The sequence below is a fragment of the Onthophagus taurus genome, chromosome 1, assembly GCF_036711975.1.
Source record: "Onthophagus taurus isolate NC chromosome 1, IU_Otau_3.0, whole genome shotgun sequence".
NCBI lineage: Eukaryota > Metazoa > Arthropoda > Insecta > Coleoptera > Scarabaeidae > Onthophagus > Onthophagus taurus.
In genome coordinates this window covers 8,315,163-8,552,788 of record NC_091966.1, presented here as the reverse complement: position 1 = coordinate 8,552,788, position 237,626 = coordinate 8,315,163, and the positions used below count along the sequence as shown (strand labels likewise).

Below are 237,626 nucleotides of genomic sequence, written 5' to 3'. Positions count from 1 at the left end.
TAGGTTCTTAAGATTATAGGTATATAACACCCAGAGGTGTTTTTAGAGATGTATAATGATTGTCTATCGAAGGGAATTTTCCCGAATATCTGGGAGAATGCATTGCTGAAGGAAAATCAATATGGTTACCGCAAAACTAGATCTACTATAGAAAAGGTATAGAGAGTGGATGACGAGATCAAAAAAAGACGGTTACAAATAGGGAACTTGGCGTCTTGGCCAAACATAGCGGCGAGTCTTTTGATAAAAGGCAACATCAGCCAATACTTCTTAAAATGATAAGATCTTATTTGCATAGTATTGGCAAATAATACAACATACGAAGTGACGTGTTATCTTACACCCCATTACTATGGAATATATGTTATGATAAGGACGTACGGAGCATACGCGGATGATCTAGCTACGCGACACAACTGGAAGATAGAACGTCATATGTACGTCGTTAATACAATCATACTGACATTGAAGGTAATAGGTTCAGGTCCGCAAGACGGAAGTGATAATACTTCAGGGTAGGAGACAATTGCATGACATGAACCTGGAGGACGACGGCACGATTGTAACCAGCACCGATGCTGTCAACTACTTAGGCGTGTATCTAGATCGTGATATGAGAATGATATGACATGTCTCAGAAGTTGTGAAATAGACCTCGTTAATGGCAAATGTTTTGTCAACAGTGATGCCAAATGTCGTAAGTTATAGCGGGAATGTCGCCTATGGATCTGTTAATAGAAGGGAGAACGGATGTGTATAGGTAAGGAAAAAACACCCAACATAAATTAGAATGAAATTGGAAGGAGAAATGAAGCAACGTGAAGAATGAATAACAAAACTTATTCCAGATGTAAAAATAATGGGAGTCGAGAGATTGAGGCGAGTGGATCACTTTCTGACGCACGTTTTAAGTTGGCACTGGATTTTTGGCGGAACACTCGCTTTTTGTTTGTGGAAAATTCGCGAACATTAGGCGGCAGTGCTGCAAAGTGAGGGCAATTAGGACTAATCAAGAAAATGGTAATAAAGGAAGAATATGAGAGGCTGACATTTTATGATGTAAACACGAACTTATCTCTGCTACAGCAACTTATGCAAATATTTGATGATATCATTGATATGTTTATTTAGCAAAGTAGTCAAAGCGCATGTTTTGGGAAACTTTCGGTTATACATGAAGTTAGCTTGTTACAAGCGCCTTATCAAGAGACAGATATGAATTTATTCAAAAGCGATAGATTAGCGATATTAACATCTTTATTTAACAGTCTGAACAAGAATTTTGCAGTTTATCAAAAGCAAACCAATTCGCTATGGTTACAAAGTATAGATGTGGGCAATTAGTTATAGTAAAAGTCAAACAGTTATCGGTACAGTCATTTCGCCATATAATCATAAAACGTTGCAATCAAAACGTTACTCTTTCCAAAATATGCACAAGAGCAAAAAAATGATATTTCTGTCTAATTGCTTATTTCTATTTAACTACACTACTAACACACTACTGTCATTAAGAAGAGAAATTACACAAAGTTCCCGACAAACCAACACAAATTAGGTACAGTTAAATTTATTACACAAAAAGGAGCGGAAAATATAATATATATAAATATAAAAATATGTTGAGTAGGGTTTTTAAACTCAGAATCATTTCTTGATTTGACTCGAAAAACAAATACATTGCATTTTATTCGTTTTTATGCATAACACATACTGTATAAATTATAATGTCTTTATAAATTCTGACATATTTTGAATAGTTTTAACGAACTTTTAAATAAAAATAAAAAAATAATAATAATTCAAGTAAGAGTAGGTACATCACGGAATTGTTGAACAGAGATACCTCTCTGATAAAAATATCTAGGGGTAGCACGTTCAGCATAGTCTCCAGCACGATCGTGGGTGTCAATCTCATGGCACCCATAATTAACAGGCATGTTTTAGTGCTGAGCACCAAACTATGGTTCCGTTGTAACCCATGGCTTTAATCCCCATGTAGTCCCATTAGTCCCAACTAATGTGTGATTTCCAAGTCAGTCCTTTGTCCAAGATAATACCAAGATATTTCAAATCTGGAGTAAAGTTTAATGAACTGTTGCAGAAATGGGTGGTGTTAAGTGTCCCAGTTTCCTCTGTATGGTGAAGAGAACAATCTCAGTCTTTTAGGATTTACAGAGAGAGTGTGCTCTTCACAGCATCGTTTAACAAGTTTAAACACCTGCTGCATTCTATAACAAAGAATATTGTTAGATTTACCCCTTGTAGTGTGCTAAGGCACGCTCACTAATTATTATACAAAAAACAAAAATATAAAGTTTAAGAGATATCTCTTAACAGAATAGCCACGTTATCGGCGTAGCCGACTGTGAAAAGATGTTTATTATTTAACTCACGAATGAGATCATCAACCGTTATGCACAGAGAAGCGGTGAGAGTACTCCAACTTGTGGGCAGTCTCTCACAGCTCTCTGTACTGTGTGACCTTTCGCCTTAACCTTAACAATTCTGCTTGCTAGCATTGTTTTTATCCAGCCCGCGATGGCCAATGGACTCCTTGAGGTTCCAGTGCAAGGTGTATATTCTTTGTGTATGTGAGAAGGTAAAAATCGATTCATTCGTCATTGTTGCAATTCATTTACAAGAATAATTTATCTACAAGATATCTTAGATAAGAGATATTTATTATTAGCGAGCTATGTCTATATTGCATGACAAGGGATCATGATGGTACCCTAATTGAATATATTCACCAGCGGAAGTACAACTTGAACTTCATATCAATCAATATAATACAATAGCAAATCAATAAAATGTTCTTATCAATATTTTGATAAGATAAACGTTTCATTCAAAAAATACAACAATAATCCATATAATAACAATAAAAGTTTAAAATAGCTTTATCGCTTTACGTATATCAAAGTAATAAACATAATTCCGCGAAACAATAAAATTCGATTCAGCGAAAAAGTGAATTCCAAGATAACGAGAGAAAATTTAAATCATCGTTAGTTTCGCGCGCTTTTCAATAATTCAACTGACATTTAAGATGGCGTCCGATAAAAACATAGGGTTTGTTTGTGTTTACTTCAAGTTTATTTAAGTTTTCGTTGTTCAAGCGTTAGAAAACGTGCACATTTCAACCACGTTTGTTAAACTAATTCGCTTCTCTAAACGGAAATCTTACAAAAACTTCAATTATAACCATGAGGTGAGTTTTTATTCTAAATTGATTAAACAATAAACTCCCTTCTCTTTGATAATTACAACGTTTCGCTTTCTACAATTTTTAATAATATTTATAGATTATTATACTTACATATTACTGTGTTTTACGTTACAATTAAAAACCATACTTTGTTTCTGTTGTAGTTGACCTACTTTAAAATGGGTTTTATACATGATAAATGTAAATATTTCCTTTTTCAAAACATTAGGAGATAATTCGATTTCAAAAGTATTGAATATGTTTCTAATAAATAATACTTCTTAATTACATACTTATATTATTGCAAATTTAACAATAAACTGTCAAATGTCAGAATGCAAATTTGCATTTGTTTTAGCCTCAACTTAACCTCAAAAATATTTTTTATAAAATATTAATTTATTTTTTTCAATATTATTATTATTAGATAATTTTTAAAACCATTACAATATATTTATTATAATTTAATCATTTACAAGGAATGTTTTTAGTGGTCCTCGTATGAACATGTCCCAAATGAATGGGAATGGCCGTAACACCACCAGCAGTAGACCACAAACATCACAACGTGTCCAATCATCAGTAGAAAGACCCACCTGTGCTCAACACGAAGATCTAATCAGATACATACATGACTCCTGGAATCAAGTTTCACAAGAACTTGATAAAACTGCTGTTTATTATCGTGAACAAGAGAATCATCATTTGAGAAATTTCGAACCATTTGATCTGGAAGCTTATTGGGGTAGGAGAGTTGTGCAGCAATCGCAAAACTCATAGCAGCACCAACGAACTCAATATCGATATCGAGACGGATGAGGAATAAATATTAATTATTAGGCAATGATATAACACGATGTATATCGTGCGATTTTTTCTATTTTATTTTTTATTATTTTTTTGATTCAGTGTACATTGTATTTAGTGATTCTTTCTCTATTTACTTTTTATACACACAATTTTTTTCTATAATTTTATTTTTTTCACGATGGTAATTAATCTGGATAATTGTCTAATCATGCAAAAATATTTACATAAAATTTCGTAAAGATTAATTGTAGAATTTATATTAAAACAACAATTTTTTAATCCCAGAAAAACAATTTATTATTGTACATGTATATTTATATACCCAATTATATTAATTTTGTTTTTAAACATTCCCTATTCTAAATAATTGTTGTCACCCATGACTATTGTAATTGTAATTATTATATGTATAATTATTATTATCACCTTTATGTATTGTCACAACGATTTCATCATCTTTCTATTTATGTCGGTGTCGTCTTTTTTAATTTCCTTAATTATTTTTCTTTTACATTTTTTTAATTACTTTATGTACTTGAACATTTTCTATTCGTTGTAATGTGCTATTTGTATTGTGGTTACAGAGAATTTTGTACCGATTTATTAATTATATTAATTCTACAACATATTTTTGATGTTTGCTATGTTATGGTTCATTTCTTTAATAGCACAAAATGCAACATTTCACCATATCTATCGTTTTCCTAAATTTCACAAAACGACTCCCGACTATTACATTATTTTTTAATCCCATACTTTCCAAACTTAACTTTTCCTTTGTAAAATCCCATTAATTCATTAAAATTACAAATGTTATAAATCTTAAAATAAATAGGTTTTATTAGATGTTAGCAATTTCAATTATAATTTACTTATGGTGTTCACCCTTGATTTTCCAAAATTTTAGGAAAATCGTATCTTTTACAACAATACGCCCAATTCAGCATTACCTATATACACTGGAACCTCGCATAGCGAGCATAATTCGTTCCAGAATCTTACTCGTTAAGCGAAACAATTTCCTATACATATAAATAAGGGACTTCCCCTATGCGTGTCACTCGTCATGCGAATCGATGCGTCATCGATCGTTAAGCTAGACAATTTATTTTACTCGTTAAGCGAGGTTCCACTGTAGAACCGATATCTTTGTTTACACTTCCTTAAATTGCGATTATATTGTAGTTTTTAGCAATGATTTTTATGGAACTAAAAGCAGAACTAACACAATTCTAGGTCTAGTGTTAGAAACATTCTAGGTCTAGTGTTAGTTCTAATTTTAATTGTTATGTAGCGCTAGACCAAGAACTGGAATCATTCGGGTTTTGCCCAAGTGTTTCTAGTTCTAGGTCTAATGTTAGTTCTAGTGACAGTGTAAGTGTAAAACTAGAATTAACACTAAACCTAAAACTAGAATCATTCGGGATTAGCCGTCTTTAGAGACGTGAGGCTAATCCAAATGATTGTAGTGCTAGGTATAGTGGTAGTTCTACATAGTAACAGTGCTAGTCTAAAACTAGAACTAACACTAGACCTAGAACTAGAGACATACTGAAGACGCACGGCTAAACCCGAAACTTTCTACTTCTAGGTCTACTGTTAGTTCTAGTTTTAATTGTTATGCAGCGCTAGACCAAGAACTAGAATCATTTGGGTTTAGCCGTCTTAAGAGACGTACGGCTAAACCCAAATGTTTCTAGTTTTAGGTCTAATGTTAGTTCTAGTGACGGTGCAAGTGTAAAACTAGAATTAACACTGAACCTAAAACTAGAATCATTCGGGATTAACCGTCTTTAAGACGTGCGGCTAAATCCAAATGATTGTAGTTCTAGGTAAAGTCTTAGTTCTACATAGTAACAGTGCTAGTCTAAAACTGGAACTAACACTAGACCTAGAACTAGAGACATTCTGAAGACGCACGGCTAAACTCGAAACTTTCTACTTCTAGGTCTACTGTTAGTTCTAGTTTTAATTGTTATGCAGTGTTAGACCAAGAAGTTCTAGGTGTAATGTTAGTTCTAGTGACAGTGCAAGTGTCAAACTAGAATTAACATAATAATTATCACTGAAGTGACTCAACTCAAATAATAGTGTTTATAGGTAAACAAGCGGCAATTGATGTTATTGTTATTAAAAATATTCAATTTTTGAGTTGTGCCACTTTATTTCTAAAGGTGCGATACCTACCTGCTTATAATAATATTACATCTTTTCAATGAAGAAAATATGAAATAAAAAATCATTTTATTTAACTCATTTATTAATATTTTAAGTTTTAATAATAATTTTTTTTAAAGTTGGGAATGTAATTACTTATGGTATTTCCCAAACAAGATTCTAAATGAGTATCTTTCAATGCCTCACAAGTTCAGTACATCCTTCGTGGCCGCTTTCTTCTATGTATAATTTAAAAAGTCTTAATCTGAAGTATTTATTTCAGATTTATGATTTGTTGGCGATCGACTCAAAATGGCTTCGCGATCGACGTTATGGACATCACTGTCATACACCAATAAATAAAATTCAAATATTTGGGCATTGAAATATCAGGATTCGACAGGCAATGATATCAACGATATCAGTGGCAACGACAGCGGCGTACTTAAATGACACAATATGGCGAAATAAACATATTAGAACTGCAGCCAAAGCCCGGATATACAAAACCGCAATTAGACCTATATTAACATAGGCAGCAGAGACTCGACCAAAAACATCCAAAACAAAAAGAATGCTAGGAACTACAGAAATGAAAATAGTGCGTAGAATACTTGGGAAAACATTGATGGGCAGAGAAAGAAATCAATGATTGGATATTGGACAGAAAGAAGAAATGCAATGAGCACATCGACCGAATGACAGAAGAATGAATTGTGAAAATAACACGGGACAAATCATCATCAGGACCAAGAAGCATTGAAAGACCTAGCAAAAGATGGAACGACAACCTTCCAAACGATTAGGGGGCAAAAATCTTCTGTCTAAATACAGAAGGAAGAAGAATAACTCAAACATTGCAAAGCTAATATTTTTTTCGGGAATCGTCATACATGACAACTTTTTCAACGTGATATTTCGAGTTTTCAATTTTTTGATGAGACCACAAGGCACTTAGGTTTGGAGGCAGAAGAACATGGTAGAAAGCGATAACAATATCTTCAGGACCTTGTAGAGTTGGATAAGGTAAGGCAAGGAAACGTGGCGGAAACTGACTGAGAAGATCTAGATGTGGAGTTAAGTTTGGTGTGGGAGGAAAAATGGGTGGGAAATGAAATTGTTTACAGAAATTTGAGATACATTTGCAATAGTGGTAAAACTGGCATGAGCAAGAAAGAGAGATTTTAACAGAGATGGGAAAGAGATAGAAGGAAGAGAGTGTATGTTTTTAGAAAGTTAATAACAGATCTGGCCGAACAGATGGAGGATGGCTGTAAATAATGGAAGATGGTGGAAGAACATAATGGAAGAAGTGGAGAGAGAGACGGGGAGTTTGAACGGAAATGACCGGTTACTCTTTGACGATGAGCGGGGAAGACAGGAAGGAATTGAGGAAGAGTTGTGAGGGACAGGAAACTGATGGAGAAGAACTGGAAATGGAAGTTGGAGGCGAGAGGTAGTTTCTACGATAAGATACACTGTTGGACATAATTCACGAGCACACCCTATATAATCTGAACGCGTGAAGATAAATCCATGATATTTGCGGAGCACAAAGGTTTACTGTAGACGAGTTTATTCATCGAGTTTCGAGTTGTTCCGTCGCGGCATTGTTGACTGAGTCGCTCTTCCAAGTGGAACATTCCGTCGCTATGGAGACCGAAGTGGATGGAAAATACCGGTCGTTTTTAGTGTGGTGTGAGGAACCACATTGTTATCGTACTCTGTGCGCAATGGATGGGCGATCGCGTTACTTAAGCGAGTTTGAGCGAGGAATGTTTGAGGGTATGCACATTGAGGGTGTATCGTTCCGTGAAATTGCGCGTCGTCTCGACCGGTCGTTATCGGCAGTGCAACGGGTATGGCGAGAATGGTCTGAGGTAGGACGTAGGTACCTTCAGCCGCGACCGGGAGGGCTCTGCGTGACCCCAGCACACGAGGATCGCGCTCTTGTGCTCAGCGCTTTAGCGTTGTGTGAGTCCTCCTCAAGGCAACTTGGAGCTGTTTGGCCACCGGCAGGGGAAGGTGCACTCACTACGCGAACTGTACGGCGGCGTTTGGTAGATAGTGGACTGCGCGTGCGTCGTGCGAAACAGCGGATTCCAGTAACATCCGAGCACCGCAGCATACGTCACGAATGGGTCAACGCTAGGCATTAGTGGGTTGCCGAGTAGAGGGACATTTTGTTTTCCGACGAATCAAGATTCGAATTGAGCATCGGTGATGCGCGAATTTTAGTTCGTCGGAGACGTGGTGATCGTCTACTCGAGCAGTGCGTGCAAGAATGCCCTATCCACCGACAACCGAGCATTATGGTTTGGGGTGCTATTACACATGGTGGACGTACACGTCTGCTGCGTGTATAGCAGACCATGACGGGTCAACGATACGTAGATGAGGTGCTACCGTCCGTTGTGCTTCCCTACGTTCGGCGGCTCCCAGGTCTGCTATACATGCACGACAACGTAGGACAGCACATCGGGCGTGTTGTACAGACCTTTGTGGAATAGCACCGTATACGAATGCTTCCATGGCTAGCTCGGTTTCCGCATCTGAATCCGATCAAACATGTTTGGGAAATGACTGGTCGGAGACTTCTACGTTATCCGGCTTCCTCGGCTAACGTTGAGGAGCTATGGAGGCGAGTTGAGGTGGCATGGTTGGCCATCCCTCTTGCTACAATACAGCGACTTATTGACTCCATGCCACGTCGTGTAGCGATGGTACGCGAAGCTCACGGGGGATACTCTCGCTCTTGATGTTTCTCCTCCCAGCAGAGTTGTGCCGCTCTCCATGTAAGAGTAAGTTACACTACTTTAGTACTACTTCCGTACCAAATTTTATTACGCTAGACACACGCGTTCAGATTATACAGGGTGTGCTCGTGAATTATTTCCAACAGTGTATAAAGATGCTTAAAGACGGGATAATTGGGTTAAAGCAGAAGAACTCCATATCTGGAAGACTGAGTGATCTATGTGAGCTGACGGGGAGATTTGGCTAATGGAGAGAGTTCGATGTGGAATACTAAGAGTTAGGGCGTGGAAGACTTTTCATAAGCTTATATAGAATGGAAGATTATGGGAATTTACAGAAAAAACTTTGTATGATGTCATTGTCACAATTGGATTTTATAACATATTGTATATGTTGGCTCGTATAAAAATTAACATTGATATTGGCAAATATAAAAACAGAAAAATTAGGATAAAATTATTTATTTTCATTAGAAAATATGCACAATTTATGAACACACCACCTTCATCAAACACAATACGCACGAATAAAATAATTAACAAACTATTCGCGATAGGGTATTCTACACTCCCGAAATAACCCAACAGACAATTTTATCATTATTTTCCTAAGCACCCTGATTATGCATCGAAACGTAACCGAATAAATCGGTCCTTTTAAAATTTTCAATCGTATCTTCCAACTTTTCGATGCGATCTTCTGCTTGACGAAGATCCTCACTTTCCCTGCTGTTCCTCTCCCTCCTCATGTTCTTTACAAGTTTTTGCAACACCTCGTTTTGCCGTTTTATATTATTAAAGTTATCATGTTCAGGAATATTACATTGTTCATGAGCTTGGTTCGCATTTACCAAAATCTAGAAAAAAAAGGAAATCTCTTTATAATTCCACAATACGATTCCTTTAATTTCCTTCCGGTTTAAATTTAAAACATTACTCAATAGATGTCGGTATAATATCAATTCTCAAATACCTTTAATTTTTCAATTTCATTCTTCATATTCGCTTTAGCCATAACTTCATCCTCGAATTTGAATTTAATCCGTTTATTTCGTTTTTTGCACAAATTCAATTCGTGATTGAGTTTGTTATTCGTACGTTTAAATTGTTCGAAACGTATAGAATCTTGTTTGATTTCGTCTCGACATTCGATTACGATGTGTTTTAATTTTTCATTTTCATCTAATACCCCGTCTAAACGGGATTTTAAAATCGCCACGTCCCCTTTGATAATATCATTGTAATCTTTTAGTAAACTCACTTCCGATTCCAACGATGATGTTTCAACGGAATGTTTAGATTGAACTTGATGAACTTTACTTTTTAATACTACGTTCACGTTCATTAAAGTTTGCAAATCATTTTTTAATTTAGAATTCTAAAAATAAAAGGATAATTTCGTTCAAAAATTTTAAATTGTTATCTTACCAGAACTACTTCCCGTTGATATTTTACCATTATTTCGTTATATTTTTTGTCGAATTCCATTTCTTGTTTATTTAATTTATCGACGTAATTTTTTTCGTTTTCAAGTATTTCCCTTTTATATTCACTTTCGAGTTCACGAAAACGTTCTTCATTGTCCAATTTAACATCCGCTATATTTTTACTGTTATTGTTTATTTGTTTCTTGTAAGATTCGATTTCTTTCTGGTGTTTGTTAGCGGATACTGTTGACATTTCTTCGAGCAGTTTTATACGATCTTTTAATTTTGAATTTGTCGTTAAACAACATTTTAATGTAACCTGGACGTCTTCATATGCTTTCGTCAACCTGTTAATAATTAAAAACACTTATAGTAAATATTGATTTCTTAAAATATTGATTTCTTAGATGAACATTCATGTACAACATAACAAAAATAATTGGATCAGTTCGGATCAAACTCGTTCCGTTCAGGATCAATTAAATCGGAAAGGTTTGCTTTGTCGATTGCTTGTTAGGTGGAGTGCTCTCAGTAACAAACTGATCTATCTAACTAGGTTTGGTTTTACTTTCAATTTAAATTCTTTTTTTTCAACGTTACAAGAAATAATCAATCATTAAAAAAATTTGTTAAGATATATTTGGAGATTAACTTGCCTTTCGAGTTCGGCTTCTCGAACATTAAGGAGCATCATGTAATATTTGGAGTTATTTTCCAGGTCGATGAACTGGCGGAAAGCCGATGTATCCACCATTTGTGGCATTGAGATCTGCTCGATTGGACCATTATTTCGCGGCATGGCGTTCTCCCGTTGACGGACAGGTGTTGACCGTGTTGATAGATTTAGACGGATCACACAAAGTGTTACGTCACTCTCTATAAATTTCACACAATTTCGTAACCTAGATACCAATTAATACAATTCGCCCCTGTTTATGATGTTAAATATTAAAGTAAAATCAATCAAATATTAAATAAAAGTTTCTTATTTATTTTATTAACGTCTTTTTTGGGACAACGATGACAGTCTGGTGTTTTGTTACAGATTTTTTAAAACCATCTTAAAGGACAAGTGGGGAAGATGTAGCTTGAGGATAACTTTAAGGCATTACCATATATCTGACATGATTTTTAAACGTATTTCCTCAACGGGGAAATCCATTATACATATGAATAAAATATCGCGTTGGCTGTAACCGTAGTTATTAAATATTTTATGAATCGGAAGCAAGGTACTTCCATAGACTGCTTTAGCTATAAATCTTAACAGGAATAATATGATGTAATATAATAAAATTTAATATGTACCCAACTTAAGATATATGTAGCGAAATTTAAAAGTTATATATTGAACGGGAGTTTAAAAAGCTTATTTCGACTTAGGAAGTATAACTCACAAAATAAAAGTTAAGGGTATGTGTATATGAAACCTCCCAGAAAAGTCATTGTAAAGATTGAGTGCTATTTTATTGAAATATACCTAGATGAAGTAAATGGCGGATATCCACTGGGAAGAACAACAATACAGATTGTGTGCTAAGCAGACAACTATAAAAGCTATAAAAGCTTCTAAACGCATTCAACGAAGTACGTGACGAGATAAACATGAAGATCGCGACCCATTAGATGAAAACTTGTACTATAAAGGCAGGTATTTCAATTCGATAGTCTCGGAGTACCAAATAATGCGTGTGGAGATCTAAAGGCTAAAGCTATAAAAGCAACAAGAATATCAGGTACACTTTGCAACCCAATATGGAGGAATAAACATCTATCAATCGCAAGCATGTCCAAATTTACAAGACGTGCGTAAGGAGCGTCCTTACGTATGCGACGAATCTAAGAGTCGACACAGCTGAGAGAAAACAATCGAAACTAAAACGCTACGCACAATATTCGGATATACTCTAATGGCTCGTAAGAGAAAAATAATACCACGGATATCGTCAAATGGATCCGGTGTATCAACAATGGATTAGCCAAAATGTACAAGAGATGGAGACAAACATACACAAAGAGACCGATAGGAAGACCTTCAAAGCAATGGAAACACAGCTGTACTTCAGTATCACAGGAGAAGCAGAAGTAGGAGTGACGAAGCACCAGACGATGAAGCAGTATAATTATATACTGCCATTAGGCTACATAGATAGACCACAAGGAAAAATCAGTTTGTGAAAAGTGCTTAAACTGACACTATCTATCGCAACAAGCTCCGCCAAGGCATTGACTAGAAATGAAAAAAGGGACAGAGAGACTTTTAATTTATGATACTTTAGTTACTGTGCACAATGTGGCCAATTTACGTCGCAGATGTTTGAAGCGGTCGTTGGTATTAGGGAAAAAGACTCCATTCCTAAATAGGTAGACAAGAGGATGATGCATTCCTGTAGGGCTGCATCATCCTCTTGTTTTCCAGGTTTAGTTCAAGGTTGTGTAATCCTCCCAAGGAACTTGGATATCACAGTCAACGCCTCCGTTGCCACATGTGCGGATCCTATCATATAGAAGGGCTACCCTTTCCGTCATATGTTAGGGTTGATTCTACGAATGACATTGTTTCATCATGCCGGTAAATACAGATCGCGGCGTCTCGATGGACATTCCATCTTCTGAATTGTAGTAGAGAATTGTAGCTTCACTTTCTGTTGGGTCCGCGTAGCTTACGTCTCATCAAAAAAATCTCATCATCCGATCTGTTTCGTGAAAAAGTTCTCACATGGAAATAAACTTACTTCGTATTAAAACCTTTGGCTTAGATCTTCTACCCACCTAGATGGTCGCAGAGACTGTGAAGGTACCCATAATAATATTTCACCCTTAATATGTTGCGGCAGTTTTTGGATACAGTTTTTTCGATAGTAAAGACTTGGGTTATGTTTATTCAGTATGAGGTTGGTGTTTTTTATGAAGTGTTGCGAGCAATCCAAACGAAATTACTTGGAAAATTAAAGAGAAAATTTTCTGTAAAAGAAGATAGCTGGTAGTGCTGAAGCATTGAACAGGAGAGATTTTATAGTAAGGAATGTTAATGAAAGCTGCGGATGTATTTAACGACGCCAAGAAGTTTTTCTTGTTTGATTATATTCTAGTCGATTTTCAAGGTAATCGCCACAGCTCTTTTTGAGGTCATCTTAGCTGCGGTTGTCTTTACTAGAAGACATCACCAATTGTAGGTGCCAAAACACATAACAGCAATTCATTCAAACCTAGTGATTCATCGAGAACATCCAGAAGTTGTTGCAGGTCAATGAGATGGAGAATCACTGTTGTTGCAGGTCAATGAGGTCAATCACTGTGACGGAGTGGATTAATATCATTAATCTACCCAGTCAATAGAGAAATTGTTATGGTTTAATAAATTATTGTAGAAATTTTTTATTGAAAACGGCCTATCTATTAAAACTAGCATTATCATAAACATCATCATCTTTGGTGCTACAACCCTCTACGTAGTTTCCCAAAGTTTCCTCCTCCATCCTTGGCCATGTTCTGACTATGCGGCTATTTTGGTTTTTCCTCATAAGGTTACAGAATTGGGCACAAATGCTCAACGTTAAAGGCAGATCTTTATGACTTTCTCTCTCTCACCACTTCTACACTGCTTTATGTGGAGCTAACTCTGTCTCCGAAGTTATCAAGCTCATACATGTGTGTTTGGGGTTATCTCACCAACCCGCAGTCTCTTCAATTAAGTCGGTCACCATACCGAGTCAAAGGCGGCAAGAATGTGTATGAAAATTTCTAAAATATGAGAATCTGTTGTATTAGCTATATGATAGACATAATGTTTTTTGTATCCAAATTGTCTGCCGTATTTTTATTGTCTCTATCATTATCTTTGCCTACTTTATCAATATACCTTTTCGTGTATATTGTCTTCGTTTGTTTTTCTTTTTTTAATTGCCTTTATCATTATCTTTCATCATTAATTTTCCTATGTCATTTCATATAGCATAATTTTAATGCTTTTTCCATCTTTTCTGGTTCGTTTGATTAATTCTGGAGTCCACCATCTATTTTTGATTATGCTATTAGACAATATGTCTGCTGACTGTTATAAATTTTCAAATAGTGCCTAATAATGAATTTTGAAATTATTGTAGGCACTTCTATGACCAAATTCCCTTCTCGCTCCTTTCTGGTCATTAGATAATAGTTTAATAATTAATATTATGTATTTATCGTTAAACATTAACCCCAATTTATTTTACAATACGATATAAAACACATTTCATCAATTTAATCATTTTTTGCCCTTTTCTGCTTCTCTAAACCCTGTATGAATGGCACCATGGACCGAACCATAATGAATTGGATAAGTCGCTTCACCAGCGAAAAATATTACATTTTTCCCGTTTTGATTCTTTAAAGATTTCTCCAAATCTTTATGGCTTTTCCATTTTCTAGACTAAATGGTTTGAAACGAATATGAACCCAAAAAGTTTTCATTGGTGTACCATTTCGACCAAATACATTCGAATTTACCATAATCTAATTTACCTTATCATTCCAATCGGTTTTGCAATATCATTTATGACCGAAAAATTGATTTAACGCAAATTGGATGTGTCCATTAATGTTTTATCCTTTAATGTTTCAATAAAAGGTACTGTTACGCCGGTTATATTCGACCGAGACAATCGATAATAAGTCGGTAATCCAAACATAATCATCGTCCATTTTAAAACTGTTTATAGATTTTCGCATGGTTTTCTCCCAAAGCAGTTCGTATACATCAAGGCATATTAAAACAATCGTGCTTGTATTCGAAGAAAACCTTTCGTTTTCCAATTATATTCCTCATTCTCAATGTCGATGTTATCGTATCGAGCTGAGGGTAGATTCCAATCCAATGTGCCATCTCCATACAAAAAATGGCGTTTAAGATGTTCCAACATGTCTTCTAATACATCGGGAAACTCTTTCGGTATCGTTAAACCAGCGGTTAATTCAGCGAGTTTTTCTTTGCAAATTCGGCTGAAGTAATTCCTTTTCGCATATCAGTATAATCTTACATAGCCGTTCCGATTTCTTCTAATTTATTAATTAATTCTGTCGGGAATTCTTTTCGATTGGAGTAGAGATAAATAATATCCGAATATGTAGTTTCTTCTAATAAGCCAAGGTCAGCGGCGACTCTGAAAAGCTGAAATTTGAGTGCGTTTTTATGCGCCCGTTCGGTTCCCAAATCGATGGCACTTTCCCCGAAATTTATGGTGTTTATTCGACCTCCAATTCGATTTTCAGTTACAAGAAATAAAACGTCGGTTTTGGTACGAGATAATTCGGAAAATACTGCAATTCCGACTGCGCCATCTCCAATTATGATTCCATCATGTAATGTAGGTTCAATTGCAGTAGTATACGTAAAACTTAATTAATACTAAATTGATTGAAAACGTTTTTACCTGTTTCATCATTAATCGGGAAAGAAAGGTTAATGGGGAAAAGCATTTCTCTTCGATTTATCCTTTCAAGATCGACGTGAGAAATGCCAACCCATTTGTGTCCGCCGAGATCTGCCTTACGGCATCTATAAGAAGCGCAATGATGCGAAGTAAGCAGCTTTGTAAGAGAACGGTCATTTATATCCACGATTTTCGTAACGTTCCTTTTAATTTAAACGATTGACAATTGCCATTTTCTGATTAATCGATGATCGATACCGTTTTATGTTTTCTCGAAGCAACGCCAAATCGTAAATTGTAACGAACCCAATCAAATTCGAGAATCTCATTATCATCAAACCGAGAACTATTACTACGTGTATTACAACTACGATTACAACTGGTTTTAGTACTCCATGAACTTATTATGGTAATAAACACAGTCGATTATGGCAATACCTTAGCTTATACGCGTACGTGCGATATAATATGTTAAATGATGTGGTTCTCTCGAGATTAGAATGTTGGAATGACGTAGTAATTGACGAATTTGATCGAAATCAAGGTGTTGTTACTGTCAGCTATAATCAAAATGCATGACCTCACTCGGTCCTTTAATGCCAATCACGAGAACATGACATTAATATCAATTTAGAGGAAATTCTATTTGTCACTAATAACTCAAGACTGCTTACAATTTTATTCAATATAGTAATTTTTGAACAACATACTGTTTTCATAAAAAATTTAAAACCTCCAATAATTCCTACAATAAATATTATTTTAAAATCACGGTTAAAGTAATTTTAGTACCGTATTTAATGTAACCGATCGTAAATTAATTATTCAAACCGTTTTTAATCGAAAATGTGTTGCGTTGGTCGCAAATTGCGAATTTTACATGGTGAATATCTGAATTTTATTTGCAACATTTGCAGATAAGAATATTCTGAAATTAAATTATTTAAATTCCATTAAAAGATTACATTTTAAAATTACACATAACCTCATAAAATAATTAAAATGTGAAACAAATCACGTATACTTTTGTTTATGTCAGGTTTACTAATCTTCTTGTGGGGGAATTTTAGAGGATTCAATTTCGAGGATTTATTGGTGGTTTCGACCTTCGATTTGCCAAACCGCTTCACCTGTCTGATTTCAGCCGCAGGGGCTAACGTTTTAAATTTATTTTTCCCGCACAGGTTTGTAGGTAATCGATTTAATAATAACTTAATCTCAAAGTTTTAAAACAAATTTATTATGATAAACTCCTACATGGTTCTTGTTTAGATATGACCTCTAACCTTTGAGTGTAATGCGGTTGTGGAGAATTAGGACAGGAATTATACTAATTTTATTAAAGCTGTGTATCGGATTAAGTTAATTATACATTTATAACTACTAATTAGCCATTGATGTTAGCCAAAACAGTAGTATCAAGGCTGATAAGAAGTTGTATTTTATGCAGTATTCAGTCTTGGGTGCAAATTTTTCCAATTGCTTCCAGGGATTGGCAAATCGTCGCTGAATCTTCTATATGTTAAGTAAAAATTCTAATTCATTGATACTAAAACACTGCGTGAGGTGCATTTCTTTTAATGTAACGAGTACATAATCGTTTCGAAATGAAACCTGAAAAACTATTACGAAAAAAAGTTTTTGTATGTTGTCGGTCCTCTTTTCATTTATTTGGAATAAAAGTTTTTTGATTTTCCTCAGATTAATTGGAATACTATGAAATACTACACAAGGTTTAGAATCACTAAAGATATCCACACATGTAAGATTTACCGTATTTAAGATACACCACTCTATAATTTTTTTCAATAATTTTAGAACGAGCTCGTTAAGTAGACACCAAGTACTTGTGATCTCGCATTAATGCACATATTTTCTTAGGCAGAAACATGTCTAAACTGCAAACTACCAAAAATCTCTGTTAATACCAAAGCCTAAATTTAAAACATCATAATCGTAGAAAGATTCACTCAATGATTTCAAACTTACTTATTTCTTAACACCTCTTTGAACCTTCATTCTGTCATAAAATAATTTTACATTTTTCTTCTATCTGTTCTTGTGATGTCGATGTCTACGTGTCAAGCCATCGTTTAGGGGTCTTCCCGATGGTCTATGCTATACTTTGACGTCTTTTGATAATCTTTGCGCTAAAGTAGATATTAGCGTTCGAATCTCAGTCGTTCTCAATATTAGCTTCGTCTTGTTTGTGTCTGCCCTTGACCCAGCATAGGGGTTGTTCTTGGAAAATATTTTTGTCTTCTCGAAATTTATTTTATGAAGACGTTTTCTTAAGCTTATTCTGTACGCAACCTTAATCCTGGTTTACTTGTTTTAGTTTTCCTACACGATTTGTGAATTGTTTTCAATGACGTTGCCGCCAATCTTCCTACGGATCTTCAGATCGCCTGGTTCAAAATGATTGACGTTATTTCAGTGATTTTCTTCCCAAAGACAGTATGGACTTCACTCTTTAATTTTGCTGCTGGAACAACTTTTCTAGTAGTTTCGTTATGATAGCGAATTCGTTCCTTAAAAACGCGAAGTCTCCAAAAAGTTTGCTGCTTGGTTTCATGTAGCAGAATGTATTCAGAGGCGTCATGGAAAGTATCTTATCCATCGTGATAATATGGATTATGTTAAAAGTCCCGAAAGCAATATTCAATCTCATCCTAAATATTTAAATATTTGGAGATGGATCCCTGTTTTATGAGTCTGATGCAGTTAAAAAAAATTGATGATGAAGAGGCCTTGCTGGGTAACAGCATTACCAACAGTATTGGTACTGATGGTATTCCATCCATTTTTATCAAGTTCATACTCTCCTTCTCCCCTTAATGCTTCATTACTAATAGAGTCTTTCTTCGGTTTGGAAGCAGACTTTCTTTACTCCATTTTTTAATTTGCGAGAAGGAATAGTAGATTTGATTGCTGAAGTTGCTGAGAACCATTTCACTTCCTCGGCTGAATACCATCTGAACTTGGCACCTTCCAACTTTTAAGCAACTTCATAGCAATCGTACGCTATGTCATGGTAAACTCATTTACTATACCGTGACCATTACTATTAACTTATATTTATCTCCCTGCTCCACACACTCCAATTACTGTTTCTTCCTATTTCTTTTTATAATAAACATTCCATAGGTTTTTCCTACAACCGGCCTCCATATCATCAGTTTATAAAGAACTTCCTATGACTCTCCATCTGCGTTATCCATTACGAACCTTTTTTTAATGATTCATCTTTGTTGCTTTCCTGTTGTTATATGTGGTTTTATATAATCTTTTTGATCAGCGGACTAGCCTAATTAAAATTTTTCTCCTGGGTACTGCCTCTCACACTACAATTATAGACTTAAACATATTTACAATCCTTTTGACACCTAAGGCATTCCCTGGATCAGTACTTAATCATAGCCCAATCCACCTTCTTTAAATTATAAATAATTTGCTTCCATCAGTCGCCGGTTTTGCCACTTCAAAAGTATGAAACAATAAATAAATAGTAATAAGTTCCTTGTTTAATTGGTTAACCCATCTCGTTTACCACATACATACAAATTGGTCAATGACAATAAATCTTGAAACCTCATAACGTTATAATTTAGGACAATATCGTTCCACAATGGAGGCTTTGAATTCAAATCAATTTTTAACAATATCTTAGTATAACGTTCGTTTACACTAAATACACTCAATTTAACTTGTCAGTTCATCGACCTTTCCACAAACTCCTTGTTCCTCGGATCCTCTGCTTACAACATATACAAGAACGCACAACTTTTTGGATCAATTTTCTTTGGATTCTCAAGATGTCTTATTTGTCTCGATCACAATTTTATTATTCCCGATTTTCTTTAGCTTATCAACATTTATGTTTTTAATCAATAACACATTTTTCGTCGTAGTATAATTGCAAGTATAGTTGTATTCCTGCCATTACCAGTTTCAAACATTTCTGATTCTCACTTTCCAGGTTTTTCTTCCCAGACACAAAAGAAATGAAATATTTAGTGGTATTTCCTGTCTCCACAAGAGCCATAAACTATTGAACCCTTGTTGATATCTCTTTTTCTCGTCGTTCTCTTCATAATTTTTTTTATCTACTCTTCTTTATTTTGCCTACCCAACTTTTAACCCTTCTTTGTAATCCCGTTACCAGGGCGATATTCGGCCACTCAGAAAAAAGTAACCAACACAATTACTATTACCATTTCTCATTTACATTTTCTCTACCTACGTTAACCATATAATATTGACGCAAGATGACTGATTTCAAGAAGTCTGTCTAGGAACGTTCATGGGCAATGCGGAGTGTTGTTCTTATAATGTCGCAGTCGCTAGATATTCTACAGCAAATATTCTACAGTTTCTTTAAGTGCTCTATAATAGGAAGTCGGTCACAACACTCCCACTTGATGAACAAACCATGAGTACGATATAAGAATCGATAATAAAGTGTGTAAGAGATCATGCGGTAGATCGCTTTCGAATTGACGTTGGTATTCGCATCTTAGATTAGGATTTGGAAAATAGTTCTCGTTCTATTACAATATCATCTGGACATATTATAATAGTTATTTATATTACAAGTGGGCTAGAAACATAATTACTGTACGAGTGTACAAATCACACGAGTACTGTAATTATGCTCTAGCCCGCGTGTGATATACAACATTTTATCTACGACTGCTAAAAATTACTTAAAAATCAATTTCTTTAAAAATGTCTATTTTGACATTTGAAAAAGTATAAATCGTCAAGTCTTTGCATGGATCTATGAAAAAGAATGTTGACATTATACTCAATTAGTCGCTCTTTTAAAAAGACAAGGTAAGATGTATAAACTGAAAAAGTCTAAGGTATTGTCGAAAACCAACATAGAAAAATTTCTAAAAGAAGCGGACGATGTAGTTTTTTACTGGCTAAAGTAAATTGCTTAAGCTATTTCAATATTGATTTTAGAGGATGTTAAGGATGATGGCCAAGTATTTTGTATTAACATTCCGTACACAAAAACCAATGTTTCGCGTGAATTTTATATAATGCCTGGAGGCTTTGAAGGAATAATTATGGTCGAAATAATTCGAAAATATTACCACTTACACCTCCAACACGCCCATCACGAACGATTCTTCATTGGATACAGAAAGGGAGTTTGCATTAAACAGCCTGTTGGCATAAATACCTTTGGTAGTATGCCAAAAAAAGTTGCGTTATGTTTAAAATTAGAAAATCCTGAAGAATACACGGGACATTATTTCAGACGATCATCAACATCTTTGTTGGCGAATACTGAAGGAGATCTGTTAACTGTTAAACGACATGGCGGATGGAAATCCAACACCGTTGCAGAGGGATATATAGATACCTCATTGGAAAATAAAAAACAAGTAGCTCAGAAAATATTAGGTGCACAACGTTCAAGAAGTGAGGACAGCAGCAATCAACCTGTAGAAATAACAACTAAAAATTCAGCGACCTCATCTGGAATAAGTGTTTCGAAATGTAAAAACATAACAATTAATGTTTATAATAAATAGTATTGTTTCTCTTTAAATAGGTAGCACTTTTTCTTATATACAACTTGTTATACACTTTTTCTTATATATTTATTCTTGTATACAAAAGAAAAAGTGCTACCTATTTGCTCGTTTCAATAAATTAAGTCTGTTCTGATTGGGCTAAAAATGCGTTACGGAATGAAACCAGTGCGGTAAATGAATTTCATTATGTAACTCAAATCAGCCTAAATGAATGCGGTAATGATAACTTATCCAATCAGTCGTAGATAAATGAATTTTAGGCATTCTTTGCATTTGTAAAATTTCAGCTTAACATAATTTTTTTTATTTCCATGTTTCAAAAGATCCTCATTAATATATCACTGCACATTTTTTGTTAATGTTACCTTTATGTATTTCGAGTGTACGCGATGAATACAAAATTACTTCGGTTTCTTTTTAATTTCTGAATTTAGTTGTGCAATTGTGAATACAGTGCTCTGCTTAATTCCTTAACTAACTATCCAGGGAATTCTAAAGCCTTCACAAACAGCTTTGTACGTGAATTTGTATACTTTAATCGGCAGTTTTTTAACAAAATAATTATTGAATATTTCAAAACTTTTGTTACCTTAAAACTATATTAAATAACTATTAACAAATTTTGTTTAAATTTTCTTAAAATATGCTATACCTAGTTAATTAAATTACTTGAGTTCCCAATTATTTGTATATATTTAACATTATATTCAAAAATTCATTGTTAATAAAAGTATTCTTTTAAAAAATAAATGTTGGCATATAAATTTCTATATTACAGAGTAAATGAAGACATTGTTAATATATGTTAAGATAAAAGCTTTTTTTCGAGAACTGTTTGACCAGAACTATCGCAAAGAAAAATGTATGAGCTCTTTGTTCTTTGTCTAAAATTTTCTTTGCCCCATCACAATACAAAAAAAAATATTTAACTCGTGCGCAAGTCTGGACGTGACGGGGGCGTAGTATTTCGGCAATGCACGGCCGACGTCAGTTGCACAATTCGACGCGTCGGGATAGCAACAAGAGGGAGGTCACGACGCCTTCAACAACCACGCGACTTCGCGTCACCACCGGCGATGACCGCAATATCCGACGTAACCAATTTTCACAGCGGCATTTTCTGATTAATTCTCGCGGTTTCTACAAACTTTTCATTCAGACAACTTCACAGAAATAATTAGTTTGATGGCAACTATGAACTTTGTCGCGTTCTCTTTAACACTTTTGGTGGCAGCGGTGGTGAGCGGCGGCCCAGCTTGGAAGGAAACAACGATACAGCGCGGTGGTGGTCTTAAAATCGGTACAACACACGTCAATGGTAGAAATGTGAGCGCACCTCGCGGAACTGGAATTAAAGTCGGATCCGGTGTCAGTGGTAGAACGTTTAGGAGTACCACGACCGCAACCACGCCTTTGTTCGAGGAATTCTTTTCGATGTCGTCATCCTTGTTACCAACGGCTATCGATGAAATACGACCATTATATGTTGGTATGGTTGTACCACATACTTCTTTTGGACGAAGGGAGTATATTAAAGCGTTCCAAAATACCAAACGAGAGTTGCAGAAAAAATTGTTGAAGATGTTTAATAAATATGATTTGAAGATGCATATTGCTATGAAGGAATTAGTTTCTAATCCTACAGGTAATAAATTTTTTATAACTAATTAAATTAATTTTTTGACTTTTTTAATAAATATTTTTCAAAATTGTTTGAAAGGTGAGGGACTGTTTGAAAGAATTTAACATTAATAAATTTGTATCTATCGACAGTTGTACGCAGAAACTATGTGCTAACATAGTTTTTGCAGTTTCAGTTGTACCGGTTACAAATACCGCGAACACATCAACGAATACGCGTCGTCTTCCACAAATCCAATTATCCTTGTTCGACGGAAAATTCGCAAATTGGAACCAATATTTGCCAACATGGCAAAAGACAATCGATGGTAAACATAAATAGACAGGTATCGAAATAGGTGTTACTAATCGAATCGGATCTATTTTCCACCCGTATTGTAAAAGGTCTCAAACTTTATAAAGTTATGAAATAATAAATAATTTTTGTTTATTGTAAATATATTTTAATTCAAACAATTAAATTAAGCCGTGGTTTAGCAGGTTGATGTTTGTACCGTGGTTTGTACTTTTACGAATGATTACACCATGCGATGTTGAAGTACTACTACACTTAATGTTACAGTTTTCCGCACTTCTATTTGTGTTCACTGGTAGATGGTTTCTGACAAATTTACCACTCCACGTTGACGATTATCACCGACAAAATTTGCGCTGAACAGAAACCGTATACTTCATAAATAGTGTTCGACACAAAAAATGCGTCACTACATTAACGATTCTTTCATGGCAACAATCTCACAGCACAATAACAATTAAAAAATTTTTTTCTTAATCTATGGATTAGATAAAATAGCAATATTAAAATATATTGCTATTTTTTTATGTTGCATTTCAAAGCAATTTGATATCATAAATGGGGCAGCTAATAATTTTTGCCACCATTTACCTTCATAATTTCTATCATGCACTGCTGATGTGATGGATAACCTTGTTCAATATATTACGATTTAATTCATTAAAAGCGTCTTTGATGAATCCAAAAAAAAAATTACAAATTAATTTTTATTACAAAAGTAATGGGCGTACTGAAATATTTGGCGATTTTGCTGCATGATAAACAAGAGTAAATAGGATTTTATTTGAATTGGGAGTTTGGAGTGGTGAGAGTAGTTCGTTTTAGCGCCCTTTCAATATTATATTAATTGTTGCATGAACTGTAATGGCTAAAACGATAAAGAGGATATATTTTGTGCTTTCTGTCATTCAATTCGACTACTGTGACCCGAACCTGTCATATTGGAGCTGTGATTTACCAACGAAACAATCGATCTCTCTTGTTGTTCACCCCATTCAGCTCTTCGACGCAAATTCATCGCTTTACTTTCGACTGAACCCGAAGTGGTGATGTAATTAGCGCTACAACTCGCATGAGTGGCCGTTTTTTGCTACCATGATTTTGCATTCTAGTTACAAACGCGTAACTCCGCTGTTTTTCGATTTAGCGGCCATCCCTAACGCATTTCTTTTCCATGCATCTCAATGTATTATCTTCTAATAAGGCGACGACATAAAGTTCCTTCATCCTCAAAACGGTCGCATCTTAATTGTACCAATTATACAATATAGTATTTACAAAACAGTTATTTTAACGATGATGCTGGTAGCGAGACCTCTAGGAGATTTGGTCTTATGTGATTTTTGTTTTCTGGCGATTCAGTAGTTCAGATTTTCAGTAATCTGCGTTTTGGCATTCTCCCGACATGATCTCTCCATTCTTTCCGTCTGCGCGTGTCTATCCGACTTACTCCTGCACATTTTCCCTGATATCTTCCTGTCTTATGCGGTCAGCTAGCAGAGAGTAGCCACCAGTTGCTTGAAAAACTTTCATCTCTGTGGTTCTGAGAAGCTTTTTGGTTGTGATGTTTTCCGTCCTTGTTTCAATGTTGTATGTCATCATCAGATTTACAAACGTTTTATAGATCCTCACCTTACTTTTTGACTACACCACTACTCTTGTGGCTTCTGTTCCGATTTCTTCTCTCAGGTGTCTATTGCTATTTCAGAGATATTTCAACCTTAACGCACCACTTATATTTTTCGATTTATTATAATTAAAGTCAAAATTATCATACATTTTGAAAAACATATTAAGAATAGAGTACATAAACAGAATTATTTCGATAATAACAATAAGTTTGACTTAAATGAATTGTTGGAAATAAACGAAAATTAAAAATAAACAAAATCATGTAAAATAATCATTATTGTTGAACATAAAGAACTTGAACCGTATTTAGGTTATCGGTAACTAGTGTTACCACCTCTGGCTCTTATTGTAGCCTGACATCGTCGTGGCATACTTTCAGTTAGAGATCTGATGGTTTCTTGAGGGATATCTTCCCATACGCGAATAAGACTTTGTCACAGCTCGTCTAAGCTGTTAGGTGGTGGATGCTGACTTCTAATCATCCGTCCCATTATGTCCCAAAGATGCTCAATTGGGTTCAGGTCTGGACTACAGGGTGGCCAGTCGAAGGTGTAAAAGCTATCACAAAAGGTTCTAAAATGTCTGTTATGTATCGTTCAGAATTCAGAAGTCCACCATCAACGATAAAAAGTACCACGCGATTTGTTAAAGATATTTCACCCCATACCATCACTGAACCACCTCCGAATAATAAGGTTTCTCGAATGCTACATGTGGAATATCTTTCATTTGGCCTTCTTTACAGCCTTGGACGACGGACGATCAAAACTTACAAGGCAAAACAGTGACTCATCAATAAATAACACCTGCTCCCATGAAATGATGGATTTCCCAATCCACGTGCCTTCTTGCAAAAGCCAATCTGTTTCTTCGGTGGTTTGCAGATAATCTGGGACCAGTAGCTGCTGCCCGAGGTCGTAAATTTTGAGTACGAAGTCTTCTTCCTATGGTATCTTTACTAACTAACAGCAGTGCCATGAACCGCAGTTCGCTAAGTGCTCGAAGTAGCAAAAATCGATCCTCCACCGCATTTGTAGCTCGTGGCCTGCCTTGGCCACGTCGTCTAGCATAATCGTTGGTTTTTACAAATCTCTGCAGAAATCTCACGCCAAACCTTCTACCGAGTTCGCGATTTGTTAGTCCTTCATTGTACCAAATTACAATTTGAACACATTCATCACGATTTAAATTTCGTCTAATTTCTCGTTTTTCTGAATCCCTGTTGTTGTTCGTAAATTCTATTTGCTGCTATTTCTTCTGATAGCATTCTGTATATCAATTTTTGCATAGAACTCAGCTATCAGCATTCCAATTTCTGAGCGAGCTCTATCATCTCTATCTAGATCACTGTGGTCATATTTGGTGTTGTCTGTTCATTTTTAATGTTATATCTTAATATTTATTATTGAAAGATTTTATATTACAGCATCCAATTTTCATTGTGGTTCGTTTTTTGTGCCCATTTCGGTTGCATCAGCTTATCCAATTTTATTCGAGGCAGGTGGTAACCTCATACCACCGGAGTTCAGGGTTTTTGAAGCGGTTCAAATGTTTGTTAATTTGGTAAACTCATTCTTGATTTATTTGGTCCATTGAAAAGATTTTTGTCCATAACAATTTCAGAAGAGATGTTACGGCTGGGGATTTACGCTTAGATATGATCTAGCGGAAAACGAAAGACGCTGGAAGGAAGGAATTGCTCCTCGAGACACGTTCAAATTGATGGATTTAGGCATTGTGATACAGGCCGTTTTGGATTATATTCTTGGTACTGTACGGGTTGGGGTAGAAATTTAAAGGTGAGTTGGATTCACAGTTTAGATGCATAACATTACGTCCTGCAAACAGATTTTATACAGAAATATAAATCCCTAAGTATTGTAGCAAAAATCGTAGATTTATCCGCTTATTGACAAATTGGGACGCACAGGCACTCAAAAAAGTTTACTGTTTTTAAGTTGCCGAATCCTAGTCTCTCTCAGTTCACTCGAATACCGTTTTGCCTTCATAATACTCAATGTTTTATCCAAATCTTAAGCGCTTAAAGGATATTGTTAGGGAAGTTCAAATACCATTTGTCTCTCTGAGAAGCTACGTTTTAATAATTACATTCCTATTCGTTTCCTTGTCAAAAAAAGAAACAAAAATCTTAAAATAAATTCGTTTTCAAACTTGGTGTTTAATTTCGCTTAAATTAGAATTCTTAATTCCAAATAAGATTATAAAATTCCTTTTCATTATCATATCGGTGTTGATAACTGTTCAGAAAGCGTTATATAACTCTTTGAGCGTTCCGTTTGGGAATATATTATGAGGGGACTTCCGCTATGCACAAAGTCCAAAGAACTACGCAGTTTATGACGAAATATGGGGCCGTAATATGTTCATAGTATACGCGTCGTGGTGTTGTGCAAAAAGTGTGGCCCCTAATTCAACTTTGTGAGGCATAAAGCTTTATTCCAGGCATTGGTATTAGCAAACACGTCAAAGAAAACTTAATAGGATCGTAAGTTTATGAATAGTTTATGTGCAAGTAATAAACTTCCCATGAATATTTTACAAATTAATTTACAAAAATAATTTTCGATTTAGCAATTTTTTTTTTAAATTTTCTACAAAATTAATTACGAAATTCCTTCTTTCTTCGTGCTAAATTGAGAGAATGGTTTTATCTTGTATCCTATTACTTTCTTGTAGCGGAAAATGCACCGGATATGTATCGTGACACCTTTCCGTGGTCAAGTCCATTGTGATAGTATTTTCCACCCTGAAAAATAACTCGCCGAGTTGTGCGCAAGACGGAAAATGAAAGGGGCGTAGCAATTCCGCAATGCAAGGAAGCGTCAGTCGTACAATACCGCGCTTCACGACCAGAACATCCCCTAATTTCCAACATTTTGCGACTCTGAATTACGCGCTTAAAAATCAACTTGAAAAACGAACATGTAGACAATTAAAAAAAAATTTTTATTTGATAAATTAATTTTTCTTTGTTTAAAAATGAATTTTTATAATAATTTTTTATCATTAACTCTTTTGGTGGCTGTGGTTGTAAGTGGTGGACCAGCTTGGAAAGATTCTTCGACTAGTATTCAAAGGGGCGGTGGATTGAAAATTGGAGCGAATGTTAACGGACGGAATGCTAGTGCTCCTCCGAGAGGAAGCGGCATAAAAGTTGGTTCAGGAGGGCGAGGCTTTCGTACTACAACGACAATGATTCCATTCGTAGTCGAAGAACCTCCACCAGCCACGTTTTTGGCAACTACCTCCGCTAGTAGCATCACAGATGAAGTACGACAGATGTACGTTGGGATGGTAGTTCCTCACACTACTTTTGGCAGGAGAGAATATGTTAAAGCTTTTCAAAATACCAAGAGAGAATTGGGGAAAAAACTTGGAAAACTTTTTGAACGTTACGATATGCAATCTCATATTGTTATGAAAGAATTAACACCAAGTCCGATAGGTAAAGTTTATTATTAATTATATATTTTTATTATTATTTTAATAAAAATAATTTGATGATATATCAACCTATGACATAATTTTATTAAAAATATTGAACTGTTGGCAGTGTTAGAACAATTTCATTGCCAAAATTTGTGTGGAAACCTTGGCACACGTCTTCATAAATAATTTATCCATTTTGAATTCAATTTACTTAATAAAGATTTCAAAACTGCACGAAATTTTAACTATTCCGAACGCATTAATAAAATTCGTTATTTAACTTAGTCGTGCTGATTAAGTTAGTTTATATCAGTTTTTCAGGATTAAACAGAAACTGTTGAATAATCAAATTTTTGTTACTGTAGATATTTTTTTTCCTTTTTTGATTAATGGACAGTAAACCCATGAATGTTAATGTCGAAACGGGGTTCTCATGTTATTTTACACCTACAGTGTACGTAAATGGCCATATTTCATTGTTAATATGTACCGCGGACAACAAACCCACCTGCTGCCCTCAGTGCGTTTCGAAAATTGATACTGAATGAAACGGGAGTATTGGATATGTTATGCACGATTTTACAGCGTCGTTGACATAGATGGCGGTGTGAGGAGCACATACATCAACGCGGGTACAAGTGAAATTGGATAATGTTGCTATATCCGGGTGACATCCCATGATTTAAGAGGGATTAGTGGGGTTTAGGTAACATTATCGATTTGGAAACATCAAAGAAAATTGTATAACTATTGTGCAGAATTGGATACTTTCCACGAGGTTTTAAGCGGTTTAAAACTGAATACGCTGCTGGTTGTGAACAATCGGTAATCGCTCAATAATTCCACTTAATATTTCAATGTTTGATGTTGATAATGAATCATTTTCACATTACAAATACCTCTTTTTCAATTGTAGCGTACGTTGTCCATTTGGAGGTATAGTTCGACTAAAATATTAAATCGGCTTTGATTACAGATTCGCAAAATTGTTTAATGTTACTGAAAGCTTCATAACTTGATGGTCAAAACCCGGTTTAATTAATTTATAATTTCGTTCAAATGTTTGCAAACCAGAAAACTCGTTGTGAAATAGTTCATAGCTACTTCAGGTTATTCAAAGTCACTTAATATTGGTTGGTAATTATTGAAAACTTGAATAAATTATTAAGAACTGAGATGTGAACTATGCTTAACTATTACAAGATATTCTAAATGATTAATTAATGAAACGATAACTAGTTGATAATGGTTGAAAACTTGGTCATAGTTAGTTCGGGTTTTTTAACATATTTGAAAGTCGATAATTATTGAAAACTTTTCCAAAAGGTTAAAAATCGCTACAAAGCAATTTCATGTTATTCAAAATGATTGATAATTTGTTGGTGATAATTCAAAACTTGTCTAAAAGATTTACAACCAGGTGATAACGATACCATGCTCATACAATCTTATTCTAAAAGCTTGATAATTTGTTGGTAATCATTGAAAACTAGTTTAATTGTTTACTACCAGGACATTGGAAAATTGGTTGGCAATCATTGAAAATCAGCTCATAGTTATGCCATCTTGTTCAAAATGATTAATAATGTCTTGGTAATCATTAAAAACTTGTCTGAGCGTTTTACAAATGCGTCATAGCTATGACGTGTTGCTCAAAATGATTGAAAATTGGTTTGCAATTATAGAAAATGGGATCATAGTTATTCCATCTTGTTCAAAATATTTATAATGTGTTGGTAATCATTGAAAACTTGTCTAAACGGTTTACATCCAGATCATAACTATGCCGTATTGTTCAAAATGTTAGAAAATTTGTCGAAAATCATTGAAAGCAGATTTATAGTTATGCCACCCTGTTCAAATGATGGATAATTTGTTAGTAATCATTGAAAACTTGCCTAAATGCTTTACAACAGGTTCATAGCTATGTGGTGTTGTCTAAAATGCTTGAGAATTGGTTAGAAATCATTGAAAACGGGCTCATAGTTATGCAATCTTATTCTAAAAGATGGATAATTTCTTGGTAATCATTGAAAAGTAGTTTAATTGGTTACTAATAGGACATTGGACAATTGGTTGGCAATCATTGAAAATCAGCTCATAGTTATGCCATCTTGTTCAAAATGATTGATAATGTCTTGGTAATCATTAAAAACTTGTCTGAGCGTTTTACAAATGCGTCATAGCTATGACGTGTTACTCAAAATGATTGAAAATTGGTTTGCAATTATAGAAAATGGGATCATAGTTATTCCATCTTGTTCAAAATATTTATAATGTGTTGGTAATCATTGAAAACTTGTCTAAACGGTTTACATCCAGATCATAACTATGCCGTATTGTTCAAAATGTTAGAAAATTTGTCGAAAATCATTGAAAGCGGATTTATAGTTATGCCACCCTGTTCAAATGATGGATAATTTATTAGTAATCATTGAAAACTTGCCTAAATGCTTTACAACAGGTTCATAGCTATGTGGTGTTGTCTAAAATGCTTGAGAATTGGTTAGAAATCATTGAAAACGGGCTCATAGTTATGCAATCTTATTCTAAAAGATGGATAATTTCTTGGTAATCATTGAAAAGTAGTTTAATTGGTTACTAATAGGACATTGGACAATTGGTTGGCAATCATTAAAAACTTGTCTAAACGTTTTACAAATGCGTCATAGCTATGACGAGTTGCTCAAAATGATTGAAAATTGGTTGGCAATTATAGAAAATAGGCTCATAGTTATTTCATCTTGTTCAAAATATTCATAATGTGTTGGTAATCATTGAAAAGGTGTCTAAACGGTTTACATCCAGGTTATAACTATGCCGTATTGTTCAAAATTTTTGAAAATTTGTTGAAAATCATTGAAAACGGGTTTATAGTTATGCCATCATATTCAAAATAATTGGTAATTTGTTGGTAATTCTTGAAAACTTGTCTAAACGGTTTACAACAGGTTCATAGCTATGCGGTGTTGTGCAAGATGATTAAAAATTGGTTAGAAATCATTAAAAACTGTTTAACAGTTATTCCAGGTTATTTAAAATCATTGCTTAATTATTCAAAAGTTGTTTGAATCTTTGAGCTCTGGCTCATCGTTATTTCAGGTTGTCAAAATGATTCAAAAGTAATTAATAACCACAGACAAGTTATCTAAATTATTCAAAACAGGTTTATAATTATATCAGGTTGGCCAACATGATTAACAATTAGTTGTAAATCATTAAGAATTAGTCCCAATCATTGAAATTTAATTCATAGTTATTCTATGACGATCGAAATGATTGAAGATTAGTTGGCAATCATTGAAAACTTTTTCAAAGGATTATTGCCGCTTCATAGCAATTACATGTTGTTCAAAATGCTCAATCGTTGAAAAGTTGTCTAAATCGTTGAGAAGTTGTGGGTAGTTACTCCAGATTATTCCAAATAATTCAAAAGTACTTGGTAATCATTGAAAAGTTGTCTAAATTGTTCAAAATGATTGAAAGCTAATGTAATGATGGTAATGATGTCTAATTAATTAAGTGGATCCCAAATTGTTAAGAATTTTTGAAGCTAATTTGTAATGTTGCCAAATTGATCCAAATGTTACAAATTTATTTTCCTTTTGCATTCTATAAATACCAGTAAAGTTAGTTTTTAACAGAGACACTTTTAGCTTTATCTCTTCAGTTTATTAGTTGTTATTTATTAATCTTTTTAATCCCGTACTAATTAATGTTTTATAGACATCATGATTCTTATTTTCATTAAATTCTAGATGAAGTAATTTTGTATCGTAATAAACTGTATGTGTAACCGTTTTAGTGTTATTGATATAAACGTCATAATCAATTGGTTTCTCTTGTTCCAAGTTAACCAGTTCCATCATCAGAATTCATAAATTGCTACCCACGTTATTGTAATCCTTTGTGGTTGTCAAGCTTTCATTCCAACGTTCCTTTAAAATTCACGAGCAATTCTCCAGCCATATCAAGTTCATCAATATCCCGTAAACATTTGTTAATTAAAAATTCACATATATGTACATAATTTGGTTATGAATTCCAATCTCCATCAATACTCTCAAGAGATCCTTGCAATTTATTCGTCAATTTTCGATGTTGTTTCAATATGTATCCAATTTACAATAAAAATTAATTTACAAATGCGAGGTCCTATAAATCTGCATTCGTTTTTATTTGAACTGAAAAAGGGCCTCGAATTAAGGCGTTCGATTCGAGACTTCACATCTGTTGAAACGCTAAAACTCAATAAAGCGTTGGTTTTAAATTAAATTACGGACATACTTTTTGTAGTTAAATTTACGAACATTTGGTAATTGACGTTTGAAAATGGATTAAAGACAAAAAGTTTTCTTCAAAACGGTTTAGAATTAAGAAGTGGATATATTTTAGATTACAAAGGAATCTTTGAAGATATCATATACCAAATTTTAAGTTTGCAAGACAAACAATTCATTTTATATGCAATTTTAAAAATCATTAATCTATTTTGACACTTGTTGAAAATGTGGTTAAAGAAAAAAAATTGTTTTCTCCAAAACTGATAGGATTTAACAAATGAAACTTTTTGAGATTATAAAGGAACGTTTGATGTTAGCTTGTACCAAATTATAAGATTCCAAGTTGACCAGTTTATTCAGAATAAATGTTTAAAAATTGGCTATATAAATAAACGTATGTTGAAAATGTGGTTAAAGAAAAAGATTGATTTCTCCAAAATTTCGTGTATTTAAGGAATGAAACTTTTTGAGGTTATAAAGGAACGTTTGATGTTAGATTGTACCAAATTATAAGCTTCCAAGATAACTACTTTACTTTATATACATTTTAAAGTTGCCTATTTAATAAGATATATGTTGAAAATGTGGTTAAAGAAAAAAATTTTTTTTCTCCAAGACTGTATAGAGTTAAGAAATAAAATTTTTTGAGGTTATAAAAGATAGTTAAGGTTAAGTTGCACTATATTATTAGCTTGCAGGGTTAGCAATTATTTTATGATTTTTTAAAAAAGTTTGATACAATGATAGAAAAAATGAAATGTAAAATTTGAAAAAACGATATACAAACTTTTCTTGTATACACCCGCAAAATCATCACATCCATTGACAACGTGATGTCCTTCTACGCTATCCTTGGGACTTTTGCAGGATATTCAACGTTTTCTATTTGATTTATGTCAAGATTTTCTCGCTTTCCTTCGAGAAACCTAGAAAAATTTTCTTTACGGTGCAAAGTACGTGTCGAAAGCAATGTTTGCGACTGGTTTCACCAATATTCCCGAATAAAAAAAAAAGATTGGGGACTTGCCAACTTTCAATGTCACGTCGTAAATAATCCAAAAAAGAAAACTTATTCAAACAATTTTTTACTGGTAAACCACTTACATTAAATTGGTTGCTTTAATTTAATAAATTCATTTATGAGTTTGTTTTCGAACTGCTCAAGTTGATTAAAATGGTTTTACTAACTCTTCTCAACCGAGAAGAGACTTCTCAAGAGGGGGTAATTTGTTGTGGATAACGGAAGATGAAAGTGTACGGAAAAACGGGAACGAAGTGTAAACGGAGTTAATTTAATGGTTTGCGTTGAAATATTGATCAAGACCACAAACCGCAAACGGATCGGGTTATTTCCACTCATTCATTAATTGTCAAATTAAAATGAATCCGGAAAAACCATTTATAAATGTATTCCATTTTCCCATAATCTGCTAATATTTATTTTATTTTATGATAATGCGTTTATATTATTACCATTAATTATTTTAATAGGTATCCATTCTACCTTAATTTATTATCGAACCGATTTGTTAATAAATTAGAGTGAATTTAATTTAATAATCTAGTTGTAATTTTGATTTATTATTTAAATTTCTTTACAATTCAATGTCGATGCAATTTCTCTTCATCATATATGTAACATATTGACCGGGGGGCAATACGCAGAGTCGCCTGCTTCAAATAAATAGCTTAACACAGTTTTGGAGTTAACGCTACGGTTTGCCCACACACAGATCACAAACCAGATTAATTAAAAGATTATTTCCAAGTTTATTTGCAAAAAGAGTAACTCGTTAGAACACCTGAGCTTTTTATTATGATAACCAAGCCCTTTGTTTATTTGCATGCACAAAGTAATCCGATTACAGTTAAATCAAAAATTGACTCCGACTAAAAATTCTGGTCTCCAAATTTATGTCTTTCACGATAAAAATAGCTAATTTAAGATAACACCCAATGGTTTTAAGAAAGTCTTCAAAAAAAAAGAATGATGATAATAAATCGAGGGGGATTGTCAATCACGTTCGCGGAGTTTTCCGTTTCACGTGATTTCCCAAAAAGGAAACCTAAAAGACAATCATCGGAGCGAAAAAGTGAAGTTATTTTTTACGGTTCATCAGTTAGGCCGCGCCCCGCTGATAAAGCTTCGTGGAGTCATAATCGATTATTCTTTTGGCGAATTGAGGCGGAGAAAAAAGGAAAACTACAAAATCGCAAACGTTTTCGTTAGCGATAAATTATCCGTAAGCTAGATACGAAAAGGGATGTCTGTCCTCTCCTAATGAACAGAGCAAATTTATCACCAACACTCCCGTTCGCAGGGTTAAACCTAATATATAGGGAACAAAAAATTTTTCTACAAAAACAATTTTATCTTGCATCATTATTTTTTTATAAAAAAAAATAAAAGCAAAAACATTTTATGATTTATATGAATAAATCTCGAAAGTTTAACTTCCTTTCTCGTTTCGTTTATTCAATAAAAATATCGAGGATGAAAATGGAATGGAGGATGTATCGATCTAAACAGGAAATGTAGGTTTTTGCTTTTGCTGTTTTCTGGACGAAACTTCATTCTAAATTTAGTAACGGAATAAAAAAGCCTCCAATCTAGAACGTAAACAACAAAGTAATGTGAGTATTAGCTGTTGGTTCATTTCGAGCTAGATTGAAAGTACTGAATATTGACTATATAGACTCAATACTGAATTGTTTCCTTATTTTTTGTTAAGATATTTTCTTCTAAAATCTTAATTTTTATGATTAATAAATTATTAATCAATTAAAAAGAAGCTTCCATTTGAAATGAGATTTTTTTGTCAAATTTGTAAAGGATTCAGTGAAGCAGCTATGGATTTCGAAGGATATCTAACAATTTCAATCAGTTTCTAGACTTTCTAAGATATGCGAAATATATCCAGAGCATCTGTAAGGGATTTCTTTAACCAAGTCTAATAATTTATAGAGGATTTTCAAGATTTCAAGGAAGGTTTTCGGAAAATTACAGAGATTTCTAAAAGTTTTCAAGGTTAATGGAGGATTTTAGATATCCGAATTTTACATGTATGTCTACAATTTTCTAATGGTACATTTCTAAGTATGTATTGATATTGAGTGTATAACGGTAGCCCGGTAGCACGGTAGCTAAGTGTTACTAGTTCCAAAAGAAGGTTGTACGTCAAAATTATAAAAAAGTGTGGGTTGGGTTGATATATTGATAACAAATAAATATGATATGCTAACAAAAATATAGAAGAACAAAGCGGTTTCCATCTAGGAAGATCTGGGACTCTGGGCGTTATCTACACATCTTATATTTATCAATTTGGAGAAAGCCTATGAATTGGTGCTATTAGAAAAAATGTTTGAAAGCTGGAAAAGAATCCCGAAGGTGCGGTGAAGTTGAAAAACAAAATCTCTAAAGGAAGACCAAATAAACGATGGAAGGACGATGTGACAGATCAGAATGCCAACGTATTATGAAGCAAGCCAAAGTTCATAGAAGACTGCAGTGCTAGACTGGAAGAAGAAGAATGCCTGTATGTGATAACGGTGATTACATTTTTGGAATATTTACAAAGACCTTACACTGGAAAATTTTTGCCATGAGAAAAGCAGATCTATAAATACTACGATACTTAGAAATAAATTTAAAATTTTTGACCGACTAATGAATATAATTTTGTGAACTTCAGTGAAGACACAGGCTTTAAGTATAGTCACACTTTAAGTATTGATGGATTAGAAAATTCACTTGTTCATAAATTCGCAATATGTTACCATGGCAGCACGTGAAAATATAAAATCGTAAAATGTACGTAAGATAAGCTCAAAGTATATCCTGGTTCTGTGTACTCTATAATAAACTTTTCTGAATACTTATGTACTTCACACTAGGGATTTCTTTTTAATACTCTATTGGTATATTTAGGCAATTGTGAATCCCATATAACAGATTGTATTTTGTTTATAAAACGATTAGTATCCGTAGTTTCCATTTTCATTTAAAACCAGTCAAAATAAAATCAGACACATGAAGTATGAACAAAGAAGTTCACAAAGAAACGTCCATGATGCTTTGAAGTACTGGAGACAAATATGTGAGAAGAAAGTCCAAGAGGAGTGTCCAAGAAAGCACTACATTAGGTTCCGAAACAGAGAAGAAAAAAAGGAAGACATGGATGGAAGGAATAAGAAATGTAATGAACGACAGAGTCATTGGAGAGGAAGAATGGCAAGAGAAGAGAAAATGGCGATTAAAATGTGGGATGCAACAAAGATGCTCGCTTTATAATATAGAAACTTCTAACATTGGACAAAGAATTTAAAAAAAATCCAAAGAATTTATAACGGCTTCCAAAAGTGTTCAGGGCTATCCATTTATTTTTAGAAATTATCAAATGATTCCTGAGGAATTGCCGTGGCATTCTATGAAAATGAAATATCTATAGACTTCGATGGGAATCTAAGACTTTCTTATAATTTCCATGAATTTCTAGAATTAGCAAAACTGTCCAGAAAATTTGTTATTTCCTTAAATTCCTAGGAATATCTAATGGTGTGTAGAGGATTTCTAAGTTTTAAACAAAGACTTTAACTAAATTCCAGAGATTTCTAAAAAGTTTCAATATTAACGATATACTTTAATAATCAAATTTTTTCAGGATATCTAGAATTTTTTAAGCATTTCCAACATATTTCCAAAAATTATCCAAAATATACAGATGTTTCTAAATTAATGCGATAGATTTCAAGGGGTGATTTTTCAACAAAAATGAAGGGGTGTCTTTCATATAACTTTTAGTTCAAAACCCCTTCTTCTCCAAGTTATAGCCCTCTAAGGTTAAGGGAAAAAATCTGCAATTTTCTTATCTCTTGACATTTTACAACTAACAAATTAATAGTTTGATCACAAAAAATAAAATAATGCTGAGAGACAAAATATCAAGAGACAAAAAAGTTGCGTATTGAATCCCTCTATTTAAATCAAGTTTTTATAGAAAATAAAATAGAAAAATGTAGACGCAGAACGTTTTAAGTTCTGATGCAAAGTATTATAGGGGTTGATTTTTTCAGCCTCTTGTAATAACATTTTCGGGTGATAAAAATCGTCAATATTTTTCTCCATAGTGGATTTATTAAATAAAAACAATCTCTTAACTTTAGAGTGCTGTAACTCGGTGGGGAAGGGTTTTTGACTGAAAGACCCCCTTAATTTTTGCTGAAATGTCATCCTTTGAAATCTTTCGCATCAATTTAGAAACACCAGTAGTATATGTATATAGAAATTTCTATCAGTTCACAGAGGATTTTTAAAGCAATTTTCAGTCATTTTCAGGAATTTTCAACCAGTTGAATATCCAGTGGATTTTCAGGTATTTCTACAGGATTATTGGAAACATCAATTGTTTATATTTCTCAGATCATTCCAAGGATTTGAGAGGATATTCAAAAATATCTTGCAAAATTTCCAAGAATTTCTAAAGAATCGTGGAGGATTTCTCAAACTATCCTAGGAATTTTAAGGGATTTCAAAACATTTCTATGGAAATTCCAAGAATAATTAATATTAGTATTTCCATGGATACGAGAGGTGTTTGAGAAAGTCCAGAATTTCAAAGGATTTTTAGAGAATTTGCCATGATTTCCTTAGACCTCTAAGATTTTCGAAAAATTTTATTTTCGATTATGTTAGTTTTATTGATTTTACTCATGTATTATTAAAATTATACCCTAGACATTGATTGCACTGTGCTGCAAGATTACAGTCCTCGCAGCCGTGACAAACCGGAATAAAAAAAACCGTGACGTGTTACAAAAAAATGGAAGGCATATTTGAAATCAGCAACCTAAAATTAACTAAAAACACTCAACTGATGTACACAAAGAAAAGTTAAAGTTTGCAGCGCAGTGTTATTAGCATTATGATATTGGCGAAATTGTTGGCAATATATGGTGGGCAGATGGTGGCGGCGAAGCAACCACAACTGAAGCTCACACCATATCATGTTATGCACACTCTGTAATTCCACTTCAATAAACATCCCTAACATACATAATAGTTTCCCTTCCATTTTAGACCTTTCATTTAAAGATTGTAATTGATGATGTATTGTGAATTTGATTATGGATGTTTGTACCGCAAAATAGACAATTTTTTTTCAAGTTTTTTATAATTTTGTTTTTGTTCGCTTTCATCGAGTGTTCCACGCGCTAGAGAACCAGCGATTCGAGAGACGTGGTCGTGATTTCTGCCCATACGCATCATATACTTTCGATTGTGTTACTGTTACTGTTTTTCGATTATTCCGCTTGCAAAAAATGTATGTAGAATTTTTTAAATTATTTCTTATACCTTCCGCAACTTATTTTCACCACTTATTTTATTTTTTCTACTCTCTTTTATATTTTTGAATCAACATCTAATTAACTATCCTATCAAAACGTGGTAGCTTTCAGCAGAAAGGGACTATGTTACTTACCAGCCTGGTAAGTACTCGGGTTGCATTATAGAAACCTGCATCTGTAGATGAAACCGCAATGCAATCATTGACTTAAATGTCATAAGTTATGACTCATCTCACAAATGATTATCAAGAACAGAATTTTTTCAAATAAAGCTGAAACTAACACTAGCATTAACACTAGATCTAGAACTAGAAATTTTTGGGTTAAACCGTGCATCGTTTGAAAAAGTGTTTAAAGTTTCGGATGCAACCTTCTTCAGAAACAACTTCGAAGTAGAATTTTTTATTTCATTTATTGGAATCTTTATTGCTATAACTTTGTGAACGCAGACTTAACGATTTTGTATTACTTCCCCGATTTTAATTGAATTATCTCCAAAAAAATAAATAAATTCAATAAAAAAGAATCATTTGCATTTTTTTTATGAAATATCTCGTTATTTCATTGAAGCAGTAAAAGGAATGTGGCCAATTGGATTTAAATCGAAACGACACAGTCAAGTTGGTCTCCAATAGATAGAGTGCGAGGCTAATTGCATTCCAAATATTCACGAAACGAAGTGAACGAAGTGTTGACGGAATTTCAATAGATGTTCCATCGGTTTAATTAATCCAAAGCCAATCAAGTTCTGTGAACTTTTCGCAACTGCACTAACTTCATTCAATTTTTATCGTAAATTAGCATGGAGAATTAACATTCTCAAGTGGTTTATCTTATTTTTTTAAATAAATACTTTTCGGTAAATATTTCATCATTTAATTGTTCAATCTGGTTATTTGTGTTTTCAACTTCGTGGTGGTTTGGGTTTTATCCCCTTCTAAAGTAGGAACTCGTGCGAGTTTTAAAGTTAAACACAAAGAGAAATGTTTATCTTAAATTCTTCTTAAATGATGTCAAGATATTTTTGAGAAATAAAAAAAATGTATTAAAAATGTACTGAGAAATGAAATTAACTTTCTTGACTTGATGTAGAACGGATTACAATAGAGAAGTTTTAAAGTTTTAAAACAAGTAACTTTCCTTAACTTAGTTTAATATTGATTGCAAGTGCAATTTACAGTGACATTATTCTAAATAGCATCTGCTAGGATACTAATTACTTTGAAACTATGTATATGAAGTAAGTGAGCGTTGAATATTCAAATTTCAGATCCTGGATCTGAATTACACATCATATTCCATTTGTTACTATTAAATATTTCATTGGATATGAATAAAACAAAAATATAAATCGGTTATTTTTCATAGATTCATAGTTATATGGAAATCTGTCGAATTCATCCGAAATTACAATGCCAATGTTTTGCATTGGTTTCCAACTTTCCTAATATTTGTATTTTCATGAAGTCTATTGAAATTCATAGAGATACATTTCGGCATCCACGTAAACAAAATATCGAAAGTAGGACAAATACTTGGCATCAATAATGCATCGGTGTTGCGTAATCCGTCTAAAAGTTCTTTAAGAATCCTGTAACAGAAGCAGTTTTTCAAATTATACTGGCAATCGTTACTATTATTTTGTGAAGTATTAAAAAAAATTGTTCTGGAATATAATTTGCCATATATTATTTGGGACAAAATAAATTTAAAACTACTTATACGTATAAGCTAGTTATTCACCATATTCATATTTCGTTCTGGTCCGCATTTATATTGAATAGTAAGGAAACGTACATTATTAAATACACTCAGCTCAGTCGAGATTGATTTCAATGCCTTCCATCTGCTCGATGAAATACGGGAGAATACGAATAAAATAAAAAACATTTCTATTGTTGTATTTGTATTGGTACCAAAAAAGAATAAAATCAGTTTAAAATTTTTTTAATTACCAAATAAAATAGTTGTATCGTTGCGAGACGCTCTATATAAAAATAGATTATTAAGTTCTTTACTAAAAGTGGTAAATACAGTAAGCTCGCGTATGATTGATCGAATAAAACGGTAATGAATCTTTTATCAGAAGTTTAGCTAATTATGTTTCTCTAAAATTGATTAAGCCGAGGCACGAGGCGCATAATTAAAACTATATCTATCCAGAAGTAACCGTCACATATTGCAATGATAAGCGCAAGACTAGGCAGCGCAATGTATAATTGACACCATGTTAATCCAAAATTAGTTAACTCATTATACGGCATCGAACGGAATTGTCGTGGGAGAAACTTAGAACTGAAAGAATTTATGGTAATGGACAATTAAGCCGAGGCCAATTCTTTTCCTAGGAACTTGAGAAATTCTCGTCTTTTATAATCTGTTTCCCTTTTCCAGTCTTCATTTAGAAAAATCACTATAACATTCAAGCGAAGAACTGAAACTTCGGTGGTCAGCATACCCAACCTCAGATCAATCATGTAATATATGCAGAAGAAAAAGTTTATAGAAGAGGGCATGGTGTTGAACAAGGCGAGGAGTTAAGTTATGGTAGTGACGAGGACAGAGGAACATCCACATCGAATGTGATGCTCAACTTCTCACCCAGGTTATCAGATAAGCTTACTGAAGAGGTCAGAAACAGAGGGCTACCAAGGCTTACATTGCCCTGAGTGTTTGGAAATGACGAAGTCAGCTGGAAGGCCAAGTCAAGGGCTAGAAAAGGAAAGACACGACAGTGATCAAAGACGGAGTGCTTACCTTAGGCAGAGTTATATCCTTTTTTTGAGATCTTGTAGATTTCCTGAATGTTATATTTTCGTTTGTTAAACGAGGTTCCAGTATATCTAGTAGTAGAGTTTTAAACTTAACATGAGACATACTCTAAAATCGTACATACACATACTTTTTAGTCTTCCTTGCCTGGTAACTATTTTGGAACTATTTTTTCCACAAGATTTATTCTAAATTCTAAATGTCGAAACAAAAATAAGCAGGCGATACCTTCCACCATTTAGTTTATAAAGTATTTGAGGTATTGCAAGCAGAGATATGCAGTAAATGAAAGAGAAGATTTGTAAAAAATATTTACCTTCCTTTTTTGTTATTGGAATGTCATTATAATCTACTTTTACTCTAGGTTTCACTTTGGCTTGTACGTTAAGGGGTTAATGTTATAAATCCAAAATTTTGCTTTCAATTTCTGCTTATTTTTGTTCTCTTCTATAGATACCACGCAAATATCAACGATATTAAATTCCTCTTCATTATTAATGTTAGCTATTGACAATACGTTTACATCAATGATAGCTTTGAAAAGTGACATGTATTGCGGTTGGTAATGCAGTGAATATGCGTATTGAGCATTCGAGAATCCGTATACACACCGTAAGCTGTGGACGCTGTTTATTAAATAATTGCGATTTGAATGGATTTCCTGTTCTCTACCATACGCAATACAGATTTTAACAACACGGTTAGGCTCTGTGTTGTTTGTTACAGTTTAAATGGCAACCAATTGATTTTGTAAGTTGATAATCGATTCTCTTTGTTAACTATGTTTTTCAAAATTTTCGCTATATTAACTTTATTATCATCATAGCGGTTTAATACAGTACAATGTACCGTTTCTCGCATTCAACACTACATTTTTTCCTATGTTGTGTATCCTCCGTGGACAATTATCTAGCCGTCGTCTCCTCCTTCATGCCCTGCACCCATATTATCCGGAGTCTTCCCTTTCTATGCGTTCCTGGTGGAATCCACCGCCAGATCTCTTTTGGCCATATATTCTCGCCTATTTTATTCAAATGCTCAAAGCATATCAACCTTTTCTTCTGTATTCCTCTATTCTGTCTATTATGTCGCTATCTCCATCTGCGTTCATTATTTTAACTCATTTCTAAGACTTGTAGCCTTTATCAAGTTTCAGAGCAATACCATGGAAGATCTTTTATAGACTGATATATTCTGCGATTAATCGATTAACAGACCACCATATGCCGTTCGCTATTGTACTGTTTTACGCTCTAGATTTATTCTATGAGCTTTGTCTTAAAATTTTTAGTCTTACCAAATGAAGACCCTAGGTATGTAACCTCTTCGCACCTTCTTATTTGGCAGCCATATCCAAATGTTTTGTGTCTGCTTCTACCACTAACTATTTTGTCTTCGCTATATTTATTTCAAGACCCCATCATGTATTCGTCATGCAAACAGTAATCTGTATAAAAGTGCGCCATTTATCTGTATTCCCATATTCCAGCATTACATTCATTATTTGATTATTCCAAAATATTAAACAGTCTATGTGTATCTTGCAAGACACTTACGGTGGCATGGATCAGAAAACGTATGCAAAAAGCAGTCTAGGATTAAACACATTCAACATAGAAAAATTTAAATTTAAAAAAATAAAATTGATAGGATTCAAATAAACAACAGGTGATTTAAATGGCAACTTCATGGAAACAAATATAAAATATATTCATTTGAATAAATGAAATAGTGGAGTTAACCCAGATAGAAAGAAAAAACATAAAAATAGGTAAATTTATTTCTCAATTAAGGGCGCTCATCCATCGAACAAAAAAAATAAATGGACAAATAGGGGTCATAGATAACGTAGGTGAATAAAAAGAGGTCAGAATCAGTTCAATTCCTTTGGACACATACATAGGGGTTACCACAGCAGAACCGTTGACCGAATGACATTCGCCGGACACGGAAACAATAAGAGCCTTCAAGTAGTCCTTTCTTTTCAAGTCATCCCGCAAGATAGTCCTGGCGGTCACAGGCGTCAAAGGATTCCGGCGAGAGTGGTATCCTTGGATACGACGCTTGCGCCTCATTCGGCGCCCCAATATAACCATCCTTTTCCATCAGATGGTGAAACCGTTGTTGTATCCCTCTCTGACGGATCATACAGCTGGGCGGTGGCTGCATGCGGACCAGGAAAACTCGTGCACCCGCATCTCGTGACGCCAGGACAACGACGGTTCGTCCTGCCGGATGTGACGTGTTCGACGCGCGAGTGTCACCAATACCCTAATCAGATTCATCACAAAAAAAACTATTGGAATAAGAAATAAACGTAAACATTCAACAAGAACATGCGGTGTCTATTATTATTGTTCTTACTACTATATGTGGTTATAGAAAAAATAGAGTGCGCGAGGACATCATTTGGAATCAGTAAGGACCTTGTCAAGGATCAGTTGCACGTTGGTCTAATTTTGCCGCATACAACATTTGGGATGAGGGGTTACATCAAAGCAATTCACAACGCCATCTCCGGGTTACATAAAGCCAGAGTAAAACGTCTTGAATGGCTAAAAAAATATTCTTTTACAAAGGATAACGTTCTCAACGTCTCGATGACACTGACTCCAAGCCCTACAGGTTAAAATTTTTCTTATTTATTCGCTTATATTGGATTTATGGCAATTTTTTATTAGAAAATTAAGGTTAAAAAATCAATATTGTTTTTAGCAATTATGTAAACAAACAAATATGAATTGGATATTCGTATAAATAAAATATGTCGTGTGTTGTATATTTCAACTTTTGTAAATATGTAAAAAAAGCTTTGGATCTAGAGCATAAATGAAAAATTTCAAGAACGTGAGGGTGCATAATTTACATTTTTTTTTTGTTTATACAGGATATTCCAAAAAGGATAATCTACGAAACCTAAATAATTGATTTTAGTATTGTAAAAAATATTCCTTAATAATTATTTTTATTTGGGTCAACGATCAAGTGACTTTTAAGGTCACATAAAATCTGATCTTAATAACTTCGTCAATTTCCACCCTAAATATCAATTTTCTGTCACATTAGATAGATCAACAGGTGATTAATCTCCGACCCTAGGTAAATGACGTACACCTGCTGGTATATTCCACCGGGAGGAACTTGTATCGTGATCCTTTTTCACGTGGAAACGCGCCCTGTGACCTTTAGCACTGCAGCAGAATAACGTCCGCAGCATACGATGCGAAAGCGCTACGATAAATGAAATCGTTATTACCTCGAAATTGTTTAAATTGTTTAATGGCCTCTAAATCATCGCCTCTGAAAACTGGTATTAACAAAGAACACCACTCTCTGCATGTTCAAACTAAACAAATCGATTCTCGTGTCGACTATAAATTAATCCTGTGTTTTTGTTTTAACCGGAATAAATACATGATTTTTGGTATACTTTTGGGAATTATATGATAAATAGATTGGATTTAAAAGCCAATAAATGACAAATATAAAAGTAGGTATAAAAGCTTTGTCGTTCGATTTCTATTTAATTGTATTATATTGATTTCTTAAAAGCTATTTTCAGATGTTTTCCTCTAAACTAGTATTTGGGTGTACTTGGCAACCGAGGTTGATTTTGCTTTGGAAAAATTCCAAGCGTCGAGATCTTTATTTTTACGATCCATATTTGAACTCCACTTCATTATACATTCTAAACGCAAAATCCAATCGTTATTTTCTTTTATGTAACGATTTCTTATACATTTTCTTTTACAGGAAAACGTTTTTTTCTTCCACCATTAAACCTGTAGAAGGGTTCAAATGGATTGCGATGGATGTTGTGAGAAAATCGACTGGTTCAAGATTGATGAACCTTGTCAACCAATCTCTGTCATTCACCGGGTAGCGTACGTGATGATGGATAATACGCAATTGCGCTTATTGTGTGATGAAATTCAATTCAAGCCGAACAAAGGGTTCAATAGAAATCCCGGTGCTTAGTAGTAAAGGATTGCTTTTCATTGTAATTCAGAACAGATCATCCAGAAAGATTAAGGGTCTGTACTAAAAGCGTTCTAAATGATTCAAAATAGGGCTATTTTGTATTGTACAGAATTACATAAAAGTAATATGATATTTCTGTGTTTAACAAAAATTGGTGGTTACCTTAAATAAGTAATCAATAAGTATTATTTGGTAATTGCCACTCAATTTGTAGAATAGTTTTCATACCACCCTCTCTATTGATGTTACTCTTTTGGCGATAAGTTTTAATTGCTTCTCTGGTAATCTTCTGTTAGTAACGTCTGTTTCTGGCAAATATCGAACTATATTGTGATAGCGTTCCACATGGTAATGCTTTGCAACAGCTGATAGTTCGGGATTTCCTAATCCGATATCCCATTCATGTTGTTTTATTCAACAGTTTGACCTACATAGAACTTCCCACATTAGTACGATAATGAGCAAACTCATTTTCTTTTTATTGAATGCACGTTGCTTTTTATTATCGAGTGCGTTCCGTTGTTTGCTTGTGACTCATAACCACAGATAATCACCTTAATGTGTTTTTGTTTTTCAGTCATCTGGCTATGCGATACATCCCTTGCTATTTTTTTTTGCTGTGTCTTAACATATTCATTTGAAGTAGTTGATGGTTTGATGCAGCTTATCCGTAAATCAGTGTCTCATGATTGGTTAGCGATATTCTCGATATTTGCTGTGTTTACTACATGACAAAGATATCATTTATGTGTTGTAGCCATAACTTTAATCATCAGAGATTATTTTAATATTTCACCATTTATAAGTTGATGATAATACTTCACAAGTTTTGTATTAAATATTGAGACGAGGCTGGAATTATGGGATTTCTGATATATGTATACGTAAAGGCATTTTTGTTCCTTCCATCCATCTTCCTAACTATTTTGTCTGTATGGCTCTTTCTAATTATTCTCTATGTGTCTGGGTCTAGTAGAGATTGTCGTTATGATATTTGCTTATTATATAACTACCTACTATACGGGGTCAACTAGGAAAATCAGGAAATTTGGATGTCTAGACACCAAAATATGATAATAATATAATAATAGATTTGCAATTTTTACCTGTCGTGTAGCATTTTGTAAAACAATTTTATATTGCTTTAATAAAATAATAAAGGGGAACTAACATCCTTTATGACCAATAATAGAGTCTTTCAAATAAAACTTTGAAAGTTGTTAAGAAATTTAATTTTGCACACCATTCATCTTTCAAACCGTTTGCAATAGTGTAAGGTATGATGGGTTATTTTGTCAAATTTGGGTGTTCACCACGTGGATATCACAGATTTGTCATTCTTTCTGCACTGACATAAAAAATGTTTATAAACAGATATTCAAAACGTATATTTGACTTTATAATAGCTCGCATTCCTTTGCATGATTTGTCTATTGTTTTTGTTGTCCCTCTTGTTTATATTTATTAGTTATTATAGATGTAGTCAGTTAAGTTATATTTTCTTCCTTGCAACGTTTATGTAATTCCTTGTGCTCGCCTTTCCAGTAGAGGTTGTCCCGCATTTCCATTTCATGTTATCATGTAAGGTATAGGCATATGTTACTTTTTTCTGTAATAGCAGTATTGTGCTGCCAATTAAAACTAGTCTTATACACTAATCATTATTTTTATCTTAACTTTTAAAACCATATACTTATTGACCACATCGTATCCATTGATGTCTTCTAGTTCAGCAGTTGAGAAGAGTATCTGCGTTGCAGTGGAGATAAAGTCTAGCTTCCTGCTTTTCAGCAAACCTTTTAACATCTTCCTAAACGGTTGGAATTCGGAGGTCTCTATGTTTATCGGTATTTCGCACATATCATCAGGCAATACCTCTGGCATTAACACTGCCACAGCCCCAGAACTGGACACCGTTTTGCCGTATTAGTTACAAGATCTGATTGTAAATCGGTAATTTGTTGGTGATTGAAAATATTTTATGGCTAATTCCATTCTTTTCTTCTTTACAAGTTCTTTCCCCCTAGGTTCACAGCGGTGGGTGTTTTTGCAGTTTATTTGTAAAATGGATTTCATCTCGTTTCACATTATCCTCAAATTTTTAATCCTGTTAAGTTGGCATTGATGGCTGTTTGTAGTTTCCCAGTACAAGACTCCAGATCATCTACAAACGTAACCATGGTAGTCCCCTCTAACTATGATATGTCACTAATATATAGCAGATACAGGGTATTCAAATGATTTATACTTTATTTTCGAGAATACACCTTCCCATTAAGAATGGGATACTATTTCAGTTAAATGATCGCCTGGCATGGTTTACAGCAGCTCCTTATGTTGAGTCAATTTTTCAGTGTTTTTGAGTGTCTATAAGAGGCACATTGATTGGCATATTATCTGTCCTTGTGAGCTTTTAACAAATAATAAGGAGCTAAATTGTTGTTCTTTGACAGCCATTTGATATCGTCATGATAATAATTTTCGAAAATAGAGTGTAAAACGTCGATTGTAGCGTTGGTTATGCAGTTAGTGTGGCTATTCTGTTGAAACCAGATATCGGTCAAGTCTTCCTATCAATAAAGGTTTTCAAAGAAAGATGATGCTTTTGGACCATATTCAATACCATACAGTCACCCGTTTTAGGTGTATTAGTTTCTTGATTGTCACGTGTGGATTTTGTTGTATCCCAAATTTGGCAATTTTGCTTGTTCACGTAATTTCAGACGTAAAAATGAGCGTAGTTGAAAAAAATGATTTTTGAAGAAGAAGCGAACCAACAAACTGCCAATTCTTATACTAAATGGACTTTGTAGGCTTTCATATCAACCTCTTTGAATAAAATTCTTGGTACACTCCTGTAGCTAATGTTCAATACTTGTGAATGGTATTGGGTGGAGGTGCCCTTCAAACTAATATCACATGAAACGAGCTGGGCTATGCGTGGCAACGAGTTTATTATCTATTAATATGCCAATTAGATGAACTTATTACTGAACTTAATATGTCACAAACTTCCTTACATCGTTCTCAGTAGGGGCTTTATATCTACCAAATTGAGCAATTTTCGGCAAGTTTCCGCAACTGATTCACTACTTTGAAAATAAATTCAATATTTTCCAACGTATTTCATACACATTTCTTAAACTTGGGATATAATACTGAATTTTTAACACTTAACAGCTGAATCTATGAGAATCTCAAAACACACTACCTAAAAATAAAATAACAAAAAGCCGTACTTTTATGTCCCGAATTATTGTCGCCATTAATGTAGAAATATAGAACTGTATATTGATGTTGTGGTTGGATTCATACATGTTTCAAAACCTATTCCCAGAAATATTATGTATTATTTATTTGTACTAAAAGGGCGTTGCCCGTAATTCTTTCGTCAGGGATATCATAAAGTTCCAGAGGGAGTTGTCTCGGTCAAGTTTGATTACACTTTGACAACTCTTGAGTACCATCTGTGATGTTTGGCGTTAAGGACATCTACTAGTATTACCAATTATAGCATTTCAAATATTGTTCAAAGTTTGTGTTTGTATTGCTTCCTAAGTATTTTTCATTGCACTGCGCATATGGTTAGTTGGTTTAGATTTCAATTAAAGAATTTATTATACTTTATTTATTTTTGTGTCCGGCCGATATATTGATGTGGTAGGATGATGTATTTAGACTAAACGCCACTTTCAAATATGCAATGAAATATTTATTGCCCTCTGCAGTGCGGACCCAATGAAACACACCGATCGAAAGTGAGTCAGTTTAGAGTGTGTGCATTGATTACAAAACTCAAACGGGGTTATTTTTGATATCTTCTTGAGCATCTCAATTCATGTGCGTTTTTCACTTATCATCAAACTTTCTAGTTGAGTTTTATGGTTTGAAAAATAAAGCGTCTCGATGCCCCGGTTCTATTATTACATCTGTATATATCGTAGTTTCTGCAGCGTAAAATAAAACTTTTAGGACGTCTTAAAACTTTAAAGATAACTTCAAAAACCTTTATGGTAGCACACCTTTTTATTATAAAAGACTTAATTCCATAAGATGGGAACCTTGGAATCTTGTAACCTGTCTGGTACTCTTATTAAAAAGTAGTAGTAATAAATAATGATTATAAATATTTTTAATTTTGAAGAAAAAGATTCGACATTAAATTTAATATCCAATTTATATCATCTTTTACATGCAATTTCACATACGCTATGCGAGTTTTATACTTCATTTTTCTAAAGTTCATTCTATAGAGCGTTTTATGACCGGGTTTTATGGAAACCGCAGGATTATCATATAATGTGGAAGCGCCTTAAAGGTGACCTACATAACCAATACAGTTTTAATGAGTTTTATAACTGAAAATTAATGTCTTATAAAGCATCTTTAATTACCTTACAAATTTTTAGATAAATTAATTAATACTTTTATATAACTTTATAAACTATTAACAAACCACCTTAAATATTTGATGTTTTTCATATTTAACAAAAAATTGATTATTTTCGTCTTTAAATTTTTATTTTTAAATCATCAATTATTCATATTCTTTGTGTTTTTTTACACGAATCTATTAAATTTCGATTTGACAAGAAAATATCTATAGGATCCATTGTGGATAGTGAAGTAACCGATGTCTCCACGGCGATGTAGTCTTTGTAAGCAGCAGAATCCCTTGAGAGAGGCTTCGAACATTTCGATTGCGTCAACAGAAGACCATCACAATCTATTCTTCTTTTCAAGGAAGTGGAAAATGTTCGTTCAAGGATCCGCACGTGCTTCGCATCCTACACAAACCGTATTTTATGAAAACATTTTCCAACTTGTCGCGGTTACAATTCCGAATCGAAATCTTTTTAGTTCTTAAAAGTCGTCTGAACACTATACCTTTTTCACTATTTAAAGAACTTAAAGAATAAAGAACCTCTTGTTAAAACTTACATTTCTTAAAACGTTCATTACATTGATTTTGATGAAAAGCTAATAATTGAATTATAAAACTCGTTTAATTAAAACGTAAATTCAATTTTGAAGCGTTCATTAAATTCATTTTTAATTTAAATTTGCCTGGTTAATGAACAGATATCATGATGGATAAATTTTAATTATCTTCAAAAGTTAATTCACATTTAAATTTTTATAATTTAATTTGGGAAGTTGTGGTAAGTTATTAAATTAGGAAATTACATGAGAGATGGTTGTAATTTGTTGAATGTCATCGCAAGTATTTTTACTATCTATAATATTTAACGATAAGCTTACAAAAGCTTCCGCATCACGATTATAAATATAACATTATCCGCTATTAGCGAGTTATTTCATTATTACTATGGTATACATTTTATATTGAATTTTCCGCACAATCTAATAAAGTTTGATATTGCATTTTATCAAAATATTTTGCTTTAAAAATTTTATTGTAAGCATAGCGATTAATTTAAAAGATGTCTTTAAATTTTAATGTTGTCGCCATTTAGACTCACACCCCTGCGTGTGCTTTAAAAGAACTAATTCTTCGCAAACGGAGCTCAAATACACCAAGGGCAGACATTGTCACCAATTCCCTTTGATGCTTGTTTTATTCCTCTTTTACTTTTTCAAAGCTGCTTCTCGTCGTAATAAAAAAATCGATATCGAGGTGAAATTTGTCAGTGACCAGTGAAACGAGAACTTTAACTAGATTGTCTATCACATCAGTCTCGAACGTGAACTAAATAGGAATTGATCAAGCTCGTCTACAGTGATATATGATGATTAGGGTCATTTCTAAAATGATCCTCCTTAGCCAATGAAAAATTAGAAAGTATTAACTTAATTAAGATATAAGAATTATAATGTTATCCGATATTTTATTGAATCCAATTTATTGAGGTTAATAGGTACTTTGGTCATAACCATTGGGTTTCCACTAGTTTGCAGTTTACTTTGATGTTCCAGACATTATCGTTGTTGAGTAGGTAGTATACCGACTATGGTATAAAGGTTTGATTGTTTTGGAATGTCGTATGTAGGTGATGTGGTGGTAATGACGTGGATATAATAGGAACATGAATCTTGAAGAGGATTGTATTATTATGTATTGTGGCATTGGCATTTACGAGTTTCTTGTTATGTATAGACTTTATTTTAGTAGTCTTGAGTTATGAAAACTTCGCATAACTTTATGTGTTTTTGATTCTTGCTTAAAGCATTGCATCTTTATTGCGAAACTTTTTAAAGACGTAAAGAAGTTCTGCGAGTACATAATAAAAAGCTTCAGTAACTTAGTAAAATCACATCCTAAGTGTTAAGTAATTGACGTCAAATTTTAATTGTGAGCTATACTAATCATGTTGATGATTGAAACAGATGATTTTATCGTAAATTTGGTATATACATTTTTATAAATAAAGTTGAAATGAACTTATATCTTATATAGAGCTTATGTTATCTCCACATATCTCAAAATTTCATGTATATAGTATATGAATTATTATACATTAGCTTAAAATAGATAGCTTTATCTTTAATTTTATATATAAGTTGTTATTTAATTTTCATAAATTAAGTCAAAAGTATTTTCTTGTATTTATCGCTTTTTCCATGAGTGTGAGATAAATAGTTTGTCTTATCTCCGCATACTAGTAAATTTCAATGGTATAACATATTTTTCCTTGTGTATTATCTTAAAACAGATAGTTTTAGCTATAATTTGTTGCATAAATCATTACTTAGGTTTCACAAATAAAGTTGGAAGCATTCGTTTGAATATATCAAATTTTATATGAGAATAAGTTAAACAGACCTTGCGTTATCTCTACATTTCTCAAAATTTCTCTACTTACAACATATAAATTATTACATACTATCTTAAAATAGATAGTTTTAGCATCGATTTGATTTATAAATCATAACTTAATTTTCGGAAATAAACTCAGAGGCAGTCTTTTGAATTTATCTAATTTTCTATGAGAGTAAATTGAATACAGCTTGCATTATTATTACGTATCTCAAAATTTTATACTTACAACATACAAATTACTCCATATTATTTTAAATTAGATAGTTTTAGCTGTGATTTGATGTATAAATCATAACTTAATTTTCATAATCAAGTCAGAGGTAGTCTTTTGAATTTATCAAATTTTCTATGAGAATAACTTAAATAGAGGTTGCGTTATCTCCATATATCTCAAAATTTTATATATCCAACATATAAATTACTACGTACTATCTTAAAACAGCTAGTTTTAGCTTTGATTTGGTAAACATTTTGTTATTACAAAATTTGCATAATTACAATCAGAAGAATTTGAATTTATCAATTTTTTTATACGAATTAGTTAAACAGAGCTTGCGTTATTTCCACATATCTCAAAATGTTATATATACAAGATATAAATTATTACGTAATATCTTAAAATAGATAGTTTTAGCTTTGATTTGGTGTATAAATCATTACTTAATATTCATAAATAAAGTCAGAGACAGTCTTTTAAATTTATCTAATTTTCTATAAGAATTTAAAAAGGAACTTGTAATATCTCCACATATCTACAATTTTCATATTTCTAACATATAAATTATTACATACAATTTTGAAATAGGTAGCTTTAGCTTTAATTTGGTATATAAGTTATTATATAATTTTTATAATTAAAGTCCGAAACATTCTTTTGAATTTATCAAATTCTTTTAAGAGAGTAAGACAAAGACAGCTTGCGTTATCTCCATATATCTCAAAATTGTATACCTTCAACATATAAATTATTATATACAATCATAAAACAGATAGTTTATACTTTAATTTGATGTATAAGTTGTTACTTAATTATCATAAATAGTTAGAAGTATTCTTTTGAATTTATCACATTTTCTATGAAAATAAGTTATCTCCACATATCTCAAAATTTCGTGTATACAAGATATAAATTATTACATACTATCTTAAAATAGGTAGTTTTAGATTTTATTTGGTATATAAATCATTACTTAATTTCCATAAATAAAGTCGGAGGCAGTTTTTTAAATTTATGTAATTTTCTATGAGAATACGAAAAAGGAGCTTGTATTATCTCAACATATCTTAAAATTTCATATGTCCAACGTATAAATTATTACATACTATCTAAAAATAGGTAGCTTTAGCTTTAATTTGGTATATAATTTGTTACATAATTTTTATAATTAAAGTCAGAAGCATTCTTGTGTTATCTCCATATATCTTAACATTTTATATTTTCAACGTATAAATTATTGTATATTATCTTAAAACAAATAGTTTAAACTTTAATTAGATGTATTCTTTTGATTTTATTACATTTTCTGTGAAAATGAGTTAGATAGAGCATGCGTTATCTCCACATATTTCAAAATTTCATTTATACAAGATATAAATTATTACATACTATCTTAAAATAGATGGTTCTAGCTTTGATTTGGTATATAAATTATTATTTAATTTTCATGAATAAAGTTAAACAGTTGGAACATATGATTGGTTGAATTTCATCAGTCAATTTGTGAGTGGATCAGGATCAGGATTGCTTCCAGTACAGTCGCTTGGTGCTCACTTCCTAGTCCATGGATGATGGCATCGCGTGATGGAAAATTGGTTGAAACCAACAATACAACCTCACGTAATTGGCTTAATTGGTGTTAATTTCCACGTCGGCATCATTAAATCCTGAAATAAACATGTTTAATATATTAAATTATTAAGTAATAATTAGTAATCATTTATGATATTAAATTATTACTTAATCCATACAAATGACATTTTAATTAATTGCTAAGTTACGGAAAAACAATAAATTATGTATACAGATTCTTAACTTTATAGGATTACGCATTTAAATGTTCCGAGCCTAAATGCTTCAGATATAAACCTTAAATAGATTATTTAGATATTTTGCAGTTTACTTTAAAAGCGAAAGAGTGAGAAACACAATTGTAAAAAAACTACAACGGGATTTTTTTTAGTCCCTGCGGAAATGAACTATTGAACGAAGTGTTATGAATCTAAATCAAGCTTTTGAGAAGATTTTTTTGTAGAAAAAGGCTTTTTCCATTTTAATGAATTTTATTTTTAAAAAGCTTCCCTGAAGGAAATTTGTTCATTTTTTTCCTTAATACTTTTTAAAAGCATATTATGCTTTCACCGTATAATACCTTTAATACTTTATCCCTACGTCAGCTCTATTATATTATACTGTACCATGCCCAACAAGTCCGGTTTTAGTTTTTTTAATCAATTAAGTTTCTCTTTAACAACACTATTTACTAGAAATTTATTTTTCTTCCCCGGCTATTGTTACACTGCGCTGTAATTACACCTTTCAACGTCGTCCCTATAATTCACATACCGTGAGATTTCGTTCCTCCCTAAAACCGAGCTAACCTAGTAGCTCGGTAGGAGTCTAGGTTAAAAGGAAAAGGATAGACAGATTTAATTTCGCGCCGTCACCCCCCACTGGTTTTCCCTAGCCTAGCTGTGAAATATCTCAAGATTTGACGAATGAAACCTTCTGAAGATTTATTAAAGAAATTTGCATACGTATTTCGACACTGTGCTTTGTAGTTTTTCTTTTCATCTGGTGCATATTTGTAAAACTCACTTCAATTTAAATAAACGTTGCTTTAGAAGTTAGGATCGATTTGTTGCAAGAATTAATTAACTCATTTTGATTTAGTTCCGCGAATTAATTAACACCAAAATAATATACAATGTATAACTATTGCAATTGCTGAAAACAATTTAAATTAAATCGAGTTAAATGTTCTGAATTATGGGATTTGCTCGAAACTTTTGATAAATGTGCCAGTTGGATTTCGAGCGATAAGTTCATACATATAGTTTAGATTTAATCGGGTTTAAATTAAATTTAATGTTAAAAATAGATTAAATTAATAAATTGATCTAACAATAATAAATAAGAACTTTGCAGCTTTTTTTTTTTTTATAACAAACAAAAAGACTTTTTCACTTATAAATTGAATTGAATGTTCTCTTGGATTCAATAATACAAGTTTACTTCTTTCAAAGTTCGGGAGAGTTTCATTTATCCAACACCCTATCTACTCTAAAAACTATCCAACTTTATTTCTTAAAGTTAAAAAACTAAATACAACGTAATCTATGTGATTGTTATTCCAATTAAGTTAGGTATATTTGCTTTGATGATTAATTAATTCAACAGAGACGATCGAATTAGTCCATTTCAAACCTCTAATTAATCGATTCCAAATGAATTCCCTCCGGAATAACAGGAATAACGTTAGAGGTGTGGTCCCTAGCACGCGTATAAGGTGTTCTATTACGACGTGGTATGCATTGCTGGAATGGGTTTCGTACGTTATGGGGTAAACTATTTGAGTTATATTACAGCGAAATTGTAGATACACGCACACCTATAACGATTGGATCATCGAGAACCACTCTGGATCATCCGAGTGTTGGTGGTGGTTAAAGTTGTCCTCGTTGAGAGGCCAATCAATTATACACCACCATCATCCAGGGAAGTTCGATTTGTTAATTAACTACCCCTGATGGAGAACTAAATTAAAGCGTCTATTTCAAGTAAATTAAAATTATTAATGAATGTTTTGACTTAAAAAATGGATAATCATGTGATGAATTTCTTCATAGAATGGAATAAAAATGAGGTCGAATTTCGGAAAGTATAACTCACACAATTATTTTTTGTGTTATGTTGCAGGATCTATCGCGTGTTCTAGGAACGGCACATCATAAATTGTTATTGCGGAAGTTATAAAGAATCGCAACAATTCAGATCATCTATAAAAGATAATGAATTATTGGTGTTGGAGAATTGAAATGTTTCCATTGAATATTGTCAAATTACTTCGAAACGGATGTTTTTTCGCAATTCTTGAAAAAGAAGTATAAAATAAATGAGGGATATAGATTACTTGCAGTTAAAAAAATTAAGTATGTTAGGAAGCGAATGATTAAAACCGAATTGGTGTAATAAAAAGTTACATTTCGTAGCGAGTAAATGTGGTTGCTTTGGGTTCTCGGCAGAAATAAAGTTTTCTTTGGTGTTACTTAATGAAACGGAAATATTAATGAATGTATAATTTTGTAATGAAACGGGAAGCACTTAAATCGGGGTAGTTTAACGTTCGTATACTGGGGGTTTTCTTGAGCTCCCAACTGTTAAAGAGAGATCGTTTAACATTTTTACCGTTACGGAAATATGGAATACACTGAATTTTATAAGATACGTGAAGAAGTTATAACCAACATAGAGCTAATTTCATAGAAATTTTCTAAATATCTTTTAAAATTGATATAAGCAAAGTCAGCTTTAAAAGTTTAATGGAGGAAAGAAAACCGTCGTTGATTGAACGAAGTTCTGAAAGATCGCAAGTCAAAGGTACTATCCTGTATAAACAGCAATCTAGAAAATTATTCCTAAGGAAGTATATAAGATGATTACCTCGTGGTGCAAAAGTTACTTACATTTGAGTTCTGACCAACCGTGGTAATCGGGATTAAATAGAATCCGGATAATCAAAAGCCACGCACAATAACCTTACATTTTTAAAGTTATTGAAATACGAATGAATTTTTAGAGTAAATTTATTTACTCTAAGTAACTTAACTAATAAGAGTACTTAAGGGAGTTACTCCTTAATGGATAAATGAATTTTTTAGTTTCAGTAAAATTACTTATTGCCGCAAATTCTAGCATTTCTGTACTATCGAGACAATATTTTCATGTGGCTGAAGTTAGATTCATGTTTCATAAAGTTATAGTTAACCAAATATAGTCAACATACTAATTGTATCATTATTTTCGGAAACTGTAGGAAGTGTAGCATTCAGATATTACTCAAGATAATTCGAGGAGGTCTCTTGTGATCCTGGTTCAATATTGTTAGTTTCAATATTGTGTATTCGAGAGCCAACCGGAATTATCGAAACTAATTGCAGGGTGCTGCAGTTTCTGACTCTTAGGGAAGTAAATTCAACTATTACTGTTAAAAATTACGTAAATTCAACAATTCACTGAATTGCTCCTTCAACAAATCTGGGCGTATCGACAGGTACGAGAGAACCTACTCGAACTATCTCGAAATATTAAGTTTATAATTAAAGATGTGGAAAATTAAAAGTTTATCCGTCAGCATCTACGATAAATATGAAGCTTTTGATAGGTATGAAGTATCCCAGAAAGCCTATAGTAAGTAATTAGAGTAGATATAGGATGCTGCAATTTTTGGTTTTTTAAAAAATCCCAAGATTCCAATAAAAAACCGTGTAAAGTCAAATAATTTACCCTTCTGTGTGTAGTGCAAATCTAAGGTCATTAAGCACGAAATGTACTGGAGAGCATACTCGAATTGTCAAGAGTCATACCAGGTTACTACACTTCCTAAAGTTTTAGGAAATAATTAATCTTTAAAAGTATCCGAGATACTTCCTCTCAACATTAACTTTTAACTCAATTTTCTTATTATCTTTTAAAATAAATCCAAACATCTATAAATAAGTTTTTTAGAAATAATTTTTCAACGTAAATTTTTAATTTTGGAACAATTTATATTTGAAATAAAGTAAAAGAAATGTTGAAACTTTTACGTTGTATATATATTAATAACTAAACAACAATAAAATTTTAAGTAGAAAAGAAAAGTGCATGTGTCTATAGAATTTGGTGGGATAAAAGAAGTTCTTATTCCTTTCGTGTACACTTCAGCCAGTCCGACCCTTTAGTCTCTTTAAAGCAAGGAAAACCCTAAGCTGCGAGATACGATTCTTGGTGGTGCTTTCAACCTTAATAGTCTCTTTGAAACCCTAATGAAGATGGATTTGTTACTTCGCTTCCGCTCGTCGTTTTTTCTTTAAAGAGAGATTTGAACGGATTAAAAAGTTGAATAACTTTTGTGTCCACATCCCCAAGATAGAAAAATAGACGAAGAAAATAACTTCACAGTTTATTCGATAAACAAAGAAAAGACTTGAAAATACATTTGAGTTTCAATATTGAATGTTGAACTTTATAAAATACTTTATTGAATTCAATTTAGAAGGGTTTCCTAAGGGTTTTATATTTAAGTACGTAACAAATATTATATAAACTATATTTAAAACCCATGTATTTTCTTATTATAATCAATACGGGTCACATTGTTGTTACGTAACTTAGTTTCTGTACATAAGTGACAATTGTAAATAGTTGTTTACTAGAACCTGTAGGATTGTAGGTGGAACACATATTTGCGTAGAGGTGAGAAGTTAATGTTAAGGTTACTTGATGCACTTTCGTTTCCTCAGAATTGTATTGTAATTAATTCTCAAACGTTTCTTATCAAATATCATTATTTACGTCGTTTCTCGACATCTGTCAGATAACGTTAAAGATTTACGCTTTCACTGTAGCGACGGAGGGGTTCCATTTCATGAAGGGTTTCAAATCATGTCATGAAATAATAATATGCTACTGTTTACTCTAATCACGAACTGTTGATGTAGAAGGCTGAGGAGTTGGCCTTCTATATGTTTCCAGGTATTGTGTTGTTATGAAGATCGTCGTAATTAAAAATAATGTATTGTCTCAATGTTATCGGGAACGTGTCGTATTGTTATTTCGTAACCAAGTTTCCGTGAATAACAGAGAGTTGTAAATAGTTGTTTACAAGAACTTGTAGGTTTGCGTTTGGGATGCATATTTATGTGCAGATAAATTTATTATTTATTTTTTGCTACAAATAATGTTAATTAACTCTCTTTGTAGACAGCATTAGTGTTTCGCCAGAATTGTTTTGTCTACAATTTTTTTAGTACCATTATTAAGTTTTATGTATGAAATGAAAATGTCCAGCTTTCTGCTTTAATCAGAAATTTGAGTAATTGTATTATTGTAAATAAATGTTTTTACATCAAAAATTATTTCTACTTCAGGAAAAGCTCATAGGGTAAAACGTAGCAAATTACTAGATCCAGAGAAGAATTGACAGTGGCGATACTAAGTCGGAACAAGAAAAGGCATTTGGTCCTGGATAGTCTGAGTTTTGTGTTTACTAATCACTCAGAGAAGTTCTTAGAAGTATACAATAATTATTTATTGAATAGAATTTTTTCAAAAAATTCCCAAAAATCGGAAGCAGTGGTGATGTACTATCCGATTTCTCTTTTAGACACGGTCTGTAAGTTACTAGAAGTCTTGTTTAGGGCAAAGATCGTGCAAGAAGCAAATGATAAAAGGTTCCTATAATTGCAATTAAAAACGTACAGAGTGTGTTTAACGAAATTAAGGCAAAAATGCTTAAAAATAAAAAACTTGCCGCTATAGTCTTGTTAAACATTGAAAATGCCTTCCTTTCGACGTTTTGGCACAAAATAGTAGCTGGGTCAGAAGAAGGCAACATTAGCCTTCGATGAGGTGCTGCTCTACCAAACCACTGCACTATAAGGTAGCATCGGTTGAACTATGTCTGAAGAAATCCAAAGGACTTCGTTGGATACCTGGCAGGTTTAACAAAAATCGGTGCTATGCAAAAATTACGTATGTCTAAATTAGTTATTTACTTCACTAAAATGCCTAATGAGGAGATAGCCGAATGTCATTATAATCTCTGCTTCCTTCTAATTAATAGTTACGCGTACTATAGCAAAACTGGTGTACGCAATTTTAAGTAGCACATACCTTTTATGTATTTAGATATACATATAAACAGTAGTTCTTCCCTGAAGTAAAACTGGTTAACATGAAAATGACAAGACATATAGTGGAGATCGTAAACAAAGCTTCGTTATTGGCAAACATTGACGAGAGTGATGCCAAATATTGGTGGTCCTGAGTCTCGAAGAAGAAGACTGTTGGCGACAACAGTTACATTAACAATCATGTAGACTTCACCTGCATGGTCTAGCTACAATCAATAGAATATTATGGAGGTTATAGCAACTATAAAGGAGCGTTTGTCGGAGAGTTCCCCGAATCGACAGACCCACAAAATTGGACTAAATTGGAAATAGAGACCGGCGAGTACTGAACAGAGTAATGTCTAAATATGACATTATGTCGGATGGTACGATCGGCCTGGAGATCCTGCCCGAATGCATAATGCCAGGAGTAAAGTTCAAGGGAGGTGAGATTAAGGCTCCGAGGTGTGCTTCTTAGTATGGATGACAATGCTAGCTGTCATTTTACGAAATCCACCACCGGTTAGTACGGTGACAATGTGGTTAGCCGGATGGCTTGGCCTGACTAGAAGCCGGATCGGAACACCATGAGAATCTCTGGAACAAGTTGAATCGCCGATTAAGGGGTGCAACCAACGTACAAAATCGGTGAAAGAACTTACGTGTCTTTTGCAAGCCGATTAGAAGGAAATACCAATACCCATTATACAAGGACTTGTGGAAAGCATGCCAAGGAGGGTTGAGGCTGTAATTGCCGCTGTGTTCTTTTCTATTAAATGTGTTCAAATACTTATTGGTGGATACAGAAAGTGGATGGGACTACAGAATTTGGGCGATATGATGGATCTCATGCTGCACAGCTAGGTAGCTGGGGGTTTATTAAGAAAATGAGGAATAATGGAAATGACATAAGACAGATGGGAGGTAGTTGGAGAGGCAGGGAAAAGATAAATAAGTGAGCAAAAGACATAAATAGAAAGAAGACGATGGGGAAAGGCTGGGAAACCATTTTAAACGCTCGATCTGGTGAGTTAAAATAGGTAAAAATGATATAAAATAATTATGTAATTTTGTTGCTCATCTAACACTGTGCTGAAGACGTTTGACCAGAAGAACTCGCCATGGAAGGAAAGCAGAAAATAAGTCACCGAAGAACGAGGAGTTAGGAGAAGATGAGTCAAAATAAACCTAAAGTGTGGAGTTCGAAAGGAGCAACTGGCGGTTCCGGAGGAGAGAGGGGCGGATTCTAGCCGGTCTGTGATCCCAAGAGACAAATAAACCCGACACTATCCAGCCACATGACTCTAAAGATTGGATGTCTATTAAGCAGATTTTCTAACTCTCTCTATGAAATAAGAGTTAAATTAGGCATAAAACAAACATTTTGTCGTCTCATTAATGCTAATATAAATAATTGAATTTGAAGTAATATTTTTCATGTTATTTTTGAAGTATACTTTTAGGAAGTAATAACGATGAATAGTACTCTACATTTATAAGATCCGACACCATTACCAAGACAAAGGCAAATTTCCCGTTTTATTTTGCTGTTGACGAAGCGTTCCCATTGACACGTAATATTATAAAGCTGTACTCTGAAGGCACTTTAGCGCACGCTTTGCACCTTTCACTTTCAACACAATTCCGAGTTCAGCTACAAACTTCACTCCTTTCGAATTGCTCTACTGCAGAAACTAATATACATGCATAATTTTGATAACTGTCATAATGTCATAAGTTATTCCATAATGTTATGACTCATAACATAGTCGGTATATAAACAAGTATTAAAAGGAGTTAATATTGGATCATTAAGTAGCATAGGTGAGATATTCCTTATAGAATACTCTAAGCATTAAATTTTCTTTTATAAAACTTCGAAATTAATTTTACAAGTAATTACTTGTAAAGCTCGTGTAATAATCTTACGTTGTTAACGTTAAGGTGCTGTTAGAAAGTTTTCTATTATGTGCATATAACGTTGTAACATTATTACTCTATCATAATGAACAGGTTGTTCTAAAATTTAATATATTATTTACAGCTATATTACGCAAGAATAAACCATTATAATACTTGTTAACAATCTGATGTTAATCGATACACCTTTTGTTAACCTCATGAATAATTTAAATAAAATTTAAATTATGTGGTCAATGATAGGTGCTTTTACGGCTTAGTGATTTTTATTATATGGAGGTTTATGAGAAAAGTTTTCAGCGAATAATATCAACCATAATCTTTTAATTTTTCGCGAACAATACTCTCTTTGTGTCACTTAATACCCTGAACAAGGACTGCGCCAGAAACTTTATAAATAAAACGTTTTAAAGCGTTTTATTTCAACTACATCATCAACAATATATTTTACTTTAATGTCGTTTTGTTACTTATTTGTTTTTTTGAGGCGATTAAAAAGATGTGAATCAATTCGAGAAGGAAATTTAAAAACAATTTTAAGTTGGACTTTTATGATTTAACGACTCCGACATCGTAAACTTAAATCTGTTTTCCAGGGTTTCTATGAGTAAACAATAATAAGGTATTTTAGGTTTTTAAAACGGAAATTAATTACGTTTCCATAAAAGTTTAAGACATAATGCTGGCTTGATATGAAACAAAATTGAGGAAGTTTAATAATCTGGAAATGTTATTTCCTGAAGGAAATTGTTTGCCTACTAAAAGCATCCGGTTAAATTCGGAACACCACGTATAAATTCCTGTATATTTTAAATGTTTCAGCGAAAATCCATAATCAATAACCAATTACGGTTATCAAATAAACCGAAGTTACTAATATCGTTTAATTTCTTTTTTAAATGATTAAATCGAACCAAACCATACAGCTAGAATATGTACAAAGTGAGTAGAAAATAATGAAATTTTACCGTATCGGCGACACAAAATTCAATTAACTGTGGGAAAAGTGGGAGTCGATGTTTTCGAAACTGTTTGAAATTAAATAGTACAATTGAATTTTAGTGGAGAATATTCCCTGCGAGGATTCAATTTTATGATGACACATAAAATAAACTAAACACGCGTCGACTAGTTTATGTGTGTACGAGGGAAACTAATTTTAACTCCCAGGGGGATTTAGGAGATTCAGCGGGTTGCTCTCCGAATTCCTAATGCTGATGTATGACCAATTACAGCATGAGGGGAACTATTACCACAACGTTCCATAAATTTTCAACCACTTTCTAATTTATATAATAATCAAAACGAAAAAAATAATAAAAACGATTTAATTTCCTGAAATATCACTGGTTAGTTCCTGAAATGTTTGTAAATATGTCGAAACTTATTGTTTGTCTTTCCTATTTACAAAGGGTTGATAGGAAGCTTCAGGTTTCCCTCAAAGACTATCCGGAAGCGTCGAACCTTGGTATAATGGACGATAGCAGGACAAAAGGCTTCGCGATATCTACAGTCAGTTTACTCTATCAAATAGGAATTCCACACTATCTGTTCGTTTACGTTGCCCTAATTCGGTAACCAATTGGATGGTACAAAATAACCCAACAAAGTTTAAAGTAAGAATCGTTCTGATTCTCAATAATTTTATTTTTCCACTTTATTGGCTCCAAATACAGAACGCAACCCTCGTTTATTGCATTTCGTACAATCTAATTTTTAAGAACAACTCCCGAGTTAAATTCATTTTTCTCCTGCATCGATATTAAATTTATCGTTATCGAGTTACGTTACTACGAGTCATTCTTATTTATTATGTATTAATAAAAATTAAACTTTATACCTTAAAGACGATATTAATATTCTTACATTATAGTTTTTGATATTCAAGACAATAATATTTTTACCATGCTCAATTAAATTTGAATGTAAACACCCTTTTCATTATAGTTACTCGCTTCGGATACTAATTACAAAGGTGGGCCTCGTTCATTTCCCTCTTTTGATTTACGAACCTCTCGCCGTACAAAGTTTGCAAAGTGGAACACGAGAGACCTGGCGAAGCTTCCGGCTCCCATTAATATTTATGGGCTAGTGATAAACACACTTCTAATAAATCTCATCTTTTTTCAATCGTGTATTGCACCGTTGCAACTTTATTTTTATCGGTGTCGAGAGCAACTTCAATTACTGTTGAAAAGATTCAAGACTTTTTTTATTTTGTTCCTAATTTATAACAATTTATTCCAAAGGCGATCTCATAAATCTATTCTATTTCAAAGGGGGCTTAGAAAATATAATAGGCAAGAATACTTCCTCGCTAACTTCATTGCGTTTCTTATCGTATTAGCACATAGTCCATTGGCCCGGTTAGCTTCGTAGATCTCACGTACATTCGAATATATTACGTACAGATAGATCTAATAAAACTGTCTGATGCAGTGTCTGGGAAAAATTTATGTCTAAAACTACTTCTACATCTAAGAATCTTGATTTAGGTTTGTTTTTGTTCTGAAGGTTTTTCTTAAATTAACTATGTTTTCATTATAATCTTAATTACTCTCCAAAAATAAATAATAAATAATATGATGGGGTCAAATTTTAATAACAAATATTAATTAACTTATTCACCGAAAAGTGATCAGAAGAAATTATTGTTTATGATGTAAATAGTATGATAGTTCCAAGATTAATTTAGAAAAAACATTTGTATAAGTAATCAAAAACAAGCTTGGCACGAAAACAGCTTTAACCACTTACATATTTATTTAGATTAAATTTCATTAATTCAAACAATATGTCAATATTAGAAAGTAAGTTAAATTGCGACAACTATATGATTTTGAAACAACAGAAGCCGCTCGAAATATCTGATTATAATATACAAAAGTTGTTTCCTTTCTAACATTAGTCACCAAACTCAAAACCAATGCGGTCTATCGACCAATACTGATGATCGCACATTTCACAAATCAACAAATAAAAAGAGAAGCAAAGCTTGGAACATAAAGATTCATCGTCTGCTAGAATGTCACCTCAACCAATATTATATCGAACTTAACCGCTAAAAACAATGGTAATAACTATGGCCTACATAAATAATAACAACTATAAACGACTATCATTAATAAGTTGTTTGGAGAAAACAAAAACATTGTTATTATCCAATACTCAGACAGCAAAATTCCAAAATGTTATTAAATTATTTGTTATTTTGGGGTTTTACTATTACAAAATTGGCAACTCCACCTAGCCTTTTTGTGATACTGTGTACAACGTCGCTACTGGCCTACTTTCTTTAGAAAATAACCTCTATGACTTCGTACAGTCACTGGAAAATGGCCAGCAGATCTCCTCCTCTGGTCTCCTGTTAACTTTTCACTGTAAGAAATATAATGGCCCACTATAATTCCTTCAAACTCGATCATTGAGATTGAATTAACATCTGCTAGTTGATAGTCTCTAAGCATTAACAAAAAACATGTTAATAGCACCCACCACCACATCTTACCTCGAATAAAAATGCTGTAGTTCCTTACTGTCTGGTGGTATCAAACCAAAAATGACTTTGAACGTTTACTATTTTTGGCCATCAAGTTTATTATAATTAGTAACGATGGAAACAGTATTTCTGTCTTACCACCTGCTAAAACGAAGCACGGAATCATTGTGATAACAGTATTCAAAATAACCTCTCTCTTTATTTTTAAGTAATTTTACTTTTGTCATTGATCAACTTTTAGTTTGGTTTTTTCTGATCTTCTTCTGCATTATTAGCAAAGTATTATAGGTTCTACAATAACTCTCAGAAGGTCAAGAACTGTAGAAACTGTAGATCCCAAGGGTATATTGCTATCTTGGGGATTGCCTTCAGTACTACAATATGTATAAAAACCATAACCTGGATAATAAGATACTGTAGATAGAACTGCATAACTTCTCGTTCTTGTACCTGAAACTTTGCTTGCCTTCCATGTGTTGGTTGCTGGACTGTTGACCATTAAACATTACCATGGCTTCGTTAATGGACCTTCATGCAACCTACTACAGAGTTAAAATTTTTGGTGATGAGCGTCATTGGCGGTCACAATTTACCCATTTTGTCTTGGATATCTATATTATAATTGTTTTCTAAATGAATATACTTTTTGATTTCTTGAAATCTGTTCCGTAACATAATTTTTGCAACAATATGTACCAAGTAGTTTATAATAGCCCGTTAAGAGTAAAATCTCCCAAACCAGCTTTTAATACAAAATTAATAGTCAAAAACTTCGTCATCGAATAACTGTTCAAAAACTTTAGTTGATAAATTGATGTAATAGATAATATAAATATGCTAAACTAACTTTGATACACATTTTAATTGTACCTTTCTTCAATACTATACGGGCTGAAGAAATATGCTCACTTACATATGAAATCCACCACCCACTAAAATTCAAATTACAATTTTAAAACTTCGGAAAAATAATGCTTTATCAACTACGAAACGATAAAAGTTTCCGCCGAAAAAACTCAACTGTTATGTTTCCTGTACCATTGTTATCTCCAACTTTCAATATTTTCTTCTTAGCAATTAATGAATTTCTGCCCACAAAATGTCAGTTTATTTGATTGTCAAACTGTCAAGTAGATACCTTGTAATGCCTCCAGAGCGACGTCGTCGAAATTTTGCCCATATCAATGACTTAGTGAATATAAATCGGGACCACACTACAGTTGCTCGGATGTGGTCTTTATGGTCCGAAGAAGGTATTCACAGGCACCGTCCTGCTGGAAGGCCCGCCCGAAGAAGCAACGCACGTGAAGACCGAGGGATCGATTTCAAACAACAGGGTCGATTGCTGTGGATTGGACGAGAGCTTCGAATCGACACTTGTTGATGGCAACTGTTTACAGAAGAATTTCTTCCTTCATAAACCTCCCCATAAAGCAGCCAGACTTGCATGGTGTCAAGAACGGCAAGGATGGGTTCATCAATGGAATGACATCGTCTTCAGAGATGAATCAAGCTTTTGTTTATGAGTAAATGATGGTCCTAGAAGAGTGCGGCGACATCGAGGGGAAAGACGGAATTTGGAGTTCGTTCAAAGACGACACACAGCCTTAACACCTGGGGTTATGGTTTGGGGAGCGATATGTGCTGGACGAAGGTCACTCCTTACGTTCATTCCAGGCACATTAAACGCACGTCGTTACGTTGACAACGTTCTGGAACCGGTGTTAGTACCTTTCATGCAGACGTTGCAGAATGCCACTTTCCAACAGGATAATGCAAGACCCCATACTGCTGTGGTTACAAGAAGGTTCCTGGAGCAGGTTGGATTACAGATTTTGCCCTGGCCTGCACGGTCACCAGACTTGTCGCCGATTGAACATGTCTAAGATATGATGGGTTGGCGACTAAGCCAAGTACTCAGACCGCTTGAGAGTCTGGATGAATTTCGACACCATCTAGAGGTTGCATGGAAGGAGATACCTCAGGAGGACATCGACCACTTAATAGAGAGAAAAATGTGAAAAATGTTAATTTTTGTTTTGTTTTTATCAAATAAACTTTCATCGTTTCTTAGTTGATAAAGCATTATTTTACCGAAGTTTCAAAATTTTAGTTTAATACTCAATATGGGTGGTGTATTTCATGTGAAACTGAATGTAGCTTATTAACTATTTGATATATTCACTCTATTTGAAGCACCTAGTATACTACATTCTAATAATGGCAGGAGTAGTGATATCAAAGTTGTCCATAACAAACCTAGGTATTACCAGTCACAAGGATCAGTGGAACGTGCTAATCAAGATATGCAAGTATGATCACAACTTGGATGAAAACTGGTCCGAATTCCTGAGATTTATTCGAGCAATGCAAACAGAGCTTATCCTGAAGGTATCAAACGTTCACCATACAAGGCAGTATTTACAACCCAACTAGTTCATAACTACCATCCAATATACTCATGGGCTTGGAAAATGGTGAAGAAGATCTGTATCGCTTACAATTAAACAGTCACGCACCAAAAAATTACATCTCTAGTTTACAATGCGAACAGGCGTTAATAGCCAATAACGTTGTATCTTCTGTACATACTCAGAACTTTGAATATTCTAGAATCTTGAATTTCAACATTTACGTCGGCGTTAAAAAAATAGCTTTCAAGTTTTTACAGCATCCCTAAAGTTTACCACATGCCGTTGATAACTAGTTAGTCAATAACTACTCAGTGTTTCTTGAAGATGAATATGCAGTTCATGTATAAATACATGCGTTGTAAATAACAAAACGAGTACTGGAATTTGTGAGGATGGTATCAGCTTTTCTATCTTTCAGCTTGAGAACAACAGGAGAAAAAGTGAAATCGATATTCAATAAAAAGTTTCCATCAGTTGTAATCAGCTAAAACGTTAAAATTAAAATTGCTGACGTTGATATGGTGGATATTCAAGACGAATAAATTTCAAGTCTTTGTACAACAACAGGACGACTTGTGTAACTATTTACTATAAATCAGTTTATTATAAGTAAAAAAAATATCTTTTCAGCAGAAAATGTAATTGTACTGTAATTGTGTCGGACGTCCAATAGAATTTGGAATTCGATATGTCAGAACAGTGTAGTAATAAGTGAAAATTACATTTCAAGGTGGTAATTTACATACTTAAATCTGTCTTAAAAACTCTTAAATTGTGTTATTAGAATTTTAAAAAATGTTGTTCTTTTTCTACAGGATATTAAAGTTGAATGATAAACTTTCTTGGTGTATAGCTGACGGCAAATAAAATAAATTACAAGTGCCCTGAATTTGTTTTTATTTTTCTCGTATTTCCATGAAAGTACCAGAAAATTGGACTTCTACTAACCCCAAAATAAAATACGACTCTATAAAATTTCGGGCTTTTACCAGCATAAATTGGAATATCCCACGATTTACGCGTAATACCTAGGATTTACTGGTTTTTGGGGTTTTACAGTAACTCCTCTCGATATTTTTAACTCACCTGAGTATAATCTCCTTGTCCGTTTACATTTATCTCGTGTATTTGATGCATCATTTCGACTTCACCTCAACTTCAATTATTGATGAAACTTAAAGATGATTCAGGGTTTTGCAATCAATTAACTTGCGTAACTTTTAAACTCATTGCAGCCTTCATTTTGGAAATTTTTTAAGGATTTACTGAGTGAGTCAAAAAATTCCGCGAATTCAACCTGGGAATCTCAATGAGTTAATTAATAATTATTTTATATAATTGTACTTAGTAGAAACAGTATGTGGTAAAAACATTGCTGACCTGTTGGTTTTTATTTTATAAATATGTGTTGTAACTCAAACTCTGCGAACTCAAGTTGTACTCAAATCGTGGACTAATATCCACGGTATTTTGAAGTTTTAAAACAAATAAACCCTTTTTAAGAAAAAGTTGAAATCAAATTCGTTTATTTAATTCTAGTTTCAACTTGTAGTATTCAACGAGACGTAAAATAGTTTTGCCACTGAAAGCTAAAACGCCTTTGAGAATAGTACGGTTGGAATAGTGCATGGAATTTCAAATTCCCACCTCGGAAATAAGTATTTTTCTCCAAGATCTCACTGTTGGGGTTATAGTTCAAAGGAAGTTTACGATAAAGGGAAGCCGAGAAATCCCTTTAAGTCGGCAGGTAAAGTCAGCAGAAACCGTAGCCACGCAAAAGCCGACGAGCCATTTCCCTACTCTATAGAATGTATAGTTTGATAAAATGTATGTTTTATTCATAAATAAAAAAAATTATTGCTAATTTAGAACAGTTTTTTTTTGTATAAATATCAAATGGCAAAAGGTAATAAACTGGTCTTTCGGTGAGGATAAAGGTCCAATTCAGTCGATATAAAATTGGAAATTTCCGTAGTAAAGTAAGTTACCGGTATCGTTAGCCGCTCACCTACAGTGGGGTCGTAACATGAAACCATTACGGCCGCGTTAAGGGCTAAATGACTGGCATTTACCGCTATCCAGACGAAATAGGCGATTAAATTAAGTTCGATAGTGCTATTTCCTATGAACTAAATGAGTTAAACTTTTTTCATTTCTTCGTTCGAAGTCTATCGAAATTAAATTATCTACTTTACGACCAAAAGTAATTATCTCTTTTCAAGTAGATTATTCGATTATAAATTTAAATTTGTTGTATACTGGGCGAAAAATAATATTTGATTTAGAGTAAATGTGTATTTACTTAGGTAATATTCTAACCTAATCAAGCTATGTTATTTTTGGATAGAATTTACTTAATTGATATTGGTTTTTGATTGGCATTTTGTAATGAAGATTGATACATTAATGTCAAATTTGAAAAAGCTTGATTAATGGTGACATTATCATTTTGCAATCATTTGCAAATGCTGACAATTTGATGTGTGGTGTAGACGGAACATTTAATGATTTCCAAACGGCTATATAACGATTATTGATAATAAATCATTTATGCTCTCCTTCTCAAAATCTATTAGAGCGACTAAAACAGTGTGTCCTCCACAATTTAATCAATAAATTCTGATTATATGTATAACTCAAATAAGCAATTCGCTCCCTGTGGTTAGTATACCTACCACGATAAATCTGTTTAATCACCAATGGAACAATATCGTAATTATCGAAATGGTTGGATGAACTTGTATATCTATTTACAAAGTTATGGCAGAAAATATATTCAGTGTTAATAAAATATATTCTGTTTCCACGTTTCCAATTTTTCATTGTCGAAATTCCTTCTTAAGAGATATAGGAGTGAATGCAGAAAATGTATTTTAAGGCCATGTTACATCCCAGTACTTTATAAGTTTGAAGTAGTTCTGAACATAGTTCTTAGTCTTTCCGTTATCAAGAAATTCAATTACAACTTTTTTGAAAGTCTCTTTTTAAAGTTTTTAAAATTATTTATTGTTTATGAGGAATGCTGTTAATATTAATATTGTATCTACGATAGCAAAATGATGTTGTTGTAGGTGTGAGCTACATAAACAAGAGGAATTTAATCTTATTTCTAATATGATGAAGTACTAATAGTACTAGTTTTAACTACTTTTACAATTTTAATATAATTCGTGTATAAAGAAACGTCATCAAATAATAATGCTCTTTTTGTAAGATAGATAATTTTTCCAAATTTTCAAAGAAGCGAACATTTTCTGTGCAAATGTCTATTTTCAACATTTTACCCAAAGATTCTATTTTGTGGTGTAAAGATTAATTACCTATCAATTAAAAACCAGTATTTACAAATGCTTGTTATTTCCATCACTAGCTGTATTAGCAATAATATTAGAAATAGGTATTTTATTTTTATCAAAATCTTTTATAAGAATTCTTCAACTGTTGTTTCTTCTTTTTTTGGACTGGTTGTGGATTTTTTACCCCTTTTTATTACATCCTTTACTGCAGGTAGTATTAACTTTTTTGAGACGGTGTAACGGTTTGTTGGGGGGTGGGGTTATCCACTTTTGAGTCGTCTTCACGCTTGCACTACCTCTTTTGTAATTAAGTCGTAGTGTTGTAGTCATGTGTTTAAATTGATTTTTCAAGTTCGTACGCACCCGTGTAGGTTGGGATTGTATAAAGAAGTTTCATTTTGGTTTTTGGAAAGAAATCTTTTTCGCGGCTCAACGAGATCTGCGTCTCTTGCCCTACTTTTTGGAGGAACTTTATTGAAAGGGTTTTTTTGGATTGAACTTTTGTAAGATTTTTATTATTTTTTATATAAATCGGTTACTCCATTTTTTTTAATTGTTTTGCACTTTATTATTATTTCATTTTGCTCCACCCTACGTTGAACCAGCTGTTTTTGTGTTTTTTTGGATATTATTATTATTTTTTCATTTCAATATATTGTTTCGTATTGGATTTCTTTTCTTTTTCTTGCGTGGTTTCAGACTTAGTTTCGAGAGGAAAAATTAAGTTCGTGGCGCCCTTTTTATTAAGATTGTCTCCATTGTGGGACACTGGACCCAAATTCTATCAAAAAGTGTTATCCCTTGTGTTTTCCTGTTTTTATTTCTTCTTTTCATGATCTTTTTCATAATCTTTTCAAATCTTTGTCTTTCGACAAATGTGTTCTGTCGAAAAGAACATTTTGAAAGAATGCATCGTTTCTTTCAAAATGTTCTTTTCGTTTTCTATGTTTGATAGGAAGACTTAGAAAGGGTGCCCAAACAAGTAGTGAATGTAAAATTAAGAATTGGTACTGCATGGAAAATCAACCTGAAGTAATAATTACAAGTTAGAAAAATCCGAGAAATATTTCTATGCTTTCCACGAAACACAGAAGTGAAATGTTGGAGGTAGCTTGGAATCATCATACAAAAGACCAACCCCTAGTTGTGTTAAATAGTTTATTCAAATTCTCTTGGAAAAAGCACAAAATGGTATCGAAATGTGGTTTTGAGTTTCTTTTTGATAATTTGTATTTAAATAACCTCTAGAATAATTGAGATATTTTTAAGAAATTTACTGTAGGTGCAGCATACATCTTACATTTATGGAGATGGATAGGAATTCGATGTCGTTCACATGATTACCGCAAGCAAGGCTGCAGAAAACAGCTTTTTAGATACAATTTTACATCCTTGTTTCATACATATCGACTGGAATGTTGTGGCATATAGCACCAACTTGTTGGAACCACATGTCACTGATGTTAAGTACATCCCATTCTGACCAAAAATTGTCTTCCATTATGGCACGTAACATTGCGATCATTTTCATTTTCACGTTCAAAAAACATGGTATAATAACACCTCTGGTATGATATCCATCACTGCAGTTTTGATAGAGTTTTTTGAAGTAGGTACGTCTTTAGCAGAGCCCAATCTGAGAAGTTACAAAGCTTCAAGTCATCACGAGGCTTCAGAGGTTATCAGAGGTTCTTGATAAAAATGTGAGCTTTCAGTAACGTTTTGACGTTTACAAATCCTGAAAAACATGGAAGGGTTTGTTAAGGTTGCAAGACCACTTCTATAGTTTATAGCTTCTCTTTTCCATATATATTTTTAAATTTACACCCTAGTACTTTTTATGTTTACGCTAAATTTTAAAGTTTAGATTGCTTTTCCTTGTTAATAGACAGTCCATACCACTAAAGCAAATTTCTTACCATAAACATGGGGTCTAAACTATTTAACACCATTAACTCTAGCGATCTGTTCTTATTTACAGACCGTATACTATTCATTTTAAAATATCGATGTCTCACGATCTATAAGTTTATTATTTAGTAACTAAAAAAAAAATAAATAAGAATAGTTAACTCATTTAAAAACTACCGCCATCTAATCACGTTCCACATAAACTAAAAACTTTAAACGTCTTTTTCAGACTTAGTTTCAAATTAACACCCAGTACAATATATTCCTCACACCACATCCCTCGACGAATAATTTAAAAGTTTCCATCCGGCGTGGAATGCAAATCCAATTATCCGCTTTTCTTCTTTTAAATTACAGACATCCTGAACTCGCTGTGCCAAAATTTCGTCTCGTACAACGTGTCCGCGATTCTTTACTTAATGAACTACGAACAATACGGTAGAAGCACAGCTTCGGCACAGTACTTCCTTCAGCTGGCTGGTTATCTCGGAATACCCGTCATAGCGTGGAACGCCGATAACTCCGGGTTGGAAAGACGAGCATCGCAAACGTCGGTTCAACTTCAGCTAGCTCCCTCATTAGAACACCAAACGGCGGCAATGCTCAGCATCCTTGAAAGATACAAGTGGCATCAGTTCTCCGTTGTAACCAGTTTGATTGCGGGACATGATGATTTTATCCAGGCCGTTAGAGAGCGAGTTTCTGCAATGCAGGTAAGTGCTTTTCAGTATGTTCGTTTAAGATTTTTGATAACGTTAATGGACCCAATATATTTGCACTGTGTGGAAAATAACTTGAACGTATGTGCATTACAAATATTCCACTCGCTCGGACGTAAAGTTCAATACGAGTCTGTAAACTACCATTCTTGTTCTTAAAGGATCGTATCAATCTCCGCGATTTACTGCTTCAGTTAGTTTCGCGCTAGTAGTCGTTGAATTAGTAACGCACCCTTACACTTTGCGGTCGAACAAGTGCTTAAAGCGAGAAACTTTTGTGTACCTTAGTTCTCTCGCTTGTAATATATAAACACAAAAAGCTCTGTAGTTATTGAGTGTTGAAAGTCCTCTTAGGAAAACCTTTTCAAAGCGGTGAACCATGAAATCCTTTTAGTACTGAAAACAAATATAATAGATTTTGTACAAATTTAAATACATTAAAGTAAATTGTCAAGAACACTCAGAATTGTTCATCAATCTTATCACTTTAGAGTAAAACCCTTCTAAATTTGTTGTGTCCTTGGTGGCAGAGTTAATTACGTTAGTATGCGTCGATTACTCTTCTAAGAACCTCAAGTCTTCCCTCCTCAAGGAATCAGTAATCGAATAAGCCAAGCAAGGACAGACATCGCTTAATAATATTAGGCAAGTTAACGACGAAATTTACTTGTCTACTTTGACTAACGAATCTTTCAATCACCGATTATAATGGAATTGAACTCTGGAAGGTTCTCCCCAGGGAACAACTCTTGGTGTGTTCGAGCGACAAACAACCACTTCCACGAGTTATACTGCAGTTAAAGTTCCTTATCAGAATGATTGGATTCACTATTTCAATGTAATCTCTACAACGTTTAAACAATTTATTTGCATTTTCGTGATCGCAAATGGTTGCTTTCTGAGCTTCCCGTAAAAGTATTCGTATCACGCTTGACCTGCAATTAACCTCGAGCTGGAAAGCTCAGGTAATGTGCCCTAAAGATCTCTCTACAACCTTCGAGATTCCGGTTAGACGTTCCCGCGAGATACAAAATAGTGTGTCGTAAGTCGTTATTGCATTACCCATTAGCTTCTTTTTCCAAATTAAAATAGTAATGTGTATAAAGATAAACCAGCTTTGATAAAAACTTCTTTTCTTTTTGTTGAAAAAAATCGGTGTCGATTAAAGTAAGACTTTTAATTGACTCAATTTAGATAAGAACAAGGATAAAAGGGGTCAGCTTTAACGTAAACATTTCGAATCCGTTCATGCGAATGGTTAACAAACAAAGAACAGGACGGGATTTTCGTCGACCGGAAGGACTTATAGAGTTAATCCATAAGTAGGAAGATTTCGTTACACGACCACTTTAAACAATAGAATTAATCGTTTGGTAAACTAACCCGACCCGTGAAGGTCACAAACAATCCAAAACCATATTGATCTTTATTTATTTTAAACCAAAATCGAGCCCTAATTCCTATTAAAAAACCGGTGGAGATTTCTTTTTATTATAATTGCTACTAACAAACTTTGTTTCCGCGAAATAGCCTCAGTTTCACAACGTGCACAACATTAACTATTAGAGAAGTTCAGAAAATCACTTTACGAGAAGATTGTGAGGCGACTCGACGACAAAGCCGTGAGAATGCGAAGGTTTTCCTAGGAAGAACGTAATCGGGATGAAAGTCAAAACTTTCAACTTGGTCGAGATGCAATTAGAAAACGTATTACAACGGGATACCTTAACACGGCCGTGAACTTTTCAAATATAACCTTTAACGAAACGTTATTACATTAGTTTAATTGTAACACAAGTTAAGTAGCCATCGTAATTGAAAATGACATGTAATTATGATATTGATGATATGAATAATGACATTAATCTAATTTTGATAACAAACTAACATGTTTTTGAATCCATAACGATGCCTTCATACCATAATATTATCATTCACCATCTATCGCAAATATAATCCGCAAAAATCGTTTTATCCACATTATAAATGAGCTTGAATCCGCAAACGGACATGAAAGCTTTACTTTCTTAACGTTGCTGGTGAATCCTGGAGTAACGTTGAATTTATTCATCGCCGCGATTTTCGTCTTAAGACTCATCTCAAATTGACGAATCGATCGTATGTCGGATTTAAAAATTTTCGATTTTAAACTCGTTCCTCGTTCAGCAATTTGTCCGGTAAACGGCAATATTGGTTTTCAATATATCTTATCCTTAAACTTATCTTTTTGCTTCTCTCCCAGATACCGAAGTATTCCCATGGTTTATTGTTCCGTGAATAGAGAGAGCTTAAAATCGTCTGTTCTAAATCGCCTTGGTTTCCGAGCGCATATGAAATATTAGTTTATTGATCTTCAAAAGTTTATACATCAAGATTTAAGACCCTTTAACTTATAACGACTCTCCAAAAAGTTCGTTGAAGCACAAATTAAAACTCATATAATACAGCACAATTTGGCATAGCAGAGACTACTTTGCTATTGATTGTCCTCTACGAAGCCATGGCTACCCTTAAGCAGATCTGTGAGACAATAAGACATGGAGTTAATTGGCGATCTGGTGAGATCATTTCCAAACCTCGGCTGCGAAAGAAACATACCAAAAACGGCGATTATATCACCTTTCAATTTGTACGATTATCCTTATATGTCTATCTTGGTCATAGTAATACTGAACTTGTTCTTCAATGACTCCACAGAAAATTATCGGTCCCTGGTCTCAATCAATTTTTATCTTTAAGCATCTCTGTCCATGGCCTCTCTTCTCCAGTTTCTGGATTTATGCATATCCCTGACATTTCTGCCCTCCCATATTGCTCCCGATTTTCCTCTATGTTCTGCTCTTTGCATTGTCCTGTTAAGCAGTTGCTTCGACATCCTGACCACATATTCTGCCCATTACAATCTCTGGATCTTGAATGACTTGGAGAACATTAGCTCCTTGTAGTAGCTGTTTAGTTCCTGGTTATATCTTGTTCTCCATATATTATTTTCATATATTGGGCCTACAATCCTAATCAGAATTTCCCCTTCTTTTTCTTGACTGAAGGAAAAAGAGTCTCTTCCCCCTTTTTAGAAGGCCATTTCTTCCGTTTATGTCGGTCATGAGCATGTCTCTCATTGTTATTAGTTATGGCAGTCTTTAATAGGGTTGTTTAGGCTTCCGGGATACCGCAGCTTGATGGTAAGAGTGGGTTTTGAGTAAAAAAGGCTAGGACATGTACCTTATATTCGCGTTCCACTGAACCACACTGAACAGAGCTGCCAACAACAAATGTACTGATTGCGTTGAGAACTGGAGTTCGCTAATAAGTGTAACGACGATATCAATGAAATGTGTCAGTGGATAAAGAGAATGTGTAATGGGCCGAAGATTTGAAGAGCATGTTGAAGTCTCGCTATGATCTGAAGCTTTTATCCAAAAGATTCGACGCCAGTAGAGATTACCCAATTCTCATTACAATAAGAACCTCAACAATACATTGGGGCATTAATTTCTCCAGAGAGGTCGAACTCCAGCAGCTCCTAAACGACCTATTGCAGATAAATTTGGAAGGGAAAGCTCCAAACCATTGTACTAGGTCGGTGGCTTAGACGCTCAATATTTGTGAAGTAATGGTTGCTCAAGCAACCTTGTTGGGAATCATGGGATCTCCCTGATGATATCCTCATAATTCCCATTGTACTGGTCTTATTTAAAATACTGTACTCGATTTGCTCATATCTATATCTCTCATACAGACAAGACGATCGGCGTTGTTTTGTACTTTCTACTCTATTAGGTTTTAGTCTATTTCTTATCTTACACTATTATTTTTAATTCTACCTTTTCTGCACATGCCTATCATTTTTCTTACATACTTTATTTCATTTACCGTTGATGTTGATTTAACTCTATCAGTTATTGCATGATTCTGATTTTGTTGAACGGCATAGGTGTGTATAATGTTAGATAAAGATTCATTTTCAGTTTTTTCTTATCTAATAAATTGTTTATTATATGACAGCAGATTTTATTTACGTTTTTCTCTACTTATTATCTTTTGTCGATGTCTTTTGTTACTGTTGTTCTTCTAGTATAATTTTTCCATTTTTTTAACCGGACTTTACTGACTTTCGTCCAATGAGTCTTACTACTGTTACTACCTTGGTATTTTGCATATTTTTTGTGGCACTTAGTCAAATGCTGATTTAAGTTGTAGGAAAGAAAATTTAATCTTTTTGCATTCTTTTTCTCATATGATTCTGATTATAAAAATATGATTTTAGGTTTATTAGATTTCATGTCTTAGTCTTTTGTATAAAAATTTGACGTTCAGTTTGGTTCAATTGACGACTAGTAGTACATTGCTCTATAATAATCACAAATTATGGTTTCTCCTTTGCTGTACAATTTATATCCTTGGTTTTCCGGACTTATTGAAATATATTATATTGATAGAGAGGAATACGAACTCAATGCAATTTTTAATAGGATATAAATATCATATATCTTAAAACTCTGCAATCGTACCGAATCTCAAGGGAAGAATTTAATCCGAGCGCACTTGATCTCTTGATCTTATACTCTTTTCTACGAGATATTCTTTCTTAGATCCTCTTCAGGTGTATATATTTCAGTCAAATCTATTTTGATCCCCGAAGGAATTTTTCCGGTTACACCTTTATACTTAAAGCGGGAATTTCGAACAACGGAAACCTGAGAATGTGGAATTATACAAAGCTAAAGGGGTTTTTGAGGGAATCGAATTTTTTTTTTTTTAATGGTCCAATTGAAATAGTATTAAATAGTATCAAACAAAAATATTTTATTTTTGAACGGAATAACGTGAAATGTGTTTATATAGAAAACTGTTTGGTAAAAGAATTAATAAAATATATCATTACATTTTGAATTTAAATCCTCTCAAATGGAAATAAAATATTTCCCACCTCGTTAAATATAACGAGGAAATATTAAATTTTGACAAACAAATTTTAGGAAAGAAAATAACTTTTGAATTATAAAATTGTTTTTACACCAAAAACTAAACATTTTACGATCTTTTAAAAAACGATCCCTATCTAAAAAGTTTAATTATTTGTAAAAACTTTTAAGCTAGGTTTGCTATCAAAAATTTTATCTTAATACTATCCATAAAAAGAGTAATATTATAAAGTGCCCATATCACTTTCAACTTTACCTCTTTTTACTTCGTTTACATCATTAAACTTTATTATCTAACTCGAAATGTTTATATAAAAATGCGTTCTCTCTTCAAAGTCAGATTTGTACTTCTTGCGATGTCACTATTAAAGTTTTAATATCAAGACGAGTTTTATTCCAAAAGAAACAAAACGGTTATATTTCAGAAATCCGTTGACATTGCACCCTCCTATTTCATATCTTTTATATACTTTATATATCTCGGGTGGGTTTTATGCCGTGAACCAGTTTTACTACCTTGATGAAATCAAAATACATTCAAGTAAAAAAAAATATGCCAGGTTTTGAGTGATATATTGCTAGACGGAAGCGAAACAATTTCAGAATTAAATTAAATACGGCGAGAAACGGAGGAATTAAATAATTACACTACGAACAAAACGTTTGTTTTTCTTTCTATTTTTTACTTAAAATAATGTGCCGTTTCGTTCCCAGCTGAAATTAAGTTATATTTCGCAAATTTATTTTATAAGTAATTGGATTAAATGACTTAATGTTGAACGAATTATATGGTTTGTACAGCGTACTAACTTTTATGTTACTTTTTAAACATAATTAATAACAACCATCTCAAAAAATTAAACTGTGAGCTTTATAATATTATTTTCTATTTCTTCATTTCCTAATTCGATGAGATATTTTTTTTGAAACAAATTTTTTTCCAGTCGAAAAATTAATTTAAAATCGAAAGTAAAGAATTTTTTATCTTTTTTGTTTCCATTCTTCAGATATTTTATCTGATATCGATTAATCTTGGCGTTTCTTGCAAAATTTAAAACTTTCATAGGAAATATCTCAAGAACGAAGCTGAATAAGAAAAAAATTGTTCGTCTTTTTACATTTAAAAATTGCTTCTTTATTGGATTAGCTTATAAATTTTGCGTTAAAGATGATTTTTAAGAAGGACTATTCTTTACTTTACTACGTTTACTTTATTATTTTGATCCCTTAAGTCATTGAAACATTTTTTTTAAATACTAAGATATTTTTCTGATAGAGAAATATGATCTAAATCGAAAATAAAGAATAACATTTTTTCCTATTAGTTGTCGATCTTGAGATATTCTCCTTGAAATCGACCAACGTCGGCGTTTTTGCTAAATTTAACACTTTCATCGCAAATATCTCAAGAACAAAGATGAATACAAAAAAAATTATTCTCACTTTTACATTTAAAAATTATTTTTGTATTCGATTAACTCATCTGTTTTGCGTTAAAGACGATAATTAACATGGACTATCTCAAAAAGTTAATAAAAATGTCAATTGCGTTAGGTTTGCTTTAATTTTTTGATCCCTTAAGTCATTGAAATATTTTTTTTAAATACTAAGATATTTTTCTGATAGAGAAATATGTTCTAAATCGAAAATAGGGAATAACATTTTTTCTTATTAGTTGTCGATTTTGAGATATTGCCCTTGAAATCCAGCAACGTCGGCGTTTTTGCTAAATTTAACACCTTCATCGCAAATATCTCAACAACAAAGATGAATACGAAAAAAAATTATTCTTCCTTTTACATTTAAAAATTATTTTTGTATTCGACTAACTCATATGTTTTGCGTTAAAGACGATAATTAACATGGACTATCTCAAAAAGTTAATAAAAATGTCAATTGCGTTAGGTTTGTTTTAAATTTTTGATCCCTTAAGTCATTGAAATATTTTTTTTAAATACTAAGATATTTTTCTGATAGAGAAATATGTTCTAAATCGAAATAAAGAGTAAAATTTTTTCCTATTTCCCGTCGATCTTGAGATATTGCCCTTGAAATCCAGCAACGTCGGCGTTTTTTGCTAAATTAAACACTTTCATGGCAACTATCTCAGGAACGAAGATGAATATGAAAAAAGATTATTCTTTCTTTTACATTTAAAAATTATTTTTGTATTCGATTAACTTATATGTTTTGCGTTAAAGACGATAATTAACATGGACTATCTCAAAAAGTTAATAAAAGTGTCAATTCAGTTAGGTTTGCTTTAAATTTTTGATCCCTTAACTCGTTGAGACATTTTTTCTTAAATATTAAGATGTTTTTCTGATAGAGAAATATCTTCTAAATCGAAAATAAAGAGTAAAATTTTTTCCTATTAGTTGTCGATCTTGAGATATACACCTTGAAATCTAGCACCTTAGGCGTTTTTGCTAAATTTAAGACTTTCGTGGTAAATATCTCAAGAACAAAGAGGAATACGATAAAAAAATCTTCTTCTTTTTACATTTAGAAATTGTTTTTGTATTCGATTAACTCATAAATTTTGCGTTAAAGACGATTATTAAGAAGGACTATCTCAAAAAGTTAATTAAAATGTCAACTGCGTTAGGTTTACTTTAATTTTTTGGTTCTTTAACTCATTGAAGTATTTTTTTCTTAATACTAAGATATTTTGTGATAGAGAAATAAATTCTAAATCGAACATGAAGAGTACCATTTATTCCTATCAGTTGTCGATCTTGAGATATTCCCCCTGAAAACCAGCAACGTCGGCGTTTTTGATAAATTTAGAGCTTTTAATGTAAATATCTCAAAAACGAAGATGAATACGAAAAAAAATCCCTTTTAAAAGAGCCATTCCCTTTTAACTCCATCACTGTCGAAGTTTTCTGGAAAGACTTTCAAAGTCAATTTGGTAATATAGAAAGAGTAATAAATACGTTTGTTTATAAAGACAACTTTAATCTCCTTTTTAGGAGGAATACGGAACAATTAACTTCGAATATCTATTTGTTCACAGTAAATAGACAAACACAAATACTTACCCTAACCTCATAAACCAAACAATAATGAAACCGGGTCGCGAACCTATTCATCAAATTGAGAAGCGGTAAATCACACGGATGAAATCAAACAATGACTGCAATCGCAGAGTTGTTCTAATTGGCAATAATGTACCATGTTCATCCAAACGCGTTACTATTAGCAAAGCGGTTCTATTTATAGGGGTAATTTAGCGGGTAAATGGAAGGATGTGAAGTGAATCACGATATATCTGAGTATCACATACAGCACTTAATGACAACCGTTAAGGGTAATATATCGAGCCATTAAATCTTGTTATGAAAATAAAATGGAAAATGATTTCCCGTTTTTTAAAGTGGAGAAATATCAACTACGATAACTAAACGTTGATGTATTAATCGGAATCTCAGCACTTTATTACATATAAAAAAGTTGTTTATAAAGCATTTTTAGAGTATAATTTATCGTGGTAATAAGGAAGCGAGAAACGTACTGATTTACAACGGAAGTTTTATTTACCGCACTGCAGAATTTAGTTTTGTACCAACTTTTTGCCAAAAAAATTTTTTTTCAGGGTAGTAATATTTTCCAATCTCCGCTTTCTATCGGCCTTCGTACGCTGTTACATAACCTTCCCATTTTAAAATACCAGAACCTCAACTAACCGTATATCACTTTTTACCTTGACAACAGGAATTTTACGAGGCGCACAATAATTTATCCTACTCGAAAACGTTTAAATGCGTCCACGCAATAAAAACGTCCATCGGGATTTTATCAAACGTACCAACCTTTGCAGCTTTTTACGCGGTTTTACGCTGACGTTAGTATCGTAAGTCTCGTTTTTCGAAAAGTGAACTTTATTAGATCCGTAACTCTCTTGGCGCGGTAGTGAAGCGTCCAACTTTTAGGTTAAATTGGATGAACCGGCCTTCGCCGCGACTTGGCAATATGAAAGTTGTCGTGGTGACGTTAACGAAAGACGGTTTTCTGGGGCGTTTCGAAACGAAGTTAAACGCCATGCAATATATTCATTCATTCGTTTATGGGACGTGAACGTAAACTTTTCCAAATACGAGACCTAATGAAGTAGTTGGGACACACTTGTTGTCTCGCAAATTGAATGAAATGGATGAAATTTACGATAAGTTTTATGGATAGAGGTAATATTTTTTTGTCAAACTTAAAAGCATTTTGTTCTAAATTAAAGTTTTGTTGACTTCTTCTGAGATTTTGATGCTTTCTTCAATAATACTTCTTCTTCCTTCTGTATTTAGGCATAACTGTTTGTTTTTCTTCACTTTTTTGCCTCCTAATCGTTTGAAAGGTTGTCGTTCTATCTTTTTCTAGGTCTTTCAATGCTTCTTCGTCCTGATGGTGATTTCTGCCGTGTTATTTTCACAATTCGTTCTTCTGTCATTCGGTCGATGTGCTCATTCCATTTCTTCTTCCAATGTTCTCACTTCTTTCTCTGTCCATCAATGTTTTCCCAAATTATTCTCAATGTATTCTACGCACTATTTTAATTTCTGTAGTTTCTGGTATTCTTTTGGATGTTTCTGGTCGAGTCTCTGCTGTATATGTTAATATAGCTCTAATTGCGGTTTTGTATATCCAGGCTTTGGCTTCAGTTCTAACATGTTTATTTCGCCATACTGTGACATTTTTTGATATTTTAATGCCCAAATGTTTGAATTTCATTTCTTGGTGTATGATTTTATCATTATAACCTCTGGAGATCATCCTTGTTTTCCGCGAATCATATTGCAACAAATACGATTTTTATAATATATTAGATTACGTTTTTTAACTCTTTTTAAAAAAATACTTTTATAAAAATGCAAGACCACATATCCAGTGGTAACACGTACTGGTACCTGGAGAATTCTTTGGACGTCCACGAGACAGCTCCCGGGTCATTTTAAGTCTATTACGGTCTCGTGCACTGCGAACACGTTTCCATTTAAGTTCAGACCGAACTTGAGAGTTAATGTGGATTATAACGACGGCATGTGGGACATATTAATTTCTCGAAAATGTTACCCTTTACGCCAATTGACCATAATAAACGATATTTCCTCAAAATTATTGATTCTTATTAGTATTCTGAATTGGTATTATCTATTATTTCCACTTTCCCAAGCTTTTCTTTCTATATTTGCATACGAATCGAATAAACGAACGTGCTTTTATACTATAAAAGAGAATTATCGAACCATTATTGACTAAAATTGAAAGGTTTCATTAAAACAACTAATTAAAATTCATGTTTAACTTAAATTTTGTTTGTGACATTCGAATTTCTGCTAAAGTATAATTGATTTTAGCTTTGTTCGGAATACTGTGTGCAACAATAATTAGTAGGTAATCGCAATTAGGTCGTATTGCAATTACACGATTCGTGGATATACAAAGTTTCTCTTTGTGATTGTGACATATCTCAACAAAGTTGTAGAATCGGAAACCGAAAACTAATTTATTGCGGAGGTTAATTTGCACATGTATTACCGGGGGAGCATTGGCAGATCGTTTTCGTGGGTCGACGTTGAATTGGTTCCTCTTAAGCAAGTAATCTCGACCCCAAAATGGAAATTTGATGGGTTACGAGCGGTTTTCAGGAGGTTTGGGAATAATTTCGAGTGATGTTACCAATTAAATTACATCTAAAATAGATTTATGTCAGTTAATTCATTTTATAGGACGATTGTATACGGTATTGAAAATTAATTTTCTGTTATTTTTAACAAACTAAGATTTTCTTATAATCTCACAATTTGGAGCTATATTCCCAAATCGCTTCCTTCAAATCAATAACCTTACCTAATTATATTCCATCCACGCCAGCTTATAGATTTTATACCGTAATGTCGAAATTAATTTTCCAATTAACGACTTAAAACTGTCTTTGTTTTTTCCCAACTGTGTAACCACTATTATTAATCTTGTCACAAAGTTGAATTAGTTGAAGCAGCTATTCAATTTTATACGGATCCTTCTAACGATAAGAGTTTTTACGGATTTTCAACAATTTTCTGTAGCAAAAATCAGTACCTTAATCTCGCATGTAAAATATTTATAACTACATCACAGGAAAGAATGTCGCAATCGATGGGGTCTATGTGGATAAATGTATATGAATAGAGAGGGTGGAAGAAGGGTGTAGCAAGAGTAAGGGGTAACATATTAATAGGAGCGATAATCCTTAGTGACGCAGTCACCTATACGAGGAGTTCTCGATAGGGTGGGTAGATAACAAGAAGGTCTATAATTACACTCCCTGGTAATTAATGTTACAAATTTTGAAAGATACACGATTTGATCTAGAAATGGCTCACAAATATTGTAGAATGTCCGGTAAAAAATAGAGAACCCAATTAATTTAGGAGTAAAGAGAGAAAGAAATTAACTTTTCAATGGATCTATTTTGCTTCATACTCTAACATTGATATTACGTTGAATAACTTTGAATAGAAAGAAATAAATAGTTATTTATTTCATGTTGTCTAAAGAAAAATAGTTATTACGAAGAAACCTATCAAGATAGTTTCTGAATGGGCCACAAAAATTGGTATGATATTCGGGGTGACCAAATCTGCAATTCTCCATCTAATGCAAGGTAAAGTGAAAGAGGGAGACGAGCCGATGGAATATCTACGATCTATACTTAAAAAATGTAACAACAATTTGGGGTCCAGAATTAGTTATATGAGACGGTTATTGTCAAAATGCAAGAAATCCAAAAATTCCAATTTTAAATTCCTATTTAGATTCCGCATTAAATTAACCCATCTTTCTGCATAACGCAAACAGTGCGGAAATTAACATTCTCAAGCCGAAGCAAATCCAGGTTTTGACTGGTTTTAATAACTCGTAGACGAAAATAGTGTGGCAAAAGTTGATGAAAAAGAATAACTAAAAGATTTCATCCGAAATAACCTAATTTCAAGGTTAGCTATTTTACTGCAAATTTGAAAACCTAAGATAGACCAAGAAATGCTCAGACCAACAAAGCTCAAAACTTTCATGGTTAATATACATAATGTAACGTTACTCCTCTCCCTTCCCAACAATAAGTTCTAACCAGACATGTCGCGCTCTGTTTGTCTTCCTTATTTCTATCCTCCTTTTAACTCTCCTAGCCTTCACTCCAACATGATATGACAAAAACCGTAAGTTCAATCATTTCAAGTACGCATGAAATGGATAAGTCAAAAGTTCTAGTCCTTCTCTAGTAAGACCATAAGCTTCTCTACGTTTTTCCGATTCCTTCCATCTCCTTTTCCATACCTCTCTCACATCCTCTCCTCCCTTTCCAACACAACATTTCTCACCACCTTATTAACTCTTCTTATTTCTTTCTCGTCCATTCCAGTTTCACTATCCTGTCCTCCTTTGTCCTACCGTCACAAACACCCTCGCTATCTTGTTTGGTTCCGGATTCTGCATTTACGCATGTTCAGCCAGTCCATAGTATTTATATTGCCATTCAACACCTTACATCTTTCACTTTCTCTTGACTCCACCCAGTCCTCATATAACCTGATGGCGTAAATATTCTTTTGAATGCTAGTGGCAGTGTCCTCGATTTTGATTTTGCTGTCTCCCAACATCCTTCATATCTACCCCTCTTATTCGCCCCTCGTCCCCATCCTCCTCGCAATAACACCACTCACGGAAAATGAGATGCATAGGCAATCTCATTTTCCACACTCTCTCCCTCAATTTTAACCTGTGCGCCGCTCCGGCTACCAAATACGGAGGCTCCACCGCAGACATATTTACATAGCATCCGTCAGCGCCGTTCTATGGGCCATCGTAGCTCACAATACAAATGATCTCTGTGCCGCATTTAGTTCCCTTCCGTTCAGCCAGTACATCTGCGCGGGCATTACCACTCGCTCGACGATCAATTTCTTCATCCTCTTACCAACGCCCCACTTTTTCAATGCAATAATTGTCAATGTGCCCTTCAGACCGGCTTCTGCCCCTCACATATCTGACATATCCAAGTGTCAATAACAACACTATATATTTTTCATATCAGACACCAATCTTACATTGCCCTTTACCGTTCTATGCATTTGACTCCTCACCTTTCTCACACCGCTAAATAATCCTTCAAGATTTCCTGTGGCATTCCTCGCCTTACATTCCTTTACTCACAGAGCTCTATCCAGGAGGCCTTCTCCAACTTCCTTTCAATCTTCTTTACAGAGACATCGGACAAGAAGATGACCAGATCGCCGGAAGATGTCTGTACCAGGTCTATCCCCACGTCTTACACCTTCCTCGTCCTTCCGAAGTATTTGTTTATCGCACATATCCTCAAGATCGGACTTAGGCTAGAGCCCTGAAAGCATCGCCTGTTTTTTATGAAAACTCCATAGCTTTACATTTAAGAATTGTGGAAGTCCTATATAAAGAGAAATTATTAAAATATTGTGGAATCTTCCTCCATTACGAAAGTTATTGTAGTTCGATATTATACAATATTATAATCGCTAAATGTGCAGAAATATGTTTTCTCTATATTAAAAGGATATTTGCAACAATTTAAACAAATTAAAGAACTATAAGTACGAAGGCTTTCAAGGTCTGTGTTAATTCAACTAACATTAAAAACTTTCCGGTTTTGCCGTTCGTCTTTTAAGAAAAGGTTTGACGTTTCGGATGCCATGTTGCAACCTTCTTCAGAAACTGGTTCGAAGTGAAGAAATCGAAAATCGGGAACAATATACATATAAGTTGGAAAAGTAATTAATAATCAATTAAAGCTAATTACAAGCTAATTATTAACTAATTGCGTTGCGTCCGGTGTGAAGCAGGTGAAGGTCTTCGTGTTTACCACCATCTTCATGTTCTGCTAAGCTCCCAGCCATTCTCTCTCTTGACGTTATTTCTATGTCGGTGGATCTCTATGGCATCTCTTGTCAGTCTTTGGTAATATCTGTTGTCCCTAGCGAGCACTTTTGTTTGTTCGAAGTATATTCGGTATCCTGCATGGCAATGTTCCGTAACCGCCGACTGCTGGATCTTCTTCAACCTTACATCCCTTTCATGCTCCTTGATGCGGCACTCGACGTTACGTCCAGTTTGGCCAACGTAAATCTTCCCAAAACTACACGATAGTCGGTAGACTCCCGCCCCTTTTAATGGAGTTAGTTTGTCCTTGGCTATCGGTAGTATGTTCCGGATTTTGCTGACCGTCCCGTACTGCACTGTGATGTCGTCTTTCTTGAGGTGCCTGGCAATTAGTTCCGTTACACCTGAAACATAGGGAAGACAGATAAATCCAAGAGGTTTTGTACTTACCGCGTCCTCCCTCTGCTTTCGCTGCTTGATGGCCCTCAAAGTGTATCCGTTCTTCTGTAGCACGCCTTGTAGAAAGTGTTGCTCCTTCTTCAAGTTATCTCCTTCACATATGCTCGCTGACATAAAGTACGGATCACGGATCTCTTCTGTTGGGGATTATGATGTGATGATGCCTGTAAGTACCTGTTGGTATAGGTCTTCTTCCGATATGCACCAAGTTCTATATCTCCTTTTGTCGTCCTGGTGACCAACATATCTAAGAAAGGTAGTTTTTTGGCAGTTTCCATGGTAAGCTTAATCATGGGATGTTGAGAGTTCAAGTGATCCAAGAACTCTTGGAGCCGTTTTTGACCATGCTGCCATATCACAAACGTGTCATCCACATATCGGAGCCATAGTTTAGGTTTCCACTGGCTCTTCTTCAAATCGTCTTCTTCGAGTAATTCCATGTAGAAATTTGCTATCACTGGCGATAATGGAGATCCCATGGCTGCCCCTTCGAACTGCTTGGAAAATTCTCCCTTCGGAATGAGCTTTTGGCGGAGACCAAAAAAAATATTAAAGAACTTGTTGCCGGTATTCTGAGTTCATTTTTCAAATAAATTTATGTTTTTCCAATTTTATTTTAAAAAATGTAGTTCATGTTTTCTTTAAATTATCGACTATAACAAACTTCGGTTTCACCAATTTTCAGGTCCCTTGAGGGTTCGTTATAACCAGAGTACACCGTATTTCTATGATCAGGTTTTACAATGTCAATATTAAAGTATTGACTAAAAATATATCGCCAAATTTCAATCCATGTGCTTTTTTGTCGTGCTTTGAAAGCCAAACTCCATCAAATAGAAATTGATTTGAAACAGTAAAGCAGTCAAACCCTAGTTTTAATTTTACACAAAAGATTGATTTAGGCATAAATCAAAATTGTAAACGTATTGGAAATTTTATGTTTCCATTTTGGCGTTATCTTTGTTGTTGTCTGTGTCATTGTTTTTGTTATGACTGCTATTATTACAATTGCTGTTATTAACAGTGTCAAGTGATAAGATATAAGTTGTGGTCTACTAAAAATGATAAATTTCTCAAGATTATTTCTAAATCCATTTTTATGCTTGCGATAAAAGGCATAAAACAGTAAATTAGCCTAAAAGCGCGAGGATAATCCCAAAATCCCAAACCGTTTAAATTACCGCTGGAAAACGATACGCGCACAATCTTACGCAATTTTCCTCTAACCCATTTTCACAGTAACTGGCGCCATCCCACCATAACTACCCGGAATTACTTATGCCACGTATGCAAATTGCGGCAGAGCGGGGAGTCCGAACATTGCTGCCATCCAGCGATTGTAGAGAATCCCGTTGTAACTGTTGTTAACGATTATCCTACACTACAGAAATTTTGGTTTCGATGTGTTGTACACACCAACAACGTTAACATTTATAGCATTATGTGGCAATTTTAAATTTATTGTTAATTAATTCAATTGATTTGATTTTAGTTCAAATGAAATTAAATACAAAATTTTATAAGACAATTTATAATTTAACGGATAGGGATCGAATCGATTGTGCTTAAACGTAATCCCATCCTTTTAGGATTCAAGGTAGAAAATTCCCTGGAAACTTCAAAGCTTAATGGTTTAAGATTACTTTAGGTGTACTAAAGAAAAAATTCTCATTTCAGGATCGGTTCAAGTTCACAATACTGAACGCAGTACTCTTTTCGGAAGGAAGTGACATCAAAGCTTTAGTAGACGCCGATTCCAGGGTCATGTTGTTGTATTGCACACGAAAAGAAGCGATCACGATACTTTCGGCCGCTAAAGATTATGGCATCATCGGAGAAAACTATGTTTGGGTGGTGACGCAAAGTGTCATTGAGAATCCACAACAACCACCGAATCAATTTCCGATTGGAATGTTGGGTAAGTTACTAAAATAGTTATAATTTTTTAGTTTTTTGATACTACTATTTACTTTTTAAATAAATACATATTTAGCTGAGCATTAATAATTCAACCATCGTGATGACATTATGAGGTATTATTGAAAATGTACACAGCATGATGAGCAAAATGATGTATTTACACAAAGCGGATATTGATACTGAAAAAGAAGAATACAAACGAAACAATTGAAACGTCGAATCAATTCGTTTCGATACGTTGAATTCCGCAAATACATGATTTGATAAACTATCGTGAAACTGTGGAAATGCGAGGTTTTTACTGTTTTTTGTAGGTTATCGGAAAAAATCTTTTTTTTTATTTTTTCATTGCTGTTTTTAACATCTTTAACATGTTTTAAATTGTGATCAAATTAGCATTTCTATGTTTGTTTGTGTTTTACGGTTATTGATTTATTGTTTAGTAGAGAAGGTTTCAATTTTTTATTTTCGCCACTTACAAAATAACAGAGCCCCCATGCTCATAATAGAGATATTTTATCAATGTGTCTAAAGTTTCGATCGAATTTCCCCGCAATCTTTTTTGCTTTCAATGTATCTGCTTTTCGTCCAATGCAAGGGGCACCATCTGCTGTATAAAATACTCCTTACTATTAGTTTTGAAACAACGTTACCCAAATATTTCGTACTTTATTTAGTGCAATTAAACTTTATAATTACTGCACGATGCTGTAACTATTGTTACTTCTCTCGTATGTTTTGCGTGTTCTTAATATTATTTACAAGTATGGGAAATGGTACAAAATTTGTTGTTTGAAACTCTGATGACAATGATTGCCATAAAACTTTTATTGATAGTGATTAAGACCAAGGCGAATAAGTAAATGAAGTTAAAATTTTGGCAAATTTGAGATCACATCGTTGTATTAAAAGATTATTTTCACTTTCTTTATATTCATACATTTCTGAACATACTTTATTTGTATATGGATTAATTGTATGTGGAATTCAAATACATAAACGGTGAACTTCAAATTGTGCTGGTTATTTGCCATAGCATGATCCTTAAATTAATGCCTACTGGCCCACTCAATTTTCATTGGACAATATATACAGCACGGAGAATGTCTAAAACTTATTATATTGATGACGTAGTTCAATATTTTGAAGACGTATTTCATAAATGCCATGGTTGTGACTTTCAAAGCTTTGAATGAAACACTGAAAGATGGTTACAAATTAGATGTTCTTGTCCAGAAATGGTTGCTTGATATATAGATTATGAGAGAGAACTGATACAAGATGGTGCTGGAATGTGGAGAATATAAATGAATTACGAATTGGACCAGCTCATCAATGGTGCAAAATAATACAACGCATAAATGTACAGAGAATAGCATGGCTGGGACATCTGGAGAAGATGCTGAGAGACTAAGGAGCGAAGAGAATTGTAGAATGCATACCATATGGGACAGTGACCTGGAGGAAAGCCAAATAAACTATAAAAGGATGATGTGAAGGAAGATGTTAGGATGCTTGGTAATGTGTTGTAAAGTAACCCAAAGTCCACAGACTGTAGTAATGGAAGAAGAAGATCTCTGTTCAGAATTCATCAGCTCTTTCTTCCGATATTGTGATCAGTTGGTATTCCAAACGTAGTTTGTATATGTTTTGGGTTTCAGCGTTGTTTTACTCGATTCCAGCTTCTCGACCAGTGTACATTTACAGAACTCAGATACCATTAATAGAAAAACTTTATAATGTTGTTTATTGTCTCATCTGTATCATTCTATACATTATGACTGTATTTCAAACAGTGACATAAATACAGTCACAATGTCTTGAAAGTGGAAGATTTCCTTCCTTTACTAGAGGTGCATGAGGGGATTCATGCTTTTTATGGCTTACATTGCTATACATGTAAATGTTTAATCAGGCTGATATATAATGTTAATGTACAGTAATTAAGAAACATTATAAAATAATAAATTAACAATTCCGTAAAGTATGATACATTTCAAGCCATTTTGGAAAATGTAATACTAATAAAACGTGCCAATGTTTTTCCTGCAATTGACTTGGTAACTCACTTAGTGATAATCTGCTGTATGTCAAGGAATTAGCAAAAGACAAAATTTACATTTGATTGCTTTGCGGAATTAGGTAACTTAGAACATACAACATAAGCTATTATTTATTTACACCTTCCATTCCACGATTGGATTCCACAGCATATCTGGGTTTCGAAACACTTTCTTCCTTGCCTATCATTTTTATCATTTTACTATCATTTTTGCTCATACATGTTTAGTGCTTATCATATATATCACATATGTAACTCTAGGAAAAGAATGTTTTTTTAAAAATTCCATTTTCAATAAATATTTCATTTATAATTAAATGAAAAATTTTATTATGTTGGTGACATATAACAGAAAATACTTGAAAGGACGAAGCTTCGTTTTTGGTGTGGATTCCATTTCAAAATTTAATTGAACTTTTCACGGAGGGGTGCGAGTGTGTCCACAATCGTCGTGGTGTAATTGCCCTTCACGAACAAAAAGTACAAACAAATAAAGAAAAACGTTCACCCACTCAGTATATACGAACCGTTAATTTTCTTGGCAATTAACTTTGCTGCGCTGCCACAATTTTTCTGAATTCCTTCACGGGTTTCATCACGGTTCAACGCTGCGCTGAAAATAAACAGAAACATCCCACAAAATTAAAACATGATAACAAAAATTTACGGATTGATTAATATGTTATGTGGGTTGGTTTAAAATTATTATGTAATCCAAATTAATTTATGCCACAATTTTGATAAATATTCGTATTTTACGCAATATTGTATCTGGGATTATAAGAGCATGAATATTAGTGGACAGTTACATTTCATGCTCTGTTTATTTATTTATATTATTTCGTTTTGCAATCGTAGAATTTAATTTAATTCAACCTGTATTTTCATACTATATAGTACACAAAGTCTAAAAAGGTATTAGTTTAGAGTCAGTAAACTAATTTTCATAATTCATAGTTTATTTATTAAAATATGCTCCTCTAAGTGTAGCAAATATTATAATTCTGTTTTTGGAACCCCGACAATAACAAAATGCATAATATAGTAAATAATGTTGTGATTAAAAAAAGGAAAATTAATAAATAATTTATTAATTAAGAGAAGTAAATTTAAATTGTCAAAAGTTGAATGTTCAAATAGTGCAAATTTGATTATTTTTAACGTTAAACCACTAACAAGCAATTTAGTCGAGAGCGGATGCGGTCGAGGTGCTAAAATCGATACCTATACACACAAAACTGGCGAGTACCCTGAAGCTTTGCATGAAAGGAAATTGTAATTCGTGCGGTTTCTTCCCAAAATTAATTAAATTATTTCTAAGTTACATGCCTTTCGCCTTTATAGAAACTATTCCTAATTTTAGCTTAGACCTGTGATATTGGAGCTTACGATTGATTAATCTAATTGAACCAAATCAAACAAACAAAAAATCCTTCAGTCAACAAACAATTTCTAAATCTTTGAAATGTGGTGTGTTTTTCACTGTTAGAATCAGATTCCCGGCGCCTCCGCCATACTTCCGAAGCACTCACCACATAATGTACGCAACAGATTATTACATTTCCCTCATCAAATACACCGCGATGTAACCTCTTGTTAAACACTCCAAACATGGAAAAGTAGTTCAATAGGACGTCTATTCACTCTTAAAGCACCATTTATCATGTGTTAATAAATGAGCGGACGATGTTTATGCATTGACCCAGCATAAGGACATTATTGTCTTTATTAGCCTTAATCATCTTCTTTTCAGTTGGAATAATAAAGTTCTAGTGTAAATCTCTGTGCCATATATCGGTGGTCAGTTCTAGGGACAATAAATCTCATTACAACGTCCGACACATCTTATTACGTGTCCAATTATATTGTACGACATCTTCTTGATTATGATGTTATCGCAGAAATCCGCATTTCAGCACTCAATTTCGCTGTCAGTTTCAATATTTGTGCAGATATCAATATTTTTTACATTTATTGTCATCAAACCAGGAGTTAACAAAGTTTAAATAAAGTTCTTAATTTCTCTGGCGTAATTATCGACTTAATCACACCGAAATCTTGCGGTCTCAAACAGCTCTCTTTTGTCGTATCTCTATATTTAGAATCTCTAGAGTCTCTTAGAATACTCCACATAATGTAGAAAAACGTCCTTAACATTCTAGTGACTTCAATTAAATATGCCAAAGAATGAAATTCTTAAGATTAACATTAAGCTATAACCTCCGCATACGAGGTGGATTAATCTCACATGCCATACTAGGTGAGGTATGACATAACCCGGAAATAAAATACTATTTCTATCAAATTTTACAAAGCTGGGGTAAAAAACATGGCTTGCGCATTTTAATAAAATCAAATTAGAACTACAAATTTATCCCTATCGTCTTGTAATAATTCGGGAATTAAATAATGATTAATGTGAAAACCCCACTTAAACTAGAAATTTCTTTTATTCAAAGCTTTTTGGAGAACCAAACATCACGTCTCGAATTTACGATGCTCTCTAGAGAAACACAACGCATAACAATTTTGGTAAAGTTATATATCTGCAGTTTTATGCGAAAATGCAGATGCTAGAATCATTGAAGATTCAAATGCGGTGAAATTGCGCCATGTAATTTGGAATGGTCCCAAAAGACAGAAATACTTTTTGGAAAAAAATTCGAGTCATTAAATATTCAATTACGATTCATCAGGTAAAAATGGTCTTAATTCAAGAATTATGGGTTTTAAGAATTAATATGCAGTCGATATTGAAACGGGGGAAAAATCGAAAAAAGTTTCGATCGGCGAAAATAATAAAAGTCGCCAACCAACTCATATGTGAAGCGTCCAGAGATATTGCATTTTATCATTCCGACGTTGAACAATTTAAGGCGATTTTGTAACAAAGAGATTGACGTTGATTTTACATAAACACGGTGGGGAATAAGTAGTGAACAACCTTTTTGAAAATATTAACATGAACTTTACATTACACAGTTTCTAAAGAAACAAGGAGCGCCAAGGGACTGATGAATCTACCGAGGTTCTCCTACCTGGAATACGTTTCGCGAGAAGTTTGAACCGTACGAGATAGGTATTGACTAAACCATTGAAGCTAGGAACGAACACGATTAATGATTTTGGTGAGAATGCATTGAGCATTATCAAATATATGTTTAGCCTTGAAATAAGTGGAACGGATGAGTAACAAGAAAAGTGATAATTAAGAATGAAAAAACAAGGAATAGAAAGTGGAAATATACTTGATATACCTACTTGACACAGTTCTTTCTACATCAATGTTGAATTTTTAAATGTTCAATCACGAGTAAGATGAACTTTTTTTCTACTGTTCTCAGTTTAGAAATTACTTGATAATTTTTAAATCAGCGATCGATGTTGAAACGCATGTAAAGTAAGATCCCTAATATCTAAGAAATTTTAATCAGCGAGTACAGTAGAAAAAAAAAGGCATAAGACACTTATCTGTCCTATCCACAAAAGGAGTCCTTTCATGGGGCTTCTTTCAAGGCTCTTTCTTGTGTATTTTCTAATTTGTCCCTGGAGGGAGTACCGAGAAAGAACACTACAGAATTATTTAGTTAATGCTGATAATGTTGTTCTGCTGAGGGATTAGGTGGGGAGCTTTGCGCAGTTTGACGAAGAATCAAGAAGAGCTGGGCTTACAGTCAACGATGGGAACACAAAACATATGTAGTGCCAATGTGATGATTATGTTTATGATGTACCACCCCTTTGTATCAGCAGGTCCAGACGTCTCCCTATCGCACTCTAGCAAATAGTTTCTACAAATCGACAAAGCATTGATAAATAAGTGTGTTGAACTCAATAGATTTTACTTTTAATTGTTAACGAATAGCGCCCCTTATTAAGCGACCTTTGTTAAAGCCTTGCTGTACTTCGGCATTTATAATAAGATTTTTCAGTAATGTCATTCCATTGCTCCTGGAACTGATATTTCTGCTTTTCAATTTTCTTTGATTGACTAACGTCGATAGATATTTAAAATATTTTTCCAAATCTTCCTTTTACGCCACATTTACGTGTATATATTCGTTGAGTGGCTGATTTGGGAGACTTTTCCAATTTCAGCTGTATACAGGTCATAGTCTATATCGCTGGTGAATTTACTTAAATATTCTCTCTTTCATTCTGGAGTTTACGTCGTTTCCTACACTCAGCTACGGTCTCGGTTGTCGGTCTGCGTTTGTAGGTAAAATAGCTTCTGCTGTGGTGTTTTTGGTTGTATTAATGTTAACTTTCCTCTTACTAATGACTTCCTCTGTTTGAAGTTGTTTACTTTAGCATGTATTATTATTCTTAGTTAATTTCTGGAGCAGAAGTTCTCCATTTTCATTGAATATTCTTTCGTTGTATTTCTGTTTTATTCCCTAGGCGGTATCATTGGCCACTCGAGCATTAAGAATGTTTTGTAAATAGTGGTTGTGCAGTAAAATGCTGCCTCGAATTGAGCTCTTTCTGTTGTTTAGATTTTCTGCCCCATGTGGATGTTTTGGATCCTCATTTTGATCACAATATCTTGATCTCTTTCGTTCTAAGATATTTTATTCTAACAGGCTAGTCTTGTAATGCATTTACTATTAATTAAAAGCTAAATTCAAGCTTTTGTATAGACAGGGAGATACTTAGTCCACCCACTGCGCAACCCAAGCAAGTAATTTTATACGTAATTACATATTTTGTTAATTGTAGTTTATAGAAATTGATTAATTAAGGATTAAGTTTTAATCCTCAATTCTGAAATGTTGATAAAGATCTCATTAAATCTTATAAACCTAGCGTTATGAACTAGCGTATTAAATAATGACTTGGGAAATACCTCTTCACCCATTGATTTGAAGCCATTATTTTAAACTATTATTAATAATTAAAAGTTCAGTACTTCTTATACGTTCATGATGACATAAACTATTAATAATTTGATCAAAATAAGACCAAAAATTATTTTTTTCAAACAAATTTATGTCTCGATTCTTTCTTAAACGTATTGGAAGATCGTGATTTGTCTTCGTACGTTCAAGTTTGTTCGATTCGCTAGGAGCTAGTCGTACTAATCGCGTACATCAGCCCTAATAGTTTTCCGTCTGTCGCCCTCGCAAATTCATCCAATTCGTCTCGATGCTCACGACTAGGACCGTCTTCTGCTACCATCCAAAAGGGATTATAGCCTTTTGTCGCACACAGTAATTCGTCTTCGCTCGCCGGAATGTCGGGAAAATGAACTGAATTGGAATGGATTCTTTTTCTGTCATAAAGGCTTATGTTGACACATTAAATTGTACCCTTTCTCGACCTTGTGTCTCTTTTAAAGGGTAAAATAAAGGATTAGTTGTGCTATAAAAGAACAGTTTATTATGTAATAAATCTACATTAAAGAGACAAGGTAAACACCTCATAGGAGATATAAAGATTTCGTCTTAAAAAAACTAAAAGGTTGTTTTTTGGGGTGACATCATTAATTATTATTTATATCAAAAAAAATTCAAATAAAATTTGTTCAGAATTAAATCAAAAAAGATATTTATTGTATAAGAATCCAGTTTTTTGTCAAAATCTCACACAATCAATAAAAATAAAATCTCAAATTTCCCATACAACCTATTGAAAGGTTCGTTCCACTAAAGTGACATGAAGATTTCTTATAATGATAAGGGATGGGGATTTTTTTTCACACATTGTTTGTTTTCCCTCACGTTCTTCCATATATTGTACGCGATGCCGGAAGGAAAAAGCGTCCGGGTCAAATGGACGACGGTTTCTGCCACTTTTTCACGAAAAGGACTTCCATTATTCTTGGTTAGAACGTGACTCCAAGAACGAGATGCAAGCCGCTGGCAGAACGGCGGTTTCGATTACTTCTCCACGTAAAGTCGAGAAATACGTGAAAGAATAGCCTCGAAGTAGAAACAGTAAATTATACCTTTAGCACAAAATATTACACATTTATAAGATACGTGTTATAAATGCTTCGAGTTTTTGAATTTAAAATCGATAAGATCGTTAAAAAGTTGTTTTAAATTCGGGTTGCGTCTTGTGTTCGTTCTAAATCTCCACACCTTACTTGAAATAAAGTTAAGCAGTGAACTTTGTAGAGTTCGTTAAACACCATGAACTTTTCTATTCTTGTCACTATAAATACCAAAGCTCGGTTGGTTATACGATTTCGAAGTTAACGGGCGAAATTGAGAAGGACGTGGTTTGGTTGAAACATAAATAAAAGTAGGAAAAGTTTTTTCAAAACTTGCTTCTAAAAATAGAAATAGATATGAAATCTAGATACTCAAATTGCCTATTACATAGCGATCAATTTTTTATCAAACTTTGAATCTAACAACTTTGAATCCAGTGATACTGAATTCATACAATTTTATTGTACATGTAAAAATTAAATGTTAAATTAAACCTGGTTTTGGTTTGCTGCAATTTTAATATTGAATTCAATACGAATAAGAATACACAATAAAAACAAAAACGTAAAAATAGCAAAATGAACTAGTATTTTCAATTCCCCGGATAATATTTCACGAAGCGGAGGACTCTATGGGCGGTTATGGCAATATTCAGCTGGAAACTTGCAATCTTGCGCCTCTAAAGGCATCCTTAATGGTTCCATTTGAGAAAGCGCACGATAAATTTTCGTATAAACAAAGTATTATTCCCGAGTCCTGGTGTAAAGTTGAAAGTACCGAGCCGGGCGACGCCACTGGTTTTTTATTCTGGGACTCCGCTGCCGAGAATAAATAAACCAAGATTTACAGGCACCGAGGGTTTTTATTACGGTTAGAGGGGTTTCTCCACGCGAACATACGACAAGTTAGTTCGCGGTTTTTGCCAAGCTTCAGGGTTTATAATCTAACTCAATTCCTTGATATAGATATCAAGATATCCCTTGGGAAATCTAATACGAATTTGATTTATAACAAAAAATTACAGTAAAACCTCAAGGTCCGTTATTTAATACATCAGTACATTTAAGTCCATTCCACTCAAGTTCCTTTATTCCATGCTCATAGATAAACTTGGGGTATAGTTTAGCGCTAAATTGTTGTATATTTCTCATTGAACTAAAACTAGAACTAACACTAGACCTAGAACTAGAAACATTCGGGCTTAGCCGTCTTAAGAGACGTACGACTAAATTCGAATTATTCTAGTTCTAGGTCTCGTGTTAGTTCTAATGCTAGTGTTAGTTCTAGTTTTAGTTGTTATTCAGCGTTAGATTGATGCATATGTCTCATTGAACTAGAACTAAGAGACACAGCTATACTCAATCAAGATCTTTATTTTATATTATGAACCTGAAGTTTCAAACTAACAACATTACAAAACATGAATAGAATAAATTAAGCATTTGCTAATTCAAAGGGTGAAATAGTAATTGCTTACGTATACGTGACGTCACGATCGAGACATCGAGCTGCGCACATGTAATTAATTTTCGTCACAAAATATTCAATTTTCGAGATTTTTCATATGGTAGAATACGTATTATGTGGAGTTTTCACGCGGAAAATGATTTCAAGACCGTGGAAGGGAACGTTCCATGCGATGCATATGGAATTATTTTATGGAAATCGTTCGACCCACAATCTCTCGGATAAATTCGACCCGATCCATCTTGAATATTAACGAAGGGGGATTCCTGCGGTAATAAATTTGCCGCAACACCGCGCGAATTGCTGAGCTTAGAGTAATCAACGAACCCAAGTTTACCTAAGGTATACGGTTTTAAATTATTACTACATTAATCGTGTTCATCTGACCCCTGTTTTTGTGAGGGGTAAATGAGAAGAAGCTTAATGTAAAATATTAATTGTCGTTGTTTAACTTTTCAAATTCTTATAATTATTTTTTTTTATACGAAAAAAAATGTTATTTTAGAAGGTCGATTTAATTTATTCCGAAGATGGGCTTTATTAATTTTCCATTTAATAAAGTGAGAAAATTTATTCAACATAAAATTCAATATAATATCCTTTCAGTCATTTCTGTGAATTAATTAAAACAGAATTAATTTTATATTAGGGAGTTTTACTGTCTTTAAAGTCTTCCCGTAATCGTCAAGAGTAAATACTGAAAACCTGAATATATTAATAAATCAAATTAAATTTTGTTGCACTTATTGAAGAAGTTATTATTTTCAATTTACCGGTTTCGCCAGTTCCAGGATGGCATCTTCAAAAATATTCTTGCAAACATTGATTTTTAAAAAGCAATTATTTAAATATTTCACGGTATACAGTTTTTAAGCATTATTTTCCATCGTTTGTTCAAATCCCTCGATCGATTAGATTACATTAGAAAGTGCATTATCAATAAGAACATCAATCAAGAAGGAGGTGGAAGGAAGATAAAATCGCGTCATTTTTAAACGCTAAAACTTAAAGGAATTGACAAAAGCGCATCACCACTAGTCGAGCTTGCGTCTTAATTTGACTCAACATGGAAAATTTTACCAGGCCCAGGGCACCGGATCTGTGATGTTCTAGGTACCACATGCGCTGCATCGAAGGAATCAATAAAATTAACTATAATTTTACACCTGAAGAGAAAATCAATAAAGATAACAATAAGAAAGCTAAGAAATCAGAAAAAAAAAATTTTTAAGTTCGACATTGAAAAAGTATAAAATCAATTAAAACAAATTGAAAGAACACTATGTAATTTATGTTAAAGATTATAAAAGAGGCGATATTGTTATTTTGATTAAAGATGAACACAGAAAAATGAAATCATTTCATGAAAGGAAATAACTACGTTGTGCTTGAAATCAACGTTGTTCGTAGAACGAGAGAAGTTAAGGTATTAATAAATGTAGGAACACATTGATCAAATCTCACCATCATTAAATAAACATCAAAAATAATGTCCTCAACAGCTTTCGATATTCATTATTCAGACATATAAATCCAATTATCCCAAATTTTTAAGCATTGTAAAAATTTCATCCCCATAATTTGTAAGAATTTTAGTTCAACGTCTTCTGATTTTTCCACATGATTATTTACTTTTTACAATTAGTTAACATTTTTGCGATTACAATCCCTAAATCTTGTCAATGTGTATATTATTATTAATGCTTCGAACTCAAAAGCCAGAATAGAATGTAACAATTCATCGTGCTTGGCCTGATATAAAAATTCAGCACCTAGTGAATTAGAGTTTAAGTTCTTCATTAATGTGAGCAGCAGACATTATGAATCATTATAATTTAGATCAAAGATACTTAAACAGTGTGTTGCGTAACCCTGAGGAGTCATGGTCTTTCCATAGGGGTGCCTCGAAAGTATTGTAGAAGCTGTCTCATTCTAATTATGCAAAATACAAAGTGAAAAACATCTACAATTTCTTGTGTGGTAACCCTGTATAAAATTATAAACCAAGCATGGTTGGCAATCCTCTTGATATGTTAGCGAGGAAGTTAAAAGATCTGAAACAACAAAATATACATGTTTCAAAATTGCATCAATAACAAATACAAGCAACACTATCCAAGATCTTTGAACTAGTCATAAAGAAGCGATTGATTGACTTTCTTGAAAGTCACAACATATTTAGCACCGAGCAACACGGTTACCTAAAGCTAAGATCCACATCATCAGCTGTTACGGGTTCTTTGGAACTGATAACAAATGATTTTAACAAAAAGGAAGAAGCACTACTCAAATGCTGCGATCTGACAAAGGCTTTTGATTGCGTCGACCACCAGATTCTGCCCGCTAAGCTACTTCACTTTCACTCTTCAAGACATATCTCCAGGATAGAACACAAATGGTTTACTGGAAAGGAAGATTCTCGGCAAGAAGACAGATAGGGCAGAGAGTGCCACAGAGATCTGTTCTGTGCCCGGTTTTGTTCCTGATCTATATCAATGACTTACCACAAAACTTAACGGTTGATTTGACGTGCCTTTTCGCTGATGATACTTCGCTGTTGGTGACATCTAGAGACAGACAGGAACTCCTCGGAAGGTCCGAAAAAGTCGAGCTGGAAGCGAAAGAGTGGTTCGCCAGCAATAAGGTAAGACTGAATGAAAAAAAGACGCAATCACTTATACTCACCAATAGAGAGCCAGATAAGGGACATACGATTAAATTCCTTAGTCTTAACATAGATTCCCATCTGAAATGGAATTCACATATAGAATACGTTACAAAAAAGTTAGACACAGGAACCTACCTCATCAGAAGAATAAGGATTATCTCAATGCATGAAGCATGTTAGAATCGCCTACTTCAGCCACTTTAATTGCATACTTCAATATGGCATCGAGGTGTGGGGATCATCGCCTCAAACTTCCAAGCTCTTAATCCAGCAAAAAAAGCCCTTAGAGCTTTGGCATGTGCAGGACCGCGAGATAGCTGCAGAAGCATATTTAAAGCTATGCAAATATTAACTGTGCGCCTACATACTGGCGGCAGTTACCCTTCTGCATAAGAACAAAATGAGATATTCATCTCATAGTGATATCCACCAACATGACACTAGGCAGAAGAACAGGATCGTCATTCCACAGCACCGCATCAAGAGAGCACAACAAAGCAGTAATTATATGTGCATAAAATTATATAATAAATTACCACCAGCCTATTCTGAGTTGCCGTTGCCAATCTTCAGAGGAAAAGTGAAGCGATTGTTACTAAGAAGCGAAATTACGTTTTTTATTGAATATTATTATTATTATTTTCTTGTATTGTTGACTATTGTACGCACATTTCTTTGCGACAAATAAACATTATTATTAATAACAATTTTCTAATATCTTCGAAGGTGGTTTGTAGAATATCGAAATGTATGAAGTTTCACGTCATTGCAAAGGAACTAATTGTACTGGCTGCTATAGATGTGGTAAATATCTTGATTTGTAAGTCTGCTGACAAGCTACTTTGAAAAGTGCCTTTATGCGTTTGGTATGGTTGAGGACATCAACGATCAATAAATTGAAAAACTAAAAATGTATCAAACATGGATTACAATTAATTGAGCCTACAGATGTTTATTTAATGTGCTATGTGCGGTTTATAAATGGCAATAACATTAAAGAAGACCTTCTGTTTTGAAAACATTACTGCAGGAGCGGGATAGATTCTTATCTGAAAATAGTTTTAATTGGCCTAAATGTTATTCTGTAGAGGTCGTTCCATGTCTGGTTACTGTGGAGGATGCACTTACTTCAAGCAAATCACCATCTACGCTGTGGAGCTATTACATTATTTATAGAGCAGCGCTTGTGTGAAAGCATCTGGACCCTACACTAAATCAGGTGCAAATATTGCAGCTTTTTTTGAGGTTAAATGAACTTGATCTGTCTAAAGATATAAAAATATAAAGATATTAAGAGGAGTACTTATCACGGCTAATTATGTGGTTTGAGAAATATTTTCAAAATAAAAATGTCGATAGGTTTTCTTGGATTCAAAAGCCATTAACAGTATTGCTCCGTCTGAATTCACTTCTGCAGAAGAAAAGAATCTTGTTAAGTTATCTTATGATAACTCGATACATGTAGAGCGAAAAATAAATCGTTAGAACAATTTATTACTAGAGCTGAATATTTTTCTGATTTTTGTGACACATGCACATTCGTCATTTAATCAATTCTAATTACAGACTACTATTACTAGTAGTCTAATATATCGGTAATTATTACTAATTACTACTATTACTCCGTGATTCTAATCATAAAACTAATCTCCAAAGAGTCAGTGAGAGTTTTTAGAGTTGACTAACTAACTACTTCCAATCAAAAACATTCCTGCAGTTATTTGATGATGAGCATAGAAAAGCCATCAAATAATTCTCATTCCTACTTCAAAACATTATTTTTCTATTGAGGTATAACAATTATTCTTTAAAAAGAATAATCTCTTATTGTTACCATTTTATAGTCGTAATTTAGATATCATCACAACAGGAGAAATCAAGATATTTGTTTGATATCCAAGCTCTGTCCATGACAGCAGGGTTTTTCGAACTTCTCCGTTATCAGAAAGAAATTTGGTTTCTTAAAAGTGTTAGAAACTATGTAGTAGAGGCTGGATTAAATTTTAAAAGATTTGTAATGTAAATTTACAGTCAATATGGGTTTCAGTGACGAATCTATTTAGTTCTACTACTATTTGGAGCCTTTAATACAACAGCCAGACGTATCTATATATTCATTTTCGAGCTACCCGTTATTTCAAAGGACCAGAAAATACGACAGTTCTTTCTTTCATCCTCGCCCATCGTTTCAAATTAGTCCTTGAGATTCTACCACCCTTGTTGGTGAGCAATTACTTCTTTCACTGTTTGTATTTTGAGATTTTGACATATTACTATGTATGTGCAATGGTGTAGATACCATCTTGTAGTTTCAAAGTTTATTTTCACGACTTAGAGAAGAATTTGTGTTCGTATACCAACACATGTTTCCTGCACATGTTCCTGTTAATAACTAACAACTGGATTTATCCTTTGAATAAATTTAAGAATAGTTGATAAAAGTGGAACATAGATTCTTATTTAATATGCATTCGAAACCCGACGGGTTTTGTATAAGAAGATTAAATTAAAAAGTGAAAATTTAAAAAACAGATCGTAGATAACAACAATTTCCACCATCTGGTTCGAAAATTTTCTCGGTCGTTTCCCATTTCTCGGTTTGATAGTTGAAAATTGTATTACAACGAACGAAATTTATGCCAACCATTTAACCGCGGGCGTTCCACATGAAGTGCTCATGTTCCCATTCCCTTTTCCATCTAACTCAAACCAGACTTTCTGGCTACAGAACAATTTTATGTTCTCACCGTTTTAATTAAGCCTCGACATGCACGTTGCGTCCGGAATGCAAACGTGTAAGAACACAATCTACGTACATTTGCTCTTATAAATTAAAAGGGGAACGTGCATTTTAACAGTATTTTTTAAAAGTTATTTCAATTTAAACTTAATCTCAAATTATCCTTTAAAATCGTTAAGTATTAATTAAATTAATTTCAATTAATGTTATAATATGGGTTAAAATAATTAGTAAAGTTGTTATTATTGATATTCTTGGTTACTAGTTATTAATTTATAAACGCTTTATAGTTTGTTTTCACAAATATATTCTTTGTAAACCTTCCATTGGAATTTTAACGTTCCCTCAAAGTCTTTTGTGTATGCAAGACACACGTGCAATTTAGCGCAGCAGCTTACCGAGACCGTAAAAAACAAAGACCGTTGTTGCAAATTCCGGGGTTGGTAAGCGCATCCGCTTCCTCTTCGTACACTTTCCTCGGTTTGAACGAGGATGATATTTGCATACGACCCTCGTAAGTACGCGCTACAAAACGATATCTTTCGGTTCATTAGGCCTGTTTTATACTGAAATAAACTGAATCAGTCAATTTACATATTACACACTAAATATTTATACTAAAATTTGTGCCGTTGTTGCGTAAATATTTAAATTTTATTGAAATTAAACTGATTAATTCAAGGGATAGAATGGATTATAAACTACAACACGTAGATGGGGAATTCATTTCCTGTCAATAGATCCGATCCTTTGTTTCAATGGCATAGGTCAACGGTTATCGACAGGTCCAAACCCGTAAAATGCAATCGAGCGTGAAATTACTTTTCTGTATCGGACGCATCTTGGACGTGCATTATTGTTTTTGTAAAATGTTTATCTGTAACACACATTCTTACTTGTACTTTATTATTAGTACTTTTTCTTTAATAAAAAGCTTGTAATAGTATCGATTTTCAATGCCTTTTTCAGGTTTGAAGTCATAAATTATGGTTCATTATAGTCTCGAATTTGGGATATGGGATAATCGATGATTAGGATTGCGTCATTAGGTCCATTGGATCCGACGGTTCAATTGAGAACAATTGTAGGCGAAATGTCGCGCATAGGAATAATAGGACTACGACGTATTGCAGTTACACTAATTAATCCTTTGTCTCTTATCTCTCTATGATTAGGTATTAATTTGGAGAAGGGAAATTTCATTATTTCAATTACGTTTGCTTACACTACAACATTTAATAAATAAGGAAAATAAAAAGTAAAGGTGAGTTTTCAAATACCATCAGCACCGTTTCGTTGTAAAACCAGCTGTGCGCGCAAGGAAAAGCAAATTATTACCCAGGGAATTTACTTTAGTTTCATTTGAGTGAACCAGGAGCTTTCCTTTTAGGGTTTCAGGGGGTGCACGGTCTGTCATAAAAACCAAAAAAAAAGTAAATATTCCCTTAATAAAAGTCCACGATTGCAGATTTTGTAACATCATTACGGAAGTATTTATACAGCATTTTGTATTTTAAACATCACATTTAACTTGACTCAAATCATAAATCGGATTTCTTTTTTTTGTTACTAACTAATTGAATGCGATAAAAATTATATTATAGTATATCTCCTTTAAACTTCATATTTCATAAATTACATTTGACGCATTGCAGACCATCCAGATTACAATACATATAGATTATTGAAAATACAATCAATCTCTGTACATATTTACTGAAACAAACAACGTCTGGCAAATAATGTTGATTGGAGCTTTACGATGATTGATTCCACGATCTATTTATCTCAAGATAAATAACTTATCAGTAAGCCACAAATGATAATATTAAATGAAAATCGGGCAAAATATCGTTTTATATTTTCAATCGTTAAATAAAGATATGGTAGTAAAAGATAATAAAGATATAATAGTTAGTGATATGGTTATACAAAGAATTATTGTTTATTAACACCTAATTGTGTAAGATGTGAAAACCATAATTATACTTAATGTAAGACGAAAGAACAAAATAAAGTGCAACCTAGATCGAGTCAACCTCAAAATCAAATAATAACTTCTGGACAGAACTGATTATTTCTATCACGACAACAATAATTTAATGAAACAAATTATTTCTCCGCTAATTTTACAACTGATATCATATTTACTTAACGAGCTACTCCATAGTGAACGAGAGTAGTTAAACTGAATCGAGAATATCAATCTACTAATCATTTCACGTTAAATAGTAGTCATATTAAATAGTTGCAACTCAGTTCTAGTTGAAAAATCTGCCTCCAATTGCCCAATTGGAAGTTATATAGGAAATATAGGAGCACCTCTTAGGTTAACTAGTGATTTAAATTCTAAATTCAAAATTAACGACTCCAGTACTGTCCATCCATCATATATGTATCTAGAAGAACTGTTAACTTTACATAGCATGCAGATTCATGTGCAAAATTTTTACACTTATCGTTATAGATAAGTCGATTGACTAAACTTACTAGATATAGTACTTGCTAAAAACTTAAACTAAACCAAAAGATTAAACTGTGATAGATGAATTAAATTCTATTCATTTAACAGTAAACCTCAGTGTAATCTCAATTGACAGATTAGTTACTCTTCTCTCCACAATATTTAAAGAAGGCTTCCAAACAATAGAGAAGTTATTAATTAAAGAAGTTTCTAGGTTTAGTGATAGTGTTAGTTCTAGTTTTGTGTTTCTTGGTCGTCATCATCACTAATTAGTGATAAGATACTTCATCAGTCAAAAATCATCACTACTGACTGACGTTTTGTTAAGCTGCATTCGACATATTTTAAATAATAAACCTTCTTGTAAGCTCTTTAGCGGTGAATAAACCATAAAAGTTTTAAATCAAATTGACCTTTTAGCAGTGCCCTAATCGATGAAACCTTCTTTTTTGGCTTCCTCAAACAAAGCATTATTTAACAACAAAGCAGGAAATTCGTAGAGAAAGGTCTTATTAATTTCAAAAATTAATTTTAAGGCACTCAAATAAGGAAGCCTTTTTTGATTTTAGAAAGCACAAAGCTTGAGTACTTCTACTGTCAAAACGTATAGGATTTGTGAATTAAAAAAAACTAAAAACATTTTCAAGGACGTTTTCAAAATCCATCAAACTTACTGCCATGAACCTGGAGATTGAATTTTAATTTTATCTCCGTGTCTCCACCTAAAAATACAACTAAAATCGCTATCATCTCTCGATCAATATCCCTAACTATTACTTAAATAAGTTCAGTTTGGTAACACTCAATCAAATTGTCAATGTCGGGAACATTCAGGCACTGTTTTTTATCAAAATCGATACTTTTATAGTTTCGGAACTATCAAGCACTGAATTGAAATCACCCAATCAACACATCTGATAGCGACGAACAAAAATAAAAATCAATCAATGTGAAAATACCCATTTTTCTATTACGTTTTTATTGAAGAAGCACGCAGACAAAAATTGATAGGAACTGCATTTTTCTTAGAACTTAGTCATTAGGATTTCTCATGTTTAATACATTACTTAATTGCACCAATATTAATGTGTAAACGAGCACTGCATTTTGATTTTCCACTAACACAAATTACACCACTTCTAAGGATTTGATCCAACCTCTTGAGTCTTCTGATTTGGTTGGTATTGTCGAGGATTTCTATTTTATTTTATTTTTATTTTATTTTTTTATTTGGGATGCAAACGGGACAAGCCCAGCGAAGCATCCACTAAAAATATACAATATTATAAACTAAAAACAAGAATTTAGCAATAAGTAACAAAAAAAAAATATCAAACAGGTTAACAAAAAACATAGCAACAGAAATAAAATTTAACAAAAAAGTGAAACTTAAGCAAAACTAATAATCAAAAATATTGAAAAAAGAATCAATCAAAAACAGAATTAACGTCGCAAGTCAAACGGCGCACGAGATGCATATGGGAGGTCATTAACCAATTTCCTAAATGTAGACCGGGGAGTAGCAAACAAGTCTAAATCAGAACAAAAATTGTTAAAAGAAAACATGAGACGAGGGACCACGGAGTTAGAAAACGCATTTGTATTAGAACAAGGCACGTAGAATACCGATAATCCTATTAATAATAAATAATATCCTATTGCTTCGACAAAACGTGATGAAGAAGCCGCTATTCATGATTTGGTGAATTTTCTAATGGCCTAACTAACGGCGTTTTCAAAGAGGTTAATATTCGGTTTTTGTTCTGCTTAAACACGTATTGAGTTTTTTGTGCATTTTGGGAGTGGTCATAACAATTATTCTGCTGAAGGGACCATCTCATCGACATATCGCATCATTCCTCTTTATTAACTAGTTTTTCTTCACTCCAGCTAAGTGACCTACCACTTTCTAACTTTTCAAAAAGATTTTGTCTGAATTTAGTTTCATTAATTCAAGTGCAGATTATCAAATTCTTCAACTAACTAGCTAGTCTCCTTACTTGTCTTGATTTCGTTGTGCTTTTTTTGCAAGTCCTCCCAAACTTGATATAAATTCACAAGTGCAATTAGATAATGATTTATTAGATATTCGTGCCTTTACCCAATCGATAATATTCTCGCGAATAATAAAATTAACGCTTTCATTAACAGTTAATTTGTAGTAAAATTTGTTCGCGAGAGGAAAGTTTTAAACACGTTTGATGTTTCATGTCCCCTATTAAAAATTACTCTTTTTAAAACTGCGTAATTACATCGGCATGCTGACTAATTGGGCAATAATTACCACGATGCCTTTACTTACAAAATCGATACATTAAAACTCACATTCGCCTTGATCAGCAAGTAGCGACATGTACAGGACATGACGAATCGCAACAAAGTTTAATTTAAAATTACTTTGACATCAAAAAAAATTAAAAAAGAGAAACATGTTAAGATTATTACAGCGTAACAAATACCAAGTGCTTTGTGGCGATGATTTTGAACATCGATTCTTTTAACGATATATCCCAGTATGAGTTTACTTTTACGAATCATAAATAAGTAAATAGACATAAAATGTACTATTCGAGCAATGAAAAGTCGAAATGGTTGCGTCAAGCGGAACATCAACGACAACATAACGATTTGCCATTTTATTTACAAGAGTTTACATATTAAAGTAAAGACATATTAAATATGTATATTTGTAAATTGTGTTTGTGGTCCCACAATAGAGTCATGGGTCTTAACGATCTTAACGATCTTGCCACTATGAGCCTACATTCTGAAAATGAACTTTCAGTAATGGAATCTTATTTGCATATAACACAGTTTTCTAGTAAGTAATCCCCCAATGTAACTAAGAGTTTCATTTCAATAAAATTAACATCCTTAAAACTTAACTCTCTGCGTTAATTTCCATCGTCAGTCTTTCTTTTCATGGTTTAGAATACCAGGATTTAGTTAGGTTTATATAAATGATAGTAGCGGATTCTTTAGGTAAAAATTTATGGTTACTATAAAATGAATACTACGCATGGTAGGCAAATTTGTGTGTCTTCTATAATATTGTGTTTTCAAATTTAATTTTTTTGTCGATAACTATAGAGCACACAAAAATCGTTTTCACTACATCACATGGAAAGTAGGTTTTCATGAAAAGCTTAAGTATGGATATAGTCAGACTTGGAATTTTCAAAATTCTTGCATCAAGTTTCTGCTCTCAGAATTCTTTTATTATAGTTTGCTTTAGCCAACTTATCCCCTTTCACTTGTTACGCTAACAGATTCTTGTACCTGTATTATCATTTGTTGACTTCAGTGACCTTGAATATAACTGCCTTGATTTGAAAAATGTACAGACACAGAACTATTTTAATCTTATAACAATATTTAACGGTGATTACATTACATTTAGATTTAGATTATGAACTTCTAAATAAATTCAAATTATACAAGGTCCCGCTTTGTTCAATTTGAGATGACTTAGAAGAAATCGTGCATTTGGACAATGCAAAGTCGATTTATTTCTGGATTCCACAAAATTAGGTCGAGATGTTTTCACATTTTTACCTCTTTTGAAACATAACGAACAAATTTTTATTATGTAATTTTCTTGTAATCTAAAAACTTGTGTTTTCTTGTTTCTCTTTTGTTGCAGGATTTATCACGTTTGTAAAAATAAAGTTAGCAACAATTATTAGTAGGAAAGTGCTAGAAAGAATATTAAAATAAATCATTACAATTATTATTATAGATTACAATAAATTTCAATAATACATTTTAAAACTCCTATTTTTTCGGTGCTAACATATTTTCAGGTTTCACCCATTGATCAAATTCATCGGCTGTTAAAAATCCCAATTTTACCGCGGTATCTCTAAGATTAGCATTATCTTTATGTGCAGTAATAGCAATTTTCGCAGCTTTATCGTACCCAATATGAGGATTAAGAGCAGTCACTAACATTAAACTATTTTTCAAATTATGCTCAATTTTCTTTAAATTAGGAGAAATCCCTATTACACAATTATTTGCGAAAGCGATACAACCATCTCCTAATAACTTTGCTGATCTTAATACATTAGCAACCATCATAGTTTTGTAAACATTCAACTCGAAATGTCCGTTTGAACCTCCGATTGTAACTGCAACGTGATTACCCATAACTTGAGCGCAAACCATTGTAATAGCTTCACATTGTGTTGGATTAATTTTTCCGGGCATCATCGAACTTCCGGGTTCGTTTTCGGGTAGGTTCAATTCTCCGAAACCACAGCGCGGTCCGGAACCGAGAAATCTGATATCGTTGGCTATTTTCATGATGGAACAAGCTATAGTATTTAAAGCTCCAGAAACTTCGACCATCGAATCGTGAGCCGCTAACGCTTCGAATTTATTCGGGGCTGTAATGAATGGTAATCCGGTGAGCTGGGCTATTTGCGATGCGGATTTTTCTGCAAAATCCGACCTAGTATTTAAACCTGTGCCCACTGCAGTACCCCCTATAGCTAACATATAGAGCCGAGGAAGTGTATCTTGCAGCCTTGCGATCCCTGTGAATGAGAACAATAGACATTGTTGCGGGGATATATGGAAAATCAATGATGGTTGAGGTAATTTGTTTTGTTAAAAACTTGATTTTAACTCACCAAAATTAATTTGTTGTAAATAACCACTAAATTCTTGTCCTAAAGTGAGAGGAACAGCATCTTGAAGATGTGTCCTACCAATTTTTACAATGTTAGTAAACTCTTTGCTTTTTTTTTCTAACGCATCTCTCAAAGCGAACAATCCCTGAAAAGTGCACTCTTGCAACTCGATAGCTACAGCTATATGCATAGCAGCGGGAAATGTATCATTACTGCTCTGACTCATATTTACATCATCATTAGGATGTACCGGAACTTTCGTTCCTAATTTTCCACCCATCATTTCGATTGCTCTATTCGCAATTACCTCGTTCGCATTCATGTTGGTATGAGTTCCGGATCCCGTTTGCCATATCAAAAGGGGAAAATGTTCCTCGTACAAACTCCCAGATATAACTTCGTCGCAAGCGTGAGTTATATTTTCAACTTTTTTTGAATCGAGACCGTATTGAAGATTGACAAGAGCCGATGCTTTTTTAACAATCCCCATCGCTTGAATTACTCGCAATGGAATTCTTTCGGCCTCGTCGCCTATTGGAAAATTCACCAACGATCTCATTGTTTGCGAACCGTAATATTTGCGGATAGGGACGCGAACTATTCCCATTGTGTCAGTTTCTATTCGAAAATCGTCCATGATATAAACGTTTTAATTAAAATTTTGACAAACATAAATCATCAATATCATTAAGAATTGTCAAAATGATAATTAATAAACGTTAAAAAATACGTCCGAAATTTTATTTTTTTAATAAACTTATAAAAAGTGATTATTAAGTATTAAAATAGTGGTGAAATATGTAAACCTTACTTATTTTCACTCTTTCTGGTGCGATATTAAAGATGTAAATTGGATTTTAAATTGAAAGATATTTTTCCGCAGAAACGAAAAGTTCTTTAGTTTCAAAGAGCCACTTTAATTGAAGGATGCTTTTACGATGCCTGGAAATAAAAAAGAGACGTTCCTACTTAGTCGATAAAATAGAAATCAAATTAAAAGGTGGTGAGACAAAAAGTTTAAATCAAACGATTTTATAATTATTCTAACTTTGAGTATTTCGATATTAGGATTAATTAAATAAACTTGTTAGGAATTTTAATTAGAAACCCTTTGTCATCTACTACAAACGAATTTAATTAGTAGGAAATGTTTGGAATGGTCAAAGTAATTTAAATTACAAGTATTGTCTATTTGAAGTGATGGTTGTAATAGTTTACTAAATTTGATAGTTGCTTGTTTATTTTCTGAAACAGAAACGTAATTAAACTCAATGAGATGAGTTGGGTTGGATTCTTAGTTTCAAAGATCGCAAAATTCTTCTCCAAGCATTCCACTTTTGACATTTCCATGGTTACGGAGTTGGAGTGGAGAATATATTTCGTTTGATCACGCCGAGGGGTTAAAATTACTCTTGTAAGTGACCTTTGCTGAGGTCGTGTGCGATCTAATCACTGCTGTATGTGTCGTCCAATTTTATGTTGGGACGCTATCAATTGCTTACACCACAAGCCACTTGGGTTTACTCAGGCGAAAATACAGATTCTTCACTATGTTTAATCGAGGTCACTTGGAGCCGAGGCATTGTAATTAAAAGTAACAGAACAGGGAATGTAGAATTTTTGGTCATTAAGACGATCCGTTACAGTTAATAGTGATATAAAGGGTTTGTTAAATTCTATTGACCTTCCTTTTAGCTCCTAAAAGAAAGTTAAAACGTTGTTGTCTGTTTTCAATCTGCGCTTCCAATTTCTCTTTGACCACGGTTAAAAATAATTTCATTGTTAAATTGTTGTGGTTAGAAGTGTTATTCCTCTCATTCTTCTATTTTAGTTGTTTCGTCAGTACTATATAATTGTTAGAAATAGTTCTCCCATATTTCTGTCCGGATGTTTTTTGTTTGTACATTTTTTTAGCATTTTCCACATTTTCCTCTGGGCTCCATATAGGTCGTGGTATTTTTAATTTCTCTATTTTTCGAAACTACACCTTTAGCTCTGTGAGCGCAGAAAAGCTTAACTCCAAACAGGCGGCTAATCTAAAAACTCTCTTTTATCCAGGCTTAGGGCCGGCAGTGACAACTGACGGCCTACTTGATCCCCGCATCCTCTGCCCCAGACGAAGTTTCATTATAATTGATAAATACATTAAGCCGTACATAAATTCTCTGTAAGATATATTTGTTATTACTGATTGACTGCTATATATTTAAAAATTAACTTCTATGGAAGTCACCATTCGACTTTCAAACATATTTTCCAGTTTTTCAATTTACGTTTCAAGAAATGTATTCACTTCATTTTGATTTTTCACATAAAATTCTTTATGCAATTTATCCACTAGTTTATTCACTACTTCATTTTTTACTAGAATTAAAGTGTTATTCATAAAGGTGTTTTAGTAGACTCCAAAAAACAGGACGCGATTGCAATTGCCATCGCGACCTATGGGATCACCATCTGGGGCACTTCGTCGGCTGTGGGAAGGGTGTTCCTACTGCAGAAGCGTTGTATACGTGCTCTGGAAAACCTACAAACGAAACAAACATGTAGACCGTCATTTAAAAAATTAAATATACTTACATTACCGTGTGTATATATACTTACATGTTTATATTATGTACACAGCAGTGAACATTTTAAAAGAAATAACTTTAAACACGAGTATAATACTCGTAATAAACATTTGTTAGAAGTCCCATTGCACCGTCTAAATTTGACCAGACAGGGCGTCGATTATCACGGCGTCAAACTTTATAATAAATTACCACCTAATGTAAAGATGTTGTCCAACACGCGATTTAAGGTATATGTACGTAATTTACTAATAAAAAAATGCTATTACTCCTGTGAGGAATATTTTCAGGACACTGACTATTTTATTTGTTAACTTATTGTTGTTTGTTAACTTGTTTGTTATTTGTACTCCATCTGTTTGTGAAGATATGATTGTAACTGTAATGACGTTTCATGTAATGTTTATTGTATGAATAAAGAACTTTTATTATTATTATTATTATTATTATTAGAATATTGATTTACTTTCACTAAGAATTCGTTTTCTTGAGAATCAAGAATATTTGTATACTTGCTTTGAGAATATGTGGTTTTTCTTCACTCAACAAAATGATCTTCTTGTGGATATACAAGAATATGATAAGCTGGAGCCAAGAGTAATAATCTTCGTTTAAGAATATATTTCTTTCAGTGTATACGCTGCATCCTGAAGTAATTGTGAAGATAGATCAAATCATCTCATTCCCAAAAAAGGATATCCATTGGTTCTCAGATGAATTCAAGTCGGTCGGTTACCAGAATACATTAACTTTTTATGGAAAAAGAAAAATTTGAGACTTGAGAAATGTAAAATATAAGTTTGACTTAAAATATTTGAACATTTGAAACAAAACCAGATAAAGCTCAAAGTGATTTCCAACAAATAGCGGAAAAGATTATGCAGCAAAATGAAGACCTTCAACATGAAGGTCAACAAAAATAAAATAAAAGTTATGGTAGGTAATAGACAATGAACAAAGGATGGAAATAGAAATCGATGAAACAAATATTGAGTAGGTGACGCATGTTATGTAGTTAAGGGGATTGACTATTGAACTACAATTATGTTGGAGGGTCACTTACATACGATGACACTAGACAAATAAAGCAGGTGTGGAGGGCTATGTTGGAACAAGGAGGGAAGGAAGATTACGAGAGACTTGAGCCAAGGAGGTATTGGATATCATCGACAACAGAGAAAAAACCATGCAGGAAGCCAAAAGTCTGGCAAAGAATAATAAAGTTCGTATACGAAATTGAAACAAAATTGTCACATAGACGTATCTTCAGATTGAGCAAGAAAGATAATTTAGCATTACCTGTAGAGGTAAATAAGTAAAGTTTCCATAAATGATAAGAAGTTGCAGAATGCGGCGACGGTCCTTCATTGCATACTAAAGGAACATAGACCATTTTACTGATAACTAACATTCCATGACCTTTAAAAATTCATAACGTTTAAGTGTCAACTTGAGATTTTGAGCATTTGCATAATATTTAGCCGTACGATACCTGTATTGCTCTAGGTTCTAGTTTATTTCTTCAATTTCATGGAATTTTCTAAGTCCACCAACAAGAATATTCGCGGGTAGATACCTTTTAATGCACTAGTGGGAGATCGACTTTATCAAGTCATATGCTTACTTTATTTAAGATAGTTCCGTTAGCCCTTTCACTCACCTATTTTGCTGAAGGGTATATAGCAATGTATATTCAATATTTGTTAGCCTTTTCAATCACCCGTTTTGCTGAGGAATGTATGGTAATGTATAATCTATATTCATACCCTTTTGTTGACTAAAATTTTTCAGCGGTAAATTCTCCGTCGTCATCCATTCTTATTATTAACCAATTATTGTATCCTTTTGTTTTCAAATATCTAATGTAGGTTATTAAATCAAATTGGCCTTCGCTCTTTGTCTTTAATAAATACACTGTCATAAAGTGAAAAAAACTCGTTTATTATGACCAAATAATATTTCTCTTCATTCCCTGTTGATGTACGGATTGATATTCCAATGTCAGCATGGAAATTCCCTTATTACCTTTAATCTTGGTAATTTTTGACTTAAAAAGTGTTAAATTGTTCTGATAGATATCCATCTTATTTGCTTTTCGATTCATAATATATTCCTTGAAATCCTCCTGAATTAAGCGTAATTTTGATAATCTATGCTTTCGGGTTGAGCACCCTTTAATTTTAATTCGGCATCCAAAAGACGTCCTTTTAGGAATCCCATCGTTATTGCAGATGTTGCCGTATCAATAGCACTGATAATAAATAACGTAACTTGGTCAACTCATCTAATTTTACACTTGCTGCTTCCAACTCTCAACAAGTTTTCCACTTTTATGGAATGATCTTATAGGTCATCAGGAATCAATTCTAACATAAATAAATACATTCAATGATACGAATATAAATCGTTATAATGAGGATAATCGTTTAATTTATGCCACTTACATAGTTTAACAGGTGAAAGTCTCTCTTTTAATGAAACCCTTTCGACCCGTTTCGAGTTACTAGTTTCAATTCGCTGAGTGGCAGGATGGGGTCTCTGAGGAGTATATGAACATGTAGATTAAGTCATCAAGTTGTACTTGAAGTTCAGGTGTACCCAAATAGTTTCCATGTACCCCATCAGCATATGTAATCCAACTACGAAAATTTATAATAAGTTTCAAAAAGTCGTAAAACAACGCAATTCGTATTGTTTAAACTTCAAAAACGTGTCAAGTTAAGAAAAATATCCAACTTGAATTGCTACTTTTTTTGTAATAAAAATTATCTTCGGAGTAGTTTGTAACTTTTAATTGCTTGTCAGATTCGTAAACGTCCAAGCGGAACATTTCAGTTACACTACGCGACAAAATCCAGAAATTTTTAATTGGATCAGAATGGTCTTGAAATGAAAACGTAAAATGTGTAAATCTAATTTTTTTATATATGTCTTGTTTAAATATCTAAAGCTCAGGAAATATTTCGCGTTTTATGCTTTCCTATTTCGTGTTCTTTTTTATGAGCCAACGATGAAGTTGATGGATAAACCGCAAAACTCGAAACGACCACGTAAAAGTTTGGCAATTTGTTAATGTTGCGCAACCGATTTAATTACACGGGCCGGGTTGCTTTCCATTGCCGCTAGGAGTGAGAGGATGGGTCTAAATTCAGTTTTATTAGTTTCGTCGAAACCGACTGAAGCGAGAGAGCAGATAGAAAGGAGCAAAACGAAAATTACCCGACCTATTTGTACTGCTTATTTACTATCTAATTTGAATTAGTAATAACACAAAGTTGCATTATCATAATTTGATTTAAAATAAGATTAAATAATTCAATTGCGAATAATCCATAGATGTGAGGTGATATATACGCATATTCATACATCAAAAGATTCTTGTCCTATTGCAGTTATATCAAATGCGTTTCAAGAAAATTAGCATTTAGATGGAACGAGCTCGTTTCGCATACTGTCGTGCCGATGTAATTATGTCCCCCCACAAACCGGAATCTACGAGAAGACATAAACCGCACGCTCATTATCGTTCTAAAACGTTCACAAATAAATTCCGCTCACCAACGATGCCGATGACTTAATACGATAAATTATTTTTAAATGAAACTTTTTTTTCTCAGTGAGTATGTGGATTATACGTATATCACCGTAATTGCCCTTATGCTGGTTGCGGTAAACGCGAGGAGTGCCATTTTGTGCAGGGACTTGAAGAACAAAAGGTTTCACCCCAGAGAACACACGTAAAGGAACCAGTTGCATAATGGAATGTACCCAAGGGCCGGTAAATACCAGACCTCGCCATTGTTATTGTAATGGACCTACTACCCCGGTCTGAACAACCACTGCACTGATATAACTCAGCTTATCGTTGTAATTACATTAGGTACAAGATGTATCTTCCCCAGTTACTTTTGATCTTTGTCCCTATGTGTACCGTAATTAATTCAAGTTAATCCAGATTATTAATTCTTTTTAGTTAAATTTTCAACAAAAATTTGCTAAAATCTAAGTATAATAATAAAAAATTCTTATAATTCAACTTGGTGTAATTCTTTGTCCGAAATGTTATATTGATCGTTTAAGTTAACTCTTGACCTCCGGCTTGATAAGAAGCGAAAAAATGCCAAGCAACCTAAAAGAAGGAAAGAAAGGTGCACTCAGGACACACAAATACAAAGGCGGAGAAAGTACTGAGTGAGGATGAGGAACGAGATGAAGAAATAGAGAAGGGGAGTAAATACGAACACTAGAAAATGTTGGAGAATAGCTCATGGAAAGAAAAAGGCTAACAAGTCAGATCAAGCGAAAGTAATAAAGGTCGATGTTGAAGATAAGGAAATGAATCAGAAGTGGAAGGGATTATCTGTATGCCGTATAACGAAAGGAAGTGCTCAAGAGGAAAGAACTGAAAGTTACTGTTATGAAAGACAATAAAACTTGCTGTGCAGAACGAAGAATTCAGTGAGGTAATGACGGAAGTCCTCATCCTTAACAAAATACCTTTTTCCCGACGACAAATCTTTACATAGTGTGGGAATCTAACTCGGTATAATGTAAGGGTATTGGTAAGGTAAAAGTATTGGAATGATGTAAATCTCCACTAAATGCTTGAAAATTGTACTCAAATACCACAAAAGTTAAATGTTTATATAGTGCAAGGAAATTTAAAAAATAATTTTTATACAATGTTACTTAGAAGCAAAATTGCGCCTTCACTGGGAAACCTGATTAAAGCCAATTGGTATCAGATATGATGTTAACAAGCCGGAGTTCTAGCTCATTTTATCATAAATGTTCAGCGTTATCAAGATTCCTGGATAATAATAGATTGGTAGTATTGAATAAGCTGCAGGATTTTAATACTAAAGACTAAACAATATTTTTATTGCGAATACTTGCAGAATGTAATAGACACGATTACATACCATCGATTTTGGAGGTTCCTATTTAGGAGTAAATTGGCCCTTTCCAGACTTTTGTCCCACTCTGTATATTATTGAATTATTGTATTTAATAGATTTAGTCAAAGTAATAATTTCAACTCATCTGCTTGTGCAATACTCTTATAATACTTATAACACAGATGCAACTTTGACATTATTATTTGTTCAGTTTCAATTTGCTGATGCACAACCTTTCAATGTGTTTGTACAATATTACAGTAGGGCCACCTACCCGATGTAATAACTTGAGTTGTAATGGTATTGAATACGTAATTCCACAAAACCTTCAATAGTATTGCAGTCGTTAGTATAAACATTCAGTTATTGTCGTCGTTGTGTTCACAAATCAGAGCACATTGTAATGTCCGGAAAATGAAATGCATAGAAATTCCCACCAGTACAGATCCCGCGCGCAAACAAAGCCAGGCAAAGATGCATCCGGGAGGTGCAAATGCGCAACTTGAATTTCGTTGGCTCAAATGAAATTCTCTTTTCACATTGGGAGGTATTTGAAAACGATACATATGCGGTTTTAGTCGCGACATTGAAGTTGAATTTATCTTGTTCTTCGAAACGTAGATGCTTTGCTCTCCAAAAATCGATACTATTCGAGTTCTTTTTTTCCAAATCGGATTTTCAACGATGCCTAATCGTTGTGTGGCAAAAGAAATTATTTGAAAAAATATAGTTGAAACTTAAATGAACAGGAATTTACTCGATCGTAGCTTCAATAAACATAAATTCCCCCTAATGGCTTATTCGCATAAATATTAGTTAGGAGCGGTTTCCATTTCGCGATTCGAACTTGGGATATCTCCCCCTGGTTGTTTATCTTTGTAAATTCCAAGCAACCTAAAATTACTATCTCGGAGTTGTTCTACCTCTTTCAGTAACGCCAAAGCGGAGCAACGAAGCTTTAAAATAGATCAGCACCGTAATAGTAGTACATCTCTTATCGTACGAGAATGGAACGCGGCAAGATTTCATTTATCATGAATTGGTTTTGAATTTAGGTTCAGTTGCTTTGAGGATATATCGCCATTAGGTCTCGGCGTTACACGACCACGATCTCTAAGAGGCAATTACTTATCTAACTCGGGGAATTGGTGAGTTAGGAGGTATGTGTCACCGAACTTGAGTGCAGTGAGACTTTGTTTTATTTGCGAACATAAGAAATAGGAGTTTCGTTTGAATAAGCCATATATATGTATAAATTACATCAAGGTAATGCTTTTAGTACGTTAATGCAAAGTTTCAATTTCAACATGAACTTAGGAAAGTTCACTTTGCGATCCTCTATTCACTTCTAAGGACTAATTTCTATGACGAAGTGTAGATGTTCCACGTATTTAAAAATTCATTTAATTAATAAATGTTTTTCTTTTATTATTTTAATAAAGGCTACCTCACAAAGGTTTGGTTCGCAATTTTAAATGCAATTACTGGTTTCAGAGAAGCCATCGATTTTAGTTGAAATCGTGGTACTAATTTTTGCCCTTTGATTGACGCGTTTGGAATTCGTTTCGTCAGTTTTATTATCGACGAACAGAACACCAATGTGCATTCCATAATTCATTTCTTTTTTTAATTGACTTATTTCGATTACAATAAAATGTAATAAATGTTATCGAACAATCAGTTTTTGTGAAAAACTTAACAATAAAAATAATTCGCAAAAAAAGTTTAAATAAATTCTAAAAAGAAGAAAATATTGATGTTAAGGTGAAAATGCTGACCTAAAATCTCTGAATCTTTATGACGGATAAAAAAAATATTTCGCCGAATACATATTTTTTCAGCTGGAAAGAGAAATAACCTTTCTACATCCCCCCATATAATAAAACACACAAAAAGGAAACTCCTGTTCTTAACATTTCCATCTCACCAAATAAAATTATTATTATCCATAATAAATCGAGACGAATCTAAAATGATCCCTACTCATTCGTTATTGTTGTTTTTAGGTGTTCATTTTGATACATCAAGTACAAGTTTAGTAAACGAAATAACGACCGCCATAAAAGTTTTTGCACACGGCGTGGAAAACTTTTTAGCCGATCCGGAAAATGAAGGTCGATCATTGAACACCCAGTTATCTTGCGATGGAGCCGGCGCCGTCCGATGGGATACCGGAGATCGTTTTTATCGATACTTAAGAAACGTCACGGTCGAACAAGATGCTGGGAAACCCAACGTTGAATTTACCCAAGACGGTGTTCTTAAAGCGACCGAATTGAAAATTATGAACTTGAGACCCGCGGGACCAGGACTCGGAAAACAACAAATTTGGGAAGAGGTAAGAATTATTTATCGTTTTTCTCTTACCATTTTCTTAGGAGTAAAGTTCCTTGGGGAGCTTGTTACATTTTATTAATGCGAAAAGAATGTAAATCATGAAAATTGTACAAGTGCAAATTAGAAAATGAATGTATGTAAATGGCAAAGCCGAATCTTCGAGCACGTTTAAGTTGTCATCACACGTCTGGTTTCGAATAGATTCGTTGTTTTATCAGCGACAAATCGAGTTTAACGTGTCACGAAGCCAACACCTATCTTTTCGGGGAGCGTTTGTGATTTAAAATTCTAATTTCCAACAAATTATTCCGATTTTCCCGTCGACGCCATCATCTCGATGCCTGAACTTATACATAATAGATGTCCAAGTTGATGTCTCTCTATGCTATAGTCTCTTTATGTTATAGTTTATTTTGTATATACCTTACAAATTTTTTCATTTTTCAAAAAATTGTTTGAATTTTGTTACATGATTATTTAAAGTTTCTTCTCAGCAATTAAATAAGGAATTGGAAATTACAAAGATTTAGAGAAATCAAATTTTCTAATTAACGAACGAGTTCTGCAACTACAATTTAACTGCCAATTGAATAGGATCGTAAACTTCGTGAGAGTTATTCAGAAAAAGACTTTTAGCAACTTTTAATTAATCGATTCCTAACGAATATAAATGTTACTTGCAAACGCCAGCAAAAGTATTGATTAAATTTTGTTCGCAAACCGTAGAAAATATATCAGGTTTTTTTTGTTTTTTTCGCGAACGGATTTCACAACATGTTTTAAATATTTTTTGCGTCATTTGCTAATGCCTATATTTTATTAAAAATCTACTTTTTTTTCCTTTGTTTTAAAGTTGGAAATATTTTCGAAATTATTTCTGTTTTTAATAAAAGTTGCTTACCCAATTTGCTTAATTAGTGCTAATTAGTGAAAAGTGGTTTAGTTCCGAAATTTCGGTGTTTACTTAACAAGTAGGAGCCAGTGCACATAATCACTTAAGCATATTACATTGCCCTAGTTAGCCGATTAACCCTAATTACTATGTTATAGCTATTTGTAATAACAAACTTTTAATTAACAATATCCCTTATGATTACTCAAGTCTTTATTAACTGTTTAGGTATTTTAGTATTAATTTTTAATTAAGATGAAAAGGAATTTCTTTTTAATTCTCCATACAATTATTATTTATGTTATAATAAACGTTTTTAACATTAATAGATATAGACAATCCAAAAATAATTAATCAATCTTTTAATATTTTTAATAAGCTACTAATAAACCTAAAAGTGCAGTAAAACATAGTTATAACAGATTAATACGGGTAGGGGGTGTCCGATATATGAAAAATTGTGTTAGTTCTAGTTTACAGATTGTTGTAACCTAAAACGCCGAATAACAACTACAAGATAAGGATACTAACACTAGCATTAGAACTAAAACTAGAAACATTCGGGTTTAGCCGAACATTTCTTAAGACGGCTAAACCCGAATGTTTCTAGTTCTAGATGTAGTCTTACTTCTGCTTTTAGTTCAATAAAAATATACAACAGTCCAGCGCTGAATAACAATTAAAACTAGAACTACCGTTCTTTATTTATACATCATATAGACAATTCGGGGTATCCCCAAAGAGAGCAACTTGGACTCCATCTATGTGTTCACATTTATATTTAAATGTACTGATGAGTTAAATAGATAATATTAATAGTATGTCTTAAAAATATTTTGCCCGTGATATCCGAAGTCCGTTCTAACGACATCCGTCGAGGTTTTACTGTAGATACTAATAAAATATGGAAGAGTGGCGGGTTAGGGAATACACCTGGAGAACTTATTAAATATGTAACAGACAAAATAAACCAGATGCGGATTCAAAAAATGTATAAATAGACTACTCACCTATGCGAGATTGGTTCCCAATTAGTTAGGATTTTACATTCATAGTATTTTGATTATGATAAGACAACCAATTTCGATGAATGATATATTGTTCGAAAGGTTAATCCTTCGAAAGTGGAAATACCCGATTCGAAATCTGTTTCGAATTCCGCTAAAACGCCAAAATATTGCGAAGAATTAAACTGGTCATATCTGATATACTCGATTACCAAGATCTATACGTCATAGTTTTCTCCATCTAAATTACAAAATACCCGATTTCAATTTTTCGCGTAAATCTTGTACTGCTCTAATAATGATAACGAGTTCGACTCGTTGTTTATACACGTATAGGCACTTGAAAGTCTAGCCCCTAATAGAAACAAATTAATGTATATTAAATCGACTATGATTAGAGCCGGTTTCATGGATATTAATCTTCCATATCTCAAATGTTTGGATTTGGCTGAATGATGATATCGAAGCACTCGATTTAAAATATGAGAGAATTTTGATGAAAACGCTAAAAACTAATTAATCAAACACATCGATTATATCTTTTATTAATTGACCAATTTTAGTCATCAACATCTCAATCGAAAATATGATCCACAGTGAATGTGAAAGTGGAAATGCCCAATTTCAAAATTTGCTAATTAACTGCGTACGGTTATTTAAATGAGTCCACGAATCAACCAACATTAAATTATTTTGTGTAAAACGATTATTACTAGAGACCAAATTAATGTCAAAATGTTCAACTATGTCGTTTAAACAATCGTGCGCTCTTAATTAGGGATTTTTGAGTTGGGCCTATTATCACTCGTTTTTCTTCTCTTTACATTTACAAGTTGCATTGATTGTGTTTCCAAAGAAGCTTACTGCTCATTTTCTTAACCTTATTCTTGATAGTACTTGATTTTAGTTAGGATTCGTTAGTTTACGACTAATTTTTCTATTAATGATAAAGCGTTCTCCAATTCTTTATAATGACAATAATTTATGTATTGATTTTTTTCGAGTATCGTGTTAAGGCCATATTGAGTGATTATTGTCCATGTCGAGATTTTGTTTTAAGTATAGTGAGAAAAGAAGTTCTTTTATCTCTTTAATCTAAACTATTCACCACCTGCAGATACACCCTATAGGAATTATAGGATTACAGACATAAAAACTGTCCAACTTAGATGGCATTAACATGTACAAAGAACAGGTCAAGACCGACTACTAGGTCGAATAAAGAGAGGAGGACCACGCAGGAGTTGGAGAGAAGGTATTGATGGAGAGATACGGATAAGAACTTGGTCATACTTCATCAGAGGCAGCGTCAACACATTTCTGCCACACAAAACAGTTGCATTCGTGTTAACTTTTTAGTCTTTTCCTTGAGCTTTTTCAATCTGTTTTCCAGAGCTTTTTCAACGGACTTAACCTTTTTCATCTCTTCATCATAGAGCTCGGTAAACACATACAGAACGTTTCAAAATATTGATTGCTTCGAATACTTTATTTGCGGTACGTTTCGAGACATTTACGTGGCCTTTGAAATATGAATATACCAAAACGACTATAATGATGTACAGACTATAACCACGTATATTAAATTTAATCAGTTAACTTGACTCAGAAGGTATTATATTTGACTTGCACCATTTATTAACTAGGACCAACACGGTTATGTGTAACGAAGTTGTACCATCAATTTAGTTTTACTCTAAGACGCCCAGCATAATCGAGTTTCGGTAAAAGATGTGGGGAACATCGCTTTTATCGACATAGCAAAAGTTTCGTCTACTAACAGTGTTAATGTAATACTGTACGGCGAAAGATATAAAGCTGTTTTCGGTAAGGCTCTTATTTTATATAAATATTTGTAGCACTATAATGAATTTTTACTTTGAGTCTTGTGTCCAATAAGATGGAAAAATAGTTCCTGAAGAACCTTACCTTTACTAATCCCCGAATATTAAGTAAGAAATTGAAACAATGAGTGATCGACAATACTGAAGCTTCATAAAAGCGATTGATTTGGTTGTTTTTAAAGTCACTTTTTGCTATAGATAAAGCTTATAAAGTTCATTTTAAATAAGAAATTTTTAATCCAAATTCTAAAATATCAACTTTTTAATAAAAACATCCCTTTTTTGATTGTATAGAAACCATTGCTTCTCTAAATTACACATTTGCAAAGGTCCTATAATTACTAGGACTACGTTGATAAGGTGCCAATTAGCTTTGTGCTTTGATTTTACTGCTGCGGGCGTAATTAGCTCGTTAATTGCTTTGATTGGGACACTTGAATAGCTTGTATTGTATACTATAACTTCCGTTTTTTCCATTTTCCATCTCGCAATTTGCAAATTAAACAAACTAACTTGTAAAATGTGAATTTCTTCATAATTTATTCTTGTGTTACACTTTACTCTTTTTGTCGTAAAAAGTTGCAATAACTCAATTTACATAAAGATTTCAGACAAAAGATAAAAGCATGTCCAATATCTTGAAATTCCCATCTTCTTGCAAACGTTTTCATAAATCATATTTGCCATCTTATTTCAAGTTTTATATATTTCCTTTTATACGTCAAGAATCAGGTCCTTTTTTATTTTTATAATCCAAAACAAATAAGGGTTATAAGATATTGGATTTTGAAGATTTTTTGGAATAAAATATTTAAACCTAATTAACGGAGCTTGGAAATTATCTGATAAAACATGACGTAGATTTTAATTCACGCAGTCCTTTCTTTTGTAAGAAAATTAACGATGTCGTACAAATCCGGGCCATTTCACCGTGGTTGAAACAAGAGTAGATCGTTAATCATTTCTAGGCACCTAGGAAAAAGAACCGGGTGTTCCATAAGAAGTTGCAGTTTTGATCTATTATCCTTTATTATAAGAACGCCAGAGTAGGCGAAGCTTATTTTCAGCTTTAGATGAACATGTCGCTATTACCCTGGAATAGATTATTTTTGCGCTCTTTTATTACATTTTTAGATAAAAATTTAAATTTTTATTTCTAGATTGGAGCTTGGAAATCGTGGCAAGTGGAGGGTTTGGACATCAAAGATATCGTATGGCCCGGAGATAGCCATACCCCACCTCAAGGCGTTCCCGAGAAATTCCATTTAAAAATAACTTTCCTCGAAGAACCTCCGTACATTAATCTCGCACCCCTCGATCCCGTTACAGAAAAATGTTCAATGGATAGGGGTGTGATATGTCGAATACCCACAGAGGCTGAATTTAGTGAGTAAGTACTTTTTTATTCCATTTTAATATTTGCAAACCACTAAAAGCATTTTCAAATTTTTCGAGTTCTAATTATAAAAGTTTCAACTTTAATTCACGTTGATATTACAATTTTTTTGATGAAACAAAATTGAAACCCGGGTCGAATATTTATTGAATCCTAATAAAAAAAGCAACTATCGCGGAGTATCCATAAAACTCTGCACTGCAGGAACTAGAAAACTTCGCTTGATTGGACTCAACTTTCAAAGTGCCGGAAACACTTTTAAAATCGACGGAGGGTGCCAGAACTAGGCCCTCAAATGAGAAATTCTAACTTGGTTCAATTAATTGAAGGCAAAAAGAAATTACGAAATTTAAAGGTTTCTGAACTAATTGTTATGAAAACTCTAATTCTTTAAATAGCTTTCAGGTATCCAAAACTCTATTAAACTTCTAGTATCTGTTTATTATGTAACTGTAACAAGTAGCATAGTTGTTGTGTGAACATTGAACCGGCTTCGTTTAATTAAGACTTCGGAAATTGTCCGAAGTTCGACAAAGCTCCAAGTTCTAATGTTAACTGTACTCTAATGAAAGTCTGTTCTAGTCGTATACACGCGGTGGCATTATAATTATAATCGCTTAAGCCAAGGAGAGGATGAAATAGTGATAACTTTCGAAGTTCGTGCTGCGGCATTCTGATTAGGTTTCCAATAGAAACGGGATTAAAGATAATAACCTTTAAATTCTATTCACGAGATATTAATAATTGATAAGATTTAAATAATTATATGGTCTTAAAATATTCAAGTTTTACTGTATAAATATGGAGAACAGTTATGGAAACGATCTCCGAATGGTTATGACTATCTATTCACTACCGTCATTAGAAGCTTGAATAGTTGGCCAGCGTTCCAAGCTCCCGAATATATATTACTGTTTAAGTCCTTAAATTTGCGTTCCATCAGATAACGACTACTAATAAAAAAAAGTCTTGGGTAATCATCATAACTTCCGCAAAATCTTCCCAGTAACGATCAAAAACACTGAAATAATCAAATCGTTCACTCTTATTTAAAACATCAAAGCTCTAACATTATCCGCACTCCAAATTAACGTAATTTCCGTGATTTCAACCGTGAAATATACCTTCTTTGTTCCCCAACACACACAGGATATATAAACGGCTTTAAATTCTTGGCGATGTTTCGTTTGATAAAACGCAATTTCCCCAATTCAGAGTATTCCGATTTATTTGATAACCGGATATTAATTAATAATCGATCTCACAACGCGTTTTCTAAATTTGACCAGTTGATTTTAAATTTGAAATCTACATCCAGAAGCGGAATATTCAAACAACGTCAGTTGCAGAGCTTTAAAAAATATATGACCGTATCTCGGTTTTGCGAGTTTTGTGTTTACCCAAATAAAATGTACTCCTACAATTTATGGATGTTTGGACCAAACTCTGTACATAAACGCGGAAAAACTATTTGCATACTTGAAAATTAAATAACCCATATAGTTCAAGTATTTTAACTATATAGTTTTAACGTTTAGATGCTTTTAGAATAAATGAGAATATTTAGGTTTGTTTATTTTGATATGTTTTTATATCGAATATGTTTCTATCATTCATGGTACTTGAAACAAAAGAGATGATGTTGAAGCTTACTGACAATGTTCTAAAAGATGGTAAGGGAAAACATAATTATTATCAGCATACAGTTTATTGGAAGAGACGATTTAGTTATTTAGCCAACGAGGTCACCACACTTTGATAGTCTTAACTGTTATCTTTGGGGACAGATTAAAAATTTATTGTATGCGGAAGGATACTTAAACCGGAGAAAAATGAATTAATAAAATTATGGCTGCACTGAATCCATGCAAAACAACCACAATACTCTTCAGAGAAGTACAATTTCGATTGTATTAAGAAGTGTATTCAAAGAGAGGAAATTTTCAACAATAATCATAAAGCTTTAGCTTAAACATAATTTCTTAATTAAATTAATAAGTAAAAAGTTACGAAAAGTTTAAATTTTATATAAACTAATCTTAAATGTTTCTTTATAACCTCAAAAAGTTATATTTCTTAACTTCAAGCTGTTTTGAGGAAAACATTTGTTATATTTAACCCATTTTCAACAAACATTCAATTCAAATAAACAACATTTAAAAATTTATATACTATAATAAAAGGTTCTCCCTAAAAGCTTAATTTGTGGCAAAAGTTAACTTCAAACATTAGTTTACAACATCAGAACATTTCCCATCTTAAGTCATAACTATTTTAGAGAAAATAAATATTTCCTTTACACTGAACAGACGTTGAAGTTAAATTGGCAATTTTCAAAATGAATGTACTACCAGGAAACTTAAAGCTTGGTGAAATCTAACCTGAAAGGATTCTTTGTAACCTCGAACAGTTTTATATCTCAAGTCGGAATCATTATGGAAGGAACAAGCTTTTTCTTTAACCACACTTTTAACAAACATCAAATATAATCGATATTAAAAAATATATATGGCATGTATTGGTCACTATGAAAACTTCAAATTAGGTACAAAGTAATCTGAAATATTACTTTATAACCTGAGCATACCAAATATGTTCGCCCGAATATTTTAAAGTATGTTATAATTTAACCTCAAACGTTCCTTTAAAACTTTAAAAAGTTTTACCTCTTAAATCATAACAGTTTTGGAGAAAACAATCTTTTCTTACCCTCACTTTCAACATGCACGAAATTAAGACGGCAACTTACAAAAGTATACACTGAATGAACGGTTTACCTTGCAAACTTAAGATTTAGTATAACCGACCCTGAAACCTTTCTTTATAATTTTAAAAAGTTAAATTTCTTAACTCCAAGCTGTTTTGTGGAAAACATTTCTTGCATTTCTTGAAAGCATAACTTCTTAAGCCGTCTTAAGAGACGCACGGCTAAACCCAAATGCTTCTAATTCTAGGTGTAGTGTTAGTTCTTCTTTTCGTTTAATAAAAATATACCACAATCTAAAGCTGAATAACAAATAAAACTAAAACTAGCACTAGACCCAGAACTAAAAACATTCAGGTTTGGCCGCACGTCTCTCAATACGGTTAAACCTGAATGATTCTAGTTCTAGGTCTAGTGTTAGCGTTAGTTTAGCACTAGCAGCTTTTAATTGTTATTCAGCGTTAGATTGTGGTATATTTTTATTGATCGAAAAGTAGACTAACACTAGACCTAGAATAAGCAACATTCGGGTTTCTAAAGACGGCCGAAACCTCAGGGTTATCATAAGGAGTGTCATAAGTTTAAAATAATAGTTTCATAACTATGGTTACTTTACTGCATTCATGCATATATTGCGAGTTATAGAAATTCCCAGTATAAAATGTATTGATCAATAAATAAAAGCATAACATTTAGAACAATTGTTGAATATGTGGATCCATAATTTTAACCAGTGTGACGAATAAATAAAATCCAACACAACTAGTTGTACAACTTAACCTATGTATTTTAACGTGGTTCCTGCATTTTCTTCGTGACATTTTAAAATTTACATATATTTCTGCTAGCAGCAATATTGTTTCATATTAAGTTTCCTCGTATATCACTTTTATATTTAACGATACCTCCGATGATGGTCCAATAGTGACCGAAACATGTCAGGTTGATTTAATATTTAAAATAAAACCAGTTGTAAATCATTTGTTTTGGATTTTATTTATTTAAAACAATGTAATCCCAAACAATATTTTATAACGTCAAAAAGTTTCATGTAACATGAAATTTAATCGATAAATTCTAACAATTTAGTTTACGTGAAATTTTTACCCCAAATAATTTTAAAATTGGTATAATTTAACTTAAAATATTCCTTTATAAATCCAAAAATATTCATTTATTAGACCGTAAAGGTACTGACGAAATCAATTTTCCTTCATAAAAATATAATGTAAAGGCTTCTTCACAGACAAGCTCTATATACTTGTTATATAGAAAAGATTTTTGTATCGAAACTCATTCTTTTTATATCTGTAGAAACTTGCTCATATTGTACCTATTTTCAAAAAAACAGTTTCTTATTGAGTACACCCTAGTATTTAATTATCTTGATTGGGTATCGTGTAATTACTAACGTGTAATCTTGCTTCCCCCATTGTCATAGTACTATAATTGCACTGATCAAGATTACTGACGATATAAGATACGCTTGTAATGGTCGACGTCTAAACTTGCTTAATTGCTCAATTTCTTTTATGATTTTCTCATGCAACTCTCTCATCTATTTAGGCTTTTCCCCTTTTTCTTTGTTTTTGATGTCGATTTAACCATTGTCATCACTTTTTGTATGTACGCATCGACTTAAATTTTAGTTCACGAAGTTCTGGAAATAACCCAGGAAGGTGTTTTGGATCCGCTGCTTTTCTCTCTCTTTTCATATGCAGACGATTTCCGAATTTATATTAGCACAAATGGATGAAAATACCGTTTTGTTTACCTTTCGATGATCTTAATAGTAATCAGTAGTCAGTTCTTCTGTATGTGCCGTCTCCTTTAAGAAGAAGATACTGTTCTTCTTATACATCTTCTACCCCATACTTTCCCTTAAATAATAGTTTGTAAAAATGAGTAATTTCTCCCCCTAAATCACGTGGCCAAGATCATCCAGCTCACCCAGCTTATTCTCAGGGTGCTTCTATAACACCACATCTTAACACCAAATTTATATCTGATGTTGATTACCTCCCCGTTTACTCTCATTCCGGTTACTGTTTGCTCTACCAATGCTTCCTGTATGATGTCTGAGATAATGTTAAATGCTACTAAATCTTAGATCCGCTGATTTTGACTACAACATTTTTTATCAAGGCCTTCTGTACTTGTTCAATAAGCTTAGCTCATAACCAGCTAATAAGATGCCAATTCACTTCATTCATTTTACTTCATTTTAAAAAATTTTACATATTTTTCTGCAAGCAATAAGGCCATCAAAAAATTTTGGGTATCTTTGGTACCATCAAATTTTGATGAGTACTTGTTATGTATAAAAGTATCGAAACAATTTCATATAAAATATTTTTGTCCTATTTCTAACAGAGGAATTAAAATATAAATAATTGTTCGCCAGATCTTCATGTCCCTTCCCTTTGTTATATTCTACATCTACTAAAACCTTTTTTACTGTATTCTCTCCTTTCGTAATTACATGTTGAGTGCTGTTGTCGTGGTTATTATTACGCTTTTGTCCTTCCATTTCAACATCATTTATTTCTTACTAAGCAGTGCAATTTATTCAGCTCTTAGTAATTTAATTTAACATTTTGTAGGATTCCTTTTCTTGTCACTCAATACTTATGTAGTAATAAATAACAACAATTTCCTAGGAAAAAACGTTTCGTAATTTTGATCTATCTATTTTAATTTTGATGTTATAATCAACCATCGAGGTTCAATCACCGAAAAAACGATTGCATAGATTTCAAAAAATTAATTGGACACAACTTTTCGCGTTTTTATAAAGCACTAAAAGGTTCAATATTGATTCAGGTAAAATGCCATTTAGGATTAATAGCCATACACTAAATTTCAACAACGTAGCTAATTGCATTTATGAGTATCGTAAACACACAACATAATGCTAAAAATAAACAAAATACCCCTCAAAATGTATATAACCCTAAAAATATCGAGATAATCACGAGAAAGTTGTCGAAATTGATCTCATTTTATTTATCGCTATAACGATGTATTTATTAATAAAATAGCACATTGAAATTGACTTTTGATTAAAGCTAATAAATCTAACAAATTTTAATGAAAGATCAAAAGGATTTCATATTGCTTTTATGCCATATGTGAGCTGATGCCATGGTTTCAGTGTTAATTCATCTCGTTACAGAAAGGTACGAAATGAACAAAAACCTTTAATAATTTTTGCGAAAGGATTTCACGGAACCAGCCCGTTATTAAAACTACACGCTATTCTCCTTTTTTGTTGTTACCGAACCAAAGGTTGCGCAAAAAATCCAGTTTTGAAGTGCCTTAATTGCGTTACAGGAGTAGCCCCGTTTATTAAAACGTACAACCTGTCGAGGGGTACGTACCTAACCCAAAAGCCTTTGCCAGTTTTTGTTCTCTAACTAGATTAACTCAGATTAACCCTTTTTTTGTTAAGAAAAAAAAAGGTGATTATTCCAAAAAATTTTTTTTTGTTTATTTTTTAAATTTAATAAAAATTAGATTAACTGAGCAAATAAAGAAATGGTAAAGTTCTTCTTTTTGTGAACTGTTTATTAAAGAAAAATAATGACTTAAAAGATAACTTGAAAGTAATCTTGTTAATCATACAACTTTACTTAAAAGTTATACCTAAGTTTAAACGGTAATACAAACGACTAGAAGATACGAATTGTGGCGGGCTTTTAAAGTTTGAAAAATTAGACAGTAACAAAGTGCTTCGAAGTAGAACTCTGGGCTTTTCCTTGCATCATGGACGTAAAGGTGCGCCAGAGTAATACCGATTTGTTTTAACTTTGTAGACTGTCTCATTATTGATCCCAGAGGAGTTCGACCCCCAAAGAGACCATCTATTCTTGTTCTAGCTTAAAATAGATCCTTGGGGAGATTACTTTTCTATTTCGATTTATTGCTTAACATGAAAATAACATAAATAGAATTACACAATAAAACGCTAAATTTTTTACCCCCAAGAGATAAATAGAAATAAACTTTTAAAATGTAACAAAATAACTAATCGCCATTTTTCGATTATTTAACGTTTTTAACTTTAAGAAAGACCTTTGAAATATCTGAATTAGTATCAGACCATGCACGTACCTAGAAAACGTACTGAGCACTAAAAGAAACGCGATCACAAAGCCTTTCCTTATTATATTTGTCGTTTCCATCCTTCTTTTACGTTCGAATCTGGTTGGCGACGAGCGACCTTTATTGAAGTCGTAACGTAGTCTTTTTAAATAGCTCCACTAGGGCTTAATGAGATCCGAATTTCATTGCAACGAACTTTTCCTCTGTGCTTAGTTGTATATCCTTTATACCACCGTATCTAGCTCTTTGGTAGGAATCCTTGACAAAAAATTTGTTCTATTCGAGCAAATTCATTGTTAAATTAGTTATATAATTACGAAACTTGCTAAATTTAATTTAAATTTAGCACGTTTGATTTGGATGAATCTTTATTTAACAAAGTTACTTGGAATTATTATTACCAGACTGTCTAATTTACTGAAATAGGCAAGTTTTCATCGCATGTTAGATTCTATCATTTGAACCTCATACATACGAAGCGAGAACTTTCCTAATTAAAACTTTTCATAAACGAACGTTGACAATTGCGCTTGACTAGTTTTGCTAGTTTCTGTTTTATTTCAAACTCAACGAAATCTACGACAAAATAGGTCAAATATAAAGCTTTCATTCCGAAAATAAATGATAAAATTTTTATTTTTCTTTATCATTTCGTCATAAAACTTGCAAGCAATCGACAAAAATCTTATTATTACTCCTGTAAATAACGATAAATCGAACGATGTAATAAGAATAAATAAAATAAATAATTTGGTATGCAGTAAACGAATTGATTTCTGTAAATTTCGAAGAAGGTCATGGTTACAGACAGAAAGTATTTCAAATATTTGCCACGTTTCGGTATTTTTGCTGTTCGAAGAAGCGACATGGTATACATATCAAGCGGGGATAGATCTTGTTGCTGGAAGCCGCGCTGCTTTTCTCTCCCGAAACGACAACTCGGACGGTATGTAGTGCGAAAATCGAATTTGGTATTCTCGGAGGATCGTGGAGAAATGGAGAACAGAATACCATCGGAGTTAGAATGACTTGATAATTTTAGCATAATAACTACTACTTAATCATGTATTAAAAATAGTATATTGTTTTATATGGAAGAGAAGCAGTGCTTTTTATGGCGTGGTCTGTCGCTTAGCGACGAACGCAGTGAGTCGCTAATGACAGATGAGCCGTTAAAATTGTGGCGTGTCCGACAGTTTGCCGGACGAACGAAGTGAGTCCGGCAATGACGGACCAGCCACAAACGAATCTGCTTCTCTTCCGAATAAAACATAGTATTTTTTCTTCAAACGTTGCAAATAATACGGCGCTAAAGTGAAATGTTCTTCAACGTTATGGCGCTAAAGTGAAATTTACTTTAGCGCCATAACGCTGAAGTACTTTTTTGCTATGTTGATCTTAGCAACCGTCGTTATGCAACAATGACTTACTTCTACCGCGAGTAAACACGACAACAAAGTTGTCATTTAATGACGTTTGAAGAAAAAAGATTTTAATCAAAATTTGTTATAGAAACAAAGTTAACATGATTTTTTGAAAACTTTTTTTTTACAACAAATTTAAGTTACTGAAATAACTCTTACAATTAGTCTTGGTGGGACGATAATAAATTGTTGATAATGTGGAATAACATTCAAATTAGATAAGAAGATGATGGAAGCCAAATTGGTCCATCTTCCAGATTTTATATTCCACTGTTTCTAAAGATAAAAGATCACCATGTGAATCAATAAAATTGGGCTATATAGATCAAAAGGTGTTAGTGATGTTTACACTGGAATCTTTCATCGTATTGCTGCTGAGCTATATCTACATTGATTCCTAAGACTATCATGATGTATATTTTCTCAACCGTTAGACCGTTTTAAGCTATCTATCACAAGTATTTCTGCAAACGCGCTTTTCATCTAATTTTATGGAAAAGAGTCGTTACTGGATCAATTTCGAATACTAGGCTTGTAAAACGTTCAAATGCCACTAGATATTGAGGTTGACTTAATTATGAGAGGCTATACAAACTATGATGTAGACTATATCGCCTCTTCATCACCCTCATCAGTGGCCTGTTCTAAGAGCCTCCGCTATTTTGTTCTGTTCTGCATCTTGCTTCTATAGTTGATGGTATTAAGGAATTTAATGTCTTCTTTCTCCTAGTCTATATATCTAGTCTTGAACCGTCCTCTAAGCCTTTTTCTACCGACGCCTGTTTGGTAATTTTCTTGGAGGTTCCTTCGTCTCATTCTCTCGATATGGCCCACCCAACACAAACGGATGATTTTTATGAATGTAACCATGTCTGGTTACCTTGCCCTATACACTGTATATAATTCAAAGTTATAGCATCTTCGTCATTGGTCAAGCTTCCATCGCGCTTCCAAATATGTATCGCAGTATCTTTGTTTCGAATGTTGCTAATAATCTTTCGTCGTTCTTGGTCATTATTCAAGATTTGGATTCATACCCCAGAATCGATCGTATTAAGGTTTCATATTTTCGACAATTTACTTATCTTGAGAAAGTGACAGCTCTTAATTGAGTCATCAGACCGTAGTAAATTTTATTTGCTACAAGATATTGCCAAGATTTAGCAAACACTTTAAAAATAGTCATCTTTTCATACCCCAATGTAATACATTTATCGCCCGATCATTACAGCCGACATAATTAACCGTTCAACCAGTGCTTGCTTGAACTTCTTCACTATGACATTCAGAGAACTGGGCAGAAATCATATTGCATCAATTTCAGCCGGTGGCACCATCAACAAAGTATCTTAGCATAACCTTCAATCTCATTATATCCTCATTCACAAACTTCCAGTAGTGCAACAAAATGTAACCTATCTCTTTCCAGGTAGTTTTTCGAATGCTAGATGATATCTCATGTTCGCCGGGTGACACAGAAATATGATATCATGGCCTATCACCATGGTAAGAAGGTCTTACATCCACTCCCCATAGTTAACACAACGTGGAACTTCCGAGTAGCGAAACGCTCCATACTAGAATACTTCGTCAAATTCTAGCCGAGCTGTATAAGGTGAAAGATGGAATGGAACATGATGGAATGGGTAAACCGAAGCCATCTAGCGTCGATACGTTTCATTTCAACTATCAACGTTTCATTGAATATAAATGCCCTTACAATGTGTGTCTTGTTTCGTCACCTACTAGAAATTTGTCGTTTCCTAAAGATGATGGACAAGATCACCGAATTACTTAAAGTGGTCTGGTCAACGTTCATTGGGATGATTCCGATGACTTTTATGGTTGTTGGTAGCGCATTTATGTATGATACGGGAGATTTCGAAGTCTCTTTTTTTGGTATGAATCCATACAATGTTCGATGCATTATCTCCAATCACTCACACACACATCTTTTATTCTTGGCACTATTCCTCAGTGTTGTAAAAATATTTTGCATTTCTTGCTACCCTCATTTTGTTAACCTGATACCAGAAATTCCCCATAAGTTATAAAATTTCGGATCTTGCCCGCAAGTGACCTCAATCTTAACAATAACCTTGAAATTGTAAACTTTAGGTTAAAGGCACTTCTTGCATTCGAAATGACCTCGTTATATTATGTATATGTAAAAGGCGAAATCGTTCAGGTTTAAAATTGCCATCAAAGCATGGCGACCCCAATATTACAGCAACCGTAGTTTTGTAAAGCCTTGGGGGCAACTTCAGTTTAATACTGAGATTGCAGTGCCTCAGCCACAAGCGACTTCGACATTAACATTACAGCTGAAGTACACATCACTTTTTTGAGAATCACTTCAAATATTAATATTTAATGCCAGAATCTTTCAGCTCTAAAATTACAGTCATATTTACAAGTCAACATTATGAAAAGCGCCTGTTTTTTTTTTAATATCTTTTCCCCGTGAATATTTAACAGCCTAATCCCATATCGATTTTTGAATCTAAGTAGCTAATCTTATAAAGCAGTAAACCTTTGTTCAATTTTGAGATTTCCATAAAACCTTATTGCCTTTCCACACTCCATTACCCAGAGATTGGAATTCCTTTAGCACGTTCCTATTTAAACAATGCAAGAATAAAATAATCTAGCAGTTAATAATCGACGATCTAATGACTAAATTTCCAATTTTCAGAATTAAGATCAATAAAATCAATTGTTGAAAAGCTTTTTCTTTAAATTTTGTTGTATAAAATTAAACTAAATATAAATACGTAGATAAATATGGGTTTATTGAGATAATAACGTTACGAAGGTCTTTTGTGTAAAATTGATATCCTGTCCATCCGAAGTTTCAAAGCTGAATTCGCCATAGGCTTAGTTATTTGTAATCTGACATCAAACGGAAGGTTCATTCAAAGACCCACGGTTTGAAACGACGTTAAAGACACGTACAAATGGATCATCTGCGGTTCCTTGAAGGAGTTTTCGCGAATATCGGGATAAATTGGCCAATTTGTACTTTTAGAAATAAAAATGTAAAGTGTGTAATAAGGAAAAGTTGCTTTACAAAGAAATACTTTCGTGAACCTTTTCAACACAGATATCTTTTAAAATAAATGTATGTAGTTAAATATTTAAATTTATTCCGTTGTTTCCACTTAAAAGCAGCTTTTCATTAATTTCACACAATTTAACCATTCCTACTGTTTCCAAGTGACAGTTCAAGATTGGGGCGAGACTGTCACTCTCACAACATTAGCCTCGTCGTTTCTTACCCTCCGAGGGGCGAGGAAGCGGAAACCCGTCAGCCAGCTTTGCTCGTTCCAATTTCACCAGGTTCCCTAAATTTAAAATTGAGATTGTGTTGAACACCCAAAAGCCGTTCTCCCATGTCAACGCCAGAGCATTTGCTGAATCTAGAGGGACCACTATTGTTGGAACAGCAGGAATAACCCGGGTTTTAGAAGGGAATCCTCCTAGGTCGTGTTTGCATCTAACTTTCTAGGAGTGAATGAGCCATGCTCTCATGACACTAGATAAGTGTATAACGTTAAAGCTGGACGTTTGAATTGACCAAGGTTTATAATAAATTTATTTATATTTATATTAATAATGTTTGTTAAGTCGATTAGGTTTCACGCATAAACTGTTAACGCTTAAATGAGCAAACATAAGGTAGAAACTGAGTTTCAACTTTGGAACAACACACAGACATTTCCGCATCCTCGGAATTATAATTTACGCGATCCGATAGCTGCACGTGCCGTTAAGCTTCATATAAGACCTAGAGAGAACGAAGACCCGTTCTTCTCAAAACGAGACTTAACTGGAGTTTAGGTTTAACAGCTCACCCCTACGGGATCACAAATGGGCACGGTTTGCTTAGACATCGAGGTCGCCGAAACGAATATTTACGGTTCAGGCAAAGTTTGTGCAGAGCGTAAGATAAAGTAGCGAGCTACGGAGTAAGTTTTACGGCGGATAAACAGAAACCGCGAGTGGAATATATTTTATGGTGGAAGCGACGGCGTTTAGTCTCTCGCCTATCCGAAGGCGACGCTGGAACAAAGATGGATTGCTTTTAAAGTGTACACGGTTGTACGACAAAGTGAACTATTCTGTTATTATATTATAAACATGTCGACGTTTTTACTAAAAGAACACTGTGAAATAACGAAAATTTGTTATCAAAATATTAGAAATAAAAGTTAAAATATTATTTCTCTTTTCAATACTGTATTTTTATGTTCCACTTTTATTTCCAATCGAAATAATCCGAAACATCTTCGAAGGTCTATAACCGATTGTCGTTTATCTTTTTGAGTTTCGATACACGTTGATTGTTCCATCAGTAATATTGCCGATATCAATTTGAAAATGTTAATATTTGTGGTAGACGAAAGAGAACAAATAAATACTGAATTACGGCGAGATAGTAAATTTATTTGGATCGGTTGTATGCGAGTCGATGTTTATTTACGAGAAATAGTATAGTGTAGGGCTCGCAGTAAAAATGCAAATACTGGTTACATATCGGAAAGTATACATCCCTTGTTGTTTTAATTAAAGGGACATAAAAGTTTTTTGCTATCCCATTTTAAATGCAGAAATATGTATTTGTAAAGTTGTCTAAAACGGTTTTATTTTATTTGAAAATGTATGAGTTGATAATTATTTTAATAAAAACGTGGAAACTCAATAACGTTATTAAATTTTTAGTTTTTAATGATAAAAATGTGTAATATTAAAAATTCATATGAAGCTTTTTTCTGGATTAAAAAATAAAATTTTTTACTAATAATGTTTATTAGGATGAATTTTAGAAAATATTGAATAAAAAGTTAAGTTATGAATGAAGAGTGAATTTAGGCATGTTGTTCAGAGATATCAAGGACAACATTAATAGATGTTAGAGACAATGTTTTGTGATATCAAGGATAATATTGATACCTAATTAGCAAGATGTTAAGTATTACCACAATAATATTGCAGGATGTCAGAGATTGTGTTATGAAATATCAAAGACAGTTGATAGATTTCAAAGGTGGTATTGAGATACGCCGGCAACAATAATAAAGAATATGAGGAGCAATGTTAATTAAGCGATATTAAAGACGATGTTGATAGAAAATGGAGAAGATATTGAGAGAAGCCAGGATTTGCAAGATGTTAAGGATTATGTTGTGGTATTGGGAGATATCATGTTTATAATGTTGAGCAATATAAAGTAAATATAGTTGATAAATGTTGATGACGATTAATGGAAAGTTTATTGATTTATTAAACCTTTAATGCTTCAATTTGTTTGTTAGCCAAGATTTTTTTTTCAGATTCACAATTGGTTATACTGGCCAATATCTCATGTTGTAAGTTTATATGTTCATATTATCATGAACATTTCCTTTAACGACGTGTTTGGTGAAGGTTGCACAAGCTGATACTTTTAAATGTAGCTTGTTGCCTTATTTTGGTTTGTATTTTGCTAATACAACAATTTTACAATGCAAATATCTCTCGAGTTCTAAATTGCACAAAGAAAAGTTGTAGCTTTATTCAATGTGTCATCAACAACATCATACACATCAAAAAAGAAAAACTAATGATGGCAAGTCTTTAAGCTGCTCAACTCCAATCCAACCTAACCCAACCATAATGATAAACCAGTGCAGCTTCAATCCAACTCAATCCCGAATCAACTCAACCAAAAAGTAACCCACCTTCAAAGTAAATCAAAAACAACTCAACCTCAAATGAACTCAACGCCACAGCAAACCAACCTAACCACAAAGTATCCCAATACCAAACTAACCTAATACCAACGTAAACGAATCTAACTCAAAAACAACTTAACTACCACTAAGTATTCCAATTCCAAAACAAATCAATCCCACCAATAAAGCAAACCCAATGTAAACCATCTCCGTAGCAATTCAATTACAAAATATTTCAAATGTAAAGCAAGACGGTGCAATATCTTTAGAAATACTAAAAAGCCTATCTTTAAAAATCTCTAAGAAATCACAGAATATGCTTGTAAAGTCTACAAAATCTGTACGAATTACTAAAAATCCTTAAATACACTATGATCTCGTTGCACAATTTTAGAAACTCTTTGAATTTACTGCAATATCTTAAAAATTACAAAAACATCTTTAAATCTATAGAAAACCATGGGTAGTTCTAAATATACTATAGAAAGAACCAAAGCTTATCTGAAATGTTCTAGATGTCCTTAGAACTTATTACAAATCTCCTTAAATCAGCCAGAAATTCTTGCTAATTCGCCTGCACATATTCCTGGAGAGACTGAGACCTTTCTAGGTAGACATAGGAAATGTTGAAAATCGATAGAAATATGTGAAAATCTTTGAATTTTTAATTTGACAATTTAAAGAAACATTTCTCTTTAAAAATTTAAAGAGAAATGTTTCTTCAGTCAAAGAGACATTTCTCTTTAAATTGTCAAATTAAAAATTCAAAGATTTTCACATATCTCTATCGATTTTCAACATTTCCTATGTCTACCTAGAAAGCTCTAAGTCTCTCCAGGAATATGTGCAGGAGAATTAGCAAGAATTTCTGGCTGATTTAAGGAGATTTGTAATAAGTTCTAAGAGAGAAATGTCTCTTTAAATTGTCAAATTAATAATGTTCTGGAAATTCGCAAATAACACCTTGAAGTGTCCAGAACATTCTGCAAATCCTATAAAAATCTACTGAAAAATTTGAACAACGGTCAGAGGAATTCAGAAAGAGTATGAGCAAGTTCTAAAAACCTCTATACCTAAATCTCTGTAAATTCTTTATGCATTTCTGGGAATCACTAGAAAATCTTGGAAATAATTCAAAACGCATTGAAAATTATCTTGAAATCCGCTAATAATCTCATGATGTGTCCAGAACTTTCTACAAATCTTATATAAATTCCTAAAAAATTTTAGAAACACTTGTGTAACCTTACAAATAATTAGAATCTACTGACAAATTTGAGGAACAGCCAGAAGAATCCGTGAAGATAATTAAAAATCGATACAATGTTAGTATTTAGAAATTTCTGTAAATTGTAAAATCTCCTGGAAATGCATGGTAAGTTTTTAATATTCTATAGAAATATTAGGCAATGATAAACTTTTCTGCCGAGAACTTTCTGCAAATAATTAGTAACCACAAATAATTCTGAGTATTAATCAGAGGAATTTTGAAAATCGCTACAAATTTTTGGAAAATCATGACACATTCTTAATATTCTATAGAAATGATAGTTGTGATATGGAATGCTCTAGACATTTTTGGAATGTGTGAGCAGTCTCCAGAAATCTATAGGCATTCCTTGGAAATAATTAGAAAGCTCTGGAAAATATTAGCAATACCTGAGTAATCTTTAGATATCACGGAAATCCTTAAAAATCTTCACAAAATATAAGAAATTGAACTAAAACTAGAAGTAATAGTAGCACTATCACTAGACTTAGAAAATTTTGAGTTAAGCCGTGCGTCTTTTGAAAAAATGTTTCGGATGACATGTTGCAACCTTCTTCAGAAACAAGTTCGAAGTGGCGAAATCGGTAAAAATTTTGACAATATAGTGTCTAATTGTCAACTAAGTTGTTTTTGTCAAATCTGGGTGGAGAAGGTTTCGTTGAGTTTACTAGCATCTTCCATATGCGGCTGAGTTCCCAGCCGTTTTCTCTATTCATGTTATTTCCATGTCGATGAATCTCTATCGCCTCTCTCGTCATTTTTTGGAAGTAATGTCCGGTTCTTGTTAGCACTTTAGTTTTATCGAATTTCATGGTGTGTCCTCCTTTGTGGCAATACTTCGCGACTGCAGATTGTTGGATTTTATTTAGTCGCACGTTCCTCTCGTGTTCGTTGATGCGGCATTCGATCTTACGTCTAGTTTGGCCAATATAATACTTCCCGCAACTAACGATAGTAGTCACGAAGCCGTTTGAAATGCTCAAGATTTTTTGGAAATCTATAAATATTTTTTAGAAATTCTTAGAAAGTCCTAGAGATATCGAAAATATATATCTTAGCAATTTACTTAGGGATGCTTAAAACTCATTAAATATTTCTACAAATCCTCAGATGCATTTAAATTTCTTGTAATGATTACATATCTCTGTAAATATTAGTAAACTGAGTTAATAACTCTCTGTTTATAGTAGTGTGTAACCGAAAAGTTTGTCCCAATTAAAACTTTCTAGAAATACATAAATTCAAATACGAATGTATGTTAAGGGGATACTTTAGGAATTTATGTTACACTAAACAGACAAAAATTTTCGTTATGATACTTTAAATTTGAAATTACAAATATGTTCTTGACCCTAAATTTTGTTACTTTATAATATAGCTAATATAAAGTAGTTTAATATCGTTATTAAAGTTTACAATGCCTGTTAGTAGACATTTATCATTGTCGAGCTGTGGTAGAAGGATAACACAATTAATGTTGCGATCGACAAACCATATAAAGCAATGTCTGTAAATTAAGCTAAATGTATAGTTCTTGTTCACAAAATGGTTCTGCCATGATAACCGTAAAATGCAATCTGAAGAGATTTGCATACGACCCGATATTGTTCGTTCAATAGATGCGACATCCATAAATATACGGACACAATGGGATAGAATTTGTAATCTACTTCTATCCACATTTTCAAAACCACTAAATCAGTTATCTACGACGTGTTTCAAAAATGTTATATGCTTTTTGCATGTATTTGTCGCGTTAACGTTAAGTAACGCTTAAAATAAATATTTATTGTTGTTACGATTATATCTACACAACTTTCCGAAAGGCGTTAAGCTTAACTCGTAAAGTTTGCTATTTATTCCCTAGCTCTGCGCTCTCAATGCAAATCCTTAATTCTTTGGCAGGACTCCCGGCGCCATTCCTCGAAATTCATTTCAATATATTAACATAGTTCCCACAGCTGGGACAGTGATTAAACCAGTATTAACGTTCATTTCTTTTTATATCTCTCGTTCTTCTCTAGGCTCAACAACAAATAATACTTAATTACCATATCATTCAAATGGAAATTACACCCGGTTGTAATTATCATTTTCGAAATAACCTTGCATTATAATTGAGGGGATAAACTCACTAATTATAATTCATCCTTGTGAAAAATGGTTAATACTTAATTAACCAAGTAATTACAATTTCTCTTAATTATATGCACCGTTGTTAGCTAGAATGGCCTAATTTTCACGAAAACCTCACAAAACACACACAGATACATACTCGTATTACTGGATATATTCACCATCACCACCAACTTCATCGTAAATCCAACGTTAAAGAGCACTGATGTAGACGTTAACCTAATACTTCCTCCCAGCGATGTTCCAGCTAATAAACTTTCGCACATATCCACCGAGCACAGGAGAACCATCACCGAGACCAACCCGAGAGTATGAGAAATTAGGACGCTGATAAAACGTGGGATTAAAAGGTTTTTGTGTAGTCATTTAACATACACTCCACAGCTCCTGCATCCTGTTCGACACGATTTTAAGGAAAGGAACGGCGTCAACGTCAAAAACGAGTAACATTTATGCAACGTTCACGAGGATCTATTAAATTATCCATTAAATCTACGCGAAGATTGGGTTCTTCTTCGTTCACCTCGGGGAAGGTAATAAAATTTTCGAAACATCCACTTACGGGATACTCTTTCGGATTGCTGTTTAGAATATGCAAATTGAACTTTGGCGAAAGGAATCAAAATTTCTAAATATTTATTATAAATTAAAGTGATTGTTAAATATCAATTAAATATAGATTATATTCAAGTGTGCTCGTTAGTTTGATTCCATCCTGAAAGAACTATCCCATTGACTTTTAAATGAGGAAGTTACCTTTCTCTGAGAGGGTATATTTTGAGTAAATGAAAGCGGAAACGCGATTCCGATAAAACTACTATTCGACATGCAAAGGTAATAACATGAAGCACCGAGTATTCGTAGTTTCCCTGTATTTTTAGCGTTTCCGGTTGACTCGGGCATCATCCATCATTCCCTTAATAGCCACACATTGGAGGACATTTTCCACCAGCTACCACATTGTAATAAATTTAATTTTTACGAGATATCGTACTGCTCTTATCTTACAATTCGAGGTATCTATGGATATTGAAACATGATTAATGAGAACTAGTGATTACTTTTTTGAAGATTTATTGTTACGATTCAAAATAAAACACACAATCAATTTACGTGAACTAACATTTTCGTAATTTCTTTTCATATTGTCTTGACAACGCCAATCGTTTTGAAGTAATCAAGGTTGAAATTGAACCCTAAAAGATCGTGATCGAAATGATAAAGATTTGTTTTGTATCACAAGCTGGAGAAAGAAAGAAAGTACGAGAATTTTTGAAATATCCGAGAAATGAGGAAACCTTGCACGTAACGTCCCAGGAATACCATAAAGTTTTCCCTGCATATCGATGAAAATTGTTGAGCTTGAAGCGTGTTAAAGTGGGGGAAGTGTGGCGGTGTATTGTTGCAAAAACGCCTTTGTCATCAAACTATGTCGGGGAAGGAATGCCACACATCCATCATTTATCCTTCTCTGTATGGATACCGAGACTTCCATCGAAGGAATTCAAACTATTTACGAGTTTTTACGTAACGAGACATTTTTCTGGCGACATTCTCAACCTAATTACTACAATAATATTTGTGTAATTACTTAAACATTTTGTAAACAACCCTGAACATCACACAAAGCAAAATAAAATACATCTACAACCTAATTACGAAGTAACTCAAGGTGGACAGCTAAAAATAAAAACACTAAACAAGAACGCGCATTTAATGTAAAGTAAATTGAAACCATCAAAGCTTTTTCCTTGGATGCGGTATTTTGCATTCAGTTTATTATCCAATTGATGTTGAACAACGGTTCTTATATAACAAGGTCTAAGAAAAGCGACAATGCCAAAGGAGGTCAAGCTTAAAAGCTGAATGATCGTAAAACAACGTCCAAAGGAACTCGAACTTTACTCTGGCTTGGGCCAGAAGACACCGCCCTTTAATTATCGCTGTGTGCACCAACACAAAGAGTTTAATTAAATTCTAGAAGTGTCATCAATTTGATCTTAAATTTTAAATTATATTCAATTTTAGTGTATTAATAAAATTTAATCAATCATCTCAAAAAAGAATATATCATCTATGCTAGTTAGATAGAGTAAACAGAATGGAAAAATTAGTGAATCACACACAAATAATTTGCGAGTCGGAGACAAAAATGAGTCATGTTATTAACTAAACGTAGCCTCCATAGTAATACCTGACTTTACTCTCTTTTCATCATTCTCCAATGCAACCCAACTTAATCCAACACCACGTTATTCTCTGATGGTCCCTCTCCAAAACAGACATCTTCAGCTTCCCTTTCCCTTCTTGGTTTGTTCACTACACAATATATACCAAAAAGAAAATAAATATTACGCATACCTTTATTTTCTAACGCAACAAAGCTTAAAGAATGGAAAAACATGGAAAAAAACCAAATTTATGCATTTTGTCTTTTGACCTACAACAATTATCAATTTAAAATCCATTTATGTACATGTCATCTAAAAATGTAGCACTTGATGTACATGTTAAAGTCTTTTCTTAAATATTTGATGCAAAAGACCCAATGAAAAATGTTAGGCCACACTAATTTGCCTTATAATAGAGATTTTGCAATGATTGAAAAATACCAAACGACACAAATGAACAGTTTTCAGACCAATTATTTCCATATCGCTTCTATAATTCGATTAATTGATATGATAGCTTATAATACATTAATGAGATATAATTAGATCTATGGCTGAGGAAATGAGCTCGTTTCATCATTAACCTTTTCGACTATTACCTCGACTGCAGTATTTTTCGATTAATAAAAATACCATGCCATAAAAACCTAATTATAGTAGAATATTGCCGAAATAAATACCGCATAAACGAGGGTTTTCTGAACACAGTGGGCTGTGCTACTTCGGTTTCTTATAAAACTCACCTTTGCTACACTGACAACACTTCTTCATTGAAAATTATCTTTCGATATTGAAGGAGTTAGTTCCAGATAGTAGAATTCTAATTGTTGGTTTTGATTGAACCAAAATGCCTTCTAGTGACTTAGTTGTATCTCTATTCTTTTTTGATGCAATGGGCATTCCCCATTGAAATATGTATCTATGTAAAAACACTATCTTATAGCACCTTATAGCTTATCTTGCCATTGAACCCATCATCCATCCCTGACGTAAACTCCAGTGTTGTTATACAGCCTGATTCAGAGTAAGCGCCTTATTTTTTTTTAGCCACACTATGGGTACTACTTTCAAAATATTTGGCAGTAATATGTTTTGGGTCATTCTCTACACGATGGTGATGCCACATTTTCAATTGGAAGAATTATTTCAAAATGGCGACTGTCAACTTTTTTTTAAATGGAATGCCAAAATTTTTTTTTATTATTGAGGTCCTAAAAACATTCTTTATACGATAGTATTTTGTTTTTCTTAAAAATTCATTTCTTTCCCGATCAAAAAGCACACATTTTAATCTAGTAGCGCATGAATGTTTTACACTCGATGTTATTTTTGTCCAAATATCAAGTAGCGCTAGACACAAAAGAAACAATTAAACTTTATTTTGTAATAAACATCTACTTATTTATTTATTTTGACAAAAATAACATCGAGTGTAAAACATTCATGCGCTACTATACTCTGTTTTTAAACCAGGAGGAGTAAACGCGAAAGTCAGATTTACACTAGGAAAAATCACCAGAAAATATCACTAGATATTTTGGCGGTAAATTTAAATTAATAATTGTTATTATTTATTTATTTACTTATTATTGTATTTATTTTCGTTTGTTATCGTCAACACTAAACATACAAATTAACATTGAAGTTATGAGTGTATTTATTTCAAAATATAATAAAGAAGGGTTTAAGAACACAAAATTTACAATAATGACACGAAACTGTCGAATTGTCAATAACCTAACCTTCAAATTCAAAATTCAAAATTGCCTGTGTGTGAACCTTCCTCGCATTCAACCAATCACGTGCAAGGTCAATCTGGTGACAAATTTAAAATACTCCTCCTGGTTTAAAAACAAAGTATAATTGCCAAAGAAAACTTCAAGGTATAATTAATGTTTGTAAACAAAACTAACCTTACCCAACATTCCTTCACGCTATAATTGACATTACAAAAGAAAACTTCACGCTATAATTGCCATTACTAATTGCCAAAGAAAACTTCATGGTATAATTAATGTTTGTAAACAAAACTAACCTTACCTCACATTCCTTCACGCTATAATTGACATTACAAAAGAAAACTTCACGCTATAATTGCCATTACTAATTGCCAAAGAAAACTTCATGGTATAATTAATGTTTGTAAACAAAACTAACCTTACTTCACATTCCTTCACGCTATAATTGACATTACAAAAGAAAACTTCACGCTATAATTGCCATTACTAATTGCCAAAGAAAACTTCATGGTATAATTAATGTTTGTAAACAAAACTAACCTTACCTCACATTCCTTTACGCTATAATTGACATTACAAAAGAAAACTTCACGCTATAATTGCCATTACAAATTTCCAAAGAATACTTCATGGTATAATTAATGTTTGTAAACAAAACTAACCTTACTTCACATTCCTTCACGCTATAATTGACATTACAAAAGAAAACTTCACGCTATAATTGCCATTACTAATTGCCAAAGAAAACTTCATGGTATAATTAATGTTTGTAAACAAAACTAACCTTACCTAACATTCAGCGTCTGAAGACACAGGGCTAAACCCGAAACTTAAAAATATACAACTTAGCGCTGAATAACAATTAAAACTAGAACTAACACTTGCACTAGAACTATACTCTGTTTTTAAACCAGGAGGAGTAAACGCGAAAGTCAGATTTACACTGGAAAAAATCACCAGAAAATATCACTAGATATTTTGGCGGTAAATTTAAATTAATAATTATTATTTATTTATTTACTTATTATTGTATTTATTTTCGTTTGTTATCGTCAACACTATACATACAAATTAACATTGAAGTTATGAGTGTATTTATTTCAAAATATAATAAAAAAGGGTTTAAGAACACAAAATATACAATAATGACACGAAACTGTCGAATTATCAATTACCTAACCTTCAAATTCAAAATCAAAATTCAAAATTGCCTGTGTGTGAACCTTCCTCGCATTCAACCAATCACGTGCAAGGTCAATCTGGTGACAAATTTAAAATACTCCTCCTGGTTTAAAAACAGAGTATAGATTAAAATATTAGGTTCCTTTTGGATGGGGAAAGAAATGAATTTTTAAGAAAAACAAAATACTATCGTAAAAAGAATGCTTTTAAGATCTCAATAATAAAAAAAAAATTTTGATATTCCATTTAAAAAAAAAAGTTGACAGTCGCCATTTTGAAATAATTCGTCCAATTGAAAATATGATATCACCATCGTGTAGAGAGTGTCCTAAAACATATAACTGCCAAATATTTTGAAAGTAGTACCCATAGTGTGGCTAAAAAAAAATAAGGCGCTTACTCTGAATCAGGCTGTATATTTTCTAATTTTCCCACCAGTTCTTAGTATGGACATTCTTAGCCTAGGTTTTCTATTCCGGGTTGTTCCTCAAATGACGCGTAGTTTCCTGTTAATAACATTAATAACCCAACCCTAATAACCCTCTGTAAACATAAATAGCCTTAAAAATCCTGATAAGCCTTAAAAATCTTATAAAATCCTTAGAAAAAATGGGTTAAATAGACTACAAATCGTAGACATATCCTTGAAAACATTTTCAATAGCGCATTGAATCCAGATCCATCTTTAATAAATCTCAGAAACTTTTAGGCACTCTTGGGAATCCCTCGAATATACTTAAAATATCCATATTGAGAAAAAGAGTTGAAGAAAATTCTCTAGTATTAGAAAATTATAAAGTATTAGTATTTTTTGGCCGAAAAAAATATGTTGCCTTACATAAATTTAACTCTACATTCGGATTCAAAAATAAAGTTATAATGATTTTATAAATTTCTCTATTTGCTAACAGATTAATTTAATACCAGATTATTTTAATACATTATTTAATTTAGGATTTATATTATTTAATTCATTACATGCGGTCAATTTAATTTCAGTTTCGATTCAACTTTAAATTTTGTATCCAATTTGAAATTACATTAAGCACACATTTACATTAAATTTAATTACAAACACAAGGTGTAATGAAAAGTACTAATCTACACTTTTTGCGAATGAACATGAATGTTTGTGAACCTGAGTTATTTATTTACAAATGAATCAAAGTCTGATCGTGACACCGTTCATCCATTAGCTGGCAACTGGTCACCACATGTACTTTGGTATTAGATTTAGGGTCCCGTATCCATGGATCTCTGGCGAATGGCGAAACTGCGCCAATGCTGAAAGTGGCACATTGCTAATTTAGAGGCTTTGGAAGCCATTTATGCCGGTTGGTATGGTGAGGTTTAAATTAGTTCACCAGTAACACTTGAGTAAAACGCGAATTTAAGTATTTCGGATTTGCATTTTGATTACAGCCGTTTTAGCTCTAATTTAGGATTTATAATAGTTTTTTGTACCATATCTAAGAACGTTAAAAAATGTATTATAATACTTAAAAGTTTTTAAATTTATGACTTTAATCTACATTGACGTATTATCTAGGGAGCTTTTCTTATGGTTGGGGTTCACCTTGTATTAGGTGAAAGTTAAAAAAAATGTTTTATAACGAATATTATTAAGAAAAGCCAAAGAATGGACTTAAATTCTAATTGAGTTTGAAACTTTCGTAAAATAAAAGATTTGATTTTGAATTGATTTTGAAGAGGTAGAATCCATTTAAACCGCGAATTCCTCAACTTCGTCAACACGTCTATTGAACCACTTTAACTACTTGACAAGCAGAAGCTGTGACAGGGTTGAAAGGGGCAAAAGCCTTTCAAACGATTTAACGTAATATCGTGTGGGGTTGGTAAGAAATTTCTAGGTCGTCTCGTACTCTATAGTCCTTGAAGTTTTTATTTAATTTGGTCTTATTGTATTAAAAAAATAATAAATTCTTATATTATCATATAGTAGTACTTGAAATTCACAATTTGTCTTTATCTTTTAAAAAGGTGATAGATATAATTTTATAAGAACCTAATATAATCTTTTTAAATTGTAACTTCCTTTCTCAAGGGATCTATAATTCGCCCAGATAAAAGTAGCATAGTCCCCGGATTATATTCCACTAATGGTCCTGCTAAGAGTGCTAATTGCGTCGTATAAAATTCAAACTTAATTCCCATAATCCCTAAGCGACGGTAAACTTATGTGGAATTCCAATGGTGCCTACATAATCATAACATTAATTGTACTTGGTTAATTTTATAAACTCAAATATAAATGATACAGCGATATATAAAAAGACTTATAAGTAGAACTACCTAATACAGAACGCAACGGTATGGATAAATTTTTCATCTAACGGACACTCCTTTCTCCGTATTAGGCCCACTTTTACCACCTCTTGATAAATTTATCCGATACATAAATTGGCGCTCTTAGCCAATAAGAGCGCTTAAAACCGCTATAACCATGGTAATTACCTATCGGTTAAATTTATCAAGAGGTGGTAAAAGTAGGCCTTAGTCCTTAGTTTTACTGTATTTAAAACTCTTCAATTTGGACTTGACAATCGGTATTTTGCTAAAAATATTTTAAAACTTAAAAACTATCCTTGTCATTAATAATGCGTGGTATAGAGATAAGCTTCTTCAAAGTTGCGTCTAATTAAACGGAAGTTTGCTAACTTTTGTCTTCGGGGTTGATTGTTTCTTGTTCGGGGCTTGGTTAAAACCAAGTTAAAACTTCCTTAACCGAGAAGAACAAAACTTTCGCAACCTGTTCGGTTGCACGTTAAAATGCAAACGATTTTGAAGTTTATTAGCACGAAGCTGTGCATCGAAATTTACAATTTCATGTATACACGATAAATACGATAATTTTAACTTTTTAAAAAGTTTACTAAAATATTTTTCATGAATATACGTGAATAAAGACAAAGGCGTTCTCGATTTTACGGCGCGCGCTTCTGAACGTCGATATGATGCGGAAACTTGAACCTTGACCCGAAAGCTTTATTATCGCCTGATGCTCAGATGAGCTTTCGAGCTTTACGGGGACAGCGGAGTTATTTTCGAACACGCGACAAGGTTTTCCACTTTCTACCATAAATGTCGTCTTTTTAATTTTTAATTAAATAGAGATTTATGTGGCGACGAAAGAGATGGATGAACGATATTAATATGTATTACACGTCGTTCAGTTTGTGATGCATTCCTTCGCTCTAGACGAGTCCAAAAATTCGTTTTGTTTGTCAGATGACGAGCGGGCATCAAATCATCATCAGTTTCCAATTTGTAACTTCCGGTCCAATATGATCGGAACGGAATAAATTCGACATTTCATCCGTTTTTTTTTTGTTTGCCAACCCTATGGTATTCTTTTGGGTTCCGTCGCAGTACAACGCTTCCGATTTCCGAAAAGTAGATGGAGGCAAAATAAAATGCAAATACAATTAGCGCAGGACCGGAACAAGCGTATCTGCACATATTCCAGTATTGACATTAAAGCTCGACACATTTTGCTTGTTAGTACCTACGTATCTCGGTTGTTTACCTTTACCATCATGGATATTTTTGCTAGTTGCAATTCGTGCAAGCGTGCGCGAGAATCTATATTGCACATTTGCGTGCAGGTTAAGCTGTGTTGTTGACATTATGTAGATTATGTGTAAATTTTGTGGATTTGTTTTTAGGTAGATAGCGATTTTTTTAAACATAAATATAATGAAATATTTACTTTCTTGTCGAATAGAAATAGTGTCAGTCGAACGACTCCGTTCGTATACTCTAGTTCTAGTAGATGGAGTTTACTCATCGAAAAAGAACGTAAACATCAAAGGTATCAGCGTCGAAAGTGCACTTCTCTTTGAATTTAGATTTTCTGCATGGAATTATTGATTTTTTTTATTATAAAAATCTACATACAAACGAATAAACGAAAAATCTTTACTCAAATACATCTCACCTAACACACAGAAACCTCTAATTACCTCCACCCTTCTGAAAGTCATTAAATTAGTTTGAATAAGACCTGAATGGGTTTCAAATTTTCCTAAATAAACCCTCCTAATTACTTGACTCAAAAAGCTCGAATATAAGATTAATTACCCGGATCTAAACCAATATTTTCCCGTCAACTTAATGTCATCATAATACAATTTCTTTTCTCACTTCCTTATGAAATTCGATTCGATGGCGGGGAATTGATTCAAAGCGCCCCTGAATATCGAATCAATTGGCGGTTGGTTTTTCGATTGTGCAATAATGAGGTGGAGGCCGAGACGTTTATGGGTGGCGAGGAAAACTAAAACGGGTTTTCGTTCGAGATATTTGCTATAGGGATGGCGAAGTTCGATGTAAATCCTGACGTAATCGAGAAACGAAAGTTCCACTTACAATCCAATTTATTACGCCCCGGGGTGGATTAGTGCGGGAACGAGAATTCCGGGGGGTTTTGTTTGCCAAGACTTCGGGTGAGATTGGATACCCGTCGGTTCCGGAAACTAATAAAATTTTAAAACCAGGGAGGGAATGTGGCAATATAAAAACAGAAACTATTTTAAAGGATTAAACCATAAGCGGCTTTGTGATATACCAACACCTTTTTTTATTTCTTATTAAATCTGGAACTAGCTTTATTTGACGGGAATAGGGAATAGTAGAATTGATAGTAAAATAAAAATGCGCAAACCTTCTTGCACCGATTCAAATTTAGATCCAATATTTAAAGCATATACTAAACCGGATAATAGCTCTTCAAAGACATTTCAAATTGATCGTCAATTTGGATAAGATAAACATAAAGTTCGAGAAAACACACTTCAAAACTAACTTTCATAAATAATGCTGCAAACGGAGAATATTTACAATTAGATAAACTTGTAGGAACTTGTTCGGTTTGGTCAAGTTCATGGTGCAGTAATAGGTGATAATAAGAGATTACTTTAAGTGCTAAGATGTATATTGTGATGTTTTAATTGCGATTTATAATAAATTTATTGACGAAATTTATTTGTTTTGCTTATTTCGTTCACGTATGGGTAGCTGAATCGGATGATCTTGTTCCTTCCGTGTGTTATAAAAACATGTTCTCATGCTGGAACAGTACTGGGTAAGCTCGAGTACCAATTGTTTTTCCAAAAACGATGTCATTGACTTGTTCATCATCCCTGTCAATACTGCATCGTACATGTCTAACTAATAAATTTGTGTAACTAACGATTACTGGAAATATCGACTTTTTCATTCATCCCTGAACAAACAGATAATTTCTAATAGCATAGAATGACCTGTCTTGGGAAGCTTCGCCTCAAATTAGATATCCTATACGGGTATAATCCATGTCAAGTCGGATGGCATTAAATTCACAAAAATTTACTCGCCGAAGCATGTTCGACTTTGACGAATTTACTGACTGATTGGATGTGATCATAGATCTAATTACAGTTAGGATACCCCACACCAATACTCGATATTTAGTACTCGGGCAATAAGTAGTGTGAGAAAAACACAACCAACATTCATAACTATTCGTGCAGAATTTGGTGTCATATGACTCAAAAAACTTTTGCGGTAAGTGTACCAATCTAATAATTTGATATAATCCTCAACTCAACCTGACGTTTCTACGTATTTTCATTTTCTAATTCCAAAGTAAATCATTCCAACCTTGTTTCTATCTAAGAATATATAGAGAATGTCATCCCAACCTCACTATTTGATAGGTTTGTTCATTGATTGGCAACCCGTTTTCACCCACTCTCATTAGCTTGTTTGCATTATTTGTGTGGTATTTAAGCGTTACTTTTGTATAATAAAAACGTCAGGATATATCAAGAAAAAACAAATATAAAACAGAGTAACCAAGATATACGCACAGTCCATCTTTGAGCTGAAATCCCAGTGTCTTCTTTGAGAACGTGAGTCTGATGATTCCGTTCATAGGGGTATTAGCTGCATAATCTAAAAAAAATTCAGAGCTCTTATCGTCAAGACTGCACGTGAAAAACTAGTTTGAATAGGGAGCTAATGTATACTATTATCATTAAAGAGAAAGTAGGTTTTTGTCATACTTTCGATGATTGAAGAGTTGGAAATTTCAGCCTGTAACGCAACTAAATAGAAACTTTATTGATTCAGTCCCGATAGGTGTCATTGCAGCTTGTTAAAGATGAAAATTGCATGGAACAATATAATAAGACTTTCTTGGAAACACACGAGCAGAGAATTAAACAAGAGAAATTTTCTAGCAACTCTTGGAGAGCTTCAAAATGCTTGGTTGCTACATTAGCATCATATTGGATTTTTTACATATATTTTTTCCTCAATTGAATGTCTCAATTCGATAACATAAATTCTTCTTCCAAACTAAGTTACTTCATACAGTGCGCTTTGCTATTTCGAACTCACCACACCAATTCAAAGAGCTTTCTCCTCCTAAGGCGACGGAAAAGGTTAAGAATAGCTGTTGAATCTGTGCGTTGGAGTGTCGATGATGCTTCCGCAGCACCTTATTTTGTTACTTCTCGAGTCGTTGCTTATCTTGGGTTGTCGCCCAAGTAGCTAATACAGTTGTGGCAATCTGAAACGGACTTCTTCGCAATAGAAGAAGTTTTGCAAAATCCGAAAGATAGTCCGAAATATAAATTGGTTGAATACTTAACTTGAAACCTGATATTTTATAAGATTCTCATTTTGAACAGTATTATACTAATTCTCACCATAATCTCAAGTCTCAATTCAAAAAAATCAGCAATCAATGAATTTCGCACCTTTCTGTAAGATTCTCTCATAAAGAGCGTCATTTCAACCTTATCTCGATCATAGATACTTAATCAAACATGTGATGAAGACTAAATAATTTGGTCCTAGTTCTAATGACCTCTTTTCTTGCATAAATATTGCAACCAGTCATCTTTCATATCCAGTCAAATAATTAACTTTTGAGTAATCAAAAGAAACCATACCCGTTATTTGGTGGTACTTCTTTTATGCAACACACCATCTGCAATATGAGTTAGTGCCCTTGGATAACTATAATCTTTATTACAACCAACCTAAGTAGCCACAAATATATCATAATCCCTAAAAAATGATCATATCTACAGATGCATGATAACTTATACGTGCTATAAGTACGTTGATAGGTCAGAAATCTCGTTCCACGTTCATCGTCTTTGAGAAGAATGTACAGTTAATAATAATAATAATCTTTATTATCTCAACAAACATAAGTCCCATAACAAAGGTAATATTATAATAATTACAAAAGTTATTTGAAGAAAGTGACAATACATGAACTAATTTAATAAGTGTCATATAAAAAAAATTAACACAATCTATTACCTACAAAATCGGCAAACGGCAGCGCGCATGATTCTATTGATAGGCGAATGTAAGCCCCAATTAGTGTTACCCCTGTGCGGTAAGAAAGTCTTAGTGTTCCTGGACTCCATTCTTGGTACTCGGAAATTTAATCGACATAGGACTTCAGGTGCTGTCACACGGCCAAACAGTAAGTTGTTTACAAACGAGGTGCACAGTTGCTGTCGCCTTGATTCGAGTGTACTGAGATCATATCGCTGAAGTAACGCATGATAGTAATCACTTCCTCTAGGAGGATAATGCCCGAATTCTAGGAAATGTATATGTATATATTTAACATATTTCCTCTGTACCTTTTCTACTGCGGAAAGGTTATTCTGAGTTGTTGGCGACCAGACAATTGCACAATACTTCAATTTACTCAACCTGGCAAACTCGCAGCTGTTTCGAGTGATAAACCCCAGGACTTTCAGTGCATCAGAAGACAGCTTACTTATGTGGCCGCTGAACAGTAGTTTACTGTCAAACCAAACCTCCAGATCCTTAACTTCAGACACACGTTCAAGACTTGTATCTTCCAACCGATAATTATAATGAATAACTTCTCTTTTATTTGTATAAGTCATGATTTGACATTTTGCAACGTTCAATAACAACCCATTTGATTGGCACCATGAACACAACTTGGTCAAGTCCTCCTGCAAGCTGGTACAATCATTGTCCGATTCAATTGTTCTGAAAAGCTTCAGATCGTCGGCATACATTAATGTTGAACTTTTGAACAAATTTGACAATTCATTCACAAACATCGTAAACAGTAAGAAAAAGTTCACAGAACATCTCTCTAACATAAAGAAAAATACGATTTTAGGCATTGATTAATGATAGGCATAATAAAAGGTGAAGCTCCAACTACTCTAAATAAGTAATAACGTTTTTATGTTGCTTAAGACCTCGTTTCACAATAGTGATGTTTATTAGCACAATCTTGATTATAGGAGTTCACATCACGCAGTTTTGATGGCAGCATGTCTTTTTAAAGAAAATTAAATGATTAAAAAACTGCAATTTATCGTCTGCATATATAAGCAACATGCATAAAAAATAAATTATAAGTAGATAATCTTATCAAAGTGGCAAATTAGAAATAATTATATTTCGAAAATACTGAGTTATAGTAGTTTGTAATCAGTGAAATCATGAAAAAACTCCAAGTACAGCGAGAATACACAATATAGGATTTGTTGACTCATTCACTAACAGTTTGTAACTAATTATTGAAAATGGATTCATAAACTAAATTAAATCAAATTATCAACAGTATAAATGTACTTAAATTAATTATTGACAATGAACAACAACACCCTGCCGATTCAAAACACATCGATTTTTACTTTTTGTTAACACAAATTTTGTAATCTCTATTTTATTATCACATTTTGATTTTATATTGTTGTGATTATTTATCCACACAATTCCAATCTTGTATAAATCAACAGCCACTTTCCCTCCTTCTCAATAAATCTACACGTATGAATTCGATCTGACAATGTCTGTTCAGTTCAATATAAAATATCGCTCTCCAATTCATACAATGTATTGTGTATTTTTCTTATATTCGTATACATCACTTTTATAAATAACAGCATAGATATTTATCGTTTAATATTTATTTATTTACTGTCCGTAAAATTTGATTTATTTAAAACATCAAAGTTTTCCCATCATACGCGTAACATTTTATTCCAATTTAATCGAACGATCAATTTAACACTTTACTCACTGAAAACTAACCAACATCAATTCGTTACCGATCGTTTCGACAATATCAAATTGAGTTTACCGTATCGCGGATCGTGTGACACTATCCACTCTTCCGGCAAGAGGATTTTAATTAAAGTAGCTTTTGCAACAGTACTCTGATCGGGAATTATAGAATAGTTTAATTCGTCAATAACTGCGTTGAAATTCGGTCTGGTCATATGAACCAGCGATTTGCATTGGATAAAAATGTTTACTTTTAATTATTTGTTCCAGTGTTGAAGCAACTCAATCCCATCGAAATGGAACCGTAAAGCAATGCTGTTCAGGTTTTTGTATTGATCTCCTTGAAAAGTTTTCCGAAGAGCTTGGCTTTACGTACGAATTGGTGAGGGTTGAAGACGGCCGTTGGGGCACAAACGAGAACGGAAGATGGAATGGTCTAATAGCAGATCTCGTCAACAAAAAAACCGACATGGTTATGACGTCGCTGATGATCAACTCGGAGAGAGAAGCAGCGGTAAGCCAATATGTTCCGGAATCCTACGTCGTGTACTATTTGTTTTTCGGGATCCCTTATACGTTTTAGGGGAGCGTCGCTTTATCTTTCTGTCTTTCACATTGCACCCCGACGACGAATGATGACTTCATACGGTACCAGCCTCAATACCCCCTATTCTACGGACTGAAGCAATCAACCCGGTTCTTTATTGGAATTGTGATTACTACGTGATGCTCCCTCTATATCACATCCATCGCCTTTAATTCCATTTCCCTTTACAGCATACGTTTATTTTTCTCACTATAGACTTCAGTTGGAATCGAGGGGAAGTAATTACCGGTGGCATTTCCATTCCAATTTACAAGTTATACGGAAATTGAAGGATAATATTTTTGGTGGAGGTGCCGGTTTACTAGAACTTTTATTAAAAAAAATATTTATTTTCTTTAATTATCTTAATCTCTTTTAAGATTTGTTCACAAAATCTAAATTTTGAATTTATGGCGGAGACTTCAAAATCATTTTGAATCCATTAATTTATTAAGCTAGTTACTGCTTCGCATTGTTTTAACGAGGAATTGAGTTTGAAATGAATTACCGGCAACGGTGATTTACGGCCAATAAATTTCTCTTTATCGTCCGTCCAGAAATCTAAAACTTTTCGCCAATTTAAATTGATTAATGCAACTCGATGCAGATTTGCCCATGACTATTTATATTTTTTTCACCTCTGAATAATATTTTTTTCCATCCTAAAATTTAAATCAACAATATTTTTATTTAATTAAAATAATTAAATGTTTATTTAATTATTATTGTGAACAAAAGCTTATTTACTTTAATCAATATTTATTTGATACTATATTTTATTGGTACAATAAATTATAAGGAAAAGGATTTTAATAACTTTTTATATGCAAAATACAAAGCAAATACATAATATGGAAAGATCAAAGAAGCATTAATAGAAGTGAGTTTATAGTCTTTTTAGACAATTTTACTACCGGCTATAAAGATAACTTCTCACATAAAAGTCATATAAAGTAAATGAACCTATTAGAACCGCCCCATATTAGAATTTATTATCTTTTATATAGTAATTTAATAAGAAAACTTTTAAGCCATAAACAAAAAAGCTATTTTTAACTGTTTGTCTTTATTTAGTTCTAAAGGTTCGTTTAGATGATCTGGTTATTTAACTCAAAAATCATTTTCAGTAAATAAATTTATTTCACCAAACTTAATTCAGAAATAAAAATGAAATATGCAATAGCAACATTCTAAGCATTCTCTTTTGATCATTTGAGCGCCAATCAGCAAAAAGTGCATCAGAAAAACCTTCAATAGCTCACAAAGGACAAATTGGAAGTCTTTTCAGAATATTTACACCTTAAAAATCCACGAAGATATCTGGTTGGTGACAGTGTAGCTGTAACAATATTTTAAAAGGAAGATGGACAAATATAATAGACGTAATATGATGTAATACTAACTACTATATCGAGGAAGATCGAATTTGTCACAAAGCCACAATAACATGGAACAATATGAAGTCGATGGATCGCTAAAGTACCTATAAAGACCCGAAAAAGAACTACACTTAATAAAGAGAGTACCAATCCTGTTTTACTTTATAAAGTTTTATAGTACCATTTAGGAAGTAGTGTCGGTAGGCATAGTTATGTGCTCTTCGACCAAGAATAAATCACGAAGTATCCTATCATGAGATGTCATCAAAAATAAAACCTTCTAAAGAAAAGACGTCTTTAGTTATTTCAGGGCGCTACATATCGTTTAATAACATGGTAAAGCTTTTTGTAAATCTAGATCTTTTTAACTGCATCGTCGACATTGTACTAAAATAAATCTGGTAGAGATTGATATAAACGATTACAACAAAATTGTTTTTGTTTAAACAATTAAAAACAATAAAACAAGAAAGACGTCTCAACTACTATTCGAACATCATCGAGATATTTCTTATCTAATATTCCAAAAGCTCTAAATATGTCATTTAGATTTTTTGTCAGGATTAATAAACCCGCACTGATTATATCATCGAAGAAGACTGCGATAAAACAGATGTTGGAAACCACGACTAAGAAGGTACAAGACAACAGACATATTTCTACTCAGTAGGAAATATTGATTATGGATATTATACAGTTGGACCTACAAACCGCGCATAATATTACCAACAACAAATCTAGACACAATTGTGAGGAAAAACTGATACTTGACAGCTGTATTGCGGGGTTCAATACTTTGTAAACATATCGTTCTCCAAAGAGCAACGAGTTTTAAGTTAATATATTTCAAAACGTTGATATCCACATGTACAAAGAATTTAGTAAGAAATATCTAGATGTTGCAGTGCCTAACAATAACGGGATTGATCATTCGTTTCCCTGAATGCAAATCAATTGCAGGCAAGAAAAGAACTGAGAGATACATCGTTCTGATTGACGTTAATCCGCTAGAAATGTGATGCTACATTCATCTTTAAAAAACTTGAGTGCTACACTAGTATAGCCTAATAAAGTCCATCTTCATTTTAACGCTACATTAGATTTTCATAGACTGAACTAGTTGATCCCAACACATACAGTATGTTCCCGGATCGAGTTACAAAGAAGAAAAAAATTTTTGTTACCGATTTTTCAAACTTATCTCAACATAAATAATGCGCCGGATATGTTCAAACTACTAAATCGCATGAATTTTATACTCTAATTATAAAAGTTAACTAATTAGTCCCATTTTTATGTAAAAATTAGACAGTTTTTCATAGTTCAATTTATGATATGTAACCATAGAAACCATAAAAGTTACAGCTTATGTTAGTAAGATTAAGTCTTTTCATGCGATGTTAACCATGAAAGAGAGACTTTATTTAGTACAATGCCATGGTACTGGTGAATCATGTTTTCGTGTAGTTATACAAAAATTCCAGCTAAAATATCCGGACACAAGAAAATCTCATGTTGGGGCTTGCAAACTTATGAAACAATTTTTGGAAACGGGTTCTGTATTATCCATAAAGAAGCAGACAAAGAGACTAAATGAGGAAGACGCTGCTTCTCTAATAGCTTTTCAACAAATGACATTGTTTCTTTCCAGCATTGTCGTTATTGGAGTGATGTAAATCCAATTACCCTTAAATATTATACGGTCAGTGTACTTTCAGCAAGACAGTTGCCCAGCTTACCATTCACACATTGTGCCAAATGGTTAAATTTATAATTTCGTCAAAAATCGATTTGACGAAATGGTCCTATTTGAGTCCTGATCTTACAATTATGAATTTTTATTTTTGGAGACGATTGAAACAAATTGTTTAAAGTGAACCATTACAAGATGATGCAGAACTATAAAAACAAAGAATAATTAATGCGATAGAATCTCTACCACTGGCGGAAATTCGTAATTCTTATAAAGAATTTAGAACTCGTCTTCAAATGTGTGCCGAATTAGGAGGTGATTTGTTTGCATGAAAATTTGTTCACTTACAAATAAATAATATTTATTACTTACATAGTGTCTTATTACATAAATTTACATTTAAATAATTATTCAATTAGCCATATTTTAATGTGATTTGTCCGTATATTTTTCACTAACATTGTAACTTTTACGGTTTCTATGGTTACATATCGTAAATTGAACTTGAAAAATTTTTAATTTAGGAAAAATCTAATTTTTACATGAAAATGGGAATAATTAGTTAACTTCGATAGTTAGAATATAAAGATCGTGCGATTTAGTGGTTTGAACATATCCGACGCATTATTTATGCTGAGATAAGTTTGAAAAATCAGTAATAAAATTTTTTTCCCTCTTTGTAACTCGATCCGGGGACATACTGTATATGACCAACAGGTTTAGGAAAGCAGTAGAACTAGCCTACTTTAGCCTGAAATTGGATTTGACCTTTAACATATATAATCTGAAGTTGAAAACTGAAGTAGAGAGATTTCGATCCTTCCAACATCCTTACAATTAGCTTTTAATCTAGCCTTCATAATCCTTCCAAGTACAACTTCGCTAATATGTTATCTAGGATTAGTTACCAAGCCAGATGTATGGTTCTGTGATAATCAAAGAATGCGTCGCGTTGAACAACTTAATCAATAATTGCTTCTCGATATACCTTGTAGAATATTCCAATTCTGTTTTTGCTATGAATCTTGCAAAAACTTTTAATTTTGCAGAAGAGGATTCAGGTGATACCTCTAAACATAATATTCTCTTAGCAGTTGTTAACAAAAATGTTTTTTAAAATCAATTTCTAATAAATGAGAATCGATAGTTTAGTATTATATAATATCCAAATGATGTTTTCCATCGTCTATAGTTTTTTTTCTTTATATGCTTTATAAATATCTTCCAATTTTCCTTAATAACGCAGATTAATAAGAAATAGTTAATGGAATAGATCCATTACATTTCCAATTTTAATTGCTGAATTAACGTGAGCAATGACACGGAGATAATCGGAAAATAAGGCAATGATTTGACAATTTCGTCAATAGTTCTATATCTGCTTCATATGTCTTCTCTATATTTTCATTTTTTCACTCTTCCATTTTCTTCTCTATTTTTGTTCCTCGTTTTTCAAATTTTATACTACAATACAAAAACTAAAAAGCATGAAAGAAAATGTTTTATACAAAAATTATTCCTTATTAACCCAAAAGAATAGATCTTTCTTTGTGCGAGTTAAATCCATAAATCCTCTTTAAAATAAACGAACAAATCTTTCCCGAAAGAAAAACCAAGATTTAAATAACTTTAGTAGCGGTATCTCGGTTTCTTTTTTATATGTCGAATTCTTTCCTTAAAGTTTACATTTTAGTTAGATTCTTCGATCGTTGCCGTTCTTGTTACAGGTCGATTTCAGCGTACCTTTTATGGAAACTGGTATAGCCATAGTGGTTGCAAAAAGAACCGGAATCATATCGCCAACGGCTTTCCTCGAACCTTTTGATACTGCCTCGTGGATGCTCGTCGGAGCCATTGCAATCCAAGCAGCTACTTTTACGATATTTTTATTCGAATGGTTATCTCCGAGTGGATTCGATATGAAACTTTCGCTGAATCAGGTGAGTAAATGATTTTTTTATTATGGTCATTAATATTTATGTGGTAATTGTAAGGTATAATGGAGGCTGGTATTCAAGGTAATTTATGTTCCAAGAAGATTTATATGTGTGTATATAACCGGAAACAAGCCTAGATACTATCACGGTTATTTAGGACATAGATCATTTAAACAATTACGTTTAATTAGAAGGACAATATAACATTTAAATTTAACTCATATTAAAAAATTCATTCAGTAATATAACAGATGCTCGAAAAGTTTTACCAACTGCACAAACTAAAATTATGTTGAAATTTTCAAGGATATTTACATAATTTCCTTTCCCCTTTCCCTAAAACTTTAAAGGAAATTATTCCACTGAAGTATAGCATATAATTCCATTATTTATACTAACATAACAGCAAACACTACATTAACATTCACAATACCAAAAATAATAATCATTATTCGTACATCCCATTGGGTATTACTCGTGCTATTGTATACAGAGTAACAATCTACGTTAGTTATAACTCGGAACAGTAATAATTACTGAAACCGGGTGCAATCACTTTTCCGATGATGTTGATGTTCAATACGCATGAAACATTGCGCATTGTTAAAATCGGGTTATTCAAAACCACACCACATCGATTTCTAGTTTGTCATTTTCACGTTATTACATTTCGTAACAAATCGCGAATATTCAGTAATAAAGTTAAACACATCATCATCGTAATTTTATATTAGGAAAGAATCTATAAAATCAGGTCAATCCACACAACAAGAATTTTATGGTTGTGAATCAATTTTTAACACTTCTTTAGATATTGAAGATCGTAATTGGAAAGCAACAACTTTAAACTCGAAAACTTAAAATCGAATCATTCCAATCGAAGGGTTTCCAATCCAATCCAATCAAATCAAATCAACTTTCTTAGTAGTACGCACCAATTTCGAGACAAACGAGCATTATTTGTCTGTTAACCCCAAAAGGACTCGACATTGATTCGCGTAAAGGTAGGAACTCTTCTCACCGAAAATTCTTTAGATGTCTCAAAGTAATAGAACTAGCCTCGTTTTGAAACCGTCGAAGATCTTCGAGATGAAACCGAAGTTGCATGATAAATTCGAGTTTAGCACGCCTCTGGGAGTTCAGAGGTCGTTCAACGGCGACGAACTCCCGCCGATCGTGGTTTTGCTATCTACTTGGCTATATAGGGCGCCACGGGATACTTCAACTCCTTGGGTGTCTTGAGAGGACGACACCCAGTGTGATATTAAATTTTCTAAAGTAGAACGGCAAAATGCGGCATCTGAAAAGATGAACAGCATCTGCTCGCCATTCGATACTAAGATGTATGAAATCGGCGCAAACTTAGCAATATTTTAGAATCCCTTTTTTATGATTATTTTCGAAAATAAGTGGAAGATTTAAAAAGAAAAATTACAAGATTTCCATTACGGCTTTAAAAGATAATTTCATTAAAAAAAAATCGCCCGAAAAAAAAGATTTTGAAGGAAAATCGTAAAAAAAACCTTCCGTAGAAGGTGTCGAATTTATTTATTAACGCATACTCATAAAACAAGTAAAAAGGGTCGTAGGTCACAAACCCCGGATATAAATATATAATTCATTTTCATTGAATATTCTAGTACTTTTGGTTTACGAGGGTTGAATTAACAATTTTATCAAACAAATTTTCATAGTTCATTTTAAAAATAATAAAATACCCTATTTAAATAGATAAGCTAGTTGTTATTAATAATAAATTTTATCTCTCTTTTTCAAAAATTTTCTCTTTTTTTTTACCATTCCTAATCCTATATAAAAGAAAAGGTTCAGCTTTATCTCATTTAAATAATAAATCTAAACATTTTTCTGGAGACTCCGAATCTGTAATAAAAAAGCGGAGTTCCCATTTGAAATATTCATCATCTCAAAATTATTATTATTCGAATTAAGCAGCCAAATGAAAACACGTAAGTTAGTTATCCCTGTAAGTCGTCTCTCATCAGTTTGTGAGATCTCTCTTCAATATGTAATCCGAGGTTAATTGGATATAGTCGATGTGTAGACTTGCAAGTTTAATCTACTCAGGTTTGTTAAAGGTGGATTAGTCTTAAGAATATCACGTTTGGTATGCGTTAAGAAGGTGTTGTTTTGTTTCTATCGATTTTGCTAATTACTTCATATTTTCCTTTAGATCCATCAGTGTAGAACAACATCAGTGTAAGTATTAATTGTACCTCCAAACTCGAAAATAAGCAGTTCTCTGAAAGTCTTGTTTTTAGAAACAAAACGTACTTTTTTGCTAGCACAACTATGAGTTATATCTATATATCTTTTAAGTAGGCAACTGTTAACATCAAATTATTCGAACCGTGGATTTGTCGTCATTTGTCGTCGAGCTTGGAAAAGGACCTTTCACAAGATAAGCTCTTCTAATGTATCTAAAAATTAAGTAGCACATCATATAGTCAATTATAGGCACAACTTTTTTATACAGCCTACTCAACGTCATCTTGTTCCGGATATCATTCGGGTGAGATTCAATGATTGACAATCATGAGATGTAATATATTGGATCTAACCCTGCCAGCCAACTTGGTTCACTGCATTCCTTAGAATTATATTGACAGGATTCTATCAACAGTTCTGCCACTATCGTATACATTACTACCACAAAAATAGTCACACTCAGTCACTTCCTAAAACATTTTATGCATTTTGTGCTTCTAAATCTCGCAGAAAAGATGCACCTCCGACACCAACCATGTTTGTTATACGGAGTGTTTCAAAATAACGTTTAAACATTTATCGGGCGTATACTACGGTCTAACGCAAGTTGTAAAGTCGCAAATCAACCGTTAAAACCATGTTACTCTAAGAAAAATGTAATTTCAGGCTTAATGCTTTCAGGCTTTACACTTTTTGTTGGGACATCGATAATGTATCTAAAAATGTTTCGATATTGAACTTCTTCAATTTCAAAAAGCGTTTTCTGAACGAGTTTTGAAGTTTTTTTATGATGCCAAGAAGGCAGTTTTCTTTAATGTTCTCTATGAAACATGAAAAATTTTCTACATTAATGCATCTGGGAGCAAAAATGTTACAGATCATTGTGTTAAGGGTACAATTTACTACAACTTTTGTAGTACAAATTTTTCTGTATCATGCTCCGGATACCGATTTTTTTTAAAACTCTTCTAATTGTAATATTTTTGAAAAATTCTCTACACTGATGCATCTCGGAGCAAAAATGTTACAGACCATTGTGGTAAGGGTACAATTTGCTACACCTTTTGTAGTAAAAGTTTTTCTGTATCATGTACCGGATACCGATTTTTTTTTAACACTCTTCTAATTTTCATATTTTTGAAAAATTCTCTACCTTGATGCATCTGGTAGCAAAAATGTTACAGACCATTATGTTAAGGGTACAATTTACTACAACTTTTGTAGTAAAAGTTTTTCTGTATCATGCTCCGGATATCAATCTTTTTTAACACACTTCTAATTTTCATATTTTTGAAAAGGTCTCCACACTGATGCATCTGGGAGCAAAAATGTTACAGAACATTATGTTAAGGGTACAATTTGCTACAACTTTTGTAGTAAAAGTTTTTCTGTATCATACTCCGGATACCGATCTTTTTTAACACACTTCTAATTTTCATATTTTTGAAAAATTCTCCACATTGATGTATCTGGGAGCAAAAATGTTACAGACCATTATGTTAAGGGTACAATTTACTACAACTTTTGTTGCAAAAGTTTTTTTATATCATGCTCCGTATACCGATTCTTTTTAACACTTCTAATTTTCATATTTTTGAAAAATTCTCTACCTTAATGCATCTGGGAGCAAAAATGTTACAGAGCATTGTGTTAAGGGTACAATTTGTTACAACTTTTATTATAAAAGTTTTTCTGTATCATGCTCCGGATACCGATTTTCTTTAACACTCTTCTAATTTTCATATTTTTGAAAAATTCAGTTTAACATTCAGGTGAAGTCCTTCTTAATACAGTGTGAAATCCTTCCATTGATGTTTAAATGGGGCATCTCTAGCGTAGATGCTCGCAATCGGAGGGATTTCCCTCGTGTATCGTCAAATAAGGGCAGTTGGAGAAGGTAACCATTTACATAGTTAGGATGGTAGGTACAGATATTAAATAGGTCCTTGTGAAAATGCCAACTCCATGTGTTATGACTTCTGACTCGAAATTAAAGTCTTATTATAACTTAATCTCTTGTATTAGAAACAAATTGCAAACTGTTGGCGGAGAACACTATCCTGTTTTTCTATAAACCACATTTTCTATGAGCAACATATTCTGTGAAGATGGATCATGGCCGAACAATTATGGACGAGAAGGCTCGCGGAAGTAGAATTATTTCTTCCACAAATCTCTTCTCAGCGGAACCAAAGATTCCTAACATAGTTACGTGTGTTTTCAGCCAAACCTAACAATAAAGTTTCTTCAACTTTAGTGTAATAAGCTTCCTTGTAACAAACCACCAAGATCTATCCATAATTCTGCAGTATGCGCTGTTCGACGGAAGCTTCATTTCCTCTTGAATATCAACTCTGGTGGGACTTTGAGATTTTGAAATCACATGTTGCTTAAATATTTCATTGGCCACATTGTTGCAGCAGACTCAATACTGACTCAAAACCTTAGATACTTCACCTTATTGTCTAGCTAACTATTTTCCATTTATTTTGGCCACAATCCCAGGGGTGTGTTGCACTTTTGTGCAACAACTATTTATTACGATACAACCAAAGCTCAAATCCTAGTCTGATGCAAATGACTTAAGCCACCATCCTGGCCCTTTTTTCTCCTTTGCCAAGTCTTTGGCAGGTAGACGGATGAGTGAGACCAATTTTTTATGACTCAAAGTATTCATGCAGTTTTTGATAAATAATTATTCAACGTCTAAGGCAAAATACAGATCATAGGGCAAAAATATGTAAACTATAACATAATTAAAGTTGAGTTTAGGCAACTCCAATTAATATGATAAAATTGTTTTGGCTAATTTCAATAATTAACCTTTTAATTAAAATGATGACTTCTTTTGCATGACTTCTACATTTTCCAATTCATCTTCCACTTGATAACATAACTGTAACCATAAATTGCCTCAAACACGATCAACAAGAGATTATTGTGTGTGTTTTTTTTAACGATATTCGAACGTAATCTCTATATCATGTCAAACCGTTCGCCCACTGAAACAAAACCATTTCAACGCATCCCTAGAATGCACAAAAACCCATTGTCTCCGAACTTGAGTCGAACAAAACAATGCGATCCTATTAAACTGGTCGCCTTTCATCGCGACTAAATCGGCACTACAGACGGAAAATCCGAGGGTCGACGACGTAAAATCGCCGGAAAATTCTCTTAGACTGCATTAAAATTTCCTTTTAGCCCTTTCAAGACTAACCGACGAGAAACTACCCTACAGAGAAATCCCGTCTTTCTTAATAGAGTTAGTTTCAACAACTGACTCTTATGGAGACAATTAGAAAAAACTCCGAGTTGTTCAATTCAAATAGCAATTTTTCTTGCTTGAAATAACAAGTTTGTAGGTTTGTTTGTAAAACTTTAGAAGTAAATTTTGAAATAAAAACTCGTTAGTTAATGCGTAGGCACGTAACTTTAGCATTTCATAATGCCAACACCATCTGCAAATACTATGACGTTAACAACACCCGGTAGCTTATCCAATGTTGAGAATCTCTCAGTTCATTCTATGCACGTCCTTCGATTCGGCAATAAATTCAAACTTTAATTAATGTATATTTTCAAATTATTAATTGAATTTAGTAATAATTATTTTTCTCTATTTATTAATTTGTTTCAGCCCGCACCGTCCGCTTCCCATCGATTTTCTCTTTTTAGAACGTATTGGTTGGTTTGGGCGGTTCTTTTCCAAGCAGCTGTACACGTGGATTCTCCCAGAGGATTCACTTCTCGTTTCATGACGAACGTATGGGCAATGTTCGCGGTCGTCTTTTTGGCCATATACACTGCCAACCTAGCCGCTTTCATGATAACAAGAGAGGAGTTTTATGAGTTTTCAGGTAAGCGAAGCAATTTCAACAACTTCATCCATTGTCAAGGTGTTTTATCTCTTTCCCATTTCATTTATGCCAAGAATTTATCGTAAATCATGTTGAAATTGAAGTAATAAAATAAAACTCAAGCTACATCTACAGCAATAAAATATTTGATTGATTCTTCCATTTGAAATTATTTTAAACTTTATCGAAATGATTTATATTATACTAAATCATATTAAAATTATAAAAGAAGTTACGTCATATTTTTGTTGTTCATTCTTATTATGAGTATTTCAAAATAAACGAGAAATTGGATGACATCAATTTCTCTACCCAACCCCAAAGTTGTCCATGTTTCATGTCATCGCGTTTTTACACAGTGCACAGAAGATGCAACTGACATGTCAATCGATCAGATACCAATGTCGTAAGTGCTAAATGGAATTCTCGGGCGAGTTTCAAAACATATCGTGCTACAAATATTAATAACATTTTTAAATCGATAGCGTGGTTAGATTTTCATATAAATAACATGAAGTACTATTGTGTTAACCCTAAAAGCAACATGAACGCAGACTGGTGAAAGAAGCATTGAAGAAAATGAGAAAATTAATTTGGTTGTTATGGTTAAGACGTTGATGGATGCGGAATAACATCTTGGAAGGCTTCCTTATTCGTCTGCCTTTTAGTCTGTGGAAAATGAAATTGCCACCACAAAAACCTACCGGGTTTCATATTTCGCTTTGAAAAAACATCCAGAGTACAAAGAAGATTTTAAATTGAGTAGACAACGTTATAAATTCGTGTCCTTATCTTAATTAAACGTTTATTTATAGAATTAAGAAGCGGTATAGATTAAACGAAAATAATAAATGTTAATTCAAACTGGATTTAGATTCTTATAAAATTAAACTGTACTTTTAAAATTGTCACGTTACAAATTTATGGAAATATTGCCTCCTTGCTGAATAAGTTATCGAGTTCTTTTGGAGCACACCGCATCACAACTTTAAAACTTTGTAAAACTTTACATTAAAATACACTCAATTCTCAACATACGTACAATAAAATTATCTTTTATATACAGAAAATTGCTTTTCTATTTACTTTATAACAAATAAAAGGATCAAACCCTTTAAAATAATTTATTCCAATTATAATGCAAATAAAACTAATAAAATTAAATAAATGTAAATAATTTAATATCAATATCACATAAGTTAACTGTTATATCATATATTATACAAACTTCTAATGGACAATTATGGAGGTACTTTCATATTTAATACTTAATAACCAGAGTACCGTTAATTGCTTACTATTTATTGACAACTGATTCGAAATTGAATGTAATTTTACACCAATTAAATAATTTGCTTTATATATATACTCGTTTTCTAATTATAGTAATTGAAAATTTATTAAATTATTGCTAGATTTTTTCTGGTAGAATGAACGCTGCGATTAAAAGAGGTATTGAAAAATTAATTATACAAATGAAAGAAAGGCATTGTGAGTATTTCGTTTGCTTTAGAATTGATGATTTATATGCAATATATAATCCATCTGGTAGTAGAACATGGACGAAGAGATAGAATGGAAATAAAAAGTAGCAAAGTGTATCGTTTATCCTTACGTTAAAAGCTTTCTGGAGCACAGCGAGAAATGCAAAAACATGTAAATAGTTATTGTCAGATAGATTTTGATTAATTTCCTATCTCGCCAAGATGGAAATTATAAATTTATTTTAGTGTATTAAGGAAATTTCGAGGAGATTCCCAGCTAGTTGTCAAACATTTTTGGAAAATCTTTAATAATTCTCAATGATTGTCTGACATTTCAAAGGAATTTAAAGTTGACTCGGGATCGATCTGAGTTTTCAACAATGCTGCAAACATTCTATGACAAAACAATTCTATGCGCAAATCTGCAGAATAGATCTACAAGCATTCCTTAAGATTTAATAATTTCTGAACATACTTCAAAGTATATTTAGTGATGTTTGAGTGTTTCAGAGTTTTAATGATGCGACATAATTTATGTAGTATTTCCAAGAATTTCTACAAGATTTTCATCAAGTTTTCAAGCACTTTAATTTTCAAGAATTTGCAAATATAATCGTGAACCTCAAAGGATTTAAAAATATTTAAAGATTTCTGAGGTTTCGTAATGAATCATAATTTACGTAACGTTTCCAAGAATTTCCACAAGATTTCCAGCAAGTTTTTAAGGATGTCTAGAGTATTTATTATAATTTCCAATGATTACCCAAGGTTGCCAAGGGATTTGAAGTTTACTGGAGATAAATTTGAATATTCAAGCATACAAAAAGTATTTCAAAACAATTCTAGGTGTAAATCTATTGTACAGATTTACAAGCAGTCCCATGGGATTATAAAATTTCAAGGATTTCCGAAGATTTTCAACCAATTCCAAGTATATCTATGAACTTCAAAGGAATTTCAAAGATGTTTGAGGACTTCTGAGATTTTATGGTGCATCATAATTTACGTAACATTTCTAAAAATTTCTAAGAAGCTTTTTTAGAGTATTTATTCTAATTTACAATAATTTTCTGCGGTACTAAGGGATTTGGAATTCAATCGAGATTAATCTAAATAAGGATACTAGAAGTATTTCAAAATAATTTAATTTAATCTACTGGATAATAGTTATTTTTACGATTTAAAAATTTTCAAAGATGTCTTAGGATTTCTGAGATTTAATGATGCATCATAATTTAAAGGGTAGTTCCAAATAATTCTAAAAGATTTCCAACAGGTTTTGATGCATTTTTTGAGTATTTATATAATATGCAAGGATTGTCTGAGTTCTTTAAGGGATTTGATTGTAATAATATTATTGATTGCATACTCAATGGCAAACATTTGACGAATCCAGAAAGATAGAGAAATGTGGAACTTTTGCGCTAACACAGAAAAAGGGCCCAGGAATGTTTGAAAACAAATGCCAAACTAAACCAAAAGGAGAGTAGAAATGTTAAGGGAAGTTAAGTATTAACTCTCTTTTTGTATTATCTATCCCTTTTTACTCCTCTCTTTGCAACCACTATCTTTTTTGTGTTTCTATTCTCTATCTATTATTACTGGTCTCCTTTTTACCATTTTAATGTCTGCTCAATTCTTCTCTCACCAATTTCTTTATTGTTTATCCACCTACTTTCTTCCTTTCCTGGCTCTCCAGTCCCTTTTACCCTTTTTGCAGCCAAGTCGACTTCTCCTTCTCTCTGTCTAGTCGCTTTCTTGCGATTACAATCTCATTTCAGCTTCCTTTCTTTCTACCTGTTTCGTTTTTATATTTTCTGTTTCTATTAAATCTTTTTCTTTCATTACTAGCCTTTTTCTAGTCTCTCTGCTTTTTGACTAGTCCGTTAATTGCATTAATCTCTCGCGAATGATGAAAGAGTTGGTTTTTTTTAATCTCTCCAATCTCTGTTCAGTATCTTTCTACTACTACCAAGTATCTTTTGGCCTTCGTCTTCTCTACATAATATCTATCTTGTCTTTATAGATACGTTTTTATTTTTTATTCCGCTGCTTACTTCTATTATCATTTTCTATTCAGTCTAATAAAATATATTACTTTATAACCAGTCTCAATACAAGCTTCTTCTTTACTGTCCAGCCATTTTGTTGCGATTAGGATCTCTTTCTAATCTTGTTCTTTTTTCCTAGTCTTATTCTTGTTTTTCAGATTCTGTTAAATTTCTTCTATTTCCAGCATTTTTTTCACTCACCTTCTTCCTCCTCTTGTCATTCCTAAAAACCTAAACCTCTCCATTCTGAATTTTAACGGCATATGAGTACTAGAACTTAAAAGAGTTGAATCACTTTCAAGGAATACACTGGATAGACGTAATAAAAATTATTTGTGGAATCTTATCTTAAGAATTTTATTAGAAGATTTTAGTTGTGTAATCAGCAGAAACAAACATGAAGAGTTGTATTAGTGAATAGTGCCAGTAACCTTATCAAAAGCTTCTCCTTTCCAGTATTACTCCGTCTCTTTCTCCCACTATCCGCGTCTTTCTATACTTCCTCTTCGTTGCCTCATCTCCTTCTTGTCCTTATAGTGCTGTACTATAGTCAGAAGTCTCAGCTCAGTCTGGTATTTATTTTCTAGATTGAATAGAGATTTAATCTCTTTCTATTACTAGTGTCATACAAGTAACACAATTTCCTCCTTATCTCCTCTGTTCTATTTCATTCCGGTCTCCCTGTATTCAGCCACAACTCTTTCTTCTGTTTCTAATATCTAGTTAATCTCATTATTCTGTTACCAGTTTCTTTGCAGTCTTTCTCGTCTATTTAAACTCTTTGTTGTATATCAAGATCATTTACTATTTCCCTCCAGTTTAATCTCTTTCGAGTCTTTGTTCAACATCTGTCTTCTATTACAAGCCATACCTCAATATTTAGGTATTTATTGACACAAAGTCAATTCAGATATTCATCAGATATAGAACAAAATCTTTTTGAAACTGTATTTTTTTACTTACAATTTATTGCAAATTTCTGTGCATTAGAAGTTCACTATCTGTTGCGTTAGCTCATATCTATGTAATAACAACACAAAAAGTGATATATGACGTAAACTTCTAACTATACTATACTGATTGCTAAAACTACCTCACAACCCGAAGATATAGATGTCGTAAACCCCTCATTACATAAACTACTAAATGACATAGTGCATCTCTGCATGTAGCTCTTAAAAAAAGTACTTTATTTACTTCTTTATTTACGATCAAATAACGACATCACTATTTTCTGGGTCATATCAATATTTTTTATTGCCCTTTTCACGTAAAGTTCTTTTTAAATTGAACATACAATTTCCGAAATAACTATATGTGCGAAAACACGTTCAACTAGTTTTGGTACGCTTTACACCTACACAAAAGTGTCGTCAAGTCGCACGAACAAACACGTTTTCCTCGCCCGTACCTAGAACAATACTTTTACGTTTCATTTGAATGAGCGGGCGAATTTGCATGTATGTACACGTACAATAGAACAAGGTACGTTCGAGTTGGTAGTGGTTCGTTCAGGCGAAAATTCCCATTCCCATTTGAAACTAAATTCGTAACAGTTGACTATTAAAAGTTAATTTTCGCAGAAAACAATCATCTTGTGAACGGAAACGTGTTCATTACCGATTTGTAAACCGTAAAAGAAAAATTAAATGAAATGTGGGAGTAATTATAAGTCGAAATTGGTTGAAACGATAAAAAGCTGTTCTTATAGACACATGGTGTCATAATTAATAGGTGGATCCTGACCGTTTATATGGGTTACCAACATAATTTGTTTCCACGGTAAATTTAAGGTTCTTTCTCGGTGAGGATGTATTCAAAATATGAATATTGCGCAGGGAACGTCCTTATCGTGTTCGTTTTATGGTCGTATAAACCGAGGGCTTAAGCGTAAACGTTGTATTTCGGTCATATTTTAATCCCTTGCCTCGGTATTTTTCGCTAAAACTAATCAAAATGATAAAATATTTAATTCGTTATTACAGCACAATAAAATTAATCTTAATTACTTTTAGGAGTTAATGATTCTCGTTTATCTCGACCATTCTCCCATAAACCAATGTTCAAATACGGCACGATCCCATGGTCGCATACAGATTCAACAATTTCCAAGTATTTCAAGGAGATGCACAAGTACATGCGAAACTTTAACAAGACGACAGTTTTGGAGGGTGTCGATGCTGTCTTGACGGGCGACTTGGATGCCTTCATCTACGATGGTACCGTCCTGGATTATCTAACGTCACAAGACGAAGATTGCCGCTTGTTAACTGTCGGATCGTGGTACGCAATGACCGGGTATGGACTCGCCTTCCCAAGAAACTTCAAATATCTAAAGCTATTCAACAAGAAGATGCTCGAATTTCGTGGAAACGGTGACTTGGAGAGGCTCAGACGTTATTGGATGACGGGGACGTGTAAACCAGGAAAAGAACAAGCAAAAAGCTCGGATCCTTTGGCACTTGAACAATTTTTATCAGCTTTCTTATTACTTATGGCAGGTAAAATATAAATAATTTAATAATAATAATAAATTGTTTTAATAATTCTGCAGACTTATAATTAGTAGCATAATTTTAGTTGCTTTCGCAAATAGCATGTTGTTTGGATTAGTGTCGTTCTATTTAATAAGAAATTCCCTATGAAATTACGTATTTAGTAAAATGAAAAAGAAAATTAACATCTTAACGTTTTAGATAGAAAATTAAATTCGATGAGATTGTTCAATTTAATTAGAAAATTAAACCCACTCTCGGCTCGTTCCAAATCTAATTTAAACTCGTTTCGCAGGGATTTTATTGGCGGCACTCTTGTTGCTTCTCGAGCACATCTACTTCAAGTACTTAAGAAAACACCTCGCGAAGACCGATAGAGGTGGATGTTGCGCGTTAGTCAGCCTCTCGATGGGGAAGAGTCTTACGTTTCGGGGTGCCGTTTACGAGGCGCAAGATATCTTAAGAAACCACAGGTGCAGAGATCCGATATGCGACACACACCTGTGGAAGGTGAAGCGGGAATTGGACATTAGCCAGATGAGGTGCAAGCAACTTGAGAAGGAATTGGAAGCGCACGGATTAAAGCCACCGCCTGCTTGCAAACGGTAAGTGCACTGGAAATGGATTAGGATATTGTTCACAATGACACGGTAATTTCATCTTTATTTAGAGAATTATTCTCTATATTTACTCATATCATTTTTACGACTTACACCGTTTTATTATTTAAATCTTGTGATTTTTTTTGTTCAATGGAAAAATGGGTGCACTTGGCATGTGTATGGCAGTTTTGTACTGCACTAAGCTATTGTGATATTTCAATTTCCATAATCTTATAATATACTGAGTGAGTATATAAAAAAAGGGGAAATCTACAAAATAAATTAATTATTTTGACTTTTTATAACTCATTCTGTATCTATGATGTCCGTTTGCATTAGAAATAATAATTTTTCAATCATCTTTTTAAATTCTTTTATGTTGAGTATTTCATGTTAGACGTCTTAAGAATCACGGTTCAATCAACTCCGGATCGATAGTTTCATTTTAGATTTGAGGTTTACGAAAGAGCCTCTTCAATCTTTTCTAACTGAAAGCACACAAAAGTCTGATGAAACCGCATCGGACCCAATAAAATCTTAACATTTCATTGAAAAGATACAATTTCTACGGACCATAAATAAGTTTTGTTCGTCGTGTATTCTTACAAAACAAGATAACAAACTTGATTAAAATAGAAAACAACTTTGAAGAAAACAAAGTTATTGTCTCGTTTGTGACGGACTAAATGCTAAAACACAAAGTTTTATACATACAATTGAATATAATAAAAAATCGTCTCTTTGTTAATTGTTAATGTATAAGTAGGCGTCATCGACGATCCAACTGTTGCAAGTCCTGTCTTGGATCGTCCGATTCACCCGAGTAAGTCGTTGTGTGATCGCTTGCAATCCAAAACCCAAGGTAGACTAGAAACAGCTTGTTATGTATGGAATGCGTGTTTGTGGAATTGTTTGTGTTTGCAAAGCTGTAATGTTCAAATGTGCATGCTCTACCACACGTATCAAGGAGAACATAGCCTGTACGTGCATTTGCTATTGATTAATCAAGATATTTCTGTTTCAATAAACATAAGTTATTGTTTAACTATGTATGTTTTACCCAAAATGGGGTGCTCTCTTGTATTAATGTTAGTATTACACTAATAATTTTAAGTTAAATAATAAAGTTGGAAATAAAAATGAGTGCCATAAACAATACATAATTTTAAATTAATCCTGTATTATCGAGGTTTTATGGTCTTTTGGGATGGCTACACTTTTATTAGTCGGGGTCACGAAAGCGTTCGTTATTTATCGTCGATGTAATGTTGAATAGTAGTCGTGAAAAGTCCTCACGAATAGCTGCATCCGATTCGGGTATACCCATTTCTAATTTACTACCGCTGACCGCACCAAAGAGAAGCAGGCCGGCGAGGATCTCGTCTCCCAAAAGGGATCCGGATTAATTCCAACGTTTCGAATGAGTTCGCACCAATTCGATCGGGAATACGTATAATTCAGTTTTATTGAACAGTTTCTACACTTGAATGATTTATCAATACAATCGTATTAAACTATGGCATAATTATTACTAATGGTGAATAACCCAGAAGTAATAGGTTTAAGAAAATTACTAAATTTATTAATTCAAGGATTTCCTTTTTTTCAAATTAATCCTTAAATGAACGATTTAATTTAAGAGAACAATTTCACTGATTTTACCTTGGGGTAAAACGTATTGTAACATAGGTGAATGTCTACGTTGACAGACGTAGACAAAGTATACCTATTAGAGAAGCGCCATTAAATTCACACGAGAGCGCCCCGAGGGCAATTAGAGCAATGATTGTCCCAGCACGACACTCGAGGACGTTATAGGTCTTTAAGCACGCAGAAATCCACCTCGCGTGTACAAAGAGGTGGACCAGTTTTACCGTTTTAATTAATGCCACTTATATTTTACAGCGTAATTGTGTCCGGCGAACAGACTAGGGCTAGACTGAGGGGTCTCAATCCGAATTATATAGGAAGTAACACGGATTTAAACAAGTAAGTATATTAATTTTATATTGCGATCTTAGAATCATAAGTTTCTAAGCGACATTTCGGTAAAATTCAAGTCAAGTCACATTTTCTCCAAACTATTAAAATTATTCACAAAGCCAATTAATTCTAAGTACATAGTTAATAAATTTGTGCAAAAGTAATCAAGAGCAAATACATTATCAGTGCTAGGATGACAATAACTGTCCATTGATCGAGTTATCTAATAATTATGAATCTTTCAAAGAAGAACTAGGTAATTTCAGAAGAGTTCAGGGTAGGTGTCATCCACTTACACCACTTACAAAATGCTGTTAGGCCTAAAAACCAACGTCTCTTTCGAACGAACCTTGAGAGATTTCAAAATTCATTTCCTTTGCTAAAATAAATAGAAAAAATATGCTACAACACCTAGGAAAACTGGGTATACTGCAGAAGTTGCTAAACTAAAGTAGTATCACGCTAACTAGATAGAAGACAACTGTCAGTATTCGGGAAGAGCTAACAAAACTGATTGAAATAAACTGTTGAGTCAGGCAAGGTGGCGCGTTATCCTCCATAATATTTAATCTGGTTATAGAAGCTGTCATACAGAAGCTTGGAATGCGAAATTTCATCGTACTGGTGAAACCAAAAATCTGAAGTCGGACCAAAGGAGAACTGATGAAAAAATGTACTTCATTCACAAAAGAAGCCTCAAAAGTAAGACTCATAACTAACGAATTGAAAACAAAATATGGTATCCACAAAAATTTGAAAGAAGATCCAGGCCACCTTAACATAGGAAATTTGATCGAGTACAAACCATTATATATTTAGGATCCATCAACAAGGTTACTGAAGAAATCGAGGCTACAATACTTAGCGGCAATAAGGACTACTATGCATACAAACACCTAATGTTGAGCACTATTATAAGACCAAGAACAACATATTGATACGGAACATGGAGCAAAAGATATATAGACCGATACAAAATGAATATGCAAAGGATGCAGAAATACCCTACACAAAAGTTTATCAACTCGGTTTTTCTCAAACAAACTTATTGAAAAAATAATGAATGAATTTGGAATGATTTGATTTTTAATTTTAGTATTACATACCTTGGACACTTTCTTCACATTCAGAAATATGTTTGGTCAACATCTACTTCGTCGAAAAACATGATGTTGTACCTGCATCTTTAATAATCTCAATTCAGTCTGATGTGAGTTCGGCTTTTACTTTTCCATTAAATTTATTATACCCATATTTTTATCAAGTCCCATATAAGAATATTCGCGAATATTAGCGTAATCAAGTTTGCGCTCTGGACTATATTGTACAAAATCTGGCCTCCGAAAGAATTACAGAATATGTAAAATTCCTTTAGTTTAGGATGCACATAATTGTAGCAAAAATGCTGACGCAAAGAACACAGCAGAATACAGCAGCACTCCTTTTGTTCGCAATTGCTTCGGTAGTATTTTTAAATTAGTCAGAATGGTCAGAATATGAATATTAAAAACATACACATTCAACTGACTTATGATTTTATGCATTTCACACAATTTCACTGACTTTTAAACAAATGTCATTACTAGACATGTTTGTAACAAATATTTTTACCATAATCAAGGTTGCTTCCATAGTTCCTGACTTGCAGCTGCTTTTTTGCGTCTATAAAATATTTCAGTCTTCCATTTATCTAAATCATTAAGGATTTTCATCTCTTTCGACAACTTGTCCTTGGCACATCTTCAACAGTAGAGATGTCAAATTGAAAGGATTTAATCTTGACTGTAAATGATTCGTATTCGAATTCTTTGTACATTTTTAACTAAACGCACATTTTTTATAGTTTTAGGTTTTCAAGCAAATAAAATCTTTTACAATTTTTTATACTGTGTGGCTTTTAATGCCTTTGAAAGATTTTATGTGATAGAAAATTGTTTCATAAAGATTGCGCTGCATTTTACGAGAATGCTTTATGTTCTGACTCCATTTCTCTCATAGCTCCAACATAATTTTTTTTATTATACCATAAATGCCTATCTACAAACCTGAATTTCTTGTGGCCAGTTATTTGGGGCATTTCAGATTCTCTGGGCAAACACTCTACGGAGTGCCGGCAAAACCGAAACTAAACCGCAAACACAAAATCATGAATTAAACAGAAGTGTTTAAAGCAACAAATACGGTGCAGCAATAACATATTCTGTAATGTCATACATATGAATTAAGGTATTTAATCCCCTACAATGTACATCAATATTTTAAATGTAATCCTTACTGTGACCCAATTCAAAACAAAAATCTAAAGGCTGGCGTACTCAGTTTCTTTTGACATATTTTTGGGCATAGCTCTTTTTGCACTAACCATATGTTCAAATGTAATTAATTTGGTCAGAAAAAGAATTATAGTTTTCGTGGATTTATTTGGTTTTGAAGTTATTATCTATTTGACTTCCACTATTGAAAGGGTGCGTTCATCAAAGCATCCCGTTTACGTCGGCAAACGCTTAGGTTTTCAACCGTTTGTCAACGTTTACATTTGTCAAAGGATAAATTTTGCGTTTTCTAAAATGGTATGCGTTTACCAAACACGTTTGAAGTAGGATTTGTGTTCATTAGAAGGATTACCACTAGTTTAGGTTTTGTTTTCAAACGTTGACGGTTGATGAATGCACCCATTAACTATTGAGACATTTAAAAGGCTTTTAAATTCAAAATGACAGGAGTATAATAGCAACGGGAACGTTGATATAATAAATTAATCCAGATTACAAAACAATTAAAAATGTAGAAACACGCGCTATTAATACAGGATCACTCTGTATAATGCGAAAAAAGAACGACGCATCACCATAATTTAAATTTTATTAGAAATATTGGCATTCGAAAAATGTTCGTAGATCGAATCGTGTCGTAAGCTCATAACAAGTAGCTCTAAATCAGTTGGGACTTTAAAGTTTGTTGAAAACTAGGCCAAACCGTATTCCAAATATAACCGAACTTACGAACAGTTTATGGCCTCGCCACAAACCCGTTATTATTAAAGTGTCGTTTCCATACAGTGCTACGAAATCGTTATGTTTGTTTTCCAACGAAACGAAACTACGACCAACACTTGATAAAGTAGAATCTAGTTTCCGAAAAATTGAAAATTGTCTATTAATTATTTGGATATGGTGGAAACAAAAACATTAATTCCGACCTAATAATTCATTAATTTATTATTATTGAACATTACTGGATATTTGGCAACTATTCGGGACAAAACAACAAAAAAGTAAGCAACAAGAAACCGGTAAAAGTTTTCGGCACAGAACCAACATGTAATGTATTGCAAGTCGATGAGTTCACAGATGTTGCGAATTTTCCAAATCGTATGGCGTTTGATGGATACGAAAAGGAATTTCTAGTCGACTTTTTGTTTTGCCAGCTTTTTATTTTAACAGGTCACACAACAAGAGAAGATATCTTTAATATTATGCATAAATTTATGCAACGGAATAAAATTGATTGTAATAGATGTGTTGGAATAAGCATAGTTGGAGCAAAAAGTATGGTCAAAATGTTACCCCAAATGTCATATTCACACATTGTTATATACACAGGGAAGCGATTTGGCAATACATACGTAAGATATCCGCTGATGTACAGAAAATTCTGGTTTAGAAATATATTAAGAAATGGGCAGTACTAATGGGCTTCCTTTTTTATACCGATGTTCGTTGGCTATCTCAAGGGTAAATTTAAAATCGATTACTTAAACTTAAAATTGTATACTTAACCAGAATTGGCTTTGTAAACTGGCATACTTAGCAGATATATTCACTGTTTTAAGTTGTCTCAATTTATCGTTCAACGTAAAGAAATTTCATTGTTATTCCTTCAAGATATAGTAAAAGCTACAACCGCAAAACTAAATTTATGACAACAGGGAGTTGGTACTGAAGAAATCGGCTCGTTTTCTTTTTTCATGAGTTTATTACAAGTTCGGCTACTAAAACTGATGCTGATACTATGAAACATAACTCATTATATAAGAGTTTACAACTTATATATTACAAAATCAATGAATCAATATTAATACAACATCCTTTCCAGAAGGTTTGTTGTATGCGAAATAAGAGTACTTGTTGGAATTAGGTTCAGACGGATTTTTGAAAAATAAACCTAAGGAGTACACTTTAGCATCATTTTGGTTACAAATACAACATATGTATCTAAAATATATCTTGCCTTTTCCAACTTCTTACCTATGTAAATTTGCGTTTTCAGCATTTGTAGACATTAAGTCGAAAAACAGACTTTTGGATATATAAGTGGAGAGATTCAATTAAGAGATTAAAGAATAGGTAGGCAAGTGTACCGAGAATCATTAAAACTGAATTATTACAGAACGGAATAGATGATCTATGTAGTATGATAAGTTATCTCTTCACGAGATACGTAATCGGAAAACCGATCCCAGAAGAGTGGAATTAGTGATTCATGCCAACATAAAAAGGGGATAAACAGAAATAAAAAAACCATTTAAGACAGGGAAGACGAGCTATAAAGAGCATTTGGTGGCACAATGAAATTCCAAGAAAAAGGAAACTGTATTGGTATTAATTATACTGAGCAGAAACGTGTAAGTTAACAGAGATGAATTTTCAAGGAGCATTTCGCATGCCGTTTGTCGGAACCAAATCACGTTCGAAAAGTTGTTGTGCAATTACCATTTTGTATGGATGAAAGCGTAAGTCATCATGAAGATCGACGAGTTAAACGATCTGACAATTCCAAAGCACCTAGAAGATCGCAAAACTGAAGTGTTAATTTTTGCAGATGCTCTAACGGTCTGTGTTACTTCTGGTCTTTCATGGAACTCATTAGGCTTGTTTTGGTTTAAGAGTTCTGTAGTTCAGAACTGTTCGGAGTTGCAAAACTTTTGAACCAAAACAGGTCTATTTTCTGCTACCCTAAAAGCTTCCATCCACGATAAGATGGGAAGCTGACTGGCCTCGTGAAAAGTAGGATTGTACTACTAACGGGAATTGGTCCTTCATCCAAAACATTTAGACAACTGACGATGTTTGACAGTTAACAGAAGCCCATAAAAATAGAATAAGCAGTCGAAATGGACGTTCTTAGCAGACCATGCGGAATCTTGAGGAAACAATGGATAACAAATGACGTGCTACAAGTAGCAAATATAAAGAAACTATTATAGAAGATATCACAAAAAAGATAGCATTAAAATGGGTTGGGTTGGGTTGGCCCAATGAACGAAGGAAGAGAGGAAAGCTTAGGAAGACGTAGGATGAAGGAATAACGAAGGCCAACAAAGAAAAAAACCTCACAGATATATAGATTGCCAAGATCGTTCATAATGGAGTAGATATTTTGATTATGTAGTAAACAAGGAAGAAATAAATATATTTTGATTGTAATTAAAGTATATGCAATTCTTTTACGAAGGGTACTCGATAATTTGAGAAGGGGTTAAGAAGTTTGGGAAATACTGTTGTAGAACTTGAGAAAAACGAACATAAGTGATAATGGCCTTCCACTACATATTTGTCTGGTAAGTGTTAGCATTCCGGACGTTAAAACTCGCCGAGAATATAATTAGGGTTTCCAGTTCTTCTGGATTAAAAGCATAATCTGAAAAATCTTCTTTCAAAAATCCTCCTTTTTACTTTGATACAGCGACCCATCTTTTCCGATATTCCAACATAAAAGGAGACAAGATTGAATTTAGGGCTTTCCGTTCGTTTTCGGGATAATCCGCTTTGGCAGTTTTCAAATTTTGGTACTTGTATATTAATCTTTCTGGACAGTTACTCATAATATCAAACAAAAATTGCCTTAACAAAGGCAATAAATTGGAAGAACTAAATCCCATACAAAAATTAGACTTATTAGAAATTTAAATTGAAATGAACACCAGAAGTAGAAAGCAACAACATTTTAAATATCCAAGAATTATTTTCAAGAGTTAAGCGCTTTACAAAAGTTATTTCGAATTATTTCCTAGAAATGAATTCAAGATAATTAAAATATTTACTTGTAATGTGATATTAAATTTAATTTTATCTTCTTTTTTAATTGTAGACCTCGAACGGAAATAGCTGAAATGGAAACTGTACTGTGATGGAACAAGAGAACCCCAACAAAGAACAAAAACACCAAAACGCCAACAGCACATTTGCCGTCACACCACCACAGAATAATAAACGCCTCTTCATTTCCGATCCGCGAGAAACTCTTATGAGCTGCACAAGAATGATAGATAAATTTAAAAAAAAGAAATGAACGAATGATGAAGAGGAAAGAAAAGAAGAATTTACACGTCTCCTCGTATATCCTTTAAACATTAAAAAAATACTACGATTTAAAAACGTAATAACGTGAATTTAAAATTAAGGTGAATTATTATGTACTTAACTGTAATTTTATCTGTAATTCGTAAAATAACAATTGTTTGTTTAAACGAATCACAGATAAAGCTTGGATTGTAACGTACGAAAAATTAAACAAAAAAAATTAAATATGGATTAAGTAAAATAATACTAATAATAATAATAATCATCCTAATGTTCAAAGAGTAATGTGGTGTGTAGAGCAGCGAATTTATTGTGAAAATAGCGACTTGAAGATCTCCAAATGATGATGGAAACCGAGTCGCATATGAAAATTATATAGAATCAAATGACGATAATTAAACACTGCGAAACGTGGCTGGAATATTGTGGATGCCGGGATAAAATACGTATTTAATTTTTCGTTCTATTTAACATAACTAAAAGACATAAAAATGCTAATAATGAATAGCACCAAACGCTAATTTATGGATGTTACAAAATTTTTTCTGCAGGTTCCGTAAATTTACAACGAAAATAAAAAAATTTTCGCACTAAAACGTAGCTTGCATATTAAATATGACAATAAAATTTGTACTTCTCCTTTCAACTGATTTAAAGTCAATTTATCATATTTGGCACTTAAAATTACCGCAGCCGAATACGTAACCACTCGTAATCCACAATAAAAAATTTAAAAACTAAATGAAAAAAATAGCTTTAAACCCTCTCTACCACTTAAGGGATAAAAACCAAATTTTTTGTAGATAGCACAAGAAGAAATGCACAGAACGTCCCTTGAGCCGTCGAGAACACGTACAAAACTATGTACATTTTCTATATAATTTTCTACCGATATGTATAAAAATTTATATATTGTTGTTGCTACAAGAAAAAAATTAAAAAAAAAAAAATAAAATTAAGATTGAAATGTTGTTGCTGTTATTGTTAATGTTATCACCAGCGCTCATTATAATACGTACGTAGATATCACACAAAATGAATTTATTGCATTTTATCAAAGTAATAATTTAACTGGGAAGAGTTAAAATGCCGATACGAATTCGGATGTTAATAAAAACGAAACTAAGTAGGTTAAAGAAATAAATTATTTGAATTAAAAAAATTAAAAGGTTTAAATAAAAAAAAATTGTTGGTTTTTCTTCGAATCCGAAATCTGATTAATATTTAATATTTTGCAGAATATTAACTTTTAGACACAAACACAATAAAATTGTTTTTGTAATAAAAAAACTTGATTCTTATAACTTACAATCTTAACACTTAAACCTCAAATATGAAGTAACTGAACAACAAGAAAACGATAACTCTGAATTTATCGTAGCAGGTATGATTGTAGATACAAAATCTCAAAAAATAAAGAAAATTAATGTATTACATATATATAAAATGTATGTGTTTAAATCTAATAATATAAGCGGAGCAAGCACATGCCAGATAACTTTTTTATTCAACATTAATTGTTGCGTTTTTATCAAAATCATTTTCTCTTAATTTAAATTGACTATTTTTTTCTTTACATAAATGTTTTATAATATAAAAATTTATTTGCGTACATTAATTTTATAATTAAAGTTATAAATCTGGCTGTGTTTTAACGCTATTGTAAATAAAATAAAAAAGAAATAAATATTAATAAAATGTGTTAAATGAACACTTATAAATATATGTATCGCTCTCATAATCATTACGCTCTAACATTGTGTTATTTCTGAGCACCAAAACATAAATAAATAAATTTAAATATGTTATTACGTTTATTAAGTTTAGTAAACTAAAATAAATGCTGCCGCTTGTTAACGTTTGGTCGTATTTTGTAATAAAATCTTGTTTTCTTTTAACAAAGTTATTCAAATTTGACCCACAGCAACAGTTAATTACTTACATTTGAACCATTTGAACCAAGAAATAATCGTTGAGAATTTTCCTTTTCTTGATACAGAATGATTCATTTTTTAGTAGATGGAATTCACTGTTGCTGTGTTTCAGTTCTTCCAGATCACTTGTATCAGCGAATTTTATCAGCAATATCAAGATTAATAAAAAATACAATTACAATCATAAAATTGTCACACACTCGATTTATTAAAATTTCACCATCCAATTTATTAATAATTAAATTTTACAGGCTCAATGTATTTTACCTATTATGTTTTAACAGTAACAAAATAAAGTATTTTCTATGTACTATTATATACCTTTAATTATTTTTATATCACTTTTATATGGATAATTTTAAATAATTCGTCTAACAGTAATGTTATTTCACATTCTGTTGTAATTTTATTTTAAAATCTAGTTGTTCTCATGTAAATATCTGTGTATCTTACTAGGCATGTTTGCGACAAATATGCTTACCATAAACAAGACAGATTCTTGCATAGTTTCTGCTACGTGGTTCCTTTTTTTCGGCACTTTTCGGCTATAAAATACTTCAGGCAGATAGATACCAGATTTTCAGGACGCTGTCCTGAAAGACACCAGCTCTAATACATTTAGTTTTCGAATTTGTTGAGTTAATTCTAACGTTAAAGATTTTTTCCTTTAGATCTGTCAGTCTATTAATTTTGAAATCGTTGTCGAAGGACTTCCTGAGGTTTAGATTGCCAGCTTTCCTGCACCATTTTCTTAATGGACGGCTTCCTACTGGTTTTGCCTCCATTGCTGTACGCGGTAGTCTATTCACATGGCTGTAGCATTCTCCTTTTCGCTGTATGTTTCTGCCCCGTCGTACAACGTCCTGTATTCTAGACTGTATATGGATGTTAGTATTTCTTATTTTGTCTCTTCGCTTTTGCCTAGAATAGTTCTTAAAGTTTTCATTTCAGCAATCTTCAGCATTCTTTTTGTCTTCTTGGTATCTCCGCAGGCCTCTATACTGTAGGTGATAATGTGATGCGGGTTTTATAAATTCTTATGCTATCTGTTCACATGTATTGATTTGACCTAATTGTGTCTCTTAGGGTGTGCCAAACATTGCGCGGTGATTCGATGTCTTCAGGCGTGACATGCCGCACTCTACCTGCCGCTCGCGAACGTTTTTAATGCACGGAGTGTCTCGCATATGTCGCGTAACACTACCGCGCAAATGTTCTTTGGTATGTCCAAATGCCGCTTGTTGCTTACTTGCACATCTATATACAAGTGCGCCGCACTATATTTGAACACACCTTTCAGCACCCAAAAGGGCTGTTGCTTTATTTACTTAACTTCTTACTTCTCTAGCAAGACCGTGACTGTATCTACTACAGTCACGCATACTCCTCTACAATTAGTTTGCACCCCACTGGTTCCTTGAAAAATGTCATGGCTGACTAATCCAATGATGCCACCTGTTGTATAATCACATCCATCAAAAGGTTGAGCAGGAATGAGCGATAGTTTAAGCTCATTCCTGCTCAACCTTTCTCATTCCTCCTAGTGTTTCGATATTTGAGGTTGTGTGTCACCAGCTTTGATCCTTATTGCGTTGCCGGTAATAAGACTTTGGATTAAATTTATAATTTGAAATGGTAATTGCTTCTCCAGTATGCGTAGAATGTCTGATAGGCGGCGCACATTATCAAATGTCCTTGTCATTTCTATGAAGCAAAGGTAGGCGGGTTTATTAAATTCTATTGATTTCTCTTTTAGTTGCTTGATGATAAATATGGCGTTTGTTGGTGATCTGTATTTTTGGAATCTTAGTTGTTTTTTTCTGTTCCCAATTTGCACTTCTGCTTTTCCTTTAGGATCGTCGCAAATAATTAAGACAACTTAATATCAACACAGGATGTGCTACATGAAAAATTCTCAGAATTTTACGTGGAACCCATAAATGCAACAAAAAATGGGGGTTATATTTAAAACTGTCAACTTAGGGATCGTATCTCTATTTTGGGACCCTGTACATTTCAATTTTATCTCAAAAAATGTGCGTTAAAAAATAACAGATGTCCAAGCCTTTTTTCTGGAAGAATATCTCACGAATTGATTCCTTACATTATGTACACAGTTTATAATTATTAAAAGTGGCTCGCCCAGATCTTGGGACATCTGGGCTCTTTTGCAGCTTCTTGTATACTAGTTTCAGCCTAAAATTTTCATGTACTTTCCACCAATAAGGATTCAATGTTGTATTTTTCCAAGTATATAGGCTTTATTTTGGTCTTCGCTGGACGTTCCAAAGTATTTTGCATAAAACCATGTTGTAGTAAGTGCCTAAGTTAATTCATGTTAGTGCCCTCACATCCAATATTTGCGCCGGGGTCATAGCTCTGTATGTTATTATAAAGCCAACCATGCATCATTGTTTTCTGGTGTTGCATAAAGTATACTTGTGCTTTCTCTTGTGCGGGAAGTATGTATATTGATTCTCAGCTCATTCCTGGCGCAGAAATCAATCCGAAGCTTGCCATTTAGAGCATTTAGATCTCCGAAAATTATAATTTTATGGTTGCTATAAAGCTTGTCCATAGTATTTTGCAGTTCCGAGTAAAAGTTCTCAGATTCTTCTGCATTCTTGGATATATACTTATGGGGTGTGTTGTAATCTGCTTGAATTCTATAGATACTCTCGGTATTCTGACATTTACGTATTCGATATCTTCTATGTTCTGCGTGTACCTTTCATGATTGCGCTACGCTGTATATTAAGATGTATTTTCCGTATTTTTTGTTCCTTGAATATTTCTTTTGGTTTCAACCCATATACAGATGATTCAAAATATCGCTGTTTGCGCTTTTTTCGCAAATTGATGCGAAAGATTTTAAGGGGTGATTTTTCAACGAAAATTAAGGGGTGTCTTTCATATAACTTTTTGGTCAAAACCACTTCTCTTCCAAGTTACAGCCCTCTAAAGTTAAGGGAAAAAATCTGCAACTTTCTTATCTGTTGACATTTTACAACTAACAAATTGTTAGTTTGATCACAAAAAATAAAATAATGGTGAGATCAATTTGACATAAATTCATTTCTTTGATTAATAATAACCAATCTCTGAATTAATTCACTTGAGCCTGTGTATTATTTTATTTTTTATGGACAAACTAAGAATTTTAGTTATAAAAATCGTCAAAAAATGTCACCTTATTAGTAATAGTTATCTGACAAATTTCATCCTTCCATATTCCTCCATAGTGGATTTATTAAAGAAAAAAAATTTTTTTCCATAATTTTAGAGGGCTGTAACTTGGAGGGGAAGTGGTTTTGAACAAAAAGTTATATGAAAGACCCCCTTAATTTGAGCGTAAAAATCACCCCTTAACATCTTTCGCATCAATTTAGATACACCCTGTATATTGAATTTGTGCTTTTCCATCCCGATAACAATCTCAAGATCCTTACCGATCCATGACGTGATGTTCCACCATCCCAGTCTGGTGATATTACTCCTTAATCGTTTTGTTGTCGTCCTTGTTCATGCGTAATCTTTATCCGATTTGTCCGTCCATTTTCTGAGGCTTTATCTTACACTGTGACACTTATTGGGCATCTAAATCCTGCCCCAGGCGGAGTTCTAGTCGGAATTTTGGAATCGTGATAAATAAATAATAAAAAGATGCTTGGAGAAAACTTTATTAGATATCACGTACTCACAGATTACAGGAACAGATGTTAAATTCTACTGTTCAAATAAAACGAGTCGTTGTTTAAGTTAAGTTGTTACAGTTAATCTTTGATTCAGCTATTAAGTAAAAGTGATGTTCTTTTTAGTGGTTAACACATAATTTTTTTTAAATATACAAAAAAATGGTTTAATCAACTTAAAGATTTTACATTAACATTGGTAGTAAATAAATAAAAAGTACAAAATAAGTATAATATTTAAGCTAATGACTTACACAAAAAATATGAACAGTATAAAAAAATAAATTATCTAAATATAATAGTAATAACAAAAGAAATTTAGTTGAGAACAGATGTTCTTGACAAACCTGCAATTAAATACAGAAACTAGTAATAAAATGCAAAAGAAAATGTAGTGAAATGAATATACAATAAAAGTAACCCTTTCTGGACAAAGTAGATATTATTTTTTAATTGGCAAATATAAGAAATCAAATAAATATTTAAAAAAGTTTCAAGAAACTTAACACATTTATTACTATATCTATCTCACTTTCATAGATGAATATTTCGTTAATTTCTACCATTAATACAATAACATTGTTGTTTTACATTTATTGCTACTTTTAACATTCAGTTTTTTGACTGGATAAATGCTTATTCTACTTTACAGTCCTTTTTATATTGATATCTTTAACAGACACTCTCATAATGAATAAAATAGAATTAATATACATTTTTTAATCAAATATTTCTACATGAGTACCCCACATTAATATAATTGATTTCTTAAAATAACCACATTTATTCTTTCCTTTCTAATTAAATAAGTTTAAACATTCTGTCAACAGTCAATTAATGAGATAGACAAAAATAATTTAAGCTATTTGAACATCATTGATATTGTTTTCCTCTTTTAAAACATTACCTTCAATAAATCCTTTTAATTGTGAATAAGCATGTTCTAAATTATCGTTAATAACAATAAAGTCAAAATTGCCTGGAGTAGTCCCATATTCGATTTCTTTTGCAGCCGTCTCTAACCTTAATTTTAAACTCTTTTCTGTTTCTGTGTTTCTACTCTTTAATCTATTTTCCAAAACTTCCAACGAAGGAGGCATTAAAAATATATACCACGGTTGTAAGTGTGTATTCCGAACCTGCTTAACACCTTGAATATCAATATCTAATATGCATATTTTTCCTTTTTCACACACAGTTTCAACAGCTTTTTTGCTTGTCCCATAAATATTTCCACTAAATTCAGCGGATTCAATGAAATCCCCAGCATCGATTGCTTTTTTTATAGACTCCCTATCAGTAAAATGGTAATGATCACCTTCTTTTTCACCTGGCCGAGGTTTTCTGGTTGTGTGACTAACTGAGAATCCAAATCTATTTGGGAAATCCGTCATCAATTTACTTAGGAAGGTACTTTTACCTGATCCAGAGGGACCACAAAGCACCAAGGGCCTCGATTTAGTTTTCGTCGAAGCCATTCTAATAAAACCTAAATTTAAAAATGAAAAGGAAGAAAACGGAAAGGGGAAAAAGAAAACAAAGATTAGTATTAATTTAAAAACGAATTATAAATAAAGAATATGCATAATCATTCCTTACCTGTGAAACGAAGAATTTTGAGAAGAGAACTATTAATTTCCAAATAAATAATGGGAAGTTGTAGGTATTATTTAGCGAGACACGCGACTTTTTAATTAACAAAGATGATTTATCGAGCCTTTATAGTCTTGAGTAATTACAGTTGGTTGTGTTTCAACACGAAATTTCGCTTAGCCATAAACGTAAACTTACACAATAAACAGCAATACCTACACACGTTGTACACGACACAATTTTTTGAGGTTATACGAAACCTGCGTTTACGTTAGAATGAATTTGAAAATGTATTATTTTATGTTTATTTAATCATATAAAACATTTTCAACTTTGTCGTTTACTATCAATAAATAACAATGATAATTTATTATCAAAAATCTTAATACAATAAATATTGCAGTATTTTTAAACAAACATATGTATGCACATATTATGTTTGTTTTGTAGTGATGATAACTTATCTACTAATTTAAAATGTTTATATTGGAAAATCTCAATACATTCTCTGTAAATTTCAAAATTTATTATTTGATAGTACTTATCACGTTTATTGGATGTGATAATTCATATTTCTTAACTTCTAAAGTCTTCGGCGGACTGAGTCCGCAATTGTCAATAGAAACGATCGCCGGGCAAAAGATGGCGTTAGTAAGAAGTTATTAAATTTAAAATTTATTGTGCGAATTTTATTGTTTACTTTTTTACAGTAAATCCATATAACATAACCCATTTGCACCATAAGCTCAGATATGCACCGATTCACTACTTTTATTATTATTAATGTATTATATTGAACTAAAACTATTTATAGAACACCAGCACTATACAGAGTGTCCGTAAAGTAACGGATATAGGCGATAAAATCATTATAATAATAATAATACCTTATTCCCCCATTTTACCAAAAAATCGTAGAGTGTGTCAATTTAACAATAATTACATTGTAATATAATACAAATTGAATTCAAACATTAAATTGGAAAACATATCAATGGTATATGTACAGGTGGTTCAAATTCGATGTCTGAATAGGCTATCTCGGAAACTATAAGAGTTAGCAAAAAAGTAGCTTACATGTCATGATCTTGTTTTTCGAGAAACTGCTAATGCCAAAAACCTCAAAGCGCTATCGTCCTTTGTTTTTCCTCTAGAGGCCAAAATTGAAAATATCGTAAAACCAGCATTATCTTGGTTATTGTTATAGGTGGAGTATTATAACTACGACATTGTATGGACACTTTTTTACAGAGAATTTGATGACGTAGTCAAAAAAAATGTTTGGTTTTAGAGTTTGATATACAGCCTGTTTCAGAGTAACCGCCTTATTTTTTTTTAGCCACACTATGGGTACTACTTTCAAAATATTTGGCAGTTATATGTGTTAGGACATTCTCTACACGATGGTGATACCAGATTTTAAATTGGACGAATTATTTCAAAATGGCGACTTTCAACTTTTTTTTTTAAATGGAATGCCATATTTTTTTTTATTGTTGAGATCCTAAAAACATTCTTTTTACGATAGTATTTCGTTTTTCTTAAAAATTCATGTCTTCCCCCATCAGAAAGCAAACTAACATTTTAATCTAGTAGCTCGTTAATGTTTTACACTCGATGTTATTTTTGTCCAAATATCAAGTAGCGGTAGACACAAAACAACAATTAAACTTTAATCTAGTAGTCAAACGTCAACCAATGCTATCAATCTATTGACTCCATTGAACGACGTTTCAATTTATGTATTGAAAAAGAAGGAAAGCATTTCGAGTATTTTTTGTAAATACCTAATTTTTATTTGAAGTAAATTTTTAATTTTGAGTTTCAAAAAGTAGATGTTTATTACAAAGTAAAGTTTAATTGTTTCTTTTGTGTCAACGGCTACAAAAATAACATCGAGTAAAACATTCGTGCGCTACTAGATTAAAATGTTAGTTTGCTTTTTGATGAGGTAAGACATGATTTTTTAAGAAAAACGAAATACTATCGCAAAAAGAATGTTTTTAGGATCTCAACAATAAAAAAAAAAATAAAAAAGTTGAAAGTCGCCATTTTGAAATAATTTGTCCAATTGAAAAACTGGTATCACCATCGCGTAGAGAATGTCCTAAAACATATTACTGTAAATATTTTGAAAGTAGTACCCATAGTGCGGCTAAAAAAAATAAGGCGCTTACTCTGAAACAGGCTGTATATTATGACAATTTTCGTTTTTTTAAATGGAAACAACCACCGCTTATTAAATTCGTTATTTTTTTCTGATTACAAAAATATGTTGTTACATAGGTCTATTTCTTATTGTTTTAGAATAAAGCCAAAAAACTTTTTTTTTAGTGTCGTCAAAGAAATTAAATTTACAGTTTCCTGTAAATTACGGTACTATAACTAAAAATTATTCTATTAAAAATTTATATAAAATTTACTTTATTTTCTAATATGTAACATTCTAACTTGTTAAACTTTTCGTAATCCATCTTAAAAAACAGGATTTTTAATTTGACACTTCAGAAAATGTTTGAATATAAACAAATGCTGCTATGTTTATTTGAATTAAAAATATATATGAGTGCCATCTATCAATAATTTATTAAGTCATTTAATAACAATATTAAATATTAATAAAAAATGTGAAATAATGCAATCTATTCCATCTTTTGTATAAAACAAATATAAATGAAATAGTTCAACAAATGTATTTTTTTCAAATATCAGTAATATGTATTTTTAATTTTTAGGTATAATTTACAGGAAACTGCAAATTTAATTTCTTTGACGACACTAAAAAAAAGTTTATTTTTAGCTTTATTCTAAAACAATAAGAAATAGACCTGTCAAACACTATATTTTTATAATCAGAAGAAAATAACCATTAAATTGGTTAATGGATAATAATTAAGGAAATAATCAGTGTTTGTGTCCATTTAAAAAAACGAAAATTCTCAAAATCAAAATTTTTTGACTACGTCATGAAATTCTCTGTAAAAAAGTGTCCATATAATGTCTTATTGTTAGTTATAATACTCCACCTATAATAATAACCAAGATAATTGCACTTGCTGATTTTACGATATTTTCAATTTGAGCCTCTAGGGGAAAAACAAAAGTCGATAGCGCTTTGAGGTTTTCGGCATTAGCAGTTTCTCGAAAAACGAGATCATGACATGTTATCTAATTTTTTTCTAACTCTTATACCTAGTTTCCGAGTTAGCCTATTCGGATATCGAATTTGAACCACCTGTACAGGTGGGCAAATTTCGGTGTTATTATAGGCTATCTCAGAAACTATAAGAGAAACGAAAAAAGTAGGTGCCATGTCCCGGTCTCTTTTTTCGAATCTTTTAATACTAGTTATAGGTCTAGTGTTAGTTGTAGTGCTACTGTCAGTTCTAGTCTAGACGTTCTAGGCCTACTATTAGTGTCAGTTGTTATTCAGAGTAAGATTGTTGTATATTGTTATGATCAACTCGAATTTTAAATTTATTTTTACAATTATTGTGAACACTCTGTATATCGAAACATAATTTATTCGTTTAAGCCAACTATCTAACACAAAATTTCCCTAAACGTATCATCCGAATTGGAACTTCATTTACTTTAAAGTTAAATCGAAGTGGTTAAAGCCATTTCGAAGATATCATTTTGTTTAACGTAAGCTTACAACGAATGTAATTTTCAAAATAACAGTAAGCCATAAATGTTACCGATTCTTTAAATGACTCTGTATACGCTTTTGCAATCTTGTTTGTAATTTCAACCAATGAGAAAGCTTTTACACTTGGCATGCGTCAACTTTAAATGTATCAAAAGAAAAAACGTGTTAACGAACTAACGTATCTTTACTCGGTTCTGTTGCGTTGCATTCTTCCATTCTTTTAACGTGTTGTATCAAACAAGAACATTTACTTAGATGTTAATAAAATATCTGATTTAAAATAGGAAGAATTTAGTGTTATTTTGTTAGTTTATTGCGTTTATTTTATTTGCAAGGATTTTTTATCTCCGAAATGGAGGAATTTGCGAACTTTAATGTCCCCCGATTTAAAGGCTTTGAAGATGACGAAAGTACAGAAACGTTTTTCGGTAAGTTCTCATAAAATGTTAGTAAATTTGTGTTATAAGGCAGTTTAATAAGATACTTTAATTTTTTAGATGTGGACTTAGATCAAGTTGATGGCAATCAGGAAACAAACAGTGAAAATAGCGATAATTACCAATCTTTTTCAGTAACAGGTTAATTTATTTTTTTAATTGCAATTTTAAAATGTTATTGAAGTTTTCAATAAGTTTCCACTCACATCGTAAGTGATGGATGTTCTTTTAATATTTTTGATCTATTATTTTAATCATGGTGAAGTTGGGAATAAAGTTATTTTGGAAATAAGTGTGAATATTGTAAGAACACATGTTAAATTAATTTTAAAATCAATATTTTCTTAATGTTAATATATACAGGTGTCTCAGCGAGACCGGTCATTAAACGTTTCTGGGGTTCTGAATCCTAAATTGATATCTCAAAAATCGAGTACTCTAATTTTTTAAAATTCTAATAACTCGAGAACGGCTGAATCAAATTACAGAAACTAAAGTTATTCCTAAGCCTTGAAAACAGACAAATCCAAACTTGTAAGACTATACAGGTCTTTGATTTAAAAAAATAAAGTAGGTGGCGACTACCGGTATAACCGGAAGTGTTAGAAATCTGAAAATATTTTAGTCGAAAAGAATGCTATCAATAATACTTAAAAATGAATTTTCAAATTTTTATTTTGCACAGAACCCCAGAAACGTCTAATGCCTAGTCTCGCTGAAACAGCCTGTATATTTATCTTAATTTATTAATATTTAAGATTTCCATAACAGATTTTTATTTTTTTTTTGTAATAAAATATGAACATAATTTATTGATTGATGTGGGTAATGTTTTCTAACAATAATTAAGCAAATATTTAATTTCTCATAATTTATTTGCATCCATATTATCATCTTGCCCTTGAATACATTTAAATAATTAATACCTGAAGTTATGATACGTTTTAGAGAATTGTTAAATATATTCTTAAAAGATTATACTCATTTTAATTTTGTCTGGGGAAATCTGAAACTATCTTGGATTCCAAAAGCAATCATACTTGCTTTAGTTTCATTTGACAATTTAGGAAAGATGTTCATGTAGTATTGGAAGGCTCTCAAAGAACTCTATTCAATACAAGAATTAAATCTTTAGAAAAATTGTTTACATAGCCTTCAATTCTTTATAACAAATTATTTATTTGCTATACAGGCTGATTCTCAACCCATACGCATAAACTTGGGGGTTTATTCCTCATGACAAATAGTGGCTAATAGGTGAAAAAAATTGTAGCAAAGGTTTTTTGGTTTCAATGAAGTGTATACACAATTGGGCTCGCCGAATCTACGATTTTCCATAAGCGTGGCCTAAACCATGGTTACGTGTGAAAATAGCCTCGTCCGTAACTAAAACGTTATTAGTAAGGTTTGGGTTCAAGTGATGCTGATGTAGCAATCACTCGTAAAATTGTACTCGAGGGGGATGATCCACTGGTAGTAGGGCTTATACAGGTTGCACGTGATATGGATGGAGTTGGTTGTGCCTCAATATTCGCCAAATTATGGATTGTGGCTGTTCTTCGAACTGCTTCTCCATTTTGCCCAAGCCTCGGTCGAATATCGCCATTTTCCCTACCACGTTCTCTCTGGAAACCTTTCTGCATAGAAACGAGTCGCAAGCACAGAATTTTGCCGTGATTCCCCTATGCCATTACCATGTTCATAAGATCCTCGTTAGAGAAATTGTGCGCCATAATTTTTATAAGCTTCAAATGTTATTACATGTCACAATGACACAAGTGTACTTAAACAACAGTTGTTAAAATTGCAATTGTTTATCACCATCGTAGTTTCAAGTAATTTCTATGTATTCATAATTCGAGAATTAATTTCAAGGATATCTAGGAAACCAAAAAACTTTTGCTACAATTTTGTTCACCAATTAGTCATTATTTGTTATGAGGAATGAATCTGCAAGTTTATGCGTATAGGTTAAGAATCACCCTGTATACAGTATCCACAGTTATTGAGTTGAGAGTTACATTTCTCTTTATCCTTTCTGTATTTCCATGGGATTAATTAAATTTGATTCAGTTAGCAGCTTTTAATGTGCTACACAAAGATATTATGTGTTTGCTCTGTTTGTGACCAAGGCACACTGGTTGTGTGCGTCTATAATCTCCTTGATATATGTATACTGAAGAACCTCTTCATCTTGGGCCACTGCCATATGATCATCTGCAAAATTTTGCGTATACAGCATTGTCTGTTCCCTTTCCTCTTTATTTTTTCCTCCATTCATCAAGCGCGGTCTGCACTTATTTATTAAACAGTATGGGTACAGGTGACAATCTGCAGGCTTGTTGGATGGCTTTTGTGATGTTGCAGCTTTCTGATATTTGGTTATTTAACTTTACTGAAGCTTTTGCCCCTCTGCATAGTTCTTGTTTTACTTAGTTATCCATTGCTGGATATATGTCCCTTTAATGTCTGTTTTTCATACATGACATCTCTCCGTTTCCATTTGCCTGCTAACCAGCACACGTGAATTTTTGCTTTACAGCAACTCTGATTAGGTCAGTTACTCTCGTTCAATGTTGATTCCATGTTAGTAAGCAATCTTCTGTTGAAAATCCGTTCCTAAATACAACTTATTATTAGGTTGGTATTCAACCAGGTTTTTTCTTATGCGTGTGGTAATTTTTTTTGTCAATAGTTTGTACTATTTGTATTCTCTTGGCATTCTCTTGTCCCCCATTCTAATCACATGACCAGTCCATCTTAAACGCTGGAGTCTGATAAACTCCTGGTATTCACCTATGATATTCTCAGCAAAGCGTTTTGGTTAAAAATCTTAATAGTTTCCTTAAGTTTCTTTAATTTTCCCACCTTTCCAAATACAATATTAAATAAAGTTTTTTTTATATTTTTATAGAGACTGCTAATGGACCAATCTATAGCTTAAGAAAATCTATTAGCTCTAGTAATATAGTTTTGGAACAAGAGATGGAAAGAAATTGTGCGTTGTAAGTAATTAGTTTCAATTTAATTTGTATTACATAAAATTCTCTATTATTATCTACTGTTAACAGGAATTTTAAAGTAACTAGCAGATGTGATGCTCATTTGGAATTTTTGGTAGGTTTTTGCCATTTAATAACACCGTTTTAAGAATAATTTTATTTTACAGAAAAAGAGAAATGTCGCAAAATATTGCAGCACAGCTGAACAAGTAGCAAATTTTTGGATTAAACCAGAAAGTAGATTCAGTTCCAAACCTATTGCAATTTCATACACTAAATCCAAATATACAATACCACAATCTCCCCATCTGCTTTCACAAGGTAGATGCCGCTCAACAACTATAATGTCGCGAGAGGATCTTGAATTTAAAGAATTTTTGGAAGCTCAAAAGTAAATTACGCCTAAAATAATTACTCTTATATTTTAAACTGTTATATTTCGTTTTAGAGATCACCCGAAAGCACAACCATTAAATAAAAAGATATTTTTAACACCAAAGGTGCCTGAAGTTCCTGTAAAGCAAACTACAGTTGTTAAACCTTTTAAATTGACCCAGGTGAAACCAAAACAAAATGAAGCTCCACAAGAAGTATTTAAATTTCAAGCTTGTCCAATACCTAAATCCGTTTTTTCTGCACCAAAGCTACCAGTGCCGTTTAAACCTAAAAGAATGACCAAAAAAGTACAACAGAAGAAAATCCCCCCTAAAGTAATATGAAAATTATTACACTAAATTCGTGTAATATGTTTCGTTTTACTTATTTTTAGCCACAACCAGTAGTGGAAAAGAGGACTAAGGTGGAGCCGTTTAGTTTTGACGAAAAAATCAAGAAAATGCAGCATCAAAAAGAATTAAAAATTCAAAAGGTAAGTTATAAATATTATCGTTAATTTAAATTATTTTTAAAATATTTAGGTTATTCAAGAAGAGAAAATTGCAAGGGAATTCAAAGCAACCCCAATCATGCCTGTCGTTTTAAATAATTTTTGCAAATCTGCAAGTTCAAGTGTTAAGTCATCAGTGAATATTTTAACTTAAATAAATAATTATCATTTTTAAAATTATTTTTTTTCTAGAAAAGTGAAGATGCACTTAACGGATTATTACTTACTAAATCATTTAAAGCAACGGATCCAAAAGTTTTATATAAAGAACCTTTTATACCAAAAAGAGCAAATAAAAAAACCGTTCCTATAAATCCTCAACTTAACACGATAACTCGTGCTCAAGAACGGGCAGAATTCGAAAGACGACGTAAGGAAAAAGAAGAAATGGAGGAAAAATATCGACAAAAGGTTAAAATCAACTACTATAATTTATTTTTCTTTTATTGATGTGATTTGTCTACAGCGTGCTCAAGAGGAGAAAGAACGAGAACAATTAGAAATTCAAAGACTTCGTAAAAAAGCAGAATTTAAAGCGACGCCCATTAGTTATTTCAAAGAATTACAAATACATTGTGATGGCAAGGTAACAATTCCACAGTCTCCTATAGTTAAGCAGAGATCAAATAAAGAGAATCATTTTTAAAGTTATATATGATTTTTATAGTATGTATTTACAAAGAGAAAACAATATTTTTGATATAAGATTTAATTTTACTATTGTACTAGCGTAGTTTATGTACCTATATTATGAAATGGTGGTGCAGTAGATTCTCCAAATTGAGGAAAAATATTGCAATAAAAAAATTATGTATTTAGTAAAGGTTGGATAAAAATCACTTATTGGAGCTGTTCCTATATCTCATCGACCACAGTAATTTACTTACACGTTAGTATTTAGAAAAATTGAAACGATTTTTTTATTTCATTGAAACTTAAGTAACAAAAAGTGATTTTGCGTTAATTTGCAGAGAATAATCGCGAGATTATTATAATTTTACTTTTTAATAACAGTTTAGTATTGATTACAAAAAAAAAATTAGAGAATCTACTGTTCTTTATTTTATTATAAAAACAATTTTATTGTAATAATATAAATTGTAGGATGTATTGAGCTGTTTTTTAAACAGTATACTTTAATTTTTTTGTTTTTATAATGAACATCTTTTCTAAATAAGTTTAGTTTCATTGTATATCCTCGATTTCTTCAAATGCAAATTCATTATTTTCTTCGTCTTCTCCTCCTTCTTGCACTGCAGTTGTTTGAATGGGTTCAGTAGAAGTATCATCTGTATCTTTATTTAAAGCTCTCATAAGTTGAGATTCGGTTCGTGCTGAAACAATTGAAAACAAATAAATAATAGTAATACAAATTTTGATTTGGTGTAAGCAGATTAAATAATTTGGATGAACTTGTATGTAATGTTGGGAACTGGATTTTTTTCAAATTACTACTATAAATATATAATTAAGGATAACAAGGAGTTATAAGTGATGATCAGAATCTACGCGTTGTGGGATCACAGATCATTAGATCACTGGTACAAAGAGAATCAGCAGTTCTGAATAAAAACACTCTTCACAGACATTAATCACTAGATACATCTACTTGATACGATTCAATGTTCTCCAACTTGATTTTGTCAGCATTAAAGACCTGGTCAGGAGTGTAGAAATTACAGGAAATAATTTCATTGAATTTTGGATACTGCTGCGTCGCGTCTGAATCAGCAGATGCTTGTCCTTTCAATCTTAAGTTACGTGAAGAATGCTTTAATTTGAATCTTTGAGACTAACCTTGCGAAAAAGATTGCTTATATTGAGCTTTTTATAACATAAAAACAAGCCTGATGACTTGGGAGTATTAAATCTAACAATTAAAACAATTGAACATCCTATAAAAGTAAGTGAACAATTTGTGGTCCAGAAGGAATAACAGCAGAGATGCTGAAACATGAAACAGAAAAATTAGTGCTGTATTTACCCACTTTGTTCAAAATTTACATAAAAAACGTTGCACGTGTGGAAGAAGTTATGCCAATAAGCTGTTTTAGCAGGCGACAAAGAAGATCTGAATCCTGTAACGAATGCAAATGTTTGGATACCATCTTTGACTCCACAGGAACAGATGACAAAGAAATAAGATCTCGGATCATAGAAGCAAAAAATCATTCTTTTCTTAATCGCTATACTTTTCTCAATGACTGATCTTTGCTATCACTATGTGTCCATGGATTCACTTTTACTTCTGATTGGCGAACGCTTTACGCTCCCACGTCTTGCAAACTCCGATGATTTTTTGCTTCTATGATACGAGATCTTATTTGTTTGTCATCTGTTCCTGTGGAGTCAAAGATGGAAACCACAAGGGTGATTTCTACCCTTAAAACGGCGATCGGGCAGATATGACGATACACGTGTCGAATATTTTTCCATACACTACTTGTATGCCAAGTTTCAAGAAAATCGCCGTACAACACTTCCCTAGTGTTACTTGTCAGTTTCATAATCACTTTTTATTTGTTACCATGTTGAGTTCTACGAGTAGTACGTTAGACAGGCGACGCTACTCAACCCCAGAGGTTACTACCATCCTCCAGGAGGGCCATGTGGAGCAGCTTGGTACCTGAATAACCCCTCTGGCGTTGGCAATACTAGAGCCCATCTGCAAAGTTCTGACCTTGGGTTTAGGGGATTTAATTAGGGTTAGGAAGTTCACTCCTCCAGTTGGCCGGTTAAGACAATCCCCCCTCCATACATGTTTGGTGTCAGAAACATGACAGTTACACCTAGGGCCCACAGGTAGATGGAGCTTGGCCACCGCGGGTACGGCACACCCGTATCTGGCAATCCAGACCCCTACGGACTACGCATGGAAAGTGTAAGAAATGAAGTGATACGAGAACAAATGGGGTTACAAGAGGCAATAATCAAAGATATTGAGAAAAAACAACTTATATGGTATGGCCACGTACAACGAATGCCGGAACAATGGAGTGGATACCGCAGCAAAGAAGAGTGAAAGGAAGTACTGGGGAGAGAGCGTTAGAAGAGCAATGAGTGACAAGAATCTCAATCGAGATGAGTGGCAGGATCAGAATGGTATTTACCTGTACCTCACTATAAACGTATTGCAAGTGTGAAATCACAATTATTTAAGGTCCTATCAAAATAAATTCATGCAGATAGGATTTTACACGAGTTTTACTCCTTAAATCATATTGAGTAAAAGAAATTCCAAAGTAAATAGAAATAAAATCAGGGTTTAGTCTCTGTTAAAATGTGTTTGCTGTTTTGGATGGCATGTTGCAACCTGCTTCAGAAACAAGTTCAACGATCCACGACAATTAACACGTTAAACACTATTTTAATTAATTTAGAAGAATCTAGTTTTATTTCTAGTTTCTGACTTACGAAGCAACTAATTTATAAGTTTCAAGACTTTAATTTTGTACTTAGCACTAAAGTGGTAACTTTTATTAAAACTTTACCACCCTCCTGATAAACTACCTACTAGAAGATAGTTACCGTGGTTAGCGTGGTTTTAAGTGCTCTCATTAGCTAAGAAAACGAAAAACAACGCAAAAGAAATTCTGTATCACACTTGGGATAGAAACTCAAGCATTACAACCTATTTGTGTAATTATTCACACTTGTTACAATAACCATATTTCTATCCCACTTGTAACATAATTAATAATTATAATTTTAATATTACGTAAATCAGGATTTGGAAGGTTTTCAATTTTTCCAAATAATTTAGCATGGATCACCCTCAATATTCCCTTCTGTTTTCGTTTAATTCGATCTCTAACGATTTGTTTCTCAACTTCCGGCAAAACGAAATGATGCACCATATCGGCAATTAATTCTTCTTGCTCCGAAATGTCGTGTTTTATTAATCTGTCGGTTTCGTATATTTCTTCATCCAATTTTTCAGCTAATCTGGTTACGTATTTTTTCGCCTCTTCAGTTGATGCAAATTCTAATCCTTCAGTTATAATATCTTCCAAATACAAATCAACCGTTTCTTGATGTACTTTAGCTACCTAAATTTAATTTAAATTTTTAATCAAAATCGTTTAAATTGATAACATATTTATTGACTAACCTGTTTAAACATTTCGTCGTGTTCTCTTCTTCGTCTTAATTCAGCTTGTCTTCTTCCGGCTTCGGCGGCTTCTCGCCTTGCTCTTTCGCGTTCGGCCACCAAACCAATCGCATGAGCTTTTCTTTCATCTAAAAGTCTTCGTAATTCTTTATTGAGGAAATCCAATAGTGTCCCAACAACCGTTCCTTGTAACCGGTTGAGTGCTTCTTGTATTTTACTTGACTGAAAATGAATAATTCAAAATTATCAAAACGAAAATTATTTTGATTTGTTCCTTAATAAATTGTTACGTTTTCGATACAAAATGATTCTTCTCGTTGGTCATATTTAACTTCGAGTTTCTGTTTAAACACTTGTACTTGCTCTTCGTTCAATACACCGTGAGTACTTCTTAATTCTTGTATCAATTCTCTGCAATTATCTCTACCAGCAAATACCTAACATTTATATAAATCAAAGTTTATTGATTTTATTTGAAATATTATTATTCTTATTAATGATATTTCGAATTTATTTTTTTGCTTACCAAAATTTGGGCAGCTCTTCCTCGAATGATGCTTTGCATCATGGTCACAGCTTCTAAATCTTCGTCCTCTTCCTCAACTTCCACTTCTGGAGTAGGAGGTTCAGCAGGTGGGTCTCTAATTCGTACGCGAAGTCTGCATTTAGTTCTAGTTACTTGTCTAAGACCTTAATGAAAAAATAATAATATTTTGTTTCAATTAATTTTGTTCGTTTACATTTCAATTCTTCATGAAGTTTCTTTAGTACTGGAGAAGACCATTTAGTTTCGCGTATACATAATCTTGTACCGGGTAGTTTTAATTTAGAATCTTGAATTTCTGTGCCATGTAGTAACCATTTTGGAATAGTTTCGTAATTCTCAACACCTAAATTGAAAATATAAAAAAATAAATCGCAACGAATGATATAAGTTTTTGTTTCTTTATTTTTTTACCAGCGTATTTAGCGTTATATTTTTTAAAGTGTTCGTTAATAACTTGATGCCATCGTTTAGGATGATTGCCATGTCTTGTTAATGGAGCGTATACTTCAGATTTATAGTCGGAAACTTCATCGATAACATTTACTTTATGATACTTCAAAATTATACCACGATGATTAAATGATAATCGTCTCATTTCTCTTGTAGCTGCCACCTTCAATTTACGCAATTTTTCATCTCTTTCTTTCAGTTTGCTCTTACAATAAAGTTTCATTTTTATATCAGTTCTCATTTTTGTTTTATCCAATAACTCCTCAAGCATTTTTTCAAGTAACTCCATGCGTAAATCTTGAATATCTTGTATTTCTTGTTCCCTAAACGCCCATTCATCTCTTTCAACCGCCGCAATAATTTCGCGTCTTTTCTCGATATTTTTTGGATTTGTTAAAGGAGGTAATCGTTTTTCCCAAGCTCTTTTCATCCGAGCTCTTTCAATCATTTTAATTTCATGATCGCCGGCGGGGAGGCCTTCGCCCCATTTTAAAAAATCTAATTTTAATATTTCTGGATCACTACCTTCGGCTAGATTATAATCTGGCTGCCACGGTGATGTTTGAGCCGACGAATCCCTGTATTGAGTTTGTATTTTTTTGTTGACCATTTCAATTTTTGGAGTTACTACTTCTTCAGTTACATGTCTTGGAGTTAAAAAAGATAATGCGGTAACGACTGCGCTTGTATTCGGTCTATTATTAAAAAAAAAGGGATTAATTCCAAAATTAATTTGTTTATAATATTACCTGTGAAAATATTTAACTCTGTCTGCTCCTGTGACATCAACCTTATCACCTTTTCGTTTTGTTTTATCAACAAACGGTGGGATCTTATCCATTCCCGGTTTTATGCCTATTTGTTGTTTTGGAATGTGCGACAAATCGGAAAACATTGTTGGAAATATTGGAAGAATTGTCTGGGTAACAAAATAAATCGGTTATAATAAATAATGTTAAATGATTTTACTTACAAATTTTGAATTTTTAATAATAGTTTTTTGTTCATATTTGTAATAATCTTTAGAAGTAGCAACAATAAATAAGGGATCTAAAAAATTCCTTGTTTTTTTTTTAATTAAAAAAGTACTAATTATTTACCGTAAATAATATCATTTGGTCGTGAAGTTTGTATTTTTGGAAATCTCATCGTTTTTGTAATAGAATTGTATAACTGTGAAACGACTTGAGATCTGAAACTATGTGTTTAATCGATTCGTGGAATTCGTAGCCATAGTAAAGGAATTTTTTGGATTTACCTTCTTATTGATTATTCTTTTAAAGAGTTAAGATTAATTTAACTTAAGAAGTTTGCCGCTTAATTAATATCGTGTAGTAAACAACATAGGCTTTATACATGCAAGATGCCACACAGTGCAGTTATCTGATTTCGAGAAAAGTCTAATCGTCGGGTATCATAGAAATGACTGACACTTAAGGAGCTCTTAGCAAGCTGAATTACCCAAAATGTGCCTATATTATTCAGAAGTGGAAGATGGACGCTGTTGGCCGGAAGGTTCCCCGAGTTGGCAGACTCATAGAACAGGAAAACTGGAGATAGAGATTTGCAGGTACTGTTTTCGAGCTGCTCAGAAAATGTTTTGTAAAACATCGATAGTGGACCGTAGATCAGCGGAAACAGGTTTTTAGGCGCGACGAATCAAGTTTCACCCTCTACCATTTGAATGGCAGCGTTGAATTAGGTTGCGTAATCTGCCCGTATGCATTGTGCCAACAGTAGTGTTCGGCAGAGATGAGATCATGATCTGGGAATGTTTCTCCCCAGGGAGTAAGCTCAACGTTGACACTTACTGTACAATTTTAGATAACAATGTGCTTCTTACGTTATGACAGTTTTACGAACTGGACCCATGTTACTTTCAGAACAACGCTAACTGTCATGTTGGTCCGATGATAATGGGGTTACTCGTATCGACTGGCTTGCTCAGAATCTAGCCCTGAATTCCACCGAAAATCTCTGGGATAAATTGGATCGCCAAGTTAAGGAGTGCAACAATCGTCTAAAATCTGTGAAAAAACTTACAGGTCTTCTCCAAGTCAACTGAAAGAAAATACCGGGAGTTACAATACAAGGAGATGCGGAAAGCACGTATATTAATAAAATTTGTATCTCTTTTCTATTACACGTGCGCAAATGCTAGTGATAGTGTAGAACTCTACTTGCGAAAAAGAAGTTTTGGAGTTTCCCACATAAAAGCATACTGGTACCTACCTGAAGCAGTGAGACTGTAAATTATTCTGAATTAGCTCACTAACCGGTAACTTACACCTTCTACATATCTTTAGAATGGGATGACTCCAAAATAGCTTTCACACATCCAGAGCAGTGTTTCCCAACTTAAGATAATTCGATTGTAAAGGGGGCAATTCGAAGATTTCTTAATATGAATGATTTTATCGCCTATATCCGCTACTTTACGCACACACTGTATAGTTGTGCTTTGTGAAAGTTTAAGATATATCGCAGATAAAGGATGACCATAGAGTTCGTGCCTAGGAGCAGTGTTGGAATTGTTGTATGAATGAGCAGTTTGGAATTGTACGGGAGATGATAAACGAGATATGTATCGATAAAGAATATTGTGTGCAAAAGAAACACCAGCCTGTGTTACGTATGGATGACCATGTAGTGTGGGTTGTTGGATTGTAGAAGTATATCATGTGAAGGCTGTAAGTAGTGGAATGTGAATGTGTACTTAACACCGCGCCGTGCTGGGCCTTTTCTTGTTGGGGGCTATTGATGGGTACATAATCTTACCAACAAAGATATCGTAGGAGGCTCAGCGCATAGGAAATGCCGATAGTTTGGAAAGAAATTCAATGAGGAGTGAAATGTATTTTTATAACGCAAGGAAATAGAAATATCGCGCTATTTCTTGTGGTACTGGTATGTTCCAAAGCAGAATAACTGTTCTAATCAGCAGCATTATGCAATTCCCAAGAGTACCATTAGAATCTATTTGGGCAATACAACATAACATGACTTGATATTTGATAACTGATATAGCGATGTGTCGCTGCATATTCGGCTTCTACAAACGCACAAGTATTTATAAACCAGCAGCGGACATGTTAAGGTTATCCATCTACGTTATCTAGAGACTTCAAAGTCCAGTGGCTACTTCCGAACGATTCTGGCACTCATTTTTGGGTTTCTCTACAATTCTTTCGCAGCATTGATTGAGAATATATATTATGTTGTTGCCATAAGTAATATAGAATGAAGGTAGAAAGATTTTGTACATAGATAGAATAATATTGAAAGGTTATTGGTGTGAAGGTAGAAAATTGCAACTAGATTCTAGAAACATGGCAGAAATCAGATAAGAACATTCTAACAGAAGTCAGCAAAATACTTTGAAAGAGGGCAAAATTATGCCAAAAAAGGCAAAAGATCATAATGTAATTAATGTTTACCATGAATACCATTTACTATGGTGTAACTTCACTTCGCGATAGGATAGCGGGTAAAGATCGTCTTGTAACGTCTTTGTATTTACAAGAAAAATATAATTATCTTCATACAATGATATATTTTCTGTAAAATTCAAATAAGTCGTAAGATTAATTACTTACGTATTGCGCATTATGCATAATAGCAGGAGCAGCCATTCTAAAGTGATCTTTAGGCCCGGAAACAATAAAAAGGGGATCTAAAAAAAATTTAAAATTATCTCGTTCTTTTATCATCGTAGTATTATTACCAAAAAAACAATCTACGGGACTTGCAACTGCCATGGTGTTATTTTTTCTAATTGTGTTTTATCATCAGTTATAAAAAAGTTACAACGTTGTGGTATAGGTTAATTTGACAATGAAAGATTTCATTTTGATGTTTGTAAATTACATTTAGATCTAAATACTCTCCAGAGAAATCCAAATTATGAAATGAAATAAACGCAAAATTAAGGGACTTATTAATTTGTTCTAGGTACTTTATTTCACAACAATATATAAACTATATCCACCAAAATAATTCCATTATTGTACACTTATACAATAACCTACCAACCTGACCAAATCTACTATTACAAGTTATTTTATAAAGATTACGTTTTATACAATTTTGTGGCTTTATGACATAATTTTAGCCTGGTATACTAAAGGAAAAAATTAGGTTGAATAATTATGATAGGATTCCTACAAAAGAAAGAAATATCACAAAAGGAAAGGAACATCACAAAAGGAAAGGTAATCCTTTCCAAGCACCGTTTTTATTCTGAAACAGAGCTATTTTGGTGGGGGGAATGTGGTAATTCTGTTATTTTCAACTTTGCCCAATGGAAAATGGTTGTAAATTTATGACCCAATATAAATCAATTTAATTTTTTGTGTAATTTCGATTTTGGCAACATTTATTTGAAATAATGCGCTAAAATCTAAAATACTTTCTTAAATGAACTGTATTGAATAAAAAAGTGTTATTCTTTCTTCAGAATGTAAGGTTAAATTTATGCTACGTAAATTCCTTATATAATAATATAAAATATGCAATTATGTACATATTAAAATTAAGACTTATATTTTAGCCATTTTTATAAATTTATCAATTCGATAAAAAATAAAATCGTTTGCAGATTGTCACTAATTGAAATATATTATGTACAAAGGAAGTTAGACGATGGCGGAAATAGTCTGATCTTTTATCACAGTCCTATGTATAAATGCAGCAATGTTAAGTCATTCCTATCAATTTTTCTTCTTAAAAAAATAACTTAGTCCATATTAGCGCGAAAAGTTTCTCTAAAACTCCATAAATAAAAATTGATTCTATAACAAGAAATCAATAAAGATGAAAAATTAGACCCACCATTAAACTACAGTGTTTGGTGAGTTTTGTAATTATATTAAGCTAAACCAATTAATTGTCTTTTTAAGTCTTATAAAAAAATCTTTTACAAAAATCGCTTAAAATAACCGTCTCCTTTTCTACCTAAAAACGATGGCCAAGATTGTTTCTCTTTGTCCAAAAATCTTGGACACATTTCGTTAGACCTTCTTCTCGCCTGACATCTACATTCGATTTTAATCCTGTAAACGGTCATTTGACCTAAATTCAGATGAGCCACTTGATTGTAGTAAGAAAAATTATTGTCTTGGTCAGTTCGATCGGTGGGTTTCTGATTTTTAAATCGCTCTTCAATGCATTCTTTTTTAAATAGTTCTTCCAACGTAGATTTTTGAAACGTTATTGATTGTTCTAGAACAAAAAAGAGATTAAAAAAAAAATATTTTAAAATTAAATAAAATTACCTTTAGAACGCATTGCGTTTTTAATTTTTTCACTAATACATTGAACGTCTTTTTCTAACACTAATTGCGCACCTTCTATTGCTGGCAACCAATATGTAAGAAAAACTAAATCTATTGAGTTTGTAGAAGAATTTATTGATTTAACTAGAGTACCTAAAAAATAAAAAAATAATTATGTGTCAAGAATTTATTTTATAAAAATTTTACCAACTGAAGTTATTTTAGGAACACCATCAAACTTTTGATATACATGTCTTTTACCTCTGTAATACCCATTTTCTCTATCTTCTATTTCCATTTCCGATTCTAAATCCCATAAAGTCATGGAAGTATTCACTAATTTCTTTTTTTCTTCTTCGATCGCCTTTTTAACCTCTTCGTTTCCTTTTGCCCTTTCTTTGTGGGATTTTAAATCTCTCTGTTCAAAGCGGGATTTTCTCATTTGTTTTTCTCTATTTTTGAAGTAAGTATCCCTTAAAATTTCCGTTGGTAGATTTGTTAAATCGTGCATAAGGCGACTTCTCGCATTTTTTACATTTTTATAATCGTAAATTCCATAATGAGTTTTCTCGGAAAGACTTTTTTTCTTAGTTGTACTTTCATTATCATCATATTCATGTGGGTTATCTAATTCCTGCTTTTTACTTCTTGTGTCTCGATTATTTGGATGATACTGTAATCGCGATTGTCTTGATCCATACAAAGACATCGCATCCGGTTCTTCTTCTGGGTAATCTGTGTCCATATCCTCGTTTTGTGGGTAATAAGGCATTTTAGGTTTCAATCGCATTTGTTCGTAATCGTTTTCGTATTTCGGTTGGGGATCCATGTTGGGGTTTACATTTTTATTTCTTGTATTTAAATATTCTGGTTCTTGAGTTTTGTGTTTATTGTTCGTTTGGGGTTTTTGATTTCTTAATGGATCAATTGCTTTGTAGGTTGTTTCTAAATTTCCTGGTGGGGTTGTTTCTACTTGTTGCCGATCATATTCTGGGTGGATTTTTAAAAATTCGCGTGCTTCATCAATTGGTGAGCGGCTGTTATTGTATTCTAAATCCCATCGGTTATCTAATATAACAAAGATTTTGTGGGTTAAAATCTAAATTAAAGTAATTCTATTTACCTGAACTATATAATTCTACTCCGGGTGGTTGATCAAATTGATTTAAAGCGTACATTTTAGCAACCATTGTTGAATTAAATCTTAATTTACAGATATTTGCTCGATTTTGTTGCTTATTAGTGCTTCCAGATATAAATTCGAAAATGTCTTGTCGAGCTTCGTAATCTTTACAATTTCCCGTCCAAAATACGAACCAATCCATACCAAACTTTTCCATTGATATGGTTAAACCACCCATTTGGGAACCTACCGTGTCAATTATTGGGTGTTCGTAAATAGATTTTCCAGTTTTACCATCCAAAATATACGTCTATTAATGAATATAAATAAATTAATTTTATCTTGAAAATTTAGAAATAATTACTTCGCTGTGGTAATAAACTGGGAAACCAGGTCCTTTTTGGTATTTAACCAAAAAATCTGTTACATTATCATTGTTAAAATACCCTGGGGTTGGAATACTTAAAGTTTCTGAATTAGGAATTGTAAAATTCCAAAGCTGCTTAAACGAGTATCCATCAAAAGCCATTGTGGTTGAATTGAAAAATGATGTTACAATATCAGCAATTCCATCACCTGTGATGTCAACTAATACAGTTGGTGAAATTACACCTTTGTTATCATCTGCATATAAAGTAGTTATGTTGGTCTAAAAATGTTTTAATTAAAAATTTTTGTCTTATACAGATGATTTGTGAGAGACGGATGCTTTTTATTAAAAAAACTCTGTAAATCACTATTTATTGTTTGATGTATCTGCTAAGTAGTTACACCTATTACAAAAGATGGATACTGATACTGACAATGTGTCAGATACTCAGATACTAAGCAAATTTTTCCTGTTTATTGTATTTATAGACCAAATTTTAAAGGTATTCCTAACTAAAACAGCAGACTACAAATAGTAAATTACAAATACACAAATCTTACTTGTAGACTGCATACTGAAACCGTTCCTGCATGCTGAAAATATGCATAAGTATAGCTGGAAACTGTAGCTACAGACTGAAGACTGCAGATTATGTCTATAGACAGCATAGTGTAAACTATAGACTGTAAATTATAGCTGCAGAGGACATACTGAAAATTATAGCTTCACACTGCACATTGCATGCTATAGGTGCAAATTACAAAGTCAGTACTGCAAACTTTAGCTGTAATTGAGGGTTGATACTGCAAGGTTTAGCTGTAATTGAGGGTTGATACTGCAAGGTTTAGCTGTAGACAGCATTTTTTAATCATAACTGCGAACTACAAACCACGGCAGTAACCGTATTATTAGAAATCATAGTTACATGACATAGCAGGTTAATGATTATAGCTATATTGCAGATTATAGCTGTAGTGAGCATACTACAAACCATCTCTGCCGATGATACATAATGCATCTTCAAATTGTAAAGTGTATGTTATGATGGAAGCTGAAAACTATAGATTTTAGCTACAGGCAGCTTACTATCAATAAGGTAGTGTGATTTGTTGCCCCGCCACGTTGAAAGAGTATATTTTCATTCACTGGAATGCAGGCAAGTTTTAAATCATTGGAACGTATCACTCAGAATTAACAGTCGAGATATACCGAAAGAGTGTTAGTCCATACTAATGTATTGGCTGCTGCAAAAATATGATCTCAATGAAAATAAGCTAAAAGTCGGCTGTTGCACTTTTTGACAAGACTTAGATGTTGTTGAACTTTTTAGGAGATTGTTCACAAGAGTGATACTACACTGTTTCTGCTCAGATCAAATTCTTATTGGTGTTTGGCTAGGTTGTATATCTCGCTAGTAAAAAATAATACAAATATTTTGGGCAACGGATGCATTTAATTACTGCCCAAAATATTTGGAAAATATAAGACTTTATAAAACAATTTTTTTAAATAGTTTTTATGCCATCAATCGAGAAGCTAAAGGAAAGACCACACTTCAGTCGAGGATATGCTTTTACTGATCAATAGGTCTCTTGACGCAGTGGATCGGTTTCAAAAGTTTCTTCTAATATTTATTGATCATGCGAAATCATATTTAAAAAAAACTACATCAAGCAGGTAAATTTTGATACTAGATTTTGTTAAAAATAAATGTATTTTTTTAATATACACCTGTTTATCACAAATCACCTTCTAGAATTAAATAATGTTACCATAACTCCTTGGGTAATATCTTTTAATAAAACAACACTAAGATTTCCTGGTGATGTAGGACTACCAGTACCGAAAATAACAAATGTACTCCGATTATTAGCTATAATTTGGGGAGTAAAATAAGTTTCGATTCCTTTCGGCGTTTCAACGCGTTTCATTTCATCACCAGTTTTTCCAGATATCAAAATCATATGACCAACTTTCGCAATATCTAAAAATAATTAATTTTTTATCATTATCTTTGGATTATACCCTATATTTTATCGAGTTTCCTCTACTCTGCTTAATCAAACAATTGAGATTATTTTATAGTAACCTGTTTGTGAGGTATGTGCCGCTAAAACATCATCTACACCATCGTTGTCAACGTCTTCAATAAAATTCGCCATGTATATATCTAAAATAAGCGGTTGAGGTGGATTAAATTTGTTATCAAATTTCCATATTATGGAACCGTTTCTTGAATTTATAACGCAAAATATCTATCGACAAAAAAGGATGAATATTTACAAATTTATTAAGAAATATATATACCCCTCCTTTTCCAGTTGCTAAACAATCAAAAATTCCATCAGCATTTACATCTACATCACAAAAAATCGTAAAAATAGTGTGACCCAGCCATTTTCGCCATATCACATCACCGGTTATTCCGTTTAAAGCTATTAAACCACCACCGCAAGGTGGAGGGATGTTAAAAAACATTTGACAATAAACATCTGGGTTCATGTTATAGTTATCACCTTAAAAGTAGTTTCGTTAAGATTAAAATATGAATACATTACAAAGATAAATAAATGTTACCGGTTCCAAAACCAAAAATGAAATCATCAACTCCATCCGAATTTATATCTACAGCTCTAATAACAGATTCCGAAGTTAATTTTGGCAAAGTTAACGTCCAAACGTCTGTGACGGCTAAATCGGCGCATGGTAAAACTTTTTCTGTATATCTATGTTTCGTTTTTGTGATTATCCAGCTTTTCAATTTTTCCAATGGTAGTGGATACAAAGATACTAATACTATCGTTAATATTATCAATGCTACGAAATAATAAAATGATAATGAGTAAATGTTTATTTTTAATTGAGCTAAATTTTTACATGTATTTATTATTTATATTTTAGTCATTTATATTATAGAGATAAACGTAAGTTAAAAAATTATAGGATCAAGTGCTTAGCTGTTATTGTGCAGATGCAAGGAATGAATAAATAAAGAAATTATCCTGGCATCGAAACGAATTGTCGGGCATCAATACCTGACATGTTGATCAAAGTCACAAGAGGGCTGTACAAAAGAACAGCAGGAATAGTTAAATAAGAGAGATGGAGTCTAAAAGTTTGAATATAGAAAAATGGATCAAACAAGGAGATAAATCTTAAAGAAAGGGCACTGAACTTAAAACTCGGACACTGCAGAATGGAAGAAGTAAGCCTCCAAAGTCTTGTCTCTGCGGATGACATAGTACCTATTACTGGCGGACACAATTAAAAAGTTGCTACCCGCACTCTACAAATGGAACATTAAAGTACAGAGTGCAGGAATGGAAATAAACGCAAAAAAGGAAAATAATGATGATTAGCAAACAAATCCGCAACGTTGGGGATGAGAGGCTACTGAATAGGATGATGGAGGTTAGGAGAAGGAGAAGAGGGTAAACGGGAAACCCACCACGATGTGGGTGGACAGCATCAAGAGTGTGATTTAGTAAAGGGGAAAGAAGAATAGGAAAGAGTACTAAAATCGAGGCCCCAACACCGTATGGTATAAGCGAAAAGGCAAAATCTATATCATAATAATCTCTGTGATTTTTTTTTCTTATAACTGGTGTCATACTCTTCTGAAAACTTGACATTTTATCAATAATCCAGCACAACACCATGCACGTAAAAGAGACATAAAACAAATCCTCTTTTGAATATTTTGAGAGAATTTTTTCAGTCAAAAATTATTTCGGGATGTTTCTTGATCAATACATGTTCAATCGTTAGTACCATTCAAAGTCAAATAAAAAATCTGATTCGTGATAAAATTAAACAAGGAAAGCTTTCGATTTCTATAGATCACTTTTCATTGTATAAGATATAAAAAAACGTTCATTAAAATCCTTACAGTCAAAGCTAGGAATATATTAGAATGAAAACGTGACAGTATCAGGCTCTTGGGAGTCTTTACACTGTAGTTTCCGCTATACGTTGCCACTAAGATATGAGGCTACACGCTGAATAAATCACCTAAGGTGTAAAATTTATTTGAAATTAATTAGCCGAATTTGATAAAATTGTTTTAAAACTCTCTTTGCTTGGCAAATTACTTTTGAAGTATCTATATATTTGTCAACTATTATTAATTAAATACCTGTCATCAAACCTAATCCAATAAATACATAACAACATGGTTGGCATAACCTCCTACAAGGAGGACGATTTTTAATTCGGCTGGCAAAATCCGGTTTTGATGATAATTTTCGCCTAGGAGCCATTAATGGTCTTTTTAAACCCGCATCTTCAGAAAACTAAAAATTTGAGTTTTTTTATAAATAATAAAGTAAAAGAATAAATAATTAATTTTAACCTTATAACCATTTTTTCCATCTCTTATAAAAACTTCGTCTTCAACATCACTTAAATCATCTTCATCTAAAGATACACTTTCCCTAACTTCACCACTTAAAGACATTCCAGGATATGTAGCCATTATTATCCTAGAAACAATTTCTAACATTAAATTCTTATGAATCGCATTATTTTTTATAATTTTGTAATTTTGCTGTTTAATGAAGCTTTAACGCTAACTTTGAATATTTGCAATACAGTTCCGTAATTAACGTAAATTTCCAAGAGATGAATTCCCAACAGAGTTCATCGACAGTTCTAATTCTCCAACTGTGGATTATGGTTGAAATTGCATTCCTGGGAATGTTTGTCCATAATGAGTTATCGATTTTACGGTATATTAAAGCTCATCCAGTTACAAAACTGATAATCGTTTTTTTCGTTCATGCGAATAATGATTTTTTTTTAATCTGAGACGATATTCGAAACGTTAATCCGATCTTTTTAAATTTATTATAAAAATAATACATAGATTAATTAATAATCTCCAAAAAAAACTTATGAAACTTAATTTGAACTTGAATTACTTTTTCAAATAACAAAAAAAAAAAAAGAATTTTTAATTTTTGATTAAATTTCGATTATAAACGAATTTAATTATTATCGAATAAATTATAATTAAACTTTAATTCTAACTTTTCTGAGTTCGTTTTAATAAATTAAAATTTCTAAAAATATCTTACCTATTAATAAAATTAGTTAGTAGATTACGTTTGAATAATCACTGTTTTCCACAATTTTTTTTTAAATTAATCACTTCCAACACTTTGCATTGTTTACAAGTCACGATCTTTTCTTTCAATTAAACCGATAAGCAGATAGTCGCTGAATCTCTGCGTGTGGCAATGTTGGTCATCAGCGAACCATATGGCGTATTGTCTGTACTGCTCATGACCGACGCTATTGATTTTTTCGTTGCGGGTATGATAATATTTAAAAAGAAATGTGAATACCAAGAAATATTAAAAAACAAAGAGATTATATCTAGATTCTTTTACATTCATAAAAATGTTAAATACTTTTTTAGCCTTCATACTGTTTAAATATTATGATATGGTAAAATGTTCAACATAAATTAAACAGTTCTTAAGAAAAGAGAGATTTCTTATTGTATTAAGATTTCTCATATTAAAGGATTTTTCCCTCACTTAGGTTTATCTATTACAAAATACGAAGAAGTGTTTGTTTTCTATAAAGCGTCATTTTTTTAAAATTAAAAATTATTTGGACACGTCTTTGAATAATATATCATAATATCCCTAGAGAACGATGTTACGTACACTTCTGATGCAAACTAATTTGTAAAGATTAAAATCTTTGTATTAATCTCGATAATAGTAGATGTATTGCAGAATAATAATTGGATAGCTAGCGGTGTTCTGCTACATTTTGAGATATTCCTAAGAATAGTTTAATTAAGATTTTGGTTAAGTTCTTAATATAGTGGTAGCTATATATAACTTGGTTGCTATTTTAATGTATAGTTAACAGTGTAATTCATACCTATAGCTGTATTTATTTAAAACGAAATACAATAAATGTATAATTACCCATATCTTCTTCTTTCGCATATTATAGGTCTTAGGACTGTAATTTCGAACACTTCAGTTCTTTTAAGATGTTGTTGTCCATGATTATATCCATCTCATTGGAGGTCTTCGCAAAAGTCGTCGTGTCCGTGGTCTGCCATCTCGCGCTCTATTCTTCTCAAATGACCATTCTGGCTCTTCTATGTTTACATCCCCATCTAATTATGTCTTCCACCTCACATTCATGTTTTATATCTGTTTCTTTTTCTATGTCTTAGTGTGTATCTTGAAATATTTCTGAGAATCTTCATTTCTATTGTTCGAAAGATTTTGCCCGTTGTGAGTGTCCCCTTTTTTTTGAACAATTGTGGGCGTAAAGATACTCCTTGTCGGATTCTGGTTAGCGTTTGTATTTCTTGTGTCAGTGTTTGCTCAACTAGTATGTAAGTGGTTGTATAGTGGATGATATCTACTGTTTTTTGGAATATGTTTCCCTTTTAGAATATCAATTACATTGTTTAATCTTATCCTGCGAAATACTTTGAGTTCTCTACTACTTGCCTGATTATGAAGATTGGATACCATCTTGATAATCTTGGGTTGATCTATTTTTCCTGAATCCTTGTTGTTCGTTCGATATGTTTATATACTCGCTCGTTAATGTTTCCATGATCTTTATGAAAAGTTTTCTTGTCACTTTTGTTTCTTGGTGAGTTTGTTTTCCGTATTCGTCCTCGTTTTCCAGTTTCTCGCCAACCTCGTCATCGTTTGGACCGTCTAATTTCGAGGCAGATTGATGTATCTGTAAGCAAACAATAGCATTTTACGTCGGGTGGTTGCTAGTTTCACCTGGAAACTATCCTCATTTATTCGGTCATGGGACCGGAAATGGTTTTTGTCGGACTACTCGATCCGCCCATCTTCAACCGCAAGCGGAATTCCTATAGCAATTAATCGATAAAGTTATTTGCGAGACGCAGTTCCAGCAATTATTTACCAAAGTAATAAATATTGTATGTTCGAATGTTGTTTAAGATGTGTTGATACCATCTCGCCAATTTCTTTGCTTTCACTTTTTTCAAAATTCAGTAGACAACATAGGCAACAATAATTAAGTATTTCGAAAACAACAATTTGTTATTATCTTTCTCTCAATGTGAGGAACACTGAAAAACCACTTAGGAGAGTCCTTATCTGTAATTTGCGCAAATCCCCATAAATCAGATGGTAATAACACTGCATTAATTAAGTGATATTTGACTTACAGGAATTGGGCGATAACAAATTAAGAACTAGGTGTCAAGCATTCTTGCAAAAATCAGTTGCGCGCTGTAACTTTTATCTTCTTAGCAGAGACATCACCTTTCATCTAGTGGTTCAAAACAACTTATCTGCAGAAAGACCAACTATGTCAGTTCTCTCTGTTATACTATCTAAATTTTTGGTGATGTTGCTGTTTTTAACACTCAAGATTTATAGGAATTGAATAACCTTTGAAGCTGCTAATTTGTTTCTATAACTATTATCATTCTTCTTTTTATTGCAATTACTTTAATTTTTGTTGGATGTTTCAGGTTATTATTGTTATATTATGCAATAAAGTTTGTTATATAACATATAAGATATATTTCAATATTGCGTAATCAGATCTGGTAGTATTTCCATATTCATCTCTTCAAATCAATGTTCTACTTTGTCCAAGTTTGATACATTCAATCCCTTTAGAGGATAGCAAAACTGGGCCTAAATGGGAAAATAGGATGATTACCATGGATTTTATATAATTTAAAATTGTATAATAAAAGATCATATTGTTAAAATACATATTCAAAATGAATATTATTTTATTTTTTATATATAAACAAGATTATTCATATTTTAATAATTATTTTTTGTTATTCACACAAACCATTCATAAAATGTACTTTAATTGTATGATGAAAAAATTCCATTCAATGCATTTGATGGACAATTTAATTTTATGACATGCTTTCAATAAGACTTGCTCTCATTGTTGTAGCAATTGAAGATGGGGCGGATTCATTTAATTTAAAAATAGACTCAATAACACTTAATTCTGTTGATGTTGTATCCATGCCACAAAATGCAGTCCAATCATTAACAACCATCCCGGCGGATACCACTTCACTTCCTCTATTTACAGTTCCGGCCTATAACAGAATTAAAAATTGATTAAACATTTTCTATATAAAAAAAGATTTACTTACAACTAATGGAACTTGTAAAAGGGATGATAATTCTTCTTGATCTTGAATGGACGTTTGTGGATGTACTAAACCACCTTGATTACTTAAAGCACAATATGAACCCACCAAAACATTACTGGCTATTGTTTGTCGAAATACTTCAACTTGTAAAATATCTGCAATTATTTCTTCTGTTTCTCTATCTAAATCTGGATGTACCAAAGCGACGTAATCGTTACATGCTATAACATTTCCCAAAGCAGATAAACGTTCTTCCACCCTTTGTATTTTAATTTTTTCTGGTAAGGCGTTTCTTATGTGTTGTAATTCAGTATCAAAAGTTGAATTAGGGAGGAGTAATCCGTTCTTATTCCCTACACACATCCTACCAATTATTCTACATCCTGCTAACGAAGTATGTACAACTGGTATGTTATCTGATAATTCTCCTTCAAATGTACTACAAAAAGTTGCATTTATTAAACATACCTATCTTGAGTAACGTTAAATTTATACTAACCTATAAAAATTTTCTGAGCCCCCAATGCTTACTAAACAATACGCATTTGTTAACTTGGCAAACACCCCAACTTCGTTATTATTTTCAAATTGTACACGTAAAGCCATTTTTTAGTACTTATTCGGTGATATTTAACGAAATTTGAGATGATTTACTTAAAATTAGTAATAAAAAACACGTTAATTTATAACCTCAACAACTAACGGTACGAGAAGAGCGAGATAACTAACAACGGAAGAGTGAGATGGAATTATTGCTCTGAAGCTAGTTATAAATGAAATTGTGAAATTGTGAAATTTTATGAAATATTTTGAAGTATATTTAAATTTGACATAACGTTTTGTGTTTTGAAATGATGCTAGAGTTCCATAATTTATTTTTTTTTTACGAAGTATTATATTTTATAAGTTTAATTTGTGTACGAAATAATTATTGCTAAAATGTGGTGACATCTATCTTTGTGATACGAGAATTGTAGCTTTCAACATCGTTGTAGAGATGTCGCTGTGAATGTGTAATTTTTAATTTTATAGTAATTTGACTAATTTGTCATGTACATATACAGGGTGAGTCAGAAAGAATGAGAAATCCGAATACTGGAGATATTAGACACCAAAATATGATGATTTGATCTCTTATACAAATGTCAGTGGTTTTCGAGGCACAGGGTGTTGAAAGTTAAATTCTTATTTCGAAATTTCTTGATAATTTTTAAGCTTTTTCTACTATCAACATAAAATTTGGTAGTTTTATGTTTTCGAGCATGAGAAATACGAATTTGAAACTTGTTTTGTTATGGCTCGTAGAGGGCGCTAGATACACACTGCTCGTTTGATAAATCAAATCATAACTTTTTTGGCTGTCGAGCTACGACCAACAAGAGCTACAAATCACAAAGAGCACTCAATTTTACATAAAAAAGGTACTCTTATTTAAATTGTCTAAGTCTATCGGTTCTCGAATTATTTATTTTTAAATGTTTAAATGTATATTTTCTTCTAAAATTTTTATTTTTTAACATAAGCAAAGTTGGCTTATTTCTCCGCTCATGTTTCGACAATTGCTTGTTAATTGTCAACATTGATCAAATTTCCGTGTGCAATAATCATTTTTACCAACAATAAAGTTATTACCAATTTGAAAATACCACGATATAATGATTTTTCTAATAGTGAGAAATCCAGATTTAAATCCACTGGAATTTTGAATATGGTCACAATTAGTGATGTAAAAAGTAATATTACCGCGGTAATATTACGTAATATTACCTGCTAAGTTACCTTAATATTACCCGTAAGGTAACCCTCTAAATACAGATTAAAATATTGTTCAACATCGGCTATAAGAGACATCTATCGTCCAAGAGTTCAGTTAAAAATGCTCTATAATGTCTGTAATATCAAGAAAATCAGGGAATACCTAGGGACTTGGATTAAATATTTTGAAGCAAATGCTCCTATAATATCAAAGGTTTTTTCCTTTTTGGAAATAGAAGCTGCTATATCACGACAATTATTATCAACATCTATACTTCAAGATGAGTGGAACACAATTAAAAGTATTTTAATGTCAAGAATGATTAAATCGATAAAACCAATACATATAGCTGCTAATTTACTGGAATTAGCAAATAGAGGACGATATTTAAGCACAAAATTTGATTGCCACAGAATTTATTTTTGAAATAGCTAAAAGTCATCCGAGGCATAATGATCCTGAAAACAGTAACTACTGAACTTGCCGAATATACAAAGCGAAAAGCGGTTTCTTTGCAAAAGAGTTGGTCATCTCTAGTGAAAAATTAAATGGTATTACGTGGTGGTCAGGAATCTGTTCCAGTAAAAACTTGGGCTCAAAACTTTCAGCACGTTGGTATAATCAACAAAATTTGCAGATATATAAGACTATCCGCATAATAGTGACTTACCGCTATGAAATACGTGAAGACACAAAGAAAACTAAGAGTATGTTAAGACTAACAAAAATTAAGTCTCTGGAGACAATCTCTGGAAAGACTAGGTGGGACAAATTTAAGAACTCCCCCATCAGAGATCTCTCTGTTTTATAAGTTATGTTTTTGTGTTCTTTTTGAAACAATCCAGAATAATCCAGTAGAAGAGTTAGATTGCATTCATATGAAATGTTGTGTTCAGCCCATATATTTGTGGCAATTTCTAATACATTCGTATTCTGCCGATTTTAATCTCAATTAATTTCAGTGTGATGTACTGATCACAATGCCAATATTGAAGCCGTGTCAATTGTATTAACCCGTCCAACATCAATGATGGCGGTATTCAGCAAAATTTTAGAGAGAGCTATCGATAAATTCGATATTGTCAAAATTGAATTTCTCGGAATTATCATTTCACTAATATATATCTTAAGTATATTAAATTAAATTAATATTATTAATTCTGGAAAGCAATTAAATACATTATTTTTTGCATCCATACATAGCATTAACTTTGGCTACATCATTGCTGTAATTTCTCTTTACATCCCTACTCGTCCAATCCAAGTAGGATCCTAGAAATAAATAATAATTATTCAATTTCAATAATCATTTTGTCCACATTATATTTTAATAATATAATGTATATCTTTGACTACTCGGTGTATTGTATTAGCTTGCTGTGGTGCTAAATAAGGATTTATTTGTGAGTAGCGTAAATGAGTTCATAAATTAATTAAAGTTGAATAAAGTGACTCTTACTGTACGCAGGATCCAATATGTAAGGAACTATGCTGTTCGGCCACCTATATCTTATTGTTAGATTTTTGAACCTATTTCGCTTCGGTGATATCTCTTTCAAACAACCCACTATAAATTATTTCCTGTTGTCTTCTCATCTCAACTATTTAAATTATATAATAACATTTATATTATTATTGAAAACTTGCATTTGATGTTTCAATTTTATTTACTAGCTGCGTTTTTATAATAATAATAGCAAATGTTAAATATAAACCAATATACATATTAACGAATTTGGTGTTGTAAAAATGATTACGACAATAAAATAAATAAATTTGGTAACCGGAGAACAATGAGTAAACACAATGTTTAAAGTTCTATTTTTATTTGTTCATACGATTATTTTAATTATTCATGCAACAATTTGTGAAATTTAATAATATGAAATTTTTATTACACGTGTAGCATATTATCTACAACTAAAAATAGACAATTAGCGAGATTTAATTTTTGTAATTGTAATTTGTAACTGTAGTCTAAAATTATCTTAAAAAATTTGATTATCGTTTTTATAAGGTTTTCGATTTTCGAGTAAGTAATAAAAAGTAATCAATCAAACGATGTCGATTTATTAAAGATTGATTCTGAATAATTCGATTGTGGAAAACCGTTTATTTGATATTACCATGATTAAGGGAATTTCACAAAATAGGGTCAATTGTAAATACTGCAGAGTTTGCAATATACGGAGAATATCGGAAACTCTGCTGAGGTCTGGCGTTCGAGGCGATCGTGGTCTAGCTCTACTCTATAAATTGGGAATAAAGACATTTCAAATTCGATCAGGTCGAGTATTATTCCAACTCCTCCTACTGTACAAATGATAGTAGAATATTCATGCAAGGTAGGCACCGTTTACCTATTTCCTTCCAAATAACCGGAAACAAGCGATTTGCTCCCCTCGACATTACAATGATAATCGATACTCGCCTGCATCGAGTTTATACGAATGATCATGTGGCAGATTTAATTGGACAATCAAGAGGAGCATATTCGATATTGCTAATAAAGGTAACTATGGTTGTCAGCACTTTAATCGATATTGAACATTATTGGACATTAATGACATTTTGGAAATTTAACACAAAGGTTTGATGGACTTACTGTACAAAGTCAATAATCTTACCTATTATGGATATAAATAAGACGGTATTATATAAAAATTGGAATTATATAAAAAGAAATGGTTAACTATAAAAAGGTTAAAATTTTCAAGAAACAGAACAAAATATAAACATAGACATTGCATAATTGATAATAGATTCCCTTCTATTGGTTACACACTCACTATCACCTTTCTTGGTATCGATCCTTGCAAATAATCGATTTCCTGTTAAAGCACTATATTTCAAGCAACTTGTAATTTCTTAGTCGCCTCTCTATAACAAACATGTTTGATGGAAGAAAGGCTTCCTGTTGGCAGAATAGGTCCTACAACTACTTACAATCATTGCCTCTTTCATCAGAATCGCTTTTCAATCATTTAGTGCAATCAAGCTCTTCGTGGCCAAAGATGTTTTCTAATAACCCTAGAGAAGGAATATTGGCATAGGTCACACTTGTTTACTCAGATCAATGTTCCTGTGCATGGAATGTTGGTATAGGTTAGGTTTATCTACCCAGGTCAATGACCTTGAGCAAAAAATGTTGGTATCGGTCAGGTTTGTTTATAATGATAGGTTATATAGGACAGCTTCAATCACCTCAGGCAAGAAATGTTGGCTAGGCCAGTTTTGTTTAGCCAAGTCAATGTCTCTGGGAAGGAATGTTATAAAAAAAGATTGTGTGATTTTGGTTAACCAAGTCGAAGTCGCTTGCGGCTGAGGTGTTACAATCGAGATCACATCGAAACTGTGTTGGAGGGCAAATATTGTAACCTCGACTGCAAGGGACCTTGACTTCCTTTGAAAAAGAGATTCTGTGATTTTGGTTGATCAACAACTGCCGAGGCGTTACAATCGATCTCCAATACGGTATAATATCGATGCCATATATAAGCATAAGCTATAAGAAAATTGGTAAAACGGTTATGGGACGTTTTTCATTGCTAAAGAGACGAAAATTGCAAACTATTCATATTATATTAGCGTTATCTACAATCTAACTTTAGATATATAAATATAAATGCATACTATACAAATTATAGCTGCGGATCTGATTATTTAATGATCCATTATATAACCAACTACTTCAAAAGTTACTCAATAAATCGTAAAGCTGTTATTTGCTGATTTAAAGGTGAGTATGTGATTCCACGTCTTTTCCCTCGTAAATGTTGCTGACTCCATTACTTAATTATTATTTTATTTATTAATACTAGTTCTTAAACTGGTGAATTTATAAGCTGCTGAGGTTATCTATAAAAAAATAGTTAAATGTTTCAATCTTAAATTCAATGTGCGAGGAGTTTAAGTTTTATTGCTGGAATATTTACGTAAACACGCAGGTGTAGATTCTATTAAATTATTATTATTTCTGGTCAGCAACAATTTTCCATCGGAACATAAACTCAATTTACTTGATCTTATTATTTATTAATTTAGCGTTGAGTTAGTTAAATATTAAATTGACTTGTGTTACCTGCATTCAATTCTTTTACAATTTTTATATATTTATATATTAATGAAGCCCATACCTTTATCACCTATCGATGGAAAATTAAATTTAAATGAGCGTGGTTGTTTCAAAATACTTTTGTAACCAAATCTTCTTAATTAACAAAATTTAGTGGTTGTTAATCCTTTACACGTGTAATGAAGATTACCCCGTGTAGCTACATAATTGAATTTAGTTAAAAATACATCTTTATTGTTGTGTAAAATGTAACAATTTCACATATTGTTATACGAGTAACTAAAAATGTTACAAACAAAAGTAAAAGCATAAATGTTTATAATACTCATTGTTCTCTAGTTTATCAATTTTAACATTTTATTGCCACGTACCCTTTGTTTTTGAGAAATTCTTGTATAAATTCTCATGCATGTCCTCTGCAACACCAAATTCACCAAAATGTCTTACACAAGCCTTGTTCTTCTCAGCTTATATGTTCTAGTCAATGTTACTATAAATGCACAACTAGTAAGTGATATACAAGAAGGTAAGTTTTAGCTTTCATTACAAAAATAAATCGTAATAACTAATGCTACATTTAAATAATTAAATAGATGATGTGAACAGCCAACAAGAAATATTACTTAATAGCGGAAAATTTGAGGGTGACATTCTTCTATCGTCCACACGTAATGGACTTAAAAACCCAATATTTAGGTGGCCTAACAAAGTAGTACCTTACGTATTGGATAGCTCCTATAGTAAGAATGATTAATTACATTTTTATTAACGTAACTTACAAATTTATTTTAGCTCCACAACAAGCCAGATGGATACATCAAGTAGTCCAAGAAATTGGTAAAAGAACTTGTGTTCAGGTCATACCTAAACGAAGTTTCGATAGGGATTACATCTATGTCACTGTAAATACCAACCATTAAAATCACAAATTAATATACTATATAACTACAAATTATAGGGTCGCGACAAAAATAAATGTTATTCCAATGTTGGTCGACAAGGTGGAGTTCAAATAATAAATCTGTGTCCTATGGGATGTCTATCTTATAAAATCATCATTCACGAATTTTTGCATGCAATCGGATTTTATCACGAACACAACAATATAAATCGCGATAAATATATACAAATATTATGGAATAACATGGAGGCTGTAAATTTCCACAATTTTTACAAATATGATTTTTTAACAAATTTTGGATTACCCTACGATTACGGTAGTATAATGCACTACTATGAAACAGCGTTCAGTAAAAACGGCCTACCAACGATAGTACCATATGTAAGATTAATTAGTATATACTTATACTAATTACTTATAGTTGAAATAAATAATTGTGTCTTTTTTTAGGATCCCAAATGGAAAGGGCGCGTAGGAATGTCACAGGCAATGACACAAACTGATATAGCTAAGGTCAATGCTATGTATGGTTGTAAAATATAATATATATGTTAATTTTTTTAGCTTAGTAATTTATTTTGATGTTAGTAAGTAATTGTAGTAGATAGTTTTCAGTATATCACATATATTGCAAGATGATAATAATGTATTTTAAGAAAAGAAAATCTAAATGGGCAATAAAACTAATCAATAAAGTACAATAAACTAATTTCTATATTTCTATTTTGATTGGAGGTCTCCTTATAATAAATTATTATTGTAAACAAAAGTGAGATGATTAATGGAGATAAATGTTATTGTGATCTTATCAGCGCTGTTTTGCACGGGGAGAATGTACTGTGATCGTAATAGAGGACATTTGTTTTATATTTTTGCCAGTCATGGTAGAATGCGATAGAGATAAAGAAACATAAGAAGAATCTCGAACGACGCTCACCGAAGCACTGCAAATGCTGATGTGGATAACACCGATTGACTTAGGCCCACTTTTACCACCTCTTGGTAAATTTAACTGATAGATAAACCGCTGTAACCATGGTAATTATCTATCGGTTAAATTTATCAAGAGGTGGTAAAAGTGGGCGTTAATGATAGAGAAGAGAGTGGCTAAACAGACAAAGAAATATGAAGGAACGAAGGTAGCAAACCGCATATCATGCAAGGGTGGTAGATGAGATGGAATTCAAAGAAGAGCGAGGCGAACCAAAAGACTTATTGGCAGTGTGAGAGTGACTCCAGAGGAAGTGGGGTAGTGTTTATTATTACATCAGTTAATACTGACAAAGCCTCCAAACATACACCGTAATATACACAAAGTAAGTTAGGGTGACCGCTGGCCATTTTTTGACACAGTTGACAACGTGGATCACATCGTTTCTGCATGTCCAAGATGATGCGAGGAAAGGCAGAAATTGAAAGAAGACTTGGAAGTGAATAAAATTGTGAATATTATGTTGAAAAGCGAAGCGAAATGGAAAATGGTGGAAGACTTTGTGATGTGATTCACGTGAAGGAGATGGAAGAAAGACTGATGAAGCAACGACTATGATATAAATTTGATATGTCTTGTGTGGACGTGATACTATGAGACAGCTATTTATTGAAAGTGGTGAGAAGTGAGAGAGTGGAAAATCTAACTAAAAGAGAGAGGAAAAAGGGAATTGGGTAGGAGACGGAAAGAAATTGAAATAGACTTTTCACCTACACCATCCTTAAGGCGTCAATAGTAGGTCGGATACGTTCTTTTCTCCTCAACATCGAAAAAAAGCCCATCATTTGAGACTTTGATATTTCTATTACTAGAGATAGTTATTTCGAGGTAGTTAAATGACATTACTTTTTCTATAGTGTGGTCATTTACGTATGAGATCTTTGGCAATAGTCATCGATTTTGGTTTTGGGATTAATATTTGTGTGCTTAGGTTTCGTCTGGTAGAACTTATATAGCAGCTTTTAGATCAGCTTAAAAAAGAGTTAAAAAGAGTACATCAACGAAGACGAAAAACTGTCGTCAGTGATGATTATCTGCAAGACTTGTAAAATGGTTTCAATAAGCACAACGGGTGTGCCACACTTCAGACATTTGCAAAGGTGTAAAAAACGACCAGACTGATGGAGGGTTTGAGCCTTACGATGAAATAAAGAACCTTTTCATGACAAGTCGGAATAGAAATACACTTAGGCACAATCAACAAAGTGGCCGAAGGTTCATTAAAAAGGCGCTACATTATACTTACAGGTATTATAAACCAATACAATTCTTTAAGGACCTGCAATTGCAAAAGCCTTAAATTAAAATCATCGATAAACAAATTCAATTACAGAGAACTCAGACCAGAAGAAATCTTTTGTGTTGTAAACGGAAGCAAGTAAAAAATAATTGTTGCGGGGGTTTAACAAGATTTTGAATTGTAGCTTATTAATATATTGTGGCTTATATTTAGGCATAAGTGTATGCCTAGGATGATGACTGATGGTTATGCTATTTGCAAGATGAGGCAGCCTGAAGAGCAACTTCGCTTTTGTTCTGAGCAGATTACTCAAATTGACTGATTATATCTAAGAGAATATCAAAAACCTTATTCGCACCAGAGTTGACATTCAAACATTTATATTATTAAGATATTCTTATTAAATATATTATTATTAAAAAGTAGTAAGTGGTACATTGCTAGGCAAAACCGTTAATATTAACAGCAACTACCCTAATTCAAATGGTTTTTTCTCTTGATTGACATAGTCTATGAATCCGACTCTGCTTTCTTGTAAGGAGAGTTCGATGTGTTCTGCGGTGTCAAAAACAAAGTATTGTATTTTGTTTCAAATTTTATTGTGATAACTGTTTTACTTTAACAATAAAAGTAATTATGAGCATATTATATGTAAATATTATATCACTTGATCATATGCATTCTTGAGGTTGAGAATTACAAGTCCAATTAGTTTTGTAGTGATGTGGTGTGCTTCTTCAAATTTTTTTGCAACATATTTAAATCTAATTCATTGCTTAATAGCTTAAGTCAACACTTATTCAGTTTTCTAAAATTCTAAATTCTGGAGTTGAAACTCGAATTTTTTTAATTTTCAAGTGCTTCAATTACTATCATAGAATTTTGTGAATTTAATTGTGTAACTAAAAATGTTTTATTTATTTCTAATTTTTCTGTGGTTCTTCTAATTCAGGTTCGTTCAGTATCATATCCAACTGCATATGAATAAACAAATTATAGCTACAGATTTGATTTCAAATAATTTAATGTTTCTTTATTGTTGGATACTAGTTCTTAAGCTGGTAAATTTATATCCCGCCGACATTAACTATAAACAGAAAATATTTAAAAATAGAAGTTAATGAGTGAAGAGTTTACTTTTCCAAAAGTTTCCAAAGTAAATTCACCCAGTCCCCAAGCCCCTTGAAACGTTAATGGTTTCTTGGTACGCATAATTAAAAATTGAATATCCTTAATTATCTTTTTATTGCAATTATACCATTCTAATCCAAAAGCCGTATCTCCAATAGCTAAACTCTATGAAAATAAAATTGAAAATTAACGATATTCAATAAAAATTGTTTAATAATTACTTTTTGGTACATCCTTTGTCCTGAATAACACAATACACCTACTGGTCCAGCAATTCCAAAAAAGCAAGCGACAGTTAAAATAGTGCAATCCTACAAGTTACACTCGTTACTAAATAATGATATCGAAAACACATATTTTTTACCTCAAAAACAGCTAGTAACGTACTACCAACTATTATTCCAAAGCTTATTATGACAAGTGTAGTACCCGGTCTATAATAAGTATTAACTTGTTCAGTTAACCTAAGAAATTGTTCTTGGAATCGTAATATTCACCAAATCTTATTTTGTACTTACTTGATAATGTGGATATGATACATTACACAAAATCGAAGCTTTCTCCATATAATATCGTTGTTTTCTTCCACCATCATTACATTTAATAAGTCAGCTAAATGATCTATTCTAACGTTAATTAATTCTACAGCTGGAAGACCACTCATCAACGACTGCGTTCCAAAAATGAATAAAGCGGATGTTGACATTTCAAAGATTAAATGTAGGTACAATAATGCACCTTCTGTTACGTCATACGGATAAGATATTTTGAAAGTAAAGCCACATTGGGCAATATTATTACGAGCAATTTGATCCTTTTCTATACAGTTTTCGTAGTCAATGAAACCCATCAGCGAAAATAAAACATATCCAACTCCGCCATAAGTCACGATTCCAGTGCACAAAACGTCTACTATTCGGGATACTTTCTTTAAATTTTTTGGAATACCAAACTTGTCAAAGTTTTCTAAATCTTTAAATAGTTTCTTAGTTTCTACTTTGCGATATTTCAAAACCACAAAATTGGCGATTACATACGTATGCATTATAAATATAAAAAAAGCATTACATTTCTCCACAAAGGCAACGTTTTGAACTATAGAAATTGTTACAATCAATCTTTATTTAAATTAAATTTTATATATACTTGCCTGAAAACGCCATATAAAAATGGTGAAAAGTACCGATATAATAATATATAGTTATATACGAAAGAATTCGAATTATGAATGAATGTAATTTTCCCAGTTTTTGGTTGCCCCAGGCATCCCCCAACATAAAAACCTTTCTTACTAACGGTAAATACATCATTGTACAATATATATCTGCGATTATTAATTCTTGCGTTGCCTTATATACTTAGTGTTATTGATGAAATGTTTATGAAAATAACTAGATGTAAGTTCTGTTATATAATTATTTCTAAGTAACAATTTCCCATCGCGATATAAATTACTTGTAACATATTATTTGGTAATTTATCGTTCATTTAATTAAATATTTAAAGTATGGATTGCACCTATTTAATATGCAAAGAAGCTTATTATTCTTATTAATCAAGAATCCATTTTCTTTTTTCAGTTGAAATCACATTTTTGTACATTGTATAAAACAGCTTTCTAAATCAGATTTAGTATAGACGATACAGCCTGACATATTATTAGTCAACATGAAAAATTTTGGTTGTGAATTAATCATTAAATTAAAAATTTTAAAATTTGGTAACTGTTCAAAATTTTAGTTAACATATAACTTTTTAAGATTGGGTTACAATTTTATCTTTTTTATTAATAAAATTGCTTCTTGAATTTGTAGAATAATTATTTTTCATATCTATGAATTAAATCATTCTACGATTACATATTTAACATTAAATATGTTTCAGACTCCATATAATTTTAGCTCTATTTTTCAACAAACTAGATATAGATCAAATCAATGAATGAAGAGAGTCTAAACATCTCTTTAAACCTTTGATTTTTGAGGTCTCTCCATTATAACCTGTCAAACAACTGATTTGATGATTTGACTTCTGCAATCTAATTCTTCGTTGATACAATTTTAAATATCCGGAGATACAACGTAATATCTTTATTTGATTGACAGAGTACCAACTTTATTGACATGTGCCACCAAAGTTGTGCTACTCAATCCAATAGCTATCACCTCTACCTTTTTGCCGATTAATCTCTATAATTTTATTCTCTTAATATCCGAGACATTATTAACACAATCTTCTTCAGTAGTAATTAGTAAATATTTTTCTGAGTAATACCATTTGTTACGATGTAAAGCCACTCTCATGTTCTGATGAAATCATCGCCCGGTATTTGTATGAGGTGAATTTGGCACAACTAGTTTCTATACAACACGAATTTCAATCGGAACCAGTATTTGCAAAGTTCATTTTCGGCTAATTTATTAGTTTCACTATCATCCTGGATAGGATTTTCTACAATAATTGTTGCTGTTACCTGAGTACAATTCATCAGCTTCAAAAACTCTGAAGATAATTAATCTTCAGTTACGTCGTATGAATCTTCACTTTCACCACACATAAGCCCAGATGGGCTTAATCAAATTGGAAGCATCTATCGACTAACCAGTACATTTATCTAAGAGTGAGTCTTTTGAGATCAGTCTGTTATCAAGGTGGAGACCGACATATTTTGTTGACTGTGCTTCAAGATTGGGAAATCCTCCAAGAACGCATTAGTGCTATACTTTCCAGTCCCTAGTCCATTTGTGAATTTTGTAAACTGCTACTAGAAGTTTTTCCACAACTCTCATTTGAGTTGAGTCTTCTATCACAATAACTGTATCATCAACGAGTGTCCCAACTACAATCTTTTGAAATTGGAACATCTGCTGTGGAATTCTAGCCAAGATCGGTTTGAATGTTGAGTATGTGACATTTTTAAACTCTCTTTCAGAAAGATATGATTCTGGTAGTTGACAGTAGTTTTGGGGCAGCTTTTTACCCAACCTGTAGACAAGTCCTGGTGACACACTCTGTCAAATATCTATAAAATGTATAGGAAAACTGTGGGACAATATTTTTGATCTTCAAATACATCCATAATAACGTTTCTCAAGAAAACTGATAATCTAGTAATCACTATGTCTTTCCATAAAGTAATTCTTGATTGAGCTGAGATCCCAGGAGACAGATAATACCAATTGCGTTTTGGTTGGTTTCTTATACAATTTTGTTGAAGAAATCATCAGGAATATCCTAAAGGGATGTTATCTCTTGGAGGAATAAGGAGTTTCTTGTGCAAAAAGTCAAAGCAATTGCATGGCCACATGCCTATTAATGAAATGAAAGGCCCAGACACCATTATAATAAACTTGGTTGATGAAATGTTATTAGAGATAGTCCAAGAAATGTTTATTAACGCAGATGTGAACGATCTTTTGTAATCAAAAGGGAAAAAATTAGATTTAATCAAACATTGAAATTAAACGCTCTTGTAAGATAGATCAGGTATACACCATTTATTACCAAAAATTACAATGTTTACAGGTAATGATATTGGCAATTGTTATTTGCAACATATTGAGTTTGACATTTTCTTTATCTATTTTATTATTTATCTATTTTGATCTACAAATCAGTTTCCAAACCAGGCTCCTTCTGATACACTACTAATCATCAACTGTGGACCTAAAAAGAATATAACGGATGAACACAGTTCACAAATTAACTACGGCAATACACCTTCAGTTATATCGTATGGGTAAAATATTTTGTAGAAAAAAACACACCGTTTAAGATTATTATTAATTTGATTTTCGTCTATACAATTTTCGTATTGAATAAATCCCAACAAAATAAATAAAATAGATGTACCTCCTGCATAAATTACTAGACAAGCACACAAAATATCTAATATTCGAGATACTCTCTTCAAATTTTCTGGGTATCCAAACTGCTCAAAATTTTCTGTTTTCAAACATTTCCTTAACTTCTATTTTTCGAAATGATAAAACCGCTATAGAGCTTACTAAAACTGAATAAGACAAAAATATGAAAAATCGTTGCTTTTTTCTGTAAAAGGAGCGTTAGAATCTGCAAAAGTTGTTGTAATAAATTTTATGTTAATACTGTACATAAACTTGCCTGTTATTACAATGTATAAGTGATTAACAACACCAATGTAATAATAAAGTGCTATGGAAGAAAGAATTCGAATTGTATAAAGGTGTAGCTTTCCTAATTCATGGTTGCCCCATAGGCCAGCTATTTTAAAAGTTCAAAATAAAATAAAGAGTTGCACTTTTTTAATGGATAATTGTTATATTTATGTTCTACTGGTTTCGACTCAACATAGAGTCATCTTCAGGAACGCGTCATGATTTGAAAAAAGGGCCTGGTATCAATATTAAACATTTGTTCGTAGTTAAAAACTTAAGAAAATCAAAAATAAAAATGTAATTATGGGCGGATGCGATGAATCGTTTAATAAAATGGTTGTCTGGAACGTGATTGTGTTTATTCTTTATTTTATTTTGATACGAATGATGGAAACAAATAATAATTACACCAATATTTTAAAAGTTGTTCTCACAAGCGGTAAACACTCCATCGTAGCAAATTATATTTGTGGTTATTAATGTTTGTATTAGTTTATATACTTACAGGGAATTATTGATGTAATATTTATAAAAATTACCAGATGCAAGTTCTATTATATTATTATTTTTATTATGTAAGAGTTTCCCATCGAATACAATTTACGAAGAAGTTTATTTATTAATTTAACGATCAATTAATTAAATATTAATAAAATATAAGACATGTTTAGTAAGCAATTTAAAGTTATACTTAAGAATACGTATAAAATTGTTCAAAAGAATTTTTATATTTCATGCTCTCTGTTCACACTGTCTTTTCAGGCTTTTCATAGTTTTTTAAATATTTTAAAGTGTCCACAACTGCATTTAACGATTTTTCTGGCATGAGCTTCAGAAAGCATAAATTATCAAAATACATCATTTAGAGATAATATTTGTCCTGCAAAAAGGTTGTTGATATTTCTAAGGTTAAGTAAATAAATACTTATTTTGTTATTTTTTTCCAATACTGGAAACCTTACTTTATAAAAACCGCACAAATATCAGATATTTTAAAAATTACTATGAAAATTTAAGTCTCAACTATCACGAGAGGTTGAAAACGTTGATAAAGCAGATTGGAGAAAGTACGGTCTGGTTTGGGCATGCGGAACATATCCTCGTATTGTATCTTTTCTCTTATAAGATTGTATAATACTGCAATCTTATAGAGATAGCGAAATACCGAATAATTTTCAGAAGTTCAACTGCCTCCGGTAATAAACATCGTTCGTAGTGATATTGGATGTGAGCAATTTTTTTGAAAGTCCATTACAATAGCCTCTATTGTGTTTGACTTGAGAGATTTTTTCTAACGAACCTCTTCGAGGAATAAAATTTTTCTGCTTTCTTTGAATGAAAGTTATGGTCAACTTCGAGTTTGGGCAAATTTTTATATTCTTTACTTTTTTTCAACAAAACTGCTGACACTGTTTACTCCTCCTGTAATAGAAGCCTTTTGAACCCTAAAAGCATTGCAGGTACTGCATATGTCTTTCCTTGGATAGGCAAATGAAGTATTAAAGTTATTATTAAATTCTGCGCTGAATGGATCGTAAGACACTTGATTTTCTAGATGATTATCATTAAACATCAGATATGGGGGCAGAAAGTAGTTATCAGATGTCTGAAAAATCATTACGAACAAAAATCATCAACAAAATATCATTGCTTTAGACAAAACATGAGCAGTTTTTGCAAAATAAGCTAAGATGCAACCTGTGCGTTCAATGTTAAGGTTTTTAAAACTTTAGAGTTTCATTCAAATTATGCTTGAAAGTTCAAATTATGCTCAACGTTCGGAAAGTTTGACACCGAACCAAACCGTTCGTTCACCAGGTAGATGTGGATATGTCGTATCTATTTCGCCTGCTTTATCTGCATGGTCCTCACCATAGCATGGACTTAAACATTTATAATACGTTTCCAAAGATGTGGGATGCGCTGAATGGTATCTATTTGTGCAGTAACTACAACACTGTGCAGTTGTATTGCATAACATCGAAAGATAGTCAGTAAAGTATGATGTGAAGAATAAGACTATCCTCAGCGTCTAAGAGATCAGGTCATGTCTTTACCATGTTTGATTATTCATAACTTTAAGAACAGATGTAAAAAGATTGTATCTCAAAAACTAATTGAGATATCATCATGAAATAAATAGCAATTTAAAGGAAATTTACTTAGTATTTTATGTTTTGAAGATGGTTTTTTCAAATCAGATTTATGAATTTTTAAAAGCAACCTTGCATCACCGTAAATATTAATATTAATTTATATGAGTTCGCCAATCTCCTTCGTCTGCGCCATTGACTGGCCAAGATAAATTTGCCAAGCTGTAAGCCAAAATAATCGAATTATAGTATTGTTTATTGATTAAGCTGGCAAAATTAATGGGTTAAAATTGGTTATGAATAAATTTTTTAAAATTTTATATTCGATTATTTATCGATGAATGTAAACGTTGTTAGTCTACCAGTGTCATATAGAAATGCGAGGAAGTAGTTCACTTCAGTTAATTTTAAAACTTTATTTATTTAGAGAATTTTGTTAATAGTTTAAAACTAAATGGTTACTCAACATCGATAATCTGATGAACGATAACTAAAAAATATTGTAAACTAAATTAACTATTTGCAACTGGACTATACTTAATTCCTTGGTATATTATAATCCTGCAATTTTGAAAATTACTTGGATATAGGTTAATATATCATTACAAAACGTTTAACTTGCCTTTACAACGCTAACACAGAATTAAACTAAATTGGATTTTAACGTTCAATTATATTTATAACAGGATAACATGAAGATTAAGTATTTATTATA

The 237,626-nt window shown here is 32.8% G+C and overlaps 11 protein-coding genes across 17 annotated transcripts; 3 read left to right on the top strand and 8 right to left on the bottom strand.

Moving 5' to 3' along the window:
- Window positions 1-9,379: 9,379 nt before the first annotated feature.
- Window positions 9,380-11,247, bottom strand: LOC111414898 (putative autophagy-related protein 11). The gene is made up of 4 exons (XM_023046367.2): window positions 11,018-11,247; window positions 10,363-10,708; window positions 9,908-10,312; window positions 9,380-9,791 (listed from the first exon to the last, which is right to left on the bottom strand). The coding sequence occupies exons 1-4, from the start codon at window positions 11,158-11,160 to the stop codon at window positions 9,543-9,545; spliced, it is 1,143 nt and encodes a 380-aa protein (XP_022902135.1). The 5' UTR covers window positions 11,161-11,247; the 3' UTR covers window positions 9,380-9,542.
- Window positions 11,248-14,606: 3,359 nt separating this feature from the next.
- On the bottom strand, window positions 14,607-15,897 carry LOC111414853 (uncharacterized). Its single transcript, XM_023046305.2, has 3 exons — window positions 15,893-15,897; window positions 15,380-15,736; window positions 14,607-14,767 (listed from the first exon to the last, which is right to left on the bottom strand). Exons 1-3 carry the CDS (start codon window positions 15,895-15,897, stop codon window positions 14,608-14,610), a joined length of 522 nt encoding a protein of 173 aa, XP_022902073.2. The 3' UTR covers window position 14,607.
- Window positions 15,898-22,346: 6,449 nt separating this feature from the next.
- LOC111414869 (NMDA receptor 2) lies at window positions 22,347-187,619 on the top strand. 6 transcript variants are annotated; one of them, XM_071196248.1, is made up of 14 exons: window positions 22,347-22,687; window positions 28,074-28,355; window positions 73,774-74,129; window positions 90,083-90,323; window positions 121,774-122,105; window positions 127,008-127,237; window positions 159,042-159,285; window positions 164,157-164,369; window positions 170,233-170,452; window positions 176,003-176,488; window positions 176,778-177,087; window positions 177,851-177,907; window positions 178,990-179,073; window positions 185,158-187,619. In XM_071196248.1, exons 1-14 carry the CDS (start codon window positions 22,507-22,509, stop codon window positions 185,195-185,197), a joined length of 3,276 nt encoding a protein of 1,091 aa, XP_071052349.1. In that variant the 5' UTR covers window positions 22,347-22,506; the 3' UTR covers window positions 185,198-187,619. The 6 variants fall into 6 exon arrangements, with proteins under 6 accessions (XP_071052349.1, XP_022902092.2, XP_022902091.2 ...); XM_023046324.2 differs by lacking the exon at window positions 28,074-28,355 and having other exon boundaries at window positions 22,347-22,966; XM_023046323.2 differs by lacking the exon at window positions 22,347-22,687 and having other exon boundaries at window positions 27,768-28,355.
- On the bottom strand, window positions 111,036-112,996 carry LOC111414870 (fumarate hydratase, mitochondrial-like). Of its 2 annotated transcripts, XM_071196231.1 has the most exons (3): window positions 112,297-112,996; window positions 111,425-112,200; window positions 111,036-111,358 (listed from the first exon to the last, which is right to left on the bottom strand). In XM_071196231.1, the coding sequence occupies exons 1-2, from the start codon at window positions 112,931-112,933 to the stop codon at window positions 111,437-111,439; spliced, it is 1,401 nt and encodes a 466-aa protein (XP_071052332.1). In that variant the 5' UTR covers window positions 112,934-112,996; the 3' UTR covers window positions 111,036-111,358; window positions 111,425-111,436. The 2 variants fall into 2 exon arrangements, with proteins under 2 accessions (XP_071052332.1, XP_022902097.1); XM_023046329.2 differs by lacking the exon at window positions 111,036-111,358 and having other exon boundaries at window positions 111,371-112,200.
- Window positions 187,620-191,764: 4,145 nt separating the features above from the next.
- LOC111414882 (guanylate kinase-like) lies at window positions 191,765-193,102 on the bottom strand. Its single transcript, XM_023046345.2, has 2 exons — window positions 192,595-193,102; window positions 191,765-192,484 (listed from the first exon to the last, which is right to left on the bottom strand). Exon 2 carries the CDS (start codon window positions 192,471-192,473, stop codon window positions 191,853-191,855), a length of 621 nt encoding a protein of 206 aa, XP_022902113.2. The 5' UTR covers window positions 192,474-192,484; window positions 192,595-193,102; the 3' UTR covers window positions 191,765-191,852.
- A 3,268-nt stretch (window positions 193,103-196,370) lies between these two features.
- LOC111414856 (targeting protein for Xklp2 homolog) lies at window positions 196,371-201,388 on the top strand. Its single transcript, XM_023046308.2, has 10 exons — window positions 196,371-196,668; window positions 196,738-196,818; window positions 199,592-199,682; window positions 199,749-199,794; window positions 199,847-200,070; window positions 200,128-200,389; window positions 200,449-200,547; window positions 200,597-200,701; window positions 200,758-200,976; window positions 201,032-201,388. The coding sequence occupies exons 1-10, from the start codon at window positions 196,593-196,595 to the stop codon at window positions 201,209-201,211; spliced, it is 1,383 nt and encodes a 460-aa protein (XP_022902076.2). The 5' UTR covers window positions 196,371-196,592; the 3' UTR covers window positions 201,212-201,388.
- A 216-nt stretch (window positions 201,389-201,604) lies between these two features.
- LOC111414855 (cilia- and flagella-associated protein 91-like) lies at window positions 201,605-209,511 on the bottom strand. Its single transcript, XM_023046307.2, has 10 exons — window positions 209,398-209,511; window positions 209,270-209,346; window positions 206,423-206,592; window positions 205,635-206,368; window positions 205,417-205,566; window positions 205,203-205,366; window positions 204,967-205,113; window positions 204,677-204,898; window positions 204,284-204,614; window positions 201,605-201,899 (listed from the first exon to the last, which is right to left on the bottom strand). The coding sequence occupies exons 1-10, from the start codon at window positions 209,429-209,431 to the stop codon at window positions 201,751-201,753; spliced, it is 2,178 nt and encodes a 725-aa protein (XP_022902075.1). The 5' UTR covers window positions 209,432-209,511; the 3' UTR covers window positions 201,605-201,750.
- A 1,000-nt stretch (window positions 209,512-210,511) lies between these two features.
- LOC111414854 (uncharacterized) lies at window positions 210,512-217,602 on the bottom strand. Its single transcript, XM_023046306.2, has 12 exons — window positions 217,515-217,602; window positions 216,791-216,920; window positions 216,575-216,731; window positions 215,017-215,256; window positions 214,747-214,955; window positions 214,529-214,694; window positions 214,212-214,423; window positions 212,434-212,718; window positions 212,070-212,379; window positions 211,154-212,014; window positions 210,947-211,099; window positions 210,512-210,893 (listed from the first exon to the last, which is right to left on the bottom strand). The coding sequence occupies exons 2-12, from the start codon at window positions 216,911-216,913 to the stop codon at window positions 210,589-210,591; spliced, it is 3,021 nt and encodes a 1,006-aa protein (XP_022902074.2). The 5' UTR covers window positions 216,914-216,920; window positions 217,515-217,602; the 3' UTR covers window positions 210,512-210,588.
- A 2,569-nt stretch (window positions 217,603-220,171) lies between these two features.
- LOC111414859 (eukaryotic translation initiation factor 6) lies at window positions 220,172-221,317 on the bottom strand. Its single transcript, XM_023046311.2, has 3 exons — window positions 221,088-221,317; window positions 220,589-221,027; window positions 220,172-220,531 (listed from the first exon to the last, which is right to left on the bottom strand). Exons 1-3 carry the CDS (start codon window positions 221,192-221,194, stop codon window positions 220,340-220,342), a joined length of 738 nt encoding a protein of 245 aa, XP_022902079.1. The 5' UTR covers window positions 221,195-221,317; the 3' UTR covers window positions 220,172-220,339.
- A 5,525-nt stretch (window positions 221,318-226,842) lies between these two features.
- On the top strand, window positions 226,843-228,013 carry LOC111414852 (zinc metalloproteinase nas-8-like). Its single transcript, XM_023046302.2, has 5 exons — window positions 226,843-226,945; window positions 227,013-227,159; window positions 227,212-227,321; window positions 227,378-227,701; window positions 227,771-228,013. The coding sequence occupies exons 1-5, from the start codon at window positions 226,858-226,860 to the stop codon at window positions 227,861-227,863; spliced, it is 762 nt and encodes a 253-aa protein (XP_022902070.2). The 5' UTR covers window positions 226,843-226,857; the 3' UTR covers window positions 227,864-228,013.
- Window positions 228,014-230,584: 2,571 nt separating this feature from the next.
- LOC111414861 (odorant receptor 67c-like) lies at window positions 230,585-231,746 on the bottom strand. The gene is made up of 5 exons (XM_023046312.2): window positions 231,201-231,746; window positions 231,047-231,146; window positions 230,904-230,993; window positions 230,689-230,847; window positions 230,585-230,638 (listed from the first exon to the last, which is right to left on the bottom strand). Exons 1-5 carry the CDS (start codon window positions 231,725-231,727, stop codon window positions 230,585-230,587), a joined length of 930 nt encoding a protein of 309 aa, XP_022902080.2. The 5' UTR covers window positions 231,728-231,746.
- Between the last annotated feature and the right edge of the window lie 5,880 nt (window positions 231,747-237,626).

Coding starts and splice junctions, on each gene's coding strand:
- LOC111414859 (XM_023046311.2), bottom strand. CDS start 221,194: ATGGCTTTACGTGTACAATTTGAAAATAATAACGAAGTTGGGGTGTTT. Junction 221,028..221,087: donor GGCTCAGAAAATTTTTATAG/GTTAGTATAAAT, acceptor AACTTTTTGTAG/TACATTTGAAGGAGAATTAT. Junction 220,532..220,588: donor TTTTACAAGTTCCATTAGTT/GTAAGTAAATCT, acceptor ATTCTGTTATAG/GCCGGAACTGTAAATAGAGG.
- LOC111414882 (XM_023046345.2), bottom strand. CDS start 192,473: ATGGCTTCGACGAAAACTAAATCGAGGCCCTTGGTGCTTTGTGGTCCC.
- LOC111414870 (XM_071196231.1), bottom strand. CDS start 112,933: ATGGACGATTTTCGAATAGAAACTGACACAATGGGAATAGTTCGCGTC. Junction 112,201..112,296: donor TTTACAACAAATTAATTTTG/GTGAGTTAAAAT, acceptor TCTCATTCACAG/GGATCGCAAGGCTGCAAGAT.
- LOC111414898 (XM_023046367.2), bottom strand. CDS start 11,160: ATGCCGCGAAATAATGGTCCAATCGAGCAGATCTCAATGCCACAAATG. Junction 10,313..10,362: donor ATCAACGGGAAGTAGTTCTG/GTAAGATAACAA, acceptor TTTTATTTTTAG/AATTCTAAATTAAAAAATGA. Junction 9,792..9,907: donor ATGAAATTGAAAAATTAAAG/GTATTTGAGAAT, acceptor TTTTTTTTCTAG/ATTTTGGTAAATGCGAACCA.
- LOC111414855 (XM_023046307.2), bottom strand. CDS start 209,431: ATGGCAGTTGCAAGTCCCGTAGATTGTTTTTTTG. Junction 205,567..205,634: donor ATATAACGCTAAATACGCTG/GTAAAAAAATAA, acceptor TTTTCAATTTAG/GTGTTGAGAATTACGAAACT. Junction 205,114..205,202: donor GAAGAGCTGCCCAAATTTTG/GTAAGCAAAAAA, acceptor TATAAATGTTAG/GTATTTGCTGGTAGAGATAA.
- LOC111414856 (XM_023046308.2), top strand. CDS start 196,593: ATGGAGGAATTTGCGAACTTTAATGTCCCCCGATTTAAAGGCTTTGAA. Junction 196,669..196,737: donor AAGTACAGAAACGTTTTTCG/GTAAGTTCTCAT, acceptor TTAATTTTTTAG/ATGTGGACTTAGATCAAGTT. Junction 200,071..200,127: donor GAATTTTTGGAAGCTCAAAA/GTAAATTACGCC, acceptor ATTTCGTTTTAG/AGATCACCCGAAAGCACAAC.
- LOC111414853 (XM_023046305.2), bottom strand. Junction 14,768..15,379: donor GAAGAAATCGGAACGGCTAT/GTAAGATTATAC, acceptor CATTTAGTCTAG/AAAATGGAAAAGCCATAAAG.
- LOC111414861 (XM_023046312.2), bottom strand. CDS start 231,727: ATGCATACGTATGTAATCGCCAATTTTGTGGTTTTGAAATATCGCAAA. Junction 231,147..231,200: donor TATCATATCCACATTATCAA/GTAAGTACAAAA, acceptor ACAATTTCTTAG/GTTAACTGAACAAGTTAATA. Junction 230,994..231,046: donor CGTTACTAGCTGTTTTTGAG/GTAAAAAATATG, acceptor TGTAACTTGTAG/GATTGCACTATTTTAACTGT.
- LOC111414869 (XM_023046323.2), top strand. CDS start 27,890: ATGAATTTTTATAATAATTTTTTATCATTAACTCTTTTGGTGGCTGTG. Junction 28,356..73,773: donor ATTAACACCAAGTCCGATAG/GTAAAGTTTATT, acceptor TTTAAATTACAG/ACATCCTGAACTCGCTGTGC. Junction 164,370..170,232: donor TGAAACTTTCGCTGAATCAG/GTGAGTAAATGA, acceptor AATTTGTTTCAG/CCCGCACCGTCCGCTTCCCA.
- LOC111414852 (XM_023046302.2), top strand. CDS start 226,858: ATGTCTTACACAAGCCTTGTTCTTCTCAGCTTATATGTTCTAGTCAAT. Junction 227,322..227,377: donor GGGATTACATCTATGTCACT/GTAAATACCAAC, acceptor TACAAATTATAG/GGTCGCGACAAAAATAAATG. Junction 227,702..227,770: donor TACCAACGATAGTACCATAT/GTAAGATTAATT, acceptor GTCTTTTTTTAG/GATCCCAAATGGAAAGGGCG.
- LOC111414854 (XM_023046306.2), bottom strand. CDS start 216,913: ATGGCTACATATCCTGGAATGTCTTTAAGTGGTGAAGTTAGGGAAAGT. Junction 216,732..216,790: donor ATGGAAAAAATGGTTATAAG/GTTAAAATTAAT, acceptor TCAAATTTTTAG/TTTTCTGAAGATGCGGGTTT. Junction 214,695..214,746: donor TAGCAACTGGAAAAGGAGGG/GTATATATATTT, acceptor TTTTGTCGATAG/ATATTTTGCGTTATAAATTC.